At 40.3% G+C, this 288,358-nt stretch overlaps 1 protein-coding gene, 2 long non-coding RNA genes, 1 other non-coding gene and 5 pseudogenes across 8 annotated transcripts; 5 read left to right on the forward strand and 4 right to left on the reverse strand.

Moving 5' to 3' along the window:
• Positions 1-9,117: 9,117 nt before the first annotated feature.
• LOC144369888 (sorting nexin-21 pseudogene) lies at positions 9,118-33,269 on the reverse strand (annotated as a pseudogene). The gene is made up of 2 exons (XR_013429732.1): positions 33,114-33,269; positions 9,118-13,059 (listed from the first exon to the last, which is right to left on the reverse strand). The product of XR_013429732.1 is annotated as a sorting nexin-21 pseudogene (transcript).
• LOC144369663 (uncharacterized) lies at positions 32,762-35,821 on the forward strand. The gene is made up of 3 exons (XM_078029820.1): positions 32,762-32,876; positions 33,036-34,670; positions 34,778-35,821. The coding sequence occupies exons 1-2, from the start codon at positions 32,762-32,764 to the stop codon at positions 33,791-33,793; spliced, it is 873 nt and encodes a 290-aa protein (XP_077885946.1). The 3' UTR covers positions 33,794-34,670; positions 34,778-35,821.
• A 20,694-nt stretch (positions 35,822-56,515) lies between these two features.
• On the forward strand, positions 56,516-60,258 carry LOC144370151 (NGFI-A-binding protein 1 pseudogene; annotated as a pseudogene).
• Positions 60,259-81,572: 21,314 nt separating this feature from the next.
• On the reverse strand, positions 81,573-83,519 carry LOC144370152 (coiled-coil domain-containing protein 120 pseudogene; annotated as a pseudogene).
• A 10,012-nt stretch (positions 83,520-93,531) lies between these two features.
• LOC144369889 (prostacyclin synthase pseudogene) lies at positions 93,532-98,885 on the reverse strand (annotated as a pseudogene).
• A 14,156-nt stretch (positions 98,886-113,041) lies between these two features.
• Positions 113,042-213,154, forward strand: LOC144369891 (uncharacterized). Of its 4 annotated transcripts, none has more exons than XR_013429733.1 (7): positions 113,042-113,340; positions 155,510-156,578; positions 186,689-186,793; positions 192,637-192,815; positions 197,009-197,069; positions 209,328-209,526; positions 210,562-213,154. It is a non-coding gene; the product is annotated as an uncharacterized LOC144369891 (long non-coding RNA). The 4 variants fall into 4 exon arrangements; XR_013429734.1 differs by lacking the exon at positions 113,042-113,340 and adding an exon at positions 113,354-113,723; XR_013429735.1 differs by lacking the exon at positions 155,510-156,578.
• Positions 119,849-122,465, forward strand: LOC144369890 (transcription factor AP-2 gamma pseudogene; annotated as a pseudogene).
• LOC144369892 (uncharacterized) lies at positions 149,185-156,813 on the reverse strand. The gene is made up of 3 exons (XR_013429737.1): positions 156,597-156,813; positions 156,085-156,248; positions 149,185-156,001 (listed from the first exon to the last, which is right to left on the reverse strand). It is a non-coding gene; the product is annotated as an uncharacterized LOC144369892 (long non-coding RNA).
• On the forward strand, positions 191,473-191,547 carry Trnag-acc (transfer RNA glycine (anticodon ACC)). The gene has a single exon. It is a non-coding gene; the product is annotated as a tRNA-Gly (tRNA).
• Positions 213,155-288,358: the final 75,204 nt, after the last annotated feature.

Below are 288,358 nucleotides of genomic sequence, written 5' to 3' on the forward strand. Positions count from 1 at the left end.
TGTAACTTTTAGTAGAGTTTAATATCTTGGTGCCCCACAATCCTGTACTTGCAAACAATGCCTGAATTTAGTACCACAGCTCCAGATTTGCCTAGAGCTCCAGAGTCATATATGCACCTGCTGGTCATCTATCAGGTCAAACCTGCCCTCCAAGGCACTTTCAGTATTTAACTCTCAGAGAACCCATGACCCTTGGAACTTTCATTAGTTAGAAAACATCAGTGATTTTGGAAGCAACGTGGAAGTTGCAAGGGAATGCCCCATGCCCTGCACATGTCCCTGAAAATCCAGTGAGCCTTAACAAACTCATTCTGTCTCTATGGTACACCTGCTGCTCCTTGCTCAGAGCTTAGCTTGCTTCTAGGGTCACATTTCTCATGAGCTGTGCAGGTGGAGAAGAAGATGAAAGGTCACTCAGGACTAGATAGAGCTAGGAATGGAGATAAGTTGGCTCCACATCAAGAAAATCATATTTTATTGTATATCTTTAAATAGGCACGCATGTGAAAATGCTTATTTTAATCAAAACTAAGGTGATGACCTTTTTGAGGGAATCTAATTTAGAAACAGCCTCAATCTATTCTAAAAATATTTTTCTATAAAAATAAGTCTCTAGAATGAGATTATCTCTAAGTAATGCCGATTTCTGAACATAGAAGAGAAACAGGCACACACCTCTTAAGCAGGCTGACTCCCCACTTGGGGTTCATTTCCTTACTCAGATTTTGACTTTCCAAATTCAAATTAGTAACTGAAAGCACAATTCCAATTCCCTTAGTCTTTCTAGATCTTTATGTCATCACTGCATCTCTCCCTAATTGTACCCCAAATGTCACCTGGTTTGTATCTAGAATACTTATGAAACACACATGTTTATGTCAGTTGACATAAACTGGACTGGATTCAGGATTGTTGTCTTATTCATCTTTGGACCTGGCACAGTTGTGTCAAAACATTAAGTAGAATCCATCCATTCCTTTAAATGGAATAACAAACAGTCCTTGCTAATCTAAAATTGATTTTCACAAGCCTACAATTACTAAATGAGTCTGAGACGCAAAAGGGAGAGGGAGCATGAGAGGAATTGACTAACACTAGATAGGGCAGAAGGGTGGGAAGTGAAGGGAGGGGGCAGGGGTTAGCAATGATGGAGAAATGTGATGGACATTATTATCCAAAGTCCATGTATGAAGATATGAATCGTTGTGTACCTACTTTATATACAGAGATACATTCCGCCATCCTTGCTAATCCCCTGCCTCCTCCCTTTCCCTCCCACCCCTCTTCCCTATCTAGAATTAATATAATCCTCCCATGCTCTCCCTCCCTACCCCACCATGAGTCAACCTCCTTATATCAGAAAAAACATTCAGCATTTGTTTTTGGGGGATTGGCTAACTTCACTTAGCATTATCTTCTCCAACACCATCCATTTACCTGAAAATGCTATGATTTTGTTCTTTCTTAATGCTGAGTAAAGTTCCATTGTGTATTAATCCATTCATCCAATGAAGGATATTAGGTTGGCTCCACAGTTTAGCTATTGTGAATTGTGCTGCTGTAAACATTGGTGTGAAAGCCACAACTTTTAAAGAAGTATAATATATATCTTATCTGAGCTATGACTTTTAAAAAAATTTTATTTGGTCATACTTCAGAATGAAGCATGCAGAAGGACTGTCAGTTATATTTAACTCTTGAAGAGAAACCTGGAAAAAGTTTGGGATTTGACTAACAAATATAATATTTTTTTATTTTTGGGGGGAGAATACTATGAATGTCAGATATTTAAATTTATGAAACTTTTTTTTTTAGGATGTGGCTTTCAGAAACTGTGTGGTTTGTGGTTCCATCACCTGACTTATTGGTTATCTTCTCTGAAGAAGGAATTTGTAATATCTTGATTCCTGGGGCTGGTGGACCTTGTTTGGGATCTTCTGTCATGATTTCATAGCCCTGTGTGGTCCCTGGAACTCTGGCTGAGGTTGAAGGTCCCCACATGCTCCTTTGTAACTCTCATTTCTTGGGGTGTTCAAGACCTAAGAGAGAATTTCTCTAACATGTAAGCAAGCAGTAGATCCACTGGTTGGAGTCGTGCAGGGCGACCTGCTTCCTGATGTTGTTAAATTGGGTGCTGCCTGCAGGACTCAAGACTTTTAAGGAACTCATTTGTTTTGTTAGCATCAATAAATCCTTGAGTAGCCTAAGAGCTTGGTAAAGTTAAACTGAATACAGCATTTTTAGGAGTGGTAAACTAATGAGCAAAGTAATAAAACCATCACTGATGTCAACAGGAGAATTCAAGATAAGGAAGAATTCAAGATAAAAGGGGAGATTTGTAGCTTCTAGTTTATTGGTTGGTCTAGGCAGAAAACAAAACAAAACAAAACAAAAACTGAGAACTCCTGGGATCACTTATTTTGACAGTTGGTACAATGATATGCAAACCAAGTTTAGCTGTGGCTCTTCCAGGAACTCACAAGCCCAGTGTGCCACCCCACAGTCAGTAAATGGCTCTCAGGCTGGGTTCTGAGTTCAGGTCCAGTTGCCAGTAGGATCCTTCTTGGGGATTCTGCTGTGCATCTGTGCACCTGTGCACCTCTGTGTCTGTCTGTGTGTCCTGAAGAGGTGATGGGTAGAGAGCTCTGTGGAGTAAATTGTTGCAGTCCACAGGGACAAGAAAAGCAATGGTGATTGGATCAGAATCCACTTATATGGAATGTAGTTGTTTCTTACTTGCTACCATGCAAAAGGGACATTCTCTATTCTGGGTTTCTGAGTCTATGAGCAACAAAGATCCACCATCTGCCCCCAACCAGTTAAAATGTGGCCTTCACTTGCCTGAGGTGCCTTCTCTGTATCCTGGCACATTAGTGTACAAGTGTGCAATACAGTGCTCCTCCTGATTCTGGTGAACACAGCACTATCCTAGGGAATGCCTGGTGGGCTACAGGTTATAGAACAAGAGATAAAGCAATTATGAGAATGCAATTAGCAAAAACAAATCAATAATTAGATTCAGTTCAAAGAAAATCTTTTAAATCAAATATCTTGTGGAAGAAAATATTTTGATAGCTATTGACTACTGTTGTCTCAGAGTTGGCTGGCTTAAGAAAAATAGTATGTATCTGTAGACCTTCCTTCAGATGTTTGGAAAGTATTAGAGTTGAGCATTTGTTGTATGGCTTTATATTTGCTAAACTCTCTATGTTCAAAACTTGAGTATAAGAAAATTGCTGCACTTAATGTAGTACTAAATTAAAATAAAAACAAATAGTGGTGTAATGTCATAAATCTAGGGAGGTACTCTGTGTCTGGGATTTTACGCATCTTTGCAGTGTTGTTTTGGTTCATGGATGTTCTGATAAGAACAGCTTGTGAACTTTGACAGTTCAGAACATGTTTTTATGCTGTAAGATGTACAGTGATGACTAGGAAGCCCAAAATTTGGGGATAGAAGGTGACACATTGACTAGAGTTTAAGGTTTATTTAAGAAAGTTTAAGAGAACAAACCACGAATTACTATTTCCTTTCTTAAAATATAAGGGAAAATATGGGAAATAAAATGTCAGCTATAGAAGACAATACAGTAAACAGATTTCAGAGTCAAACACCATTTGGATAAAGTGAAATGATCTTTATTGAACTGTAGTATAAGGCTTGATTTTTCTGTATCATAAGGATAAACTTCTGATCACAGTAATTTATTATTCTTTGTCATGGTGAATTGCAGATTTGTAAATCTGAAAACCCAATCTTTGAGAGATTGATGTCACTATTGATAATTGATTTCATTGATTTTTCTTCTAAGTTCCTGGATTTTTCTTGTGACCATCACCATGAGTGAAGCAGGAAAAAGTGGGAAAGCACATCTGTCAGATAGCATGCATCTCAACATGAAAAACACATACACATGCACACACACACACACCGATAACCAGAATCCCATTCTCTAGGATAGAATTAAACAGGCTCCCCCTGCCTCAGAGATACTATAGGGAGCATTCATGGGCATCCTCCTCCACCATGTTCTCAGATGGAGGATGACTGGATGTGACACCATGGATTATCTGGCTTGAACTGCATGGATATGACTAGCCAAAGAGGTACCCTTCCTCCCACTGCTTCCCCTAAGATCTTCTCCCTTTTAGGTTTTCCTCTGTGATCCCATTTACAAGTTTCAGTGATCTGGAGTTGTAAGATGGTGACTACTTCATCTTAATCTTTTCAAGACTAATTGGGTATATAGAGAATAGCAAGAAATATAGATGTTAAGAGTAGGGATATGGCTAGTGTCTTAGTCCTTCTGTTACTGTGACAGAATACCCAATAACAGGTAAGTGATAAAGAATGAAGTATATTAACTCACAGTTCTTGCCCTAAAAGTCCAAGGTTGGGTGTCCACATCTGGTGAGGGCCTTGTGCTGTATCATAACATAGCAGAAAAATAGAAGGGCAAGTGTATTCCTGGAGAAGAGACCAAATATGAGGTCAGCTTTGCTTCTTAATAATCTCTTCAGGAGAAAACCTACTTCTGAGGGGAAGACAGTCCCCAATCTTAACAACTTAACAACTTAAGCTTCTTCAAGGCCCTGCTCCCAACACAGTGGCAATCAGATTTCAACATGGATTTTCCAGGGGTTTACTCACTCAAAGTGCAGCAACAAGTACCTTTCAGTTACAAACTGTATTCTAACCACAGTAGCAAGCATTTTCCCAGTTATAAGAGATAGGAAACACAACGAGATTGACTTAAGCAAACAAGAGAAATCTTTGACTCAAATTATTTTTACAAATCACAACACTTTATTTCAAAGTTGGGTCCAAGTGATGAAATTTTGCCATCAGGGTCAACCTCTTTTCAGCTCTGTCTTTACTACTTTGACTGGACCTCAAGCAAAATACTCTTTGGCATCTCCAAAATCAAGGTCAAACTGCCCAACCACATTGACTGAGAAAATGCTTTATTTTAGACTTTGGCCCTTATTGCCATTTGAAACACAAAGCACTAATTTGTTTATTCCCTCATATCAAGTCCCAAGAAATCAGACTTAATGTTTGTTTTGTTTGTCCCCAAAGAATATCTGGGAGATAGTGAGTTTTCAATATGTATTTGCAAAGTAAAATCCCCAAATACCATTTTCATTTTTTTCACTCATGTTGCAAGACTGGTCTTACCTAATGATCTGGACAGACCTAACAATCTTTTTTTTTTCCCATGTATGAGATGTTCAGTATTTTTTTAAGTATTTTTTTAGTTGTAGATGGACACTATACCTTTATTTTATTTATTTGTTTTTTTATGTGGTGCTGAATATTGAACCCATTGCTTCACACATGCTTCTACCACTGAGCCACAACCCAAGCCAGGCCTCAGAATCAACAATCTTGACAGGAGTTATGTCCTTCCAACTGACTAGTGGTAGAATTAGGAACTTATTGTGACCTGATCCTTGACCAGGCATTTCATCTATATCACCTTGACAATAAATCACAGTGCACCAACTCACTAGATAATTCAATATGTTATGAAAAGCATTTGTTTTCAGATTATCTGATTATGTGAAAGATGTTTGGTTATGTGTCTGCTTCTCAGATTCTAAACTTTCTGAAACAGAACCACATGTCTTTGTCTCAGTGGTGGCCCACTAATGGTACTCAGTAAGTAACTACCCAATACCTGAAGAAACTAATAGAGTTGTGCACCCCATAATGACATTTCCATCAATGAAGGCTGCATATATGAGAGTAGTCCCATAGATTATGATGGAACTAAAAACTTCTTATGGTCTTGAATTTTTATCATACCTTTTTTAATGTTGAAATATACAAATACAATTGTGCTTCAACTGCCTACAATATTCAGTACAGTAACATGCTGTACAGCTTTGTGTCCAAGGCTCAGTAGCCTATACCATATGGCCTATGAGTATGGTAGCCTATTATACCATCTAGGTTTGTGTAAATACACTTTTCATGTTGTTGGCACAATGATAAAAAATCACCTAAGGATTCACCCCCTAGAATGTGTGCCCATCATAAAGCAACATATGACTATTATTTAAATATGCTATTTGAAAATGTGTGCGAAATGCAGAATTCCCATGTGAATTTCATAAATATTTTGTAGTTGAAATATTTTGTAGTTGAACTTTCAACTGTTGACCCATTGGTCAGATGGCTAATTTTGAGTGATTCATTTCCTTTTTAGTAGTGAAATGCATGGCATAATTTCTAGTCCAAAGCATTTGTAAGAATCATGGCACATGTTACTAATGGTGAAGGAGCACCTGAAGTGGAGCTGAGAAAGAACAGTGTCAAGCAAACCACCCCAACACCAAAGAGCAGAAAGAGAAGGACTTAGGATACTATTAGGCAAAAATATTGTATCCAGGCACCTGAGACTCCAAATTGGATCTAAGCCAGGCTAGATTCTACTCAGTGTGGCAAGGGTGCCTGGGAGCAGTGTGTAACCATAGTTATCCAGAATCCTGGTTTGCATTGTCTAATTGGTACTCAAAGCAGCATCTAATACAAGATGTACAAGCCTGAGAAAAAACAGGGTGGGGCTGGGGACCAGAAAGGAAAATGCAGGGCAGGGGATGTGCAGGTGGATGAGGGTTATTACATTTCAGCATGGTCATTATATCCATTTCACTCCTTGATACCCAGGAGGCTAAATTTACTTGGGCTATAATTGCCTCTGGGATTGAAAACCACAGACTTTCCATTAACCAGTCAGAGCAAAAGGAAGTTCCCATTATGTAGACTGTACACTGCTGGTCTGTGCTGGGGGATTATGAGTCTGTTCCTGGCTAGTCATTTTCAACAAAACCATTACTGACACCATAACATGCTGATGATATTGCTTAGAGAGTATTTCTATTTTGAAATGAAGATGCTTTCTAATTTAATTTTCAGAATTCCATAGATGGGGTATAATGGAGGCTATAGAGATGATTCCAGCAGCAATTTCATGATGTGCTAACATGATGAATCACACTTTCTGATAGGAATGGTGTGGGTGTAAGCAGATGCCTGGTTCCACAGGTTCACACCATCTGTATAATCTCAGGTAACTTACTTTTTTTCTCTGTGTCTGTTTCCTCATCTCTGAAAATATAGGTAATACCTACCTAATAGAATTAGTATAAAGGAGATATGTATGTATGTATGTATGTATATATATATATATGTGTGTGTGTATGTATGTATATATATATATATATATGTGTGTGTGTGTGTGTGTGTGTGTGTGTGTGTGTATATACATATAATCTTGTGCCTGGAACCTAGAAGTAAGTTCTCAATGAATTTTAGCTAATTTAGCTTTTATTGACTTAAATCAGAAACATAGTCCATAACCTTGTGTAGAATAATAAACAATATCTTAGGGCAAAGTATTGGCACTAGGTATTTACATTATCAGAAATATTTTCACTAGTACTATGCTATTATGACAATATTACAAAATAGGTATGTTAAAAAGAAGTCTGTACAAAGTCAGAAAGTCTTACTATAGCATATTGCTCTATTTTGGTTTTCTAGAATATCAACTCTGTAAATAATAAAATCCCTCAGATTTTAGCTGTTTGAATCAACTTGTCATAAGCAGCTTAAATCTTCTTTCAACTTCACATATTTTCTATGAGCTGGAAGGAACTCTCCAGGACATTGTCTAAGTGTCTGTGTCAGGATAATAAACCCTGGGTACATGTGCTGCTTGTTATCTGAATTTTTTTTTCAAGTCTTGTACAACATATGATGTCTGGCCACCAACATGGATCCTGCAACATTCCTGATAGGCTAGTGAGTGTTAGCCTCTAGGTGAATGTATCTCTGTTACAGGGATGCCATCTTCACTTGAATGTGCAAGGAGACATTGGTGTGGGTCCCTAGAGAGAACAACACTGACTGATGATGAAGGATGGGGTAGAGTTCCATCTCCTGAATTTGCTCTGGTTTTCTTCAATCATCCTGTCACAGGCTTGTTCAGTCTCTCCATATCTCTGGTACTTACACTGTTGTCTTCATTGTTTCCCTGTCTCCAACTCATCTCTTAATCCATTTGCTGTCCTGTTGTACTGTAATCTTGCTAAAGGTTACTTACCTGGTGACCTTACTTTCCTGGGCAGGACTCACATGTTCATTCACATCACATGAAACACCCTCACATTCCCTGAAAGGCCCCTTCTCTTTACCACTGCTCCCAGCCTGGCCTCAACCATAACCACACAGCCACGCTGGCATCCCTTCACAAGTTTGTACTCACCCTACCCCCAGTGAACTCTTGGAACATCTTGCCTTCCTGTGGTTTGGAGTGTGTTCCTTCTGTGGGATCTCTATTCCCTCCTCTCTGGTTCTGAGCTGCTGTTCCACCTTGGTAAGTTTTCCAGTATGTCTTCTTACAGCTCAGGCACCTCTGACAAGCCGAGTTTCTGTCACCATCCACATTCATAGTTATGTCTCCCCAGCACCTGGGGCCATGTCTTACATACAGTGTAAACTCCTTCATAATTCCTGAGCAACTGCACACACAGATGCACACAGGTATGGATGAAAATTCAGACAGTCTTTCCCTTTCTACTTACTCTGTGGTACAATTAATTGACCTGTGGGATTACAATTTGGTCAATTAAGTTTCCTTTAAAAACGTTAACAAATTAAGTGACTCTCAATATTACCATTGCAATTTATTTATTTTTTTCCTGAGTTTGGACAAAAACTAAAAAAGATGGGGCTGAGATTGGGGCTTAGTGGTGGAGTGCTTGCATAGCACATGTGAGGCACTGGGTTTGATTCTCAGCTCCACATGAAAGTAAATAAATAAAATAAAGGTATTGTGTCCATATGCAACTACAATTTTTTAAAAAAAAACTGAAAAAGTCACAAATTATTTGGATGTTTTTCAAATATTTACTCCCAGGCACTTGCCATTTTATTTTTAGCAGCCTTTGAAATAATCAAAAATACATTTTGTTGGAGTAAACTGGTTCTTCCAAATCTCTCTCAATAAATTTATCCTTTGGGCTTATTTTGGCAAGGCAAATATATAGTTGAGATGCTTACATAGGAGGAGCAAAAAAGAAAAATAAGTGTATTATCATCTACTATTGAGCAACAATATTGGTATATCCAATTAATAATATAATGGTATAAAATTAATAACAAAAATATTAGGTCTTTCTCTTCTTAAAATAAAAGTGGAAATAATTAGGTTTATCCAAATAATAATTCCCACCTGCATATTGACTTATTAGAATATAGCAAATGTTCTGTAATTTTTTAAAACCTGTTGACTGAGTAAATTAACACATGGAATATGCAGAAGGCTGAAAATATAATGGTGACTGGAAGAAGAAACTACAGCTCCAAAAATACAATTAAGAAAGTGAGTACAAAAAATAGGTGTGGTCCAATTCTCCGACCTCAGCCTCCTGAGCTCCTTGGATTACAAGCATATGTACACCTGTCTAAAGGAAGTGATTGTTTCATGGAAATTTTTTAGGCAGACACTCAAGTTTTCTATTACTATTTAAATAATTTCAGGTAAACATTGCATTAAATAGAGGAGCTATAATGAGAGTCTGATGTCTAGAGGGGTACTACATACCAGGAGCAGAAGCATTCTAGGGAAAATCAGAGACAGAGAATCCTGTGGCCGGTTGGCGAAATACCCTGAATCCTCCCACTCTGCCTGTTGGCTAGATGGTAGAAGAGTCAGAAAACTAAGGTTGTTTTGACAACAACCCAGTGTATTAAACTAGAAATAATTTCCCATAAATTAGTTACATTAAAAATTTCAGTATCATATGAATCCAAATTCTAAAAATAAAGTAAAATTCTTCCTTTTTTCTTTATGTAATTTTTATTCATTTCTTTAATACATCAAAGAAATTACTGTCCCATTTTGGTTGAAAAGTAAATGATATTTTATGACGGATTCATTTATAAATATTCTTGTAGGAATGGATTGATTGCACTTGCTCTGAGCAGCTGACATAAAACCATATCAGAGTCCCCAAATCCAGTTTTTCCTTCCATGAAGAGACTGTGACCACAAGACACAGCCCTGAGGAAAATCATATGCTTCATTAGAAACAAGAGCCTTCCCAGATGGAGCGCCTCACAGGAGTCTATTCTCCAGGAACATGCCCACATTTAGCAGGGAATTGTTCCTGGTTTTCTCAAAGTGGAAAGAAGGAGGCAGGGAGACAGGGAGGAAGCAACAGACAGAAATACATCTATATCACAAAACAATGCAAGAAAATTTATATAGGCAGTTTTAGAACGTTCTAGTTGATTATTTGAAACACCAAATACCTATATCTTGGCAATGGCATTTTTTCCCTATTTTATTATAAAGTAGGGAGTCTCTAGCTTAATAGGGAGTCTAGCTTTGGAATGTTTTTTTATATTGCTTTAATTCTCCTCAATCAAAATGCTCAAATTACCAAACGTTCATTCTAAGATAATAAAAATGGAAACAAATTCTCATGCAGCCTTTGTCTTATCCTGAAAATTCAAGTTGTTATAAATTTATAGACCAAATATGATAGTACAGTTGTTAAATTCTTGTATTTAAAGTCATATGGTCACTTAGAAAAATGTCCTTCTACATAAATGACCACCTAAACTCTTTCAGGTCTTTTCTACATTTTAAAAACTTTGTGTAGCAATTTCCCAATATTTCTACAATAATATAAGAGAGAGGGAATTAAATAATTTTCCTTCTATTTTCACTGGAGAAAACTGAGGTATTGCAGGGTAAAATTTTTGTCTAAAGTTTATTCAAAATAGATTATTTATTCACACAATAGATATGTTGCTCTATGAGGTAGCATTTGGAGCAACATTTATAGAATAAAACTATTGTTTTTAAAATTAATGTTTGTTATGGTTTAGATCTGAGATGACTCCCAAAAGTTTATGTGTGAGGCAATGCAAGGATGTTTACAGGTGAAATGATTACAGTATGAGGATTGTAATCTAACAAGTGGATTAATCCACTGATATGGATTAATTGGTAACTGCAGGCAGCATTTAGGGTGTGGCTGAAGGAAGTAAGTTACTGGGGCCATGACTTTTGGGTTTATATTTTATCCCTGGGAAGGGAAATATGCTTTCTCTCCCTCCCCTACCTGCTGTCAAGTCTTGAGCTGCTTTCCTCTGCTATGCCTTCCACCACCATGATGCTCTGCCTCACCTTAGGCCCAGAGCTATGGAATTGGCTAATCATGGACTGAACCTCTAAAACTATGAGCCAAAATAAATGTTTACTTCTCTAAGTAGTTGTTGTCAGGTACTTTGGTCACAGTGACAAAATAAAAAAAAAACTAAAATAATATTATTTTTAATTGACAAATAATAATTGTATACATTTATAGGGTACAATATTTATAATGTGGAATGATTAAATCAACATGATTACAATCATAATTAACAGTTAATTTAGCATTTACTAGATACACACACACATATATATGTATATACATACACACACACACACACACACACACACACACACACACACACACACACAAATATACATATGCACCTTTGAAAGGTGTTTGGGTTTCTATTGTACCATAATTAACAGAATTCTTTTTTTTTCCCTGGAGTGGCTGGTCTTTAATTTCCTTGGGCCAGAACTACAGCCCTTCCTCTGGCTCTCAACTGCAAGACTTCAGTCAGGCTGACTTGATGGCTTCGAGGCCCATGGAAAAGAACACATTAATCCTGACCTGGGCAATGGCCCCTGGCTGTGAATAAGCTAGAGGGGCTGTGTCAGACTTCCTCCTTGTACCATTCCCTGGGTACCAATCTCCAGCCAAAGCTTGTCCTCAGCCCAAGTCAAAACAAAATTTCTTCTGTCCACTGCAAATTCTCTGTGGAACTTCTGGGGGTTCTCAGTAACCCTGCAGCCTTCTAGCTGCTTTCCATGTCCTCCTCTTCAGTCTCCCGCTCCCCAAATCTTGGGGCAGCCCTTCTCCCCATAGTGGCTTTAAGGCTAGGTGAGGGTTAGCCCAGCACCTCCTTGATGAGCAGCAATTCTTTGAGACTGGGGGATGGCATAGGGGCCTGGAGCAGTGACTCTGAGTGGCATTTGTCCAGACCTAGACACCAGGGGAGCCAGACATGGGCCTCCAGAAATGGTGCCAGGAAAGAATGGGGGCTCTTTTCTCCTAACAGCTGCAGGGCCTTCTCACAGCAGGCCCAGGCCTCCACAGGGTCCTCCAGCTCCTGGTGGCACACAGCCAGCCCAGCTAGGGCCAGCAGAGAACTGTCTGGGCCCCAGGAGGGCATCCAGCTGGGTCTGCAGCTGTCAGGCATTGGCCCAGAGTGCCAGGGCCTCACGATAGAAGCCAGTACAGGTGAGGCTCTGTTCCTGTTGCAGCTCTGGCAACACGAAGAAGTTCTGCAGGTCTGAGGCATGGCGTAGCTCAGGCACGGCTTGTAGGTGGCCCACAAAACTGTCTGCTAAGGCGGGCAATCATCTCTACAGTAAAATTCTGGCGCGGGCGCTCACGGGGGAAGGAGACGGCATCCATTGGCCCCAGAACTTCAGCTGCAGGTTTTGGTGCAGCTGCTTAAAGTCTGAGTAGCTGCAAGAGATCTGGGCCGGCTGGCGATCTGGTGGCCCTGGACACATCATGGCGAGGGTATAGAGTAGGAGGGAGGGTCCTTGACAACACTGGTGCTGGTCACCTCAAAGAGCAGCTGCCGGGATACCAGAGTGTTTGGGGATTTCTTCCAGAAATCCTGTAGCTCCCGGGCCAGGAATTGACTGCCTCGCTGCCCATCAGGTGGGGGACTCTGTTCTGTCTTCTCACGATGTCTGTCCCTGGGAGTCCAGGCGGGCCTCCTTGTGGTGCTCAGAGCTGGTGAAGCTGAGGGTGCAGCTGAGACAGGAGGACAGTTCCTCGGCAGCGGCATCCTTCAGCTAGGCGGTCTCTGGGAACTGCTCAGCCTCTGGGCCCCCAGCCGAGCTAGGAGGCCATGGCATGCTGGGGGTAGTGGACTACACTAAGTCCAGGGCTGCGGCGGGAGAAGGACCCCTGCCAACAGAATTTTTGACAGTTACAAAATTTTGGTTATTCATGTGGACAAGTTTGTGAACAAAAACTTTTTTCAATTTCATGCTTGATTGCCTTTTAACATTTTGAATATGAAATTTGAGAGTTTTATGGAATCCAGTAACTTTTGCGTTTAGACTAACAGATTGTGCCCTTTGAAATTGCTATATAAAATTTATGCAATTAAGATAATTCTCCAGCTGGTGAGCTACAGATAGTTAAAAATCTTTAAAACTGAGTATTAAGGGCAAAATCATTACTAATAAGAGTCAACAGCCAATAGTCCCAGTTGTGACTCCCAAGCACTCCTTTGACTGGGATTTGGGGTTTTGCATTGTGTCTTCTCACTGCCCCACTCTGTCCAGTAGTAGTGCCAACCTCAACCACAGAGCACAGTGTAGATACCAAGACTAACCTTGTGCAATGTCTTATGTCACAGGGAGCTGCTCCCCTGCCTAGTCCAAGAGCCCATCACTGCAGAGATGTGGGGATTGAGGACCCAAATCTGTGCAATTCCTTCTTTGGAGTTCATGGTCTGACTTACTTAGTACAAAAATAGCCTCCACTGAACCCTAAGTGCCCTGGTTTGGTGGGGCTCAGAGTAAGCTTCAGTTAGCAAGTCAAAATTTCAGTTGAGGAGGTGAGGAATTGTTAGTTTTTAAAATGTCCCAGGTGACTTACATTCATTTCCAAGTTTGAGGACTATTGCTTTACCTTCAGGGTTCCCAGGTTCCTGCTGGGGTCCTGGGGTTGGCTAACCAGGTACAGTCTCACTACCCTTCAGCCCTTTAGCCAGAAGGTTTCTTGAATTCTGACTCCTATATGGGCAAATGTTTCAGCATGTAGAAAGACTTTCCTGGCTGTGTGCATCAGAGAAACCATTGTGGTGCCTGTTTCTTTGAATTTTACTGCACGGAATTGTACAATTTTGACAAATCTACAGACATTATTTTCTTCTAACCCAGATATGTCCTCAACTTCTAATTTGTGGATTCCTTCTGAGGATTCACATTTCTGAATGTGGGTGGCTTGTTGAATTTTACTAACATGCTTATTTAAACAGGGATAGGAATGTCTTCAGAAATAAATTCTACAAGGGGGAGCCTCTCCTGGTAGTTGGAGAGAAACCCTTTTCTCAGTCTGCTTTTCTGCCTCCACTTATCACTTATCCTCACACACCCACCTGGAAAATTAAGACCCCTTTGTTCTCTTCTTACAATGAATTCAGTTCTTTAAATGCTTTGAATTCAATATATGTCACAGTTGACATAACTTAGATATGGAAATTTTAAGATTTGTATAAAATACTTTCCAACTGAAGTCCTGGTCAGTTTAATCCAGAAAGGAAGAATTTATTAAATACCTACTGTGTGCCAAGAAATATGATAAAAGCCAAGAAATAAAGTTACATACTGATTCTTTACAAAAATATGCTGATACTGTAAAATGTACCTGGTGATTCATTTAAGGGATATTGGTTATAATTTTAGAACCATACTGCTCATTTGGAATCTTCCTTCTGGCAGCCTGAACCATGAACCTTGCCTGAATGTTGGCTGGCTGGATTCATCTACTTGCCTGCATAACTAATAGGCAAAAAAAGATGGAAAAAAGAAAAATGGGTTTTATGCAGTTTGATCAAACTGGGGAGAATCCACAAACAGTGGAGCCTAGCTTCTTCCTCTTAGTGGTAGTAGTTATTACACGTAATAAAACTTTGCCTGAATAGAAGTTTTCAGTGGCCAGGTGAAAATAAGAATTGGGATGATTAAAATTTGCCTTTCAAGCAGGCTGAAAACCTTTTCTTCATAAGACACTGAACAGGACAGTCAGTGAGAAGACAGCAACAATTTTTCCTCCAGAATTTTGATTTTCTAGAGGTTCTGTGGAATCACAAGATTTTGCATTATTTTAAAACCAGGAAGCAATATACTTGATTCTTTCTGTTGCCAGGCCAAATAGGCTCTTAGACATGTAACTGGAAAGACAAACAAACAAACAAAAAAAAACTTCAGTTGGTTAAAATTTTGAGTTCTTCCCCAGTACACTCTTTTAAATCGTAGCCTTTTTCTTTTGCTTGTACTTTTTTTTTCCTTTTTTTTTTTTATTGTGCATGGTACTGGAAATGGAACTCAGGGCCTTCAACATGCTAGGCAAGTGCCCTATCACTGAGTTATATCCACAGTGCTTTTTTAAAAAAATATATTTATTTATTTTTTAGTTGAGATTGGACACAATACCTTTATTTATTTATTTTTATGTGGTGCTGAGGATCAAACCCAAAGCCTTGCATGTGCTAGTTGAGTGCTCTATGGCTGAGCCACAACCTCAGCCCCAGTGCTTTAACTTTTATTTCTAACTGAATTCATAGAATTTGAAATAAAATCTTAAATAAATCTTTAAAAACAGGTTTTGTGTTTGTTCCAGGTTTTCTGGAAGTTCAAACCCAGATACTTCACAAGAAGGTTTTGTTTTTTTTTTTTAATAAACAAACAAGTATGTATTCAGCTAAATGTTTTCAGTCATTTGGACTTCAGATACTATATTTTTTTTCTCAAAAATATGTAAGGCAGTTCACAAATGCTGCTGTGATCTTAAAAAGAAAACACTACTGTGTGAATCTACTCCACTGAAGGGAACTTGAGACATCATTAATTATAAAATCAATTATTGTTTTTAAGTTTATACCAAATGCAATTTAATAAGAGTTTCAATTGATGGGCACTAATTTGCTATCCTACAACACTTAAATGGAAACAGCTCTTGTAGTGTTACCACATTATTTATAATTAAAAGTGAATTCTTAAGCATTGAGAAATAATTTTACAGGCAACATTAGAATCCAGATAAATGCATGACATATCTGAGTTAAGGCAATGGCCAGAAGCTGGATGTATAAAGTAATTCTTGAATACAATGTTAAAATAGGAAAGGAGCTCTAGATGTGAAAACAAAAGTGCTTTCATTTGAACTTGGCATAAGTCCCCTATGTGTATGAAATAAATATACTAGCCTAGAACCAAGAGTCATGTGCCCCTTTGGACCTTGTTATGGCAAAATATAACCATAGTATATCACTCCAATCCATGGTGAATTGAAACATACAAGATCTCAGAAATCACCCTTGCTCTTCTCCATTGTATATTGGACTGGGGTTTGAGAGTTATGGAATTAAACAGTTTATTCTGGCAAAGTGGTTTAAGCTTTAGTCATGCTAAATGGTGCAAAGCCTACCCACATAGGATGGCTGCGTACAGGGACAATGTGAGATTCTTGCACAGCATGTACTTTTAGAGGCAAGTAAGGGCACAGGTGGACGGGGATGCAGTGGGGCTGGATTCTGCATAACATGGATTCTGTGTGCCAAGCTTATGAATTTGGAATGTGCTGTAATAGGGATTCCACATCCTCTCTATTGTATATGTTAGACCATTGGAATTATGCCAGTGCTTTAGTTCCTTTGGTTCAGAACTGGAGTCCAAAGTAGTTAGGACACTGGGAATCTGCTTGATTATGGATGGAAAGCCAGTTAAGTGGGGTGAGCACACTTTGTGTTCACAAGTTCTCAGAGACCTCCATATGTCACCAGCCATCAGGAATGACAGATATTGGAATTACAAACTAGTCCCCAAACTCTTTCCTACTAATACAGAAATGATCCTTAAGTATGCAAAATTCCTCCTGAATCCAGATATTCTTCCTGGTCCACACACTGAGAGAGCCACTCTATGAGTGAGCCTTGAGAATAGGCACCGGGATGGCATTCAAACTGTCATTGTGAAAGGAGCAAGAAAAGTCAAAGTTCATGGGGGGGGGGGTTATATACATTCTCTTTTTCAATCCAGAGAATAGGTTCCATTTTGATGTGTTGAGGAATGAAATACATGCATATTCTAAAAAATTTTTAAATCTAGTTCAGAAAATAATGCATGCAGGAAAGATACTATTTATATGCAATTTTGTATACACAGAATTTCAAAGTACTGATGAAAGTAAGAACAAATGTATTACTGAGGGACGGTAGTCAACCAAGGAAGTCTGTCCAGAATTGTTTTTCATTTGAGGCGATAGGCAGATTAAGTAATTCTAAAAGGGGTCAGGGGCCTGGAAAACTCTCTTACTGTCTTACTTAGATTGGGAGGATCAAGCCAAATATATTTTTCTCAGCTGCAGGAAGTTCCAAATTTCTTTTTTTTTTATTTTTTTTTATTTTTTTTTATTGATTGTTCAAAACATTACAGAGCTCAAGACATATCATCTTTCATACATTCGACTCAATTGGGTTTTGAACTCCCCAAATACATAATACAGACTCACTTCTGTTACATACTCACATTTTTACATAATGGCATATTAGTGACTGTTGTATTCTGCTACCTTTCCTATCCCCTACTATCCCCCCTCCCCTCCCCTCCCCTCCCATCTTCCCTCTCTACCTCCTCTGCTGTTGTTCAGTTCTCTCCCCTTTTTTTCCCCCACCCCCTTGCCCCTCATAACCTCTTATAATTTTGTGTATCACTGAAGGTCTCCTACCATTTCCATATGTTTTCCCTTCTCTCTTCCTTTCTCTCCCCCCATTCGTCTTAGTTTACTGGTAGTCTTTTCCTCATGCTCTTCCTTCCTGTTCTATTCTTAGTGGCTCTCTTTATATCAAAGAAGACATTTGACATTTGTTTTTTAGGGCTTGGCTAGCTTCACTTAGCATAATCTGCTCTAATGCCATCCATTTCCCTGCAAATTCTATGATTTTGTCGTTTCTTAGTGCTGCATAATACTCCATTGTGTATAGCTGCCACAATTTTTTTATCCACTCGTCTATTGAAGGGCATCTAGGTTGGTTCCACAGTCTAGCTATTGTGAATTGTGCTGCTATAATCATTGATGTGGCCATATCCGTATAGTGTGCTCTTTTAAGGTCCTCAGGGAATAGTCCAAGAAGGGCAATAGCTGGGTCAAATGGTGGATCCATTCCCAGCTTTCCCAGGAATCTCCATACTGCTTTCCAAATTGGCCTCACCATTTTGCAGTCCCACCAGCAGTGAACCAGTGTGCCCTTTTCCCCACATCCTCGCCAACACTTATTGTTGTTTGACTTCATAATGGCTGCCAATCTTACAGGAGTGAAATGGTATCTTAGGGTGGTTTTGATTTGCATTTCTCTGATTGCTAGAGATGGTGAGCATTTTCTCATGTGCTTGTGGATTGATTGTATGTCCTCCTCTGAGAAGTGTCTGTTCATGTCCTTGGCCCATTTGTTGATTGGATTATTTGTTATCGTATTGTTTAATTTTTTGAGTTCTTTGTACATTCTGGATATTAGGGCTCTATCTGAGGTGTGAGGGGTAAAAATTTGTTCCCAGGATGTAGGCTCTCTATCTACCTCTTTTACTGTTTCTCTTGCTGAGAAAAAACTTTTTAGTTTAAGTAGGTCCCATTTGTTTATTCTTGTTATTAACTCTTGGGCTACGGGCGTTCTATTAAGGAATTTGGAGCCCGACCCCACAATATGTAGATCATAGCCAACTTTTCCTTCTATCAGACGCAGTGTCTCTGTTTTTATATCTAGCTCCTTGATCCATTTTGAGTTAACTTTTGTGGCTGGCGATAGAAAGGGATTCAATTTTATTTTGTTGCATATGGATTTCCAATTTTCCCAACACCATTTGTTGAAGATGCTATCCTTCCTCCATTGCATGTTTTTAGCCCCTTTATCAAATATAAGATAGTTGTAACTTTGTGGATTAGTCTCTGTGTCCTCTATTCTGTACCATTGGTCCACCTGCCTGTTTTGGTACCAGTACCATGCTGTTTTTGTTACTATTGCTTTATAGTACAGTTTGAGCTCTGGTATCACTATACCTCCAGATTCTATGGGACACAATGAAAGCAGTTTTAAGAGGGAAATTCATATCCTGGAGTTCTTTCATCAAAAAAAGAAAAAACCAACAAATAAATGATCTCACACTACACCTCAAAAACCTAGAAAAGGAAGAACAAAACAACAGTAATTGTAGTAGAAGACAAGAAATAATTAAAATTGGAGCAGAAATAAACGAAATTGAAACAAAAAAAACCATTGAAAAAATTGATAAAACTAAAAGTTGGTTGTTTGAAAAAATAAATAAGATAGACAAGCCCTTAGCTATGCTAACAAAAAGAAGAAGAGAGAGAACTCAAATTACTAATATACAGGATGAAAAAGGCAATATCACAACAGACACTACAGAAATACAGAAGATAATTAGAAACTATTTTGAAACCCTATATTCTAATAAAATAGAAGATAGCGAAGATATCGATAAATTTCTTAAGGCATATGATTTGCCCAGATTGAGACAAGAAGACACACACAATTTAAACAGACCAATAACAAAGCAAGAAATAGAAGAAGCCATCAAAAGACTACCAACCAAGAAAAGCCCTGGACCTGATGGGTATACAGCGGAGTTCTACAAAACCTTCAAAGAAGAACTAATACCAATACTTTTCAAACTATTTCAAGAAATAGAAAAAGAAGGAGCTCTTCCAAATTCATTCTATGAGGCCAACATCACCCTGATCCCAAAACCAGACAAAGACACTTCAAAGAAAGAAAACTACAGACCAATATCTCTAATGAACTTGGATGCAAAAATTCTCAATAAAATTCTGGCGAATCGAATACAAAAACATATCAGAAAACTTGTGCACCATGATCAAGTAGGATTCATCCCTGGGATGCAAGGCTGGTTCAATATACGGAAATCAATACATGCTATTCACCACATCAATAGGCTTAAAGACCAGAACCATATGATCATCTCGATAGATGCAGAAAAAGCATTTGACAAAATACAACATCCCTTTATGTTCAAAACATTAGAAAAACTAGGGATATCAGGAACTTACCTCAACATTGTAAAAGCTATATATGCTAAACCTCAGGCTAGCATCATCCTAAATGGAGAAAAACTGAAGGCATTCCCTCTAAAATCTGGAACAAGACAGGGATGTCCTCTATCACCACTTCTATTCAATTTAGTTCTCGAAGTACTAGCCAGAGCAATTAGACAGACAAAAGAAATTAAAGGCATAAAAATAGGAAAAGAAGAAATTAAATTATCGCTATTTGCAGATGACATGATAATTTACTTAACAGACCCAAAAGGATCTACAAAGAAGCTGCTAGAGTTAATAAATGAATTCAGCAAAGTGGCAGGATATAAAATCAACACGCACAAATCAAAGGCATTCCTGTATATCAGCAACAAAACCTCTGAAATGGAAATAAGGAAAACCACTCCATTCACAATATCCTCAAAGAAAATAAGATACTTGGAAATCAACCTAACAAAAGAGGTGAAAGATTTATACAATGAAAACTACAGAACCCTAAAGAGAGAGATAGAAGAAGATCTCAGAAGATGGAAAAATGTACCCTGTTCTTGGATAGGCAGAACTAACATCATCAAAATGGCGATATTACCCAAAGTTCTCTACAGGTTTAATGCGATGCCAATCAGAATCCCAAAGACATTTCTTGTAGAAATAGATAAAGCAATCATGAAATTCATATGGAAAAACAAAAGACCTAGAATAGCAAAAGCAATTCTAAGCAGGAAGTTCCAAATTTCTAAGATTTCACCTGGGAAAAATAAATATTTGTAGATAGGTAGGCAGGCAGGTCGGTAGATAGGTAGATAAAAACTGTTTTAAAAAATCAGAAGCTGAATATTGTAAAACTGTTTTATGTCAGGATAAGCAACAGGCTATTGATGAAAATGGCCTTACAATATATGCAAATACTGAGACAAGGTTTAAGGTTTTCATAAAAATGAATTTGATGCATAAAAATACCTGCAAGAATATTCCTAACAGTCTGATCTGAAATCAGTTTAAGTGATGAAAAATAATTATGCTTTTTTTTCCTCTCTAAAGTACATTACAGCTAATCAGAGATTTTCCTTCAGAAAACATGTTAATGTTTCAAAAACCTAACCTTAAGTACATTTGCACCTGTGCACACTAAAACTGAGAGTTCTTTTTTCATAGAATCACTGTATAAGTGGTAATTATGCTGAGAAATAAAAATTACTTTAGCCTACCTGTGATTCTGATATTCAGATGTTCTTATATGCTCATTTGCACCAATCTTGGTTTTTTCTTCCCTAAGTGATGAAGTGGATGGTGTTTACAATTATTGTCCTCTCACGTATTAAAAACAAATATCTGTGAATAATTCATGTAGTTTGGAAGCATTTCAGAATTCATAAAGTTTTTTATAGAAGTATTATTTATTTGGGGCTGGATCTATGGCTCAGCAATAGAGCGCTCACCTAGCACGGGCGAGGACCTGGGTTCGATCCTCAGGACCACATAAAAAATAAATAAACAAATAAATAAATAAAATGTATAAAAAAACTATTGTTTATCAAATTATTAATGATAATTAATTCAATGACTACTGAATATTTTACAATGATGCCAGAGAAGAAAATTACACCTAGTCCTACTAATTTTTGCTTCAGCAATCTTAATATACAATAGCAATATTTCACATTGGAGACAGCAGTGAGTGGAGATTTCCAAGAGCATCTGACTCTTCATCTTATGTGGATGTAACTTAGAAGAGCTAGTAGTGTAGGAACAGCACTGTCCCCACAGAGATGCTCCTGTCCCAGGGCCTTACAGTAAATAGGCACCTTCTTTTGAACACAAGCATTTTCAGCTGATTGGGGGAGTTAAATCAAAATGCAAGATTCTAATGTCTCAAAATTAGGGTTTAGATAAAATGGTCATTTTGAAATGTATCAATTTTTTGAGTTATCTATATAAGCTTCTACTTCAAAGGTTTCCAGGTCCTGCATAAATCACACAAGCTAACAGCCCCCAAATCACACAGGCTGACAATCCCATAATCCCATCCTGGTAAGGATCCTTGCTTTTATTGGCTTTTGTCTTTGCTTTTGCCCAGGTCCCTATAAAAGAAGCAAAAGCCAAAAGTCAGGCAGAGGTACTGACATCAGGGAGCTAGGCCTTGGGAGGCCATGGAAGCGCCATGAGGCTGTCTTCCCACCAGCATGATCTCTGGGGAGCCTCCTGTCCAGCTCTGATATCTGGGAGACCCCACTGTGGAATCACACACCTCAATCGAAGTCCCAAAACCTAATCAAGGCCAATCTCTCCTGAGATAAAAGCCAGAGAAGGGTTCAGGAGCAGATGGGCAATTGATCAATGACATCCAGAGATCAGGCCTTGAAAGCAGGGGTGCCCAGTGAATGCCAGGGTGAGCACAGGATAACATGCTCTCCAGGAAAACAGAGGTGCCCTCTAATGCCAAATGATGTCCATGTCAGGTTGGGGTATATTGAAGTCCTTGCCCACAAACCCAGCTGCTCCACATGGCATATGCCTCCTCCAGCTAGGCTGGCCCTCATTGGGAAGACCAAGGCTGAGGGTCAGACTCAGTCAGCTCACCTCCCCAGAGCCCAAGCACTAAACAAAGTGACACTTCAGTGGAACCTTCTGATCAAGTAAATTCTTGTGCAGAAATTCTAAAAGTAAAACCCATAGCAAGCAGTATCTGCTGAGCAAGCACTCACATTATGTGTATGTGCATGCATGTAAGTTCACTGTGTTTTAAGTGTGTCCCCCAGAAGTTCAAGCACTGAAAATTTAATCCCCAAAGTCATATACTGATGACATTTGTACAAGATCCTTTGGTAGGATTAAATGTGGTCTTGAGGGTATGGTCCCCAGGAGAGTGTTGGTGGTTTTCCAAGAAGAAGAAAGGAGACCTGAGCTGGCACACTTGCTCTGTCCCAGCAAGTGATGTGTGTGCTGTGTTATGATGCAGCAAGAGGGCCCTCATCAGATGCAGGCACCATGTTCTTAGACTTTCCAACCCACAGAAACATGAGTCAAATAATCTTTTATCCTCTTTTATAGGTGGGGAACAGATACAGGGGATGGAACCAAGGGCCTTACACATGCCAGGTGCCAGCTCTCCCATTGAGCTACAGTATTGATATAGCATCAGAAAAGGGCTACCAAAGCTGCCATAACCAGTACCGTGGACTAGGAGGCTTTAACAAGAGTAACCTGCTGTCTCACAGTTCTGCAGACCACAAGTCTCAGATCAAGGAATTAACAGAGTTGCCTCCTTCAGAGGGCACTTAGAGAGTCAGTGTCAGGCCACACTCTTGTTAACTTAGACAGCTCTGTCTCCTTGTGTCACCTTCAGTACCTTCTTCCATATCACCTCCCTCCACATGAGTGTATCTGTGTCCACTTCTCCTTTTACAAAACACAGTTCTATTGTATCAAAGCCCACCCTAATGACTTCATCTTAATTTATCACCTCTGTAAAACCTCTTTCTCCAAATAAGATCACAAGCTAAAGTACTGGGAGTTGGCACTTCAACATATCTCCCCACCCCTGCCTCAGGAAGGCCTCAATTCAACACATTACACTCTAATATTCTCTTTATGAAAAAGTCAAAATGTGACTCCATCTTAATAGCCCTAAAAACTGGATACTGCATTTCAAAAGACACCTCTAATCCTGTTTCCACATTCTTTTAGATTTCCTGTATTTTGCTTTAGTGTCAGAATATCAAGATGATTCAGATTTTTGTGACCACTTACACAAGGTAAAAGTATTTCAAATCCATGTAGTAAACTCTGAGGTTCTGGAACTATACAAAGATGGCTACTTCAGTCTACATCAAAACAACCTATATCCAGAGATGCCCCACAGCAGGGTCACTATAATACTCTAATTTTAAATATATGGAAGTTTTCTGTAAAAAAATTTAAGGGGGAAAAAGTAAAGTTCTGGCAATCCAGGCAACAGACTAAAAGTTTGAGATTTTCAATCCCTTCAATGAAATATTATCTGGCCTCAAAGACACCTGGATCCTGCCCCTCCCTGAATCTCTGTGAGATTACTTTTGATAAAATCTAATAATCTGCATCTTCTAAAGGAATGTGCCATGATTTATTACATTGCACTGGTTATACCTGTACATTTGTATCATTTACCACTTTAAAAAAAAAGTTTTAAAGCATTTTTTAACCTTTATTTTATTTATTTTTATGTGGTGCTGAGGATCAAGCCCAGTGCCTCACACGTGCTAGACAAGTGCTCTACCACTAAGCCACAACCCCAGCCCTCAATTTACTATTTTTAATTCATTTTCAAACAATTTCAAATTGACAGAGAAGTTGCAAAAATCCTGCATGAAACTCCTCCAAACTCCTTACTCAGATTTACTACATATTCGCATCTCACCCCAAAGGCCTCATCAAGCTCTTTCCACATGCACACGCACACATTTTAGTTTCTGAATTCTCTGAGAATTGGATGCCCCTTGATCCCTCAACACTTCAGTATGTAATTCTTAATGGTAAGAACATTCTCTTACTTATACAACTTACCTGCACAACTAAGAAATTCAGGAAAACTAACCTGGATGACACTTTCAAATAATTTTCACCCACTTTTCAGTTTCATCAACAGTTCCAATAACATCCACAGCAGCACATTCTTTCCCATCAGCACAGCTGCATTGGGCTGCTTCCCCCTTCAGTTGGACCCACCCTGAGCTATTTCATCCTTTAATGACATTGACAATTTGTATTATAGGCCACTTGTTTCTAAAAATGCCCCTCCTTTTGGTCTTGCCAATTTTTGCTCAAAATCACATTTGGGCACTTGTCTCCAGCTGGAATACAACCTAAATAACATGTGTTTCTTTGACGAACCAGTGTCCATCTGCTTGAACACGTGATGTTAACCTGGATCACCCAACTAAAGTGCCAACTAAGGTGCTATTTCGGAAGCAAAGAACAGCTCTTACCAGAATAGATTTAGTCACAGTCCCCTTGCAAATAAGATTCAGTAGGGAAGTCCTTTGAGACTATGCACACCTCCTGCTTACCCACATCAAACATGCTCCTCCATTACTTAGAATCAGCACTCATTAATGACTCTTGTCCAAACCAATCCATACAACTATTATTGCAAAATGTAATTTTCCCAACTTGTCTCCCATTATTAGTGGACATTTTGCTCTATGGAAGTGCCCTTCCCTCCCCATGTCTCCATTTACTTATATTTTGAGTGAGTTAAATAGTTGTCCCTGCAAATGCATATCCACTCAGAACCTCAGATGTGACCTTATTTGAAAATAGTCTTTGTAGTACTAATGAGTTAAGGAATATAGGATAAAATCACCTTGAAATCAGGGTGAACCCTAAGTTAATGACCTGTGTCATTCACACACAGGGAAGAAGGCCATATAAGGCAGAAGCAGAGATCAGACAGATGTGATCACAAGACAAAGACACCAGGAGCCTCCAGAAACTAGAAGAAACAAAATGCAATTCTCTCCTGGAGTCTTCCTAGAGACTATGGTCCTTTCAATACATGGAGTTTGGATGACCAGCCTCCAGAACTGTAGGAGAATAAATTTCTGATCAAATTATCCATTTGGAGTACTTTGTTAAGGAAGTCCTAAGAAACTCATATGCATATTTACTTACTTTTTTTTTTATTGATTGTTCAAAACATTACAGAGCTCAAGACATATCATCTTTCATACATTCGACTCAATTGGGTTTTGAACTCCCCAAATACATAATACAGACTCACTTCTGTTACATACTCACATTTTTACATAATGGCATATTAGTGACTGTTGTATTCTGCTACCTTTCCTATCCCCTACTATCCCCCCTCCCCTCCCCTCCCCTCCCATCTTCCCTCTCTACCTCCTCTGCTGTTGTTCAATTCTCTCCCCTTTTTTCCCCCCACCCCCTTGCCCCTCATAACCTCTTATAATTTTGTGTATCACTGAAGTTCTCCTACCATTTCCATATGTTTTCCCTTCTCTCTTCCTTTCTCTCCCCCCATTCATCTTAGTTTACTGGTAGTCTTTTCCTCATGCTCTTCCTTCCTGTTCATATTTACTTACTTAATATCTACTTTGAATTATGAATTCCTTTCTTGTTCCATATACAATCCATTCTTATTTTCACTGTGATGCTCTAATGTTCCCTCATAGGGCCACTGGAGCTCCTTCAAGTCAGCCCTGTGTACACCTGACATGCCTTCATTATTTATGATCACTTACTTGCTTTCTTCCAGGCTCATCTTGCATTTTCCCCTGTGGCAGTCACATAAGTAGTTATTTATCCAAGACACACTAGCTCCTTTAATGTAGAACAGTGTTTAGAAACTAAGATCTGTGAACCAGAAGGGCTCAATTTTATGAAGGTGCAGGAAATAACTGGTATGTATAGAATTAAATGTTTTACATACTATGGGTTTGTAATTTTAGCATTATAATATGTACATATGCACACATATATGAATATATGAAAATCATGAGTTATACTAATGCCTCCAATTCCAATCCAATCCTTCTACAATAAGAACCCTGGTTCCAACACTATCAACACACTTCTTATCACCCAGTCCTATAATTCATACATGATACATTCAGAATTGCTGTATCCACACCACTATAAAAATCAAAACTACTGGAGCTGGGGCTGTGGCTCACCTAGTATGTGCAAGGAGCTGGGTTCAAATCTCAGTACCACATAAAAATAAATAAATAAAATAAAAATTAAAAAATCAAAAATACTCAGATAAGTGCAAGATTTGCTTTAAGGTGGCAGTTGATTTTTCCCTATAAACTGAGGCTATTAAGTAACAAGACTTAAGGTTTACTTGATCTCAGTTTCTTCCTTCATTCACCCCACCCCATCAAATGTGGTCCTGTTGTCCATTTATAATATGGTAATGTTTATGATTTGCTAGCACTCAGTTTTAGTTTCCCTGCTATCTGTTGTGACTTAATTTCTTTTTGAATCCATAAAACATCAATATATTTCAAAAGTAAAAAATACAAATAAGACAGGAGAATAAACTAAGAATCCAAGGAAACTAACCAGACATAATAAAGACCATATAGATAAAGCCAGTCATTCACAATGGTGAATGACTGAAAACTTCTCAAAGATCAGGAACAAAACTAGGGTGCCCACTTTCAACACTTCTATTCAATACAATACTGGAAATTCTAGACTAAGCAACTAGGCAAGAGAATACAACAATATAAAGCATCCATATTGGAAAAGAAGTCAAGTTGTCTGTTTATAGATATCATTATTTTATATATAAAATAAGATCCTCAAAAACACTGCACAAACTGAGCAAACTTGTAGGACACAAAATCAACATGCAAAAATCAGTTGCATATCTACAAACAAACAATCCAAAAAGAAATTAAGAAAACACCTTAATTATAACTGCAGCAAAAAGAATAAAACACTCAGGAATGGATTTAATCATGGAAGCAAAAAAATTAAAGAAGATATAAATGATAAAAAGACATTCTGTGCCTTCAGACTAGAACACTTAACACTTACAATGGAAATGAGGCCAGTAAGGTAAAGGAATTAAATGTTTTATTTCTTTTAATTTCAATTAATTTTAAATAGCTACATGTGTCTAGCAGCTACCATATTCCACAACAAAAGTCTACAATATGTTCAGGCCAAAATGTTTCTGTAATTTAACTATACTGTACAAGAGGGTGTGGAAACAATTAGTCTGGAAGCACAGGGGATTTCAGGAAACCTTTGCCAACTCATGGAGGACTCTGGACTTCCCTTGAAGAATTACTGAAGCTCATTCCAATGCAATAAATAAGACATTCATACCCACTTCTCACTGGAACCTAAAACCTTCTAAAGAACAAGCTACTTAGTCGAATGAAGTTAAATCTTTCTGTAATTATTTCTTTCCTTTGGCTTTTGATTTTTGTCATTGTTGTTCTTTCAGAGTTAGGACTTAAAAGAAAACACCCCCAAGAAATCCCATAAATGGTGTGAACCACACCAACACAATTCTCTATTTTTGAAAAGCTTTATGAAAATTCCCAAGGTGTTCAATTATTCTTTGGCCACTTTGTTAATATGATTTTAAATATTACATCCCAGAGGGTTTTTAAGATAACTGCACAGTGGCTGAGGTTGTGGCTCAGTGGTAGAGCGCTCACCTCGCATGGGCAAGACCCTGGGTTCAATCCTCAGCACCACATAAAAATAAATAAATAAATAAATAAATAAATAAATAAGTAAAATAAAGGCATTGTGTCCAACTACAATTAAAAAATAAATATTTAAAAAAGATAACTGCACATGCAAGCAGAACTATCCTGCTCTTGTTTCTAACTTAGTAAGCTCCTCCATAAAACTGAATAAATACATACTAGAAAAAGGAAGTGGGTACAAAAACTCCAATGGGTTCCAGCCATAAATGATGGGCTGCAGCTCCTCTTGTTCCTTGAATTTTTACTCCAAAACTCCAGAAGCCCCTTCTACCCACTAAACTAACTTTCCAGTTCCAGTGGAGGAGTGAAACAATACATAGCATCCATATTGGAAAAGATTGCTTTTCCAATAACAAAACCAAAGAGCCCAAATCAATGTTTTCCTAACTAGTCCTTTTGGACCAAAAGTCCTTTTGCAAATTAACTATTGGCCATGCAGCTGGGGCACAACTAGTCAAAATGCAGACCTAACTGGCAAAGCCTTCTCCGAAAAACAAAGCCCCAGGGTTCCTTTGCTTGCATGGTGTTCCTGGGGTCTACTTGGAGGTCACCTCAGGGTTCTGGAAGAAGGAAACATTCCAATGGACAAGTAAAAGGAAGAGCCAGTCCTGGAGAGCCCCTGGTGGGAAACAGCAAAGTGAACCCAAAGGTGAATAACCTAGCCTTTCTACCACATGGGTGGCAGAGAAGGTATCCACTACAGTTCCCGCTCCAGGTTTCCAGGGGACGGACCAAATAAACACCAGAAGGCCTACCTCATCTTAAGAGGTTGGTTATAAACCTTGGGCAGGGACAACAGTAGTGTACTTTCTTGTCCCTGAAATACAACCTGGAATTACATAATTCCAGGAGAACTCTCCAAGAAAAAAAGACTAATAAGGAGAACACAAATTTCCAAGACTTGGTCAGACTAGCCAGGTCACACTATCAGGGAGCCAAACATTTCACACCCAGTTCTCATTTCAATGAAAATGGTAACTCTTCCCATACTAGCCTCCTGTTTATTTTAAAGGAGTGCCAGTTCTCTGGATGAAATCTTACTAAAAGAGAATTAATCTTCCCTACATGTCAGAGAAGTTGCTCCTTACTCTTGCCTATCTAATTCCACTGCCTTCAGAAACAGAGATTCCACAAGAGCCCAGTAAATTCAGGCTCTCCCCAGCTTAAAATGTTCCTCAGGTTAAGTCAAGGCTAAACATTTGGAGGCAACTAGTTACTCACCACAAGTTACACCACAATAGAGAGAAACATGCAAACACCAATTACAGCTGCACCTCGAATAAATAATAGGAACAGTGCTTAACAACACAAATAGGAATGGCAATGCATTCCTATTTGCCTCATAAATCTGCAGACCACTGTCACCAAACACTGTTCCTGGAAAAAGAGCATCTTAAAACCCATGTTGCTTTTTTGCACACAAAATATTAAGCAGAATTCTCGTCAGCTTTCTAATGACAGCATACTGTCAAAGTGGAGTCCCTTTGATGAGAGTGCCCTTAGTTACAGGGTCCCCCACAGGGATTTGGATTCTCAGGGTGACAGTCTTCTCAAATGGACACCAAGACTCAACTTGATTGCATTATTAAACACTGAAAAGTTTCAAATGTGTAGTCCTTTGCTTGGCACACAGCCATAAAAAGAAAAACATGTTTCCTTACTATACATAAAAAAAACTTCTGTTTCCATAAAGTCTTCTTATATAATATGTTTTTATTTATTTTCTTCTATATGGGTCATTATCATCATTTATTATGATCATCATTCCTGGAATCCGGTCCAGAAGTAAACAGTACACTGCCCCATGAAAAGAAGGCGGTCCCTAAAGGAGGAAACAGTGGTCCTACGTCAGGTATTTTTCTCCTTAGGAAATAGCCTTCCTAAAAAAATGTAGTAAGAACTTAGATATCATTTTAGAAGCTTTTGAGGTTTCTACATAGTATCACTTTGTTGACAAAATACACTCAAATTAGAAAAGGACACACCTAAAATTTCCTGTAATCAGATAACTTTACTCACATTTTAATATGAAATTACCATATTCTTTGGACTTTCAGTTATCCTAGAAGTCCAGAAAGAAAAGAATTGTATCCTACTCCTTCCCCTATGGAGTATTATTATATCACTAGAAAAAGAATTCAAAAATTACAGAAATGTCCTTAGTTACTTTGTTCATTAGTCCTTACTTTGGACTTGAATATGGAGGTGTTTACTCCACCCAAAATACAAGCAACTTTCCTCTCCTAGTTACAATGTTAAGCAATGGATGCATCTTCCTTCCTCATCATCCATCTCAAATCTCCCACTACAGCAACAACCCCTAGATGCATCAAAACCTCCCCCCAAGCCACACAGTTTCCAAGGCAGAGTTTTGCTGGGCAATTAATCACCACATGGCCACCAGCAAAGGTTGTGCCACTGCACATCAAGGCAACATATTCAAAGGATCACTTGAGAATAAAAGAGGAGGAGGATTCTTACATGGGAGGTACTGGAAGTGGGATCCAGAAATTGGCAAAGGTTATTAGAGAAAGATGCTTAGAAAGTGGTTTACTTCCAAGTTTATTGTGAATTGTGCTGCTATAAACATTGATGTGGCTGTGTCCCCGTAGTATGTTGTTTTTAAGTCGTTTGGGTATAGACCCAGGAGAGGGATAGCTGGGTCAAATGGTGGTTCCATTCTCAATTTTCCAAGAAATCTCCATATTGCTTTCCATATGGCTGCACCAATTTGCAGTCCACCGGCAGTGTATGAGTGTACCTTTTTCCCCACATCCTCACCAACACTTACTGTTGTTTGTCTCCATAATAGCTGCCATTCTGACTGGGGTGAGATGAAATCTTAGTGTGGTTTTGATTTACATTTCTCTAATTGCTAGTGATGATGAACATTTTTTCATGTATTTGTCGATTGATTGTAATCATCTACTGAGAAGCATCTCTTCAGGTCTTTGGCCCATTTATTGATTGGGTTCTTTATTTTATTTTATTTTTTTGGTGTTTAGCTTTTTGAGTTCTTTATATACCTAGAGATTAGTGCTCTATCTGATGTGTGAGGAGTAAAGATATAGATGAATGGATTTTTAAAAAGTGGCATATATACACTATGGAACATTACTCAGCAATAAAAGAGAATAAAATCATGACATTTGCAGGAACAAAGGAGTTAGAGAAGATAATGCTAAGTGAAGTTAGCCAATCCCAAAAAAACAAATGCCAAATGTTTTCTTTGATATAAGGGAGCTGATTCATAGTGGGATAGGGAGTCGGAGCATGGGAGGAATAGATGAATTCTAGATAGGACAGAGGAGTTGTAGGGGAGCGGGCATGGGGTTATTAATGATGGTAGAATGTGATGATCATTATTATCCAAAGTACAGGTATGAAGACTCGAATTGGTGTGAATATACTGTGTACACAACTAGAGATATGAAAAATTGTGCTCTCTATGTGTAATAAGAATTGTAATGCATTCCACTGTGAAAGAAAGAAAGAGAGAAAGGAAGAAAGGAAGGAAGGAAGGAAGGAAGGAAGAAAGAAAGAAAGAAAGAAAGAAAGAAAGAAAGAAAGAAAGAAAGAAAGAAAGAAAGAAAGAAAGAAAGAAAGAAAGAGGCTTACTTATTTCATTGTGCACTCTGGGAGGTTTAAGCTTTAATGGAGAGCGATTTAAATGTAATTCTCCTTCCAGATAAAGGCATCCAAGAATGTTGATGTAATCAGTATCTGCCTAACTCAAGCACTACCCCCTACAGGAAAAGCCCCTCAACATGCTGCCTCTGGTCCATTGGGCCAGCCAGAGCTGCAGAGCGAGCTTTTAGCAACAGGACATGGGAAAAGCTGAGCGCCCCTTGCCTTCAACTGTCCCTTAATTCTCACCTGCCTGCAGGAATGTGGAAGGAAATTGTATACAGAAACCGCTTTAAGCATATGGAGCCTCTCACTTTTTTTTTTTTAAGGTCTTAAAGCGAGCCTTCTTGGCCTCCAGTCCTCCGGCGCCCCACTCATCGTCCCCCAAACATGCAGGTTGCCTGGAATGTGAGTGCCAAGGGCGCTCAGACCATAGGAACCCTTGTCTGCACCAGGAGGGCCAAACCGCTTCCTCGGGGCACCCCAGGCAGGTCTCCAGCGCCGCCTTCTGGGTCCACAGTCTAGCCCACACAAGGTCCCTAGGAGACAGGGTTGCCCCAAGAGAAAATGCCACCGCGGGGGCGAGTCCAGTTGCTCCAAGCGGTCGCCTCCTCCCAGGACTGGGGTCGGGGATGCTGCTGGGGCCCCCAACCCTAAGCACAAGAAGCGCCACGTCGGCGGCCACACCAGACGGTGAGGGAGAAGACTTAAAAGGGAAGCCGGGCACTTCAATCAAGAGGCTGGAGAAAGACCGGGACTCCAGAGCTGTGGGCTCCTACAGCTCCGCCGCCCGGAAAGTAGCTTCCCTGGGCTTCCTCCAACCCAATCGTTCCCAGGGCATCAGCCTACCCTGGCGATAGGGGCCTCGGGAACCGACGGGGCTACTGTGCCCTGCATGGGTAACTTCGGGGAGGAACCGAGTCGGGTCCTGAGATCCACCGGGCACTTCGCGGATGAGGGTCTGGGCCTCCAGCCTGCGCACTAGCGCTCAGTCTCACATTCGCTCGCTCACAACGCCCGGAAAACCCGGGCGAGGGACTCCCCGCCACCGCCAAGCTCCGTCCCCCGGTTTCTGAAAACCGCAAGAAAGCGGTTCCCAGAGCGTGGAACCAGCCCCGGGCGGCCTAGGGCATGGGCCAGAGCGCAGGGTCCACGCTGGCACCCTGTGCGGTGCGGATAGCCCTGCCCCGGGTCCCTCGCTCCAGAGGGACCGGTGCTAACCAGGAGGTGAGGGCCAAAGCCGCGGAGGAAGGAGTGAGCCGCGAGCCTACCACCTGCGCCACGAGGGGGCGCGCTGGGTCTTACCTGAGGTGCCGGGTACCGACAGGACAGCTGCAGCTGCCCAGCATCGCCCGCGGCGGCAACGACAAGCCCCGGACCGTGCTGCTGGCGGTAGAAGCCCGGTAGCCCTCCGCCTGCCGCGTTCGGCCTTCAGACTTCGGGCCAGGCGCCACCACCCCTTGCCGCAGCGCGCCTGCTCCTCTTTCTCCCCGCGCTTTGCAATCAGGTCTTCTTCGAGGACCACGTCGTCCTCCTCTCTCGGCCTGGATGAGATGCTCAGCTGCCGCTGTGGCGCGGGCTGGCTGCGGAGGCTCCAAAGCACAGGTTCGGGTATTGGGCCCACCGCTGGGGGCCGGGGCACAGGAGGCAGTCTCTTGCTTGCCCGCCCCAAGGGTAGAACGAGGCCGGCGGCGCCCCCTGCCTGCCAAGGGCAGCTGGTGAGGCGCGCGGGAAGCGGCGGCAGCCGCAGTATCTCGTCAATTGGCTTCTGCGCCCGCCCTCGGATTTGCGCCTCAGAACGCGTGGACACAAAGGTGAGGCTTTGGGGGCATCAAGTCGGACCTCGCGGTAGCTCCCTACACTGCACAAATGCCCAGAGCAGTTGCCCCCAACCTTCAGGGGTCAAAAACCCAGCGACACTTCAGACAGCCTCCCGCTACTGGGGAATATCATGGAGCCACGGGTCCCAGAAACTCAAGACCTGAGAGGGCGTCGCTGCAGGAGATGAAATGCTCAGAAAGGGCTGGGAATGGAGCTCCAAGGAGAGAGCCCGCTGGAGCGCAATGCTATCTGAGGCTTTTGGGTTACTATTAAAAGCAAAAGGTGTCATTTTACCCACTAAAGGCAGAACACTGTTGCGTTCTCTGCAGAACTCCAAAACATGCAGAATTAATTTGCTTCGCTTGTAAAAGACATTTTGAACGCACTTCAAATAGCATATCTTCTTGTTTATTCTTGATTTTGGAAGGCTTGATCCTCTTGTTTGTAACTCAAGATTTTTGGTTGTTGTTTGATTTTTTGTTTTTCTCTTTTGGAAATGGATTATCCTGCCACTCTCTTGTTTGTTTTCTGACATTTCTTTTAACAGATTACCAAGCAGTTTGTTTAGTGTTTTTGCTGGATCACTATTCCCTGTTAATTAGTGTGAATTAGGGAAATACCTAGCCCCCCACCCCCACCCCCAGTGCCAAGCCAGAGGAGGCTGGTGAGCTTGCCTACCTGCAGTTGCCCTCCACAGATTCAGACATCGCAGAAAATAAAAGTCCTCTAACTATGGCCTGCTGACAAAATGGCTGGACCAGCCCAGGCCCCACCCTGTTCAAATTAGTCCTCAAGCTGTCTCTGCCCAATTTATCTGGAGGAAAGTCTCACATAGTTCTCATTACTGATACAGATTAGGAGGTCTGATCGCAGCTGGCCAGGTCCCTGCTGGAAATCCGGAGAGAGAATGGGAGAAGATGCCGGCTCTTGGCTGGGTTAAAATCATTATCAAAGTTCCTGGACCCCAAACTCTTCCTTCTGCCCACACTGGTGCCTCTGAACTGGGAGCTGCTCTCCAGGGTGTTGTTTGAAGTCTGCCAGGTATTTATCTTTGGGGTTTTCCTCATTGTATCTTTCTTGGGGGCTCTTACAGATGCTTTTAAAGTAAGTAAAGTTTTAAGAATTGGTTTTGAAACATTGTGTTACAGGACCCCCCCCCATATTGGATGGAGTGAAAACCAGATAGATGCTGCAAAGAAGGGTCCTCTGAGCCCTGCTCTTAAAAAAAAAAAAAAAAAAAAAAAAAAGTCACTCAGCAAGACTGACATTTCTGTGGGACTGTGAACCTTGGAGAAGGAGATGCTTGCACCTTTAGCCATTTCCCACGGTTTTCCTATCAATAATTCCATCCTGCTTTCCATATTTCTCACTCTCTTCTTCTTCCTCTACCTGTTGGATCAGAACTAAAAAATAAATACAATAAATAAAATTGAAGAGATCAAAGCACAAGTAGAAAAATGGCTTAGATCCCAGGCTAAATTGAAGCTACATATTCCTTTTCACCTATATTAGTTATCAGTTTTTTTTCTTAACAAAATGCCCCAAAATATAACAGCTTCAATCTGTAAACATTCATCATTTCACATAATTTCAGTGGGCCAAGAAATCAGGAGAGGCTTAGCTAGGTGCTATGTTTTGGAGTCCCCCCAGGAAGTTGCAGTCAGATGTCAACAAAAGTTGCAGTCACCTGAGGCTTTATGGGTTGGACAGTTCTCACAAAGTCATCCAGATGCTTCATGCTGGGCAGGTGAGTGCTGAGTGTTGGGTATGTAGTCCCATGAACCTCTCTATGGAAACTCTTGAGCATGGTCACTTCATGGCAGCTTGCTAACCTCAAAGGAGAGTCACACAGAAGGTACAGTGTCTTTTATAACCTAGTCTTAGAAACAGCATTATTTCTGCAATGCCCTATTGTCATGTGACTGGTCCCTCTTCAACACAGAAGAGATCTAGACAGGAATATGTACACCAGGAGTTAGAAATCATTGGAATCCCACATCACCTTTCTGGGAGGCAACCACATGGATCCTTGTGATAGGCAGCAAGCAAGAGGGAGAGAAAAGGTGCATACTTTGTACTAGAAAAAGTAACAAGAAGAGTTCTTTTATAAGTTCTGGATACCAGCTCATTTCAGATCCATCTCTTACTTGCCTTTTCATTTTAAAAATAAAATAAAATTATTTTCAAAAGTAGCAGTTTCTTATTCTGGTGAAGTCCAGTTTGTCCATTTTTTTTCTTTCATGGGCAGTGTTTTTAGAGTCTTAATACATGCTAAAAAGATCAAAAAGGAAAAAATCAGTAAGACTCTAGAGGATTTGGACATACCAAAGTACAGTGCACTGATGTGGAAAGTAAATGACTTTAGTGTGTGGGGTTTTTTTTTTTTGTTTTGTTTTATTTTGTTTTTAGTTTTTTAGTTGTAGTTGGACACAATACCTTTATTTATTATTATTATTATTATTATTATTATTATTTAATGTGGTGCTGAGGCTCAAACCCAGAGCCCTGCAAGTGCGCTACTGCTGAGCCCCAGCCCCAGCCCTAGGGTGGTTCTTTTGTGGGAAATGAATGCAAACTAGTGCAGTGGGATTTTCACTCATTCATTAGTTTTCAGTCAAGAATATCCTCTTCTGCTCTCCTGGAGGTAAACTCTACAAAGAAGATAAACAGTCAAACTTACCAGAATAAGAAGCCTCCATTTCCCCACTCCATGCTTCTTGCAAGTCTGACCCCTGAACTTACACAAACAGCTTGGCATAGTCAATAGAGATCCAAGATTACTAAACCCAAGGACTATTTTTGTTCTCTCCTTTAGCCTTTCTACAGCACTCTATTCTGAACTACTCCCTCCTCAGGTTTGATGATGTCAAGTACTGTTGGTATACCCCAACAGTATTTGAGATGTGCCAGCAGCATGTTTGTGCATACAATGAAAAGAGGGAGAAAGCAAGGCTGCTGCCTCTCTCTCTAATGTACAAGTCTATAAAATAACACTGGCATTTTTCATATTTCCTGCTTACAGGACTGTTAAGGTTTAGTATGCTTGTTGAAGCCCCCTAAAGCCCAAGGTTGTGCAAGAGCAATGGCTGAGACAAAGGTCAGCTGAGGCAAGCCAAGCTAGGAGGAGAAAATGTTCTCTTCCCCTTATCTTAAGTCACAAGCTCTGCATACCTGGGCCAACAGGGAGAGGCTCTTGGCATGCTTAGCCTGGGAAGAGTACATACTAAAGAAACACATGCAGCCTCAGGGGATTAGATAAACTCTATAAAGGAACTATTGGTTTTACTGAGCAAATAAACAGGAATGATCAGAGTTTAGCTTTGTGTATTTGCTGAAGTATGTTATTAGGACAATGTGGGCAAAGTGTTACTAAGGAATTGTTTGCCTTATGTTAAGAAGTGTATAAAAGGAGCTAAGAAATAAACATCAGCATGCAGTTGCATTTGCTGCCTTTGCTCTGCATCCCCTGTGTCCTGATTTCTTCGCGACCCTTACCCAGGGAACCGAACACACTAGACGTTCACACAGGACTACATGAACCTACTCATAAACTCATCCTGAAATTACATATTCATCCCAAACCACAGTGTTTTTGTAAAGTATATTTTATCTCAATCATTTATTTCTACATACAACTATTTAAACTTTCCTGTCTCCAAAAAAAAAAAAATCCAGATTCAGAAACAATAAGTCAAGGATTCCAGTTTTCACCAATAGCTACAAAAGTTAGAAGTTCACAAAGCTTGAGTGTAATAATCATTATAATGAAGAAACCATCTGAACTTCTAATCTTTTTGTCACAACGCTCAGGCTGCAGGAGGAAGCTGACAGGAAATAGTTTTTCCCTTTGCAGTTCATCATTTGTATGAAGATGACTCCCACCTGGCAGGTGATTATTTTGGGGAGGCCCAAGCTCTAGTATTAATCTAGTATTAATCTCCTTAATACTGAGGAAAGTAAACCTCTCATGGTTTATGTTCTACCCTTGACATTAAATTTGTGCTGTCTTAGCAAACACCAAATGTATGACTGAAAATCAACTAGGTATCCCACAATTTAATTCCATTCTGACACTAATCACCCAGAGTTAGCCTCAAACTTCACAGGTTTAAGGGATCAGAACCCCAAGACTGCCCTGACTTTAGACACCAACTTCATGTACGGATTCCTGGGTGCTTAACTGGGATTCTGTCTGACTTGCTACAAATGCAAGGGTTTCAACAAACCCCCTCCTCTAAAACAACTTGCAGAACTCTGGAGAATAATTTCACTTACTACTACAGGTTAATCATAAAGGGTGCAACTCAGGGATCACCCAATGGGAGAGATATATAGAGCGAGGAATGGGGTTGAGGGGAATGAAGTTTCCATGTCCTCTCCAGGCACATCCATCGCCCCAGAATCTGGACGTGTTCATCAGTTGGAAGCTCTCTGAACCCTGTCATCTAAGGATCACATGGAGTTTTTATTATGTAGTCTTGATTGATTACATCATTACACATTGATGATGCCAGGAAGTAGGGATAGGGCTGAAAGCTCCAACTCTAATCAAGGCTTGGTCTTTCTGGTTACCAGCCCCTAACCTGAAGCTATCTAGGGGCCACAGCTACCAGCTATCTCATGAGCAAAAATTCAGATAAAGTCTAACAATTTGGTATAAATGACAACTGACACGCATCACAGGAAATTCTAAGAGCTTTAGGAGCTCAGTGCCAAGATCTGGTGACAAAGACCAAATATGTATTTCCTATTATAGCACACATATGATCAGAATGTTTTTCTGATGGGTCAATTAAAAATATTAATTCACTTTTTTGGGGGGAAAAATCATTAAAACCAGGATGTATTTTTATCACCATTTGTTACTACTTCATGATTGTTGTGTTAAAATACTAATGTCACTGAGATTTTTACTCAATGATGTTTCATGCCTATATTATTTTTCAAAATCCTTTTTAAGATAATTTATTTCACAGTCTTAAAAGCAATATAGCCTGGTATGTTGTCAGTAAGTAATCCCAGAAGGCTGAGACAGGAGGATCACAAGTTCGAGGTCAGCCTCAGCAACTTAGTTGAGACACTGATTTTTTTTTTTGAAAAAAGTGAGTAGAGACTGGGAATGTAGAGTAGTAATAGAACACTTGACTAGCATGTGCCAGACCCTGGGTTCAAAGACCAGTACCACAAAATAGAAACAAACAAATAAACAAAAACTCTCTATCCCCTATGGATCAATGCTATAGTTTAAATGTGAAATGTCCCCCAAAGGCCCTTGCTTTAAAACTTAGAATCCAGGGTGGTATTACTGGGAGGTGGTTGTACCTTCAAAGGGTGGGGTCTAGTGGCAGGTTCTTAGGTCACTGAGTTTGGGTCCCCAAAATGGATTGTGGGAACCTGACCTATTCCTCTAACTCTGTTATAATTGCTTTTGCTCCACCACATGCTCCTTGCCATAGGCCCAAAGCAATGGGACTAACTGATCATGGACTCCAAAATCATGAGCCAAAATAACACCTTTTCTCTTCATAGGTTGATTATCTCAGGTGTTTTTATAGTGTTGAAAAGCTAACTAACACAATAAAAAAACGCATGTTTGGGGATGGAGATGTGGCTCAGCACTAGAGTGCTCCTTGACTAGCACATTCGAGGTGCTAGGTTTGATCCTCAGCCCCACATAAATAAATAAAATAAAGGTATTGTTTCCAACTATACCAAAAAAAAATTTAAAAACTTTAAAAATCACATGTTTTATTGGGCAGTGCTTAGACATACAACTGCTCTCTTTAAAACATCTCTGAAATATGGAGAAAACTATGGTTTCATTAATTAAAGCTACTGGAAGCCTGAGACCTACAGTGAGCAGCCTTACATTCACCCTACAGTTTTTGATATATGTTAGGGGGTGAATTGTGTTTCCCAAAAAGATGTTGAAGTCTTAGTACCAGGAACAAATCCCTCCAATGGCCTTTAGTGGAAGCCAGTCCTGCCAATATCTTGATCTCTGATTTCTGGCCTCCAGATGTGTGAGACAATAATCTCTATTGTTTAAGGCACTCAGTTTTGTCTACTTTGTTATGGCAGCCCCAGGAAACTAATGCAAAGTAATAAGTGGGGCACACAGCAAAGATGGCCCTCTCAAATTCTACTTATCATAAAATAGTTAAACAGCACAAAATTGTCTAACATAAAATTATCTTAACTAAACACACACACACACACACACACACACACACACACACACACACACATTATTCTCTCTGTTAAGGAAAGAAGGCCACAGTTCTCTGAACCCCAGAAGGGATTGATGGTCCATTGGTTCCCTTGAAGATATGAATGTGCTTGCTCTCTGGGGGTGTCCTATGCCATTTTTTAACTGAATCCACCATAAGGGACTTCATCAAAAAGAGATCCAAAACACCCAGGGGAAAAAAAATGAATCTTCAAACTTGGGTAAGTAGAACAGGAATGTACAGTTCTGCAGAGGGACTAGAAGTTTTTGCTTAACAAACCCTACCACACTAGGTCATGAGACGTCCTTGGTGACATGATAACTGTATGACTCTCCAATAAAGTTCCTCCCAAAAGGTTTTAGGTCCTACAGATATGCAAACAAAGCCTTCCTATTACTGTGACTTTAATTGGATGTGTGGGACTTAGGCAGTCCTCAAATGTGAGGGTATTAGGAATGTTCAGACAAAGATGAAGGTTATAATTCCTGTCAAAGTTTAGAAGGTTGGTGGGGCTAGATTTGTAGCTCAGTGGTAGAGCACTCACCTAGCACGTATGAGACACTGGGTTTGATCCTCAACATCACATAAAAATGAATAAATAAAATAAAGGTATTGTGTCCAACTAAAACTGAAAAAATATATATATATTTTTTAAAAAGTTAGAAGGTTGGTGTATAGCAGGATGAGATGATTACATGATGTTGCCTCTCTCATCACCCCCATGAAGATGCATGCAATTTCTCTCCATTTAAATTTTCTTTTCTTTTCTTTTCTTTTCTTTTCTTTTCTTTTCTTTTCTTTTCTTTTTATATTTGGTACCAAGGATTGAACCCAGGGATGCTTAACTGCTGAGCCACATCCCTAGCCCTTTTTTTTAAAATATTTTTTTAATTGTAGATGGACACAATACCTTTATTTTATTTATTTATTTTTATGTGGTGCTGAAGTTCAAACCCAGTGCTTCACACATGCTGGGCAAGCACTCTACCACTGAGCCACAACCCAGCCCCACATCCCCTAGCCCTTTTAATTTTTTATTTCAAGACATGTTCTTGCAAAGTTTCTCAGGATGTACCTAAATTGCTAAGGCTAGCTTTGAATTCACTATCCTCCTGGCTCAGCCTCCCAAGCCACTGGAATTACAGGTGTGCACCACTGTGCCCGGCTGCTTTATATATGTCTTAGCAATGTTATTAAGTACATATAAGACTATGATAATTTAATCTAATTGGGCTATACTTGGTTTTGACATGATGTTTGGTAAACACTGATAGTACTCCAACTCATAAATATTCCTTTGTTACTCCTTAGCAAAATACTCCAATTTTGGTTAAAGTAACAATATACTTGGGTAAAATTTTGTAGTTCCTGTTTCTCTTGTATATGTAGAGGTTATATTTATAATTTCTGATATAAGAATCCTCCTTTCCCGGCATTTCCTTTCTTCCAATCTGGAGTGCAGGAGTGAAACTGGGTAGAGGTAGTCATGTTAGGATCTCAAGGGAGCCATGAGGATGGCAGAATGTAGACAAAGAGGCTGTGAGATAGCTGACAGCATGAATCTGAGACAAAGATGAAGCTTACAATTCCTGTCCAAGTTTAGAAGGTTGGTGTATAGCAGGATGAGATGATTACATGATGTTGCCTTTCTCATCACTCCATGAAGATGCATGCAGCTTCTCTCCATTTAAAAAGCTCTGGTTTGCCTGGCAATGTTATTTATATTATTAAAACAAACTCTTTTTGTGGAAGTCAACACTGTAGCATTTCATTAAACCTACTTAAAGTCCTAGATGATACAATATATAATGGCCCAATTCTCTATTTTTATGCTTTATTGCTTTTTCCCCTTTCTTCTAGTTATACATAAGTAGAATTCATTCTGATATAACTAGACAAGCTTGGAATATATCTTATTCTAATTAGTACCCCATTCTTATGTATGTAATGTGATGGTGGGATTCACTATGGTATATTCTTATAAGAACATAGGAAAATTATTTTGCATTCATCCCACTGTCTTCTCTTTTCCTATCCCCTCTCCCTTCCATTCATTCCCCTTGTCCTATCTACTTAATAATCATTCCTCCCCTCTCTGCACTTATTGTGGACTGGCTTCCACATATTAGTGTAAACATTCAAACTTTGGTTTTGGGGGACTGGCTTATTTCACTTAGCATAATAGTTTCTAGATCCATCTATTTACTTGCAAATATCTTTAAGTCATTCTTCTTTATGGCTGACTAATACTCCATTGTGTGTTTATACCACATTTTCTTTATCCATCAATTTGTTGAAGGGCAACTATTTTGGCTTTGTAGCTTAGATATTGTGATCTCAACTGCTATAAACATTGGTATGGCTGTGTTACTGTAGTATGCTGATTTTAAATCTTTTAAATATATACCAAGGAGTGGGATAAGTGGGACAAATGGTGATTCCATTCCAAGTTTTCTGAGGAATCTCCATACTGCTTTCCATACTGGTTGAACCAATTTACAGTCCCACTAGGAAGGTATGAATTTACCTTTTCCCCCACAACCTTGCCAACATTTATTGTTACTTGCATTCTTGATAATTGCCGTTCTGACTAAAGTGAAATGGAATCTCAGTGTAGTTTTAATTTGCAATTCTTTACTTGCTAGAGATGCTGAATATTTTTTTCATATATATTTTGACCACTCATATTTCTTCTTCTGAGAAGTGTTTGTTCAGTTCCTTTGCCCATTTATTAATTGAGTTGTTTGGAATTTTGATGCTAAGTTTTTTGAGTTCTTTATATATTCTGTAGATTAATGCTGTATTTGAGGTGCAGTTGGCAGATTTTCTCTCATTCTGCGGGCACTCTCTTTCTGTTCTTGGTTGTTTCTTTTACTTTATAAAAGCTTTTTAGTTTGATGTCACCCCATTCATTATCAGCTCAGGGACTGACTTTCTTAATAAGACTCCTGAAACACAAAAAGTAAAACCAATAATCAACAAATGGGGTGACATCAAACTAAAAAGCTTTTATAAAGTAAAAGAAACAACCAAGAACAGAAAGAGAGTGCCCGCAGAATGAGAGAAAATCTGCCAACTGCACCTCAAATACAGCATTAATCTACAGAATATATAAAGAACTCAAAAAACTTAGCATCAAAATTCCAAACAACTCAATTAATAAATGGGCAAAGGAACTGAACAAACACTTCTCAGAAGAAGAATACAAAAGATCAACAAAGATATGGAAAAATGTTCAATGTATCTAGCAATTAAAGAAATGCAAATTAAAACTACACTGAGATTACATCTCACTACATTCAGAGAGGCAATAATGAAGACAAGTAACAATATAAATATTGGCCAGGATGTAGAGAAAAAGATACATTCACACATTACTGGTGAGACTGTAAATTGGTGCACCCACTCTGGAAATTAGTATGGAGATTCCTCAGAAAACTTGGAATAGAACCACTATTTATTTCATCTAATTATCCCACTTGTTGGTCTATACCCAAAGGACCTAAATTCAGCATACAAAAGTGATGTAGCTACATCAATGTTTATAGTATCTCACTTCACAAAGCAAAACTATGGAACCAAACTAGATGTCCTTCAACAGATGAATTGATAAAGAAAATGTGGGGGACTGTGGTTGTGGCTCAGTGGTAGAGTGCTTGCCTTGTATATATGAGTCACTGGGTTCAAGTCTCAGCACTGCATATAAATAAATGAATAAAATAAAGGTCCATCAACAATTAAAAAATTTTTTTAAATAAAAAAAAAGAAAATGGGTATATATACACAATGGTATATTACTCAGCCGTAAAGAAGAAATAAATTATGACATTTGCCAGTAAATGGATGGAACTGAAGACTATTATGCTAAGTGAAATAAGCCAATCCCAAAAAACCAAGGCCAAATGTTGTGTTTGTTATATGGATGCTAACTCACAGCAAGGGAGGGTGGGGAGGGGAAGAATGGAAGTCCATTGGATTAGACCAAAGGAAAGGGAAGAGAGGGGGAGGGGAATAGGAAAGACACTAGAATTAATCAGACATAATTTTCCTAGCCTTGTATTTGAATACATGACCAGGGTAACTCCACATCATGTACAATCACAAGAATCCCAATTAGAATAACTTATACTCCATGTATGTATAATATGTCAAAATACATTCTACTGTAATGTATAATTAAAAAGAACAAATTAAAAAATATGAAATTGTTCTTCCCAAGAAAAGACTACAATGCAAAAGTTATTCTAATTTTTTTTCCTAGATTAAGCTGTGTATGCTTTCTTTTGTGGAATGAATGCTATTAAAATATCTGCAATTTATATAGGTAACAAATGCACAGGGCATGCTGAGCCGTGTAGTATGTCTAATTCCATGATTGAAGAAAATGTTGAGTTTAGTTAAAGGTTAGTAAAAATAAAGATGTAATCAGTTTCTATTCATGTTTTCATAGCCCCTAAATGGTGTCTGTCCCATGTGTTAAGAACTTGTGAGCCTCATGAGGCACTCCTTCGAGTCTTATGAACAACCTCCTGTGCTTTTGATTGGGCCTCTAATGAATCTTTAGCTCAAGCTAGAGAAAATGATACCTTAAAAATATGGAGTTTTCCTGTTTGTGGTTCTTATAGACTGCATTTAGGTAGTTTTTCTTTCTTATTTTTCAACATAGTTTCTATAATGATCTCTATAAACATCTTGCATTATTTTGTAGGTTGCATTCTTAGATGCCAATATATTTTGTTACCATTTGATATTCTCTCTTATTTTGTAAATATGGCTATTGTTTAGATATAGCATTAGTTTTTGAATATTGAACTAATAGCTAAGCAACCTTTTAATTTATTTCTTTTATTTTTCTACCTATGCAGTTACATTAGCTGGAAAGACCAACAGTTGCTTTTTGTTCTTTCCAGTTTATATGCTCTTCATATTAAAATTTTAGAGTCTTATAAACTTATAGGACTCTCAATGCAGTGTTAACAGAAGCAGTGATGTCTGTGAGTCTTCTTCCCGATTTTAAAGAAAATCCTTCTAATATGTCCCTATTGAGTCATGTGCTGATACCAATTTTCAGTAGCTAGCAAGAGCCAACTATTAACTTTTCATGAATTTTGCAAACCAGTGTTAAAATACAGACATTATTTAAAATTTAATTATGTAAATATAAAACTGAGCCTATCATTTCAAAAGCACTTGTAATCAATTATCAAAACTCACATTTTACTTCTTCTTTCATGGTATCTTGCTATGACCCCTCCTCTTCAGGCTGTTTGTATGTCTTCTTTTGTGGCTGGTGGAAATGCTATGTGGTGTGTGTCTGCATGCCTTCCCAGCCCCGGGTTCAGGAACATCACACTGAGGGCTTTGAGTTGGCCTTATTGGGAATAGTTACACCTTGGAGAATGACAAAGGCTAGAAACAAGGCTTTTATTTTCCTTGTCATCCTATTATTAGACATAGGCTAAAGTGCTTATTACCAAGACTGGTGCAAGTTCTAGCCTGTTAACCAAAAAAGAAAGGAGAAAAGTCAGGAAGAGGAGAAAGGACATCTTCTCCCAGTGTATTAACCTGCAGGTGTTGCTTTTACATCTGTGATGCTCCATTGGCCTGTGACTTTCCCAGGGTGTCCTTCAGCAGGTCCTCAGAGCTGTCCAGCACCCACAGCCCTGGGTTGGCAAGCCTAAACCAGAGAGATGATAGTAAGTCAGCTATTGTCTCTGCTCTCTCCTTAGAAAGAGCTTTCATCCTTAGTTCTTTTCCATTCCTATTGCTCAAAAATTAATTATTTGAATTTTAATGAAATTAAAGAAATTAGGTTTTTCATGTTATCATTTGTTTGCTTTATTTTTATTATAAATTTATTTTGATTTTGTTTTTATAGCTTTCTTCCTTATTTGTTGACAGTAATGCTCATAAAGGAAATTAAGTTAGAAGGGAATTATTGGGAGCTATTCATTATTTCCAATTATAGTATCTCTTTTTAGTTTGAGAACAGACTATGGGAAGGTTACTAGTCCAGTGAGCAAATCATGAAAAATTGAAATGTATAAATAAATAAATGAGCCAGTGTCAGAGCCCCTGGGGTTAGTTAGCAGGCTACCACACAATGTCTCTGTGATGCAAGAGTTCAGGGCTGGCCGATGGGCAACGACTACCATCCTGAGATATATCATGTGGAGAAGGCCAGGGGAAGGCTGTGATGAGAGTAGGGATTTTCTTCCTATGCAGTGTGAAAGAAGCTGCAAGCTTGCTTTTTAGAGATGTATCATTCCATCACAAGACTCCATGTCATTGAGTAAATTACCTTTTCTGTTGCACAAATAGTAGTTCAGAGGATTAAATCAGTGAATACAGTTAAAAATAAAGTGTTCTTCTCTACCTTCTAAAGAGGTAGACTGTAACAGGTAAGCTAATTCATTTAGGAAGTATAGCTGAAAATTAACTCTGCCCCCTGTACATGTATCCTTGTAAATATTGGTGATGTAGCTTTGGAGTTGAGTATTTGTTCCCTTTATTTAATATTCCAAAGATCTGGGTTTAAGTGTAACTTGGGTTTTACTTCATTCCTTGTAAATCAAGCATGGTACTTAGTAAGTAATCAAGTAAAGAGTCGACACAAAGGGTTGGAGAGCATGCTCTTAATTATTCACTCTCATCTGTTTTTACCATGAGGTAGCTTTTTTTGGGGGGGGGCTGGGATTTATGTTTAAAGTATCCTTCAATAATTTCTAGCATTCCCAGTAAAAATATATTTTCACTGAAGCCAGATTTCAGCCAACATGTACATTATCAAATTACCATTTTTGACCTGGTGATTACTCTAATATTGTAACAGGGAGCATTAATGTCAGGTGGGTTCTTTGTCTTACAAATTTGAAGAATAAATTCCACAAACACCAGCGTGAGAGAAAAGTACCAAGATTTATTAGAGTAATTGAAATAAAGCAGTACTCCTGAAGAGGAAGAGGTTTCTGTGGTCTAGAGGTTTTCGTTGGCTTGATCTGTCTCTATAGTTGATTAGTGGAATGATAGAGTTCAGAAACAGCCAACCAACCCTCTCTATTTTGCATTCTTCAACAAATCTGGGGAGATAATTTCTAAGACTTTGTTAGCATAAGTGTTGGCACATGTCTAGGGGCTGTTAAGAAACTGTCCTTGTGGCTATGAACAGCTGGGGTCAGAACCTTGATTTCTGTCTCTTTTCCTTTTCTCAAACCATTTACCTGGATTCCTATGGGTGGTATGTCTCAATATCAGTTTAACATCTAAACTTCTCAGTAGTTGCAAAGATCATAATAACTAATGAAGACTCAATTTAATTATTTTTAAGAAGCCTAAGGGCCTTGTATGTTGTTTTTCTGATCTGCAGAGACAGAAGCCCTTTATGATTCAGGCTCCACTGCTGTGGGTACTGCAAAGGTTATAAATATACAGAGGAAAAAGGTCTCCAAGTTTAGGATCCACTTATTTCCATTATATTTAATTTTCAATGTTAATAGCTCAAAATGTGGTAAGCAGGCATTATGAAGTGGTGGTATGAAATTCATCTTGTATATTCAGACTACTTTTATTGAATATTTAAATTATTTTTTTCTAAGAGAGTAGCAATCAGTTAATGAGGTTTAGTTTTTACAGTTGCCACTCTGATTGCATGTAATATGGTTTCAATAAATATTCCTTGGTACTCCTACCAGACTACATACTCATTCCTGAAGTGTGATTTACAGAGCTCAACATAAACATTTCTTCTGAAGGATTATCTATGTGTGTTTTCTGTTTTGTTTGTATAATTTTATGTTTCTCCTCATGCATTTTATGTATGTACTCATATTGCATAATATGAAATATTGCAAATGTGAAATAAAATATGTATTCATATTTTATTTATGTATTCCTTCTGTTGATTTCTGAAATGTAATTAAATATTTCTTAGCAACACATTTGTGATTAAAAAAATTGGAAAGGGATCTTATAAAGGGTACTGGGAGGGCTGAGTAGAGAAATGTGGGTGGGCTCGGGTGTTTTCAGCGACCAAAGGCAGAGAGGCAGCTCCCAAGGGGTTGAGCATCAACACCAGTGATATTGTCACCACATTTTTGTCAGTGTATTTTATGATTTCCCTAAAGGAAGAGCTGGTTATTGTAGAGAGAGCAATGGGTTAATATTTTCATTTTGTGGGGAGCAGAAAAGGAAAAAAAGTCAATATGATTCTTCTGATACAATATGCCTTACCTTTTTACACCAAGAAACATAAATTTTGAAAATTCAGCATCTCAAGATGAATGAATTATGGCTGGGTTGTAGCTCAGTAGCAGAATGCTTGAGTAGTATGTGTGAGGCCCTGGTTCAACCTTCTGCACACACACACACACACACACACACACACACACACACACACACAAACAAATGGCTGAACTAAAATTTTTTTGGGGGGGAGAGGGGTACCAGGGATTGAACACAGAGGCACTCAACCATTAAGCCAAATCCCCAGTCATATTTTTGTATTTAAAGACAGGGTCTCATTGAGTTGCTTAGCTCCTCACCATTGCTGAGGCTGGCTTTGAAAATTTTTAAAAATTTTTAAAATGATAGATTTTTTAAGAAGTAAAACTTACACTACTTAAGAAAATTGATGTCATTATATATGAATGTAACTTTCTAAAAACTTGGATTTGACTGTTCACTTTGGTTCCATCAAAATTAAATTGATATTTCCTAAAATTAAAAAATAAATCTTATACAAAAGAAAACTTAAAAATCTGTGCATTCTAAATAAGAAAATGCTATAATATTAGTCTTCAATTATTTTCTTCTTAATAATCTCCTTAAGCTAGGCATGGTGGCACTTGTCTCTGATCCTGTGGCTCTGAAGGCCAAGGTAGAAGGATCAAGAAAGCAAAGCCAGCCTCAGCAACTTAGTGAGGACTTAAGCCATTTAACAAGACCCTGTCTCAAAATAAAAATTCAGTAATGGACTGCGGATGTGACAGATTGGTTAAGTGCTTCTGCATTCAATCTCTGGTACAAAAAAAAAAAAGAAAAAAAGAAAAAAAAAACCCTCCTTAAAAAACTTTGTACTCCACATTTATCCAGACAAAAGTCAAAAAACCAATACCCAGAAAACTATCTTCAAAAAGTAACCATGTGAGCCTTTCATTCCACATTTTGCAGGGAGCACCTTGTTCTGCAGTTATTGTTGCTCTAGAGACCCTGGATTAAGCTGACTCAAGCATTCCTGGTGCTGCTGCCTTCTAGCCCTCAGTGCCACCTTCTCATCCCATCAGTCATGGTGCCTAAGAGTACAGGCTTGGCGAAGAGAGTCATGGGCTTGGCAGAGATGATGAAATTTACTAGAAGAATCATACTGAGGTTTTTTATTTCAGACTCCCCCCAAATGATTGCATAAATACACATTTCCAGACAGGGTCTGCTTTCTTCATAACTCAGATGCCAAAATCATGGGCTCTAAAGCCAAAAGTTCTCACCTGTGTGAGAAATACCATTGGAGACAGTGGAAATTGTTAACTTTTGGTGGGTGGAGGGTACGTACCAGTGATTGAACTCAGGGGCACTTGACCACTAGGCCACATCCCCAGCCCTATTTTGTACTTTATTTAGAGACAGGGTCTCACTGGGCTGGCTTTGAACTCAGGATCCTCCTGCTTCAACCTCCGGAGCCACTGGGATTACAGGAAAGTGCCACTGCGCCCAGCTCTGTCAACTCTTTTGACTGCAAATGTATCAATAGCAGCATTTAGAATACAGTATCATTTATTACATAATATAGACAGAGATGAATGGAATTGATTGGATTGTTTTTTTTTTTATCTTTCCTCAAAATTCTCAGCCTATCTAGTACTGAGATATTGAGCACATTTCCTCAGATCATGGATTGTGCTCATCTGTTGGTGGAACCAGGAAATAATTTGCCTAATACTTCCAATACCATAATTATTTTTAGCATTAAGGAACTTATTTCTCAGGGTGGGGTTGTGGCTCAGCGGTAGAGTGCTCACCTCCCAGCCTGTGAGACCCTGGGTTTGGTCCTCAGCACCACATAGTAATATATGAATAAAATAAAGGTATTGTGTCCAACTACAATTAAAAAATAAATATTTTTTAAAAAGATACTTATTTCTCGGGGCTGGGGCTGTGGCTCAGTGGCAGAGCGCCTGCTTCGCACAAGTGAGGCACTGGGTTCAATCCTCAGCATCACATAAAAATAAATAAACAAAATACATTGCATCCATCTATAACTAAAAATATTTTTAAATACTTATTTCTCACTTTCATAGTTAGTAGTATAAATTTATATTTTGGGGATTGGGGCTATAACTCAGTGGCACAGCGCTTGCCTAGTGTGCATGAGGCACTGGGTTTGATCCTCAGCACCACATAAAAATAAATAAATAAATAAAATAAAGGCATTCTGTCCATCTACAACTCAATTTTTTAAATTTATTATGGGTATCATCAAGATAAATAAATAAAAGTGATTAGATTGTGAAAAATGTTTAAACTTGTCCTTAAATTATCACATGGCTTCTTACAACATGGGACTCTGGCTTTTTGAACTCTGAAATTTCCCAAATAGTATATTATATAACATTTACTGTCTTTTTTTTTTTTGTCACTAGAATTGCACTCAACCACAGAGCCCCATCCCCAGCCCTATTTTGTATTTTATTTATAGACAGGGTCTCACTGAGTTGCTTAGTGCCTCACTTTTGCTGAAGCTGACTTTGAACTCACGATCCTCCTGCCATAGTTTCCCAAGCTGCTCCACAATACCTGGCTAAATTCACTGAATTTTAATTCATAAAGTGTTTTTAAAAACTTGAAATAAATAATTTAAAATATCTAAACTTCTATAAATCAGTATATAACATCATAAATATTTGATGCAAATCTTTCTCTCACATTTTTTTTCATAGACTTAGGGTTTTTTTTTTGTATTCCCATTGTTATGCATAGGCAGAAGCCTGATGGGATTGGCCTGTGTTCCATAGAGTAGGTCAATTCAAATCACAGTAAAGAGACCCACCTAATAAACGAACTTACTGGCAAACCAATTTTCTATAAAGGTGAATGAAATACAGGTACATTTTTGCCTTTGCACATCAGATTCTTAATTCTGTTTATTAGTTCTCCCTAAAAGTTTTAGACTTATGAGGGACAAGAGATATTCTCTTTTTAAGCTACCATTTTTTTTCCTGAGGAAAAAAATTTTTTTTTTTTAAACTCTGCAGATACACTGTTGGTGTGAAGTACTATGGACAGGCCAAAGCTAAAAGCATGTGTGTTAAATATGTCCATGTGCTAGTGCACAGAGCCCTTCTTGGCAACTACATAGCTTTATTTAGTCAGTTTTTATGAAATGCTAGATAGCAGTACCTGGGAGGAAAAGCTCTGAAACCACAAATTTGGACAGAACCTGTCCTGGAGCAGCACACAGAAGGTAAATACTCACCTGCTCAAGATCTTTCCTTCTGCTTCTCTAGCTTCAGAGCCTCCATATTCTCCATAAAGCCTAATGAGACAAACAGAATGAACCTGCCATGTTTGTTTCCAGTGTTGTCAGCATCCTTCAGAGTGGCAGTCCTAGGTGTGATTTTTGCCCGCCAATTATGCCAAATTATAGAATTACCCTCAGAATCTGGGCTCTGCTGGACTCAGCTGCCTTTTTCAGATGGCTGTACATTCTAGGGATGCTCAGATTTCTTAGTGCTATTCCTTCTTCATTGCAAGATGGTATTTGGATGCACAGGACAGTCTCCTGCCTTGGTGGAACTGTATGATAAGAGGAGATGTCCTGGTGTGTCAGCTCCTCATGTTGGTCCTTGGCTCTTGGCTGTGTGCTGAGGGAGTTTGTCTGGACTGAAGGCAGGAATCCACATGTGTCTCTTCTCTCCCAAGGCTGTCACAGCACACTTACAAATTGCAGTGAAGTAATCTGTCATAGTATCTGTAAGGAAAATGTTTTTTCATCAATGGAATTTCTTTCTCCAGAATCACTGGCTGACTGAGCCAATAGTTGGATAATTCAGTTCTATTGGCATTATTTCCAAAGGTCTCACCCTTGAATTTCCTGCCATCATCCTACACTACATTTAATTTCTGAAAAAAAAAATAGTGATTTACTAACTTCCTTAGGAACAGTGACAGAAATCTCTCAGAAGTGGGTATTAGGTACCTCCTGCCTTTCTGGGCAGATTCCTAATTGCCATAGAGATACATAGTGAGAAGCTACTGTTCTGACCTCCTGAAACCTTATCTATTGAAGTAACTCAGGGGAACTCTGGAAGATGCACAATGATGCTTTCATTAAGTGTGATCAGATCTCTGAACAACATATCATAAATGTGAGGACTTCACACGACAAAATCAGAAAGCTCCTTAGCACATCTTATTTACTCATAAATGAACTACTGTAAGTTTGGATTGTCCATAGGCTTGCTGTGCAATTCTAATTTTATTTCTAATGTGAGAAATTAGCAGAATGGTCTTACAATTTGTGAATGTGGAACTTCCAATAACTAAGAACTGAAAGCACCAGGTCAACACAGATCTTCAAGATGTCATTGTGCCTCTCTGGCTTCTCTTTTTTACAACTTGTTCAGGAGTGTACATGAAAAAAAAAAAAACAGAGCGACACACTGTAGTAATGGATTTTTGTTTATGTAGGAAGAGCTACAGAAGTGAATGTTAAACGTCAAAGGGCACTGAAAGTTGTCCCTGGGGATGCTGCACACAAAACTTTAGACAGCTAGTGGTAACATCTCACCATGTGTTCCCAAGCCAGGGTCTTTTTGTCCCCCATGCATTGTGCCAGTCACTGAAACAAGTTTTGTAAAAGAGCAAGAGTTTATCCATAAGGTAGCCAAGTATAAAGATGGAAAATCTAAGTCTCACATCTGCCTCCTGGAGGATATAAGGCTTAGAGATATGTATGGGATAAAGAAGCAGAGTATTTAAGGCATGGGTGAAGGCCAAGTAATGCTTGGATTTCATTGGTGTAATCAATCATCATGGCTCTTCCTGAGATGTATGTTCAGAAAATGTCTGCATTAGCATGATCTGAGGATGGAGGTTTGGCCTCCTGACATCAATGCCCCCACCCCACTCCCCATTGCACATCTTCACAGGCCCAGAGAAACAATGCTTGTTTTCAAAAAAAATAGCCTTCATAAGCCTGAAAAGTAACCTAGGTAACCATTATCATTACAACCCCTATGTCAAAACTCAACTCAAAGTGGATCATGGATCTTGGATTACTCCACAAAACCTGCATATACTAGATGAAAAAGTAGCCCCAATACTCCAACATATTGAGGGCATTTTCAAAACTGATAAATTTAACTAAATAATAATATTTCAATAAAATGTAGCTAAATATATTAGAAATAAAATCAATAGCTATAAGAACAAACTGGGAGTCATCTAATGCTACACACAGAAAGATCCTGGAAACACATCCCAGACACACCTTTAGAGAGAGAGGTGCTTTCTGTGAGCTTGAAACAGTTTCCTTTCAAAGCCTGCTGCTAGGTGCTGGGTGTGTGCAGAGTACATCAGTCACTCCAGTCATTGTCCAAGTCATGACTTGTGTCCTTGCTTCCAAGACACTGGTCAGGAGAAACTGAGCCAAGTACAAATTGAAACATGAACCTTCATAATTTTGAGTGTTATCCATTCATCAGCCCCTTGTTTATGAGATGATCTACTTCCATTTCCAGTAGGTGGGGTGCCATGGATTAAATGCTTGTGTCTCCCCTCCAACATTTATATGTTGAAGGCCTAATTCCCAAAGTCATAGCATTAGGAATTTGAGACTCTGTGTAGGTAATCTGGCCACAGAGGTAGAACTCTCATGAATGAGCTTAGTCCTCATGAAGGAAAGAATCTGCTTCCCCTCTCTTTCTCTCTACTATTTGAGAAAAGCTTGGGTCTACAATCCAGATGACAGTCTTCATCAGAACCCAGTCATGCTGGTGCTCTGATCTTACACTTCCATCCTCTAGAAAGGTGAGAAATGTTTAAATATCTGTTGCTTCAGCTACCCAGGATATGGTATTTGTTGTAGCAACCTGAGCTGACTAAAGCAGGGGGCAATAACAGCACATCAAATAGACCACTTGAAGACAAAGTGTTGTAGGAGTCTCAGCCTGAGCCCACACGGTTCTAAAGACAAGGGAGAGCAGAGCAGTGGTGCTAGCCAGGTGCTGATTTCATGGGTGACAGTTGAAGGAGAGACAATATTCTTTCAAACTGTTGCCCTATCTGCACCATACCCACCCTCACCCTCCAAGAGGGCCTTGGTGCCAAGGCTCTTGCAACTGTTCAAGTGTGAATGACAAGAGAACACTTTGTCCCCAGCAGGGAAGGAAAACCCAAGGTAGGTCACCTCTATGATAGGTCTTACTGGGGCCTTGCTTTCTGGTGGTGGCAAACCCACAGAACACTGCAGATGTGTTTTGCCCTGGAGATCATTTTTTTCCTCTGCAATCAACTGATGCACCTTGCTTATTTTTGCTATTTTCTTAGTCTCTACAATTTTGGGACTTCTTCGGGTGATTTTCAATGATTGCATCCATTTAGTTTTTCCCTTATCCACTTCTCTGTAAATCCTTTTAAAAAAAAAACATTCTTTTTATAGGTACATGATAACTATACATAATAATGGGATTTATTATGCAATATTCATATATGCACATAATTTGATCAGTCTCATTCCTCAATACCTTCCCTTTCCCTCCCCTTCTTCTTCCCCTGATCTGCTTGCTCTACTGCCCTGATTTTCTTTCTATTATCATCATTAGTAGTGGTGGAAATAGTAGTAGCAGTAGTAGTATATTATAATAAATATATAAACTAGATTCACCGTGGTATATTCATACATGGATATATCATAATTTGGTAGACTTTGTTACCAAATACTTCCTCATGCCCTCTTCTTCTCCTCCTTCTCTATCCTTTTCCTTTACTCTGTTGGTCTCCCTTTTATTTCCCGGTGATTTCCTGTTTTATTTCTTTTTTTTTCTTCAAATTCTTCATTTTCAAGTCCCTTTCTTCCTTTGCACTCCTACTGTGTGTCCCACCTCTACCTTTCAATTAGACTTCTGCAGTAATCAATTCATCCCAGTACATCCTAAGCATTGCTAAAGCAGACAAACTTTTGCATAATGTATGGTTTGATTGGCTTATTCCCCTGGCTCCACACCATCTACCAGAGCCCTTCTAAATGCCTCAGTGCATGTGTCCAGCCCTCCATTTCATAATCTATAGCATTCTTCCCAACCTGATTTGTCCTGCTTCCCAACCTGGTTCAAGGTCACCTAATTTAAGGGAGCCACAGTGAGGAGCAGGAACTCTTTAATTACCTCAATTTTATTTGCACTATTTTTTTTTTTTTTTTTTTTTTTACTTTTTGTGTTTTCTGGAGAAAATTTTTTTTAACTCTTGGAGAGAGCTCCCCCCCCATTGGCATGTATTTTATAAAATGATGAGTTTAATTAGGTATCTATGCAAACAATTTTATTAAATTCACTTCTCAATGCCTCCCTCATCCTTCCTCCCCGATCCTCTTCCTATACTATCTAGGTCTCTCTTCTACTTTTATGGTTTCACCTCCACACACCCCGCTAGCTTACATATGAGAGAAAACATATAATATTTTCTCACAGTATGACTTATTTAACTCAAAATTATATTCTTCAGTTTCATCAGTTTCCCCGAAAATTGTAGAATTTTGTTCTTTATGACTAAATAATACTCCATTGTGTGATATATATATATATATATTATATAAATATATATAATATAATATAAATATAATATATATATATTTATACATATATAAATATATAAATATATATAATATATATATACAATTTATATATATATATATATATATATATATATATATATAAATTGTCTTTATCCATTCATCTGTTGATAGCCACCTAGGCGGACTCCATAACTTGACTAGTGAATTGTGCTGTGGCAAACATTTTATTTGTATGCATTTGTTTTTAAAGTATACTCACTTTAATTCTTCTGGATAAATTCCAAGGAATGATAGAACTTGATCATACAGTAATTCTACTTTTAGCCTTTTGGGAACACTCCATACTGATTTCTACAGTGATTAAAATAATTTTAATTTCCACCAACTGTGTGTATGTGTTTCTTTTCCCCACATCTTCACCAACTTTTTTTGTTATTTGTATTTTTCATGCTTGCCACACTAAGAGGAGTGAGAAGGAACCTCAGTGTAGTTTTGATTAGCATTTTCCTGATTGTTAAAGAAGTTGGACTTCTATGCATATTTCTTTTTAATAAGTGCCTATTCAGTTCATTTGTACATGTATAGGCTGGGCTATTTTTTAATGTTGAGTTTTTAAAAATTTCTTTATTCAGGGATGGGGGCGGTAGGAAGAGGCCAAGCCCCGGGGCGTCACCCTCTCCCCTGTCCCAAGGCGGCCCACTGCCTGTATCTGAGTCACTTGGCCGCTAGAGGACCTGAGCCGGAGCCTGAGCCGCCAAAGTAGCAAGAACAGGAATCTCCCAAAGGGAGGGCGCGCTGGGGGTGCAGGCTAGGACGGAGGTGGGCGGGGAACGGGAAGGTGCAGCGCGCACGGGGAGGGCGGGGGAGGTGCCGCCGCTGCAGCCGCCACCGCCACCGCAGCAGAAGGAGCGCGGTCTGGGCAGGCGGGTGGGCAGCAGCGGGCAGGAGCCAGCCGTGCGCGGGGAGACCGCGCCCACCACCTTCCCTCCTCCACCCCCCACAAGACGGGAGCGGGGCGTCCAGGCCACCGAAGCCGCCTGAGGGAGAGTTGGGGCTGAGTTGTCCTCCGGGGAGAGTGCGCCAAGACTGCTGCAGCTGTGGACCAAGTTAAACCCATCCACAGTAATGGCTGCAGCCTTACCCAGGACCCTGGGAGAGTTGCAGCTATATAGAATACTGCAGAAAGGCAATCTGCTTTTTTGATGCCTTTATCCAACAAGGTGGCGATGATGTCCAGCAACTCTGTGAAGCTGGAGAAGAGGAATTTTTGGAAATCACTGGCACTCCTTGGCGTGGCTAGCAAGCCCCTTCATGTTAGAAGACTATAGAAGGCTTTGAGAGACTGGATTACAAACCCTGGCCTTTTCAATCAGCCACTGACTTCCCTTCCTGTCAGTAGTATACCTATCTACAAAGTACCAGAGGGATCACCAAATTGACTGGGAATATCCTGAAGTAGCAATGAAAGGAACCTCATTTTAAAATTCCCAAATGTGCTGCCACTACTTGTGTGCAGAGCTTGGGACAAGGGAAGTCAGATGTGATGGGAGCTTAGCACAACAGACTCTGGCAAGGCCACCAAGCTACTGAGAGGGAACACAGTCTGACCCCAGCAGACCGTGGCTCTCCAGCTTTCTCCAAGGAAAGCAGTGAAGCACTGGATGCTGTTGCTGCCCTCTCTGTGGCTGAGTGTGTGGAGCGAATGGCCCCCACACTGACAAAAAAGTGATTTGAATGAAGGGAAAGAGCTGCTAAAAACCAACAAGAAGTTGGCCAAAATGGTCACGTTTTTGAAATGAGTGATGATGATCCACAAAAAGAGGAGGAAATTCGAAAATACAGTGCAATGTATGGCAGATTTGATTCAAATAAAAAGGATGGGAAACATCTCACACTTCATGAGCTCACTGTTAACGAAACAGCTGCCCAATTCTATGTGAAAGATAATGCCCAGCTTACAAGAAGAGATGAACTTTTTTTCTCTGGCTAGGCATATTTCTCGAGAAGTCACCTATGAATATACTTACAGATACATCAAGTCAACATGTGGTGAAAGAAATGAATTATCCCTAAAGAGAATTAAAGTAGAAGATGTGTTTCCAGATTTCCAGGATTCTATGCACACACTCTTTCAGCAGGCTAGAGCCAAGAGTGAAGAACACGCAGCCCTTAGTTCACAGCAGTCTGAAAAGGTGATGGCAAAGCAGATAGAGCTCCTCTGTGCCCAAGCTGGCTATGCTATGAGAGACTGCAGCACACTGAGAGAAGACTGTCTACAGGGCTTTACCAGGCAGAGCTCAAAAGAGCAGTCCTGATGGCTTGCCTTCTGATAACTCAGATGGACAAGGAAAGAGACCTTTGAATATCCAAATGCCTAATTTGCAGAACAGACAGCCCCATCATTTTGTGGTGAATGGGTAGCTGAGTAGACTTTACTCCAGTGAGGCCAAGTCCCACTCCTCAGAGAGCCTTGGGATTTTAAAAGACTACCCTCACTCAACTTCTACTTTGGAAAAGAAAGTCAACAAAACAGAACCTGAAGATTCAAGATAGCTCTGATTCTCCTACTGTTCTCTGGAAATGGCATCAGATTTAAGGATAATGCTCCATCATAGAAATAAGGCTTAATAGCCAATGTTGCCTCATTAAGCTCAGATTTCATAGCCAAAGCATAAGAACTCCTGCATCAGTCTGTGGAAACTGGGAAGAAAAAACAACAGCCACAAAAGAAAAGAATTTAGAGTTGCAATTTATATCACAAATATTGATCCATTCACATTCCTGTGTAAGTTATTTTATGTGAAAAGGTTACAAGTTAATATTGTAAGCATTCATTGTTTCAGAATGTACAGTGTATGTGTGTAATTTATAAAGTAAAATCCAGATGTTGAGACCTGTTTTGTCCTAATAGATTCGAATATAGTTTGTTTTATTTGAAATTTTATTGTCTGCTTTAAGTGTATTTAGTGTAAATATTATTATCAGAGTCTAAAATCTTTACAGTCATAAAATAGAAAGCTTAAGTAATATAGTTATTGGCAAGGTTGCAATGATTATAGAAAAATTAAAAGCAAATTCTCAATTTAAGCCAAAGAAAATAGTGTGTATTTAATACTTAATGAAATTTTACCAGGAAATGTATAGAATTTATTCAGTAACCTTTTTGCTGTTTTAATGAGTGCACATTTACACAATTAATTAGGGAAAAGTTAAAAAGAGAGCAATAAAGTAGAAAATCTCTCTTACCTAGTTGGCTCAGATTGGATTACAGAATTGCTGTTTAAGACATAGCAAATATAGGAAGCTATTTCTTGGACAGATCTTAAAACAAGTGGACTAATGTATAAAATCTTTGATTTAAACATTCGTATTTCAGAATGTGTTAAGTAGATTAAGATGTAGTACATTAACCCTAAATGTGATAAAGACGATGACTTAACAAAGGCTATAATAGATTGTTAGATTTTGTATTCAGAAATTCTTCTCAATGTATAAGAGTCAGATTAGATGGCTCTCACTGGAGAATGTCTTCCCACCCAACTATCACAAGAGTGGAGTCACTGATTCATATTTGCAGGCATATTTCTATGGAAGTTAAGTTGACAGCTTTATTATTTATTTTACAATTTTATTTGTGTACACCTTTCAGATTTTTGAATGAAGTTTTCTTTGTAAAATTCATTTTAACTTAAAAGTATATTTTTAATTTCCCTATTAGTATACTGAGTGTTCATACACATTATTAAATGTTAATAATATATTGGCATACTTGTAAGGATTTCACATTTAAATCCATAGTGGGTATTTTAAAAAAAAAGGAAAATCCAATGTCGGCCAATATCTATTTTTTCTGCTGATTAAAGAGAAGATATTTGACAGTTTATATACTTATTACACATTCATCTAAACCCAGATATTGCTGAGAAGAGAATATGGACATGGAGTATATGTTTTTCTGTTTTTAGTTCTGCTTTAAATCATAACTGTGTAACAAATATTGTCATAATCTGTTATACTAAAATTTGTCAGCCAAATGTTAGATGAAATGTCTGCCCTATAGTCTCTGATCACTGTCATATATATAATTGTTTTTTTTCATTTTGATTTGTAGAAGAGCTTTATGGTAGAAAAAAACAGTAAACAACTTTTATACTATTAAAAGACTTTTTTTCCTTCCTAAATGCTTTACATGTACCCTGGTATTTTGCCAGCCGAAGAAACTTTTTATGAAACTTGCAACTTCTTTGCTAACTTGAGGTTGATTATTTTATTATTCACTGCATGTAGAACTAATGTGAGTACAATTTAAATAGAATTTTCAGTTTTTAATATTAGACATAGCACTGGTTACTATCTCAGTAGTTTCATGAAACATTTCCTGTATTCTAATATATTTTGAGAAATTTTGTGGTCTTTTTTTTTAATTGTGTCTTACAGTTCAAGTTTATAAATTTTAATAAGCAATCATTTTTAAAGATGCAATAATCTCCCAACTATTATTTATCCATCTTTCATGAACTCACAAACTGCATCTTTAAATCCATAAGTAAGAGTCCTTAATCATACTTTTCTGCTTTCAAGCTTAGTGATGAAGAAGCACAAAAATTTCAGAAGAAAACAGGTTTTATTTTGTAAACATTAATGTTTTAAAATAAAATATATAATATATATTATACATATATTATTTTTATTTGAATTGTATATATGAATTGGATGTTATAACTAGTTGTTTTTTTTTTTAATTGTGTTAGGGGTATTTTCACTGAACAAGGTTGATTGGTTACCTCAATATTACAGCCAAGATAGTCCAAGGGAGCATTGAAAAAAAAAATCTTTATTCATTTGGGATATTTGTTTTCTGAAGAGTGGCTGGCAAAGATTTTCTGCCATTCTATAGGTTATCTTTTCACTCTACTAATTGTTTCCTTTGTTGTACAGAAGCCTTTAAATTTGATGTTAGTTGATTTATTGATTCTTTATCATATTTCCTGAGCGATTGGTGTTCTATTCAGGAAATCTTTTCCTATGCCTGTATGTTGAAGTGTTTCCCCAATTATTTCTTCCAATAGTTGCAGAGTTTGAATCTAGTATTTTGGCCTTCAATCAATTTTGAAGGCTAATATATCTGGATCTAGTTTTCTTCTATGTATGGATATGCAATATTTCCAGGACCACTTGTTAAATAGACTTTATATTCTCCAGTGTATATTTATGTTAGTTTTGTCAAGAGCCAAATGTCTATAGCCATGTGGAATTGCCTCTGTGTCTTCTCTTCTGTTCCTTTCCTCAATGTATCTGTTCTTATGGCAGTACTATGCAATTTTAGTTACTCTGACTCTGTAGTATAATTTGAAATCAGGTACTGTGATGCCTCTAGGATTGCTCTTTTTGCTCAGTATTGTTATAAGTATTCTGAGAGTTTTGTTCTTCCATATGAGTTTTAGGACTTTTTTTTTTTTAGTTCTGTAAAGAATGTCATTGGTATTTTGATAAGTATTACATTAAATCTGTAGATCACATTTGGTATTGTGGCCATTTTAATTATGTTAATTCTGACTATCCATAAACACGGGAGATCTTCATCTACTGTCTTATTTCTTTCTTTTCTGTTTTATAATTTTTATTGTAGAGGTCTTTCACTTTCTTAGTTATGCTTATTCCTAGGTTTATTTAAAACTACTGTGATGGGAATTGTTTTCCTGAGTCTTTTCTCAGCCGATTTTACTATTCATGTACAGAAAAAGGTTTGCATGTTTATTTTATGTTCTGTTACTTTGCTGAATTTTTTTTATTGGATCTATAAGTCTTCTTGTGGAAATGTTAGGGTTTTCTAAGCATAAGATCATATTATCTGCACATAGGAATAATCTGAATTTTTCCATTTCTAATTGTATCCCATTTATTTCTATCTCTTGCCTAATTTCTAATTTTTGTTTGTATCTAGTATTGCTAGTAAAGTATGTAGGGCTTAAAAGAAAAAGAAGCAGGAGGAAGTAAAAATTAATGAATAAAAAAGGGGAGGGAGAAAGGCTGTAATGCTGCAGCTAGTAGAAGAGAGGAAGAACCAGGAAGTGGTTCTATTTGTCATCCTAATTTTTCTTGTTTTCATCTTGTCATGGAGATTCAGTAAGTGTTTTGGAACAATACTGAATTTTTTTTAGCTTGTTTGTGTGTTACTTTAATATTTGAATTCAACTGGGATTTAGAAGACTATCAAAATATATGTGTCTTTTTGGTTTCAGGAAATTTGACCTGCCATTAAAAAATACAAAAGCAAAAACAGGGGTTGGGGGGCGGGGCATAAGCAGATAATGACAGAAGAAACTGGAGTAGGAGGAGCATAAGATGGCAAGGGATATAATTCAGTGGTTGAGTGCTTGCCTAGCATGAATAAAACTGTGGGTTCAATCCTCTGAATGGGTTGGGGAGAGAATGTTAAAAATTTTTAAAATAGAAATTAAAACATTTTATAAAATACATGTATTTGGATTAAAGTATGCACTATCAAATAATTGGGGGAAGAACCTATCAAACACAGGAGACAATAAAAAATGAACATGAAGGAGTACAACATTATTCCAAGACAAGCTATTTGAGATGGAAAGGTTTCTTACTGGGCTTTCCAGATTTGATTTCTGTCAAGTGTTTTTCTCTCTTCTCTATTTTGGGGAGTGTAGTAAATGCCCATGTCTCCTTAGCTTGTTCTTCAAGTTTCTCTGGATACAGAGGTAGTAATAATACCAGCTGTCCCCATGATGGAACAAGGAGCTGTATGTTTAGTTTATTCCCCCTTCAGCTCATCTTTCTCCTTTGAGAACTGCACAGAACTCAAGTCATGACATCTATTGTCACAGACCTCAGTCCTTCCACTTCTGGAATGAACCTAACTGGGTTCTGTACTTCCTCAGCATGCCTGAGATTGACTAGCTCTCTGGAAAGTCAAAAGAAATGGCCCCTAATTGTGACAGAGTGGACAGGTCTCTCACTGCCTGGCTTGTGGACCTGCCTATAGAAATGTGGCATACACTTGGGGTTATCTAAACAGCAATAGAGTTTCAGTGCATGGGGTGCAGTGGCAGAGGAATGGGACAGCCTGGCAACTGGGGCATGGGTTGCTGAAGAAAGGCTGGGTGTGTAGTGGTGGCCAAGAGCAGAGGTACCTGCTGCTTTCTAGAGGCTGCACCTCCTGACAAAAGCAAAAAGTAGTGGCCTGGGGCAGAGGCAGAGGCATGGGACAACTTGGCAATGGGCACATGAGTTGGTGAAGAAAGGTTGGGTATGTGGTGATGGCCAACAGCAGAAGTACTTGCCACTTTCTAGGGGCTGCAACTACTGGCAGAAGCAAAAATTGGTGGCCTAGGGCAGAGACATGCAGCACAGCATAGGTGCTGTACTCCCTGGTAGTGTCATGCTCTCTGTTCTGTTTCACCTCACTCAATGCAGAAGCCAGAAGGAGAGGAGGGGTTCAGGTGTCTTCATCTCATAGATAGTGATTCCACTACATAGGTTGCTCAGCTGGCTCATTTTAAAGGTGTTCCCTATGATAATATTTGTTGTGATCTCTAGGTAGAAAGCCTTTCCCAAGCTCTAAGCTGAGGTATAGTCTCTACAAATGGGCTGCCTGCTTCTCTTTACTGGCAAATTGCTCAACATGTGTCTCTGTAACTCCTGCACCAGGTTAACTCTGTTTTTCTCTCTCTTCTACTGCTTTTTCTGAAGTAAGTTTGTCAGCTTTGCCTCTCCTTCTTTCTCCATGTTGTAGCCCTCTCCTTAGTCCTGCCCTGATGCTGCAGGTGCTGCTTCTGGGGTAACAAATACTTTTCTGTTTTGTGTTCAAGTGTCTAAAATCCTCTGGTAGCTCAGTATTTTGAATCAGTGCATTCCCTCTCTCATCCACCTCTCCATTATGTGATTCTGATTCTATCACTGCTTTGGTTCCACACTGTGGAGTTGAAACCTGCAGCCTCCCTCACGTCCACCATCTTGATCCAGTCCTAAAGATAGTTTTGAGAGAATTCTCTAAGGGGTGCATCTTCAAAGCAATTTGAGACTCTTTTGCCTGCATGCACACATTGCTTTTATTAAAACTTATCTGTTAAACATTACTTGATCATTTCCAAGTCTTGATGTGTGAAGACAACCAGGGAGCTTGGATTCCTGAAATATGAACTACCTCATGGACGTGTGGGCCAGAAGCATGTGGGAGGAGTAGGGCAACAGTGGTTGGAAGGAAGCCAGCTAGAAAAGAATTGAACTAAAGAGGGTTTCATATAACATTGAAATCATAGATGTTCTTCTCTGTGGGCTAGAAAATGTTAAGCAAGGAGAATGTTACCAGATAATTATCAGAATAAAGGTAAGAAATAAATTACACACACACACACACACACATACACACACACACATACACAAACAATTAGCTAAGAAATTTGTGTGGGAGTTAAGTGGGCACAATGCCCAATCTATTTACATAAAACAAATAACATTTTGGGGACTGCTATAATTTGAAACCTAAAAGGCCCCTTCAAAGGCCCATATGTTAAAAGCTTTGTCCCCAAGTTGACATATTTGGAAAGTGCTGTAATCTTAAAAAGGTGGGGCCTTTTGAGAAGTCTTTAGATATTTGGAGTGTGCCCTGAAAAAGATTACAGGACCCTGGTCTCCTCCTCCTCCTCGTCGTCGTCGTCCTCCTCCTCCTCCTCCTCCTCCTCCTCCTCCTTCTTCTTCTTCTTCTTCTTCTTCTCTCTCTCTCTCTCTCTCTCTCTCTCTCTCTCTCTCTCTCTCTTTTGTTGGTTTTAGTTGTAAATGAACACAATATCTTTATTTTATTTAAGTTATTTTTATGTGGTGCTTCATAATACTTGGCAAATCCTCTACCATTGAGCCACAATCCCAGCCCCTTTCTCTCTGTTTTCATTTCCAGGTCATGAGGGACCTGTTTTATTTCACCACCTGCTCCCATCAGTATGTGCTAACTCATCACAGTCCAGAACAATGATGTCAATGGATTATGGACAGGAACCTATGGAACTATGAGACAAAAGAAACTTTTTTTTTGGTACAGGGGATTGAACCCAGGGGTGCTTAACCACTGAGTCACACCCCCAGCCATTTTTTAATTTTATTTTGAGACAGGGGCTCACTAAGTTGCTTAGGGCCTTGCTAAATTGCTGAGGCTGGCTTTGAACTCATGATCCTCCAGCCTCAGCCTCCCAAATTACTGGGATTACAGGTATGTGAAAGACCCCCCCCCCAAAGACCCCAACCATTCAGTGAGGGAGCCAGGTTGTCCAGAGATCAGTTTATTCAGCATATGCTACAGTAGAGATGGAAGCATCTGCAACAGCAGCAGTGTGGTTTTAAAGACTTAAATCATCCCCCGTGGGAAGTGCGTGTGGTTATGACTGGCATACCTGTTGTTAGTTTTTTTATTGGGCTCCTTGGCTGGTGATGGCCCTTTGGTGGGCTCTTTTGGTGGGCCCCTTCTCTTAGATAGGAATAAGAAGCTGGAAGCCTAAGGCCCTAGGAGTGGTCGCCATTGTTGAATGGTGACCTGGTCTTGTTCTGGTTCTGTGCACCACCACACCCAGATAAAATAAATTTTTGATCATGGTAAGTTGAATTGCCTTGAGTATTTGCTTAGTAACATAAAGCTAACTAACAGAGGGACTGTGCATAGATTGTCTTCTACCTCTCCCTGTCATCCTTTATATTTTTTCTCAATATTTTTTCTCAGTCAGTGATTTTTCAGGATGATTCCCAGAGCCAAATGACCCATGCAGTTTGCCTTGTGGTCATGGAATGGGCCTGGATGACACAGACTTCACCTGATTCAGCTAGAAAAACTTCATGTTCATTTCCTTTTATACTTTTGAGTTCTGCAGAGTTTCAAGCTAAAAACAATCAGAAAAAAAATCAGTGGCCCTAATGTTGAGAGTTCGGGAATAAAGACTTGCTGTTTCGGGCTGGGAATGTGACTCAAGCGGTAGTGCGCACGCCTGGCGTGCGTGCGGCCCCGGTTAGATCCTCAGCACCACATACCAACAAAGATGTGTGTCTGCCGAGAACTAAAAAAAAATAAATATTAAAAATTCTCTCTCTCTCTCTCTCTCTCTCTCTCTCTCTCTCTCTCTCTCTCTCTCTCTCTCCTCTCTCACTCTCTCTTTAAAAAAAAAAGAAAAAGACTTGCGGGTAGGTTATTTTGTGTGCAGCCAGACTGCGGCACCCTAGGTGGTCCCATTCTACTTTGTTCTCTCAGTTACACAAGTGATACTCAGGAACAAAAATTTGCATTTGTGTTGTAGAGAAAGATTTCTGATTCTTCAATTCATCTCAGGAAATTTTATTAAGGAATGAGATGAGTGTTCAAACGTGGAAACAGCGGTTGAAAAATGACTGGTTCTGTACCTCAAGGATGACTTACAAAATTGCTTTTCTTCCTGCCTCAGCTAACCTTTTTTGATTCTACACTGGTAGCTCCAGGATAGAGAGCAAATGAACTCATTCTTCCAAGGAGTCAGGTGGGGCTTTCCAGACATGAAGCCCACTCTTCATCTGCTGCTCCCGGGAAACAGGTTGTTGCTTTTATGTGTGCCAGTGATCCATTCCTTGAGTACCAATTACTGTTTTTGTTTGTGATACTGCACTAAAGGCATAAGGGATTAGCGGATGAGGCACACATCATTCCAAATCAATTTCAGGGATCAATACTGAGATTCATTCAACTATAAGAATGTACTTTTTAAATCAATCAACTTTCAAGTGCATGTTTGAGGGGAAAAGTCTTCACCATGACATCATGGGTTCACCTTTACATGAAAAAAAAATGTTGGAATTCAATATACAAAATGGATATTTAAAATAAACAAACATATTATAGTATAAAAGATATGCCTGCTATTTAAAAAACCCATTTGAGGTAGAGGTAAAAATTTTCAACATGCAAGTTATATAGTTTATTTACCAGAAAGTCATGTATGTTATAGTTAATATAATCAATACTATATAACATAATTAATATAATTCAATATTGCTTGTGACTTCTTTGAATATAAAATTGTGGAAATTTATACAAAATAAAACCAAACAAACAGTACTGATGATAATAACCATAATAACCATATTGAGCTCTTGTTCTTTTCAAGTGCTGTTCTAAGTACACACACTCTATAAAAAGTACCTATAATCAGGAGCAGCTTAAAAGCTTGTATAATTATTCTATAAACGATGAGAGGGAAACAGGTTTTTTTTTTCTTTCCTTTTTTTTTTTTTTTTGTATCTGGGATTGAACCCAAGGGCACTTAACCACTGTCACATCCCCAGCTCTTTCCAAATATTTTATTTAGAGACAGGGTCTTGCTGAGTTGCTTAGGGCCTTGCTAAGATGCTGAGGCTGGCTCTGAATTTCTGATCCTCCTTGTCTCAGCAGACATGCACCAACACACCCTGCCAGAGTGGCTTTTAAATTGCCAAATATACACAGCAAAATAACTATGTGCAAGAGCAACTGATAAGTTGTGGTATGTAGGTGTGAGACAGGATATGAGGAGCAGGCAAAAGACATAGGTCAAAGGTGGCTCTGAGGTTTAACATGGGGAAGTAGAGGGTACTGCAGCAGCTGCAGCAAGGTACAAAGCAAAAAGGAGTGATTTGGAAAATGAGGTTTATGTCACACAGATGACTGAGCTGATGCCAACTTTAGGGGAGAAGACATAAAACATTTCTAAGTTTATTTTTTAAAGTGTTTACTTAACAGGGAAGCAGTTTGTTTACTAATTGGCCAAATCAAAATTCTATTCTTAAGAATTTTAATGAAAAAAAAATGTCTAGGGGCTGGGGATGTGGCTCAAGTGGTAGCGCGCTCCCCTGGCATACAAACAAAGATGTTGTGTTTGCTGAAAACTAAAAAATAAATATTAAAAAAATTTTCTCTCTCTCTTAAAAAAAAAAAGTCTATTTTTACTCATTTAATAGAGCATGGCCTATGGATACATATTGAATAAATTTGCTAATGTGTTCAATTTATATTTAATTTGTGATATTCTCATTCACTACAACTCTGAAGACTTCTCTAAGTACTTTTAAAAATTATATTAGCATAACTGAGTCAAAAATTTAGAAGTACTTTTTTTTTTAGTACCGAGGATTAAACTGAAGGGTGCTTGAGCACTGAGCCACATCCTCAGCCGTATTTTGTATTTTATTTTGAGACAGAGTTTTACTGAGTTTCTTAGTGCCTTGCTTTTCCTGAAGCTGGCTTTGAATTCTTGTTCCTCTTGCCTCAGCCTCCTGAACTGCTGGGATTACAGGTGTGCACCAACCTGACTAGATGTATTTTTTAATACATTTATTTATTTATTTATTATGTGGTGCTGATGATTGAAGACAGTGTCTCATATGCACTCTACAGTCCCTGGCTAGATGTTTTGTTGTTGTTGTTGTTGTTTTTAGTTGTAATTGGTACAATATCTTTATTTTTATGTGTTGCTGAGAAATTAACGCAGTACCTCACATGCACAAGGCATGTTCTCTACCACTGAGCTACAAGCCCCAGCCCCTAGATGTACTCTTAATGAAAGATCCTATGTGTAATGATCTTATGTTGTCTTCCATTATTGCTTTTTATGGCAATAATAGTCTATGGCATTTCTTACTAACTTTTTACTTTTCATTACCCTGTATCCAAACTTTATTTATTTATTTATTTTTTTGTTGTAGATGGACATGAAACCTTTATTTTATTTATTTATTTTTATGTTGTCCTGAGAATCAAACCCACTTGCTTTCTAATATTGAGCTATAATCCCAGCCCCCTTGTATCCTAACTTAATTCAAGAAAATATAGCTTCTGGGACAGCACATTTTATTTTGAGGAGATGAGGGATATATCAAAAAAGAGTTTCTCTAAAAGGTAGAAGTCAAGTTTGACCAAGACATGCCTGCAAACCAGTTCTCAAAGTCACCTCTAAGACTTGTTCTCTCAGCATCTAACTCCTAAGCTCTTTTTCTTTGTCATTTAAAAAGGAAAATTGAACCTTCACCTTTTGATATGGCCTTCAGTGCCTGGGGCCAGCCTCAGCATGGGGTCTCAGAGGATGACTGGAATTAGGGAGGAATAGTTGAGAAACAACACAGACAGAAAAGTGAAGGTGCTGAATCTGAATCTTTACTTATGTCTTGAATCATATATACTGTTCTTTTTGGAATGATTACAATACTTTGTGGTTACAAGGCAGGAAGCACAGAAGTTATTATTCAAGGACATACAGTTTCATTTGATGGGATAGAAAGAAAAGATGGGGGGGAGGGGGATAGTAGAGGATAGGAAAGGTAGCAGAATACATCAGTCACTAGTATGGCATTATGTAAAAATGTGAATGTGTAACCTATGTGATTCTGCAATCTGTATTTGGGGTAAAAATGGGAGTTCATAACTCACTTGAAACTATTGTTCGAAGTATGATATGTCAAGAGCTTTGTAATGTTGTGAACAACCAATAAAAAAAAAAAAATAATAATCATTAATCCTAAGCAGCAGTAGGCACTTTTAACTTTCATTTCATGTTCTGCCTTGAGCTGTTCTACTTAGCTAAGCTTAATAATATTTAGCTACAACACAGACATTTACCCTATCCCTTAAGCTGATTTATCATATTTCAAACCTGGACCTGCGCTGGGGTTATAACAAGTGGTTAACTTGAAAGTTTCGGCTACTATTTTTAATCACTCTAATTGCAAAAAATCACACCATTCAGCCCTGCTAGCTAGCTGGTCCCTGAGTCCAATACCATCTACTTATTTGTTTTCTAATGATTAACTTTTCCTCTCTAGTTTTTAAGCATCAAGGGGTCCTCCTATGTTTAATTTATTCCCCGTTACTTAAATCTCTATAGCGTACCCATTTATTATTAACATTTACTATAAACCCTACATTGGGATTATATTTTCCTATCCAGGACCAAGGGGGCAAGGTGGGAGTTGGCTCTGGTCCAGGACTACGAGGGGGATACCAAAATCTACCTCCAATCATGTAGGCCGGCCATAGGGCCCCATGACTATTGGCATAGGCCTATATTTTTTATTATTCTTTTCCTTATGACCTACTTTAGCAGGAAGGGCCTTTGGACTTTCAGGAGTAGTTACTTGAGGTTTATTTAGGTTAACTTTGACAAGGTTTTCATAAACTTCCTTAACTGTTTTTTCCTTAAAGAGTTTTGCTGTAATGCTTAAATTTTCATGAGAATCGGCTGAATTACTGCAGTTTTTGCAAGCTGACCGATTTTTCAGGATTGTTATGTTTTCCTGGAGAGTAATGTTAATTCGCCTAGACTCAATGGTCATATGAGAGGTGAGTAATATTCCAATTACAATAAAAGCCAAACAAAAAACTTTCAATTTCCAGAAACATGCTGCACTCCCCCAGAGTTTTGTCGCCTTGAGCCATCCACCTCAGGAAGGCCTTGCCGTTTCATGAGTCAGGGGAAGGGGCAGCACTTCAGTACATGAGTAGTGAGTGATTTTGATGAAATTCCTAATTTTGTCTCTGTTTAGCATTCTAGAAACATCTGCATTTTTTCCTTGGGGAAAAGAAGCATGTAAGATCAAGACACATTTCTCTTTGTCTATCTTCCTGCAGAGATTTCTGATGGCCAATATGGCCCCAAGGGAAAAGCAGGGAGTAAATGAACTCTCCCTCCATTTCATTTTGTGAATTAATAAAAGTTACTAGTTCCCAGGGAAGTTTAACCGAATTCTTTTATGATTTCAAAAAAAAAAGAAAAAAAGAAGAGAAAAGAAAACAGTACAGATATCAATGAACAGGTGAATGAATTAAGAAACTGAGATATTCACACAATGAAACAGATATACACACAATAAAATACTCATTAATGAAAAGAATAAACTATTGATTCATGAAATGTAGATAAATCTTAAAATCTTAAATCCATTTTACTATGTGAAACAAAACAAAACAAAAAAAACCCTCCAGACAATGAATGTGATCTATTTCACACATTCTGAACATGGAAATACTATAGTGATGGGGAGCAGACCAGTGATGATCAGGACTTGGGGCCTGGGAATGGTGTGGTGACAAATGCAAAGCCCAGTGGAAGTTTATAGCAATGCCACCATTATGTACCACAAGTTGGTAGTAGATACCTTCTCTTGTGCCTTGTTAAAATCCATAGCTGTGCAACATACTCGTTCACAGATGATCTATGTTAACTCTAAAATGACCTATGTTAATTCTAAATAAATATTAGAGGGGTACAGAGATGACCAAAAAGGCATATAAACAATAACAAATGAACCTAATTATATCACTGATAAACCACATAACCACACAGACAGGTGAGGAAGAAAGTAATCAACCTAAGTAACAAAAAAATGTTGGACGTGATATTATAAAACCTTAGACAAAAGGAAATAAGAGCAAATATTGATATTTGCATGACTTATTCTTTCAGCAAGTCCAGTTTCCAGCCTATTGTGCCTGCTGAGGGCTTCCTTCCATCCCTGGCTCCCTGAGAGTCCTGGCTGGTCCTCCCTGGGATCACTGCCTGAATATCCCATTTGCCCTCACATGCTGCCATGGGCTTGTGAGAATCCCACCCAGTAAGGGTCACTCTTTCCCTGGAGGAGCTAGCTAATGCAGCTGCCTCATGGGTCAGAGTGCTTCATCTCCTAGCAGTTCCATTGAGTCTTTCAAGGAGAGAATCCTTTTGTGTTTTAAGATGTTTCTAAGGAAAAAATGCTGAATAAACTGTGGTTGGTGATGGACTTTATCACCATCCAGCACATGTGACCAGTGGCATTATTTTTTATTTTTTTTAAAGAGAGAAAGAGAATTTTAGTATTTATTTATTTACTTATTTATTTTGGCAGACACAACATCTTTGTTTGTATATGGTGCTGAGGATCCAACCCAGCCCTCATGCATGCCAGGTTAGTGCACTACCACTTTAGACACATCCCCAGCCCAACCAGGGGCATTATTGAACCAGAATAACTGAAAGTCAAGTGGTGTTGGGATTATGTGGAGAGAATAAAAATGTAAGCAAATGACTGATGATTGCACCTTGGTGAGTCACATCCCACCTTGCTTTTCCACAACTCATTCTGTTTGTTGTGGTGAAACAACAATTAGTTCATTAGCACCCCACTGCTAGCTAGACTTGTTCTAACCAGGGAACTGCTGGGGCTTCTTAGAGGTTGGACTCTCACCTGCTCTGGTTTTAAATAATGAAAACAAACATGGTTTTCTCTTTCTGTTAGCTGGAGATTTGATGACTTTTCTTACTACAAAGACTCATAATTTCATACTTCACAGCATACAAATGTGTTTGCAGAGTAGACAACAAGCTATTGGTATTATTTATCCCAATCTCTGTTATTTATGCTGTTTACTTTCAACTAAACTGTAGTTTAATAATCAAAAGCTATGATACACAAAGCAGATTAACTCTATTTGGTCCCACATCATGTTTGTTCATACGGTAATAGAAACAGTTGGAGTTATGAGTCTCATATTTTCCTCTTACCATCCTAATTTCTCCCATTTGGATGAGCTGATTTCTAATTTTCTACTTACTCTATGAGAATGTCTGTTGTCTTCCAAACTCACATGCAAATGGCTAGTAATCATTTTCTCCAACAAGATCGTAACAATCAGTGGTCATTAAGGTTTAACGAAGGACTGATTAATTCCTGTATGAGTGAATGGATAAATTAATAATGGAGGAATGATTTGTCTCTAAAGTGACCTCTGACATATCAAAGTTGTTTTAAATCTTTGTACTTCAGAGTGTGTATTTCTTGCAGTCTACTCTTCATTTAATCTGTATAGGTGATTATAACTTGTTAAATATATATAAAAAATTTTAAGCTATTTTAAACCGTGCAGCAAACTTTTTATTGCAAAATAGTATCACAGACATAACAAAAAAATAACTTAGGATGTTATTATCACATTATAGAATTCCTCCTGCTTGATAGGAAAAGAAAAGTAATCCTCTTTTTTTCCCCATTTTTCACATCTCATAAGGAATCTGTAAACAATTTATTTATAAACAGAAAAAATATTTGGCTTGAAAGTTGTGAAGTGTACAATGTCACAGAGATTTGTGAATTGAGGTCCCTGTGTCCAGGATGGAAATGAAAGTGTAAAGGTAAAATTTCTAAGCTGATTCTAAGCTGCAAAAGCCTGAGTTAAAGTGTAAAAGACTGGGCATTGTAAAGTTTCTAAATTGCAAGGCCTGGGCTAAAAAGTAATAGACCAGGTATTGTTAAAATTCCTCTGCTACCCCCAACCTGTAATCTCTGTAGCTGTTAGGACAATACTGGAACTGCCCAGTAAATATTTCCATTGATTCCCTGGTTGTTTATTAGCTAAGGGCTCCAAGTAGCTTGGCATGTAAGCATCCAGGCCACAAAACCAATCAGTTTAAATGTGTACCCCGCTTAGGAGTGACCAATCACCCCTGCCCAGACTGTTCCCGCCAATGAATGTACTAATCATGTCTCAGAGTTGTTGTTCAATTTTCCCCGTGCCTCATGATGATTTGTTCTGATGTATGCAAAGCCCCCCACCACCCTCTCCAAAAAGTGTACTTAAGCTCTGCTTGACCTCTGCTCTGGGCTCTGGGCTGCTCTATCCTCCTGAGTGAGCCTGGAACCTCAGCATGCTGAATCAATAAATCCCCTTTTGCCAATTGCATGGAGCCAGTCTCTTGTGTGGTCTCTTCCTCTGAGGTTTCACCAGACCCTTACAAAAGTAGATAGAAACTACCTCTTTTCAAGATAGAGGGCACTTTGAGCAAAAGGAAAGAACTTTTTTTTTCTTTTTCTTTTTTGAAAAACTAATAGTTACAGATTACTGGAGAAATATGGATCACTGCATTTTGTGACCAGAAGACAAGTTCGGTGTTAGAAATTAAAGCTGAAGCCTTATCAAACAATCTGAGAAGACCCTTCTGCCCACAAGCATATCCCAGCACAGCATGGGGGCACCCTGCCAGCAACTAGAGAAAGTTTTCCATGTCAATGAAGCCAGATTTACAGATAGGTAGTTAGTGTAGTTAGGTAAAACTGGTCTAATTTGGAGTAACATAAATAAAATGGAGGCCATTATTAAGAATGGAATCCAGGAAAGCAGAGCAGCACTTGGGGAAATTGAAGTGTTAAAGTCCCCAAGGCCCAGAGCCCATCCTAAGAAAATGTTAATGAAGTAGCTCCAAGCAAACAGGGAGGTGCTAATCAAAGCTGCCCCAGGCCCTTCCTGCCCAGATTACTCCTCCAGCCCTCATATCTCCCACCTTTTGGGCCTTCCCAACTGCATCCTATCACTGAAAGATAATGAGAAACAAGGACAGGAGTGTGGGAAAGGTAAAAGAAGACCTTAACTTTAAAAGAGGGAAGACCTCCCCCTTCCATGGATTCCACTTTTTTTTTCTTTTTGTCATCTTTTTTCTTTTTTTAAAAATTTATTTCTTACATACATGACAATAGTGGAGTGCATTACATTCATAATTATCCATTCACAGCACAATTTTTTGTAATTCTGTATATAAAGTATGTTCACACCAAATTATGCCATTATACATGAGCTTTCTCTCTCTCTCTTTTTTTTTTTTTTTGCATACAATTCTTTATTCCACCTTTTGGGTCCCTTCTTCCTCCAGGAGAAGTCTTTTCTGCTTTAATAAAGCTTCTACTCTCCTCTCTAAACTTGCCTCGGTGTGCTTCTTTGGTGTTATATTTCAGCATTCCCGGAAGCAAGGACTCGTCATGGGTAAACATCAACACCACAAACAATGTAGTTTTTAAAGGTGTTAGAAAGCCACAGAAACCAGAAAGACCAGGAGAAGCAGAATTTTCAACTATTATGGTCATTCCATGGCAAGCTGGGGGCAACTGTTGTTCCCCAGGGTTTTTGGCAGTACTGAGCACTGGTTGAGGAGCAGATCATGGCCCAGCCAAAGATCACTGGTAGGGAAGAGAAAATGGACAAAACTTTCAAAATAGGACTAGAGTCATAGCTGATGGTGATACTGTCAATTATCAGTGTTATGCTCAAATTCGGAATCCCCAAAAGACCACCAGAGACCAAGATCGATGTAAGCAGCAAAGAGGTGTTTATTGCAAGCTAGCTCGGTCCTCCCCGCCCACACACAGCAACTGGTGATGCTGATAGGCCCCAAGCCCGGGGTTTGCAGCAGTTTTATACATTCTTTGGAGAAGGCAGGGACTTCACATACATCATAGCATCTCTTAACAAATCATCACACACTGCGGGAAAATCAAATAACAACTCTAAAACATGATTAGCACATTCACTGGTGGGAACAAGTTGGGTAGGGGTGATTGGTCACTCCTGAGTGGGGTACACATTGTTGTTCAATTTTCCCGTGCCTCAAGATGATTTGTTCTGATGTATGCAAAGCCCCCCACCCTCTCCAAAAAGTGTACTTAAGCTCTGCTTGACCTCTGCTCTGGGCTCTGGGCTGCTCTCCTTTCTCAAGTGGGCTCGGAGCCCTCGCATGCTGGTTAAATAAATCCCTTTTTGCCAATTGCATGGAGCTAGTGTCTTGTGTGTCTCTTCCTCCGACGTTTCACCAGTCCCTTACAATATAATGCTTCTTAGAAGTATTTTTGGCCAGGACCTCAAAAATACCTAATACCTTAATCTTAGAAGGAGACTTTGTCAAAAATCAATAACAAAAAATCTTAAAAGCAACATGCAAATAATTATTCAACATAATGATATATATTTTTGTGATCACTTGATCAAGTCATTTAAAATTTTATTTCAAATGGGACTGCCAAACTAAAGAACAATCATTATCTTATTAGAAAGTCAGACATACAGACTTCTAAAAGACATTTTTCCTAATGAGTAAGACATTTGTAAGTTTGTTTCACCCATATGGATATGGAATTAAAGGGAGAATCAGTGGTGCAAAAGTGATTCCTTAGAGAGAGAGAAAGTAAAAATTTAAAGCAAAGATATTGTTAGATAAAAAAAAATGTATGCACAACTTGAAGTGGAGTCAGATGCTGATTCTCCTGAAAAATTGGAGAGTTGGAGCTTTTTATCTCTCTGATTTATTTTGCAGTGCACCACTATAATTTATGAATTTTAAATTTTCACCAGACAAATGCCTCCTTAAATTGAATTGGGTATGAATATGAGTGTACCTTCAAAGAAGAGAGTCCTATGTAGCTAGTTTTCAATTTGAAATTATAAAAATATAAACTCTCTAAAGGCCATTGACTAACTCTTCTCTACATTACCCAGCCTCAGTAACAGAGATGTCTCACTCCTTTTCAGTCCTCAAATTTGACATCCACATTTTCATAAAATCTGATGTATATTAATGTTTTTCAGGGAAATGGGGATTTGCTATAAGTAAACTACAATCACTGTTATGAGACACATATCTTCACCATGACCTCCTAAAAGTAAAGTTGACAAGGTCAAAATTAGTTGGTTGAAAGTAGCGTGGACAAAACTGAGATCAAGGTGCCACCTCCCCCTTGCACTTGAGAGGCTTCATTTTTCCATGAATTTTAAGTAACTAACACAACATATCAACTTCATAGCCCTTGACATGACTCTAAAAATGTTGAGAGCTCTTCCTGCCCACCTTCCTCACTAAAAACACCCAGTACCTTTTCCAATTTACTCTCTTTTAAGCAAACTTTTCAATTTCTGTATTTCTTTTGAATTTTTTTTTTAAAAAATATTTGTGAAAGTCCAGAAACATTATTTTGCATTATAGATATGACAAGAATCAGGCAGAATACAATTGAAAATATTTCTATGTGTCTTACTATTTTGTTACTTTAGACAGTTAATTTTCTTAAGCTTCAATTTCTAAATCTGTACTAAAAATATAAGACCTCTAAACCTGTGTGCCTATACTGAGGATTACATGAGATAGTACTTACAAAGCTTTTCATATATAACTAATATGAAATAAGTGAGCATTTGTATTCCTATAGGACAGAATAGGAACCAGCTCTCATTCATTAACTCTTTATATAAATATATCTTATTTTGTGTTTGCATTCTAAATGCTTCACTGTTTATATGACAGTTTCTGTATTTTAGCTCATCAATTCTATTGCTGCATTCCTGGACTCTCATAGGCTTAACTTGGTTTCATTGAGCTCTTTGAACTATTCAGTTGACTCAGTGCCAGGTTTCAGTGGGTCGTGTTTGTAAAGACCTATCTGTGTATTACAAGTCTTATGACTGTAGCAGTGTGGGACAACAAATGGTTCAAGACTAGAACTGCCATTGAGGCATACTTGGTGAGGGCCATGCCTCACCAAGGGCCACTCAGAAGTCCCCTAGGGTGAGGTGTCCATGCAGAGGAAGGGAGGGGAACTGTGGCCAAGCTCCTTTATGTGGTTTCTATTGGAAGGAATAGATGAAGGAGAGGAAGCTGATTTAGGATGAGTTTGAATAATGCCAGTGGGCTCTGGGGCACAAGGGCTGTCCCTAGTGGTCTGTTACCTGACCCTGGGGTGATGAGGGAAATAATAGCCCAGAGTATGAGAGCTCAGAAAGGGAGGAGGTTGGTTATGGACTAAGTTGTGTGCTCAGGAAGGGAAATGGACAAGCCTCTGGCCAGGACCTCAAAACTGGCTCAAGACAGTGTTTCAGACATCCTAAAAGTATTTTACACTCTATTATGTGTATCCATGGGAGAGACAGTCTCATAACATGATGCAGGTAGCTCCTTGTGTGAAGGTAGGTTGCTGAGACATGGAACTCTGAGCATGTTGTGTAGCTGTGGCCTGGGGTCCTCTGGCTGACCTTCACTTGGGAGGACATTGGCCAACAGTCACTATTACAATGTGCCACGTAGTTCCATAATGTCATTCAATTTCATGGGCTAGAGAAAGAAGCAGCAGTGTGAAGAAAGGATGCAGGTAGATCTTTGCCTCAGAGGATATATAAATTTCTCTCTGGATCTTACATAGCTGGAACACTCAAAAGAGCATGGAGGCTGGAGGCATGATCTGTGAAACTCTCAGGCAAAAGTACTTGTTCATGAAGATGAAACTGTGTTGATATGATGATGTCATTTCTGAGTGTCAGGTAGCAAGCTGTTGTCTACATAGCTCCCCAGCAACAGGATCAACAAAACTGCATTGATGAGTGGACTTTTAATCATATTGAAAGGAGCCATATGTGGTGATCATTCCAAAGTAGCATGTAATTACCTACACAGTTTGGCTCTGACACTTACAAAGAGGCCTATGGAAGTGAGTGAAAGAATAGGAAAGAGAAAATTCAAACATCTGAGTCCCTTTATCTTAGTCCTCCAGGGCCTACATATCTGGTAGGTACAATAGTCAATGAAATGGTTTAATTTTTCTTTCTTTCTAAATCAGAAGAAAAATGAAGCTGTCATAATGATGAATATATTGTAATAAATCAGGCCTGAGTTATATTTATCTTTTTGCTGATGCAGTGATAAAGTATAATGTGTAATATTATTTAATGAAGAAAAATGGCCACAAGGCAAAATTACCTGTTAAATTAGAGAGAATAATGTATTCCCCAAAGATGTCTGTGTGCTAGGTCTGGAATCTGTGGGTCTGGAATCTGTGACTCTGGTAAAAGGGACTTTACACAGCAAGTTAAGAATCTTAAGGTAGAATGAAAATAGTGAATTATCCAGGGTGGTTCAATGTGATCACAAGAGTCCTTATAAGACAGAAACATGTCAGAAAGAAGAGAAGTGATGACAGATGCAAAGGGTGTAGTGACTTCCTTGGAAGGTGGAAGATCTGGTCATAAGCCAAGAAAAGCTGGTGGACTCTGAAAAAGGTGAGAAACAGCTTCTTCCCTGGAGCCTCCAGAAGGAAGGCAGCCTTGTGGACTTCTTGATTGAAGGTCAGAAAACTGGCTCCAGGATTCTGAACACTTAAACTGTAATATAAGAAATTTGTTTTAAGTCACTACGATCATGGCAATATGGTGGAGCACTTTAGGAAATTTACACACCTGTGAAGTTATATAGCAGTCCTCTCATCATCTTGGGTAAATCCCTTAAACAACCTGACTTGTATTTCCTCCTCAGCCTAACAAGGAGATTGAGTATGTAGGTATCACTCACAAAGTTAGATTATTTCAGTGGTTATACATGTAGAATAAACTAATGCTCCAGTCGAAGTTAGAAGAAGGAAATCATGCATCTGTGACAACCTGGTCATAGCCTGATCAAAAATGTGTTCAGAAAATAATGTGAAAAAGAATCATAGAGTCCCCTTCAAAGCCCTTACAGACTTAAAAATGACAATGTCAGATTATTGAAACTGGAAACAAACTTGGAAATAGTTCATATTTTATTGCATAGTTATGTTTACCAATGCAAGTCTTTAAAGTATAATTGCTATCTGTATGTAGAAAATGAATTATGAGACCATGCAGAATACTTGTCATCATATATGGTCTTTAGAAAAAATTGTTTTGAAAGAGAGAGCACATTGTTTTGGATCAAAGGTCTTAAATTATTACAAAATCAAATCCTTTAATTTTTTTGGCTTGAGTGTGTGAAGCCTATCTGGTTTCACTTGATAAAATGAGAAATGTTTGCTTATTTAAATATGTCCATATTTAAATATACACTTACATATATTTATATTTTATACTTAAATATTTTATATTTAAATATATGTATTTAAATATATATTATATATTTTAAATATATATAAACACATATATTTATATACTTTCTACCCCTTTGGGGAAAAAAAATGGCTTCACTCAGTTTTCTCTGTATTCTCACTTTTTTCTCAGAATCAAGGTTGCACTGGGTTTTGGTCTTGATAAAACCAAAGACAAAGCATTCAGTGCATCAGGCTCTGTATCTGCCACATGAGCATCCATGATGCAGACAGACAGCAAGCTGAGCACAACATGTTTTCACAAGCAACTCAAACATCACCCTTTCATCACAGAAAAAAACAATAAAATGTATAATTGCTCTCTTTTAGTCATAAGTGGAGGTAAAAATCAAAAGACACCACCTGGAAATATTTAATTTGCTTCAGAAAAAAACAATCCTCAATGTCAAAATAATTCTCAAATCTTGAAATTCAGGGCTATGAAAAACATTAAAAATAGTATTTTAGGGGCTAGGGTTGTGGCTCAGCAGTAGAGCACTCACCTCTCACCCATGAGACCCTGGGTTCCATCCTCAGCACCACATAAAAATGAATAAACAAAAATAAAGATATATTTTTAAAAAGAGCATTTTAAGTATCCCCCTCTTTTTTAAAAAATATTTTGTTCAGTTGTAGTTGAACACAATACCTTTATTTTATATATTTATTTATTTTTATACGGTGCTGAGGATCAAACCCAGCGTCTTGAAAGTGCTACGCAAGTGCTCTGTGGCTGAGCCACTATCCCAGCCCAGTACCCCCATTTTTTTCTTTTCTTTCTTTTTTCTTTTTTTCAGTATACATATTTATTATAGAAATCTCCTTCTAGTATGGGTAGTGTCTTGGTCCCAGATCCACTGGTACAAAAAAGAAAAGTTTTAACACTAGGTAAAAGAGGTAGGAAAACCTCCAGCTCAGAAAGTCACAGACAGGTATCATAAAAAACACAGCTTGTGTTGTTTAAAAAGTAGTGAATGGAAGGAAAGCCAAGGAGGATGTGACAAGGCCTGTTGCCGTGGCCAGAGGTCACCTCAGGATTGTACTGGCATCTACCAGATACCAGATTCAACCTCCAAAACATCCTAGGATGCAACATACCCAATGGCTCTGCCCCTTGTTAGCCTCCTACAGGGTCTCCTGATTGGGGATGATCAGCACAGAGAGGGATAGAGTGCCCCATCCAGAATTTAATCCTTCCAAATGTGGGCAGAAATCCAAACTGCACTGGTTTGAGGGGTGGCAGGGATTTCTATTCACAACAGAGTCTCCTGACTACCCGCCAAAAGGATCCTAACACCCTATATGGGCCATTGTGGAGGGGGTGGACCTGAACAGAACAGGTTGGGCAGGGGGACAGGAATGAACCCAGCCAGGATGAGCTCACAGTTTCCCTTTTATAAAATGCCTAGTACTGGGGCAAAGATAGTGAATACTAAAATCACAACTGTAAACAGAAATGAAGGAAGGGGATTGGAATCCCTATTGCATCATTCACTCTCCTTGAAGCTGGCTGAAGTCCCCCATTCCCCATTGTGAGAGAAGCAAGGTAGCAGACACATTCCTGGGTCCTTGGGGAGCCAGGGACCTTGGAAGATCAGGTTGGCGCCCAGCCCAGCACTGAGAGCAACCACATTCCAGGGTTCAGTGAGGTTGGCTGTGTGCTCCCAGGACTGGAGCCATGCCCAGACCAACAAGGTGCAAATCAGAAGGGGTAAGACCAGTGTCCATGGGGCCTGGGGGTCAGAACTGGAAGACTGGTTCCCCTATAGTGCAGATCACTATATCACTAAAGATAGGAGCCTTTAGCTGGGGGCAGGGTGGGGTACAGGAAGTCTGGTAGTATCTTTAGAAGGGGACAGCAAGAATCTGGAGGACAGGGTGGGGAAGAAAGAAAAGAGAGGAAAAGACAGACATGACACAGAGAAAAAGAGTCTCATTAAGGAGGCAAGCACAGGAAAGCAGGAAGAGAAAGATGAGGGCATATGATGTCCCTTCCTCACAGCACCCTGGCTTCAAGGCTCATTTCTAGCTAACCCGCACTCCTTCTATGATATGGTAAGGAACTACTACCAGTGCGCAAGATTCCCTTCTACCAGGACCCCAAGGACTAATGCAGGTCACACCTGGAAATGATCTGTACCAACACTGCAGCTAGTTTCCGTGTGGTCCCAGTCATTATCTATCATGACTAGCTGATTCCTGGCCTGAATACCTTCACCAATTGCTTCAAGAGACCCCTACTCATCAGTAAAAGCACCCCCCATACCTGCTGGACACAGGGGGTGCATTGAAACTCCCGGAGTGCCAGACAAGAGCCTGGCTGGGGGCCCTGTAAGGCACGTGGCCCACTTAATAGCAGCAGGCATGGAGAAAGGATGGGTGTAGTGGGCCCCCATAAGGGAGCATAGGCCCAGCCCCTCCAGGGCAAGGTTCTTGTGGCCACTGGGCTCACCAGTCAGGGTGATACGGGTGGATAGGGACATCCATAGCAGAGGGTTCTGGTGCACCTCTGGACCCTCAGCAGCCTCCAGGGGCAGGCCAAAGGGCTTGGTATGGGTGGCATGGGTTGGGGGTTCTTGCTGCCAAGAAGGGGGCTGCTGCTGTCAGCTGCATACATAGGTGGTGGGCCAGGGAGCATGGCGAGGAGGAGCCCACCGGGCGGGAGAGTGGTCCTGGGACCTCAGCTGCAGGCAGCAGCTCCCCCCAGCCTGTCCCTGCTGGCAAGCCCCCGTCCAAGGGTCCAAGGAATAGTCCAAGAGGAAATCCCCACATACAGGTGGGAGAGGGGCTTCCGCGGGAAGCAGGAGCAGCTGAGCTAGGTCTGAGGACCCTGCTGTGCAAGAGGAGAAGGCAGGGGTGGTTGGGGGCGCTCATACAGCACGCCATTGCTCTGTCAGACTGGTGGGCCAGTGGCAGGGGGAGCCAGAGGAACAGGCAGAGAGCCAGCTCCCCCAGCAGCATCCCAGTCCACCAGCAGGGCCTCAAAGCTGTTGCTGCAGCCAGTGAGAGCTGCAAAAGAGGGAGGTGGGATCTTAAGCAGGGCGCGCCCTGGCTGCTAGACCGCTGTTGAGAATGGAGGCCTTCGGGCTTGCAGAGCTGAGGGCCAGCGCCCCGAGTGGAAGGCACACTTCGCCCCTCAAAACTTTGGAGGCACTCCTGGGAAGGGAGCGTGTGGGGCTGATTGGGCTGGTCATAGAGTTCCTCCTGCTCTTCAGATCCCCATAAAGATCTAATGGAGGTGGTTTCCGCGGGGTTCGCTGCTCAGGGCTCCTCCCCGCCCCCAGATACTGCTTGCAGCTGGTCCCAAGCCTTTGGTGGCGAGGGGCGCTTTGCCAGAGAGAAGCAGCTACGGGGTTCCTCATTATCATGGCTGGCCCCAGACTCTGAGAGGGAGCTGCTCTCAGATTGTAGAACTTCATCTTCTTGGCTGAGATGAGCTAGGCGTGTGCCCAGGTAGACTCCCTGGGTGCCCTTGCAGACAGCGGCAGTGGCTGCGGAGGGAAAACTGGGAGGCCAAGGCGGGCCCCGACGCCCCCCACTGCTCCTCCAACACATGCAGCCTCCTCAGTGCATCCGCCTATAATTGGCGCCAGCGTTGCAGCTGTTCACCACATAGCTCAGGGGCTGGGGCCAAGCATAGGGCAGCGGCTGCGGATCTGCTGTAGCACCTACCCCTCCGGTTCCAGCTCCTCAACAGGGCTCACGGGGTGGTGCGCTGGGTTAGGATGCAGTGGAGGGTAGGCACGGGCTGCCCCGGCCCACCCCGCACCAACTGGGGCGGTTCACCAAGTTTCAGGGGGCACTAAGGGGGCAGCTGGCCAGTAAGCTCCACCTCCTGGAGACACACTTTTCGGAGATCCTGAAGTTTCAGGCTCAGGGCATCTTGCAGGGCCCGCTGACCGTCAAGCAGCGCCTCCCTCTCCCCCTCAGACGCCCTGAATTCACCTGGGGGGCAGCCTCCCCGAAAGGGCTGCTGGAGTAGTGAAGGTAGGAGAGCTGATCAGCTGACCTTTGACTTCCATCCTGGTGCTGTCAGGAGGCCGTGGCTGATGGTGGACAAGGTATTGGTTCTCTTCCCATTGAGTGGGAACACAGCAAGTGGGAAGGTGGGCAGACTTACAGGTGTAAGTCTGTAAGTCTACTTACTCAGAAGCCCATGGGCCACAGCCAGGAGTCTTACCTAGGGTCCTTGCAGCGTGGCGTAGGCGGGGTCCGTGTAGGCTAGCAGGAACAGAGGGCGCCCCCTCCCTCGCTGAGCCCTGGTAGTCCCCTTCCGCCCTCTTTTGGTGGGCCACATTCGGACCCGCGACTGTTAGCCGTGGAGGCAAGATGGGGGGCGTGCTGAGGATGGGAGAGGTGTACTGGCCCCTCCGCCGGCTGCGGACCCCCGACCCCCACCTTTAACTCAGTGCATCAGCTCTCAGCAGCACCACCACCTGCGCCGCTGAGCACGCGACCCTGAGGGAAAAGGGAGTGGAGCGCCAGACCACTGCAGCGGCGGAGACGAAGTGCCTCCTTTTTAAATTTTTAATATCCCAGAGCTAGTGAAGAGTGGATAGAGCTAGTTTAGTTGTTTATCAAATACTTTTCTGATAAATATAATGTTCTGCAAGAAAGTTCAATCCGTGGACATCTAATTAATTTGTTCTTGAATTTATAATCCTAGAAATAATAAATATTTGATAGTCAAGATGACTTTTAGGAGCCAGATAAAATTCCAATTTATAGTATTGCACTAACACTCAAAATTAAATAGACATAACAGTGAAAGAAAGTATTCTCTTAAAAGCAATGACATGCTTAAGTCAATGTCTTCGTAAATTTTAGAATTTCAGTTATGGAAGATTCTTTACTTAAATTTTCAGCACTAAAATATTTATAAGCAAAATCAGAAAAAAATGGGAAATTAATTTTAGTATTTAGGATGTTGCAGTATTCTCTGGAAATGTTATTCTGCATTTACCAAGTTTCTTTCAATATGTGACATTTCTATGTGAATAACATGACAGGAAAACTGACAGAAATTAACACAGGATAATGGACATTCACTTAAATGTCATTCTTGGAGACAGATCCTGAGAGATGAGTAGACAATGATTAATAAATGTTCAACAAAATTATAGTAAATCATTAAGATGCTGCAATTAAGGGTCACAAATTAGGGGCACCAAATGGTCCATCAGGTGACAGATGCATACTGCTCATCCAGGCTCAAGCCACCGTCCATAAGTACCCAAATAGAAATTTACCAATTGCTCCCACCAATGGAAATCTTGTGGTAAAAACAAAGAATTAGAGCTCATGTTCCCATGCAGTGATTAACAACTGGGAAAGATAACTTTAAGAGGATTTTTTTTAAGTTATTACAAACAACAAAACACTTTCAAGGTATTAAAAAGCATTTGAGAGAAAATTGTGAGATCCCACATAAAAAGCAATATTTGAGCTCAGAATACAAATCTGGAGTCCAGAAAACCTGGGACTGTGGGAGCTGCACATCTATAAGTAAGGCAGAGAGTAAATGAAGTAGTGTGAAGCAGTACAAGTGGGTAGAAATCAAGTTAAAAGGCCTATCATTACTGGTTAGTACATGTGTGTAAGAAAACTACCCAAGGTCAGAAAAGAACCATCTGACATGATGAAGTGATCACTGACCCTGACACAGGGTCATTTCCATTTCTTCCATCAAGAATGGAAAACAGATGAACTATGATATATAGATGGCAAAGAATCATGGTTAATCCTGAGCAGTGGGGAAAAATTAACAGAGGATAAAATGATTTTCAAGTAATTATTGTGTCCCAATCCAAAGTTCAATATTTGCATATTTATAGGATTACCACATTATCCAAAACATACACACATACATACACACAAAAAAAGAAAAATTAAAACTGCCAAAAAAATCATCAGGTATGCAAACAAGGAGAAAATAGAAGGATAATCAGTAGAAAATACAATCAGTTAAAACTGACAAAAATTAGAAGATTATAGCATTACTGAAGAAGGCCATAAAGAAGTTACAATCAATTCAAAGAAGATATCAAAAAAAATACAAGGTGAAATTTCATAGATAAAAACTAAAATAATATAAAATAATAAAAATACACTGTGTATGACTAAGAGCAGATTTTAAAAAATAGCAGGAATGAAATAAACATCAAAAGAATGAATGTGAAGTCACAGTGGTAAATAATATTTGTGCAAGACAAATGTGATTATAGAAGCTTACCCAAAATATGCAAAGAACTATTCAAGCTCAACACAAACTTGTACGCACAATGACAATAACCACCACCTGATTAAGAAATGAGCAAAACCATCTGAACAGACATTGTATCAGAGAAGATATATAGATGGCAAAGTAACATATAAGACATTCAACATTATTCATCAATGGGGAATTGCAAATTAAAATAAAATGAGGTACCACTATGCACTTATTGGAATGGCAAAAAATCCAAAACACAGATAAGACAAAATTCTGGGAGAATATAGAGCAACAGGTACTCTCGTTCTTTACTAGTGGGATTGCAAAGTGGTACAGTCATTCATCAGTTTGTCAGTTTATTACAAAACTAAACTCCACCCATTTAAATGTGACATTTTAGAGAAAATGCATAAATTTCATGAAAAATAGAAACTATTACAACTCCCCCAAAAAGAAATAGGTAATTTTGAATGGTCCTACATCTATTGAGGAAATTTAATTCAGAATATTAAAAACCTGAAAAAGAACATTTAGCACCAAATAGTTGCACTGAAAAATTTTACCTAATATTTAAAGAAATAATAACAGTCTACATAGTCTCTTTAGAAAATAAATAGGAAAGAAAAATCTGAATTAATTTCATAAAACTAGTGTTTCCCTGATGTCAAAAAGAGTATCCAAAGAAATTGATAGTCCAATAACTCTCATGGACACTGATGTACTAATTGTTAACAAACATTGGCACTCAGAATTCAAAAAAAAAATAATAAAAGAACTAAATACCATGTCCAAATGGGTTTTTTCTAGTAATTTCACTCCTGGGCATTAATCTCAGTGATACTAAAATTTAATCCATGCAACATAATTTGCACATGGTTGTTCACAGCAATTTTATTTGTAATAGCCTCAAAAAGGAAATAACCAAAATGTTTCTGAATAAGTGAATATATAAACTAAGGTACATCAATACCATAGAATACTACTTAGTCTTAAAAAGGGATGAACTATTGATACATGTAAATATTTTAATGGACCTCAAAGAAATTATGCTGAGTAACAAACAACAACCTCAAAGGTGTCACAAACTATGCCTTTACACGATCATGTGCCACAGGACAACTTTTTAGTCAATAATCGACTGCATATATGATGATGGCCACCTTCTAAAACCCACAATCCAGTTGGGCTCGGGAAGTGGGACAAGTTTCCAAGTGTTCAAAGAAGATACCTCGGGGTGGGAAATGAGATATAAGGTTTGTTGAGAGACACTTATAGGGAAGCTCCAGGGGTAACATCTGACCCTTGAGATGCTTTGCCAACTAACACCTCAGATCCTCCCGATGTAATTCCAGAAAAAAAGCATCTCAGTCCCTCTTGAGTCTTTGTTCAATGGCAGCTGGCTGACCTAGTGGACTTTCCTCTCCACAGAGCCCTCAGTTCTGCATCACTTACCACATGGAGAGGGGTTTTGTAAGCCTGGCTACAGAAGCAGTGAGAGTACTAGTTTGTCTTGTGCAGTTGGGACAGGCATCACAAAGAGCATGGCATATACACAAGAAAGCAGCTTTCCACAGGTAACACTAAAGTGAGCACATTCTTGGGAAACCTAAGTAAAAATAAGCATCCTTTAATATAATGTGTACCCATGCTCATTCCCATTGTTTCCTTAACTTGGCCAAGATTTGGGGAATAGGGAAGGGTACTTCAGGAAATTGATGTTCTACCATCCTCCTTCTCTTCAAGAATAATACAAGTTGATGAAGGACACATGAAGTTGGACACCGAGGAATTAGCAGGAAGCAAGTTAATTGGCTGCAGCCAGTCCAGAGCAGGACTTTCACGTAAATCAATTCATCCCTCTGAACCCCGAGTCCAGACATAATTAGAACTTTACACCCAGTGTGTAGAGGAATGGGGGTTCAGAGGCTCCCAATTTGCAGAAGTCTACATAATAGTAGTTTTTTGTTTGTTTGTTTGTTTTCTTTTACAGTAGTGGGCAACAAACCCAGTCCTGAATACAAAAATAAACCAAGGACATTCTCTGAGAAAATTAGTGCTTGGGAAAGGGAGAGTCCTAGGTTTCCCCAGCCCTGGTTTTCAAGGAACCTAATTATCACCATTCACTCTTAACTTTTGGATTGTAAAGCACTTTCCCCAGGATCTAACTATTTTCTTTTAAAATTAAACACCCCTGTTAAGGCTTGGCCCAAGGCTAGAAGCCAAAATACCTTATCACACTCTGCTTTTGTAAACACACCTTCAGCCTGAAAACTCATACAAACAATCACATATCATTTTATGACTCTGTAGAGCCTATAAATACTGTAAAAAACTAGAAAGGGGTGCTCGGAATCTGGAATGCTGGTCTCCTTCAGGCCCACTGTCAAATTTAGTTATTGCAACAGAGCAATAGGAAATAGGAAGCCTACTCACATTTGAATTCTTTTGCAGAAATCCTTGCTGATAGTCTAAAAACAATTATGATGAAAGTCTCTGGAGTAGCTTAATTAAGATTGTGTAGAGCGGCTGGAGATTTGGCTCAAGTGGTAGCGCGCTTGCCTGGCATGCGTGTGGCCCGGGTTTGATCCTCAGCACCACATACAAACAAAGATGTTGTGTCTGCCGAAAAACTAAAAAAATAAATATTAAAATTCTCTCTCTCTTTAAAAAAAAAAAAAGATTGTGTAGAGGGGGTGCCTCTATATAGCCTAACTGTGGAGTTGTCTATAGCAAGTAGGTTTGAATTCACCCTGTGATGTTTGGGCAACAAATTTGCCTAATAAAGCATTTCTCAGAATGACCCATTTTATTAGGAAATACATGACTACATTACATTCTATTAATTAATTAATTGATTAATTAAAATTCTGATTTGTTATATATGACAGCAGAATGCATTACAACTCATATTACAAATATAAAGAACAATTTTTCATATCTCTGGTTGTATCAAAGTATACAAAGTGAACAAATCCTAATAAATATTAATGCTAATATTGCTGAGTAATAAATTAGCCAGATGACATTCATTATTACAACTTTCATAGAATCAAGAACAAACTAAATAAAATAATAATACACATATTTTTTATGAAGAAAAACACAATTGGTTTTAATTCATGAATTCTAGGGTAGCTTAACAGCATTTCATTAATTATGTTACTTTGTATTATAATATTAGTTTAATATCTGTATTTTAAATATGATAATAAAATGTTAATATTTTCGTTATAGTACTATTTGTATTATAATACTTTAGCTTTTTGTAATGCATGCCAGATAAGGACTTTCCTACACCCCCCAATTATATATATATATATATATATATATATATATATATGTATAATTTTTTTCAAATGCAAGATTTCTTTATTCTTAAAATGTGCACATTATAATTTTACTTAAATACAAAATGTCCACTTCTCTTGCAGGTAAGAAGTTTCACTGATATTTCCATGTCAACTGGCTTCTTTTTAATTGAAATCCTTCCATTAAAAATAAATAAACATTTAAATGACTGAACTGTTATATTCATTAGTCTCAATACCTCTTATAATACTTAGAACTTTATAAAACCATCTCACAACTTGCTGCACTGTCTGAGCTGGCCCCTCAGGAGTGAGGCTGCTAATGACAATAGACAGCATGGGAAAGGGTAAAGGAGGGTGCTTTGAACTGCAGTCCTGCTCTTCACTCTTCCTAGCTGCCTGCTTTCAGCTGTGCCTGTGACACAAAGAATGAGCAGAATGAGTTGTTTTATCCATTTGCTGTTTCATTTTTACAGCAAACAAGACAATTGGAAATGTTTCACCGAAAAAAATATTAGAAGAGCTACAAATACCTTTAATAAGTTTCCTTTGGGAATTTAAACTCAGGAAAAACAGTAGTGCTTATCAACTTGATAGGTAACAAACAGACTTAAGAGGTGGGTACATAAGGTTAAAGGGATAATTCTATAAGCAGGACCTCCTGTGTTAAACCCCACATGGTTTATTGCAGATAAAAAGCAATTTACCTGCAGATCTGTCTGGCTTAAGTGAATAGGCCATGTTACAGTCTAGGGCAAACAACTGGTTACCTACTAGAGAAATATAGGCCCAAAGAGAAGCTTCTCCTTGTCAAAAAGGTGAACACAAGTTACCCTGGGATGGGATGGATATGAACTTCACACATACCAGATTCCACAGTTCAGGGAAATATGATAATTAGAACCAGTCAGGGTAGGTCAGAATGACCCAGATTTGCCTTGAATTGATTAGAAATCTCCCTTCCATGTACCGGTAAAACTATGTACAGTGGGGACTTGAAAGTCTGGTGTCATCCTGCATCATTCAAAAGTTAAGAGGTAGACCTGGGGGAACTCCAATGATACAGGAAGGTAGGAGGTACATACTGTCTGTCTCTTGTCTGAGAGGACCCACTCTCTCCTTTGAGAGTGCTGCCTTCTTTCCTTTTTCTTAGCTCTTCTAATAAACTCACGTCTGCTACTCTGACATTTCTGAAACCTTTTTGGTATGATCACAAGAACCAGTAACCTAGGATAGCCTTGGCTGCCCTGTCTCCACAGTGGGCCCTTGGTCTATAACAACCTAATATTTTCACATTTTTGAAAATTTCCATAATACTGGTATCTAACTCAGTGCCTTCTACAGGCTGAGAAGGCTTTCTACCCCTGAGGCACATCATGACCCTTCATTTTTTTTTGTTGTTATGGTAACAAATTTATTTTCTAATAGATTTGTTTAGATGTAATTTACTAGCAATAAATTACATATTTTACAAGTGTATAATTCGAAAAATTTTTAAATAAATAGAATTGTGTGGGCACCCAAACCAGGGAACCTGCCTAGATCACTGCTGGTTGGATGTGGACCTCCTGCCCATATAAGAAATAAGCAAACAACAGAAAAAGGAAAGATGAATTCTATGCAGTTAGATGACTTCGGGGAAGCAGCTAGATTGTTTTTCTGCTGTTCACACAGAAGCTGTTACATTTTATAAGATCTAAAGCCAGGCAAGTGATGTATATGTGTAGACTGAGTGGGCTTTGTTTAGCCCACCCCTTGGTGCCTGGCCAGCACAGGGGTCAGGTAGTTTTGTTTTGTTTTGTTTTTTCATTTTTATTCTCAGCATGAGCAAATTCGAGATGCAGAAAAGCAGTTTGCAGGAAATTGCTATTAATTTTAAGTGGGATCCGGTTCAGAATCACACAGTATGTATTATTATTTTAGTTAGGTTTTCTTCATCCTGCATGATAATTCTGTGATTTTTCCCTGTTCTTGCACTCAATTCTAGTCCCCTGTATAGTAGTTAACAATTTTTAAATTTTAATTTAACTTTGCTAAGTTGCCCAGGCTGACCTCTTTTACTTGTTTCCAGTTCAGGGTTATTGCCAATAAACTCTTGCAATCATCACTCCTTTAAACCTCAGCCATTCTAGTAGGTGTGTAGTTGTATCCATCGTGCATTTTGTTTGCATTTTCCCCGTTGACTATGAAGCCAAGAATCTTTTTGATGTTGATAGGCATTTTCTACTGTGAAGTGACTATTCAAATCCTAGTAGCTTTTTAAAATGTTTGTTTGATTCCTATTATTGGATTCTAAGAGTTCTTCGTATATTATTTTGTTATTGGCAAGTATTTTCTCTAATCATATCTACTATTTTTATTCTCTTAATCATAAATGCTCTGTGAAAGAGTAGAAATGTTAATTTTGGTAAATTCTAGTTTATGGATTTCCTTTCTTCTGTGTTTTATTATCTTGGAGTTCTATGCAAGAAATATTTGCTTACTTTAAGATCTCAAAAATTTTTCCTTGTTTCTTCTGGAAATAATATTATTTTATCTTTAATATTTACACATATGATTCATTTCGAACCAATCTGGCAAACTCGTCCATCATGTTGACCGTGGAAAGCTCTTGGTGCATATCCTGGATCTCTGCCCTCATCTGCAACTCCTGCTCTGCATCATTCTGCAGCACTCTGGACTTCAAGGACAGAAGCAAGATCCGAAGGACACTGCAACCAAACTGGAAACAGAGCACTGGCAGCGACGCCCAGCGGCGGCCTCAGTCAAGCTCATCGGTTCTTCCCAGAGCTCCCCGCAGCCCACGCACTTTTAGGAAAGCTGCAAGGGGACCTCGTGGGTAGGCGCGCCTGCACCTGCGCTGTGAGTCCCACCTGACGTCTTTCATTGAATGCTGTTTGTAAAATTTATTCCTACACATTTTATATTGTTGATGCTTTCTTGAATTGTTATAACTCAACCTAGATTATGGCTCAGCTCAGTAAGCACCCTATAAAATGTAGGAGGTTAATAGCTACGACGAGGTAAGATCACAGGATAAGTAATGTTAAGTTATCCTGGCTGTATTTAATAGAAGTTAGCCTTGGGCTGGGGTTCTGGTTCTATGGTGGAGCGCTTACCTAGCATGTGTGAGGCATATAAATAAAGTCTACTGACAACTAAAACAAACAAACAAACAACAACAACAACAAAAAACCCCAACAACAAAAGCCTAGACTGAGTGACTCCATTTTGAAGTTCCACCATAGTGACCTAGATGTAACCCTAGTTATATAACTTATTTTTTTGTACAAGTTATTTTTGTACTAGATGTATTTGGAATAAGAATTTAGTTATATGCGTTGGCTGGCTGATTGCTAACTTTAGCTTCTGTGTGCACGTACATTTTAGAGAATGTGATTTTTTTCCCCTTATGAACCCCATAGAACTTGGACCAGGCACTGTTCCTGGCAGATACAGTTTGGGTCCTGCAGGGAGCAGTTGCCAGGTAGCTAAATAAAGACTCTCCAGTTTGGACAAAAATCGGACTGAGAGTGTTTTCTGAGCGATTGGGTCACAAAAGAATGACATCATTTTAAAATTTCTATTTATGAACGTTCATGTCTACTATATATACAATTGATTTTTTATGTGTATGTTCTAGAAGTTTTTAAAAGATTCAGTCTGATCTTTAATATAAGTGATCATGTTTACTCCAAATAAAGTTAATTTTATTTTTTTCTTTTCCGTTAGTATGCTTTTTAATATTTTTTTTCTCCCTTCACTGAGTACATTCACTGAATCTTTAGTAGCAAACGGAAAGAAATGTTATGGACAAAACACCTTTTGTTCCTGAGGATGTGGTTAAGTATTGTCACTAAGTATTATGTTTCTGGTAAGTTTTTAATAGATTCCCTTTGTCAGACTGAGGAACTTTTTCTGTTCCTAGTTTGCCAAAACTTTTAAACAGAAGTTAATATTGGGTTATGGGAAAAATACTTTTATACATTTATTGAGGTGGTTTTATGAATATATGTGTATATGCATATTACACATATGTGTAATTTTAGGTTATTAATATGGGAAATTATATTGATCAATTTTGGAATGTTAAATCAACATTGCATCAGTATGTAAAACTTTTGTATTTCATATGTTGTTGAATTTTCTTTGTCAAGTTTGCTTAGAATTTGTGCATCCAAAATCATGGTGCACTGCTGGGGGTAGGGGGATCATTAGGGAATTAGTGATCTTAGTTTTTACTATTCTCTTGCAATGCTCTTTCCTGTTTGTTTTTAAAATTTTTTTTTATAAGAATAATGCTGGACTTATTAAATGAGTTGAAAAGCACTCCCTCTTCATCTTTCTTTATAGTTTTGTGTAAAATTGCATTACTTCTTTTATAACTGGAATTCAATATTGTTGCCACCTGAGATTGGATTCCTATTGGTAGAAGGGTTTTTAACTACAATTTCAATTTCTTTTATAGATACAAGACTATTGACTAAATCTATTTCTTCTTGAGTTAAGTTTTGGTTTATTCTTAACTTTGAAAGAATTTATTCATTTTATCATAGTTGTCAAATTTATTGGCATAAAGTAATTCATAATATTTTCTGAGGTTTTTTACCCTTCTTTTTCTTTCTTCCTTCCTCCCTCCCTCCCTCCCTCCTTCCCTCCCTCCCTTTCTTCCTTCCTTCCTTTCTTTCTTTCGGCACAGGGTTAGGTGCTTGCCATTGAACCCAAAGGTGCTTAACCACTGATCCACATCCCTAGCTCTTTTCATTTTTTATTTTGAAACAGAGTCTCACTAAGTTGCTTAGGGCCTTATTAAGTTGTTGAGGCTGGCCTCAAACTTGTGATTCCCCTGTCTCAGTCTCCTGAGCCACTGGGATCACAAGAATGTGCCACCAGGACCAGATGACTTTTCTTTAATATCCTTAGAATATTTAGTGATATAATGCCTCTCATTCCTAATATTGGTAACTTGTGTCTATTCTTAAATTTCCTTGTCATTCTTCTAGAGATTTATCAAGCTTATTTTGTTTCTTCTAGGACCAGCTTTTGTTTTTATAGATTACCCCCATTTTTAGAAGTGTTTTATTTAATTGATTTCTAAGCTGATATTTTTTCTCCAACTTCATTCATTTCTTATTTATTTTTATTTTCTGCTGTGTTAAGGTGAATGTCTTATCCATACAAACTAATCGGGCAGATAATACATGCAGTGACATGTATCTACACCATACCCACCCTTCTACCTCACATACTTTCCCCTAATTTCAATTTTTTTTATAGATACAGGACTGTTGCATTAGTGCAGTACCTATTCATTCTTCCTCTCTCTCCTCCTAAATTCCTGGTAACCATTGATTTTTCTAACTGTCTGTACAGATTTACCTTTTCCAAAATGTCATATAGTTGGAACTTTCAAGTATATAGCCTTTTCAGACTACCATCTTTCATTTACTAATATACACTTATGATTCCTTCATGTCTTTTTATGGACTGATACCTCATTAATTTTTATTGCTGAATAATATTCTGTTGTATGGATGAATTACCTTGTGTTCATCTATTAACCAGGACAGAGACATCTAGGTTGCTTCCCATTTTGTGCGATTATGAACAAACCTTCCAGGCTTTTGTGTGAACATAAATTTTTGACTCATTAAGACAAATACTTAGGCATAAAACTGCTGGATTGTAAAGTAAAACTATGTTTGTATGTTTGTCTTTTTTTTATGAAAATAGAATCTTTATTAAACGAGGAAGGCCTAGCAGTCGTGCACTGGTGAAACGCGGTGTTTACTAAGACAGCAGGAACATCCAAGTCAATTACTTGAGGCGAGACCGCTGCCCCTGGGGGCCTGTCTGGAGAGGGGCAGGTGGCGAGGCCAGCTACTGTGGGTAGCGCCCCCTGGTGGAGCACATGCCCCTGCGAGGCCCCCCACGGGACAGTCCTGCTCCTCAGACCTTGTGTGCTCACCAGGGAGAAATGGCCGCCCACGGGCAGCCCTGGCCTTGCGCGGCTCTGGGCCTCGGCCACGGCTGCAGCCCCTCCCCAGCCCCTGCCGCATCCCCTCCCAGCCCCATTCTTTTTCAGCCGTTTTCTATTTTGGGCAGTGAGCGCTGGCTGGCCATTACTGGCAGCAACCGGAAGACAAATTTAAATTTAAAAAGTGAGTCTGTCTAAAGGAGAATATTTGCAACTTAAAATACAGGAAAGGAAAAAAAAAAAGAAGAAGAAGAAAGAGAAACAGCCAGCAAGGACAGGGCTGAGGACCCCTCTCCATGCCTGCGGCCCGCGGTTCCCGGGAGGCAGGAGGAGGGGGACACCGGGGCCTTCCTAGCCCTGCAGCCAGCACTGTGCCGCCATCTCTCCCCATTCTTTAACACTTACTAAAAAGAAAAAAAGGGAGAAAAGAAAAGTCGAGAAAAATTCTAAAGAGTGAAGCAAGAGCATTTAACCCCTGCTCCAGCGCCTGGGCCGCGGGGGGAGCCTTTTCTCCTGGAGCCGTTCCCATGACCTGCTCCAAGGAGGAGGGACCAGCCCTTCTTTGAAGGCAGGGGAGAACCCAGCCTCGGGGACAGCCCAGCCCAGCCTGAGGGACAGCCCGGCCCAGCCTGGGGGGAGTCGGCAGGTCCTCCCCGCGCACACGCCAGGCTGCAGCCCAGGCTGCAGCCGGGGAGCTCCGGGCTCTTCCGCTGGCCTCCTTCCTTCCCAGCAGCAGCGAGGCGGCAGCGAGGGTTGCCATGGAAACCGGCAGTCCTCCCACAGGAGGCTGCCGGCTCTGATTTCCTGCAGAGTTAAGAAGCAGGCGCTGGTGGGTCACCCAGGCGTGGAGATGGGTCTCCCCGGGGATATCCAGCCTCCTGCCAATCACACCGTCTGTCTGGGAATCCGGGGCTGCCTGGCGACAGAGGGCTGGGGAAGCCCCACACCCCGCACTGCTCCAGGAAGGGACGGACCCCTGGGGCCTCTCCTGTCCACCTAAAGCCAGAGGACTAGCTCTGTGTCTGTGTCTACGGCTCAGGGTATGAATGCACACTCAAGCCTCTGGCTCTGGGCACTCCAAGGCCAGACAGAATGGCACCCCACCAGCCCTGGACCCCAAGGAACATGAGCTCATCCACCATTTGCTCCTAGAACAAGAAGTGTGGTCCCAGTTCGACCAGTTGATGAGCTGTGTGACCCCCAGGAAACCCACTGCACCTCTCTGAGCCTACTTTCCCATGTACAAAGAGGGCATCACCGTCCTCTCTTCACAGAGACATTGTAAGGAATAGAAATCCATGTCTCCTCGCGCGTCACAGCACTCCAGGGGCATCCGATAAGCAGAACCTGCTGTCGATAACACCTGCGGCCACCATCAGGGTTCGCAGGCTGTTTTTCTGACGTCGTTTTTCCTTAAAACTGAGGCAAGTGTTGGTTTCCTCACCGACCTGCTTGTTCAAAGGCAGTGCAGGCAGGTCTGTCGGCTGGTTCCCACCAGCTCCGTGACGTCACTTCTGCTCCTGTGACGTCACTTCTAAGAGCCAGAGGGCCTCAGACTTGGATGCCCTCGGGGCCAGAAGGTACCAAGAGGCAGAGCCAACTGAGCCCGACGCTGGGGGAGCAGAGCCCAGGACCGGCCAGGCAGAGGGCTCGGCTCCTGCGCGATGCCATGCAGAGCGCCCGTGTGGCCAGAGCGCCCCGTTGTCAGGAGAGCTGGACATCAGACTGCCTCTCCCGCAGACGGAGGGATTCAGACTAAAACCAAGTCCAGGTTCTCTGAAGTGTCAGCCAGGGAAACCGCCTGCGGTGGACTGTGCAGCAGCAGGGGTCGGCTCAGGAACTCAGCCCCTCCCGTGTGCTGGCTCCTCAGCCACCTGGGGCCTGTCTCCTGGTCCCCGAGGCAGGGAAGCCCACATCAGAGGACTCTCCCAGAGCCCAGCGCTCCGCGGGGCCTAGGGACCACACCCGGCTGTCCGCTCTTCGGAGATCCTTCTGTCTCTCAGGTGTCCCGTGGACGGTGGGGGGACTCTGTCCAGTGAGTGGGGCACCCAGGGAGGGAGGGGTCCTGAGGGACGCCTTAGCAATCAGGACAGAGCCTGCGCTGTGGACACACTGCTGGGTCCAAGGGGCCTCTCCAGGCCAGCATCTGCTTTGACCGGCTTCGCCTGGACCACACTAGTTGTCAAGGGCTGGGACAGGGACCACCGTGGAGCTGGGGGCCTGGCAGCAGGACTCATGGCCCTGCCCTGTCTGGATTAGCTTCAGGGGACATCACCAGGTGACAGGAGCAAGGTGAGCCGGGGAGGAGGAGTCCGGCTGCGGCTTGAGGTCTGCAGCGGTCCGAGCCTCTGCGGTCTTTCCTGCTGTGTCCTTTGCAGCTCCTGCCCCTCGTCCCCTCAGTGGACACAGCCTCTGGAGCAGCAGGAGAGGGTGATGCCCTGCAGCAAGGCAGAGCCAAGCAGGTCAGGGCCGGACGCGGAATCGCACAGGCACGTCAAGTTCTGGCTGCATCAGGCCGAAGCCGTACCTGCTGAGGTCGAACTCGAGGACCTCCACGTCTGCGCGGATCAGCTCCAGGTCGCAGTGCGTCAGCACCAGGACCACGAACTGCTTGATGCTGCTGACGGCGTAGCCCCTGCCCAGGCACTGGTTGTGGCCCGCCCCCCAGGGCATGCTGGGGTGCTTCAGCCGCTTCCTGTCCTTGTAGAAGTCTCTTCTCCGACCCGTCGGCGTTCAGGAACAGGTCGTATTTAAACGTCTCGGGATCCGAGTAGATGTCAGGGTCTCTCTGGGGACTCAGGAAGGGGAAGAGGAGAAGGCGGTCACCACGTCGCAGAGAGAATTCCCGCCCATCGGCCATGGGCATAGCCAAGTCCACCACCACCTCCCGGGTGATGAAGGGTGCAGCTGTGAGCCTGAGGGTCTCATCCAGCACGCTGTCTAGCACGGGCATGTTGTCTAGGACCTTCTGCGGGAGGGTGGTCATCTGTGAGCCGGGCTGCTCTGCTCTCCAGAGGACGCCCTCGAGTTCCCCGCGGACAACAGCCAGGGCCTCGGGATTCTTGAGGAGGAAGAGGAGGAGCCAGAAGGCAGCAGGCCCCATGTTTCCCTGTGTAGCCCACAGCTGCAGCACCAGGGCCCGCGCCTGCATCTCCTCCGACGCCCCCAGCTCCTCCAGGTGCCGCAGGTAGCTCTCCAGCCAGCTGCTCCGCTGGGCCCGCGTGGCCAGCCTGACGGGGGACAGCAGCTTCCACAGGTGGGCTTTGACGCTGCACACATGGTCCTTATCTCCCACTGACAGGGAGCCTCGCGCCAGCTTGGGGAGCATCAGGTCCAGCTGGCGGAAGGTGTGGTAGACGTTGGCCGAGTGGGCTCTGTCCTGGGCTTGGCTCTCCTAGGTGCGTGGGGACGCCTCCACTCCATACAGGGTCAGGTATCCGGCTCTGAGCAGAGAGCCATAGCAGAGGTCCAGGAGGTCCACCTCCCGCCAGCTGCTGGCCCCTTCCGTGGTGTCGCCCAGGAAGACGGAGCGGAGGTTGGTGAACATGGCTTCCGTGAGCGCCTGCAGGTCTCTGTGGACGAGTGTCGGTCTCATCCGGGCCTTCTCCTCCGTGGGGCTGTAGTGCGGGAGCTGCACGTCGAAGATCCTCTCCATGAGGAAGGGGCGAACGAGTGGAAGTTCAGCCGGGAGCGCGGCTCCCACGCCACCCTCTCATAGGAGTGGGGGTCCAGGAGCACGGTCACGTGCCGGCCCCCCACCAGCACGGTAAAGATGTCCCTGTGCTTCTCCTTCATCCTAGCGAGGAAGCTGGAGGCGTCTCTCCCAAACTCCAAGGCGTGGCCCAACCACAGGATGCTGCCCAGGTCCAGGGGAGGCTGGCCAGGTCGCCGCGCGCGCCGGCGGGTCAGCAGCAGCAGCAGCAGCAGCAGCAGCACGGCCAGGAGGCCGAGGAGCTCGGCCCAGGACATGGCAGCGGCGGGCGCGGTCCCTCCAGGTAGGCAGAGCACCGCGGCCCCGCCATCCCTAGACCTCACCGCCGCCCCGCCCCAGCGCCGCAGCCCCGCGGACGGCCCCGGCCCCCGCCCCCGCCCGGGGCCAAGTGGAGCGAACGATATTTCAAGAAACTTCAGAGTGGTCTTCCAAAGTGAATGTACCATTTTTCATTCTGACCAAACACACATGAAAGTTCCTTTTACTTAATACTCTCACTTGTATTTGATATTGTAATTTTTCAAAAAAAAAATAGCCATTTTAATTGTGGCATAGTGGTATCATGTTGAAAATCCCTAATGACACATGGTATTATGTAGTTTTTCATAAGCTTTTGTTCTATGTGTAGATTTCCTTTGGTAAAATTGATTTTCAGATTTTTTAAAGTCCATTTACTAATTGTGTTTTTTTCTTATTATTGTATTTTTGGAGTTACTTTTATATTTTGGATGCAGGTTTTAATAAGATATTTGTTGTGAAAATATATTTTCCCATTCTATGGTTTGTTTCTTTATTCTTTCAACATTTTTTTCAGAGCATTAGTTATTGATTGATTGATTAGTTGATTGATTCATGCATTATTTGTGATGGTATCTCACTGTGTTGCCCAGGCTTGTCTTAAACTACTGGACTCATGCACTCCTACCACCTCAGCCTTCCAGGTTCTTAAAGTTTTTCATTTTATCAAAGTTCCAATTTACCAGTATTTTCTTTCATGGATTATATTTTGCTATTAAATTTTAAAAACCACTGTCAAATTCAAGGTCACCTAGACACTTTCTGATGTTATTTTATAAATGTCTTATGTTTAAATTAAGTCTTCAAGTTTAACTCATAGAAGTAGAGAGTAAACTGATGATTGTTACCAGGTACTGGTATCAAAACAGACAAGCCCTTCAGTGAAATACCATAGAAGACACAGAGATAAATCCCCATATGTACAGTCATCTGATCCTTGACAAGATATCAGAAACATACATTGGAGAAAACACAGCCTTTTTAACAAGTGGTTTTGAGAAAACTGGATAACATATGTAGAAGAATGAAATGAGAAACTCATTTTATATTTCAAATATAAGTGTTTTGTGGTAAAACATTTTAAACTTATTTTTAGTTATTTTGAAATATAAAATGAGGTTCTCATTTCATTCATTTAATTTCTTTATTCCAAATTTGTATACCTTTTATTTATTTATTTTTAAATTTTGTTGTTTTACTGCATTAGCTAAGAATCCAGGGACAATAAGATGAGGCATTCATGCCATCTTCCTGATAATAGGAGCAATCACTCAGTTGTTCACATTATGTATAACATTACTGTTGGGTTCCTTGTTTTGTTTTTGATAGATTTTTAAATCAGGTTGAGGAATTTCCATGGTGTTCCTAGTTTCCTGAAAGTTTTAGTCATGAATGAGCATTGAAGTCTGTCAGATGCATTTTCTGGACCTGTTTATATGATCAAATGATTTTTCTTCTTTAGTTTGATTGATGAGGTAATTACTTTAACTATATTTTGAATGTTGAGCTAGCCTTGCACACCTGGAGTAAATATCACTTGGTCTTAGTGTAGAATTGTTATTATGTATTGCTAGATTCTGTTTGCTAATACTTTTGTTGAGAATTTTTAAAAATCTTATGTTCCTGAAAGATATTGGTCAGCACATATTTTTTCTACTTATGACTTTATCTTGTTTTGGCATACAGCCCCATGAAATGATTTGGGAAATGTTCTGTTCTTTTATTTTTGAGAGAGAATATAAATCATTGTCTTCATTTTTTCCTTGAATTTTTGGTATAATTCATCAGTGAAATTTTCTGTACCTGGTGTTTTCTTTATTAGAAGGCTGTTGATTATTCACTTTTTTTTCTTTTTAGGGATAAACCAAATCTACTTAACATTATCTATATCTGCTTTTGTGAATGTTGTAGACTGAGTTAGTATCCCTTTAAAATGTATTAGTTGAAACATTGTCTCCTATGTGATGGTATTAGGAGGTAGGACCTTTGAGAGGCAGTTAATTTCTGAGGGTAGACTCTCATGAATGGGATTAGTGCTTTGATAAAAGAGGCCTAGGGGTCCTCACCCCTTCTGCCATGTGAGAACACCTTTGTACATATTCCAGGAGGTGGATACTTATCAGACAATGAAACTGCTGATGGCTTGCATTGATTTTTAACCCACTCATCCTCCAGTAAGATGAGAAATAAGTTTCTGCGTCAATTCAAAAGAATATCAATCCACCCAGTTTGTGCTTTTCTGTTATATAGCATCATGAATATATGAAGACCCTGAGTTTTGGTATTGTGTGTCTTTCAAGGAATCAGTGCATTTTAAAATTCATAAACATATATAATTTTCATAATATTCTTTTAACCTTTTAATGTCTATGACATCAGTGGTAATGAAATTATTTTATTTCTGACATTAGAAGTTTTAAAATCTTTTATGTCTGTTTTTTCTCCTCTTACCCTTTCTCCTCCTCTGCCTCCTTTTTCTTCTCTCTTTGCTGTTTCCCCTTCTCTTTCAGTTACCTTGGCTTGAGTTTGATCAATTTTATTGATCTTTTCAAAAATTAGCTTTGAATTTTGTTGGCCTTTAGATATTGCTTTCCTTTTACAAAACTTCATTGATTCTTGTTCTTTTTTTTCTGCTTTATTTAGGCTCTTTCTCTATTTTTCTAAGGTGGAGGTTTAAATTATTAATGGTATATTTTTCCAGTGCTAAACTCTTTCTTCTAAGTACTGTTTTCTCTACATCGCTCAAATTTTAACCAAATGTTTTAATTTTCAAAATGCTTTCTAATTTCTCTTGAGACTTTGGCTCATGTGCTATTTAGAAGTCTATTGTTTGATCTTCAATATTTTAGGAATTTTGGTGTATTATTCTGTTATAGTTTTCTACTTTGTTGTTGTTCAAGGACACGTTTTGTGTGATCATTATTCTTTTAATTTGTTCAGTTATGTTTTATATCCTAGCATGTGATCTATCTTATTTGGAGTTCTATGTGAGCTTGAGAAGAATGTGAATTGTGCTGTGTTGGATGAAGTGTTCTATAGATATCAGTTATTTCCATTTAATGAAAAAGCATCCCTCATCATACTTGGCCTCTTTAGACTGAAATATATGGAAATGTTATTCTCTTGAGAGTAGGAAACATAGGATAAACTAGCCAGGAAAGTGGGTGTGTAGCTCTCCTTCCCCAGCATTGCCAGTAGCCAGCCAGGTTTAAGATTTACTGTCCCTGCCTGCACTTCCCTGTATTACCACCAGGGCAGCCTGGACCTAGGGGCTCTGCAGGTGTTTGGGGCAAGGAGTGCAAAATGGCAGATGAGTGGATGTGTCTGCAGGTTCCACCTTCGCCCCACATCAGAGAGGAGAGAAAAGGCGGGGAGGATGTGCACCAAGAGACCTCTGCATCGAGTGAGATATTGGATGTGGGGTGGAGGAGCCTCGAGAATGTGGACGTGAACCCTGTCCCTGGAACCTTGCTCAGGATGCTCACTCTTTTGAATTCGAAGACCTGCAGCACAGGAGTGGCAGGAGTACTTGTGAGTACAGCAGATCTTTTTAAACTTATATTGAAAACTTAGAAATTGTGTTGTTATTGTTAATAAATATTGACAAATGTAATCTCTGGCTTGTCTCTGAAAATGAAGCTTTAAAAGTATCTCCAAATCCCACCACTAAAATAGTATGGATTAAAATTGTTTTTCCTCTTGTTGCATTTAAAACATAAGAAGCATGTTTTGACTTTTGTGAACCTAAATGTAGGCTGCTGTTTTGCATATTCTTTGAGTAAGTGCAAGAACCTAAAATTAGTGCTAGAATATTGACAGGTGAGATGAGGTGAGTGAACATAATAGGAGCTTGCAAGTGCCTTCACTTAATGCCATTTCATTACAAATGCATTTCATAGGAACTATGTAAGCAAAAGTAATAGCCATCAAACTGGCTCTGTTCTGCATAGTGTAGATCCTTGCATTTGGAACTCTGCAGAGTGAAGTGGACCAGAGAACTCTGGCATTGCACTGGCAGGCACAGCAGTAGGGTACAGGAATAAACCTGGATTTCCCTGGCATGTTCTGGGAGACTTTCAGCTCCTCTCTCGAGAGGGCTTTTGCTTAGAAGAAAAAATGGTTTGTCATTCAGGTTGTTTTAAATGTTCAAATGCTTGTGTTTTGTGATTTGTTCTGCTTCTGATTTTTGTGGGTTCAGGGTAGTCAGGCTGATTGCTCTGCTCTGGATTAACGCTATGGTATGCTAGCCAAATGGTTTCAGCAGTCCTCAAGGTATTTTAATCTGACAATTAAAAAAAAAGTTTAAAAAATCTTGATCACAGGGATTTTCTTTTTCTTGAGGAATTTTTAAAACATCTCTCATGTCCTTCACTCCCTCCCTCCATCCCTCATTAATTTTTTTTTTAATTAGTTGTGACTGGGTGTGGTTGTGCACTCCTGTAATCCCAGTGGCTCAGGAGGCTGAAAGTCAGGAAGATCATGAATTCAAAGCCAGCTTCAGCAACAGTGAAGTGCTCAGCAACTCAGATGCTATCTCTAAATAAAATACAAATAAAATACAAAATAGGGTTGGGGATGTGGCTCAATGGTTGAGTGTCCCTAAATTTAATCCCCAGTACTATTTCCCTACCTTGCCCTCCCCCCAAAAAAAGAAGGCAAGTTGTGGGCAGGAGGACAAATTAATGTGACTTTCAAGAAATTCACTTTACTGCCATGTATCCAGATTAAGCTTTGTCATCATGGGAAAGTTTAACCTGAAGGGAAAAGCACTGCAAAGTTACTCTTCCACCATTCATCCTTCTGTGCCAACTGGCTTAATGATTTCATTTCACTCATTTAAGACCATAGTGTATGTGAGTCCCTGAAACAAATGAACATGCAATATCGACCTGCATTTCAGACACAATTTTAACTTAGCTTTGTGTAACCACCTCCATGAATTAATTAAAATGGGGCATTTACATGAAACCCAATCATTAAGTCCTGCAAGAAAGCATTGTCATTTTGCTAAGAAATTTAAAAATAACCAGACTAATTAATTTGCTTGTAGAAATGAATTACCAGATAATTCCTACACATAGTCACTGAAGTACAATTAAAAAACAAGTCACTGGAAGTCACTATAACTTGGAGTAAATGTAGCTTCAGAAACCATTGCCATGAGAGGAGCAGGGGGCTTCTTGCTGCCTCTCCCATTTCCTTAGTTTTAATTGCATGATTTTGATGTTGTAAGCAGTTTTACTCTTTGTTTTTCATTGGTATTACATTCCCTGGAACCCAAGAGAATGCCCCCTCTGACCCTGAGCATTCTTGCTAAGAAGTCACAGTGCAGGTACTCTGTGGGGAGGGGCAGTACACCTGCCTGCAGTAGATGTGTTTCTAAGCCCAACTCCCTGTGGCTCTCTGGCTGACTCCGTAAATATCAACACTAGCTTTCATGTATCACCTCTTTTAATTTTGTTGTATTTAGTACTCAAATTAATGTTAAAAATAAATTTACATTGCCACAACCTTTTTAGATAATAAGGTCAATCTCCACAGGGAAGAGATGGCTGTGATGGTTCTTCAAATGTCAAGATTATATTTAAATGGCTTGTGGCTTTAAAGGTTCACAGAGACTAGGAAAAAATACATTTGATAATTCCTTAGGGCTCCCATTCTGATAGTATGACTTCTGGAAGTAGAAATAATGGTGAATAAATGTTATTAATCTCATTAGGTAAGACAGATAAGTTAATAGATAAGCTAATATTTGTTTTCTGAGTATTTGGGAAGTATTTGTGTGTATGTGTGTACAAGTAAGGTACTTAAAACTTGTATTTGAAATTTGTTATTACCAAGTCATAAAGAGTTTATTCTCATGTCTGTGCTATCCTGTCAGAAGTTAAATTAGTTAATTAATTAATTAATTTTGCTGTATTTGGATTGAACCACAGGGCACTTTACCACTAAGCTATATCCCCTGCCCTTTTTATTTATTTATTTCTTAGATGGGGCCTCCCTAAGTTGATTAGTGCCTTGCTGATTTGCTGAGGTTGGCTTCAAACTTGCCATCCTCCTGCCTCAGCCTCCTGTTTGTGAGAAATTTTAAAGAGGAGTTTGCTGGCAGGGTAGAAAATTAGGTTCAATACAAAGCCATGGACCTCAGTGTTGCTAAATGCTTTTACTGGCTAACCTTCATTTCCTTAAGAAGTGCTTTAAGAACTTAAATAGTCCTTTCCTGTAGACTTTATGACTAAACTGAAATGTTCTTGAGCACCAACATGAAAGTAATGAGAAGTACAAAGATATCTAAAAAAATGCATAGATCTTCTTCCCATACAGACTGAATTCTGGTTCTTAGGAGGAAACCATTCTTCCTTATGGGTCAGCTCGCATGAGGTTTGGTCATGAGAGCAACTCTTCCAGAACAGGACTTGCTGGAAGTTGCACTCTCAGAGATCATGCACATTTTGACATGATCTTTTTAATCAGAAGGAGATTTTGAGTCAGGAGAATTTTTCACAGAGGGTAAAATGTTTCTAGATAGCCTGTACCATTGGCTTGTGCTTTACTTTTTCCTCCTCCCTTCCTTTTCACTCCTCCCCCTTTCTCTCTCTTTTCTTTTCCTCTCTACTCTCTCTGTCCCTGAGGTTAAACCAAGTTGAGTGGACTGCAACTATATATAGTCTATGACACAGGATCTATTATTTTGAAAATATGAGCAACTGCCTGGGCTGCCTTCTAAAACTCTTTTAGTCAAGATGAGAGTGTTTTATGTGGGAAATTCTTGATGGGAACTCTAGGGGAAATTTGAACACAGATTCTGAGTTAGAGTTCAGTTTTCTTTTTTTTTTTTTTTTTTTTAAAGAGAGAGTGAGAGAGGAGAGAGAGAATTTTTTTTTAATATTTATTTTTTAGTTTTCGGCGGACCCAACATCCTTGTTGGTATGTGGTGCTGAGGATCGAACCCGGGCCGCACGCATGCCAGGCAAGCGCGCTACCGCTTGAGCCACATCCCCAGCCCTAGAGTTCAGTTTTCTGTATGAGCAGTTGTCATTTCCTTTACTTCCTTTTGGGAGGCACAAGTGGAGGAAGAAGGTAAGTCTGTTTTATCATTTTCCCCGGGAATCTGCCATTTATTAATTTCTGGAGGAAAAAGAGGGAGAATAATAAAATGTCCATGTTTTGTTTTTTTATCCAGTGCTTTAAATCTGTCTCATGGATTGTCACTCTGAAGTATAGGGTTCACTCTTCTCCCATGTAGCAGCTACACAGTTGGAATCTAACAGCTGCATCATTCGCTCCATGTAGGTAAAGCACAAACTCTACCTGACAGCTTCTGTGCCCCCATTACTCTAAGGAGGATTGAAGTACATATTAGCAATTTCATTCCTTGATGGTGATATCTGAGGAGTGACCACACTTACAGATCCAGGGAGTCAATTCAGTGAGTAGGTCTGACTTGGAATCTCTGCACGTGTAATTTTCTCCAGAAGCTTCCTCTTGCTTTCTTCCCCAGTCAAAAGTGCCCTTTATATTCCAAGAAAAAAAAAAAAAAACTCTGGGTCACTATAGGTAGAACATACACTTTGAGTCACTCTTCTAAGAGTGATAATGTTTATTTTCATCCATTGATGTCTTCCTTCCTTTCCATTAAGTTCAAAAAATCACTCATGGAAATGTCCCTGCCCATGACTGGAGGTGCAGACCAAGTCTATTTTGTTGGCTTACATGGGAAGCAAATCCATGATGTTCAAGTAATATGCTTGACCTGAGGAGTCTCCATATTGATACCTTGATTTGAAGATTTGTACACTGTCTTCATTGAAGCCTCGTGGAAAGCATTACTTTATATCATATTTGGTGATAGTGTATTAATCCTACAAGTTCCTGCACAGTATTACCAGTTTCAAGTATAAATATCCACAGTGTCATCTAATAGCAACACAACTGTAGTGTATATGTTATTCTTATCTGAGAACACAGTCAACCTTAAATACTTGGTATAAATCAGGGGCATGTAGAATGGAGGCTCTGAACAGTCTCCCATATAATGTCATGAACATTTATTAAAAAATCGTTCAGTAGTGTCTTTGTCAAACTCTCTAAGAGTTTTCTCTCAGTAGTCAAGTCATTTAGTGGACATGGATTGTTTGTCCTTATTTGATAAGGGCTGTCAATACTCTTTATTGCTAAAGGAATATGTTCAATCTCAAGTAACGCTATGAGTGCTAAGAGGATCAATATAGTCTATAAAGCCTTGGATAACAGGGTATAAACTCCTGCTGATATTTTAACTGAGTCAGGCTCTTCTTTCCTCAGTAGCATGCTTGCTGTTTGCCTATAGTGAGTTGGATCTGCATCAACCTGGTATGTGTGGGAAGGCCCTCCTGTGAATGGGAAGCCATGCATTGATGTAGGCATTGGGGAAATAGCCCTGGAAACAGGGATCAGTGTCTTTATGGGCATTTGAACTTGGAGTTTTTTAAAAAGAACTTTTGACAAACTAGTAAAAAGATCGGTATTCATAGTATGTGAACACATTTCCCAGAAGTATGAAGACTAGGATGTGTTTGCGTACTTACAGAAAACAATAGCATTTTCTTTAATAAAAGTTCATGTGACTGCTAAGCCCAGAGTGCCAAATGAGGAGAGATCTAGGCTTGGTGGGGTCTGAAGCTTGTGGAATTGTAGGGGATTCTTTAAGCAAAAGCAAACTAAATGACCATAAGGACCCATTCTCAGTGCCCTTGCCAGGCCTGTAGGGTATTATGAGGAGAACTCAGGCCTCATGGGTCTCAAGGAAAATCTTCTTCTCTGTGTGAGTTGTTTGGTAAAAGTGAGATCAAATCATTCCAAAGTACCTGATAAAGGACAGGAAACTGTCCTTAAATAAGTAAATGTTAGGACTGGGGATGTGGCTCAAGCGGTAGCGCGCTCGCCTGGCATGCTCGGGGTGCTGGGTTCCATGCTCAGCACAACAGAAAATTAAAATAAAGATGTTGGGTCCACTGAATACTGAAAAATAAATACTAAAAAAATAAATAGGGGCTGGGGATGTGGCTCAAGTGGTAGTGCGCTTGCCTGGCAGGCATGCGGCTCGGGTTCGATCCTCAGCACCACATACAAAGATGTTGTGTCCACTGAAAACTAAAAAAAAAAAAAAAAAAAAAAAAAATTATGTATTTTAAAAAAATTCTCTCTCTCTCTCAAAAAAAGAAGGGAACAACTCATTGATGAGTTTATTTAAAAAAATAAGTAAATGTTAAAAATGTGATTTTTTTATACAATGGAATTTTACTCAGCAATAAAAGAGAATAAAATCATGGCATTTTCAGGTAAATGGATGGAGTTTGAGAAAATGATGCTAAGTGAAGTTAGCCAATCCCAAAAGAACAAATGCCAAATATTTTCTCTGATATAAGGAGGCTGACTCATAGTGGGGTAGGGAGGGGGAGCATGGGAGGAATAGATGAACTCTAGATAGGACAGAGGGGTGGGAGAGAAAGGGAGGGGGCAAGGGGTTAGCAAGGATGGTGGAATGAGATGGGCATCATTATCTAAAGTACATGTATGAAGACACAAATTGGGTGTCAATCTATTTTATATACAAACAGAGATGAAAAATTGTGGTATATATGTGTAATAAAAATTGTAATGCATTCTGCTGCCATGTATTTAAAAAAATAAATAAAAAATAAGTATATGTTATGGTGAATTTTCCTTTTAAATCACAAAGGAAATATAAAATATAATATTCCTAGGTAATTGTGACTCAAAGTATATGTCCTACCTATAGTGATCCAGAATTTTTTTCTCGGAATATGAAGGGCACTTTTGACTGGGGAAGAAAGCAATATAATATATACACTTTTGAATATAAAAGTGTAAAATAGCTTAAATGATTTGAAAGTATTTATCTAGGGTTTAGCTGTAGCCTCAGGTTTCTAAATAACAACTATGAATTGAACTTTAGGATATTTTCCTCATTTATTTTTTTAGAACTTTTGAAGGGTTATTTCAACACACAAAGTTCTTTAGTGTGTCTTGTAAATTTTACACATTTCTACCTGCCTCTGGGACCCACTGATAATCCAGTTGCCTTAGGCCTGTGCTGTTAGTATTGAATAGCTTCTTAAAAACTGCATTATACATTTCTGTATATTTTTGAAAGGCATAAAACCAAATATAAAATGTTTCTCCAAAATATAGATATGTGTTTTTTTCTAGTTTCAATTCTAAAGCATAAAATTATGTGCTTTGAATGTTTTTTCCAATCACTACTTAAAAAAATTCTGCAAATTCCATGATTTTGTCATTTTTTAGTGCTGCGAAATACAGATTGGACACAATAATAAACTTTCAACAGACAAAAAAAAAAAATAGAAAAAAAGAAAAGAAAATTCTGTACCACTTATAAATACTGCCAAAGAGTGTGATAGTATGACCTCTCAGTCTTCTACAAAGGCATTGATTAACAGGTGTTACCGCTATTTAAGGCTTGCTTCTTGGAATGCTGAGGTATAACACCAGAGAAGCATGCTGAGGCAAGTGTAGAGTGGAAAGTAGAAGCTTTATTAAAGGACAGCAGAAAAGACTTCTCCCTGGAGGAAGAAGGGGACCCAAGAGATGGAATCCATGGAAGGTGGAGGTCTTCCGTTTTTTATATAGTGCTAAGGTCTTCTTTTCAGCTTTCCCACATTCATGCCTTTTGTTTTCCTTTATCTTTCAGTGATAGAATGCAGGTGGGAAGACCCAAAAGGTGGAGAATAGATGGGCTGGAGGAGTAATCTGGGCAGGAAAGGCCTGGGGCAGCTTTTGATTAGCATTTCCCTGTTTGCTGGGAGCTGTTTCATTAACTGTTCCTTAGAATGGGTTCCGGGCCTTGGGGACATTAACATTTCAATTTCCCCAAGTGTTGCTCTGGTTTCCTGGACTCCATTCTCAATAATGGCCTCCTTTTCATTTATCTTACTTGATATTAGACCGAATTTACCTAACTACACTAACTACTTATCTGTAAATCTGGCTTCACTGGTACCCATTATTTCTTAATTATCTAGGATAAAACTCCAATAGCTCTCTTACTTGTTTACTATTTGATTATAATTGAAACACTGAAATGTTATCTGCTAAATTGATGAGTGCAGTTTTGCAGATAGGAAAGATAAAGATATTAGTGTCCTCTAGGACATTAATTAGTTTTTATGTAATCTAGCCATCTCTTTCTCATGTCCTCTCAAAAATGCCTGTAAATTTCTACTTCCTCAAAAATGTACTTTCCCTGGATCATTTGTTGATGAGCTTACAAAACTTTCTGTATTTGCTTAAGAGTCAGACACTTCAATTCTTTTTAAGTGTTTGAAAATGGTGCTATGACATAGACATTGAACATATCATTGTGTGATCATAAGGCTGCTTAGTTCAGTTGTCCCTTTATACTGTATATCCTTTCTTATCCATTAGAAACTTTATTTATTTTTTTCTTCTTTTTTTTTTTATTGTTGGTCGTTCAAAACATTACACAGTTCTTAATACATCATCTTTCACAGTTTGATTCAAGTGGGTTATGAACTCCCAACTTTACCCCGTATACAGATTGCTGTATCACATCAGTTACCCTTCTGAAGCCAGATTTAAAGTTAGGTAGTTAGTGTAGTTAGGTAAATCGGGTCTAAAATCGAGTGAAATCTAAAATGGAGGCCATGCTGGGAATGACTCAGGGAAAATACAGGACAACTCATGGAATGTTAATGAAGTCCTGAAAAGGCCCTAGGCCAAAGTCCACCTGGAAGAAGTGTTAATGAACAGCCCCCAACAGATTTGGAGATAGCCCATTCCAGAGAAGTGATAAGCCCATCTCAAAAGTCCTTCCTGCTCAGACTACTTCTTTGGCTCACCTGTGTCCCACCCCTCAGGCCCTCCAACCTACATTCCATCACTGAAAGAACTATAAAAAGGGGAGACAACTGCACTTCCACGGATTCCACCTTTTGGGTCCCCTTCTTCCTCCGGGAGAAGTCTTTTTCTTCTGTCCTTTAATAAATTTCTAATTTCTACTCTGACCTTGCCTCGGCGTGCTTCTTTGGTGTTATTCTTCAACATTGGGGAGCAAGAACTCGTCACCGGTCAACAGCGGTAACACTTCCATTGATTGACATATTGCTTTTCTAGTGTCTGATGTATTCTGCTGTCAGTCCTATTCTCTACTATCCCCCCTCCCCTCCCCTCCCCTCCCCTTTTCTCTCTCTACCCCATTAGAAACTTTAATCTTCAATAATGGAATAGAGAGCTAGCTTGGAAAACAGGTAAAAATATAATTAGATTCAAAATATTGGGTATTTTAAATATATTATAGTGAAAACTAATAGAAGCATAAAACATTTGACTTTCAAAAATTGTTATTATTTGTATACTATAATTATAATAGTGGAATTTATTATGCCATATTTATATATGCATATATCATAATTTGATTAGTCTCATTCATTCCCCAATACCTTTCCTTCTATTCCTTCCCTTCCTCTCCCATACACTTACTCTATTCTACTGATCTCTCTTCTATTATTATTATTTTTTGTTAGTGCATTATAATTATACATGTCAGTGAGATTCACTTTGATTTATTCATGGAGGGACATAACTAATTTGGTAGATTTCATTACCCATGACTTCCCCATGCCCTTTTCTCCTCTCTTCCTCTCTATCCCTTTCTTCTACTCTATTGGTTCCTGTCTTCATGAGATTCTTTTTTTATTCTTTTTTTCCTTCTCTCTTGCTTCACATATGAGAGAGAACATCTTATCCTTGAACTGTGTGAATCTGGCTTCACATATTTTATTTAGCATGGTGTTCTTTAGTTCCATCCATTTAACTAACAAATGACATGATTTCATTCTTCTTTTTTTTTTTTTTTAGAGAGAGTGAGAGGAGAGAGAGGAGAGAGAGAGAGAATTTTTAATCTTTATTTTTTAGTTCTCGGCGGACACAACATCTTTGTTGGTATGTGGTGCTGAGGATCGAACCCGGGCCGCACGCATGCCAGGCAAGCGCGCTACCACTTGAGCCACATCCCCAGCCCTTCATTCTTCTTTATGGCTGAGTAAAAGTCTATTGTATTCATTTTTTCATCAGTTGAGCACTTGGGCTGATTCCACTGTAAAGGTAAAATTTCCAACCTGATTCTAAGCCGCAGAGCCTGAGTTAAAGTGTAAAAGACCAGGTATCCTAAAGTTTCCAAAGTGCGGAGATTGGGTTAAAAAGTAAAAGACTGGGTATTGTTAGAGTCCCTCTGCTATCCCCAAAACCTGTAATCCCTGTAGCTGTTAGGACAATACTGGAACTGCCCAGTAAATATTTCCAATGACTTTCTGGTTGTTTAATAGCTAAGGGTTTTGAGTTGCTTGGCATGTAGGCATTGCAGGACCAAAACCAATCAGTTTGAATGTGTACCCCACCTAGGAGCACCAATCACTCCTGCCCTGATTGTTCCCGCCAATGTATGCACTAATCCTGACTCAGGGTTGTTGTTCAATTTTCCCCGCGCCTCATGATGATTTGTTCTGATGTATGCAAAGCCCCCTCCCCCTCTCCAGAAAGTGTACTTAAGCTCTGCTTGAACTCTGCTCTGGGCTCTGGGCTGCTCTCCCTTCTTGAGTGAGCACAGAGTCCCAGCGCGCTGGAATGGATCCCCAATAAATATCCCCTTTTGCCAATTGCATGGAGTCAGTCTCTTGGGTGGTCTCTCCCTCCGACGTTTCGCCAGACCCTTACACCACAACTTGAACTAAATCAGTATACTATAGTGATACGTGAATACCAATGATTATAGCAGTGTAATTTACAAAACACTTAGCATTTTAATTAGATTAAAATTAGAAATTGCATTCTTATTATATGCTCATTAATATCACAGCAATAAAAAATTTCTTCCAAGATTATAAGTCGCAAAGTGGGGGAAAATATATACTATTTCTTACCTGTGCTGTAGCATTCATTAAATTTTTCCTGTATACACTTTAGGATAAGGTATACTTGCACATATAAGATGTGCATGGAGGCAGGGTCAATTATATCTAACCCATGAAAAAAAAATTGGATAATGTTTGGTTTTTGACTAACAAACATAACATTTTTTTATTTCATTGGGAGGTTATTATGAATGTGTCTGATATTTAGAATTATGAAACTTTCTAAATATTTTTAGGATGTGGCTTTCAGAAACTGTATTGCTTGTGGTTCCATCACCTGATTTAGTGGTTTTATTCTCTGGAGAAGGAATTGTAATGCCACGTGATTTTTGGGACTGGTGGACATTGGACTTTGTTTCCATAGCCCTGGGTGGTTCCTGGAACTTTGGCTGAAGCTTCAGTCTTCTTTGTAATGTCCTATTATTTGGGATATTCAACCCAACAGAAAATTTCTCTAATATGTGAGCAAGCAGTGGAACCACTGATTGGAGTCCTGCAGGTTCAATTTCTTGCCAGAAGACTTAGAGCAGGTGCTGCCTGAAGGACTCAGACTCTGTAAGTCCTTTGTTATGTTACCATCTAAATCCTTGGTTTGTCTGAGTGGTTGGTAAAGTTAAATTGAATACAGTGTTTCTAGGATTAGTGAACTGTTGGACAAAGTGGTGAAATTATCACTGCTGTCAACAGAAATTCACTAAGGGAGAATTCAAGATAAAAAGGAAGGCTCATAGCTTATTGGTTAGTCCAAGCAGCAAAAACAAAACACCCATGTCAGAGAGGGAGGAGCAGAGATTTATTCAGGAAAGCAAGGAATCCATATTCAGGAAGAATGCGGCTGTCAAGGGAGTGAGATGCACCTTTTGGGAACTCAGGCTCTTAGAAAAAAATCTGGCTTGGGAAGTGACAGCCCTTGGAGAAAAACTGACCAGAGAGTGAAGGTATGAGGAATTTATCACAAGGCTTTGAGTTTAAAGTAGTCTCCCTTTTCTTCTTTTGTCTCCTTTCTACCTATCTTTTATTTATTCTATTTCAATATGATATTATTCAGAAATGCTACCTACTCACTATCCTATAAACTTAATGGAAAAGAAAAGGAAGGATGTACTTCACAAAGAAGAGAGAATGAATCCAAAGAAAATGAAGTGAAAAAAACTCTTATCAATAGTATGCAAAACAAATTAATAAAACAGGAAAATTTGATAAGATCTAAATTAGTAGATATTGAACAGCTATCTGAAAATCTCAATTGTTATAAAAATAGGGACTGAGATCACCAGGTGGGGAAGATAAGGAAGGAGAATGTTCTTATTCATGTTCTTCAGGAACACAGTGGATTTTAACCTTAAACATTTATTTTTTTAAAAATGAGATTTGGTTTTGTGTCAAAGAGAAGAATGCTCAGTAGAAAGTAAATTGTGCATGCTGTCAATTGTGAGACTTGTTTCCTACTTAGGAAAAAAGTCATGTTTTGTTTCAATGAGTGCTTGTTGGTTCATTCACTGTTTTATATAAGAATATCTTCCCCTAAACCTGGAAATTGTGTTCATGGTGTAGAATGGGTGGATGAGATCATTCAAGCATGTGGTTTTCCTCAGTCTACTTTTTTTCTTTCATTTCTTAATTGGGGGTGGGTAACTACAGATTGAACCCAGGGATGCTTAACCACTGAGGTATATCCCCAGCCATTTTTATTTTTATTTTTTAGTTTTGCGGCAGAGTTATTGAGGCCCAGCCTCCCAGAGCTGCTGGGATTACAGCCCTGCACCACCATGCCTGGCCCATAATCCACTTGCTATGGGGCCTGCTGTAGCCAAGGAGGCTCACCTGTGGTGGCTAGGTGACCCCTGAATGTATCCACGGGGTGTATTTAATTCATGCTTCTACAGTCCTATCAGTGTATTTAAGAAGTTTTTACAATCACTATTGCTGGTAAATTATAGAACAAACACTTTTTTTTCTGTGAGCAATTTAAATATTTATTTAATTCTTATATTTTAAGTTTTCTTGCTTTAGTAATGCTTATAGGGTGTAGATTTAGATTTGGATTTATAAAAGAAAAGTCACTATCCACACATGGTGTTGCTCAGACAAAGGGACATTTCTATTGGGCCTTCTCAAGGTTCACTGGTTCACCCTGATGGAGATTAAATTGGAGAAGAGCTATACAAATTTATTAAGGTGAAAAAAGGGAAAACTCAGCAGGGGTGGGGGTGGGGAGAGATCATAAGAGGATTGGATATGCACAGCCAGCAAGGGTATCTTGTGATGCAGAAGGGGTCTTCCAGGCAACAACCACCTGTGGCCAATTATCTGGGTCAGGTGTTAGAATCTCAATCTCTATTTGCTGTGTTTATAGCCCTCCTAGGCAGAAAAGAGGTGGGGGATATAAAATGGACCTCCCACCCCAATGCACAGCTGCTATTTACTAATGTAGATAGATACTTTTCTTTTGGAAAAGAACCACCTTTCAGAACCATTCCTGTGTTCACAGAGCCTGAAGTTTCTCTGAATTATCCAATTTGAAATATGCCAAAGAAATGTGTCTGGGGTAGGATATTTTACTCTCCTACAGGGTCACTAAATAAAGTTTCTCTAAATTCTTCTCAACTGCGAATGTTCAAATTATCAGATTGTGTGTGTGTGTGTGTGTGTGTGTGTGTGTGTGTGTGTGTGTGTGTTTCTAAGACAGTGAAAAAAATTCTCCTGCAGCCTAAGTCTTATCCTAAAAACCCAACATATTATTATATTTATGAATCCAATGTGACAGTACACTTGTTAAATTTTTGTAAGTTTTTAAAGTCTGTGGTATTTTCAGAAGAAATATTTCTCTAAGTAGAAATGACCATATGAAATTTTTCATATTATTTCTAGGGTTTAAAAAATTGTGCAGCAATTTTCAATTATTCCACAACAATATAACCCCACACCCACCTGGAAAATTTAGACCCTCTGGTTCTTATTATAATTTTTTTTTTGTTACCAGAGATTAAATTCATAAGAATGAGTGTGTCTTAAGTTTTAAAATCAGAAGCTGAAATATTATTTTATTATTTCAGTCTAAGGTTGTTATTATGGCATGACAAACAACAGGCTATTGATTAAAGTGGCTTTTCAATATGGTTTAAATGTTTTATAAATATGAATTTGTTGCATCAGACAGCCTAGGAGGATAGCCCTAGTAATCTGACCTGAATCAGTGTCAATTGTGTACATTTGTGATGTGTTTAGTTTTTCTATAAAACATATCACAACTAAAAATTTTTCTTTTGTGGTGCTAGAGATGGAATCCATCCATCACCTTGCTCAGGCTGGATAAGCACTCTACCACTGACCTATGCCCCCAGCCCAATTCTAAAGCTTCTTTTAGAAACACAACCTTGATTATGTTCATACTTATGAACGAATAAGTGCACTCAAAAGTTGAGATAATTTTGCAGAATCATTCTCATGTATATGAGTGGCTATTATACAGAGAAATAAATTTGCTTTGGCCTAACTACAGTATTTCCTTTTCTCTTATGTTCATTCTTATAAGCTTATTATTTGTACTCAGCTTTCTTTTCTCCTAAGTTATAGTTCTTTACAATTGCTTTATCATCTCACCTGTTAAAAAAATTTCTTTGAATAATTTTCATAGCTTTGAAGCCTTTCAAGTTTTATCTACTTTTTATGGACATATTATTTCTCAGATTATTTATAAGAATAATATTCAGTTAATGAAACTGCATATTTTATAATGATGTCATAGAATAAAAATGACATCTGATCCTACCAACTTTCACTCCAGGCATCATAGTATAAAACAAAGAACAGTTCATATTGAAACATCAAGGAGTGAAGATTTCTGAGGGTACCTGAGAGTTTACCTTGTGTGTATGTCAATTACCTGGAAGATGCAGAAGTGCAGGAACTGTACTGTCCCAGTACACAGGTAGAGAGATCCTCCTGTGCCAGGGCCTCACAGGAGGAGGGCACTGTGGAAGATCACTCTGAATGATTCGTGTTCTCAGTCCCTGAGAGGAGAGGCTTTGACCATCACTACATCTCATAGTGACCTGGACATTGCCCAGTCCTGGAAGTTGTCTTCATACATAGGTGTGTCGCCCTGCAGCCCCTTGGGTTGAATTACACACACCTTTTCTTTGTAACCTGCCCCTCTGACCTTTTTTTGAATGGAACTTTCTAAGAATGAAGGTCCCCCCAATAAAAGCCCACTTCCGAATGTGCTCCCTCTCTTTGGCCAGCCTCTCCTGACTTTCCCTTGCTCTCCCATTTGGGAAGCTTGAGGCTGAAAGCCATGGAGCCTTCCTGAAGCTTGTATAAAGGTAAAGTGTATGTCTGTGTTTTATTTGGTGTCCCTGGAAATTCACATGAGCGACCTGAAGTTCAGCTGCCCACATGGGTCGGGGCAGCAGGGCACCTTGTTTTGATCACATGATTTCATAGGTGGCCTCAGGAATCAATTGGAATAGCTGATTCTAAGTCCTTCCAGTTAGGGTTATAAAGAAAATTATCATTTTTTTAAAAAAAGTATCAAATTGTTTTTCCCAAGGAAAGATTATACTATAAAAGTTGTTTCTTTTTAAAAATATTACTGTTATTATTATTATTGGTACCATGGATTGAACCCAGGGGCACTTAACACTGAACCACATCCCCAGCCCTTTTTAATTTTTTTTAATTTAGAGACAGGGTCTTGCTTAGTTGCTTAAGGGCTTATTAAGTTGCTGAAGCTGGCTTTGAACTCGTGATCCTCCTGCCTCAGCCTGCTGAGCTGCTGGCATGCACTACTGTGACCAGTCTTTTTTTCCTTTTTCTTTTTAATACTAAGCTTTGGGGAATGAATGAATGTTTTGTTTGGCACTGTGAATGCCTCCCCCCTACACTTGTATTTTAAATTGGATGTGGAGGTTACAACTGTCCTCCAAAGGATTATTTGTAGGGTCTTAATATGTGATAACTGTCCTCACAGGATTATTTGTAGGGTCTTAATATGTGATAACTTATTTCACGATAAAGAAAATAATGGAAATGCTTTTCATCCTAGCAGCAACCCTATTGGTTGTGTGATCTCCATTGTATAGATGAGAAAGCTGAGGCTGAGGAACATCCCAAGATTAGTCAACTGGTTCATTCTCTCTGACTTATACCCTGCATACTCTGCTTCTCAAATCTGTGCTTAGTTCTCAGCAAGCTAAGGGATGTGGGTGTGTGTGTTTGGGGGTGGGGGAGACACCATAGTGGTGAGAAAAAAAATGTGAGCAGAAGTGACTACAGGGGGAGCCATGGGCCATGGCTGTCAATGGACATTCATTAAGGAAGGCCTGCTGGGGCCCAGGCTGGGAAAAGGAGCAGGCCCTCATGTTAAACAGTTCATGGGTTAACCCTCACTTGCCCCCCCCCCCACCAATGGGGGAACCCCTTAGCCTACAATACGAATAACTCTGACTGGAGTTTTCTTGCATTGGAGAAATTGCCATGGTAACACTCCAGGTAGCAAAGCCTGAACAGAATTCATTGAAATGCCCATAATGCCCTAGTAACATAATGCTCCAGTAACATACCAACCACTTTGGGGCTTCTTAACCATTTGTGTTTGTGTGTGTTTGTGTGTGTGTGTGTGTGTGTGTGTGTGTGTGTGTGTGTGCCACGAACAAATCCATTCTGCAGTTTGCTGAAGCCAATGAGCCCCTTCTCAGAGTAATGCTAGTAGATGCAGAACATTTGCATCTGGAATTACAGAGAAAAGCAATTATTAAAGTGCAGTAATGAGCGTACTAGAAATGTTAATATAATAGCCATCCTTGGCTATTAATTAGCATGCAAAAGAACAAAATCTGGCAATGAACTTAATAACTACTGTTATTTTGAAGAAATGAGACACAAACTGTGTTTCTAACCATGCAATGATTGCTATAAAAATATCTAATTTATATTGGTTAACCAAATGCACAGGGCATGCTGAACCTGTGTGGCCTGTCATGTTGAGTTGAGTTAGAGGTTAGTGAAAATAAAGATGTAATTGTCTTCTACTCATGTTTACATAGCCCCTTCCCTTCATTCCCCTGGATTAAGAACCCTGAGCCATGTGAGTCACTTCTTCAAGTCTTATGAACAGCCTCCTGGGCTTTCTTTCTTTCTTTCTTTCTTTCTTTTATTTATTTATTTTTTTTGAGAGAGATTTTTTTAATATTTATTTTTAATTTTTTAAATTTTTTTATTTTTTTAGTTTTCGGTGGACACAACATCTTTTATTTTAGTTTTATGTGGTGCTGAGGATCAAACCCAGCACCCTGCTCATGCCAGGCAAGCATGCTACCGCTTGAGCCACATCCCCAGCTCCACCTCCTGGACTTTCAATTGGGCTTTTAGTGAACCTTTAGCTCAAGTTAGGGAAAATGATACCTTAAAAATATGGAGTCTTCCTGCTTGTAGTTTTTGCAGACTGCATTTAGGTAGTCCCCCTCTTCCCATTTCCCAACAGAGTTTTTATAATGATCCCCATAAACACTTGCATCATTTTGTAGAATGCATTCTTAGGAGCCAGTATATTTTGTTACCATTTGATATTCTCTCCTACTTTGTAAGTATAGCTAGTGTTCCAATATAGCGTTAGTTTTTGAATATTGAGCTAATAGCTAAGCAATCATTTTTTTAAAAAATTTCTATCTATACAGTCACATCATCTGCAAGTTCTAACAGTTGCTTTTTCTTCTTTCCAGTTTATATGCTCTTCATTTTAAATTTTCTTCTGTTTACTGATAGGACTTTTGGTACAATGATAATAGAAGCAGTCGTCTTCCTGATTTAAAAGAAAATCCTTCTAATATGTCCCCATTGAGTCATGTGTTAATACCAATTTTCAGAAGCTATCAAGAGACAACCATGAACTTTTCATGAATTTTACAAGTCAGTGTCAAAATATACCATTATTTAAAATTAAATTATGACTCCAACAATTGCAGGCTGATGAGCGAGCTTGGTGCGCACGGTGTTTGCAGCAAGCGGACTTACCCCTGGAGCGCAAGCTCTGACTTATCTGGCTGGGGACCCGAGGTCCTGAGTTGGTGCTTCAGAGCGCCCCGGGGGAACCAAGCGCCCAGACCTTCGCTGCAGGGCTTGTAGCCACGGGAACCCACGCATCCCCCACCTAACCTCCGCTGGGCAGCATCTTTACAGTTCCGCACTGCTGCTGTCCCACACTGGAGTCCCTGAATACTTTCCACCGCCCTTCCAGCAACTGGTTTACACTCAGTTGGCCGATCCCTATTTGCATCTGAGCAAAGCCTATGCTGCGGCCATCAATCCCCTGCACCAGCCTGTGACCGCCAGCAACCAGCAGCAGTCCTGGCCTGGCCGCCAGAGCCAGGAGGGGGCCAGCCTGCCTTTGCACCTAGGGTGCCTGGCGGGCCTGCTCCCCCATCTCTCCGGGCAGGAGGGAGGCGCCATGGGCTACAGCCGCTTAGACCTGCTGTTCCCCAGTGTGCACGCCCTGGATGCCACCTGCCTGGCAGAGAACCTGGGGCTCCACGACAGGGTTCACCAGATGGAAAAGGTGCAGAACGTCAACTCACACCAGCTTGTGCCTGATCAGACTGTAATCCGCAAAGGTCCCATTTTCCATGATTAAGAACCCCCTAGGTCTCCCCTGTCAGAAGGAGCTGGTGGGAGCCGTGCAGAATCCCATGAAGTCTTCTGTTTGGTTCTGGGAAGATTCTCTCCTCAGCTCCATGTCCAAATATAAAGTGACTGTGGCTGAAGTGCAGAGGCGATTGTCACCTTCTGAATGCTTAAATGCCTGGCTGCTGGGAGGTGTTTTCAGAAAAACCAAGTCCAAAAATGGAGGCCAATCGTTGTGGAGAAAAGTTGGACAAGACTGGGCTGAATCTTCTGGCTGGGAAACTTGGAAAGCTGCTCTTGAGACCCTCCTGACATCCTTGGTGGAAGGAAAAGCTGTTCACTTGGCTTGGGACTTTGTGTATGTCTGTGAAGTTGAGTTTCCTAGTAAGCCAGTGGACGAAATTTAACCAGGCCTCACCCAGGAGGGTAAACCGAGATTGCAAGGAAGAAGAATAAATACACTGGGGGCGGCTCAGCAAGTGTGGAAAGAATTCATGGACCTCCTCAATCAAGACTGAACACCCAACTGCAGCAACAGGCCCTCCCTGATCTTGGAAAGGTACCTACAGAACCACCTGTCTCATTTCAGCCTGATTACCCACCCATAGGTTTGGCAGCCAGGCCATCTGCACCGCTGTGTCTGCAGTGTAGAAGCAGGTCAAAGAAGCCCTGATTGTCATAGACAAATCCTATATGAACCCCGGAGACCAGAGTTCAGCAGATTCTAATAAGACCCTGGAGAAAATGGAGAAGTACAAGAAGTAAAATGGGGGGGGGGAGCAGAGGGCAGGAAGGGAAAAGACTGAGGAATCCTTCTCCACTGGGACAGACTGGGGCACGCTCTTGCTAGGGGAGGAGCTTCCAACCTCCCCTACCCACCTATCCAAAGGCTTCTGTCACTTGAGGCTTGCAGGATCTTGACTTGCCCTCATGGATCCCTGTGGCTTCTCCAGCACTGCAGTGTCTGTCCTTGAACACAGGATCCAAGGTGACAAGTACTGGTTTTTGTTTTGTTTTTACTTGCTCAGCGTTATTTTTCGGAACCCCATCCCTCCTTCCTCTGACTTCCAGGGTTAACAAGAAGCCATGTGGTTGAGACTTCAGATTGATTATATTCAGATTAACGATAATTTATTTCCTTCAGTGTTAAGGTATGGCTGGTTTTTATGTTCACTAAATATTTTTTTTTCCAAAAATTAGTCTTTATCTACCTACTTTAGCGATGGTTCTCTCCAGGAGGAGGCAAAGGTACCACGTGCTCTGCAGCCAGGGAGTAGGTGCTGGTGGGTGCAAACCCCATGCTCAGAGGGGCCTTCTGGTTGTAGGAAACTTGTAGAAACAATGCCTGCTGACGTTTCATTTTTCTTTTCTCTCTCTCTCTCTTTTTAACTTTGAAAGTTAACTCTTTAAGTGGGTGACTCTTTGGAACGACAGGTTCTTGTAAGGAACTGAAGTTTTATTTGCATATTTATTTCAGATCTTGATTTTTCCAGTAAACTTGAAAAGGGTGGCACTAAGCTCTCCTGCTGCCTGTCACCCCCAAGCCCCTGTAGAGGCTCTGTATTTTGAGAAACAGTGTGTTGAGTGTACAGAAAATATTTATGCATAATTTAATGGGATCTGTAAATATTGGTGCACTTCTTAAAAGTTTTTGAGAAATATGATTTGATTTTAATGTTAAGTTTTAATGGTGGTGGTGTAATTTATAACATGTCTTTAGATTTTATTCATCTGTACACAGGGTATGAAGAATTAAGAGGATACAGGGCTTTGTTCTTGGTTTGGAAGATTCTGTTTAATTAGAGCTCTGTGTTCAGAAAGCAATAACTTGGTATCTCATTCCTGTGAGGCTCATTCACTGTAAGGTAAATGTGCGTTAGAGTTGGTGTGGGTGAAATGGAGGTTTAAACTCCTTGCCTGTAAATGTTCCCCAATGTGCATGATACTTGTATAACAAAAGTATTCTGAATAGAATCTGTGGAAAAATAAAAAAGTAAAATTAAATTATGTAAGTGAAACTAAGCCAATCATATTGAAAATACAGGTATCAATTATCAAAACTCATGTCTTTTGCTTCTTTTGTAGTGTCTTGCTATGACCCCTGCTCTTCAGGCTGTTTATGTGTCTTCTATGTGTGTGCAAGATGGAAGTGTTTCGTGATGTGTGATTGCGTGCCTTCCAGTCACATCACACTGAGGGCTTTGACTTGGCCATGAGGGGAACAGTTACAATAGGATAATGACAAAGACTGGAAGCTAGGGCTTTTATTTTCCTTATTAGCCTGTTGTTAGGCATAGACTAATATGCTTATGACCAAGATGGTGCAAATTCTAACCTCTTTAACTAAAAAAGAAAGGAGAGAAGGAAGGAAGAGGAGAAAGGAGAGCTTCTCCCAGTGTGCTAACCTTCATATGTTGCTTTTCTCTGCAGACATCTGTGATGCTCTGCTGGTCTCTGCCTTGCTCTGGGTGTCCTTCAGCAGCTCTTCAGAGCTGTCCAGTAGCCATGGCTTTGGCTTTGCAAGTCTAAATCAGAGAGATGCTGAGTCAGCTGTTGTTTCTGCTCCTTCCTCAGAGAGAGCTTGCATCTTTATTTTTGTTCCTGTAGCTCAAAAATTAATTATTTGCATTTTATGAAATTAAAGAAATTGGACTTTTCATGTTATCTTTCTTTTTATAATAGATTTATTTTTATTTTCTTTGGATAAATCTCTTCCTTATTGGTTGCCAGTAAATACTCATAAAGGAAATTAAGTCAGAATGGAATTATTGGGAGCTATTCGTTATTTCCAGTTATACCAAATCTTTTTAGTTTGACAATAGACTATGAAAAAATTATTATTCCAATGAGCTGATCATGAAAAACTGAAATATATAAATAAGTAAATGAGCCAACATCAGAGCCACTGGGGTTAGTCAGTAGGCCGCCACACAGGATCTCTGTGATGGAAAGAGAACAGGGCTGCCTGATGGGCAATGAGCACCATCCTGGGACATCATATGAGAGGAAGCCAGGGGAAGGCTGTGCTGATAGTAGGGATGGTCCCTTCCCAGGTAGTATGAAGGAAGCTGTGGACTTGCTTTTTGGAAATGTATCATTCCATCACAGGACTCCAGTGTCATTGAATAAATCACTTTTCTGTTACACAAATAGTAGTTCAGAGGATTAATTCAGTTAATACAATTAAAAGTAAAGTTGTGAACAACCAATAAAAAAATAAAAAATTAAAAAAAAATTAAAAAAAATAAAAATAAAAATAAAACTCTCTACAAAATTCTAAAGAGGTAGACTGATTTTTCTGTGAAAGGTGAGCTAATTCATTCAGGAAGTACAATTTAAAATGAGCTCTTCCCCTTCTAAGTACATCCTTGTAAATATTGGTGATGTAGTCTTGGAGTTGAGTATTTACTCCCTTTATGTAATATTCCAAAGATCTGGGTTTAAGTATAGATTGAGTTTCTTTATCCATTTAAAATCAAGCATGGTGCTTAGTTATCAGATACATTGATAGGAAAAAGTTGATACAAGAGGAAAACCCAGAAAGTGGTATTTAAATATAAAATATTTAAATTGCCCATGATTGTCCACTCTCAATTTTTTTTTTAAATGTGAAGGAGCATTCTGTGGCCTGAGAGTTAAACTTCAAATCTCATTCAAATATTTCCAGCATGACAGTAAAAATATATTGTCTTTGAAACCAGGGTTCATCTATTATTTACATTATCAAATTAACATTTTTTGTCTGGTGATTAATCTAATATCATGTTAACATCTAAACTTTTCAGTGGTTTCAAAGATTATAATAATAAGTAAACACTCAATTATTTTATTTTTAAAATTTTTTTAAATTTATTTTTTTAAAAAATAAATGATAGCAGAATGCATTGCAATTCTTATTGAACATATACAGCACAATTTTTCATATATCAGGTTGAAAAATTAAAAGTATGTTCATAAAATTATAAAGTATGTTCATACCAATTTGTGTCTTCATACATGTACTTTGGATAATGATGTCCATCACATTCCATAATCCTTGCTAACCCCCTGCCCCCTCCCTTCACTTCCTACCCCCCAGACCTATCTACAGTTTGTCTATTCCTCCCATGCTCCCCCTCCCTACCACACTATGAATCAGCCTCCTTATATCAGAGAAAATACTTGGCATTTGTTTTTTTGGGGATTGGATGACTTCACTTAGCATTATCTTCTCCAACACCATCCATTTACCTGCAAATGCTATAATTTCATTCTCTTATTGCTGAGTAATATTCCATTGTGTATATATGCCACATTTTTTTGTCCATTAATTTACTGAAGGGGCAATTCAATTATTTTAAAGAAGCCCAGTGGGCTTGCATGTTGTGTTTCTGATCTGCAGAGACACAAACCTGTTATGATTCAGGCTTCCCTGCAGCAGGTACTTTTTCCTCTCTCTATATATACATATAGAGGAAAAAGTCTCCTAGTTTCAAATCTACTTATTTCTATTATATTTAATTTAAAAAGTTAACAGCTCAGAATATGATAAGCAGTCATTATGAAATGGTAGTACTAATTTCACCATGTATATTCGGATTACTTTCACTACATATTTAAGTTAATTTTTCCTAAGACAGTAGCATTCAGTGTTAGTGTTTATGGTTGCAACTCTGATTGCATGTAATGTGTGTTTCAATAAATATTCCTTGATATTGCTACCAAACTTCATGCTCATTTGTGAAGTGTGATTTATAAAGCTCAATGTATCAATACTTCTTCTGAAGGATTATTTATGTGTTTTCTGTTTTATGTGTATGATTTTCTTTATATACTCATGCATTTTATTTATTTCTGTATTTGTGTTGTTTTCTTTTGATTTATGAAAAGTAATAAAATACTTCTTAGCAACACTTTTGTGACAAATAAAGGAAAGGAGTCTTATGAACTGTTCTGGGAAGACTGAGTAGAGAAGTCTGGGCAGGTTCAGGTGTTTCCAGTGACCAAAGACAGAGAGGCAGTTCCCAAGGGGCTGAGCATCATGGCAAGTGATCTTGTTGCCACATTTGAGGTCAGTAATTTTTTGAGTTTCCTCTGGAAGAGAAAAGTTATTGTAGTGATAGTAATGGATTTGTATTATCATTCAACATAGAATTAAATGCTCTTAGAGTTCATTTTTTTAAATTTATACATGACAGTAGAATTTATTTTGGAATATTATATAAACATGGAGTACAACTTCCCATTCTTTTGGTTGTACATGATGTGGAATTATATTGGTTGTGTATTCATCTTTGAACATAGGAAAGTGATGTCAGATTCATTCTTTCCTATCCCCATTCTTTCCTATTCCAATTCCCCCTCCCTTCCCTTCATTCCCCTTTATCTAATCCAAAGTACTTCTTTTCTCCCCCTACCCCATTGTGAGTTAGCATACACATATCAGAGAGAATGTTTGGCCTTTAGTTTTTTGGGATTGGCTTGTTTTACTTAGCATAATATTCTCCAGTTCCATCCATATACTGGCAAACGCCATAATTTCATTTCTCTTTATGGGTGAGTAATATTCCCTTGTATATATATACTATGTTTTAAGAGTTTATTTTTAAAAGCTCTGCTTGTGATGGTTCTTTTGGAATTCCCATTTAAAGCTTGAGGGTAGGTTCCAGGTATACATTTAACAGAGTGACCCTGACATGATATGCCTTATCTTTTTATTTCACGAAACATAAACTGTTTAAAAGTTAACATCTCAAAATGCCTCCACTAAATTTTTATTAAATTGATAGATAGATTTTAAGAAGTAAAACTTATTCCCAATTAAGAAAATTCATGTCATTAAATACAGGTAAACTTTCTAACAAAATTGGATTTGACTGTTTACTTTGTGGCCATCAAAATTAAATTTGTATTTTCTAAAATTAAGAGTTAATATGACTCATATAAAAGCAGATTGCTGAATATGCATTCTAAATAAGAACATGCTATAAATATTAATTTTCACTTTTTCTTCTCAAAAACTTTCTTAAGAAACTTTATATTCCATATTTATTCAGATAAATGTTAAAAAATAAAAAAAATAAACAACAACACCCAAAAAACTATCTCCATGTGAGCTTTCACTCCACATTTTGCTTGTTCATGGGGTCTAGGGACTATAGTTAAAGCTGACTCATAGCATCAGATGCTGCTGCCTTCCAGCCTCATTGACAACCTTCTCATCCTGTCCATCATGGGGGCTGTAGGTGCAGGATTGGAGACCAGAATCATGATCTTGGCAGAGGTGGTTGAAATTGACTAGGAAATCATATCAGTTTTTTTTTCTTTTCTGCTTCCCCAAGTGCTTGCATAAATGCTCCTTTCTTGGAAAGGATTGTTCTTTTCATAACTCGGATGCTGAAATTGTGAGCTCTAAAGCTGAAAGTTGCCATCTACATGGGTGATCCCATTGGAGACAGTGGAAATTGTAAACTGCTTTGATTGCAACTGTATCAAAAGTGGCAGTAAGAATGCAGTATGAATTTTTTTTGGGGGGGGGTAACAAAAGTAGATGGAGACAAATGGAACTGATTTGATTTTTTCTTTTTTTCCTTGTAATTCTCAGCCTTACCAATGCTATTGAATATGTTTTTATAGAACATGGACTGCACTCATCTGCCTTCATTCCCCTTTATCTAATCCAAAGTACTTCTATTCGCTCCCTACCCCATTGTGAGTTAGCATGAGCTAATCTGTGATATGCATTCTGTAGAAACTGTACTTTGAATTTTGTATTTTAACATTTTTTTCCTCATCTGTTGGTGGAGCCAGGAAAATACTTGCCTAATACTTCCAATACTAGTCATTGCTGAGCATTTTAGAAACTCTTGGTAACATGAAGATACTTATTTCTCATTTCCATATAGTTAGTAGTATGTACATTTATGTTATGGGCATCAGGAAGATAAATAAGAAAATAAAAATGATTAGATCAGGGAAAATATTTAAATTTGTCCATAAGATACTAAATAGTTTCTTACAATATGAGGGTTGACTATTTGAATTCTAAAATTTCCCAAATAGCATATGATATAAAATTTATTGGCTTTTAATCCGTGAAATGTTTTTAAAAAACTTGAAAGAGTAAATAATAATTTAAAATACCTTAAAGTATATCTACCCCTGATACAAATCAGAATATTACTAAATATTCAATGCGAATCTTACCCTCACATTTTTTTTCCATTGAACCCAGGTTTGTTTTTTGTTTTGCTTTGTTTTGTTTTTGTATTTTCATCATTATGCACAGGCAGGTGCCTAATGGAATTGGCCTGTGTTCCATCAAGTAGGTCAATTCAAATCACAGCAAAGGGACTTGCAAACTAGATTTCTATAAAGGTGAATGAAATACAGGGATGATTTTGCCTTTGCACATTAGATACTTAATTCTGTTTATTCTTTCTAAAAAATTTAGACCTATGATGGCCAAGAGATGTTCTGTTTTTAAGCTACCATTATTTTTTTCCTGATTTTTTTTTTTTAAACCCTGCAAGATGCACTATGGGTGTGAAGTGGCTGTGGACAGGCCAAAGGTAAAAATGTGTCCATGTGCTAGTGCACAGCGCTGTCTTGGCAGCTACATAGCTTTATTTAGTCAGCTTTTATGAACTGCAAAGTGGTAGCAAGGGGAAGCAAATTGAAACAACAAGGTTTGGAGAGAATCTGCCCTGGAGTCATATATGGAAGGTAAACACCTGCTCTGTTTTTTTCCTGCTCCTCTCTAGTTTCAGAGCCTTCATATTTTCCATAAAGCTGAAGTTAACAGATGAGACAAACAGAATAAACTGGCCAGAGAGGCAGTGTTAGGTGTGACTTTGTCTCCAACTATGTCAAATTATAGAATTACCTTCAGAATCTGGGATCTGCTGGACTCAGTTGCCTGTTTTGGGTGGTTGAGAACTTTCCAGGAATGCTTAGATTTATTAGTGCTGTTCCTTCCTTGCAAGATGGTATTTAGATGCATAGGACAGTCTCCTGCCCTTGTGGAACTGTATGATAGGAGAAGACATCCTGGTATACATCAGCTCCTCATGCTGGTCTTCGCTCTTGCTGTGTGCTGAGGGAGTTTGCCTGGCCTTAACCCTGAAGACTGTTACATCTGCTCCTGAATCCTGTGGTGGACTTTCTAATTGTTCCCGGGGAACAGTCATCATCTTGTGCTGAATGTGTCCCATGTCACTTGGCTTGTTGCTGATGGTGTGGCCTCCCTGAGGTCTGTGAGTCTCATTTTTGGCCTGAGCAGCAAGTCAGGGCCTTGATTATGTTCACTTTGCCCCTGTCAAGTTGACCTTCTCTTTGGATTCTGTTAGACTCAGCTTACTTCTTTGCCTCCTTTTGATGATCTTTTGATGGAATTCTCAGTCACTATGAGGAAGTGGAAAAAAGTATTGATGGGTTTTGTCCTGGCAGGTTAGGCTCAGAACTGACCTATCAGCTCAGCTGCAACAACTAGTCACTTTGCCCTATGAAACCACAGAGGGCATGGAAGATGAAGCTTTATGTGGCCAAGGAGTATAAAACCAGGAACTGCAGACTGTCTCTGACTTGGCATGATCCAACATGTGATTTTTCAAGTTTACCATGGTGTGATAGTAATATGCATTCTGTAGAAACTGTACTTTGAATTTTGTATTTTAACATTTCTTTGGCCACATGATCTAATATTAAGGTTGAAAAACCTGTACTCTATAGCATATTGTGATATTTGATAGGTTAGGTGTATTTAATGCATTTTTCCATTTACAATATTTTAAAATGATGGGTTTATTAGTTTGTATGCCATGTTAAGTCAAATAATATTAGTATTTGGCAAAGGGTGGTAATGGATGGTGATACTTTGCCCCTACAAGGTCATATCCCTAAATTCCACAGGGAAACAGAGCAAAAGCCTGCCTGTTCTTTTCACATATTCCTCTGACTTTTCTGATCCTCTGGGTCTTTGTTCCTGAGCAAGGATTGTGGATTACTAACCTACCATATATTAGGTAGTTCCTTCTCCTATGTAGCAGGAAGTTATCACATCCTACTTTCCTCTTTTCTGAATTGTTCTTATTCTCCCTGGTTTCTCTGGGACTTAAAGGTATAATGATCCCTGGCAAATAGCAATAACTAAAGGTGAGGGATGACAACTAGAGCAACTTATTTCAAAATTATTTCTGTGTATATGATCTGTCTGGTCAATATATCATGGTGACCACAATTTTGCCATGAAAGTTTTCCAATTATCTGAGAGTAAGTAGTACCTAAGGCTCACTTGGTACTTTACCAAATGGTGTTGGGAGGCCTTCTTGGGACCAACCAAATTCTAACCTAGTTGGGTAGCAAATTCTATTTCTTTTCCCTTTCAAAATAACTATTCTTATTTTTTAGCTTCTTATATTATTCATGATACACTGCAGTACATTGAGAATATTAGTGTGTCCTCTTTATATAACCAAGATGTCTTTGTTTACTTAACCTGTTTATGATTGAAATGCTTGTCCCCATGGAGGTGTATTTTGCCCATGGCTTGTCATGCTTTCCATGGCTTCTTACCCATGCACAAACAACTACATTGCCTCTTCTGGGAAATGAGAGATTCCCTTTTCCCCATTCAGGGATTCTGGTAAAAGGCCTACCAATGAAGGTGGCCTTCATTCCTGGCCAAAGGGTGTGGTTGAATTAGTGACCTTTCATGAGGTAGTTGGTATCACTAAGGTGCATGGATCGAATCAAAGCACATGGGATTCATAGATAGCAGGTCTAATTTGTAGCCCAGCAATTGCTCCAGACTATGGAATGTCTCATTTTGCTGAATGTTAGTGGAGACCTTCCTGAGTAGGAGTTGACTATAAGACCATTTCTGGGACTCCCTCATCTCTCTTCCCCATAATCCTTGAAGTTTGACTCCTATGATGTTGCTCCATGGAAATAATGTCAAATGTCACACTACAGGGACACATGCCCCCACTTGGAAAGTTCTTTATCAGTGGAATTCACCATTTGTAAAGCTTGGACCTCCTCCATTTTGCATGTGTACTAGAGCAATATATATCCTATGACAGGGAATCTACTTGTGCCTCTTCTCTCCCAAGGCCCTCACAGTACATTTACAAATTGCAGTGAATTAACCTATCATAGTATCCTTAGGGAAAGTGTTTTTCCATTGATGGGATTTCTTTCCCAGAATCATTTGGCAGACTGTACCAATAAATAGAGGATTTTTGAGGGCCTCACCCTTGAATTTCCTGCATGGTTGTATACTACATTTAATTTTTGAAAAAATAGTGACTAACTTCCTTAGGAACAGTAACAGAAAGCTCTCAACATTTGGGGTACCTGGCCTCCTGCTTTGCTGGGTAGACTCCCAATTGTTATGAGGACATCAAATGGACATGCTACTGTTCTGACCTCCTGTGTGGCAATCTGAAATCTTATGTATTGAAGTAACTCAGGGGACTTCTGGAAGATGCACACAGATGCTTTCATTGAGACTCATCAGATCTCTGTACAACACCTTGTAAATGTGAGATCTTTACATGATAAAATCAGCTTGGTGGCATACCTTATTCATGCATACCTGGCCTCCTGCTTTGCTGGGCAGACTCCCAATTGTTATGAGGACATCAAAGGGACATGCTACTGTTCTGACCTCCTGTGTGGCAATCTGAAATCTTATGTATTGAAGTAACTCAGGGGACCTCTGGAAGATGCACACAGATACTTTCATTGAGACTCATCAGATCTCTGTACAACACCTTGTAAATGTGAGATCTTTACATGATAAAATCAGCTTGGTGGCATACCTTATTCATGCATAAATGAGATTCTGTATATATTCAGATTATCTATAGGCTTGCTAGGCAATTCTAGTTTTATTTTTAATGTGAGATGTTAGCAGAACTGTTTTAGAATTTGTCAGTAAAGAACTTCCAACAACTAAGACCTGAAAGCACCAGGTCAACACAGATCTTTAAGATGTCATGGTGCTTCTTTGGCCTCTTCCTTTTCAACTTGTTCAGGAGACTGTGCACATGAAAAAACAGAGTAACACACAATAGTGGTAGATTTTTGTTTATGTAGGAAGAGCTACAGAAGTGTGTATCAAATGCCAAAATGCACTGAAATTTGTCCCTGAAGATGGTATGCACAAAACTTCAGGAAGCTAGTGGTGACCTCTCGTGATGTGTTCCCAAACCAGGCTCCTTTTGCCCACCAAACAGCATGCCAGTCACCGAAATGAGTTTTGTAAAGGTGCAAGAGTTTATCCACAAGGTAGCCAAGCATGAAGATGGGAGGCCTAAGTCTCATATTGACTTCCTGAGAATAGGGTTTGGGGACATTTATGGGATATGGAAACAGGGTATTTAAGGTGTGGGCATGATTGGAGGTGAGGTAATCAGCCCAAGATCAGAGCACCAGCAGACTCAGTGCCTGGTGAAACCCTATTCCTCAGTACAATGTGGTCTCCTGCAGAGTTGGAAGGGAAAGTGCCCAGGGAGGTCCCTCCAGCTCATTTATAAGGTATTTATCCTACCTGAGGATGAAGCCATCATGACTTAATCACCTAAGTCCCCACCTAATTGGGTTTGGGGATCAAGAATGATAGATTTCACTCATCTGTTAATTATGCTAACATTACATTACCAAGCATCATGCAGTGATAGGGATGCACCAAGCACAGCCAGCTTCTGACACCACTGTGCAGCACAGCGTAAATACACAGTCCTGGCCAAGGATACACTGTCCTCACCACATCATCAAGGGTTAGTAAGCCCCCATATTTATTTTTTTAAAATAATTTAATAGTAAGTATTTGAAAATTAAAATATTTTCATGTGCTTGCTATCTCAATATCAACTTTTCATAATTTTAAGAACATACATTAGAAAAGGAAAACAAATGCAGGGTACTTGGTCAATATATCATCACCTAAAATTATTTAAATTTTCTGATTTATTTTCATTATATCTGGTAATTGAATTTCACATATTGTACTGCAAATAACATCCAAATTACTTTTCTTGGCATATAAAAACTCTTAGATGCAGATTCCCTTTTCAGTTTTATTTCTTTAAATTCCACTTGCAATGTTATTCATTATTCATTTTAACATTGTATATTTTCAGGGTTTCCTAGCTTGGCATGTACTTCTCCTACCTCAAAGGCCCTTCTACCATTTTAAAACCAAGGATGAGGTCGGGAGGGGTGGCAGTGCTGTCTAATTTCTCTCCGGCAGCCTCTCTGGCAGCTCTATCAGTCTAATTTCAGCACTCCCTGCAGACTTGTCCTCAGCCTTGTATTTCATTCTAAAATGTTCTGTATTTCATTTGTCATCCACTTTCATAAGGTTTTAATAGCGTTTATGTATTGTCTGAGAACTTCAAATTCACATTCTCTATCTGCTGGTCTTTGAAGACCCGCCCTCCCAAGCCTGTCCATCATTCCTTTAGCTAGTTTGATCATCTTTTCCATCTCTTCTGCCCCTTCTTTTCTGCCTTCTCCTTTGACATCCAGGGTTCCTGTGCAATGTCATTCTCTAGTAATCCTGCAGCAACACATTCTTTTCCCATCAGTTGTATTGAATTGGCTCCATTTTACTGTAGTTTTATGTGTATTAATGTGCTTATTCTTTGAATAAGGCCAGGAAGGAAGGAATCAGCATTGAGTGAATTGCTGGGAATGTGGAATTGGTAGATGCAGAGGTCGTGAGTGTTCAGTTGTTTGTGATTCCATCATTCATATATTGGCACATTCTCCGTGTTTCAAGCCAGGTGTAAAGAATAAAATGAATGCCTATAATCCCAGTGGCTCAGGAGTAAGGCAGGAGGATTGTGAATTTACAGCCAGCCTCAGCAACTTGGCATAGCCCTATCTCAAAATAAAATAAAAACAGGGCTGGGGATGTGGCTCACTGGTTAAGTACACCTAGGTTCAATCCTTAGTACAATAGAAAGAAGAAGAAGAAAAAAGAATAAGATAAATGAGTGAAATGTGTAATTGACTGCTTTCAAATTTTAAGTTATTGACTGTTACAGGAAAAAAAATAGGTGTTATATAATAGTGTCCATATATGTTAAAATTTGTAAGCCAGTTGTTTTTATTCCATAAAAATAAGAAATGTTTATTTGAAAAGTTTGGTTGTCAGGTTGGTGTCCCTGCCTCATTTTTTGTGTTAAAGTATTGCTGAAGTTTGAGCATAGTTATGTGTGGAACAAGGTGCACAATATTCTAGCTGGATTGGGGGTAACTCAGCAGCAGAGAATATGCTCCATCAATTTGAAGGGTTGCATTCAATACTCAGCAACTACAGAAAAGGGGAAATAAAACAACAGCAACAATAAAGAGTGAACAATCTGTAACATTCAAATAAATACCAGGTGTCAATTTTGACATCTACCATACTAATAATCACAAAAGGAGAAATGATGGTATCCTAAATTAAAACAGAAAAAAACAGTGAATTAGATTTAGCATTAAAGTAAACACTAATGTCAGTTGCAACACCCATGGTACTAATAATTGCAAAAACATGAATGGTGGGAGCAAAAATTACATTATCTAAATAGTTTTAAAATATGGCAAAAATACAGTTCATTAAGAAGGAAGAAAATAGGAAAGGAAGGCAAAAGAAAGGTTAGAATATTCCAAAGGTGAAAAAGATAAAGTAGAAGACAGGTAAAAAGTGAAGGCCATAATGAAATGGTTGTGGTGGGGGAGGGTGGGGGGAAAACAAGAGTTTTAAAATGAAACAAAATACACTGACAGATTGATAGAGAGAGAACAAGAGAATTTGACTATTAGAGGGAGAAGCTAAGAAATTTAACAAAAAACCAAAATAAAACAAAAACAAAAAACCCTGAAAAACTCAGTAACCTTCAAAAAACAAAACAAAACAAAACAAAAAAAATTGTAAAAGGACAATAAAAAGAGAAAAAATGATAAGAAAGGCAAAAGTCTCTTTACATATGCATACTGTGAATCAATCAACATATACAACAAAAACAAAAAATTATTAATGAAAACTGAAAGGATTGTTTCTATTGACATAGCTAAAACTCTGGACAAGGACTGATATCTACTACTTATGCCACACTGTCCTTCTTTCCATTTTTGTCTTGAGCTCTGTACCCCTTAAAGAGAGCAAGGGCTGGGGGTGATTTAATCCTTACTCTTGTGTTGCTCAGGAGACTTCTGGCTGGAGACTGATAGAGAGAGAACATAGGTTCCAAACTGGTTTAATGGCTCTTAGCTTCTCTACTCACCTAGAGTGGAAAGTACTGTCTGCTAGAATTTGGTTGGCACAGACTAATGCCTTCTTTATTAACATCTCCTGTTGTGATGTTGGTTAAATGGGAAGCATTTGAAAGTTGTCAGATCATTAATGCAGATATAAACATATGACATTCACAACTCTGAACTATTTGGGTCTTTTCTGAATATCACCCCTCAGCATCATCCTGTGTTCATGCCACCCTGCATCAACCTGGCTCCCTGGATCTTTGGCAATAGATCTTACCCAATGGGAGACATATCTGGGGAGAGGAGGGCTGGAGGGGAAAGAGGCCAGGGTGATCATTCCCTGACCTCTATGGTTTTCCTTGGAGACAGCTCTGGCAGAGGCTGAGTTCTGAACTCATGGCTGAAGTGGCAGCAGTTCTTCCATGACAGCCTCAGGCCAAAGTCCAGGAGCATGTCTCTCTCTGTCACTTACACCTGGATGTGCAGCCTCCTTCCAGGTGTTGCTGGTCCATCAATGTACTCCTCCTCTTTATCCACACCTCTGTGAGATGTCCCTGCTCCCAAAGCCCTTCATCAACACCTCTGTGTGTGGCATCCCTTCCCAAGGCAAAGGGATTCTGACTTAAAATTTGAATAAAATTTTCTTTTCATATGAAACTTGTCAGGACAACAAACAGTCTCTGAGAAGGCACTCGCCATTCATGGGCCAGTTATACAAATGGCCCATGAAAGACTATTTCCATTCAGAAAAGTGTTCTTCATGGGTCATTCTACATTTTCTTAGAATGTTCAAGTTACATGGAGATAAAAATATTTTCTATAGTTCAGTTAGAGCATCAGCATTTATTGATCACCCTAGAAGTCGAAATACTGAGCCCTACTATAAGAATGTAAAGGCATATATTATGTGCACTTAACCTCAAGGATGCCTTATTTGTACTGGGGCCAGACATTTATTCATACATAAACATCACCAGCAATTGAGTGTCTGATTCCACCTGTACTAATAGGCTGGTGTTCCATGGCTTAAACCAGTGTGGTTGCATGGATCATTACAGTATTGAAATACTTTGATACTGGTTGATGAAGAGTCCTGAATGGCCCCCTGCTGCCAATCTGTCTCTACCTTTCCTTTGATATTATCTACACTTCCCTGTACTCTTGGGAGCTGAAGCCCTCTGGGTCAACTCCAGCCCTACGGACAGGGGGTCCATTCTTATTGGCTGCAGTCTGTGCTATTTTTATGGTTAAGTTTTCTTTTTTTTGGGGGGGGTACCAGGGATTGAACTCAGGGGCACTTAACCCCTGAGCCCCAGCCCCAGCCCTAGCCCTATTTCTTGTGTTTTATTTAGATATAATGCCTCACTGACTTTCTTAGCACTTTGCTTTTGCTGAGTCTGACTTTGAACTCAGGATCCTCCTGCCTCACCCTTCTAAGTGGCTGGTATTACAGGCATGAGCCACCATGCCTGGCTGTGTTTAAGGTTTTGAATATCATCCAGTGCATCCTGCTCTGATTTAAGTTTTTGACATTTTGGAGTTCATCATAGAGTTTTTGCATTAATTTGGATTTTGGAAAATTGTGCATTCATCATCTTGACTATTACATTTGGGCATCCCTTACGTTTTCCATTCCATCTTCATTTTCTTCAATCTGGAACTGGCCCATCTGTACTCATTCTGTCATTCAGTTTTCAAATTGTTAGAGCTGTTATGTCATCAAAAACATTAAAATAATGAGAATGATGTCAGGTGCTGCTGGACTGTGATGGACTTATGTGAGGGCCCCGTATTCCAGGGACATAGGGTCAAGGGTTGCCATGGGAGAAGGCAGAGTCCACCTTCTCTTCCTCTCTGTAGAAAGGGGTATGTAATAACTTGGGCTGCCATAACAACATGCCATGACAGAGTTGATTGAACAATAGAAATTATTGCCTCAAAGTTCTGGAGGTTGTAAGGCTGAGATCCAGATGTTGTTATGATGTTTTCTTCTCAGAATTCTCTCATGGAATTGTGTATGCCATCACCTCCCTATGTCCTCACCTGGTCTTCCCTATTGTGTGTCTTTGTCCTAATCTCCTCTTTTTTTGTATGTAAATATGTTAATATATTTATTTATTATTATCACATGCTAGCTGTATAAATTAATGTGTTTCATTGTGTCATTTCCATACATGTACATATAATGTATTGATCTTTTTTCTACCCTTGCTCATTCTCCCCTCTCCCTGCTGCCTTCTTCCTGGACCCAAATGATCCTTCTTTCTAAATATCTTTTTTGGTTTTTAATTTCCACATATGAGAGAAAACATGCAATAGTTGCCTTACTGTATCTGAATTATTTCATTTAACAAGATCCTCTTCTGTTTTCCTACAAATGATAGGATTTCATATTTCTTTGGCTGAATAATACTCTATTATGTATGTATATATATACACACTATATTTGCTTTATTCATGCATCTGTAGATGGGCACCTTGGCTGAGTCCATGTCTTACCTATTGTGAATAGTGTCACTATAAACATGATCATTTAGGTGTCTTTTTTCATTTGCTGATTTCATTCCCTTTGAATAAATACTCAGCAGTGCTATAGATGGGTCACATGGTAATTCTATTTTGATTTTCTAAAGAACATCCATACTGTTTTCTATAGATATTGTACTAATTTACATTCTTACCAACATTGTATATGGTTCCGTTTATTCCACATCCTTACCTTCTAGTGTGTTCTTCAATCACTTTCTTTGTTACTGTTTTTTTTTTTTAAATAATAACTATTCCAACTGGAATAACCATCTTACCAAACTGGTTTGGTAGGTTTGATTTGCATTTCTGTAATAGATAAAGATGTTTAGCTTTTTCACATATATTTATTGGTAATTTGCATTTCTTCTTTTGAGAAGTGTCTATTCAGTCACTTGTCCATTTTTATTATATTACTTGCTTTTTGATTGTTAAGTTTTTCCTATATTCATCCTGTCAGATGAATAACTACCAAAGATTGTCTCTTATTCTCTTTTTTGTCTTTCACTGTGCTGATTGTAGTCTTAGCCGTGCAGAAGTTTTTAATTCTATGCAATCCTGTTTGTTCATTCTTATTTAGATTTCCTGTGCTGTTAGAGTCGTAACTTGGAAATCTTTGCTTATGCCATAATCTTGAAGTGCTTCCTCCATGTTCTTTCTAGTAGTTTTGAAGGATTCATCTTACATTAAGGTCTTTAATCCTTAGTTGATTTTTGTACAGGGTGAGAGAGAAATCTAGTTTCAGTGTTCTACATGTGAATAGCCAGTTTCCCCAGCACCATTTGTTGAAGAAGTCTGTTCTTTCTGGAATGTTTTGGCACCTTTGTTGATAATCAGTTGCAATGTGTATTTATTTCTGAGTTCTCTGTCCTGTTCCATTACTCTACCTGCCTCTTTTTATGCCAATACTATACTGTTTTTGTTACTATGGCTCTCAGGTATAATTTGAATTCAGGTATTGTGGTGCATCTAATATTGCTCTTTTTGCTCAAAATTGCTATAACTATTCTTGGTCTTTATTTCTTACATATGAATTTTTGATTTTTTGTTTCTAGTTCTAAGAAGAATGTCATTGGTATTTTGTTGAGGATTGCAGTGAATTGTAGATTGCTTTGGGTAGTATGGCCATTTTAACAATACAGATTCTCCCGATTCATGAACATAATAGGTGTTTTTAATTTCTAGTGTGTTCTTCAATCTCTTTCTTCAGTATTTTGTAATTTGTATTGTAAAAACTTTTCACATTCTTAGATTTATTCGTCAGTATTTCTTATGCTTCTTCTTTTCCTCCTCTTCCCTTTTTCCTCCTCCTCTTCCTTCATTTTTTTTTAATGAGATTGTTTTCCTGATTTCTTTCGCAGATAATTCATTATTGGTACATGCAGAAGCAACTGATTTTTTTAAATGCATGCTAATATTGAATCCTACTTCATTGAATTTATCAGTTTTACTTTTGATGTTTTTTCCCCCCAGATTTCTAGGTATTCAATCATCATCAACAAAGAGGGCTAATTTGATTTGCTACTTTATCTTTTTCCTGATCTTATAGGAAGCACTTTAGGCTTTTCTCAGTTAAGCATAATATATAGCCTTCACTATATTGAGACATGATCTCACTATGTTTATTCAGGGTTTTCATCATAAAGAGTTGCTGAATTTTATCAAAGGATTTTTTTTTGCATCAATTGAGATAATCATGTGATTTTTATACTTGATTTTACTTAGTGCTATATTACATTTATTGAATTGTGTGTTGAACCATTCCTGTATCATTGGAATGAAACAAACTTGGTCATGGCATACTGTCTTTTTAATGCACTAGTAAATTTAATCTGAAAGTACTTTATCAAAGATTTTTATATCTATGTTTATCAGAGATATTGGTCTGTAGTTGTCTTGTACTGTTGTGTCCTTTACAGGTTTTGTTAGCAAGATAAAACTGGCTTCATAAAATGAGTTTGAAAGCTTTCTTTTCCTGTTTTATGAATTAGTTTGTGTAGCATTGGATTCTTTAAAAATTAGGTAAAATTCAGCAATGATTCCATCTGGTTCTAGGATCATTCTTTTTTTTTTTTTTTTGTTCCTCTTCTTTTAAACAAAACATTTTATTACTGCTTCAATCTTAATACCTGTCATTAATTTATTTGGGTATTATATATCCTCTTGGTTCCGTTTTGGCAAGTCATATGTGTCCAGAAATTTTTTCCATTTCTTCTAGATTTTCTAATTTATTAGGCATACTCCCACCCTCCCACCCCCGCCCCCACCCCCACCCCCAAAAAAACTTTCATACTGATCTTTTGAATTTCACTGTACCTGTTAATATTAGTTTTTTGGGGGGCCTAATTTTGTTTATTTTGGCCTTCTTTCTTTTTGTCAGTTTAGCTAAGGGTTTGTCAATATTATTATTTCAGCAAACCAACTGTTTCATTGATGCTTTCTATTATTCTTTTAGTCTCTAATTCATTTATTTCTTTTCTGATTCTTATTGAGTCTTTCCTTCTATGGATTTTGGATTTGGTTTGTTTTTGTTTTTGTAACATTTTGTATTATGATTAATCACAATGTTATTGATTTTTTTATTTTTAAAAAATTTTTATGTAGGCATTCATTCCTATAAACATGTGTGTTAGTACTATTTTTCCTGTTCTTGTACTTATGGTTCTATATCATTTGATACAAGGAATTTTAAAATTTCCCCTCTGATTTCTTCTATGATCTACTGTTCATTTAGTAGTGTGTTGCTCAATCTCCATGTGTTTGTGTAATTTCTGCAGTTATTTCTAGTTTCTTTTCATTGTGATCAGATAAAATATAAAAATTAATTTCATTAAAAAAAATTGGTACATCTTGCTCCATGGCCTAATATATAGTCTATTTTGGAAAACTTTTTTGTGTATGCTGAATAAAATAATGTATATTTTGCAACTGTTGCATGGAATATTTTGTAGATGTTTGTTAAATCCATTCAGTCTATAGTAAAATGTAAGTCTGATGTTTCTTTGCTGATTTTTAAAAAAATCTGGATAATGTATTTATTGTGGCCTGTTTCTATTTCTCTCTAATTATGTTGTTTTTAAAAATTGGTTGCTCCAAGACATTGCTTATGTGTTTATAATAATTATGTCTTTGTGATGAATTGTTCCCTTGATAAATACATAGTGATCTTTTTTCTCTTCTAATTTTATTTTAAAGTCTGTTTTGTCAACTATAAATGTAGCCACTCCCTTTTTTGCTTTTGGATTCCCTTTGTTCAGAACATCATTTTCCATTCTTTCACTCTTGGTGTGTGTATATCTTTGTACCTCATGTACAAAGATATACACACACCAAGAATGTATATATGGTCTTATTTTTTTAATCCATTCAGCCAATCTGTATCTTTTATATGGAAAATTAAAAACATTTATATTCAGGGTGATTATGAAAAAGTATATATATTTTTTTCCTGTCATGTTGTTCTTTTTTCTTCTGGTGGTTTTTAATATTCTTTGTTTTTTTCCTCCTAGAAGTTTGATTGTCTGTTATATTGATAATGTATGATACTTTACCATTTATCATTTGCATGTCAACTCCTCTTGTGGGATTTAATTTTTCACATTTACTGATGATTTTATCTTCCTCTTCTGGGTATACATTATTCCCTTTTATATTATCTTAGCTTTTCATTACTTTGACAAAATATCTGAGAAAATATCTTATTTTGCTTCCTAGTTTCAGAGGTATTATTCTGTGGTTGGCCAGCTCCATTCCTTATGCCTAAGGTAGAGGCAGAACATCATGGCAGAAGTGCTCGGCGGAGGAAATCTGCTCACCTCCAGGCAGCTGGGAAGCAGAGAAAATGACAGTAAGAGGCTGGTGACAAGATATAATTCCCAAGGGCCCGCCCCAAAAGACCCACTCCCTTAACTAGATCCCACTTCTTACAGTTTCTACCACCTCCCAGTAATTAATTCATATTATGAAGCCATCAATGGATGAATCCACTTACGAAGTCAAAGTCCTCTTGATTCTATTATTTTCTAACAGCACCACCCTAAATACTACTACATTGGAGATCAAGCCTTCAGAGTATGCACTTTTTAGGGGACATTCTGAATTCAAACCATAATGAGTATCTGCAGTGATGCTGATCTAGTGGTCATACCTTTATTTATTCTTAATCAAAGCTCTTTATCTTTCCTTTTTTTCTTGAAGACTAACACTGCTAGGCCTATCAGTCTTTTTTTTGGCATTCCACCCCTTACACAGACTATATTTTTTTTCAAAGATCACCAGTCAGAATGGATTATAGTTAATCATAATAAGGACCTTATTACCCTAATTACAACTTTAATGGACCTATTGCCAAATCAAGTCACATTCTGAAGTATTGGTGGTTGAGACCACATATGAATTTGGGGGCACATAACTCAACTATAATAGGCAGGTATGGAGAGTTTGGTTGTCTGTGGTGAGCATCAGGGACCTCAGGGTCACCATAGTGTTTATAGCAGGGATGCTCATAGGGCCTGTAGATGAGGGTGGGGCGGCATGGCTGGAGAATCTATGCCTTTGTTTCCCCAGCAAGGGACAATAAGTGACCTCATGCATGAGTCAGTAAACAGCCAAAGGACAACTAGGGTCTCTGAGACTTGTTAATTAGTTGGTTGATTGACAAAAATGAATGATGTTATGTATATTATTAGTAGTCAGACATAATGTGGATTTAAATCCAAAGTGGATGTGCAGAATATTATGAATTTTGGGTCCATGTGACATAACTTAGAAGACAAAACTAGTGTGATGTCACTCATTGAAAGTAAAAACTGATTTAATTCATTCTTGGGTTTAATCTGATGTTTATAGTGATATTGTGAGAGTAATCAATATTTTAAATATGTAACCAGTTTAAAGACATGGCTAGAAACTTAAATACACATTGTTTTCCTTCTCTTTACATTAGGCCATCTTCACCAACATCAGTCATTTCAAAAGGATGTGATGAAGCCTCAGTGTGTCTTGTCAACACTGTGAATAAAATAGGGTCATTTTGCATTTTCCTATCAGTTGGCCAAGACAGAATCCAAGGTTAGCCTGGGTCTGGGTCTATGGGGAATGAGAGAAGTAAGAATGATTTGATAGATTTCTCTGAAGTAAAATGTGCTGTCCTCAATTCTGAGATTATGCCCTTCTTAAATTATGCATTAAGTGTTACTCACTTTTAAGAAATTGAAGTCATAAAATCAGTTTGAAGTTTTTAAAATATATTTTTATTACTTGTTGATGGATCTTTATTTTATTTATTTATACGTGGTGCTGAGAATCAAACCCAGTGTCTCACACATGCCAGGCAAGTGTGGTACCATTGAGCCCCAGCCCCAGCCCTGAGTTTGAGGTTTGAACTTTTTATTTTATTTTAAATGTTTTTACATCTTTACTTGGCCATGGCAAAAAAAAAAAAAATATATATATATATATATATATATATATATATATATATATATATATATATATATATATATCATACCTTGATTTGGAAATATCAAGTGTTTTCTTTACTTAGAGCCTTCATAAATGTATAAAGTTTAACATTATTCTTGTAATGCAGCATCTCCTGGGCCCCAGGTCAGCTGCAGGAGCTGTGCAGTCAATCACAGGCAGCTTGGGTGAGGAAGAAAGTGTTGGAAACTGGGTGTGCACATAAGGCAGAAGGGGTGTCCTTGTCTTCCTCATTGTTAGTGAGCAGGTGGTAGGGTACCTCCCTGGCCTGTGCCACTCCAGGTCCCTGTTGATCCTGGGGTTGGCAGTGAAGAGGAATATTCTCCATGCACAAGGTCTGAAGGGTGGTCTCTGTCAATTACTCCTCTAAGCGGAGTATGATGACCCCAGCTGTGGGTATCCCTCTGCAGGATTTGCAGATGACATTTTCTAGTTATAATTAAAGAACCCAGAATGGCCTTGTGGCTTAAGAACATTCCTGCCAAGAACTTACAGACTATGATGGGAACAAGCTTCATCTGCCAATTGACTAGTGAAACTTATGATAAACTAGTCACAACTGCAAGAAATGCATTTATTATCCTGCCAGTGGCAAACAACTTTCCCTGAGGGTCATAGCAGAGTCATTAGAAATAGAGGCTTTTATTAGTTATATTAAATATTGAGCAGTCCCTTTTGTAATGTGCTGTGGGTTATATAGTATATACTGTTAACCACCTTTTTTTGAATATATAAATTTTTAGTTGTAGATGGACACGATATCTTTATTTTATTTATTTTTATGTGGTGCTGAGGATCAATCCAAGTGCCTCACACATGTGAGGCAAGTACTCTACCACTGAGTTATGGCCCCAACCCCTGCCCTGTTAACCTTCTTTATCTGCAGTCCTCATCCATGGATTCAACTAACCTCAAATCAAAAATATTGACAAAGAAAAATTTTTCTGTATTGAACACATACAGACTTTTTTCTCCTTGCTATTTTTTTTCTTAAACAATACTGTAAAACAACTATTTATCTGGGCTCCTAGCCCATGAGAGACATGAGGGGGCAGGGCACAAGGCCTCCCAGAACACACTGGGAATACTCCTTCTGTGTACTGTGACTGTAACACTTTGGGCTGGGGAGCATCCTGATTTGGGGTTTCTTCAGGCAGTGATTGAGACTAAAATTCTGACCTGTGTGGAGGTGCCCTCTTTCTCAGGTGGGGTGCACAGGGTGCATTGGAATATACCTGGGAGAGGGGGCCTGTCACTGATTCACTGATAATGATCCAGGGGCTGGGGTGACAATGATGGCCCACTGGTATCACTAACCAGACACAGTTTCCGTCATTTTGCATGAATTAAGTAAATTACCATGTCCTTAGAATTTAGGTGTGGAAATAAGAGGCTTACCCTGTATCACACAGTGGGTGTGGGGGGAAGTGCTCAAACTTGCCAGGGTGGCCTCTTCTCCAGAATCACTATGGATTTATGGACCCTTTTGGAGTGTGACCAGGACTCCTGATCTTACAAATATGCTCAGGAGCCCCTTGGCAGGGTCTACCATTTCCCTACTGACTCTAAATGCAAAAAACATTTATGCCCCTTTGCTCACCCAAGGAGCAGACCCTGGGTAAGGTAGTTGTTAGTTGTTCTCCACCTTCCATGGAATAATCCAGAGTTCCCTGTGGAAAGGACAAGCCTCCTGATTGTAGAGGCACATACACTGTAAAGTTGAGAGATGCCTGATTTTCTATTTAGCAAAGAATAAGAAGTCTGTAGTTATCCTTGTGAACAAAGTATTAACGAACAAAGAGAAGTAGACACTTCAAGAGAGCTTTTGATGACTTTAACATCTTAACATGAAAAGCCCCTCATGCAAAGGGGTACTATGAAAGGAGTACTGTTGCCTTTGGGTAATGTTGAGTGTGTCACACACATCCAGGGAGGTGCCAGCACTACAGGTATCCTGAGTGCATCTGATGACAGAGGACAGAAGGGAGAAACTGATGTTTCACTGGTCTGTGGGATTGAACTATCCTTTCTTGTAAAGGAAAAAATAAATATTTTTCAATAAACCTGAAATCTATGGCACAACTAAAAGAGGAGGGAGAGCTCAGGGCAGATAAATTTTTAGCAAGAAAATATGCCTTACATCTGCATAATTTGGATTATGAATATTTTTGGTTAGAGAACCTAAGCACACAATGCATTATTGGAAGAAAATTCTAAGAAAATCATCTTCATTACACATAAAAGTTTAGTAATGAGTTATTAATATTATTTCAGGGAATATTTTGTTGAAATATTCAATAAAATGGAATCAAGAGTTGAATCCCATTGGCATTATTAAGTAAACATTAATGAAGTGGGATAAGATATATTTACATTGATTGCATTTTCCCATTATAATTTTGTTCATATTTTAGTAAGGTTAACAAGATAAAGACATCAGAATGTTCACCTTGCTCACACTCATGATCACTACCACAACTTATTCAGTCATGCAAATTTAATATTATTTTGATTAATGACCATAACAACTTTATTTAGGTTACAGTGGGCCATGAGATGGTGATGGGCTTGGGGAAGGCAGTGGGACAGGAAATGGCATAGGGTCAGGAGATGACATTGGTACAGGAAAAGGCAATCAACATCTTAATAATATTTAATTTTTCTATCCATATTATCATCAAATAACTTCTCATTCATTTAGATCTTTTTTGATTTAGTCCATCACAGTTTTAAAGTTTTCCTCATATAGATCCCTGCTCCTTTACCAGTGGGTGCCTGCCCCTACTGCCCCACACTCCCTGCAGGAAGGGGTTCCTGTGGCACCCCTTCCCCTGCACACACTTAGCTCACTGGCAGCCATCTGCCCCAAGACAAATGGGGACATGCTGCACTTGCAATTGGCAGCTTCCTGGAATCCCTATCCCCTGCCCCAGAAGTGTCATATGTCAGTGTCATGAAAAGACATGAGGCTTGGGGGGGGTTGGCAAGTGGCAGCTGCCAGTCACTTTCTGAGTAGACCAGGGTGGGGGCATCTACTGCACCAGAGGGCATGCTGGGGCTCTACCATGAGCAAAGCCAGGGGTAGGGTATGTGAGGGTATATTCACTGGTCCTCATCTGGGGGACACATCCAGCAGAGGCACCCAGAGCATATGAGTGTTGCTGGCCCGAGGGGACAGGGCTGAGCCTGACACTTGGTCTCTGCCCACCAAGTGCCAGCTGACCAGCCCACATTGCTTCCTCCAGGACACTACCCCAGGAATGTACCCTGGACCCTGTTTCTGACCTGAGAATGTTCCACTGGGCTTCACCAGGGTTGTGCCCAAGCCACACCTGTGGGAGGTGTAGAGGGAACCAAGTTCAGTAAGTTCCTGCTGGGGGACCCTGTTCATGTTCACAGCACTCCTGGGAACTGGGCTTAGCATCCCCATCCTAAGAGGAGAAAATGAAGCTCTTAAAGGTTTTCAAAGGCTGCTTTAGTCTTATAGCTTTCCAGCAGTAGGGGACAAATCCTGCTCTGGTCTGGCAGTATGTGACACCTGGTTCAGGCACAGTGCCCAGGGAAGCCTGTCTCTGAGCCAAGCCAGGGCTGGTCTGCACCTCGTGGCCTACCCATCCCCATGCCACCCTTGTCCCTGGGCCCAGCCCCTTCTTTCCTCCTGTTCTGTGATGTACTCCTGCGCTGCCCTCCTCCCTGCCCCGAAGATGCTGTTTGTCATCTTTGATTCCCACAGAGCTGCAAACGCCACCTGCCTGCACAGCTGTCTCTCCCCAGCACTGCCCTGTCCCCTGTCAGTCCCCTCTCTTGAACACTACTCATTTTGGCAGGTGACTGATAACTGAATGAAGGGACTGAGGCAGCAGAAACCAGAGTGTATGCCCAGTGTATGGTGGCAGTGGTAGAGGAGAAGAAGTGAGGCCCAGCCCCACTGGGCCCTGCAGGTCCTTTCCTCTTCCTCTTTCCTGCTAGAGGCTGAATCCAAATCCAACTGATGCTCCAGGTTGATTGGCTCTCTCTCCCTTCTAGCAGGAAGGATCCTGCCTCACGTTTACCCATATAGTTAATTGATACCCAAGTAATGTGTCATGGAGACCTCATTATATACCAAGTGGATCCCCTAAGCCATTTCAGTGCCTCAGAAACAAGATCAGCAAGTTAATAATGGGCCCTTAGTCACACTCTTCCCTGCTGGCATTGAAAGAGAATTACTGGGAGATGGGACAGGGCACTATTGGGAAGAGATGTGTCTTCCTATGGCCTTGGGGTGAATGAAACTCTATGAGTCCCTGGAGCTTCTACACTTCTACAGAAGGCCTCAGCCTCAGTTTCCCCACCTGGTGTTTTCCCTATGTACAACAGTGCCTTGACTTTCCACTGAGAAACCCCATTTCCATATGTGGGTGGAGTCTGGCTTTGCCCCTGGCTCTGGCCACCCTCAGCCACAGTGACATGCTCAGGGAAAGGCCTGTGACAGGCTGGGCCAGTGAAGGTGCACCACCTGGGGTATCTCCTGGAGCCATTCAGCTAGAATACCCCATGCATGGGGTCACTAGATACAGGAGTGTGGAAACCTCGGGCTGATTCTGAGCCTGCACAGGGCAGGGCTGATGAAGAGCCAGGAGGCAGCCAGGCCATGCAGTGTTGGCTCTCCTTGGACCCAGTTTTGCTTCAGGTGGTTTCTGTCACACACGACCTATAAGTTCTGATTACACACAGGGCAATGTGGCTAGTACACCTGCACGCTCTTACTCCAGGATTCGCCCACCTGAGAGCCTGTGAGGAGTCCCCAGGGAGGGTGAAAGCCTGGTAAAAGTCCAGGCCTGGAGCAGATTATGCTTGAGGATAGCTACACTCTTCCATCAGGGGTCTGCTGCCCATGCTGGGAGCCATGGACAAGAGAAACTAACAGAAGCTGATAAGCAGTGAAGCTGGAGGAGGGTCCCTAGTATCTCGAAGCCAAGGCAGACAGCCCAGCCCAGTGGTGCCATTGTTTGGACTTTGAGTGTCCCTGAGAGGCCCATGTGTTAGGCTTGGTACCCAGCCCATGGCCCTATCCAGAGGTGGTGGAACCTGTAGAAGGTGGGCCTAGTGGGCAGTCCTAGGTTGCTAGGGGTGTGGTCTCCAGGAGAGAGTGGACCCCTGGTTTCTTCCTGTTTCCTCCCTGGCTTCCATGAAGTGAGTAGCTTCATTCCTGCCATGATATGCTGCCCTGCCACAGGTCCAAAATAACGGGACCAGGTGACCATGAACTGAAACCTAGAAATATGAACGTTCCTTTTTTTTAAGGTGATTTTCTTAAGTATTTTATCACAATAACAGAAAGCTGGCTAGCACAGGTAGGCTCAACCCACACAAAACTGTGGGCCCAGAGGAGAAGCCAGCAGGCCCTCAAGGCAGATGGGCTTCAACATGGTGACATCCTTCAGGGCAGTTTATATCCAGGCTCTTGACAGATACCTGAAATCTTATGCAAGTTAACAAAAAAAGCTTCACTCCTAGGTCTTCCAGCTGGAAGATCAGGGCTTGGGTGCTGTCTCTGAGGCAGGGGCAGGTTGGGCTGGTACTTTTGCCTCTCAGTATTAAACCAGGGAATTTTACAAAACATAGGGCTGTGTGGGATGTGGGAAGGAGGGGATGCCAACCAGAAGCAGACAGAAGAATTTCCCAGGCTAGAGTAAAGGGAAGTCCCTGATGGTAAATGGTGCACAGGTGTGAAGATGACCTTGACAGATGCATGCCTGAGGAAGAATGGCTCTGTGTTGCTTATCTTTTGCTGTTTAACAAGTAATTCCAGAACAAATATTTACTACCACACAGTTTCTAGGGGACAGGAATCTGGAAGCAGAATGGTGGAAGACTCAGGCTGTAGGTGTCATGAAGTTGCTTGAAGTCAAGAGGACAGCTGGGGCACCATCCTCCCAAGTCTGAGGGCTGGAGGACCACTTCCAAAATGGTGTCCTTGCATGGCTAATGGCAGGAGGCTTGCACTCCTAGCCAAGTGGACCCATTCACAGAGTGGCTTTTGATGGGGCAGGGGACCTCTCTCAAAGCAAATGCCAAAAGGAGGAGGCAGAGAGGAAGAGAAAGAGGGGGACAGACAGAAAGAAAGAGAGAGGTAAAGAAAGACAGGGAGAAGGAAAGAAAAAGAGGGAGAGAAAAACAGGAAGAAAAAGAAATAGAGAGCAAAGCAGAGAGGAAGAGGAAAGGGGTCAGGGAGAAATGGAAACAGGGAGAGTGGAAGGGGCAATAAAAAGCAGTGGGAAGGGGAGACCACATCCAAGACAAGAGCCACAGTGTGTTCTGTAACCTAAACTGGAGCCCGGGAGAGAGCCATTGCTTCTGCCATTCTCTGTTTGTCATGCAGACCAACTTGTGCCATGCAGCAGGACAGGGACATCAATTCCAGGAGGGCAGACCACTGGGCTGTCTTGGAGGCCAGCTACCACCGGCTCTAGGAAAAATTAAGCATGTAGATTGCCTGATGTTTTCAGTACCAAAAAGAGATTTATATTCCATTTCATTCCATGGCAGGATTTGAGGATAAGTAATGGGCACATAGAAAATACCCACCCCCCAAATGAGGCAATTATTAAATCCAGGAAAAACAAGAGTTTATATAGAGATGTAAGTACAACACGTTACTCAATGGTAACCAGTGTATGCAAAGAAACATGTTGTACATAGTGAACCCTTATTAATGGAAATGGGAGGAAGCAGGACGAGTGTGCTGTGTGTGCACACATGTGTGCATGTATGCATCTGGGCTCTATGAAAGAACTTTGACTCTCCACAGTGGGATGTCAATGGATAATTTCTAAGTCTGAAAAGAAAAAGAAAAAGCAGCAGTAACATTGCTATTTAGAAGTAAATACCAAGAGACCAGCCTAAAGGAGGATGGGGAAAGCAGGGGTGGCATGCAAGAGGCACTGGGTTCCATCCCAAGCCCCACAGAACTATCTGATCATCCAGACTATGCACATTTATGGCTTTTTTTAAGGAAACACACACACATACACACATACATACAAATGAAATTTAAATCACTAAAAACAAAACCCAAAGCACCTAAGCTGCCTCTTCCTGGGTCTGGGACCCTCAGTGTCCTCCTCCTCTTCCTCCTCCTCCATAGGTGCCCTAGGTCTTTCCACTCTGTTCTGGCCCTCACCTCGAGCATCTGCCTGCCATCACCTCTGATTGCCCTCTGCAGGGCCTCATCACCTTCCTGTATTGGCCTCTGGTGTCAGAGGCTGAAGGGCTTAGTTGCCTGGCTGGAGTGGGGCAGAGCAGGCTATGCTCCTTGCCCACCGCCTACCTGCCACTCACTGGCATGCCAGTGCAACCACCTCTGCTGTATTAGTAATTGGCAAAACTGTACAAGTGGCTTGGCCAGGGGGGTGCAGTGGGGACCACTGGGCTGCTTGAGCTGCTGAAGGGGCAGGTGGGACAGGCCGGTGAGCCCCCACCCCACACAGGCCCCTGGTGGCACCCCAAGTTCCTCACCTCTCTGAAGAACCTGAGATTGGGCTGCCTTGGGCAAGAGAGAGATGTCTGCAGCTGGGGCACTGTGTCTGGAGGGGAGGGTGCAGACACCTCCTCTTTCCCCCCAAATACACAGATTATTCTGGAGACACTGGAGTAGCCCTGCTGGGGACAGGACTTGGGCCAGATGTTTCTAGAGAGTTCCCACCAAGCCAGGAGTCCATCTCACTCTCCTCCCCCTTTGGGACCTCTCCTATGTTCCCTACCAGTCATGAGCCACAACATCGCAGCAGGACGAGCCTGGACCTCTGAAAGCAGCCACCTGTGGGCAGCTTAAGTCTTTCCTGGTACTTACCTCTCCTGGCCTGGTACAAATGACTTGGAGTGCCCCAGAGTCCTGTAAATGTTCTTGAGAACAGATGTCAGACTAGAGGAGACAGAACTTGGGAATGTGCTGGCTGATTCAGAGCCAGACACTGGACACACCCTACCTGCCCAACAACCTAGGATTGCCCTCACACCTCCCACAGCCTCCTCAGGCCTAGACTTCTGGATATCAGGAACAGCCACCACTGGTGTGTGGGTGACAGGAATGCCAAGAACCTCAGTGTTCAGGTCCTGATACGAGGACGAGGGTCTTAGGTCCTCCCAATATGAGTAGCTCTACCTCGCTTTACTGGAGACTTCATTCAACTCTCTTCTGAGGATTCCCAGCAGAGCTAGTCTGTCCTTCGAACTAGTGTCACCTGTACCTCCTGCCATCTCTAGAAAGTTCAGCAAGGTTACCTTTTACCAGAGTAAAAGAGGGCTTGTGGGTTGCAGGTGGAGATTGGGACAACCCAGGTGGGGAGGAATATGAAACAGGGCTCAGTCCCAAGTGGGACCCTGGCCTCAAGAAGCCCCTCGATCCTGGCTCAGATGGGTTTAGCTGACATCTGGGGCCTCCTGACTCATGGTCAGGAACAGCTAATCACCAGATGGCTCCTGCTTCAGTTAGTGGGGAAGTAGGTGAGGTGGGTGGTGGCTGTCTGGCAGGCAGCAGCCCAGCATGGCAGGAGCATTTGCACCTGGCACTGGCAGTGCAGCAGCATCTATGACCAGGGGCCCACCAGAGCAGCAGGAGGGAGACCCAACTCCAAGACCCTCTCTCACACTATCTAGGAGGGCTGAGAGGCCAGTGGGCCCAGGAAGAAAATAGTGAGCCTGCAGCACCCTCACCCATTCCAGCAGGTGGCTTTTCTCTGAAGTGTGGGTTCAGGACTTGGTGGGCTCTTCTCCAACTCAAGGCACATGATCCTGCCTATTTTTGGTGGTCAAAGTACTTTTCAGGTGGCTGACCTCTCACCTGCAAGAACAGGGGCCCACTCTCTGGTAAGCTGAGAAGAGGACAGAGGCCTGCCCAGCAGGTCTGGGATAGCACAAACCAGAGTTCTCTCAGGTTGAGGGCCTCAGAGAATCTCCTGGATTTTTTTTTCTCATTATGCCACTGGGAAAGAATGGACGAGAAAAGGCCTCTTAAGGCTGAAGACACACACAGGTTTGACAGCCCATGTGCTTAAGACTCCAGCAACACCCTGGATGGGGAGAGAGCAAGGCTTTTGCTGGTGGATGCTCATAAGCCCACTCATTCACCCACATCTGCCCCAGGAGCCTGGCCCTGGTGGTATGCAGGCTGCTGCTGCCACCTGGAGGCCATTCTGCATGCCAGAAACCAGGCCAAGGCAGGACAGAGGCCCACTCTTTTAACAGTCTCCTAGATGGTTGCCCGTAACCTCTATTACAGGTTACGGGCACACAGGAAGCAGTAGACTGGAGGGAGGCTTCTGGGCCCTCTCCCTCAACCCTCAGCAGTCTCCAGGGCTGGGCTGTGGAAGGCAGGGCCTCAGGTGCAGACCATGCCCCCAGCTCCTCCCAAAGGCCCAAGGGCCTGGTAGCACACAGAGAGCTGCTGCCTGAAAAAGGCAGATCTGAAAGTCCTGCACACTGGCTGCTGAGTCCCTGCAGAGAGGTCTGCAATCTGAAAGCTTGAGACACAAACTGGCTCCAGGTTGCTTTACACCTCCCTGCTCTGGCTGAGCTGCCTGAGCACATCAAACTTCTCCCTGCTCTGATCTTTTGCAAATACTGTTCCTGAATCAGGATTTCTCTCTTCCTGAGGATGGCTTCTCTTGGATTTTCACCTTATAGCTTCTGTGGAACACGTACTAGTATGTGACTCGTGTCCCCTCACCATGACTGCAAAGGTGAGCTGTGGGCATCATGTGCTCAGCTGCAGGCTGAGTTCCTTCTCATCTGAGCCAAGTGGCTCATCAGAGAGCTGATCCCCTGACCCCTGAGCACCAGTTTAGGTGCTGGGTATCTGGCATAGCCACACCCTGGAGTTCCTGATGCCGTCATAAGCCTTCCTCAGCACTCGCCCCCTGTGTTTCTGCAAGGGCCTCTGGCTGAGGGCTGCTCCTGGTGGGCTCCTGACTGGGGACTGGTGGAGTACTGTGCCATTAGAGCTGACATCAAATTATCCTCCAGACAACCTGGTACCCAGGTACAGGAGGTCTGAGTGAGGGAGAAGCTGAGTGTTGGGCACAGTGGCTTATGAGGCACAGGCAGGATACCTCAGGTAGAATTCCTGGAAACTCTGCATCCTCCAGTCTACCCTTCTGCCTCCAGGGCCCAATATGTCCACACCAGGTTCCTCAGCAAGGGGCTCATTGACTTGCCCTCATCCCACGGCCATCTTGTCCTCAAACCACTGCGCTGTGACCCCAGCATAGCTGACAAGTGAGAATTAGAGGAGCATGTGCTGAACCCCCACTGGCACAAGAGCTCTGGGATCCAGAATCTGTAGCAGCATCAGATCAGGCACATGGCTGCCTCCAGGCTCATTTTGTGGCCCATGGATATATAGAGAGGCTTGTTGCTGTGGCTATAGATCTTCAGGACCCACAGCATGGAAAGGAGATCAGATGCAAGAACACATGCCCCTAGTTCCAGGCCAGCCGCAGGGACTAGAGTTTCTGATGAGGTCCTTGGTAGTAGCAGGGAGTTCTCACCATCAGAATCTCACCATCTGCAGACCAGCAGAGCACTTAGGGCCCAGACTCCAAGACCCTCTGTGCCCTGACTTCATGGGTGAGGTTTGGGCAGGCCCAGCAGCCTAATCAGCACAGTCACACTATGTCACCCTGTTCTTCCTTTCATTTTCTGGCAACTTCCTTCTTCCTCTTTACTTTTCTGCTACTCTCAGGCCTCTGCATATGTTCCCATGGCCTGGGTGCCCATGCCCAGGAGCGGCCTACTAGTTCCAGCACTAGAATCCAGGTTAGAGTGAATTTACCTTTTGGCTTGGGGTCCAAGGACAGTGGCCAGGATGACCATCAACCTCAGAGCCCTCCTGGGCCAAGGTCCCTGCATCTGCAGGAAATGGTGTTCCTGTCTGATTATGGACAGAGGACAGACTGTCCAGCTCAAGGATGGTGGTGAGGGTGGAGCTCCCTGAGCTCAGGCCCTGTAACTTTTCACAGTGTCCAGGTTGGCACTGGACCATGGTCCTGGAGATGGGCCAGTGTAAGTGCTTTGGAAAGAGGAAGGTAGGTAGTAAAGGTGGCGTGAAGGGTGGGGTGCATTCTTCTCTAGGTGGGGGATCATCTTCCTTTTTCTCAAGACCTTGTCTTTGTTATTGGACTGATATTGAGGATGAGGACTGAGCTTCCAGTTATAATTTCAAAGGTGCCCACCTGGGATCTGGTGTGTGAGGGCTCCCAACCACCCTTCCCAGGAGTTCTTCTAAGGGTGGTGGTGTTACTGAGGAGTAATATGGGCAGGAAGGCCCTGGGGCCAGCTTTTGATTAGCACCTCCTTGTTTGCTGGGAGTTGCTTCATTAACATTTCTTTAGAATGGGCTCAGGGCCTTGGGAACATTAACATTTCAATTTCCCCTAGTGCTGCTCTGCTTTCCTGGGCTCCATTCTCAACAAGGCCTTCATTTTTGATTTTACTCAATATTAGACCCGATTTACCTAGCTACACTAACTACCTATCTTTAATGGCTAGCCTCACCCCTGTTTGCCCCTTGCCCTTCTGGGCCTCCGTGTAAGTCAACCCTGACTCCTCCACCACCTGCATGGGCTGCTGAAGGCTCCAAGACAAGGCACAGGAAGACACTAGCACGAAGGCAGCATCCTGTGGACGCTGGGAGGAATGGAGGAAGCCAGGTCTCCTAGAGGCTGTAACAGTGAGGCATCAACACTTGCTTTATGAAAAGACTTCTAGAAAGGTGGGTGTGCTGTCAGAGATAGGAAATCAGAGAAAATAGGGGTTTCCAGGAACAGGAGAACTTAGACACACTGAGGGAGGTGGGGAATGCACACTGGTGTGGCGCTGAGGGGACAGAAGATGAACTGACTGAAGGTCCTTGCACATGCTGCCAGGAGGTGAGGAGGACCGAGGACCCAGAGGTCCCAGGCTTTCTGGAATGTCTGGCAACTACCCAGAGAGCTTTTAAAGTTCACCTCCCTTTCTTAGGGCTTCTCTGGCAAAGAGACTGTTTTCAAACCCAAAAGACCCCTCCCCACAGTGGAAAAGGATGGCTGGTTATATCCTGTAAAACATATAGGTCAACCTCTGCCTAGAGCACATGAGGGCGGGGCTCTTAACTCTCTTCATTAGTCTTACTGGCCTGAGCACTTTGCAGCCTAGCCTGTTTCATTCCCCACCAGGTGGCATAGTGACATCTGTAATAGGCTCCTCTTATGTCATGGGCATGGGAAATGTGAAGGGGATTTTCCTTTCTTGCTCACTGGTTTTTGGAGATTGTGTGGAGAAATTCTAATTAAGCAGCCACCATCACCCTATGGGGACACAGGATACCCCTTGTGTCCCTGTGGAAAGTCATACGTAGGCTTCAGCAGACCTGCCTGCTTAGATTCACTAAGAATCAGTTTCACTTGTCTACCATTAGAGTGGACCCTCCCCACTTTGGGTCATTTGCAGGTAAGTTCCTTACCATGTTACTGATAAAATGGGCAAGAGATAAATCCTAGCCCTCTAGGCTAACACAGAAGAATCAGTTCTTTTAGGTGTGTTCAGTTGCTAATCCAGCCTCAAAAGAGAAGTAGAAACTGTGATTTAGGAGAAATCACCAAGAGATCCAGAGGATTTAATAACAAAAATGGGGGTGGAGGTAGAGGGTTCTAGAGAATGTATGTGTAGTAGGACCCTAGGACTTCCAGCCTCCAGAACTGAAAGCAGAGAACAGATCAAAAAGGGCCTTCAAGCTACTGTCAATAAGTGTGAACTTGAATTGCCTTTAGGTCACAAAAAACGACACTGAAGTCCTGTTAAGAGGACTCATGATGACATGATCTCATTTTTTTTTTTTAAGGCAATCACTCTCCTAGCCCTGGGCACCAAGAAGAAAGACTTGGGATGGGGAGCCCATTCGGCTTAGTAACCTATAGAAGCAGAGATGGCGACACAAACAGGAAAGGGGCTGAAGAGAGGCAGACAAGAGGGCAGATTCCAGCAATATTTAAGAAGCTGAAAATATGGAGCTGACATCAGACAGGATGTGAGGGGAAGGGGAGAATCCAGGAAGTGACAAGAGATTTCCAGCTTGGGCAGCTCTGGGTGTGCTGCCCATCACTGAAGTGAGCACCAGAAGCTGACAACCAGGCTTGGAGATAAACATCAAAGTTGGTTCTTAACAGTCACATAATTCCCTTAGTCTTTATATATATATATATATATTTTTTTTTTTTTTCCCCCTTCACACTTCTCACTTGTTAATGAAATTCTACAAAAGGCGGGCTGGGGATGTGGCTTAGTAGTACAGCGCTTGCCTGGCACTGTTCCAGGTCCTGGGTTCCGAGGAGCACTGCAAAAAAAGGAGAAAAGGAAAAAAAGAAAATTCTACAACTTTGCTCCAGGTCTTCAGCCTCTGCCTGTCCCTTGGGTTACCTAGCGCTCTGGGAGCCCTCTAGGAGGCACAGGTGTTGACACTGTCCCCTTTCAGGAAGGATATCTCCACGCTCCCGATCCTCTGCAGACCCAAGAAGGCAGGGTTCCGCTGCGACGCGACGATGTCGCGGTCCTCCAGGAGGGCCTTCAGCCGGACTTGCTCCCTGGGAGGACAGAGGCGTCAGCCCCGTCAGGGCCCTGCACGGGCTCCGCCTCCCATTGAGCCCTCCCTCGTGCCCAGAACCTGGCCTCCCGCTGGCTCCGTCGTCTCCCTGCGGCTGGCAGGGCAGGATGGCTGCCAGGCTTGGACGGGTGGTAGCCCCGCCCCTTCCCCACGGCCTCCGGAGGCCTCCGCCTGAGTTGGCTTGGGTCCCGCTCCTAAGCCGTGCAGCAAGGTGCTGCAGAACCGCGTTTCCCAGCACACAGTCTTGCTGGCTGCACAGCCTCACCCAGCCAGGTAGAACGTGTGTGCAGCTGGAGTCTTGGACATACAGGTCAGTATTGTCTCTTACCCCGTGCTCCTCAAAGTAATGGACATTTACTCGGTGCTCTCTGTGTCTGGTGCTGTGGTTGCAGCTTCCTCGGTAGCTTCACCAGGGGCAGTGAGAGGAGGTGAATAGACAGTGCAGCTGCAACTAGTGCTGAGTGAAAATAATACCCCGGGGAGCTGGCTTTGATTTGATGGTTGGGAAGGGCCTTTTATGGAGGTGACATTTAAAGGCGACCTGAAGGGTGAATTTGAGACAGCATGCCAGGCAGAGGAAACAGTGGGTTCTGAGATAGGAAAGAGGCTGATGTATTTGAGTCACTGAAAGGCAGCCAGTGAGGCTGAAGTATAGCAATTTAGCCCATAGCAATTTAACTTATATTCTGAGAAATCAGAAAAGTATATGCATAAGTCATGTGGTCTGAATATAGATTTCAAGAGGACGAAACAAAACACTGCATTAGATTGGACTGATTAGTTTCAAGTTTGGGAAAGACTTCCTATAGCACCAACAACCAACAGCGTCTTGAAAGCAGGGCAAGTTCTCAGCTTGGGGAGAGGGCATGTCCCATTTCTTGAGCACCTACCCCATGCCAGGCACTGTGCTGCTGTTTACCTACTCTAATTTCTCACTACATAACTGGGAGGCATTTAGCACATGAGAAAATGGAGGCTAAAAGTGATCAAGTGGCTTTTCTAAGGTCAGTGAGCAGGCAAACCAGAGAGCCAAGACCTATCTATGCTTAGCTCCATCTGGGCTGTGGTATATCAGCCTGATTGTGTTAGAGCTAGGGTTCTGAGGAAGTAGCTGTCCTCTGGGCTGAGGTTCCATTGTGTCTCAAGGTACATGTAGTGATTGGGAAGGAATACTGACTTTGGTGGGTCCATGTGAAGGGAAAGGCAGCACACTGCAGACTGTGGAGCCCCCATACAAAAGCAGCCCCAAGAGCAGTGGGGGCTACTTCATGCACAGAACCCTCCTCATTGACTCTCTGAAGCACTCCACCAGCTGAGAAGGTAACAAGCTCAATGTCCCTACAGGGAAGGTCTAAGTTTTGCTAGCATTTTCTCTTAGAAGAAAGCATTCGTGCTTGTTTTTCCAACTGGACCTAGGATTCTGAATGCTTGAGCATATGCTTAGTGAACTTGAAGGGGTCAGAACATTGCAGAATACAATGTGAGTGCCAATTGCTGATGCCCAGCTACAGGCCTCAGGGCTTCTGTCCCATCGAGCACTCTGCAGGCACTTTGACACTCACTCGGTGCTTCTGGCATCACATCAGAGATGCTTTCCATATGCACACGGGGGCAAGTGGGCATGCCAGAACCTGGGTAAATTGGCTGGGCCCTTTGAATTGATATTTTGCTCACAGTGATTATCAGTGGAAGTTTGTCTTTAAGTTGGTATTGCCTTAACATTTAGGAACAGCTGAAAGATCCTATGACTATCTGCCTTAACAAGTGGAAAAATCTCGCAAGTGTTAAGGATGGAAAGGACTTGAGGGCAATGACTTGAAGTTCTATTTTTTTCACTGCCTTTATTTCCTGTTACCAGGAAGTCTTCTCCATCTTACAGCCTCAGTCACTGAGTTAGGTAGTTTTCATTCTTACTCCTTGGTAGCTGAAGCTCTGCTGTTTCAGTGGTGTCCCTTTAAGCAGAAGACACCCCTCCCCTGGCTGAGACTTAAGCTTTTTCTACTGTGAACAAACTGTTCTGCTGTTGTTCTGTCCAGTAGCAGTTTATCATCTCACATTCTAGAGTGTGCTCTTCACTTCTGAACCATCCACTTCATGAATACTTCTGCAAGGACATTTCTACAAAACCCCACAACCATTCCCACAGCCTAGCTGAGGTCTTCATGCCTTGCACAGTAGCATGGCCCCCAAAGAGAGGGATCCTATAGCAGCAGAACTCATGTTTATCAAAACAGCATTACAAGTATAATGAAATTTACCTGTGCTAGCCTGGTGTATTTTTGTATAAATCATGCTAGATACGACAGTTAAGGCTTTGAAAGCATAGCATAAAACATCTTAATTAAAAACAACTCATATAATAGTAAGAAAAAAAATGCCCAGGCCAAAGGGAGGAAGAAAAGGCTTCACATCAAGGATTTGACATCTGATTCCATCTATGAAGGTGTGGCAGTGAGGAACAGATTGGGTCTGAGTGCCACTGCTGGTCCTGGCAAGCTGCACCCCCACTCCAGGCATCTAAGGCCAAGGTACTCCTGCTCCTAGGTGTCAGGCATTTAGTAGGAGGGGGGTGGCTCTGCATAGTCTGGAGTGTTCATCTCAACTCACTAAATGCAAACACATGTTCTGTGAAAGGAGCTACTACCTGAGTTCTGTCACTGCACTTCCTTCATCAGACACTGTGAGAACCATTCATGGAAATATAGTGCAGTGTTCCTTCTGCACCTGTCTTTGCAGGTATGCACAAGGCCTGTGCCAGGCGATTTTTTTTTTTTTTTTTTGCAATGCTGTAGGTTGAACCTTTGGCTTTGTGAGGCAAGCACCCTACTACTGAGCTGTGCCCTTTGCCACAGTTTTGCATTTCTGTAGCTCAAAAATACACAGGCTTGATTTCAAGTTGACTGAGTCCGTAACTTATCTTGAATGTACGTGAAAGACAGGACCTCCAATGTGTGGATGGCTGCTGTCCTGATCTCATTGCAAATGGGTCCTGAGCTGTGGGGAACAGGAATTTATCCAGAGGTCCAGGATATCAAAGTGGGTTTCAAAAAGACACAAAACTTACAATGAGAAAGGCAGCACAAAATTGGAGAAAGTTATTTTGCCTTTTTCACAAATAGCACTGGTTTTAGCCTCACTCTGAGGCTCAGTTTTTATGGTGTGATTGAAACTCAAAGAAAAGACCAGGAATAAACAAACCTGGGGAAGCTGAGATCACAGCAAGACTGCATGCTTACCTAGTGCAATGCTTGACAACGAAAAATTCCCTATGGCATTGCCAAGAACCTGCTTCTTATCCATGCTGACACTGACAAACTTTCATTTAGAATCTCAAGATACAAGAACTGGAAGGTGCTGTGGCTGTTAATCCATTCCATTTTATTCATGGGGACACCAAAACCCTGAGTACCATGCTCTTCACAGAGTTGTTGGCTCTGATGCTTTGGAATCTGGCAGTGACTTACAGTGGGGTCTGGGTTGGTTTTTGTTCTTGTGGCCTTAAGGCATGTGTAGACACCCTGGATTTCCTCCTGTTAGTGAGAAGACAAGAGTGTGGTGCTTTTTTCACATCTTGGAACCCAAGAAATATAAGCAAAGTACTCAGAATTTAAGGTACTGGGAGAGAGAAGAAAACCAGATTCTCTTCTGTGTGTGCAGAATAGAATAGGGAAGAAAAAAGACCAACAGCTCTGTATTCTGCTTCTGTGTGGCAGTGTGAGGAAGCATGAGGAAGAGGTTGCAGGCCCGACACAGGTCACTGCTGGGTGTGACCCCCTATTGTGACTTTTTAATTTTTCTTGCTCCTTGAATGCACAGAATGGTGGTTGATTTCCAGTTTTCTATAACTGTTATTCTCACCATTTAATATTCATAATATAACATGGAAGTTCTGGAATCTGCATGTGTTCCAGAAACAGCTTGGTTCTCAAAAAAGCCTTCAGCTGGCACAGTGCATTCTGGCCTTGAATTCAGTGCTGTGCCAACACTTTCCTTCCAAATGCCCCCAGAGGCACAGTGGAGGGGAGGGGAGCTGTGTCTGAAGCACATCAAGAGACAGAGTAGAGAATCCTATTTTGCTTGCTGGACCTGTTTTTGTGTAGCTGCCACTTTCCACACAGAGATGCAGCTGGACAGCAGTATCTCTTCTGGAAACTGGGATTCCACTTCCGGAAGAACTTCGCTCTCTTTAGTTTCCATGTAACACACCAGAGTGTCCCTCAGGCTGCAAAATCAGGCACAAGAGATAGAGTAGGAACCTATCAGCTCTCACTCTTTCCAGGCATTGATAGGACTGAGGTGCTAAATAAGATGGGAAATACTGAGGGTCAGCTTAAGGTCAAGCTTAAGGAGCTTTCAAGTTCCTAAGCTGGACCTGGAATCCCAGGCTCAAGGCTTCTAGAGGATGGAACTTCCTTGATGATGCTCAGCTAGGCCACTTCAGGCACTCCACTGAGGGGCCTGTCTGGCTGCATCAGAAACAAAGCTTTGCCATTCAGAAAAGGCAGGTATTCCCTTTCACAGTTTATCTTAGCAAAGATTGCAAATTCCCTAGAAAGGGGAACTTTACTGTAAATAGGCATGTGCCATACAGCCTGAGGGCAGAAACAGCAAATGTAGCCTGACTATTCATCCAGAAAACCAGTCAAGTGAAATACTTGCCTCATACCACACATAAAAGTGAACTGGCTATCAAAAATGTGCAAGATAAAATTATAAAACCAGCAGGAGAAAACATGGGGAAGTTTTAGCACCCTGGGATGTGATAAGGAAGACCTTTAGTGTATGTCACCGTGGTGGCTGTTTTTGGGGGGTGTACTGGGGATTGAACTCAGGAGTGCTTAGCCACTGTGCCACATTCCTACTCCTACCCTTTAAAAAAATTTAGTTGTAGATGGATGCAATGCCTTTATTTTGTTCAGTTATATGTGGTGCTAAGGATTGACCCCAGTGCCCCACACATACTATGCAAGCACTCCACCACTGAGCTACAACCCTAGCCCCCATCTCTACCCCTATTTAATATTTTATTTAGAGATAAGGCCTTGATGTGTTGCTTAGGACCTTGCTAAAATGCTGAGGGTGGTTTTTAATTCACAATCCTCCTGATTCAGCCTCCTGAGCTCCTGGGATTCATGCACCACTGCACCTGGCCCCACGGAGGCTTTATGAAAAAATTATATCAATTGTTGTTACTTCTATCAATTGTAACATGTAGATCAAAGATTAATCTGTTCCATAAAAGAGCTTTTACAAATCATTAAAAAAGAGATAAGGGCTGGGGTTGTGGCTCAGTAGTAGAGTGCTTGCCTTGCACACGTGAGGCCCTGTGTTTGATCCTTAGCACCATATAAGAATAAATAAATAAAGATATTGTGTCCATCTACAACTGAACATATTTTAAAAAGAGAGAGATAAACTGGTTGGGGGTGGTGGCATATGCCTGCAATCCCATCAACTCTGGAGGCTGAGGCAGGAGGATTATATAGTTGAGGCCAGCCTCAGCAATAGTGTGGTCCTGTCTCAAATTAAAAAATAAAAAGAGCTGGTGATGCAGCTCAGTAGTTAAGTACTCATGGGTTCTTAACTACCCATACTTAACCAGAGGGTACTAAAAGAAAAAAAAACCAGATCAATAACCAAGAGCTACCAAGAGCTAATTCAGAGGATGATAAACAAATAGTGATAAATTTAAAAATGTGCCCAGCCACACAAGTAGGTAGGGAAACACGAGTGAAAACAAGATACCATTTTTTGGCCATTAGATTGACAAAAATGTAAAATTCAGATAATTTTGGATATTTTAGATTTCACACATTGGTGTAGCTTTTTCTACCTAATCTAAAATACATACCTCTTTGAGGTAGTTAGGTCTACTTGTTATAATGAGCATATATGATTTCATAGTTATCTTTTAGAAGTCCCCAAAAGATTAAAACCAAATAAGAGTTGCTCTGGTAATGGAGAACAGAAGGCAGAGGGTCCTGTGGCAAGATGGAACTACCTTCATGTCAAGGGAGATGCCAAACATTCTAGGTGTGCACACCCTACCTCCATTCAGGGTTGAAGCTGTCCTGGGCCTGGGTGTTTCTTAGTTTCAACACCATCAGCTCATGGAGCTCCAGGAGGAAAGCATCTAGGTCTATGTGATTAAGCTCTGAGGAGCTTAGCAATTTTCTGGGCCAATATCTGCTTTGTTACCTAGAACTTATTTCCCAAAAGGAATCCTAAAAAAAGATAAACAAATGCAACATCAAAGCCTGGGACCATTGTGCGGCTCCCTCAGTCTGGGCAGAAGCAGGGCAGACTCACTTTCTTCAGTCGAAGTAGCTGATCCGAATTAGGAGCAGAGAGGAACTGCCAGAGGGCAATGGCGTATTTTAACTGACGTCTGCTTAAGACTTGGAAGAGGAAGAGAGTTCCAAGTGGGAGGAGAAGGCTCACACCCTCCCTTGGTGCACACCAAATACTCTGAGTTGGTACCCCAGGGCACTTTTCCCTAATTTTGTCCATTTCCTGTTATGAGGCCATATCTGTTCCATCCATGGGTCTATGTGCCTTGTCTTGCAAACATCTAAGAGTCTCCCCCTCCTGCAGCAGCTTGTATGTGTATCACACAATGAGCAGGTAGTCAGTGTCCTGTTCATCCTTCTGTACTAGGTGGTCAGCACTGATCATCCCTGCCTCTCCCATCCCCAGTGTGTACTGCTGTTCTGTGGACTGGTTAGGGGTGGGATTCCTGACCAGCCCTTTCCACAGATGCCTGGGCCATGCTCCTGCGTGGTGCATTCTGGAAGGAAACTAAGATGAGGTGATCCTGATTCTCCTTGAAAAGCGCACAAGATCCACCTTTAAAACTGGAGTTGTTGGGGCTGGGAATGTGGCTCAGGCGGTAGCGCGCTCCTCTGGCATGCGTGCGGCCCGGGTTCAATCCCCAGCACCACATACCAACAAAGATGTTGTGTCCGCCGAGAACTAAGAAATAAATATTTAAAAAAGTCTCTCTCTCTCTCTTTAAAAAAAAAAAAAAAAACTGGAGTTGTTTGGTTGCCCATTCGCAGGATGTCTTGAACATACAAATTCAGATGCATATTTGGATCCCCACCAGCTGTGCCTAGAAAGCCCAGAGTGACCTCTGCAATAGACAGGCTTCACAGGCATTGCTGTAGGACCAAAGGTCTCCACTGATGGCACCCATGGCCAAGTTGGAGATGGGGCTTTGAAACCAAAAGCAGGACAGAGGCTTGGGTCAGGCTATTGCTTCTCCTATTTGGTAAGAGCCTGTGAGCTGCCAGCACAGGTCGGGCCAACTATCCAGCACTTAGGGTAAGAATTGAGTGCTGCAGCATTTCAGACTTTGCACAGAAATGGGCCCAAGCTAACTGAATATTCCACATGACCCATGAGGATGTGGAGAGGCATAAGAGCCTCTCTACCTGTTGGCAGCAGAATCTAAGAAGCACATAAGTAAGTGAGTTCTTGATCTGTAGTACCTGAAGCAGCTGCTGATCTGTTGCTGGATCTTAATATCTGGTCATGATATCATCATTAAAAAAACAACCCCCAAGAGGTTAGTCTGTTCTCATCAAGAAAGTTTGGTTATCTGCCATCCTGCTTGCCTCTCAGAGCTCAAAAATGAGACTGTCCTTATGTATGTGGATGGAACCATCCTGCAAGTGAGGGTTTATCATGATCACCTGCACCATTTTGTTCTTGATGTCCATAAAGATATGTTCAAAGTTCCAATCATGTCTGCATACCAGTGTGGGTATTCCCTAAGTGAGAAACAAAAAAGGTTTTTGGAAATTAAATCCATAGTGGAGGCTTCCATCTGATGACAGATGTATTCTTTAGCAGAGACTCAGTGGAAGTACCAAGCCAGAGAGTATATTCCTGGGCAAGGAATATAGCTTTGTTGTCTCCTGATGACTCTGTTCCACCCCCACTCTTTGGACACAGTAACACAAAAAATCTAGCCTGGCTACAGTGGCCTTGCAGATATTTCCCTGTAGAATAGTGTATCTAAGGACCACAAGAGCACAAGAGCACTGGAGGAGCAGAAATGGAATGTGTATATTTGTGATCTATCCAGCAACACTGAGCAGAGAGTGTGTTTATTTGTGATCTATCAAGTAACAACTGAGCAGCCACTGTCAGGATGAATTGAAAATGGCTTTGGGCTCAAACAACTGACAGCCTGACTGTGGGCAATGAGGTAAAAAAAATACAACACTTGACTATACCTGGAAGGACAGACAGTGTGGAAGAGCCATTGTGCTCAAGGAGTCAGAAAGCAGGTCACAGGGTTTGATACAGTAAAGAAAGAAGGGATGGAGACAGCTGGAAGGTTGGGCTGGGACCAGGTAACAGAGCCTCTGTGCCAGATGGAGAAGTGTGGTGGAGGCCATATAATACTGTCCACATGCTGTGGACTGGCTGAGGGTGGGGGTTCCTGACTGCTTCTTTCCAGGGGTGCCTGAACAGATGCTCCCTACATGGGGGCATTCTGGCAGGAAACTAAGATGAAGTGGTGCTGCTGGCACTGGGCAGCTGGACTGATGGCTGAATGCTCTGAACTGAAGCCATGGCCATGGCAGTTAGAGGATGAAGGCATGGGGAAGGTCTGCACAGTGGTTCCTGGGCACAAACTGCATATGCAACTGAAGGGGATGGCAGCAGTGACAGGTTTTCTTGGTGGTGCCATTAACTGTAGTGGAAACCCAGTCCACTGAGACTTGAGGCTGCCTGGGGGACAGGTGCAGATGTTGGTGGTCATGTGGAAGAAAGCTGGGGACACCTCCCAGCACAGAGAAGGCAAAGGGACCACAGGTCACCAGTGGGGAGGAGATAATGCAGACAAGACCCTGGTGTCATTTCTGTCTGTTCCCCCTGAAACTCACAAGGGCTGGTCATAACTACAGCAAATCATTGACTGAGGGCCCATTCTACCTTGAGGATCATCTGGGGCTTACCCTGGAGGAAGCAGCTGCTGATCTGCCACTGGATCGTCTCCAGGTCAAATTCCTGCAAGGTCTCTTAGCCTTGTTTCACTTGATATAGGCAGTTGGAGAGAACCAGTGGAGTCAGGTCCTGCTCCATTTCATAACTGACAATATGCAAGTCAGTGACCTCTGAGTCATCCACAGAATAGCTGAGGGACACAAGATACAGTTGTTGGTGTCCAGGAAAAGTGTGTGGGGCCTAGGGCTTTGGTGCCTATGCCCTGCTTCTGCCCTCATAGTGTGAACAAGTGAAAACCCTTTGTTGAGGGAGGCTGAGAGAGGGTTTGGGGACAGGAGTTGTTGCTGGCTGGAGTCTGCAGCCCAGCTTGGTGGCAGGGGTGGTAGATTTATGCAGTACCTATTGTTTTCCTTAGAGAACTTCTCCACCATGTGGATGATTTCTTTGAGTACATAAATCAAGTAACTGACTAATGCAATTGAGCAGAGACCCAGGCCCTAACACTGGGGCAGGATGACCTCAAAATCTGTGTCCAGATCCAAGTTGGAGTTGCAGTAGTCTTTAGGTAACTTGATTTCACCTTTAGAAGACAGGGTCATTCCTAAGCACAGAGATGTTGCACCAGGCATTTGGGTCATAACCTGGAGGCAGGGGAGGAGGAGGGCAGCCAAGGGCAGCCATCTTCACAGAGCTGGGCCCTGGCTGTTAAGTTTCTAGTGCTCTCAACTCCTTTCTCATTCCATATTTATAGATTCAGGATGACTGAGGGTTACTTTTGTGGTTGGTTCATGTAGCACCTTCATCAACAGGTTGCACTGCCACACACACAGCAGGGTGCTGGCAGAGCCACGTGGAGGAGGACACTTACCATTGGTCTCCAGTGACCGCCTCAGCACATATCACATGGACAGAAAGATGGTGCTCCTGTTGTGGAATAGCTGCCTCAGCCCATCTGTTGAATACAACACTTGATAAGATCCCCATGGAAACAACCCCTACCACTACCCTGGACAGGGTTAAACCACAAGGTGTGCTCCCAAGAACCTGACCTTGCACCTTCCCATACTCAGCAGCATGCACAAGTTTCAAATTTGAGGCCACATGAGAAGCTGGAGATGGGGAGGGCTTTCCAGCCACAGCAGTGTCTCACGGCCCATCTCTGGGATTTGGCATCCTTTGCCTCTTTCTCTACTTTAGGACCTGAGCCCCAGCCTGAATGATCCTTTTGAACCACCCTCATGCCCCAGCCTGAATGATCCTTTTGAACCACGAAACATGGATGGTCCTGATCTTTTTTTGGAGCAGACAGCAGTCATACTTGAACTGTGACTGCTAATAAAACTCCTGATGGAACAGTATTCATCTTCTGGAACATTCTGGAATCATTTCACTAGATACCTTTGCAGGGCTAAATCTCAGGCAGGTATTTCACCAGTCTCAGTTCTGCCTCCTGGAGAAGGGAAGACAGCTCAGTAACATTTCCTCTATTTAGATGAGAAACAACATGGGGTGTATAGATTTGGGGCAGGTTGGGGACTTTCTGTGTAGTTTAATTTTGTCAGCGGGTTGTTTTACATGATTATACCTTGAAGCTTGCAAATAGGAAAGGGGTCATCTCATCCTTTCACCAAGTGGAGCCATCTCCAATGGTCTTTGATATGTTAGACATGCCCTACACATGAGGGATTTGGATGAAAAGGACCAAGTCCCCACTCTCCTCCAATGAAAAGCTGCCTCAAGGACTGAGCTAGGCCCCATCTCTCAGTTTACACAAGAATCAACTCTAGAAACAAATATAAGACTTGACTTCTGAAGCTGTCAGCAGAAAAATAGGGGAAACCCTCCAAGATATTGGCACAGGCAATGGTTTTCTGGATAGGACCCCAAACCACAGGAAGTAAGAGCAAAATGACAAATGGGATTACATCAAACTAAAAAGTTTCTGCACAGCAAAGAAAACGACCAACAGAGTGAAGAGACAACCTACAGAATGGGAGAAATAGCTGCAAACTCTTCACCTGACAGCAGGCAAATACCCAGAATATATAACTCAAAAAATTTAACCACAAAAAAATCAAAGTTATCCAATTTTAAAATGAGCAAATTGTCTGAATAGACACTTCTCAGAGAAGAAATATAATTAGCAAATATATGAAAAAATGCTCAATGTCAATAGCCATCAAGGAAATGCAAATCAAAAGTACAATGAGATGCCATTTCCCCACAGTTAGAATGGCTCTTATTAAAAAAAAAAAAAAAAAAAAAAAAAAAGATCTGTGTGTAATCCCAGCTACTCAGGAACTCAGGAGCCTTAGGCAGGAGGATCACAAGTTCAAGGCCAGCCTCAACAAGTTCTAGGCTAGTGTAGGCAACTTAATGAGACCTTATCTTAAAAAAAAAAAAAAGCAGGGGATGGGGGGCTGTAGCTCAGTAGTAGAGCATTGCTTGCCTAGGAAGCCCAAGAAAGCCCTGGGTTCAATTGCCACTAGTCCCCCACACCCAAAAATAGATGAACCCCACATAAAATAATACAGATAAAGAGAAAAAGTAAATTTAATATACTTCTGGTAGAAATGTAAACTAATACCTCATAAGGGAGAACAGTATGGAGGTTCCTCAAACTAAAAAAGATCTACCATGTGATCAAACTATCCCACTCCAAAGGAAATCAGCATATCAAAGTACTGCACACTCATGTTTATGTGGCACCATTCACAATAAGACATGGAATCAGGCTAGAAGCCCATCAGCAGATGAATGGGTAAAGAAGATGTGGTTTATATACATAATAGAATATGATTCAGCTATAAGAAAAATGAACTCCTGAAATTTTTAACAAAACAGATAAAACTAGAGGATGTTATGTTAAGTAAAATAAGCCAGACACAGAGACAAGATCAGTGCATGCTATATGCATACACGGAAATTTCACACGGATTCCCATTATGTGTACAACTAATGAATTAATAAAAATAAATAATTTAGGAAAAATTTTTTAAAAAATTCACTCTTGGGCCCACTGTTGGTTGTGAGACTGTGAAAGGAAAGACCAGGTCTATTGTAGTGGTAGCTGGTGTGATTTTGGTTTTGTTCTGAAGGGCCAAGATCCAGCATCGTCAGTCAAATGAAATCATGTATTGATAAGAGATCATAACACTAACATGAAGTCCTTCCTAATGTGAGCACCAGACATTTCCCAATCATTCTTCTCCCTGCCAGCTGTGGTACTGGTCCATGAGGAAGGTGGTGAGAACCTCTACTGTGGCCCAGGAGAGCTCAAGTGGTTGAAAGCTGGAGATGGTTTCTGGGCCTGGCAGATGTGACTCCACATCCCACAGCCCCATCATGCAGCACAGTGCCTCCTGCCTGCAGGGCACAGGGAGGTTTGTTTTTGGTGTGCATTCTTGACTGTTCAGCAGGCACTTTTCTGTTCTCATGACTAAAAGGCTCAGGGGTCACTCCAGTTAAACTAGGCTAACTGGGTTGCACAAAATAACCACAAGAGACACAATACCTTTTTCTTTGGGGTCGCTGTGACAGTTCCTCTGACCTTAAGGGTCCGCAGAGAGAGAGAGAGAGAGAGCGCGCGAGAGAGAGCAGGCACTCACCCCTTTTATTGAGGGAAGCTATTCAAATGAGGCAAGGTGTCAGGTTTCAGGGGGCTGGGTATCTTCATGATGTCCACTGTCAGCAGGTTGACTGATGCCTGGGTAGGCCACACCCAAGAGCACAGTAAGAGAAGGGGACACACACAAGGCACTTCCATGGAAGATTCTATCCTAAACAAGGCAAGGGGTTATATTACAAAGGAACAGGTGAGCATAGCTTCACCCATGGGGCTGTAGCAAGACACACCCACGACCCTCATACCCAAGAAGGGTGCAACATTTCTGCAACTGAGAGCCTCAGCACCCAGCCAGGGAGTGTAACTCAGTCACGTGTAAGGTTGGCCTCCCACATCTAGGGATGAAGACAAGGCATCACAGCCGAGTGACCAGTGTGATTCCTCCTGGACTTCAAATTTCTTATAGATCACAGCTAACCTCACTCATTACTTCAGCAGATGTGTCTTAAGACCTCTATGCTGTCCCTGAGACTCACGCTACAGGCTTTGCATTCAGAATCACAGTGCTGATGGGGCTGGGTTAGGGTTCTGCCTCTAAGAATGATGACTTTGAACCCAGGCACAGAGCCTCCCAGTCCTCCTCAAGGGAAGTCTACCAGGAAAAGGGGACAGCCCATGAAGCAGACACACCTTCTGCAGGAATTCCCAGAGCACAGGCACCATCTCCTTGCTGCTCTTCTGCTTCATGATGTGCTGGAGGTACTTGAATGTGATCTTCTTCCTGCAGCTCCAAATCTTTGAGCAATGAACCACACTTTTCTGGGGCAGTTTGAGCAAGAAGCTTGTGGGGTCACCATATAAAATTTTCACCACAGGGTTGGAGCTAATGAGCATGCTCACCATCAGCACAGTCTTATCTAGATGCTGGATAAAGAAACAATACAGCATTTTGCAAATGAGACACTGCCACAGACAATCGGGCAGCTCATGGCCCCGTGGTGGCTCCTTAGGAATCTGACTGCACAACCTGGATGCTTGCTTTTGCTATTTGTCACTGTGATTGGGGGGGGGATTTCCTTGTTCATTGGTTTTTTTGCCTCCCCAAACAGAGCAAAACTCAGGGGCATTTATTTCACTGCCCTTTTGCTTCCTGACTTCCCTGTCCTGCTGTGGATAGTCAGCTCTGTGATGTTCTCAGTAGAGCAGTAATGACTCCAGAGAGATTGCCAATGTATTTCTGGAGGGTTTCTGCCTCTTACATTTACATCCCACTGTAAAAAGCAGTGGAGAGCAAGCTGCCACCTGCACTGTGAGAACTCCTGATAATCTTGGCCTGACTTATGACCAGTGCAGGAGGGACACCTGAGGATAGCAGAAGGAGGGGTTTCTCCAAATGAGGCCTCTGACATCCCTCCTGAGGACAGTGGGCCAACAGTTCTCACAGATGAATGGGACCCTCTCCTAAACAGAGGGCTAAGGAGCAGCCACTACTCACCACTTACCTCCAGTTCAGGTAGAAGAAGAGCTTTGACATGTTTTCCCCAATTGTTTCTCTGTCCTATGGTTGACAATCTTGCATTAAAATTTAATTCCCTACAAAGACAATAAAAATGTGTCTGTTACCAACATACAAAAAACAGCACTCTCTATACAGTAAACACTGAATAATGTTAATAGAGATAGTACTTCTTTTGGGGTGATAAGTTCCTAAGTTAACCAGGTACCGCCAACACCAGCCTCCAGACCTTGTGAATATACTTTAGTCACTGACAACCCTCCAGCCCATAGCTGTGGTCTTGAAGGTATTTTAAACCAATGGCTAAGGACAGGACATGAGCTAAAAAGCCTAGGGCACAGCAATGCTGACAGCTACCCAGAGCCACCTCACTGCTGACTCTAAGCCTGTAGGAAGAGGTGGTCCTGGGGAGCTGGCAGCAATTTAGGGCTCTCAAGTCCAGGTGCTGTGGAAACTACACCAGAATAAGAGGCATTTAACAAAACCAGTGTTAAGATGGAAACACATGCTAATGCTGGTTTCTGATGAAGACACACCTGAAGGGGAACAGATTCTCTGGTGGTAGTAACACACATTTTATTGCTACTGCTATTATCTGTATGCTTTTGAATAATGTTGTTCTACAATGGTTGTTTTGAAAGATTTTTTCAGGTAAGCAAAAAGAAACTGAAATCTCTCCTAATGCCACTCAGATAACCACTTACAGAGTCCCCTCACAGATCTTTGCTTTGGGCATGGATTTAAATATTTACAGTAGAAGAGTTAGCTCGGCAGACAGTGTTTTATAGCCTCCTTTGTTTATGTAACAAATTGTGGACTTGCACATATTAGGTCAGGGTACAAGTGTGACATCTCTGAAAAGCAAAAGTGGGACACATGTCACCTGTCGGGGTGCCATGTGGTCCCAGGGCACAGGTTAATGCTGTATGCACAAGTACCAGGTATAAGTACTGCAGGCCCCCACCAGGCAGGTGCTGTGTGGAGGAGCTCAGCAGCCCCTCCAGCCCCCCGCAAGAAGAGCAGAGCGCTTGCTCCCATTCCTGTCATGCCATATACCAGGAGCTGGGGAAGCCTGGCCTCTTGGCAGTCATACCCAGCCCTTACCCCTTGCTTATTCTGGTCAGGAAGTGGGTGCTGCTTTTTGAGAAGGCAGCGCAGCATGAGGTGGACCACATGGGTGGTCTCGTCAGCACTCTTCCCCAGCGTCTTTGTTAACTGCTCCAAGTCTTTCCAGATGTGCTGCTGCAGGAATCCTTTTAGGTCACCCACTGGAGGCTTGATGATGTTTATCACAGTCTGTGGGAGAAAGGAAACAAGACATGCAGTGGGATCTGTGTGTAGAGGATATGGTGACAGGCCAAGGGAGCCAAGCACCAGCACTGGGGAGAGGGTGGTTTCTAGGTGAGGTCTGGGTGCTCTCAACATGATGCAGGAGCAGAGGAAGGGAGGTAGGTGAGTGGAGCCAGAGACTGCTGGTTCTGATGTAATCTGGGTGCTTTCCTGCACCTCCTGAAGCCACCACAATGACCTTCTGGCCACAGAGGAGAAAGCAGAGAGCACACAGCAGGAGGGCAGAACTAAAAAAAAAATCTGAAATGTTTGAGCATCATTTGCTCTTAAAAAGGCCAATACTCAGAAATACAGATGTGGGAAGGAGACTAAAAAAGAAAGTGATATGTAAATGTGAGCATATGCCACTTTCTATTAAACAAAAAGAGAGAAGCAGGGAGGGATGGGGCAGGGGGAGGGAGGAAAGGGGAGGCTTGGGGGCCTGAGTTGGAGCAAATGATCTTCCTTGCTTGTGGGATTATTGAAAAGGAAGCCCTCTACTGTGTTTAACTCTGATGTACTAATAAAGAAAAAATTAAAAAATGAAAAAGCAAAATTCAAACTTCAAAGCAAAACCCAAAGCAGTGCCTTCCTTGATTTCCACCTGAATTTCTCACAAGGATCTGCAAACCTGGCATGCCACAGCCACTGTGGCATGTGCTAGGGGATTCCTCAAAAGCCAACCCATGTGGCAGAGATGTGCAGGCAAAGAAACCACAAGAACATTGCCATGAATTGCCCTGGAAACTGCTCAGCTAAACACTTGGACAGATAGAGGTACTGCATGCCAAAGGGTAGGCAGGGAAGACAAAGGACAAGGCCATAGTGCTTATTGCCTGAAGACCTAAGTATGACCTTGCAACTCCCCGCCTTCACCTTTGTAACCAGGCTCTCCCAAGATTCTCAGTCACCTTTGGGCACCACTCGGTGGAGCTAGCTGAGGGAAAATTTTATGAAAGCCTCAGGTAATCATTTCAGAATCCTGGAATCTCTGATGTTCCCATAGGTGATATTCTTGCAGGTAATCCTTGGGGCCCGGCCCCTGGGTGACCATGCCAACACCTTTGGCCAGCCTGGGCACCTGCAAATGGCCATGCTGGCAGCCTCTGCTCCCTGTGGTTGCTGGAACAATGCTGGACACCCTGGGTGACTTCAAGACTCAGCCTTTGTGTCCTGGAGGCCGAAAGACTAAGACAGGTAACTAGGCCTGCTCCTGGGACACCTCCAGGTGCCATCGTGTGCCCTCCCAGCTCAAATGGTGATGCAGACCTTGAAGCCTTTCCCTCCCAGCTACTGGGCTCCAGCCTCCTTCTCTATCCTCAGAGGGCCCCATGTGTCCTTCTTCACCCAGCCAGCCTCTCATAAGAACATGGTCACCCTGCATTCGGGCACTCTCTGCTGTACTGTGACATCACCTTGACTAACTCTGCAACAACCCAATTCCAAATCAGCTCATATTATGTCCTCAGGGACAGCATGTCAACCTACCTTTGAGCAAAGACACAACCATCACAAAGCTCTCTCCCAGCCCCAGGAATGCACACCCCTTCCAGGCCCACACCTGGGCTCGCAACCCTCAGAGTGTTGATTTGCTTCATATCTGGGAGCTTCATGTTTGCCAGCACTGGGTGGGACCTGGGTGAAACTCCTCCCTTCTGTAACCTGTGGACCTTGCCAGCATGCCACATAATGAGCTGCAGGCCCTGTCATGGCAGCCTGAGTTCTGGGTGTCTTCTGGTTCTGCAGGCCTCACAGCCTTCACACTCCCCTGCAGTCCCCATTCAAAGGAACAAGGGAAAGGCCACCTCAACAGAAGGGGATACACATCACTTTTGCACTCACCTCAGGTTCAAAAAGCAGTCCTGCTCCTAGTGGGCAGCTGTGAAGGGGCCAAGCAGGTTCCCCAGAAAGAGAGGGGAACAGATAATGGCTGAGCACTAGCAGACTCAACTGCAGGGTCAAGAAGGTGACCCATCAGCATTGACCTCTGGCCCTGACCTCCAGTAGAGGGCTCTGGATTCCCTGGAAAGTTCAGGGCCTTAAAATGGAAGGAACCTGGTCCCTGCAAAGCTGCCTCCTGGCCAGCCTGTCCCAGCTGGCTGGCTGACCCTGGTCCCCAAGGATCTGCCTCCTGCCCAGCCTCTCCCAACAGGCTGACTGCCCCAGTCCCCAAGGATCTGCCTCCTTCCCAGCCTCTCCCATCAGGCCGATTGCCCCGGTCCCCAAGGATCTGCCTCCTGCCCAGCCTCTCTAAGCAGGTTGACTGCCTCAGTACCCAAAGAGCTGCCTCCTGCCCAGCCTCTCCCTGCCAAATGACTGCCCCAACCCCCAAGGAACTTCCTCCTGCCCAGCCTGTCCCAGCCAGCTGGCTGACCCTGGTCTCCAAGGAGCTGCCACCTGCCTAGCCTCTACCTGCAAGCTGGCTACCCCTGGTTGAAATGAGAAACTGCAATACAATTAATTTCCCTTGGTAATAGCCATCCAAACTTGAACATCATCCTGGGTTCCAGCCAGGGTTTTTTTCCTGAGATTTCCAGGCACCTGGCCTCCAGAAGCAACATTCTCTATAAAAAATGCTGCTTCTTGCTGAGAGCCATTATGTCAATTTTCTTGCCAGCGTACCCCATGTTGCTTAGAGGAAGGACTCCTGAAAATGGACTTGCCTTGGACATTCCCAGTGACATTGTTTGTATGCTTGAGTAAGGTGACCTTGCTCAAGGACTAGGGCCGATCAGGGTTTAGGGTGGATCAGATTTTAGGGAGTATTCCACTCCTTGGGTTTAGGGAGGTTCCAGGTTTAAGGTGTACCCTGCTGGGAATAGGGCATATCCTGCTGCCTCAGGCATGCCGGCTCCCAGAGTATTTGGGGCAGAACGTGAATTTTTCCCCAGAACGTGTTTGTAGAGGGCCGGTGTGAGTTCGGGAATAAAGAATTGCTGTTTGAATCTACAAAGCTGTGAGTGGCTCATGATTTTGTGCCCAGCCAGACTGCGGCAGCTCCTGACTGCAAAAAGTAAGGAAAAAAATTAAAAAGTAAAACCGTGGAATCATAAAAAGGCTCATCATCCCCACCTTGGGTCATTAAGATATCTAAAGTTCCTGGTGTCTCACTTTAGCCACAACATCCTTTAATATCTGTAAGACTGTTGGTACTAATTCATAAGAATTCTCAGAGAAATGGGCCCCAGAGGCAAGAGAAGAAACTACTAGGGCTGGGGATGTGGCTCAAGTGGTAGCGCGCTCACCTGGCATGCATGCGGCCCGGGTTCGATCCTGAGCACCACAAAGATGTTGTGTCTGCTGATAACTAAAAAATGAATATTAAAGAATCTCTCTCCCCCTGTCTCTCTCTCACTCTCTCTTTAAAAAAAAACAAAGAAACTACTAAACACCAGCACTAATCAAAATTCTTACAAAAGTCTTGTGAACCCTCAGTCAAGATATGTATCAAATCCATTTTATCACTTTCCCTATCAATTATCAAAATGTTTTCATATTTAAACAGTTTCTTATTGAAGAAAATCTTTTCTTTCTTCTTTATGAGTCATTTGCTTTATTGTGTATTAAGCCAACAAGAGAAAAATCAATCTGACATTGATTCTAATATGTGATTGAATGTACATATGTGTGAGTTTAGAGAGAGTTTCTCTATCCCTGCAGCCAGAGTGTTTCCCTCCCACCGGCTGCAGGAAAGGTTGTCAAAACAACTTTTTAACAGATCCTTCCTGTTGTAAGGGTCCAGCGGAGCATCGGAGAAAGAGACCACACAAAAGACTGGCTCCATGCAATTGGCAAAAGGGGATTTATTGGGGATCCATTCCAGCGCACTGGGGCCCCGTGCTCACTCAAGAAGGGAGAGCAGCCCAGAGCCCAGAGCAGAGGTCAAGCAGAGCTTAAGTACACTTTCTGGAGAGGGCAGTGGGCTTTGCATACATCAGAACAAATCATCATGAGGCGCGGGAAAATTGAACAACAACTCTGAGACATGATTAGCACATTCATTGGCGGGAACAGGTCGGGCAGGGGTGATTGGTCATTCCTAAGCGGGTACACATTCAAACTGATTGGTTCGGGCCCTGTGACAAACTGCACAGGGCCCTAGGCTAAATGGCCAGTAGGGCGTTGTCTTTACTATCTCAGGAATTTCAGATTCTGGGTGTAACAGATGAACTTAATAATACCTAATCTTTTACATTTTAATTCTAGCTTTCCAGCTTAGAAACTTTACCCTTTCACTGTGGGTAAACTAACTTAATTCTAACTTAATTTCCTAACTTAATTCTCATTTTAATCCAGAGTTTCTCCTACTGCTTTCTTCAATGGCAATAACTAAAATAAATATATTGAAAGATTGAAATATTGGCCACAAAAAAATGTTTTTAAATAAAAATTGGCCACACTGCTAATGGAGTTAATGTTGACATTTATAAGAATGGGTCCCAGCTAACCAAGAAAGCCACGACATCTGATTTTCTTAAACTCTCTGATCACTGACCCTCTCTATAAAGGGAGGTGGTAGTTTGGGTTTCTGTGCACAGCTGTGGAGGTACTGCATAAATGGACTGCATACTGTGGTGTCCTGCCACCCTGAAATCCCACCTTCCAACTGAAGAGCTGCAACCCCTCTGGGACTGAACAGTTCTCAGAGGAAGTGTCTCAGCCTGTGAAATGCAAACTAACCACCAGAGCTGGGCCTGCTCCATCTGATCACCTAACAGTGGTTTCATGCAGTCCCAGGACTAAGGCTCCTCCACTGTGTCATCCTGCCATCCCCTGGGCCTACAAGCCAAGACCTGGATGCTCTTCATCTGGCTGAGAGAGGAAGTCAGGCAGGCCTAAGGGATAGGCTGAGGGATGGGCTGGTAGTGGGCACATTTCTGAAGTCACCCAGACCCCAGTCCATGGATGGTGACTAGCATCACCCAGCCAAAGGTGAGGTGTAGTAGCCAAAAGGCTGGTCCTCACCACAGTGACATGAACTCTCCTTGAGCACCCTTGAGCCTGGAGAAGACAGTGCAAGAATAGCACTTGGCTCTGCATCTGGCCTGTGGTGTGATGGGGTGTGTGAACTAGATTGGAAGACACTCTAAGGAGCCCACCATTATTGTTATTCTGTCATTATCTTGAAAACCTGTGTGTGAGCCCCTCTCTCTAATTCAGAGCCAAAAGTGGGGTGAAATTCCTTTTCCTGATAGGAAACCAGGTACAAAACTGCTCAGTATTATTATTATTTTTTTTGTAGACACACTGATAAGAGACCCTATTATGCAAAAAGCTCTGAACACACAAAGGAGCTTTTTGTTTCCCACAGCTCCTGACCATCCTTGTGGGGTCAGGCTGAAAGCACCCTTGTGTGCAGATGGAGAAAATTGAATCATTTGACTCTGAGGCCTCAGGGACTCTGAAGGAAAAAGAACATCCATTCTTTCCTTCATCTCTCAAAGGAGGAGAAGGCAATATAGAGGCTATGAGTTTCCAGAGCTATTGGCAGAAACAGATTTGGAAAAAAAAATTGATTCTTCAGCTTTGATCTGCTATCTTCATTGCAGCAGAGGTGGTTATTAGATGAAGATGCCAGGCATGGCAACCAAGCGGTGACACTGTGCTCTTAACCAGTTTGGCTGGTTAAGCTTTCATGGATGAAAAACCTTTTAATAATGTCTGCTGAGAAGTTTTCCTCTCCCAGAGAAATACAGGTATAAAAATCATTGTACAGCCATTATCCAAAGGCTACTACAGATAGATAATGACCTTGGCTTTCTAAAGTAGGATGAAAGTGATAGATCATGACCCAAACAGTTAACAGTACAGTGTTGTTCAGTGACCAGCAGAAGTCCCCATGTCCACCTAGGTGCCAGGACCCACAGACATATACTGCCGCCTGCCAGCTCATGCAGGGTAGGTTTTCCTTTGAGACAGAAATGTCTAAAAGAAACACAGCCAGGATATTGGACAGAAGGCAGCCAGGGTGCTGGAGGTGAGAGGGTTTCCTTGATTCCAGTGGAAAGCAGAGGTGTCATGCCTCCAAGTAAATGAGAACTAAATCCCCCAAGGCACACAAAATGCTGCTCAACCTAGGGACTCCCCAGAGCATGGGGAGCCTAGTAAAGAAAGAAAATGCCTTCCAGGTGGTCACCTGTCAATGTTGCCTCTTTCCTGGAGCTAAATACTAAAAGTAGGTACTGCTTTGTGTTCTCCCAGGATCTAAACTTGTGCTGGAAACCTGCCAGAAATAGCCCAGCCCTCTCTGCCAATGGACTCCTCACCATGAACACAGTGTAACTCCAGCTGCACTCACCTTCCTCCCACAGTCCCTTCTCAGCCTCCCCAGCCTGGGTCTGTCCCTCTCTTCTGTGCTCAGCATCATGTTCCCTTTCTGTCTCACTGATAGGTATCCAACTCAGAATCAAAAGTCTATTGAAAGTGTCCCTTAAAGATGGTGCAATTCTGGGCTGCGGATGTGGCTCAAGAGGTGGCGCGCTCGCCTGGCATGCGGGCGTCCCGGGTTCAATCCTCAGCACCACATACCAACAAAGATGTTGTGTCCGCCGAGAACTAAAAAATAAATATTAAAAATTCTCTCTCTCTCTCTCTCTCTCTCTCTCTCTCTCTCTCTCCTCTCTCACTCTCTCTTTAAAAAAAAATGGTGCAATTATGTGACCAGGCCTGGGGCCATCAGGATGATATGCTCCCCACCCTAGGAGCCACCCACTACATCTGGAGTACACACAACCAGCAAGGCCAGGGACCCATTCACTAGCAAATTGGAGCCTTTAATGGGTGCTTGTGGGTCCCCCATTGAAGAAGAACCTGATATCATGGCAGAGACACAGGACAGTCTTTTCTACCCCACACCTTTTCACAGGCAGGGACAGTGTGACAGCACAGGAAATGCCATGCCATTGTGGAGGATGGCATGGGAGTGGCAGGAAAAAAAAGAGCATCACATATGCAGGGGCAGGGGCAGTGACTAAAAGGTGTTATATGACTCTGATTTTGCTGAGCTTTGATGTAGGGCCTGTGATTTTCGAAGGTGCAGGGCACTAGTTTATGCATCTGAATTTTGGACAGCTCCTGTCCCCACACTAATGACAGCTTTTTACTTCAAGACTGAAAGCAACATTTCATACATGGTGTCATCTTCATGCAACCAGAAAAACACCACCATGGCATGGCTTTCCAGCGCGAGGCCTGCTCCAGGCAAGGTCATCAGATGCAAAGGTGGATGTTCCAGGAAATCGCCATCCATTTTTCATACAGAGGTGGCCCCGCAGTTGTCTGGCCATGACCACTGGAGGTAGAGATGAGAGGCACAGAGAAAGATGACTCCAGCCCTGCATCTGTGGAGGGCCTAGCTTCTTACACCCAGCACGGCTCACTCCTGCAGCCCAGGAGACAAGCCTGCTCCCTTTGATAAACAAGTTTAAGCTGACTTAGGGTTATTCTTTTACTTTAAACAAAGACCCCTACCTCATATAAATTTCCCATGGTCCTAAAACCAGATTCATTCAGTCAATGAAGCTGAGACCAGAGCTGAAATGGTCCTGATCCTGTTACAGGCTGAAGCTTGGATGTTGCCTGTCCCCCAGGGTCCCTATGTTTAAGACTCAGCTCTCAGAATGTCCCTGGGGAGGTGCAATACAGAGGCATGTCCTCAGGAGGGCTCTGCAGGTGATGAAATCCCAGGCTTGTCCTTAATTAAAACAGAACAAAGCCCATACAAAGAAAGTGCCCTGTATACAGAAAACACTTCTATAAAAAAAACCCCACTGGGCAAAATCATATGCCCAGCTCCTAGCTGCAGGTCAGTGCCTTCTTAAGTAAATGCTTTTTGACACTTATGAGTTGACTAGCTCTCTAAGTGTTCCTTTAAGCAGCTCTGGCAAGTACCCAAAGATTCATTAAGGGGCTACCCATGTGCAGAAGTGTCTTTTGGCTGTAAAACAAAGACATGGAACTTCTAAGAAGGCAGAAAAACTAGGGATAACAAGAACATACCTCAACATTGTAAAAGCAATCTATGCTAAGCCTCAGGCTAGCATCATTCTGAATGGAGAAAAATTGAAGGCATTCCCTCTAAAATCTGGAACAAGACAGGGATGCCCTCTCTCACCACTTCCGTTCAACATAGTTCTTGAAACACTGGCCAGAGCAATTAGACAGACGAAAGAAATTAAAGGCATAAAAATAGGAAAAGAAGAACTTAAATTATCACTATTTGTGGACGACATGATTCTATACCTAGAAGACCCAAAAGGGTCTACAAAGAAACTACTAGAACCAATAAATGAATTCAGCAAAGTGGCAGGATATAAAATCAACACGCATAAATCAAAGGCATTTCTGTATATCAGCGACAAAACTTCTGAAATGGAAATGAGGAAAAACACTTCATTCACAATATCCTCAAAAAAAATAAAATACTTGGGAATCAACCTAACAAAAGAAGTGAAAGATTTATATAATGAAAACTACAGAACCCTAAAGAGAGAAGTAGAAGAAGATCTTAGAAGATGGAAAAATATACCATGTTCATGGATAGGCCGAACTAACATTATCAAAATGGCGATATTATCAAAAGTTCTCTATAGGTTTAATGCAATGCCAATCAAAATCCCAAGGGCATTTCTTGAAGAAATAGAGAAAGCAATCATGAAATTCATATAGAAAAATAAAAGACCCAGAATAGCCAAAGAAATTCTAAGCAAGAAGTGTGAATCAGGCGGTATAGTGATACCAGATTTCAAACTATATTACAGAGCAATAGTGACAAAAACAGCATGGTACTGGTACCAAAACAGGCGGGTGAACCAATGGTATAGAATAGAGGACACAGAGACTAATCCACAAAGTTACAACTATCTTATATTTGATAAAGGGGCTAAAAGCATGCAATGGAGGAAGAATAGCATCTTCAACAAATGGTGTTGGGAAAACTGGAAATCCATGTGCAACAAAATGAAACTGAATCCCTTTCTCTCGCCATGCACAAAAGTTAACTCAAAATGGATCAAGGAGCTTGATATCAAATCAGAGACTCTGCATCTGATAGAAAAAAAGTTGGCTCCAATCTACATATTGTGGGGTCGGACTCCAAATTCCTTAATAGGACACCCATAGCACCAGAGTTAATAACAAGAATCAACAAATGGGACTTACTTAAACTAAAAAGTTATTTCTAAAAAGAGAAACAATAAGAGAGGTAAATAGAGAGCCTACATCCTGGGAACAAATTTTTACTCCTCACACTTCAGATAGAGCCCTAATATCCAGAGTATACAAAGAACTCAAAAAATTAGACAATAAGATAACAACCCAATCAACAAATGGGCCAAGGACCTGAACAGACACTTCTCAGAGGAGGATATACAATCAATCAACAAGTACATGAAAAAATACTCACCATCTCTAGCAGTCAGAGAAATTCAAATCAAAACCACCCTAAGATACCATCTCACTCTAGTAAGATTGGCAGCCACTATTAAGTCAAACAACAACAAGTGCTGGCGAGGATGTGGAGAAAAGGGTACACTTGTACATTGCTGGTGGGACTGCAAATTGGTGCGGCCAATTTGGAAAGCAGTATGGAGATTTCTGGGAAAGCTGGGAATGGAACCACCATTTGACCTTTCTATTGCCCTTCTTGGACTATTCCCTGAAGACCTTAAAAGAGGATGCTACAGGGATACTGCTACATCCATGTTCATAGCAGCACAATTCACAATAGCTAGACTGTGGAACCAATGCAGATGCCCTTCAATAGATGAATGGATAAAAAAAATGTGGCATTTATACACCATGGAATATTACGCAGCACTTAAAAATGACAAAATCATGGTATTTACAGGGAAATAGATGGCACTCGAACAGATTATGCTTAGTGAAGCTAGCCAATCCCTAAAAAAACAAATACCAAATGTCTTCTTTGATATAATGAGAACAACTATGAACAGAGCAGGGAGGAAGAGCAGGAAGAAAAGATTAACATTAAACAGAGACATGAGATGGGTGGGAAAGGGAGAAAAAAGGGAAATTGCATGGAAATGAAGGGAGACCCTCATTGCTATACAAAATTACATATAAGAGGTTGTGAGGGGAATGGGAAAATAAACAAAGAGAGAAATGAATTACAGTAGATGGGGTAGAGAGATAAGATGGGAGGGAAGGGGTGGGGGGATAGTAGGGGATAGAAAAGGTAGCAGAATACAACAATTACTAATAGGGCATTATATAAAATTGTGGATGTGTAACCGATGTGATTGTGCAGTCTGCATTTGGGGTAAAATTGGGAGTTCATAACCTACTATAATCTAATATATGAAACATTATATGTCAAGAGCTTTGTAATGTTGTGAACAACCAATAAAAATAAAAGAGAGTATGATGTGCATTATCTCATTTTAATGCTCACAAGAAGCATATAAATTAGTACATTGGGCATTTTTTTTTAATTTGGGGACTCCACAGAACCAATAATTGTGTGTGTGTGTGTGTGTGTGTGTGTGTGTGTGTGTGTGTGTTGCTGGGGACTGAACCCAGTACATGCTAAGCAATCACTCTACAAACCGAGTGATAATCCCTGCCCAGAACCCACAATTCTTATCTCACTGTTTTCCCTTGTGCATTATCCTTCCTGTATTATACTCCCTAGTAGAGACTGTTCCACCAACTCCTCACCTGCCCTAGTGAAGTTCAAGATGTATAAGTGGTGAGGCCAAACCTGCTCCCTGCTGGAATCTGGATATTGGGCAGAAGGAAAAGAGACTGAAAGTGGCATTTAAACCAGACTCCTCTGGCCAGGAGACCCTTTGGGTAGTCCTTCTTCTACACTGCCTTAAAACCTATAAGTCCCTGCTACCCTAAACAAACAAACAAACTGTTCCTGCTTAAGCTAGAGTCTGCATTTCTGATACTTATGGCTTAATAAAATTGTCACTGAAATGATGGCAAAAACAAATTGAGGGAAAAGATCATAGAATTAGAAAATGGTAGAATTAGGATTAGAACCCATGAAGCCTGATTCAGAGTTGTTGACAAACAAGGTAATATGTCCCCACTAACATGACTCCATTGAGTTAATTCCAGAAGGTTCTCTGCCATCTCACTTGGAACAGGGCTTCATTAATGTGCCAACATCAGCCTCCAAAGTGTCCATGTTTCGGTTTGTTTATTTGAAGGGTTCAAAGGACCTCCTAGAGTAGAAATAGGAGGGTTACTGACAAGTAATGGCTTGGTAGAGGTGTGAATGTAGAATCTGTTCCAGGACAACTACAACTATCAGCTCAAGCTGGAGACGTAGCAGAACGGCTGGCCGATGGCGGTTAGAGGTTTTCCCTGCTTAGTACCCCCAAATGAGCCAACCTGAGTTGGCTTTCAGTTTGAATAGTGTTCCCCTTTTCCCAGCTGGAAGCTTATCTGATTGTGGAAAGTAAAAAAAACACACTCGCCTCTCTCGCATGCCTCTGAAATCTTTGGGATAGAAGCCTCTTTCAGAGAGTCTTCAAGTGAATGTGTTGATGCTTCAAAGTGAATGACTCAATCCTGGGGGAAGAACAAGTCCCCTTGGGAACAAGTGAGAAAGCACAGCGGTAGGTAGGGACACTACCCAGTTGGAGTCCTAACTGTGCCTAATGACCTTTCCCCAAATAAGCGTACTGATAAGCGTACTCACAGGAGAATAAAATGTATAGAAAGACATTCTTGGGGTCCAGTGAAGAATCGAGAGCATTTCTTTGACTATGTTGGTTATGGATTTCTCACACATACAATAACAAGTTTCTAGCTTCCCCAGCACATATGTTTGAGCAATGTGTTACTGTATCTCTGACAGTTGGTGACATTTCCTTTGCAGTCAGCAAGACTTGTACAGAGGCTGTGTGTCCAATGAAGAAATTAACATCCTGAGTCCCTCAATTTGTTATCAGTCATCAGTGTGCCTCTGTTCAAAAAATTGTCCCATACCTACTATGTGTTCAGCCCCTGCAGACACAGAGATGAATCACAAGTAGTCACCTGTGCCACAAGGAAACTACACATGGGCCTAAATAGTCGTATTACCCTGTGACTTTATTAATTAGAACAATTGCAATTGACATTTATTAGAGGACTGACTTTGTGCCAGGAACTATTCTAAATATTTTGCATGAAATAGCTCCTCTAATCCACTTTAAAGGAAAGGAACATTGAAAGTTTCATATCCCAAAATCATATTAGGACCATTAAAACAGGGCAAAGTGCTTCTAAGTTTCAGGAGAAGGGTCTTGGTCCCAGAGGGGCGCCAAGAAGGTTTAGCAGCAGAGACAGTGTGTGAGCTCATCTAGCTGCCGCGCAATCTGTGAAGTCTGTCTGAAGGAAAGGTGAGCACGTGTCTTTTTTAAGTCTCACCTTCAGGAAGCATCATTAATCTGCGTCCTTCATCCCAATGTAGTTTATGAATCTGCAGGTCCTGATCAGACTTAACATGAAGACCTTGGGCTTATATTGATCTCTTTTCAAAGCTAAAAAAAAAGAAAAGAAAAAATAAAAAAAGTTCTTTCTATTGGTCTATTGTGTTGGAGAGCTGAGATTTCAGTAAATCGATTATACACAGGGAAAAAAAAAAAAACTACTACCGAGTTAGGAGATCAATTGAAGAAACTGATATCTTGATAAGTTACCTATTGGCTGAAAAGGCCATTATATAGTCAAAACTTTTCACATGGGTGGGACCTTAGACATAACATAATCTATCACTTTTGATTTAAAAATGAAAGAATGATCTGGGCACAGTGGTGCACGCCTGACATCCCAGCTGCTTGGGAGGCTGAGGAAGGAGCATTGCAAGTTCAAAGCCAGCCTCAGCAACTTAGTGAGGCCCTAAGCAACTCAGTAAGACACTGTCTAATAAAATACAAAATAGGGCTAGGGATGTGGCTCTGTGGTCGAGTGTCCCTGAGTTCAATTCCCGGTACCCCCTCTCCCAAAATGAGTGTATAAAGATACGTAGTGATAAAAAAGGCCTATCCAAGACTTATCCAAGGGCACAGCTGTCTTTGTATAGGAGTCAAGATGGCAACCTCATCTTCTGATTCCTAATCCAATGTTCTTCTTACTTAAGAGAATCATTCTATTGAGCTGAAATTGATTACACTAAATCACATGTGTCTAAAGTATACAATTTAATACATTTTAACATACATATTCAACTGTGAGATCATCATCATAATAAATATAAATGATTTCATTGCCCCTAAAAAATGTCCCTTATGTTTTTTAATCCCTCCATGCTTAGGCAAGCACAGATCTACTTTCTATTCACCTAAATTTATATTTTTGACAATTTTATGTAAATAGAATAACACAGTATATATTCTTTGGAGCTGACTTATTTCACTGACATCATTATTTTGATATCTATTCGTGTTGTGTGTTCCATAGTTCATTCCTTTTTCTTTTTCTCTTTTTTTTTTTTGTTTAGGTATTTAGTTTTTAATTTATTAGGTACGTAGTACTTTCTTGTTGAGTAGTAGTCCACTTGTTGAGTGTATAAAGATGTGTAGTGATATTTGATCACAGTAGCTACTATTTAATTACCACTGACCACATGTCAGGAATTGTACTAAGAATTATCATTACAGTTGGATCTAGATGACCCCCACTAGCTCATGTGTTGTAGGTTTGTTCAAAGGTGGGGCTTATAGGAAATGATTGGATCATAAGGTCTCTGACATCATCAGTGGATTAATCCATTGAGGGATTCATAATTTAAATAGACTATTGGGAGGTGGTAGAAACTGTAGGAGGTGGGACCTAGCTGACAGAGTAGGTCTTTGGGGGCATATGCTTAGGATTTTGGACATCTTGGGTCTTTTTCTCTCTGTGCTTCTCAGATGCCATGAGGTAAGCAGGTTTCCTCCACCCCACTCTCTCCGACATGATGCTCCACCTTCCCACAGGCCCAGAATCAATGGAGCCAGCAGAAACCTCTGAAACCATGAACAAAAACAAATCTCTCCTCCTTTTAAGTCACCTATGTTGGGTATTTTGTCACTGTGACGAATAGCTGACTAACACTATTTCACATCCGTGATCTCATTTTAGGTCTCATGTAACAACCATTGGAAGTCAGTATTACTAGTTCTGCTTAACACATGAAAAAAAAAAGTGAGTCATAGAGATGATAAGTAACTTGTTCATGATCCCCAAACTAACTAGCAGAGACCTACTTGAATCTAATTCTGTCTGATTTCAAAACCCAAACTAGCCAGGCTTGGTAGCACTCACCTGTAATTCCAGGGGCTTGGGAGGCTTAGACAGGAAGGTTGTGAATTCAAAGTCAGCTTCAGCAAAAGCAAGAGGCTAAGCAACACAGTGAGATCCTGTCTCTAAATAAAATAAAAAATAGTGCTGGGGATGTGGCTTGAGTTTCCCAGTGGTTGAGTGCCCTGAGTTCAATCCCCAGTCTCCTCCTCATCCCCCCCAAAATATTGTTCACCATTAAACTCTACTACCTTTTGAATAACTGAATATGAATGTGAATGTAAGTGAATATGAAACCCCCTTCAACTGTCAATGAGTCTATCCCATAATATCATGAATTGATTGCAGATATCGCAGCAATTGACATTGAAATAATTCAAGAAATTCCTGCAGTTTTTAAATGTTTCAAAAGGAATAGGTCCTCCATGCTCCTGAGCAAATTCTGGAAGGAAGAGGGAATCCATATTTAGAACTTTGGCTACTAACTCTACTAACTTTTCCCTTTCCTTTTCCTTTTTTGCTAACCCATGCAAGTTAATGTTTCAGCAGTTAATACCCTTACTCAGAGATATATAAATGTTTTTATAATTTTTTTCAGAGATAGATGAATATATATATATCTACTATGGTTTGGATAAAAGTCTCACAAAGGCCCATGTCTTAAAGACTTGGTCTCTAGCCCACGGATGCTATAGGAAGGTGGTGGAATCTTTAACAGATGACACCTAGTTAGAAATCTCCTGGTCATTTGAGGGCATGCCCTTGAAGGACATATTAGGACCTGATTCCTCATCTTTCTGCCTTTGCTTCTCAGCTGCCATGAGAGTAACAGTTGCTCTGCCACATGCTCCTCACAATGATGCACACCTAGCCACAGTCTCAAAAGCAATAGAGCCACATAACTGGAATCTCCAAAACTGTAAGTCAAAATAAAACTTTTCTATTTTTAAGTTGATTTTCTCAGGGATTTTGGTATAGTAATGGAAACCTGACTAACACAATATTCTTCCCCTCCATGTCCAGTGTTTTCTCGCCTTTGCCATGTACGAGTCTCACCTTTGGAACTTATTAAAAACAGAACACCAGGGCCTTGCACACTGATAGTCTGGTTCAGTAACATTGGTTCTGAGCCTAGCATCTGAATTTTCAACAAACACTATAGCTATAATACACACTTTTTTACCTACAAGCTGCTTATCACTCATTCTGTGACCTAAAATCAACACAATTTTATTTGTAAGAATTGTCCCTTGGGGCTTGGTCCTGGTAGGAGGGAAATTCCAGGAACTGACTTCCATAGAGGCCAACCCCCTCTCCCCACCATTCATTAATCTAGATAAGAAATTGGCATGGGACCTAAGCTGAGCCAATTTTATGTTTTCTCCCAAGACATTTTGATGCAGCTCAAAACATGGCATTCTTTTTCAACCACGCCTACTTTTTGACCACAGGATTTCCTTGGTACCTACCTGGTTCCCTCAGGATCCAATCAATTCTGCAAACTTTCATTCGACTTGCCAAAATATTTTTCAACAAATATCTTTCTTTCCTCAAGTTAACTGGTCGGTTTTTGAGGCTTGCAACCAAATAGTTGCAAGAGGATACCTCAAGCAAATCTGAGGCAACAGAGCCAAAAGCCAGCCCTGGGGAAACACCAACATTAATTTTTAGTGCTTCCCCACTTGACATCATTTTGGAAAAGGGCTTATTACCTCTGCTAGCTATATCCAGCTATCATTGATACAGAAGAAAAATTCAAATGTTTTGCAAATCATAAAGGAATCCTATTATAATGTTTAATTCTTGCTTATCACACATGATGCATGTAATCTCAACATGGAATAAGGATCTCTTTTGGACCAGTACATTGGAGCTCCAGAATGCATTTCTTGGGCTGCCAAACCCAGAATCATCCTCACCAGCTTTTTCTTTACATGTGCACCTCAGGGGCCTCTGTTACAGCAGAAGGAGAATTGGGAGAACCAAGTAGACATCTGACAAGCCACTAATTAGCTTCCCTGGTAGTGTGCTGATGTGGGACGTGACCTCAGGGAACTGATTACAATGTGAAGATCCATAGGAAAGCATGGAAAAACCAAAAGAGCACCATTATTATCAACTCCTGATGAAATGATGACATTCCAATGATAATAACAGATGCTAATTGTCCCTTCAAAGGAAGTTTCTATGGTAATAAGCCCTTGGTCACAGATTCATGGCTAAAGAGTTAGTCATTGTAGAACAAATTATAGCAGAAAAGAATAAGGGTTGTGACCTTCTTTTCCCAACTAAGGCAATCTTTGTGTACTTTGGTGTTATGTAGCGTTGTTAGCAAACTAGTTCTGGATGTAGCCTTTATGTTGATCTTCAGAAGCATGGACATCTGGTGGGGTGTGGACGTCTGAGGCTTTTGACTATCCAGAATTATTATTACCTCCCTTACATTATTATTTCTCTTTCTAAGGATGATATCCCGATGTGTCTCTGAGAGCCCTCCATTCCCTGTGGTAGTCGATGTCATTTCAGTTGAATTGACACCATCTCCTTAGTTCAAGGTGGGCACAGAACACATTCCATTTTCCTGTGCACACTGACCGAGCCAAAGTGGGCATATGAGGTAACCAGACCCGTGAGACTCAGAGCTGGACTTTTTCCTAGAGCTATTGAGAAAAACCTGCTTTTGCTGAGTTGCTTAACTTACTTTATCTAGGCCAGTTTTGCTGCCATTAAGGGAGAGTCCATCTAAGAATCAAGCCAACTCAGGAGAAAGCAAAACCAGGAGACTGAAGAAGACAGATTCCTGATCCCATTGTGGGAGTCCTTGATTCCGACCATGACGGACACAGCACTACCCACTGGCATTTTCAATCACAGCAGCCAATAAAGTCCCTTCTGGTTTTACCTAAGTTGTTTCTGAATTGGGTTTCTGTCACTTCCAACAACCAACATCTTGATGAATTCACACAGGAGGCAGGAGATTAACCTCCACAAAGGTGATTTGATCAGTTCGTTAATCCATTCATCCAGAACTTTCTGATCCACTCTTTCTGGCCTAGGAGGGAAAGTGATATAGTCATAAGAAAAGAACACAAAGCTCTTATAATTGAATCCTCCTGTTATAAACACTTTCCCACACATTTCCTAAGCTATGCAGCAAAAGTCTTGTTTCCCTGCCTTCCTTCTGTACAATGTTTCCAAATTCAGAACATATGATGAAACACTCCAAATGAACTTGTCTTCTGCTGTTTCTCTTTCTTCAGGAAACCATTTCAATTTCCAATGGAGTGGCGGGGCCTTTCCTGTCACCTCGATGTCTTTCTTCCAGTTGTGATTTCTTAAAGAAACCCTCCGAGGTCAAGGTCATGAGCTCTCACACTGCCACTCAATATCTTGAGCCTGCTCTCCATCAGAATGAATTTAAGACTGGTCAGGTTTGCCTGCTCCACCCTGTGCACACACTCTTCTCCTTCTTGAATTCACACCCAGTGAGGGACTCCAGTCCATTAATATTTAATCACCTTTTGGATGTGATGGGACAGAACTATTGAGTATCCCAACGCACCTCACTAGAATGAAGTTATAAAGTCAATTTGCAGCTTATTACCATTCTTGACTCGTCACAAGCAATTTATTGCCAAACCCTGTGACTTATATCCACAAGGAGCTTAAAAAAATGAAACTCAGATTGGCTAAAAGACATCTCAGGGTTTTCAACATCACCAGGTCAGGGTGTGGATAACCCCATGATCAAGCGCATTCGCTACAGGACAAAAAATAAGGTCTAAAATCTTGTGAAGACTAGCCAGGAACAAAGGAGAAGATTAAGAAAATGTGAATAACAAAAATCAAATCAAATCCCTGGATGGGTAGATTCAAAGGAAGAGACAAGTGGAAAATCATTCTGGAGTTTCTTGCTGAGGAAATTTAGAAAGCAGAAAGTAGTAAGAGATGAAAGTTGGCAAGTGAAAAAGTATTACTTTTTTTTTTTGTGCAAAATAATACTGTTTGTAGCAATGGATATCACCTGAAACCACACTGTCCAAGTATAAATACAATTTAAAGTTTAATGGGTTTCTTTCATACCTAAATACATGCTCTGATTTAGAAAATCAGACATTATTCGTACTATTTATTACAACCTGTTTGCTTAGGCATAATATTTTATGATTATTTTGACACATGGCTAAGTATTCTAAACACGATTTTTTAAAATTTCATTTTTCACCTAATTACTTAATAGTTTAGACATATCAAGAGGGATAAAGAATGAGATAATAGGACTGGGGATGCAGCTCAGTGGTAGTGTGCTTGTCTAGTGTGCATGAGGCCCCCGGGGGGGAGGGAGGAAAGCATGAGATAATAAACACCCAGCTCAAGAAAGAAGTCATTACCAACACAGCTGGAGTTTCCATGTGTTCTTCGGGATACATTCTCCTCTTCTCCAGGGGTAACCACTTTACGCATGAAGAGTGATATTGTCCTGGTTGCAAAATGCTCCATCAGAGAAATGTACCGTGAGCTATTTAACCAATTCTTTATAGTCAGGCATTAGGATGGTTTCAAGTTTTCCATTGTGATAGCCAACACTGCAATAAACATCATCGTATATATGTTGTTGCACACACATCTGTGATTTTTTTTTATCCTGAAGACAAATTCCTAGAAATAAAAATGCTCTGGCCCAATGGTTAGCACATTTTGCTGGAGGGCAACATTGCCAAGTTGCTTTCCAGGGAAGTTCGAACCAAGTGTACCCATCCCACCCTCAGCCGGGTTTGGAGGGAATTCAACCAAAAGCAGCTGCATGAGGAAGCCTGGGGAAGTGTCATAAAGTGTGCTTCTAATCCACCTTGTCAGCAGGCAGGCCGGATCTGCTCCTAGCCCTGGGCTTTCTGCCAGGTACTGAGAATACAAAGGCCAGTAAGCCACCCCCTCCTACTCCCACCCCTCAAATCTAACTGGAGATGGTGCTGCTGTGGGAGCAGAACTGTGTGCAGTAGAGACACAGCCTGGCAGAGCGCTTTGGAGCACTGCTTCTGGAGCAGGCCTTGACCTTGGCAAACTGTTTCATTTCTCTTGTGCCCCAGTTTCTTTATCTGTAAAAATAGGTGGCATGAAACTTGCCCAACTTCACCCATAAATCTGAGGTTCCAAAGGTGCCATGCACAGAGCCAATCACTTGGAACATAATGTTCTTAACTCCCGCTTTTGCATGAAGTCTTAGAAAAGCAGGAAAGGGAGGTCAGATCAAAGTGTTGAGATGAGTCAGGGAATCTGCCCAAGCTCATCTCATGGAAGGGAAGAGTAGAAAAGTGGTTGTCAAGGGCTGGAGGAGGGCGGAGGGCAGGGAGGGATAGGAAGTGACTGAATGAATGATCGAGACAGAGCTATGGTTCGACAGCAAGAATAAGTCATTGAGTTCTATTGCACAGCAGGGTGACTACGGTTAATGATATCATATCAAATATTTCTAAATAGTGAGGAGTCTGAATGTTCTCACCACAAATAAATGATAAATGTATGAGGTGATGGATGGGCCAAATACCCTGATTTGATTAGTACACAATGCGTACATGCATCAAAACATCAGGATGGGGGTTGGGGATGTAGCTCAGTGGTAGAGCACTTGCCTACCATGCATGAGGCCCTGGGTTCAATCCCCAGCCCTCCAAAAAAAAAAATTAACAATGTACTCAATAAATATGTTCAATTATTATGCATCCATTAAAAATAAAATTAAAAAATAGAAACAAGGAAGGAAGACAGGGAGGAGAGCAACGAGATTTGGGCTCATGGCACAGAAATACAATTACCATCCTAAGTAAGAAGGCCCAGTAAATGATCCATGCCAGGTTTCCTGTGTCCCTGCTGGTGTGTCACCCCCAAAACAGATTAAGAAAATGCTTCCTGTGATCCACTCCACTAGCCCAAGGCAACATCTGAGCTGTACAGAAGGCCAGTTACTAAGAGGGCCCTGGCTACTACACAAAAGGGTGTGTTTTCCGTGGCCAGAATGGAAAATGCTTTCTCTCCTCATACACTTCCTTTAGTTTATGTTTATTAGCACATACAAGAAAGCAAACTGCGGGGCAGACAGAGGTAGAGGGATAGGAAGTTTGAACATAGCCTCAGCAACTTAGCAAGACCCTATCTCAAAATAAACTATAAAAAGGGCTGGGGATGTGACTTTGTGGTAGAGCATCCCAGGATTTACTCCCCAATACCAAAAAAAAAAAAAAAAAGAAAGAAAAGAAAAGAAAAAGCACACTGCAGAATAGTAGATTGCAAAAGATACCATAGACACAGATACAGCATGCAGTAGTTCATTAAGAAGTATTATTGAGGAGCCAGGCATGGTGGCATACGCCTATAATCTCAGTGGCTCAGAAGGCTGAGGCAAGAGGATCTCATGTTCCAAGCCAGCTTCAGCAAAAGCAAGCCCCTAAGCAACTCAGTGAGACCCTGTCTCTAAATAAAATACAAAATGGGGCTGAGGATGTGGCTCAGTGGTCAAGTGCCCCTGAGTTCAGTCCCTGGTACCCATCCTCCCCCCCAAAAAAGAAGTATTACTAAGGATTTACTATGTGTCAGGTCCTATGCTAAGTGCAGGGGACAAGACACAAATATGGTCCCTTGCCCTCAGGAAGTTTCCAATCAAGTAGCAGAGGCTGACATTGGGTGTATTTCCTTAGCATTTAACTTTTTTTCCCCCAAGGACTAGATATTTCTTGTCTAATAAAAATACGTAATTTTTGTTTTTAGAAGAGTGAATGAACCAGGCATGATGGTGCACCTAAAATCCCAGTGGCTTGGGAAGCTGAAGCAGGAGGATCGAAAATTCAAAGGCATCTTCATCAATCTAGTGAGGCCCTCAGCAACTTAGCAAGACTCTGTCTCAGAAACAACAGCATCAAAAACGGGCTGTGGATGTGGCTCTGTGGGTAAGCACCGCTGGGTTCAATTCCTACCCACCACCCCTGCCCCCCAAAAAAATACACAATCGTGAGATCCACAATGGCCATAAAGGCAGAGGCAGACAGACTAACAGAAACAGAAAAATAACCAAATAAACAAGCTCAAAGAAAGCTGAGAAAGAGCCAGGATGAAAAGGGGAATTAAAGACACTTCGATACCAGAATGAAACTGTTCTGCTTAATAATCTCATTTAATAATCTGTTGGAGACAGAGGTCAGCAAACTTTTTCTGTCCAGGACCCAACAGTAAATATTGTAGGCTTGGCAGATCTTCAGGTCCCCGCCACAACTACTCAGCTCTGCCATGGCAACACGGAGATGAAAAGGCAGGCTGTGTTACTACAGAACTTCATTGAATGATGGGGGAATTGGAATTTCACAACACATTTTCACCTGTCATGAGATATTATTCTTCTTTTAATTTTTTTTCTTGATCATTTAAAACAATAAAAATTATTCCCAATTCTGGGAGCACATTTGGCCCAGGGGTCAAAGATTGCCAACCTTGACCGAAAAAGCTAAAGCTACATGTAAGTCCATTCATGAATATTTCCTTTTTTTTTTTCTTTTCCCCCTAGTCCCCAGGATTGAACACAGGGGCACTCTATCATGGAGCTACATCCCCAGTTCTTTTTATCTTTTATTTTGAGACAGAGGCTGGTTAAATTGTAGAGGCCGGTGTTGAATTTGCAATCCTCCTGCCTCAGCCTCCTGAGTGGTTAGGATTACAGACATGAGAACTTGGCCCAGTATGCTTTTTTAAAAAATATTTTTTTAAAGGAGAGAGGGGGGAGGGAGAGAGAGAAAGAGAAAGAGAGAGAGAATATGAATCTATGAATCTTTTTTTTTTTTTTTTTGTAGATGATAGAACACAATACTTTTATTTTTATGTGGTGCTGAGAATGGAACCCGGGTCCCCACCCGTGCTAAGCCAGTGCTCTACCACAGAGCCACAATCCCAGCCCCAAATATGCTTTTAACTAATCCCCGACTGGTGATGTTAAACTGGTTTCTAGATTCTCCCTATAACACACAGTGCTGCGATGAATGTCCTTGTATGTGCAACTTTGCATCCTTGAATATATAAATGAGTGTCTTCTATCTCCCGGTCTCAATCCTCTCCCATGTACCCAGCACCAGCCTACTGGAAAACATTAGATGGGAGGGCTTCCTGAGACAGTCCTGATGCAGTCCACATGCCGAGGCTCATAATGGCTCTTTTATTCACCACCCTAATAATTCTCTTTTTAAAGGGCTGTCAAATTGTCTGAAATGAGTTATTCCTTATGAACCCTGCTGCTTGTTTTCAGTGATTCATCGTCCTCAATATTTACCAAAAGGTTTTCAAGATGGCCTTTGCAGTTTCCCCAAGAGGCTGCTAGACTCACTGGAGAGCCATTTGCCAGGTCACCCTGCCTCAAAGAAAGACCCCTCCTCCCAGCGTATTCAACAGGCTACCCGCCCCATTTTTGCTTTAGACACTGAATTTGATGTAAGATTTCTTCCCCCTGTTGCTGGAACTCAGGCACTTGGATAGAGTTTGGGTACATTTGTAGATTTTTTTTTTCGATGTATGCATGGCTATCTCCAACCTATTTCGTCCCCTTCCCATTTTTATTTTTAGATTATTTTTGCAAAAAGGAATACATACTTATTGCAAGAAAAACAAAAATAAATACAAGCTAATTAAACCCCATAAAGCAGACAGTAAAAGCTTTTTTTCCTATGCCCCACCATTAAACTTATCCAACGGCCCAGTGGCACCTATTTTTCAGACACACTGAGATCCTAACTGCAGAACTGCTTATCTGAGTGAGCTTAGACAAGTCACTGAACTTCTCTGAGCCTTAAGTTCTTCATCTGTAAAGTGAGAATCATGCTTATGAAGCATTTAACATTTAGAAATACAATGTCTAACCATGCTAAATGCTCAATAAACAATAGATGTTAGTACTATTATCAAGAACATTTCTTATCCTTTCTCTATTGCAAATATAGTCTTAATTTTAACATAATATATAAGATAAATGATATCATTCTATGCATAAGTTTGGTATTTTTTGAGTCAATTTGTCTTCAATATCAATCTTATTCTTTGTAATGATTATAGAATGCCAAAGTACTGGTACCTTATTATTTGTTTAATAATTCCATTATTGATGGTCATTCCAGTTTTCAATTCAAATTTTGAAGGCTGAAGAGAAAATCCTTGAACATTCAAGGCTGGGTATTGATAGGAGTATTTTCATAGGATGAATTCTCACAAATGGCCTTTCTCAGTCAATGGGTATAGATGTTTTGATTTTAATAGTTATAGCTCAAGGTAGGCATCTGCCCAGCTCTAAGAATATTTCCAGTTTTCTGCCTTCCAGAGCCAAATAGAGCTGCACCTCCTTGTCCCCTTGCCAGTAGAAAAAAAGCCACAAAACTCAGTCAAAACATCATGTTTATGAGGGACGTGTACCTTTACCATTTTGTTGCCAATTTGAAAACTTCCAGAGTCTCTGTCAGCTTCTACAACAGTGATCCTCGACATTCCAGGGCGTGGCTTCTTAGTAGCTTGAGTTCTGCAGTGATTTCAATATGGACCAACACCTCAGCTGACCTGCCACAAATACTGAATGAGGAAGAAACACGTTTTAAAGCCACTGTCATTGGGTCATGATTGGTTACTATGGCCCGACCTGATGGATACTGCCAAAGAGTTCTCCAGAGAAGTTTCTGCCAATTCACACTCCTGTTTTTCTCACATCCCTTTTGCAATTTTTTTTCTGAATTTTATAGATTTCTCTCTTCCATTAGACTTATTAGAGATGCTTGGAGAAAAAAGGTGTGTGATGTCTCTGCCACTTACCAAGGCTTTATTAATTCTATACCCCTTATTAGCAAACCCCATTTTCTCAAAAATATCCCACCATGCTAATATGCAACTAAAAGCCTTTCTCATGCTTTTTAATTCCTTGTCTTTTTTTTTCCCAACACCTCCTAATTCCCTTTCTGCTGGCCTCATCTTAACAAGTATATTATAATCCTATCCACATATCATCTCACTATCTCGATTTTTTTTTTACCCCTCCAAAGAGAAATGAGCACTATGTTTTATATGTAACTGTCTTGAACGTGTTGGCCTCCCGAGTGACTGTAACTACAGGTATGATCTAATGCACCCAGTCTTCTACCTTTATTTAACAAGAGGAAACAATGATGGACATGCATCCTAGCCCTAACCACTTTCTTTTTTAAAAAAATTTGTTCTTTTTAGTTATACCTGAGAGTAGAGTGTATTTTGAAATATTATACACACTTGGAGTACAACTTCCTGTTCTTCTGGTTTCACATGATGTGTAGTTTCAGTGGTCTCGTATTCATATATGAACATTAGTATATAAACACAGGAAAGTCCTGTTCATCCTACTCTCTTTCCTATTCCCATCCCCCCTTCATTTCCTTCATTCCTCTTTGTCTTATACAAAGTACTTCTACCCTCCCTAGCCCTCCGCCCTTATTGTGAGTTAGCATCCTCGTGGAGCAAGCATCATAACCCAGATCTAATACTGCTGAGAATGGAAGCTGCGAATCAGCCCAGCCATTCTTTAAGGATCAACTACGTGTCACCTTCTTCGTGGAGATATTCTTTGTCATTCTCAGCTTAAGTAACAGTTCCCTCCTCTAAAGTCCCACGTATTTATCTTTTTCACAACACTTGCTTTAGTGAATTGCAGCGAGAGGGGCTGCCTTATGAACTCACTCTTCTTCTGTCTGTTTTTCGATAACATTGTTGGTTTACCTGGAACACATTTTTCTGTTCCTGAATCATCAGTTATATCATTGGGTAGCAGCTGTCCCTGGGAGCCAAAGAGGGCGTGTGATCAGAGCACTAGTGTATAAAGCAAGACCTTCCTGAGAAGGATTTGGGAAAGCCTAGAAGCCTTAAAGTAGCTCAAATTCTCAAACCCCAAGTGCATTCTTGTATTTTTTTTTCCCTATAAGTCATGATTCTTCTACTGACAAAATTCAGGACAAAGGGATTTATGATGACCTTTGGTATCTGAACAGTCTCTCTGATGGGATGTCTCTGGCTTGGAAGGATCGAGCAGGACAACGTGAACTAACTGGATCAAGTTTGAGTACAACTACTAGTTTTTTTTTTTTTTTTTCAGACTGAATGTTCCAAGAAGAAACATAATAGTTGTTCATTTATTGTTGAATACATACTTGGAGGTAAGTCCGTGTAAACTACCTCTTCCTTGTCTTGTTGCTATAAAGTCTGGCCACAAAAGCAAGTCCAGCATCAAATTCTATCACACAAACATTTATCGAATAAGCATTTATCAGCAAACAGGTACAAAAACAGTCACAAGACCTCCAAGCTCAACTTCAGCTCAGCCTCAGCTCTCTGATCTTCTGTGTGCTCTGACCATTCTTTGCAGGAAACTTTCCCTTGAGATGGACACACCCACATTCTCTTAAACACTGAGCCACACCCCCAGCCCTATTTTGTATTTTATTTAGAGACAGGGTCCCGCTGAGTTGCTTAGCACCTCGCTGTTGCCAAGGCTGGCTTTGAACTTGCAATCCTCCTGCCTCAGCCTCCTGAGCTTCTGGGATTACAGGCATGCACCACTGCACCCAGTTCACACCCATATTCTTTTTATTTGTTTATTTACTTATTTACTTTTAGTTGTATTTATTTATTTACTTATTTATTTTTAGTTGTAGATGGACGCCATGCATTTATTTTATTTTATTTTATTTTCTAATGTGGTGCTAAGGATTGAACCCAGGGCCTCACACATGCTAGGCAAGTGCTCTACCACTGAGCCACAATCCCAGCCCATGCCCACATTCTCAAGGCACAATTAAGTGAACCTCAGAACCAGCATCAGGCAACAAGAATCATGTGTTTGTGGAGAGAGGTAGGACCAGTTTAAAATCATGCCTCAGGTGCCGTTTTGAACATCAGAGGCACACTCAAGTGTTATGTCCTGTTCATGCAAGGTTGAGAAATGTCTCTAAAATATTTTAACCACTCTACATATCCTGAAAACCAGCCACTTTACAGCTGAAAGCCCACTTCTAATATTTATTATACTAATTAACATGACCTTGGGTACTGGTCAAGGATGAATAGAGCTAAGCTACTATGGTTAAATTCATCAGCATTGTGGTCTTTCAAAGAAACAGGTGCAAATGTCCATCTCTGGAACATATTCCCAATCAGACTGTTGGGCACTAGAGTGTAGCTTAAAACTTTCTATCGCTTATTTAGACCACCATCCCTCCACTGGAATAATTTAAGATCAGTTACAATCATCAAGACACAGGTGTTGCTCATATAAGATTCTGTAGCACAAAAATTAGGGTAACAAATCCAGCTCTGGAAATCTGGGGTGGTGGTGAACAATACGCTCCATAGGGATCTCTCTGTCTATTTCCAGTCACATTAACTTCTGTGACAATGTGATAAAATGGAGAATTTGACCCACCAAGAAGACATCTCTCCTGGTACAGTGGGAACAGCTGTCAGGTAAGGCTCAGCATTCCAAATCTATCAGAAAGACAGATGTCTCACCCCAATGCTCCTATACCAGCCTTGGAATGCTTCCAATACATTGTTTTATTCCTTTTATTAAAAAGATTTTTTTTTTTTTTTTGGAGAAGAAGGTACAGAGGTTTCCCACACATTCCTTTTTTTCATGTGAACAGCCTCCCTCATTATCGAATCCCCCACCAGAGGGGTCCATTGGTTGCAAGTGATGAGCCTGCAGTGACATGCCATTATTACCCAAAGTCCTTAGTTGACATTAGGGGATACTCTTGATTTTGTACCTTCTATAGGTTTGGACAGCTTTGTAATGATATCTACCCAACATGATCATTTCATACAGAGGAGTTTCACTGCCCTAAAATGTTCTGTGCTTTGCCCGTTCATCTCTCCCTGCAACCACTAGCAACCATTTATCTTGTTACTGTCATCCTTGACCAGTATCAAATGTCCTGTTAATTAGCATAATAAATATTAGAAGTGGTTTTCATTGGTAAAATGACTAGTGTTCAAGAGATGTAGGCTGTGTTTGGGAATGTTGGTGCACAACTATAATCCCAGTGGCTCCAGAGGCTGAGGCAGGAGGATTATGAATTCAAAGCCAACCTCGGCAATTTATTTTCTCTATTTTTATTTTTTATTAAAAGTTGCAGTTATATATATATATATATATAAATCTGCTATATATATATGTGTATATATATATATATATAAATCTGCTATATATATGTATATATATATATATATAAATCTGCTATATATATATGTATATATACATATATATGCTGTAGATGGACACAATACCTTTTATTTTATTTTTATGAGGTGCTGAGGATCGAACCCAGTGCCTTCCATGTGTGAGATGAGCACTGTATTACTGAGTCACAACCCCAGCCCTGAAGAGTTTATTTTTATATATGATTTGCAAAACATTTTATTTTTAAAAATTGATTTATTCTAATCTGTTACATGTTACACGTGACAGCAGAATGCATTTCAATTCATAGTATATATATAGAGCACAATTTTTCCAGCCTCAGCAATTTAGCAAGATCCTAAGCAAATTAGTGAGACTCTGTCTCAAAATTAAAAAAAAAAAAAAAGTCTGGGGATATGGCTCAGTGGTTAATGATCCCTGGGTTCAATATCTGGTACCAAAAGAAAAAATAAAAAACAGATGTAGATTGGCTGAAAATATTTTAGACACATTTCTTTAAAGTCTTTATGATAGAACTGGATTTTAGTTGTATATGGGCACAATACCTCTTTATTTTATTTCTTTATTTATATGTAGTGCTGAGGGTCAAACCCAGTGCCTCACACATACCAGGCAAGTACCCGACCACTGAGCACAACCCCAGTCCCTTTTAGATACATTTCAACCGTGCAAGGTTAGGATGTAAAACTCGAGTATGTTCCTCAGTCTTCTTAGTGTTACCTTTTCAAGAATGACTTACAGTTGGAATCCTACAGTAGTAGTAGCCTTTTCAAATGGGCTTATTTCTTCTGTATTGTTTTAAAGAAGACTATAAAGGAAGTGAAAACTTCTCTTGGACTCTTCCTAAATTGCTCCTACGAGCCCCGAGTCTGCATCTCTCCTCCTCAGTCTGTATGTGGAGGTGACACAGATTTAGACGCAGGTGGATTTGACCATCTTGACTCTCCCCCACCTCTTCCTCATTATCACTCCCCTGTTTACGGCCATGGCATTTTGCACAACATCTTATTGTGTCCCCATTATTCCTCCACCAAGCCAAGGGTCAGCATTTAAAGGTACAAATGATGGTACTTGGCCTTCTACTATTTCTTCAGTATTTACATAATGCCTCTTAAGTGTTTTTTAAATGTGTTTTGGGTCAGTGTTAATGGATAAAAAGTGTTGGATGGTGTGGCTCAAAATATGTATCTTCTTGTACAATAATTCTTATGGAAATAATTTCCCATTGTAAGTTTAATGAGTTGCATATTTTTCTCCCCGGGAAATAGCTTTGACATGCGATATGGACCCCTCATGTTTTCAGGCAAATTTCATCTCCACATTAGATACCCTAAGGGCAGAATCTGCATCTCTTTAATCTCTGCAGGTCCAGTATTTAGCTCAGAGCAGAGGAACATAACAGGATTTCAACAAGCATTTCTTAAGCAGGTGGATGGGAACTTGGGTGCTCATGAGCAACTGGTAGCTCTTTGAGCTTGATTTCACTGTGCTGTTGGCAGTATTGAGACCTACTTTGTTCTGAAATTCTGTTAAAACTTCAATGTATTTAATTGCATCCTAAGCACATATAAAAGAAGTTTAGAGTCTAACTTATTTTATTTTCCCCTGTAACTAATTCTACATTTTTACAGAAGGATGGTAGGCATGGTGCCAACTCTGCAGAAATTTTGCCTAAAATTAATTCAGTAGTTGCCATTTTTTAAAAGACTAAATTATGGGGACAAGTGGTAGCTAAGCAATTTTTGAACAAGAAGAAACCTTGGAGATTATTCAATAATACTGGTTTATGTTTACTGTAGACTTACCATGTGCAAGGCTTGGTGCCAAGTACCTTACAAGTATGATCTCATTTAATCATTTTCCCTTTTTGCCTCAAGCTGCAGTATGGTTTGGCACAGCACTGTTACTGATCTTGTCTTTATTGAAAAATGTGGATAGTTTTTTTCATCATGAATTTTTTTGCATTAATTTTGACTTTTTAAAAATATGGTATTAAAATATTATTGATCTTGATTGCTGAGCTTTGGGGCACCTGCCTACATTTTGTGCCCTATTCCCAGCAGTTGTCTTAGGAGGTGGGGGACTTTTATTTTTTTTCCCCTTTAGAAATGATGAAACTGAGGGTCAGAGTGGTTGCATTTGCCTGAGGTTTACAAGTGCCAATAATATTGGAGTAAAAAAATCAGAATCCCCATGACCTGGCGTATCATCCCCCAGCACATAATTTCACAGATGGGGGAACTCAGAAGCAGAAGGTCTGGAGGATTTTCAGAGTAACTCAACAGCTTTGGGGCAGAACCATACAAAATCCCAGGATTCCTCACCTGTTACTAAAATGTAGCAAAAGGAGCCATTCATGGTGAATGTGTCATTCTGATTATCCAGGCTGCACTAGGCTGAAGAATTCATTCTTTCCATAATTGTATTAATCATCTCCTAGGAGCAGCATACTATGTACCAACTGCTTGCTGATCAACTTCTTGGCATAGAGGCTTGGGGAAAGGTATTCTTGGAAATCACTCCGTCCTTCATTCACTGTCTTAGGCGGAAATACACAGCAGAACATGATTCTAGGAGGTTCACTGAAAAAAAAGCATACAGATATAAAAGATGATAAGCTCACCTGTAAGAAGTGCTCAAAAGTTACAGATCCCCTGTTGCAGATTCTGAAGGCCGAGTAGCTTCAGTTTAGCAAAACAGTGCTATGTGCTGGCAGAAGAGAATTCACAAAAACGTAAAGTAACGGGCTGAGGTTGTGGCTCCGTGGTAGTGCACTTGTCTGGCATGTGTGAGGCACTGGGTTCAATTTTTAGCACTGGATTTAAATAAATAAAATGAAGATCTGTCAACAACTAAATTTTTTTTTTTTAATGTAAAGTAAACTCCCTTTCTTTGAGGCATTTCCATTCCACTTGAAGAAAAACTTCATACACATTTGACATGTCCAGCACTTACCCAACCTCCTACTTAGGCAGGTGACCCTTTTAGAATTCTCATAGTATAAGGATTTGTCTGTTGTAAAATCATTCATTTCTTCATTCCTTAAAAATGTGTTGCCTGCCTACCATGCGCCAGGCATTTTTCCAGGTGCTGGAGCAGTATGTATGTAAAAGGTGGAGCTGATATAAACAAAGAAAGTAACTTCATAACAAAAAAGACCTAAGACAGGTTTGTTATCAAAAGATTGGTCCTTAGCCAGGCATAGTGGTGCATATCTGTAATCCCAGAGGCTCAGAAAGGAAGATTGTGAGTTCCAAGCCAGCCTCAGCAAAAGCAAGCCCCAAGGCAACTCAGTGAGACCCTGTCTCTAAACAAAATACAAAACAGGGCTGGGGATGGGGCTCAGTGGTCAAGTGCCCCTGAGTTCAATCCCCAGTACCCAAAAACAAATACAAAAGCTTTGTCCTTGTCCCTGATGTCAATCCAATAATAAGGACACCGTTTTGAGAAAAGGGAAAAAGAAGTTTTATTGCTTTGTTAGCAAAGGAGAAACACAGGGGACTGACTCTTGTCCCAGAGGCTGTGATTCTGCCTGTCATGGGGAACAGGGGGGTTTTAAAAGATGAATCAAAGGCTACCCTCCCCGTGTTCTCTGTCAGAGTAGTAATTCACTTGTTAATTTGGGAGACAGTCATTTCTGAGATCTTCTGGTGCCATTCCCAAGTCTGAATTCTTCGTTCCCGAGGTGAGTGTGCAAACAGGTAACTCTGCCTAGGATGGGGAAGAAAGGTAATCCTGTCTTTTCAAGATGAGGGAAGAGGAAAGTAAGAGAAAGAAACAGGTCCATTTTTAAAATAAGTCACAGTGGCAGAGAAGGAAGGGCTATATTCAAAGCGCAATGTGGACCACTGTTACAGGGTGACTGGATGATGGACAGAGGAATGTTTCTATCGTGTCTCGATCTGAGACACGAATAAGAAAGATCCATTAGAGGTGATTCGGAGCCAGGCATGGTGGAGCACGTGTGTAATCCAGCACCTCAGGAGGCTGAGAGGAGGACTGCATGTCAAGGCCAGCCTCAGCAACTCAGTGAGACCCTGTCTCAAAGTAAAATACAAAATAGGCTGGGGATGTGTCTCAGTGGTTAAGGACCCCTGGGTTCAATCCCTACTACCAAAAAAAAAAAAAAACAAAGATGATATAAAGCCAAAGCACAGGGTAGTAGCAGATGCAGAAGAGACTCTGGGTGGGAATGACCTGGGCTGGGAAGGAAGGACAGTTCAAGACAAGGTCAGAGACAAGCCACACCCAGATCATGTTAAAAAGAATAATTTTAATCTAAATGTACTCCTCATGTAATTATTTCACAACTGCCTTCCAAATGAGGAGAGAAGACCCCCAGGGCAGGGGTTTTACTGCTTTTGTTCTCTAGGCCTGGTCCAAATGGCGGAGAATCAGTATTCACTAGGTGTTTTGGAATGATAAGAACTGCAGAAAGAAGCCCTTTAGGAATTGTGTCATTTTGGACACATGTTTCCTTAGAAGTTCATTTTGATGGATTTATTTTTAACATCTTCTTCTTGCCCTCAATCACCAACTTTAATCATCCATCTGTGCTCCGTGGGCACAAGCTATCACAGATAGATGGCAGTGGGATTAGAAAGGATCTCTGATAAGATGTTTGTACTGGAATTTGGCTAAAGTAAAGAAGTATATGGTACCTTCTCCAGATGAGGTGTTCAGCATCTGATAAACATTCTGTCATGTGGGGTAATGGAATCTAGATTAATAAAGCCCCAACTCTGGTGACTTCTTTAACTTGAAGAATGGATTATTGAATTAGAACTAACTTCAGTGAAGCTGCTTTAGGGTGATTATGAGGGTTACCTGGGGTATGGTTTTTTTTTGTTGTTGTTGTTTGTTTGTTTTTGTTTTCCCCAGTGCTGAGTATCAAATCCAGGGCCTCACACATGCCAGGCAAGATCTCTACTCCTGAGCCACATCTCCAAACCCTTGCTTGGTTTTTTGTTGCTGTTGTTGTTGTTTTTTAATAAAAAGACTTAAGACAGATTTAGAAACCATTGCTGGATATATAACCTCACGGAATCCAAGAGTCAGATTATTTGTAAACAAACCTTTGAACAGACCATTTTAGAAAGCAATTCAGGGCTTTCCTGTCAGCAAGGCAGACACTAGATAAACAACACTGCTGAACAAAACAAGTAAAAAAGCTGAATTAGAAACATAAAAATGTCTGTTTAAGTGCTTCAGTGGACTGGGAGGAAAAGAAGGATTTCCCAGAGGCCAAGAACAGAAAAGCAAAGTTCCTGGGAAACATTCTTCTTCTGAGATGAGAGACCTTGAACTTGGGCACACACACAGCTGCTCAGAGTGGGCACCCGAGCTGTAGGGGTGCAGAAGGTGCTCTTCGGACATCCCCACACAAAGTTGAGACCCTCTGTGCAAGACGCAAGGAGAAATAAATCTAGAGTATTGACAGAAACTAACAGAAAAGAGCTCGGGGCAAAGATAGGGAATAAAAAAACCTTCCCCTGAGCATTTGTAACAAGGCAACCTTCACCTTTCTGGGTGTGTGGTCAGCATTCTACCTGTAGGATCCTAAAATACTTTCAGAATAAGATTTAATATAAAGTAGGAGGAGAGAGTTTAAGTTTGCGGCTTTTTACACATTGAAATGCAATTCTTTAAAATCCTTTCTTTTCTTTATTATACAGGTACATTTAATTGTCATATGTGAAAAAAAACCAGGAAATGTAGAAAAGAAAAAAAAAGAGCAGATTTCAACAAACTCTACATATTCTGAATTAATAAGAAATTGGAGAGTTTTAAGAACCGCAGGCAAGGAGTGCCATGATAGCAAAATGCTTAAAGATCACACAATCTAAAGAGTGACTTGTTTTAATTATTGGCCTGTCTTTTTTTCTTTTTTAAATCTTTTTTTTTTTTTTTTGCTTTCATATGAGAAAAAAGAAATGAGGCTATGAGGGGATATGTTGGAACCAGGTGATGGGACAATCCTCTTTAGTTTGCTAAATTAATAACAATCAATAGTTTTTTTAAAAAATTACATCAATATTCAAGCTCAGAGGGACTGATAGTAGACTTTCCCTGGACTTAGTCAAACATTGAACATGGGAGCCTAGCACAGTGGTGCACGCCGGTAATCCCAGTGGCTCAGGAGACTGAGGCAGGGGGAAATCAAGTTCAAAGCCAATCACAGCATAAGTGAGGTGCTAAGCAACTCAGTGAGACCCTGCCTCTAAATAAAATACAAAAAAGGGTTGGGGATGTGGCTCAGTGGTCGAGTGCCCCTGAGTTCAATCCCTGGTACCCTGCCAAAAAAAAAAAAAAAAAAACCACATTTGACATGGAAGATCTAAAAAGCTACTAGATAAATGGGCAAAAGCATCAGATCCTGATACGTCGTACTGAGGTCACTAGGGGAGAAGTAACATAAAGGGAACAATTATCTTGACATATCAGTGTTTTCCTCTGATACTCAGCCTCAGTCTTCCAGATGTTTTAAATTTGCTTTATTTGTCCAAAGGGAACCGAGGAAGTCTACAAAGCACATTGTTTAAATAGGTTCCATATTTTATCCAAATTGATTTGTCCCCTATCCCATTCTTTGCCTGATCTATCTTTCTTCTTGGAAACATCCCTCCTATATAGTATATCAAGTAATTCACTGCCACTGCCATAAATTTAGCTATTGAGAGACAAGGAGATGAGACTGATACTTACCAATGCCTAAATAATTAGTAGCTCGATGTTGGGAACAGGGCTTGGTAGTGAGACTGGAACTATTTTAAATCTCCAATCAAGATATCTCAGCATGACTCCTTTCAAACTATGAAAATAGGTCTCTATAGTATTTCATTAACCATAAAGGCACTTCTTCCACAAGTCAAAATGAATCTCATTTTTCTGAAGGATGCCTTCAATAGAAAGAGCTCGAGCCCATCTTTTTATTTCCAGGCCAGCCTGTAATAAGTTGGATTATTACATGATAATATAAATAATGATTATTCCTCTAACTCAAGTTCCACTCACCAAAAACTGGTTAAAAAAAATTATACTGCATTGAAATTTAGAAAATAACATAAAATAATATGCCTTAAATTATAAACATTTTTTGAGAGAATAGTTATTGGCTGCCTGCCCTGAATAAGTTCTCAACCTTCTTCCTTTTTAATAGGAACCCAAATTTCTCAGTCAAAAGGTCTGGCTGGAATTGAACTCTCCCAAGAATCCAAGGGTAGGATTATTATCAAGGATTATTAATTCAAGGCTTATGTCAATACACCCTTCTCTCAACCAGTGTGAATGGCCTTTTGGAGGAATTCTGGGGGAAAAAAAAGTATCTTTTCTTTTCTGTGGAAGCTGCCAAAAGAATACATTCTCTAATCTGCTGAAACAGAAAAATAATGGAGCTTCTGTTTCTACCACCAGCCTTTTGAGGTCATGAAGAATTCCAACCTTCAAATGGAACTAATGATAAGGAAGATAATATGGAGAAAGGCAAAAAGCACTCTAGTGATAGGAGTAAACCACTAGATCAATCTACATCTGAAGTCTTAACCTATTTTGGAACTTCTTGGTTAAATAAGCTGATGAGTTTCTCTTATTGTTTGAGCTAGTCTGAGCTGGGTTCTCTGTTACCTTAAAAACAAATGAATCCAGTCAATTATTAATGGAAGTTGAAACCTCCAAGGTAGGTAGGTGTCCTTTCAAAAGTCCAGACTTGAATATAATTATCCAGGTATCTTAGGGGTTCACAAATTAATTAGACAGTGTAGAGCATCTTACTCAACTGTAGCCTGGTGTTTAGTAAAGTTGAATCTATTATGAAGAAAAGACTTCTAACACTAACATGTAGAAAAATCTATTACTGCTGCCAGAGTGGCAGATTTTATTAAAAACAATTCACTGTGGGAAGAGTGAAGGCTCATACCTCTCTGTCCATGCTAATGAATAGGCAATGAAGAAAGAAAGAAAAAAAAAAAGACCCAGTATATTATTTCCTTCATTATCTCCATGGTAGCTTTCAAAGTCTCCATCACAAAATGTTTAATCCAAGAACACAGTTGGCTGGTTGATAGAAAGATTGGTTGGTTGGTTGGAAGGTTTGAAGAAGAAAGATAGGAATTCACAGAAATATTCTTTGCACATCCAAGTTAAAGCAAAGAATTCTTTCCCACTTTTTCTTCTGAACGCCAGCAAAAAAAGTAGCACATCTAGAGATTTCCTCCATGTACTGTACACTTCTCCATTTGTCCAGGTAGTGCCTACCCCTGGCTCAGTCTCCCTTTCTTTCATGCACGTGGTAACACTGAATTCTCAACAGCCATGATTATTTACAACTAGTCTGTACTTACTGGCTTCTATTTATTTTACAAGGAAAGAACTCCTATTCCAACGAGCCAACCAATATCTTTTCTAGAAATTTGGATTTGAAACCAAAAGGTTGTCAAATTACTATGTCTACTGAAACTGAACTGGGACATTCAAAATCTATAGGACTGAGCAGGTAGGCTAGGAAGTTAAGAAATCAAGTATTCAGTGTTATATTATAATAAGAAGAATTCAAAGAGCTATCAGTCATTCTGATCAACCCTTTTTACATGTGTAACCTGCTTAGGGCTCAGAATTACCTGTGAGGACACTACTGTTATTTCCCCTTTACAGATAAGCATATGGAGTGGTTAAGTAAATTATTCAAGGCCAGAGGGTTAATGTCAGAACAAAGGTTTGAATTCCAACCATGTGACTTTAGACCATTTGTTTTGAATTTCTAAGTCCCATCCCTGGTGCCATTTTGTGTCTTGAGTTTCAGATGTAACTCGGTCTTTCAATCCTAAAAAAACATCTAGGTTTTTGTTGTTTGCTTTTTGTTTTGTAGACCTGAGGATTGAACCCAGAGGTGCTTTACCGCTGAGCTACATATCCAACCCTTTTAATTTTTATTTTGAGACAGGACCTCAGTAAGTGACTGAGGCTGATCTAGAACTTCCGATCGTCCTGCCTCAGCCTCCCAAATTGCTGGGATTACAGGAGTGCACCACCCTGCTTGGCACCACCCAGCATTTCTTTTAGCATAAGTTGGTTTCTGCTTGGAAAAAAAACAATCAGGGATCCGCATTTATAGTTCCCAGGAACTCAATAAGCAGTGAGTAAATGGGTAATTGAACACCACAGAGCCCCCTCTGCAGTGGGCTTCTGGGCATCTTAATTCACAATGACTCCGGACTCTGAGTCGCTGAGCAATGCATCCTGTTTGTGCTCTGTATGCAGCAGATGCTCGGTCCCTGGGCATTTTGGTGGTAGGTGGATAATTTTTGGGAACTGGAACATGTTCGAGAGGAAGCACAGACAATACTCTCCTCTGCAGGCTTGGCATTTTGAAGGACAGATGTAGGACTCAATCAGTAGTTAGAATCCAGGGGAAAATTGCATTGAGATTGAATTTTTGAAAAACAAAGCCATACTACTTATGGCAAGATTAACTCAAGGCTGAGGATCGAACTTTGGAGTCAAGCAAATCTGAATCCCAGCCCCAGCCAGTTCCACTCTGAACAGTTTTGTGACATTGGCCAAGCTTCTGAATGTTTCTCTAAGTTTCATGGATTTTTAATATATTACCTTGGGAATTGCAAAAGTAACCCAAGAAAATTAAAAAAAAAAAAAACTATATTTCCCCCAGGACTAATTGTCATTATATCTTAGCATATTTAACACTCTGTGCCACTTTTTATTATTATTATTATTATTATTGCTTATTAGACTACTTGGTTAGAAAAATCACACAAAGCTGTTTATAAAAATAATACATGTTCATTATAAGGAATTCAAACAATGCAAAAATTAAAAGGAAAACTTATTTTTATCACCAGAATTCTGCCATCCAGAAATTACTATTATTTATATTAGAAAATTACAGAAAATTTTCTAGGTATAAATATACTAATAGAGGGTTGACCACATAGATAATTCATTGTTTGATAAATAGATTAGATAGATGGATAGAAATATTTTGCTAAAATCTGATCTGCTTTAGATGGTTTTAAAAATAAAAGGTTAAATTTAATTTTATTTTGCTTTCATTTAAAAGGAATAATATATTTTAAAAAATGAAAACATTTCAAAAAAAATAAAATAAAAAGAACAATGAACTTCAAGGATACTAAGAGCACTAGTACTAAAATTTTTAACTTCTAATTTTTTTTCTGTGGTTTTCTTTTTCTTCTATTTTAAGTGCCCATGTCCTGGCTGATGCTTATGCAAAACTTCTCACACTCCCCCTGTAAGGGTCCAACAGAACGTCGGAGAAAGAGACCACACAAGAGACTGGCTCCATGCAATTGGCAAAAGGGGATTTATTGGGAATCCATTCCAGAGCGCTGGGGCTCCGTGCTCACTCAAGAAGGGAGAGCAGCCTGGAGCCCAGAGCAAAGGTCAAGCAGAGCTTAAGTACACTTTTTGGAGAGGGCGGTGGGCTTTGCATACATCAGAACAAATCATCATAAGGTGCGGGAAAATTGAACAACAACTCTGAGACGTGATTGGCACATTCATTGGCAGGAACAGGTCGGGCGGGGGGTGATTTGTCATTCCTAAGCGGGTTACACATTCAAACTGATTGGTTCAGGCCCTGTGACAAACTGCACAGGGCCCTAGGCTAAATGGCCAGTAGGGCGTTCTTTTAACTATCTCAGGAATTCCAGGTTCTGGGTGTAACAGAGGAACTTAATAATACCTAATCTTTTACATTCAAGCTTTCCAGCTTAGAAACTTTACCCTTTCACCCCAACATCTGGGTTGCTTACATTTCAGAAGGAAGATCCAGAGATCATGCATGTTTTTTAAAACTAATAAAATATGTAGAACATAAAATTTTATCATTTTAACCATTTTGAAGGATACAATTCAGTGGCACTTATATATTTACATGTTGTGCTAACACCTTTATCTGGGTCCAAAACATTTCACTACCTCAAAAGAAGATTCTCTATGAGAATAATAAATTCCCTCCTCACTCTCTCCTTCCTCCTTTCTGGCAACCATTAGTCGGCTTTCTGGATTTGTCTATTATGAGCATTTCCTATAAATGGAATTATGCAATATGTGAGCTTTTTGACTGTCTTTTACTAATCATGCTTTCAAAGTTCATCCATACTGGAGTACATATCAGTATTTCATCTGTTTTATGGATGCATAATATTTCACTGTTTATCCCTTCAACAGTTGATACGCATTTGGGTTGTTTCCATCTTTTTTGCTATTATGAATAACACTGCTCTGAACATTCATGTACAAATTTTTGTTGGGAGACTCTTCTTCTGTTCTTTTGAGAATATACCTAGGAATGGAATTCTGGTCACAGGGTAATTCTATATTTAACTTATTCAGGAATCACCCAACTATTTTCGATAGCAGCTGCCCCATTTTTCATCACAGGTTTTGATTTTCTTTTCTTTTTTTTTTTTCAGAGTAGAAATTAGAAGTTTATTAAAGGACAGCAGAAAAGACTTCTCCCCGGAGGAAGAAGGGGACCCAAGAGGTGGAATCCCAGGTTTTGATTTTCATCACCTCAATCCACACCTCTCAAGACTTCCTATTGAACAAGGTTAAAAAATCCCCAAGGCCAGTTCTAATACTTTCCAACCATATTCTGCCCACGGCTCCTATTGGACTTAGAAGGACACAATAGGAGAAAAAATCATAGTCAATTCAACTGCTATTAACCAAACACATGATCCTTTATCTGACTGCCAGTCCAAAGCACACACTGCCAATTGATCAGCTCCCTACAACGCAGCAACGGCTTCAGAATTCCCACTCTACCCCCACTGCCAATCAACTAATGGGGAAACAATAACTGAGCTTTTTATTCTCCTTGCCTCAGTCTCCCCTGTGTTTCCCTCCAGGTATCTTGCTCACCAGGAATCCCCTTTTCTTGCGAGTCTCAGATGTCTGTTTGCAAGACCATATCTTCACTATTTTCATGAGGATACCAGTTTCCCCACTGAGAACTCCCAGAGCCACAAGCCTGTGCCCATTGGTGTCCATTTCGCAGCTCTTAGCTTTACACCTTTTGTTTTATTGTATATATATTTTCTACCAAACAAACATGTTCCTTGCACACTGTGAGTGTGATACAGACAGGCAGAGTGAGCAGAAACCAGGTCATCCGGGTCACTTACAGGCTGACCTCACACTCTGTTATCATGAGACAAGCCCCCTGCCTGTCTGGGCCACCTCTCTTTTCCCTCCTATGAAATTTTGACATTGCATGTTTTCATCCTTAGAAATGATACCTATGAAATTCATGGGAGGTGAGCAATAATTCGGGAGGGTGCAGAGCAACACCATCTATATTTTTACATCTATCTCTCATCTGTCACTAACAAACACTGCACATAGTAGGAGGTCAGACAATATTAGACTGTTGCCTTCGCACTACACTCATTCACCACCCTTGGTTGGAGATTAAGAACCAGCAGAGCCATGCATTTCCTAGTTTTTAATATTCATTCATTTTCTTATCTATTTATGCTCATCTCTTGCCCCCCAAAAAAGTTGATGGGACACACTTATTCTCTTGTCTAGGTAGGCTCTTTCCCCGTGAACTCTCAGCACAGCCCTGTGACTCCATTCAGCAGGTACTACTGTCATCCCCCTCAGGTGGGGACATTGAGGATCGGGTCAGGGTTAGCCCTACAGCTCCTCAAAAAATGGCAGAGATGGAGTTTGAGCATGCTGTCTGACTGCCTTGTCCTCGATCTTAACTCTGACACTATGTTGGGTCCAAAAGGAGCGGGTTTGTAGCATACGGGATTTTTGTCCCATGGAGCACAACACAAACTTAAGAGAAAACACACACACACACACACACACACACAAATATTTTTAAGGAGTAAATAAATAAAAAAACAAATAATTTAACTTTCAGGCCCATCTCCCACCAACACATTTCAACATTAATAAAACCTGATGTGATTATACAGTCTTTAAATCATTTAACCAGCATTCACGGATCATTACTCTGTACTAAGCACTGTGCTTGGTGTGGTATCCTTTTGAAATTGTTTTAAAAAAATTTAGCCCATAAATTTAACCATTAGATGTGCCCTGTGTTTCAGAGAGACTACTGACTTTGCTGTAGGCATTGCTCAGTTCTTCTGAATGGACCTGGTAATTAGTTACTAAGAACAAGATTAAAGAAGAATCTGAGCTTTTATTAAAAACCCTAGCAGTATCTTCATCAATATTATTAAAATTTGACTCATCCTTATCACTTCTGTGAAAATTAAATGTCATTTAAGCCTAAGGATTTCACATAGTTAAAAAAAAATCAAGTCAACATGGATGATTCAAGCATAATTTTAGAATGAGACCACAAACACTCCATGTTCTCACATCTTTGCTGTGGGAATCAGAATAATGGTCCTTCAAAGATGTCCACATCTTAATCCCTGGAACCTGTGACTGTGGTACCTCACATGGCAAAAAAGCACTTTGCAGTTGAGATTAAGTCTCTGGAGATGAAAGATGATCTCGGAATACCTTGGTGAGCACAGTGTAATCACAAGTGTCCTTAATAAGTGGGAAACAGCAGATCAGGGAGACAAGAAAAGAGAGGGTGAAGTGATGTGGGGCCATTAGACAAGAAATATGGGCAGCCCCTAGAACTGAGAAAGAGGAGGAAGCAACCTCTTCTAGAGCCTTCAGAAGGGATGCGGCTTTGCTGACACCATGATGTTACCTCACTAAGACTGACTTGGACTTCCAGAACTGTGATGTAATAAGTCTGTATAGTTTTAAACCATGAAAGTTGTGATAATTTGTTACAGTAGCAGTAAGAAACTTGCAGACAGACCTTTCTGAATTATGGATGCATAATATTTCACTGTTTATCCCTTCAACAGTTGATACGCATTTGGGTTGTTTCCATCTTTTTTGCTATTATGAATAACCTCACACTAATCTAATTAGTAGATGTTTAGTTACCTCTGAATCCAAGATCTGACACCATAAAATGACATAATTAAAATAAAAAGAAATGCCTTCTCTTGCTACTAACCTTTTTGGAAGCTCAAGAAAACCAAATCTAAATTATGGCATTTTCCAGTAAATAGATGGAACTGGAGAATATCATGCTACGTGAAATAAGCCAATGCCCCCCCCAAAAAACAAAGACCTAATGTTGTCTCTGGGATGTAGATGCTGACCCAAAATAAGGTGGGGTGGGGTGGGATAGAAGTTCACTGGATTAGACAAAGAGGAACAAAGGGAAGGGTAGGGGAATGGGAATGGGAAAGACAGTGGAATGAGTGGGACAGAACTTTCCTATGTTCATATATGAACACATGACCAGGGAAACTCCACATCATGTCCAACCACAAGAATGGGGTTTCTAATTAGAATAAGTTATACTCCATGTGTGTAGAATAGGTCAAAATACATTCCACTGTCATTGTACCTAAAAAGAACAATTAAAAAAAAAACTAAATCTGGGCCTTTTATAAAGGTAAAGGAAACAAAGATGATACAATGTCTAATTTGACTTTCCTCAGAGTTCAGTGTGTCAACTATAAACACAAGAAATAATGGCAATTCAAAAGTCTAACCCACATAAAACCCCCACACACCCCTACTGCATGGTCCAGTTTTAACACCAGAGTCACATTCAGAGAAACGACAATCAGATTTAAAAAGCACAATTCAGAGCTACTCAAATCTTGTTTAACAACATTCTAAAAGGGAACATTCATACCATCAGCTGAGGAGGCTGAGGCAGGAGGATTGCTAGTTCAAAGCCAGCCTCAGCAATTTAGTAAGATCCTAAGAAACTTAGTGAGACCCTGTCTCAAAATAAAATATTAAAAAATGGCTGAGGATGTCCTTCAGTGGTTAAATATCCCTGGGTTCAATCCCTGGTGTCCCCCAAAATAAAGAAGAAAATTCACTTTTAACTGATAACTTCTTAAAAGTCTTCTTGAGGTTTATCTCATTCTCTATTTAAAGCATAGCAATGGCTCCCCAAAAATTTCTCTTTCTCGTTTTCTCCCAGAATTGTCAACACCCAGATTTACCTCCTCTCTGGTCTTGTTCCCTATCCTCTCCAAGTCTCAACCCTTTAATAGCTGCGATTCTCAAGGAGGGGCTAAAATGCACAGGCCAGCCTCACAACAATGAACTGTCTGCACAAAATGTCAAAGTACCAGGTAGCTCCCTGACCAATGAGGTTTCTTCCCTGCAGAAATGAAGAGAGAGAAAACATTTACAGTATCTTATGATTTCAGTCTATTTTCTTTTATATCTGTGCCATAAGAATTCTATGTGATAACATATATAAAGTTTCCAGAATGGTGGCTCAAACCATGAATGCTCAAAAAATATTAGTTCTCATCCTTTTTTTCTTGAAGGGAATGAAGAACCCAATTTATTCTAAATACAGTATCCCTAAAACAAAATAGCATCTCACCCTCTGTGGCCTTCCACCTCATGGCTGCCTCAAACTTCTGAATATTTCAATTATAAAAACTATTCACCTACTAAAAGGGAGTAGCACATTCCTCAGGAGAATTAGGTTTGGAGAATAAGAACATCAGAAAAACAACAGATAAGAGAATTATTAAAACCCAGCATTCTATTGCTGAATACTGAAGACTTCAATTAATATGTTTCAAACTTAAAATTTTTATCAAGTAGCATGCACAATTCATTAGAAAGAAAATGACTTCTACCTGTTTTTAAAAAAATGCCTCATTTTTATTGTTATGACCGGGAAGACCTTTGCATTTTGGTTGGATATATAGAATTTTAATTTCTCTGCATATGTTTTTAAAATTATGGAATATATATTATTAAAATTACCAATTTAACCATATTAAATTATGCTGTTCAGTGGCATGAGTATATTTGCATTGTTGGGCAACCATCACCACCATTATCTCCAGAACATTTTTCAATTTGCAAATCTAAAACTCTGAGCCCATTAAACAATAACTCTTCATTGCCCACTCCAGCAGCTCCCACTAACCACCATTCTACTCTCAATGCCTATAAGTTTGATTGTTTTAGGTCCCTCATACAAATGGAATAATGCAGTCATTGTTCTTTTGCATCTGGCATATATTATTTAACATGACATTTTCAGGACTCATCCACATTAGCAGGTGCTAGAGTTACTTTCCTTTTTAAAGTGGGATAATATTCCATGGTATGGATGTAGCACATTTTGTTTATCCACTTATCCATCAATATGCTCTTGGATTGCTTCTACTTTGTTGGTTCTTGTAAAAATAATACTGATATGAACATGGGTGTAGCATGTATGTTTTATAAATACTCAAGTCATGGCAACTGAAAGAATCATCTGTATTTACTTTCTTTTTTTTTTAATTTCAATATTTATTGTTTACTTTTTGGCGGACACAACATCTTTTGTTTGTATGTGGTGCTGAGGATCGAACCCACGCCGCACGCATGCCAGGCGAGCGCGCTACCACTTGAGCCACATCCCCAGCCCCTGTATTTACTTTTGTTTGTGATTATTGAATGTATTTGTTAGACAGCTTTGCATTGTTGTAACCAATATGCTGAAAAGAATAACCTAGAGGAGGAAAAGCTTACTTTCAGCTCATGGTTTCAGAGATTCAGTCCATGGTCAGCTAACTCCACTACTCTGAGCCTGGGGTAAGGCGGAATATCAGGGTAGAAGGGCTGGTGGAGGAAAGCTTCTCAGCTAATGGCAGCCAGGAAAGAGAGAAAGGAATGGATGGATGGATAGATAGACAGACAGATAGACAGATAGATAGACACACACACTCACACACACAAGGGGGGGGGAAATAGCACATTAGGAGCCAGGAAGAAGATGAAGTCCAATGGCAGGCATAACTTACTTCCTTCGGCCATGGATCACCTGTCTACAGTTACCACCCAGTAGCCCATTCAAATTATTAATTTATCCAATGAATTAATCTAATCATCATTTCCACTGAAAATCTAATCATCTCACCTCTGAACTTTCCTGTATTGCCAAACACATGAGCTTTTCAGGGGACCTTAACTGAACCATAAAAATGTGGAACTCAAATTTTACTTTTGCAAACCTGCAAAACTAAACCAGTTAAGGTTTTTGAAGCAAAATTAAACAAAACAACAACAAACTCATTATTTTAAGAACTAAAGGTGCCATGCTCTTTTGTCAACCTAGCCATGTGCTACTTTAGGGAAGTAACTTTGTCTTCCAATAGTAATTTTCATTGAGTGTCTACTATGCACCAAATATTATGGCATACTCATAACAACTCTATGAGAGACAGATCATCACTACCTCTAGCCAGGAATAAGGGTATGGACTTGAGCATAGCAATTGAGAATATGAACTTGAGCTACATTACTAACTCCTCTATTTACTAGCTATGAGTCCTTAAAGAAGTTAATTAACTATGTATTAATTTCCTCTAATGTAGAATAGAGGTAGTAGTATCTACTTCAGAGTGCTGCTGTCAGGATTAAGTGAGATGATATATGTGAACATTTATTTTGGGACATTGCACATAATACTTACTCATAAATATTGCATGTTAATATTTATATCTACTTTTCAATTAAATCCCAGCACATTTCTTTCCTACATCTGATAGTCATATTTGAAAAATGAGCTCAGACTTTACAAACTAATGTTAATATTAGCTTAAGCCAAAAAAATGTATAAGAAGTCAGCTTTTCTTTTAAAATATATAAAAGCAGAATTAAGGTGGTATTAAGATCACATTCCAAGTTCAAGTAAAATCAGTTGAAGCTATTCATCAAATTCTTCTCTTCCCTATTATGGATAATGACTGAATTGAAATTTGAGGGACATCAGTTTGAGATCAAATTGTTTGCCAGTCTTGCAGAACAATCTTGGACAAATTGCTTCAAATACTTTGGCTCATGGTTCTCTTGAATTCCACGTTGGGGGAAGCCCCTTGTCTCTCATTCAGCCTAACAATGAGGACCCTGCACAGGTCAAAGTAGGATTATTTCCTAACTTCCTCAAACATGTTAACAGAGAAATCAGGTGCCCAGTTTTGTGTAAAGGCAAAATCTTTACATATAGTTTATATTCTTCTGCATGCCTATGCTATTATTTAATAAAGAATATTTGTCTATTTCCTTAAATGACCCAGGCTCAGTGGTGCAGGCCTGAATCCCAGTTGCTTGGGAGGCTAAGGCAGGAGGATCACGAACTCAAAGCCAGCCTCAGCAACAGTGAGGCCCTAAGCAACTCAGTGAGACCCTGTCTCTAAATAAAATACAAAATAGGGCTGGGGTTGTGGCTCAGTGGTTGAGTGCCCTGAGTTCAATTCTTGATACCCCCCCCCACGCCACTGCCACAGTCTGGCTGCAGCAAAATAACTGGGGGGTGACGAGCAACTTGTGTACATCAATACATCAGGAGTGGGAGCCGTTTATTGTAGGACAGGAGGGGTATATATACATTCCACAGAGCTTATCTTAATTAACATAAACTAAATACAGCAGTCAACCAATAAGGAATCTCCACACTTAATGGCTCACTGGTTTTACTTCACAAACCGCTCCCTCTGCAAAATGCCAGGCGCCATCTTGACTTGTTTACAGACTCTAACACCCCACCACCAAAATTTTTTTTTCTTCAAATGAGCAATTCCTGAGTGGCTCCTGTAACCCATCAACTGCCTCCTGATTCTTCACTTTTAGGAACAAAGTGGCTGGCATAGTGAAGTTTTGCTGACCACAGCACCATGCCTATAGCCCATGGCTTTCTGATTTAGCATGTGCTATTTCATCCATAGGCATATCCTTCCTTCCCAAAGGAACAGTTATCTATTCTTAATTGTCCACTTCAAATACCATGTTCCCCAACAATATTCCCTATGGTCTGACCATTTGTAATGTTCTTTCCCTTGTAGTTCCAATAGCATTCATATTGCATTAGTTTGTAACTATGGATCTTTATCATGTACTCCTCTGCTTGGTCTGCATATGTGCATCTGGGGACTTTATCTTTTTCATCTTCAGAATTCTCACTTCATGCAGCATATCACAGATGTTCAACAAATATTTGATGCTACCTGTAAACTACAGCAACCATCAGTAGATGAAAATGAATCTGATAACTCAATGCACGTGACTTGTTTTTGTTCCTGGCCATCCTCAGAGTAGACGGTGCTGAATAGATTTGTCGAAACAGACTAATTGTTTTGCATCACCTTGACATTGTCTAAGTCTTCTTAATCAGAAAATGTAAGAATGTGAAACCCAGAAAACCAAAAAGAGCATCTTTTTCTATTCTGGATGGGAAAAGCTTCTTATGCTTGGATTTGGTGGTATCCTTAATGACCTAATGGAAAGAACAACAGGCTTTGGCAGGGATGACTTTCTTAGTATGCTGTGAAGATTCTAGGAGATAAGCAATCAAAGAAGAGATTATTTCAAAAGCCATCATAGATGATCTCATTGGATACTAAACTAGACCAAATCTCATCACAAGTAAACAACTTTGGGTAGGAATAATGGTTGGAAATGTGCAAACATAGACTGATACCAATTTGCAACTTTTGTTAAGACAAAGTGGACGGTCTTTTGGATTTCTCACAGCTTTTTATAAAAGTCCAGAGGGCTGTGGATTAAGAATAAAGTACTTGAGAATTGGCAAGGCGTAAAATTCATGGGCTGATATCCAGAACTGAGGTCACCTTAAGTGCTCAAAAAGGGCCCTCTGTCTCACTTTGGAGAACTGAATTTTGCATAATGTTAAAGGAAGAGAAGCCATATGCAATTGAAGACCAGAATCATCAGAGTCAATATGCACAAAGACGTCAATTGGCAAGCAATATTTATCATGAATAATTAAATCTAGGATTGGCTGAAGCCAGACTCCAAGTTAATTCCTTAATGTAAAACCAAACCCACTGAATAACCTCAAGGGAAGATGCCCATGTGTTCAATGGAAACCTCAGTCCCAAGGATCTGGACCTGGATCTTGGAAAGAGAAGACACTGGCTATACTTGTGACATTATCACTAAAGAGCCCTGCCCACCTGCTCAGGAACTGAGATGCCCAATTTTTCTCAAATCAAAAGCATATAAGTACAAAATGGCAATTACTTTTTTTTTTTTTTACCAGAACTACACTTTTTACCATAAATATTTGTGCTTGTGTTAAGAGACACAGAGATAATTAAGTTATGGTCTCTTTCCACAAAGAGCACACATTATATTAATAATAATTATAGTAAAAAGATGAATACAATAGAATCATAGACAATTCTCATTCAATATATGGAAAGACCTTTAATCTTGTTCTTTTTTAAAAAATTTTTTTAGTTGTAGATGGACAGAATGCCTTTATTTTATTTGTTTATTTTTATGTGGTGCTGAGGATCGAACCCAGTGCCTCACACATGCTAGGCAAGCGCTCTGCCACTGAGCTACATCCCCAGTCCCTTAATCTTGTTCTTTAATTGATTTTGCAATTGTAGGTTGCTTGCTTCTACATTTAATTTTATAATCTGTTCTGTCAGTTTTTACTAAAAAGATGACTGAAATTTAGAGTGGAATTGTGTTGAATCAAATATCAACTTAGAGTGAATTGATGTTTAGCAATATTTAGTTTTACAACCCATGAACATGGTATAATATCGGCTTTTATTTGGGTCTTCTTTAAAATTTCAGCCATACTTTCAGTGAAAAAGTATTGGTTGATTTTTAAGTATTTTGTATTTGCAGACATTACTATAATTAAAATTTAAACTTTACTTTCTTAATTGTCTATAGTGTATAAAATTCATCTGACACATATCTAAATATATTTTATATGTTACATACACATATAAATATATATTGTGATTTTTTTGTGGTTTGTTGATATGAGGGATTGATTCAATTGATTTTCAAAAGTTGTATAAGCCTCACATAACTCCAATAAAGCTCCCTGGATATGGTGTGTAATTTTTAAGACATCATTGAATTGAGTTTGTTAATATTTTGTTGAGAATCTTTTTATTTAGATTTATAAGAAATATTGATTTGTAGTTTTTTTCTTCCTCCTCCCTCCTTTTTAAAAAAATTTTTACATTGTCATTATCTGCATTTATTAATAGTAAGAGCCTCCAACAAGTTGAGAAATTTGCCTCTTCTGCTTTCTGCAACAGATTATATACATTTGGGATTAATTTTTCTTCCAGTATATTTTAGGATTCTACAAACGAAGCTGTCTAGGATGGAAGATTCCTTTTTCTGAAAATTTTAAAATTATGATCTTCATTTTCTTAGTACTTAAAGGATTAATCAGAATTTCTTTTTCCTGTTGTGGCACTTTGGTAGTTCACAGTTTTTGAGGAATTGATCCATTTCCTCTAAGTTGTCGAATTCATGAGGATCAAGGTGTGGACAGTATTATTTTATTACTGTATTTTTAACGTCTGCAAAACATGTAGTGATAGTTTTTTTTTTTTCATTCTGATATTGGTGACTTATTTCTTCTCTATTTTTATTTTTTCAGTACTAGAAGTTTATACGTTTATTAATTTTTGAAGGACCAGGGTCTTTTTTTTTCCCATAGAGATTCTCTTTTGTTTTTCTATTTTCAATTTCAATGATGTCTGCTTCTTTTCTTTGTTATGTTCTTTCTTCTGATTTCCTTTGAGTTTACTTTGCTCTGGCTTTTCTAATTTCCTGAAGTAGGAATGCAGTTTATTGATTTTAGATCTTTTTCGTTTCTAATGTAATCACTTGTGCTTTCAATGTCCTTCTCAACACTACTTTAGGTGCATTCCATCAATTTTGATAAGTTGTGTTTTCTCTTTCCTTGAGTCCTGGGTATTTTTAAATTTCTATGGAGACTTCCTTTCTGAGTCATGGATTACTTAGGAGTGTGTTGTTCAATTTCTCTGTTTTAGAGATTTGCCTCTTGTTTTTCTGTGATCGGTTTCTAGTTGGATTCCTGTATGTTCAGAGAAGACACTATTTAATTTCAATTATTTTCCATTTATTGATGTTTATTTTAAAACTCAGGATATGGCCTGTCTTGATGAATGTTCAATAGACTCTTTTGCGATTATGTTCTATATATCAGCTGGCTCTGTGGGTTGATGGTGTTGCTGAAATCGCACGGATGGCCTCTGCCAAGATGCATGTAACTGAGGATTTGTCTATTTCTCCTTTCTACCCTGTCAATTTTTGTTTCATGGGTTTTGAAGCTCTGTTCTTCGGTGCATATACATTTAGGACCATTATGTCTTCCTAGAAGATTGATTGTTTTATCATTCTGTAATGCCCCTTCTGTCTATAGTAATTTTCTCTAGTTGAAACCTGCCTTATCAGATACTAATAACATTCCTGATATTACTGATTGTTTGCATGGTATCATGTTCCAACCCTTTCTTTCGACCTACCTGTGTCATTGATTTGGAGTTTTTTACATGCTCCATAAGGTTGGGTCATATTTTCTTAAATTGCTCTAACAATCTGTCTTTCTGTGCATATATTTACATCATTTACATTTGAGGCAATTCTTATATGATCACACAAATCTGCAATTTTATTATTCACTTTTATTATTCATTTTATCTATTTCCTCTCAATATCGTTGCACTGTTTCTGCTTTGAATTTCTGTGTATTGGACATATTCTAGGATTCCATCTTGACTTAACTTATTTTGGAATTTGTGAATACATACCTGTGTATATTGGTACTCTGGATATTTTAATACATATATGTGACATAACATTGACTGGTATCATTTAGCTATTTGTGCAGGGGAGGGGACAGGGGTTGAACTCAAGGTCTTATGCAGGATGGGCAAGCACTTTACCACTGAGCTACACCCCCAGCCCATTTTTTTAGGTATTATTTTGAGACAGTCTTGGTAAATTGCCCAGACTGGCTTTGTACTCATAATCCCCCTGTTTCAGCCTCCCATGGAGCTGGAATTATAGGCATGCACCACTGTACCCAGCTCATTTTACCTTTTTTAAATTTTTTTCTCTATTAGAGATTTAACCCAGGGGCACTTTATCACTGAGCCACATCCCCAGTCCTTTGTTAAAATTTTTACTTTACACTTTTGAATATAGACATCTCAAATCCACTTAGATCTTTTGACTTTTCCCACCTGTGCCTTGAACATAAAATGGTGTTATCATTTGGATGTTGATCATTAAATAAAATCTATTAAATTCATGAGAAAAAGAATATTAAAAAGCAAAAAAATGTGTATTCATGTCTCTGCTCTTTCTGTTCTTCATTTTTCCTTTCTAACCCTCCAAGATTCTTTCTGTATCGAGTCCTTCCTATTTGAAGAAACTCCTTTAATTAAGAAACTAAGAGTAGCTCTAGCAGTAACAATTTTTTTTTTTTTAGTTTTTCCTATTTCCCAGTATTCCTGAATAATAGTTCCACCAGATTTAGATTTTATGGTTGGTAGTTGTTTTTTCTTTCAGCACCTCAAAAATAAGGTAACACTTCCTTCTGGCCTCCATGATTTCAGATGAGAAATGTGCCATCATTTGAATAATGTCCTCTGTAGGTGAGGCATTGTATCTGACAGCCTTCTTCATTTTTAGTTTGCAAAGGTTTAATTATGGTATGTCTTAGCATGGATTTCTCTGGGTGTATTATGGTTTGGATTTGATCAGCTTCATGGACCTTTTTGTATCTTTAGCCACATTTGAAGAGTTTTCCATCATATCTCTTCAAATAGTCTTTCAGCCTCACTCTCTTTCTCCTCTTCTTCTGGAACTCTGATGCTACAAATATTAGATCCTTTATTATTTCCTACAGGTCGCTGAAGAGTTGTTTGTTTTTACCTATTTTCCTTCTTCTGTTAAAATTGAGTGAATTTTGTTGTTTTGACCTCAAATTCACTGATTCTATCCTCCTCACTCATTAAGCCCAATCAGCAAGTTCATAAAATTTCCACATTATAAAAGAGAAGATATTGGATTCCCAATATCTTCTCTTTTATAATTTTGAATTCTTTACTGAGATTGTATACATTTTTCATTGAAGTTTGTTTCAGGAGAATTTGTATTTGATTGCTGAAACATTTTTATGATGATTGTTTTAAAATCTGACTTATCAAAGTATTGCTATCAATTGATTGTCATTTCTCATTCAAATCATTATTTTTCTTCATTCTTGATTTTGGGGTGATTTTCAATTGTATTCTGTATGTATTTCTATATCATTACAAGACTCTGGATCCTATGTAAATCTTCACATTTTAGTGGTCAATCACTTATTTAGCTTTAGAACAGGGATCAAGGATCATGGTCTACTGATCATGGTCCAAACTATGGTTTCAATGACAGTTTAATATTCAGAGATTTTGGGTTGTAATTTTGCTCTGCTTGGTTTGACTACTGACTCCGGTGCCATCCAAATTGACCAAAGAGTTTTCCCCACACTGGGCTACCAGATGTCTCTTGGTGAGAGGGGAATGAGGTGGGATTTGATTTTAGATCTTTTTCAGCTGTTGCTTTGGTATCTGTAGGTGAGGGAAGAGAGTGTGGGTTTATGGGGACAAAAAAAAAAAAAGAAGCTTCTAGACTGGGTAACCTAATATACTACAAGTGCTCCTGTAAGCTCCATATACCTATTTTGGTATCTTTTGGCAGAAATGGATAGTCTCAGGTATGTAATAGAAAAAGAGACATCAAATGCATTTTTTCTTTTTTTCTTTTTTTTTTTTTTTTTTTTTTGGTGGTGTTGGGATTGAACCCAGGTCCTTGTGCATATGAGGCAAGCATTCTACCAACTGAGCTATATCCCTATCCCTATCAATTAAATTTTAAGTGTTAACTCAATCTTGCGTTTCTGAAAGATGGACTCAATTTCCTTAATTTTTTTTTTGCTCAGGATTTGCTTCAGAGGTTCTCAAGGATACCACCTATAATTTCTTGTACTGACTCTCCTCTGGTTTAGGTGTCATAAAATAGATGGAGGTGGACTCTCTACTCTTTTCCCAATAGACTGTATAACAGTGGCTCTGCATCTTCCTTGCATATTTGGTAGAATTCAATAGTAAGACCATCCAGACCTGGAGGGTATTTTATTTGTGGAAGGTTTTATGATAATGTATTCAATTTCTCAAATAGCTATAGGGCTACTGAGATTTTCTAGTTCACCTTGTATCACTTTAAGTCAGATGTATTTTTTTTTTTTTTTAGGAAATCTGTCATTTCTATTCAGTCTGTTAAATTTCTTGGCATAAAGTTGTTTGTGATATTATATTATCCTTTTAATGGGTGTAGGATTTGTAACTAACATATTTGATTCCTGATATTGGTGATGTGTGTTTTGGTTTTCCCTGACAATTCTACCTGGGAGGGTTGTTAATTTTGTTAATTTCAAAGAACCAAAGTTGTAAGTAGTGAATTTTTCTTGTTACTTCTCTGAGTTTCATTTTGCTTTTCTCATCCATCTGCTCTTAATTTTATTATTTTCTTTCTTCTATTTATTTGGGCTTACTCTGTTCCTCTTATTTTAGCTTCTTGTGAATGCACAATCCTTTTTCTTAAAATTTGTTCAAATTAGTTATACGTGACAGTAGAATACACTTTGACACATCATACATAAATGGAGTATAATTTCTCATTCTTCTGGTTGTACATGATGTAGAATCACAGGGGTCATGTAGTTATATATTCACATAGGTAATAAAGTCTAATTTATTCTACTGTCCTTCCTCTCCCCATACCCCTCTCCTCCCTTCACTCTCCTCTGCCTAATTCAAAATAGTTTATTCTTCCCTAGAGCCTCTTTATTGTAAGTTAGCATCAGCATATCAGAGAAAACATTTGGCCTTCAATTTTTTGGGATTAGTTTATTTCACTTAGCATGATATTCTCCAGCTCTATTCATTTACCCGTAAATGCCATAATTTCATTCTTCTTTGTGGCTGAGTAATATTCCATTGTGTATATATACCACATGTCCTTTATCCATTGTCTGTTGAAGGACACCTAGTTTGGTTGCATAGCTTAGTTATTTTGAATTGAGCTGCTTTAAACATTGATGTGGCTGTGTCACTATAGTATGCTAATTTTAAATTGTTTGGGTATAAACAAGGAATGGAACAGCTGTGTCAAATGGTGGTTCCATTCCAAGTTTTCTGAGGAATTTCCATACTGCTTTCCATAGTGGTTGCATCAATTTATTGTTGCTTGTATTCTTGACACTTACTGTGAAAGCACAATCTTGATACACAATCTTGTGATACATGCCTGTAATCCTAGTGGCTCAAAAGTCTGAGGCAGGAAGATCACAAGTTCAAAGCCAACTTCAGCAACTTAGCAAGTCTTCAAGTAACTCAGTAAGACCCTGTCTCTAAACAAAATATAACAAAGGGCTGAGGACATGGCTCAGTGGTTAAGCACTTCAGAACCACCCCCACAAAAAAAAATTGGCACCATCATTGATATAAGAATTTAAAGTTCAATCTTTTTATCTAGAGTGATTTTAGTTTCACCTCACAAATTCTGACATATGTGTATTTTTTATCATAAAGCTCAAAAATTGGGCTGGGGTGGTGGCTCAGTGGTAGAGTACTCACCTAGCATGCACAAGGTACCAGGTTCGATCCTCAGCACCACATAAATGTAAAATAAAGATATTGTGTCCACCTTAAAAATAATAATAATAATAAAGCTCAAAAAGTTTTCTAATTTCCCCACTAATTTTTTTTTCTTTAAAACATGAAGTTACTTTTTTTTTAAAAAAAATTTAGTTATAGTTATTGATGGTCCCTAATTTTATTTATTTATTTTTATGTGGTGCTGAGGATCAAACTCAGTGCCTCCAACTGCTAGGCAAGTGCTCTACCTCTGAGCTACATCTCTAGCCCCTAAAACAAAAATTATTTAGAAACACAATTTCCAGATGTTTCAGGTTTACTTAGATGGTGTATTGCTAATTAATGTTTTATTCTTCTGCAGTCAAAAATAATACTTTATATGACTTAATTTAATCTATGGCAACTCTTTTTATGACCTAGCTGATGCTCTGTTTTTTAAAAAAATATTTATTTTTTTAGTTTTTGGTGGACACAATATCTTTATTTTATATTTATGTGGAGCTGAGGATCGAACCCAGTGCCTCCTACATGCTAGGCGAGCGCTCTACCACTGAGCCACAACCCCAGCCCTTATGCTCTATTTTTATTAATGTATGAATGAAAAGAAGGTATATTCTGCAGTTCCTGATACATTTTATATATATATACATATATATCAGATCAAGCTGACTGGTAGTGCTATTGAAATTTTCTAATTCTTTATTGATTTTTTTTGGTCTAGTTTTTCTATCAGTTGTGATGGGGTATTATAACTCAGTACTACAATTATGGAATTATTTTTCCCTTTAGTTCTGTCAATTTTTCTTCATGTACTTTGAGGCTCAGAAGTAGTAAGCAGCATGATAGAGTCAGGAAATATAACAACTGGGACTCACAACTGGGCAAGGCGGGGCATAGAGTAATGTTGCAGCTATTAATTTTCATCTTTATTAAATCATGTCTGTGTGGGTAGTAATAACAACATTATCATGCTGTTTCCAGCTCATACTGTAAGACTTTATTACAATAAAAAATAGTTATCAGGAAAACCTCCAGGTGCTTCCAGAATAAAATACCATTAGATGACGTTTAAGTGTAATCCTTTATAGAAATTTGTCTTAAAATACATACACACAAGTAGGAAGCTCCATAATGATTATCATTATTCTATCAGAGGTAGAGTCCCCTTCTAACCAGTTCCATGCTAGAGAAGGTTGTGTTCTCTAAAGTCTTTTGTACTAAAAAAAAGTTCATTTGAGTTGTTTTAAAAACTTTTTATAGAGTCTCTATGGTGTTAGTGAAAGAGAACTCTTTTCTAAGGAAAAGAAAAAAAAGATTTGGGTGGGAGATAAAAATATTCTGAAAATATATCTTAATGAAGAAGAATTAAGTCTTTCCATTAGCATATGGGAAAAAATACTGACCAGGATGTACTGTTAAATGAAATAAAAAGAAAGAAAGAGAGGGGGGGGAAGGAGGGAAGGAGGGAGGGAGGGAGGGAGGGAGGAAGAAGAAAGAAAGAAAGAAAAAAAAAGGAAGGAAGGAAGAAAGAAAGAAAGAAAGAAAGAAAGAAAGAAAGAAAGAAGGAAGGAGGGAAGGAAGGAAGGAAGGAAGGAAGGAAGGAAGGAAGAAAGAAGAAATAAAGAAAGAAGAAAGAAAGAAAGAAAGAAAGAAAGAAAGAAAGAAAGAAAGAAAGAAAGAAAGAAAGAAAGAAAGAAACTCCACCGGAATTGTCTGTATTTATCAATTTCATTCTTGATCTTGACCTGTGCAAATACATATACATATGTAGAATTGCACGCCTTTAAAAATCTACATTATATATTGCTCTATATTGCTCTTTCGGGGGAAGAAAGGGGGCTTTCACTTTTTTTTTTTTTTAGAGTTCTATATTTGCATCTTCTTTTATCACCAATAACTACTGTTAAAAAATAACTTCTTTTTTAAGTTTGAGCATCAAATAACTAATCAAAAAATCAGGGCTGGGGCTGGGGATGTGGCTCAAGCAGTAGCTCGCTCACCTGGCATGTGTGCGGCCCGGGTTCAATCCTCAGCACCACATACAAACAAAGATGTTGTGTCCGCCGAGAACTAAATAAATAAATAAATAAATAAATAAATTCCCTCTCTCTCTCTCTCTCTCTCTCTCTCTCTCTCTCTCTCTCTCTCCCCACCTCTCCTCTCTCTCAGAAAAAAAAAATCAGGGCTCAGTATATTAATGGTGGAGCACTTGCTTAGCATGTGCAAGGTCCTGGGTTCCATCTCCAGTAATACATTCTCACACACACACACACACACACACACACACACACACACACACTCACACACACACACACGGTATAAATATGGTTACACTTACTAACACTGGGAAAGAACAGAACCTCAAAGAAAGATAAAGAGGCACTCTCTGGTAAGTTTTCTTCTATAACAGAAGACTCTTATAGATCCTTTGGGAGTATCTTTTTTCCCATAAATTCACAAAAATAATCTTATCTTGGCTTAATGATAATTATAGATTGTAACTTATTTGATCTATTGGATTTTTAATCAAAATTAAAAAAAATACAACTCAACCTCCTGAGCAATGTAGCACCATAGCAGCCCTCCCCTGTTCTGTACTTTATAAGGTTAATTAAATGAAATTGGTTGTTGGGGGTTGCAAATTCTACAGAAAGCTAACGGACAGAGATGCAGGGGGCTCCCCAGCCACTTCGAACACAGGATCAGGACTTGATTTGATGGGCTGGTCACCTAGAATCAGAAGCTTCAAACAATAGCATCCTTAAACAAATTCATTTTGTTCCAAACAGATATGTTAGGCCACTCAAGTGGGGTCATTCAGAATGCAAAGCAATCCTCTACACCAAGCGGCAATCTGGTTGTGTCACAGATGTTGTAGGTGCCAATCTAACGGCCATTTCCCTATCCTTTTTTTTATTGCTGGCAGCCCCTTCCTCAACTTCTAAAAAGCTGAAAATTCAGATACTCAATTTCTTAGCCTTCTTAAGTGAGGGCGTAGTTATGTGGCCCTGTGCTGTTCGATGGGATTGGACAGGAGGAACTTTCCTGGAATAAAGAGATAAATGAATGAAATGCCTCTCCCACCCTAACTGCTTTTGAACATTGTAGGTTTTTGCTGCTACAGCGGCAACCTTGCAGCTACAGAGGGACACGTGTCACTGATACACTGAGGGTGCCAGAGCCATATGAGGGAAATGACCTGGGCTCATCATCAGATGGGAACCCCTCGTTGGAGTCGCCTGCCTGTGACTTTCTATGGGCTTTTCGTTGGGACATGGAGAGGTCTGTGGTCTGCTGAGAAGCTGAGCAGAAAGAGTGGACAAAGAGGAAGGGTCAGTGGCGTTCACATCTTTGGCAGAGATAAGAGGATGGCCGCAGTGTTGCAGAAGTGTTAGGCATGCGAATAGGAAAGGTTCTGTGTTATCCTGCTTGATCTGGGAAGGAGCTAGAACCATGGTAGCTGGAAATAGAGGGTAAAATCCTCCTTGGGAGACTCACGGCTCCTCCCCAGAGGGAGCTCTATTTCCCAGAGGGAATCCGCATCGGCCAGGCGGATTCGCAGGCAGTAAAATAGAACCCATTCAGCTGTTCCAAGCAGATACCCAATCCATCCAATCTGTCTCTCATGTAAGTCATTCATTGTACAGAATTTCTCATTGTTGGGCATCAAGGCCACGTATACTCCATGGTTCTTCCAAGGATCCTCTTCAGAGACTTCTATCTATAAGGACCTGAAGAATTCTGTACTGAACTGCTATTCCAACTGAGGACATTAATTCCTAGGCAATAATATTGAAAGATCTAAAATAAAGAAGATAGTACCATTTTCCTCCATTCTATAGACAGGAGGCTGAGGCATTAGGTAAGTCAGCATCTGACATCTTGTAGGTAGCAGAGCTGGGCTGTGATCCCTGGTACTGTAGTTTCAAACACTGTGTGCCCAACTCTTACATGAAATTTCCTCCCCCTTCCCATTAGTACTGGGAATTGAACCCAGGGGCACTTTTATAGAAAGAACTGCGGATATTGAGCCATATCCCCAGCCCTTTTTATTGTTCATTTTGAGACAGGGTCTCACTAAGTTGCTTAGGGCCTCATTAAGTTGCTGAGACTGGTTTTGAACTTGTGATCCTCCCAAGCCCACTGGGATAACAGGGATACACCAGCATTCTCAGTGATTTTTTATTTTTTTGAGATAGCGTTTTACTAAGTTGCTGAGGCTGGTCTCAAACTTTCGATCCTCCTGCCTCAGTCTCCCAGGTCACTGGGATTACAGGTGTGCACCGCTGCACCCACCTGAAACTTCAGAAGTTTCCTTCCAAATCTAAGGTGAAGGCAGAAAAGAAGAATTAATCTGGAGAATAGATGAGTAGAGGACAGCATAGAAAGAAAGAGAGGCCACAAGCAGAAAAGTGATCAACAACGCAAGTGACTTTCCTGTGTCACCCAGTCATTCCAAGTCAGATACCCTTGTATTTCCTTCTTTCTGGAAAGAAGCAAAAGCATCACTCTAATCAAAAGACCTCCCTCACCAGCTTGCCGAGGTTACTAATCTCTCTTCCCAAAGCTCCTACTTTCACTCTATGCAATCCCTCATTGCATTTTGTTTGTTTAATAATGTATTTGCCACATGGTAGATCTGAGCTTGATGGTTGCTCTTTTTTGTGGCAGGAGGCACTTGCTTGGAGACCATGACCCTTTTGGTGGCATATGACAAGGATGAAGTTTCAGTTTTCGTAAACAAAGATGAGCCACAGTGTGGAATGATATACAAGAAAAATACCTCCTTTCCTAGCATTCCTTTTACTTAAGGACACTCACAGCTAACAGAATTCTGGGCTCCCAATACTTCCTCTCTTCACGGCCACTATTCCCAGTGAGGATCCCCAGCATCACCGAGACTACATCAGAAATGGTTTAACCAGAACTTTCCCCTAAGACAGTCATTCTCCTGAGTACAGTTAAAATCACCTGGGGAGCTTAAAAAACAAACCAACAAAACCCCCAGGAGCCACACTATGCCTCAAAGCAGTTACATCCAAATGGCCTAGAAGTGCCACCCAAGGAACAGTATCATGTAAAATACCCCCGTGATCATAATGAGGTTGAGAATCACTTCCCTAAAAGAATGTGTGACCTCATTGTTAAAATATCATTTTCAAAAAGGTAAAATTATGACTCTTATGCAAATATAAAATGAATGTGTCAAGTTTGTTCAACTCATCAATGAGTGAGCCAGTAATATGTCAAAACCAGTTCAAAGAGCATTTGGGGAGCTAAATATTTATAGGTGATGTTAGAAAAAGGTTGTTGTATTACATACAAAATTCATTAATGTCACTCCCTGAAGCAAGTTACAGATTCAATGCAATCCTTATTAAAATCCCAATGGTGGTATTTTGTTTTTTGGTTTTGGTACTAGGGATTAAACCCAGGAGCGCTTAACCACTGAGCCACATCCCCAGCCCTTTATGTTTATTTTGAGACAGGTTCTCCATAATTTGGTTAGGGCCTTGCTAAATTCCTGAGACTAGCCTTGAATTTGTGATCCCCCGCCTCAGCCTCCCAAGCCACTGAGATTTCAGGCCTGAACCACCAGGTCTTGCTCAATATTCTTTTTTTAAATTTTTTTAAAATTTTTTTTAGTTGCTGATGGACCTATATTTTATTTATTTATATGTGGTGCTGAGAATCGAACCCAGTGACTCACATATGCTAGGTAAGTAGGCTACCACTGAGCAACCACCCCAACTCCCCCAATGTCCTGTTTTGAAGAAATGAAAAAAAAAATGAAATTCCAAGAGAGATGAAATCACCAAACAAATCTTGAAAAGTACAAAAAAGTTGACGGACTCACTTGCCAATTCCAAATATTATTACAAAGCCATAGTGCTCAAAACAGTATGGGACTGGTAAAAGATATGCACACACTACTGGAGTTGAATAGAGTCTGGAAATAGACACACCTATAGACATTTGAAAAATTTTTTTAAATTATTTTTTTATTTGTAGTTGAACACAATACATTCATTTTATTTATTTGTTTTTATGTGGTGCTGAGTATCAAACCCAAGGACTCATACATGCTGGGTGAGCACTCTACCACTGAGCCACAACCCCAGCCCCAGACATTTGAATTTTGGCAAGGCCAATAATTGAGAGAAGAACAGTCATTTAAACTGATTAAGCCAAAATAATTGGTTATTACTGCAAAAGAATGAAATTGGACCCTTACCTCAGATCATATACCAAAAAACCCTCAAAATAAAGACCTAGAGGTTGGGGTTGTAACTCAATGATAGAGTGCTTGCCTAGCACATGTGAGACACTGCCTTCAATCCTCAGCACCACATAAAAATAAATAAGTAAAATAAAGGTATTGTGTCTATCCATAACTAAAAATATTTTTTAATAAATGAATAAAGTCCTAAATGTAAGAGCTAAAACTATATAAAGCTTGGAAGAAAATAAGGAAATAAATATTCAAGATTTATTCAAAATAAATATTCAATTTAGAAATGGTTTCTTAGGCCGGGACTGGTGATGCATGCCTATAATCCCAGCAACTCAGAAGGCTGAGATAGAAGGATCACCAAGTTTGAGACTAGCCTCAGCAATTTAGCAAGATCCTAAGCAATTCATTGAGACCCTGCCTCAAAGTAAAAAATAAAAAGGCTGGAGTTGTGGTTCAGTGGTAGAGCGCTTGCCTAGCATGTATGAGGCACTGGGTTCAATCCTCAGCACCACATAAAAATAAATTTTAAAAAAGAAAGAGGAGAAAAGAAATAATTTCTTATATTTGACACCACAAGAACAAGCAACAACGGTAATAAATAAATAAATAACTCAAGAAAGTGAAAAATAAAATCCACAGAATGAGAAAAAAAATACTTGCAGATTATATATTTGGTAAGGATTTAATATGCAGAATACATAAAGAATTACTAAAATTCAACAAGGACAAATCAACCCAAGGTAACACTAGCAAGGGATTTGAAAAGATCTTTCTCCAAAGAAGATACACCAGTGGCCAACTAGCATATGAAAAAGTGCCCAGTGTTTTTAATCATTAGGAAATGCAAGTTAAGACTATAAGCACATGCCACACTATACCCACAGGGGTGTCCATAAACCCTCCACAAAAGGAAAATAAGTGTTGATGGGATTTGGAGAAGGAGGAATCCCCATACACTGCTGGCAGGAATGTGAAATGATATAGTTGCTATGGAAACAGTTTGGTACTCCCTCCAAAGGTTACACATAGAATCATTGCATGACCCAGAAATCCCACTCCTAGTTATATACCCCCCAAAGAATTGAAAATGGGTATTCAAATACTTTAATGTATCACTATTCACAATAGCCAAAGGTAGAAATAACCCAAATGTCCAAACACAGAAGAATGGCTAAACACAATGAGATAGAGCCATATGTGGAGCAAGTATTTAGTCATAAGAAGGAATGTAGCACTGGTATATCCACAGCCACCACAGAGGAACCTCGAAAAGATGGTGCTCAATGAAAGGTACTAGACACAAAAGGCTACATTTTGTATGATTTCACTTATGAAATATTATGAAGTTTTTTTATATTTTTTACTTGTAGCTGAACACAATACCTTTATTTATTGATTGATTTTTATGATGTGCTGAGGATAAAACCCAGGGCCTCACACAATCTAGGTGAGCGCTCTACCGCTGAGCCACAACCTCAGCCAGAAATATTATGAAATATTCAACATAAGTCAATCCACAGAGACAGAAATCAGACTCTTGGCTGCAAAAGGAGTAGGGAGATGGTGGGACTGGGATTCCTTCAGAGTGTTGAAAACTTTTTAGAACTGTAGGGAGATGATGGCTGCACAATATTTCAAATCCACAGAGTGGCCCTGTATTATACACTTTAAAATAGTTAATGGAGGGCCAGGAATATAGCTCAGTTGGTAGAGTGCTTGCCTTGCATGCACAAGGCCCTGGGTTTGATCCCCAGCACCACAATAAATAGATAGATAAATAAATAATTAGACAGATAAAATAGTTAATGGTTGATTTTACATTATAGGAATTCCACTCGTATTTTATAAAGAATTAGTTAAATGTCCAACAAGACCATAAATGGGAACCTTTATGTTATCTGTTCCACCAGACAGAAACTAATTTCTTCTGGCTAAACTCAAACAGAAAAAAATCTACTCGCTCACCTTTGCCCCTGTGGGTTGACAAATGGCCTCAACAATAGGAAATCAACCCAGCACTGTGTTGAAAAAAACACCTCCTAATCTCTACCCTATTTCCAAGGTTTGGATATTTTTGTTGGCAGAGTCCACATTACTTATTGAGACTTCATCCTCACCCCTACTGGGGATTACTTTCACTTTTAGAGAAAGTGCCTTATATATATATATATATATATATATAAAACTTTATTTTATTTATTTATTTTTGTGTGGTGCTGAGGATTGAACCAGTGCCTCACACATGCTAGACAACCACTCTACCACTGAGCTACAACCCCAGCCCCCTCCCCTGCTTTCTTTGTAATGGGGATTTAACTAGGTTTACCACAGAGCTACATCCCCAGCAACCACCCTCCTTTTTTTTTTTTTATTAATTATGAGAAAGGGTCTTGCTAAATTGCTTGGGACATCACTCAAACTTGCCATCCTCCTACCCTAGCCTCTGGACTTGCTGGGATTACAGGTATGTACCACCATACCTGGCCAAGATTTGTGCCCTCCCCTTTTTGTTTTCTCTAAATCACCTGGTCTCATTCAGAGCCACCCAAGTTCATTTGAAATTTTGTATTTAAAGCAGAAAGGGAAAGTTCTAGGATTTAGATTCTTTTTACCATAAAGGTTTTTTATTAGCCCCTGTATAAATCTGCCCTCTCTGGGCAGGTTTATCTATTTACTTATCCATAGTATGTATTTATCTGTGTAGGCCATGGGTCAGGAATAAGCATCTTTCACTCAGCATTTTGCAAGTAAAACAAATGGCAAATCCTACCAAACCCTTTCTCCAAAAGATAAGACAGACAGGGTCTAGGAAGAGGGGCAAGGAGAGGTCAGGGAGAAGGGAGAACTCAAGAGCTCACAAAAGCTGGCAGTCACTAAGGTGCTTCTGTGTGTCGCTTCAAATGTCACTAAATGTTTTAGGAATGATAGAACCCTTTGAGAATTTAAAGAAAGCTGAGGATATATATATATTTTTTCCCCTGCAAGAGAACACGCATGGGTATATCAGAAGTCTGCAAATAATTTCAGTTGATTTTATTCCTACAGAAAGGTTTCTAAGAATTCCTACTCTCAGTCCCCCCAAAACCAGCTGAAATGGTCAGGGTAAAGCATTTTAAGTTGCTTTGGTGTGATCTGACTAACCCATCTGTAGACAAAGCCTCCAGCCTGTAGCTTTCATCTTAAAAAAAAAAAAAAAAAGATGCACAGAATATATGAAATTGCTCCCTTTATTTGTAGGTTCCTGAAATGAGGTACTATTTCGAATTGTGATGGAGAAGAAAACATCAAAGAGGAAAACTTCTACATAGACTCAATTTCTGGAGCTCTGTTATTTTAACTAATTAGTCAACTGCTGTTAAAAGACATTATTTTGAGAAACGTATTTATTTTGCTCTGCTACATTGATTTGCTCCGTGTTACTCTTCTGTGCATAGATTACTGGTTAATGAATTCCAGACCCACCGTACCCAGCACGCCTTGCTGGTTCAGGTGAAAGTGCAATGAGCTATCTCAACCTCTCACTGAAATTACTCATCCTCACTTTTTTTCTCAGCTGGAATATATTTTTATGGCCCCTTTTGCCCCTCCTTCTCACAAACTCATTATTTTCATCTGCTAATTTACTTTTTAATTACTTATTTCTACCCTCGCAACCCAACAGTATTCAGTGGTTCTTAGTAAACCTTGAGCCATTTCAGAGAAAAAAGGGGGAGAAAAAAAATGTCAAAATGGTATTTTTTCAAGGGGTCTAAAGTTAAAAATAAGATTGACTCTGCATGCACCATTAAATGTGATAAATCTCTCAACTTTAGTTAAGAACATAGTAGCATCAAATGTCACAGAAATCCCTTCTCTATGCTACTTATGTCATTATGAAGTTTAAAGTAGAATTGAAGGTCTTTTTTTTTTGAAATGTCATAGAATTGATGAACAATGCTTCCAGAAGGATAAGGAAAGAACTATACAACCAGAGCTGGTAATCAGTTGCCATGCATCGGTACCCAGTGCGGGGTTTTCACAGCGAACATCCCTCTCTTTGAGCCTGTAGTCATTCTGATTGGCAAAGCACCTTGTTTAATCTGGGGGTAACCAATTTATTCCTGATTGCCTGGGACTTCTCCCGCTTTAGCACTGAAAGTCTCACATTCCCTCTCAGTACTAGGAAAAGTACTAGGGATAGTTGACCATCCTAATTACCCCTTTCAGTAAAACCCACATTACTAATTTAAAAGCACCTCAAGTCTACGTTTTATAAACAACTGTCCCTCTCCAGGTTTGTGATATATGCCAGAAAAAAAAATGCCTTTAATATACCCTACTTAAAACACATTTAAGACCAGAATGGAAATTACATGAGTATTATGTCAGAAGAGTCTTGTAGCAGAAAGACTAATTTGCATTGGCATTTACAATGGAGGAAATTTACATATTACTTGTGAAATTAAAAATAAAGTTCTTAAAAAGAGGCAGATTTGGAAATCTGCCTATAAAATATTAATCTGAGAACAGTACAGAATGGAATTTTCTTCTGCAGCTCAGATGTGTTGTTGATGTTGTTTTTAATTGTCAATGGATCTTTTATTTTATTTATTTATTTATGTGCAGTGGATCGAACCCAGAGACTCACACATGCCAGGCAAGTGTTGTATCACTGAGCTACAACCCTAGCCCTGTGCTGATGTTTTTAAATCTGAATTGTATTTATTGGAATAGGTAATAAATATATAGAGTATGAAAGTTCAAAAGAAACACTTTGTATGCACCATGAATTATCTCCCTTCTACCCCATCCCTTAGCCATTCAACCATCCAAACGATTGTTGATTTTTAGGATTCATTCAGAGGTGATCTCTGAAAATATAAACAACTGGAATTTTTGGAGAGTAAAATGATATTTACTGAATGTGGAGTTGGACTTTTACAGAGGGCCTAACCTGGAGCAAGGGTTGGGGAAATCTGCCCTACAGGCTTGCTTTAGAGTTGAAGGGCAGGGATTGCCAAACTGGAAGGGCAAGGAGGTGCAGAGGCACAGCATGCAGGCAGCTTTGGAGCCTGCAGGGAACCACCTTGGGTTCAGAAGGGTCATGGCAAAAGGTACAAAAGTGGTGGGGGCAGTGAGCAATTAATCTGGAGAGACAGGAAGGGCTGGCAAATACTTTCCTTTGGTAGGAAAGCAGTTGTTGTTTTAAATGAATGTGAGCCAAAGAAAAGCAGACTAAGTCTCTAGCATGGAGGAAAAGCAACAAAAGGTCTTGAGAGACAGTTCTCTTATCAGTTGGGACAAACCTCTGCATGATGTGTCAAATGGCAGAGTGTGGAGGAGGGAACAAAGGGATCCACATTCAAGAGGGTATCTACATTGACATGAAATGGAACCACCATTTCACCCAGCTAACCCACTCCTCGGTTTTTGGCATATTCAAGAGCTTAACTTTGTGGTTTTGACTCAGGATTTCTCATGGGGTTAGTTAGCCAAAGGACTTAAAATCAGAGTACTACAGGGACTCAGCCACATACATCAATGTTTATAGCAGCACAATTCACAATAGCTAAACTGTGGAACCAACCTAGATTCCCTTCAGTAGATGAAGGGATAAAAAAAAATGTGTCCTATATACACAATGGAATATTGCTCAGCAATAAAAAAGAACAAAATCATGGCATTTGTAGGTAAATGGATTGAATAAACTAATCCCAAGAAACAAAAAGCCAAATGTTTTCTCTAATATGTGGATGCTGATCCATAATGGTGGGGGCAGGAACATGGGAGAAATGGAGGAACTTTGGATAGGGCAAAGGGGAGGGAGAAGAAGGGAAGGAGCATGGGGGTAGAAAAGAGGGTGGAATGAGATGGACATCATTACCCTAACTACATGCATAAAAAACACGAATGGTGTGACTCTACTTTGCATACAACCAGAGACATGAAAAATTGTGCTCTATATGTGTACTATGAATCGAAATGCATTCTGCTGTCATATATGACAACTTAGAATAAATAAATAAATTTAAATTAAAAAAAAAATAAAGGTATCTACATTCAAGACCAGGCTGAGTTGCCTCTAAGACTGGTGTCCATCTCCATGAAATGAACCACAAGGAAAACCCTGACAAAGGTAGGTGACAAAGTTGTTTCAGTAAGGGCCTCCACTTCTCCCTTGACCTCTGGGACAAGCAGGTGGGTGGTAAGGACTGCTTTAAATGGTTCTCATCAGTCCTGCCTCCTTCAATCAGGGTTCAGCCGAAATCAAGGCTGCGATCTTGCTAGGGTATTTTCTATAGGAGAAACAACTGGAAAAGCTTAAGAAACACAGTTCTTCCATGCACATTCCTCTGCCTATCAATAGGCTTCTGGCAACTGTGAGTATGTTCCCATCGCTGAGCCAATAAACAGGGACTTCTATTCTAGAGATAATTACCTGCAACACTGCATAGTAATTCCCAAGTCAAGAGAATTTTCAAACAGAGCAAGGCTGTAATTCCTTGACCTGGCTCTGTATTGAGGCATCTTGAGAACTTGGAAAAATAAAAAGTTCAGGGACCCAGCCTAGATGTACTAGATTAGAAGAGGGGAGGGATGATAAAGGAGTTTGTCTTAAAAAAAACACCCCTGTGATTATCATGATAGATTAGATTTGGGACATTCCATCTGCCAATGCAGAATAGGACAAAGTCCTCAACTTCTCAATCATTTGTAAAAATAGAACTTGCTTTGAATGGGCAGGGAGGCTGTAGGAAGGTTTCTGATGATAGTTTGGGGTACGCTTTAACCCCCTGGCAATTTGCCAGCTTCCACAGCAGAGAAGATACTAACAGAAACCCATTGGTGGTGGGTCATTTACACTGGTGTTCCTTAACGCAGATGTGCTTCAGAAACAGGAGTGACTAATCAAATATTTCAAATGGAATATTTTTTTTTTTAATTATGGGAGAACTAGAGATTTAAAGGGATTTTATGTGGCATTTTTCAATTTTTTTTTTTTTTTTTTTTGCAGGGATTGAACTCAGGGGTACTCGACCACTGAGCCCCATTCCCAGCTCTATTTTGTATTTTATTTAGAGACAGGGTCTCAATGAGTTGCTTAGGGGCCTCGATTTTGCTGAGGCTGGCTTTGAACTCAAAATCCTGGTGCCTCCCGAGTTGCTGGGATTACAGTCATGCACCACCACGCCTTGCCAGTATTTTATTTTAAATGTTAAAATTCACACTAGTAGAGGAGGAAAATAATATGAGAGGTTGAAGTCACTTCTGCCCCTTCTCATTCCTTCAAAATAATCAGTTTTAACTGTTTCTTATTTCTCAACCATTTTTAAAAATATTTTTTAGTTGTCGATAGAACTTTCTTTTATGAGGTGCTGAGAATTGAACCCAGTGCCTCGCACATGCTAGGCAAGCGCTCTTCCATTGAACTACAATCTCAGCCCTTTCCAGCCATTTTAAGTGCCTGTCCCATCATGATTTTATCTTTTCTTTTCCCCACCTATTAATACATGTTGGGTACCATTTCATGTTAGGAGAAATACCCCGCCTTTCTTGCAGTGACAGAATGAATGCATCATAGTATCTATGGTCTGTGTAACATGGATCTTTCTCTGTCACACACACACACACACACACACACACACACACAAATGTTCCAGTGAACATCTTGGTAAATATATTCTGTGAATATATCTTTATACATATATTAAAACGTATTAGTCTATTTTCTGTTGCTAAAAACACAATGCCGCAGACTGGTAAGTTATAAAGAAAATAGGTTTATTTTGACCCATGCTTTTGGTCCAAGATCAAATCTATGAATGGTCTTCTTGCTTGGCAGAGTCTTGAGGTGGCCTAGAGCATCACATGGTGAGAGAAAGAGCACACACCCACTATGTATTTGTCCTGATCTCCCTCTGTCTTCTTATTAGGACACCAGAATTTAATCATGAGGACGTTATCCTGATGATCTCCTTTAATCTTGATACCTCTCAAAGGGCCCCATACATGGATTAAGTTTCCACCTTCTCAATACCCCTTATTGGGGATTACATTTCAATATAGTCTCAGAGGGGGCAAACCATACTCACACCATAGCAACAGATATGCATATATCTATGGGATAATATATAGTATACTCACCTGATAATTGTAAAATTGCTAGGTGGACTATGTGCACATCAAATGCAGTAGACATTTTCAAAATGTATTCTCCCCCAAAATGCACCCACTTCCACTCCCGACAGTATGGGTGATGGTGGCCTCCTGCCCACTTTCTCACCTCCTGTCTGTCCTATCACACTGTTTCCTCTTGGTCAATCTTATCAACAAAAAACGGCCTCTCGTTCTTCCTCAAAGTCGTGCTTACTTTACATGGAGGCCGAGTGTATTTTTCTGTGTTCACCAGCCACTTTGATTCTATGGAGAATTCTCTCGAGAAGGAGAGTCATTTTTCAAAGTGATCCTTCAGCTGCCATGATTTATCCCTTTCTAAGTTTGGGCTGTCATGAATCAGCCAGAACAAGTCATTTCCAAGGGGTAACCAGGCATAGGTCACCCTTATTTTGAAAAAGCCATCGCTGGATCTGCTCCTGTCCCAGTTCTGCCTTGCCTCGCTGCCAGGAGGTCGATGCTCATTTCCTCCCCCCCACACCTTCCTTAGTGACCAAGCCCTGGCATCTGTCCCCACCACTCTCCTGAAAGGGCGTTTTGGAAGGTCACCAAGTGCCTCCTTATTACTAGACCCCTTGACCTCTGCTCTGTAATGATTCTCCTCCGTGTGTGGGAAGCCCTTACAGGGCTCAGCCATTCCCTAACCTCTCCTGGGATAACTCCAGAGACACTAATAAGAATACCCTTCTTGTCTTGGCTTTGATGGGAGTTGTAAAAGAAAGAATATTAGTATACTTTGTAAGTTATAAAACACTACATAGACACAAATTGTCACCATTGTTCACCTGGACCCCCACAGTTCCCAGGACAGGGTTAGGCTTCAAGGAAACAGCTCATTCTTATTGATCAGCTGATGAACTGTCACTCTTTAGTGTACTGTCTCTCTGAAGAGGTTTTTATTGAGTACCTACTACGTGCCAGGTAGCATACCAGGGGAATGGCAGTAACCACTTTCAGGAATATAACCAGTATGTCCCACTGTATCTAGCAAGCCCCCGGGATGAAGATGATTAAGCCCCATATGAATTCTCAGAGGCAAGTGTTTTTACCTGTGTTTTAAAGATAGGAATCTGAAGCCAGCCAGGGTGGTACACACCAGTAATCCCATCTAATCGGGAGGCCGACACAGGAGGATTGCATGTTTGAGGCCAACGGGGGCCACTGGTCAAGACCCCATCTCAAAATAAAAAATGGGTGAGGATGTAGCTCAGTGCTAGAGCAACTCAGATGACGGTTACCTTGATGAATCCTTGTTTCCCCAACACCAGAGAAGAACACCCAGGCAAGTGGGGAGTAGAAACCGACTTCTTCCCAGAGGAAGAAGGGGACCCGAAATCCATGGGATAGAAAGTCCCTCCCTTTTATCTTTAAGGTTTTCTTTGTCCTTCTACATTCTGGTCTTTATCTTACTTGGGATGGGGGATGCAGGAGGGAAGACCAAAGGTGGGAAACAGGTGGGCCCAGGCAGCTGGGGGAGGAGTGATGGGGCAGGAAGGGCCTGGGGTGAACTGATTAGCACCTCTCTATCTGCTGGGAGCTGCATCATTAACAGTTCTTTAGGACGGGCCAGGGGGCCTTGGGGACATTAACATTTCAATCTTCCAGATGCAGTTTCTGATTTCCCGGACTCACAGCAGACTCCATTTTCTTTATTAGACTAACTCCTTTTTTCTCTATTAGACTGGATAGCAGACCTGATTTACCTAGCTACACTAACTCCCTCTCTTTAAATCTGGCTTTACAGGGTTCAATCCCCAGTACTGTCAAAAATACAATAACTAGAAAACTGAAACTCAGAAAGGTTATGCCATTGATCCAAAGTCACACGGGTAGTAAGCAGAGAAGCTGAAATTTGAACACAGGTCTTAATAACTGCTCCTCCACAAAATGCTTATGACATGGTACATACACCTGCCTTATAAAGCTGGTCAGAGAGTTCAGTGAGACAAGGTAGGTGCTGAATGAGATGATGTAGCTAAACAGGTGCTTAATAAAGTTCAAGCTCCAGGACCAAGAATATCAACATGGATAACTCAGGCACACTCAGGTCATAGACAGGATGGACGTGAGCCAGCGCACTGGGGGGCGGGGATGGCGGCACTTTGATCTTCCAGATGAGCACAATAATGGCTCTGAATGGTGATTAGCCTGTGCCACAGCCAATTACCCAGGCCCCCCTCCAGCTACAGGAGCCCAGGACCACCCCTGCTTTCTCTCTCTATGGCCTGTTGTTGGAGAGAGCAACATGGGCTCAGGTGTCATGCTGTCGTGTTAAGCCTGAAGAAGAGCTTTAGGCTCAGGTCCCTGCAGGCAATGAGAGCAGTCAGCTTCCACTGTAGATGAACCAAAGCACTCTTTAAGGATGAGGATAATATTCTCTTGAACAGGGCACCCTGAATTAGTGATCATTGTGGGTCCTTTTGCACATTTATCAGAGCCAAAGAGAGACAAAATTCATTAATAAACCATCATATCAAAAAATGGGCCGGGCACAGCGGTGCACACCTGTACTCCCAGTGGCTTGGGAGGCGAGGTAGGAGGATCACGAGTTCAAAGCCAGCCTCAGCAATGTCCCTAAGCAACTCAGTGAGACCCTATCTCTAAATAAAATACAAAATAGGGCTGGGGATGGGGCTCAGTAGTCCAGTGCTCCTGAGTTCAATCCCCAGAACCAAAAAAAAAAAAAAAAAAGAAAGAAAGAAAGAAAGAACAAAATGTCAAGTACAGTGGCGCACACTTGTAATCCCAGTGGCTGTGGAGGCTGAGACAGTAGGATCTCGAGTTCAAAGCCAGCCTCAGCAACTTAGTGAGGCCCTGAGCAACTGTTTGGCAAGACCCTGTCTTTAAATAAAATATTAAAAAGGGCTGGGGATGTGGCTCAGTGGTTAAGCACCCCTGAGTTCAGTGCCCAGCACCCCTCCCCCCCATACACACACACAATTGCCTCTACCATGCTAAATTGTTCCACCAGAGAAATACACTTGACCCCACGGGCCGCAGATGCAAGTCCTATCATGACAGCTATGATTGCTGCCATCTCTCACCCAAACTACCACAATAGCAATTGTAGAACATGCCACTTTTTAAAGAACAGCTAAGAAATAAACACTTCCAGCTCAACTATGAAATGCCACCAATTGTAAGAGGCTCCCTCATTTTAAAAATTTGAAATGTGAAAAAAAAAAGTTTCTCAAAATTGGTAGAAATAAAAACCACTAAAATGTGTGTGTTTTCCACCTGCTGGCACTCCTTATATCCTCTCCTATTCATTCTTCAGAACCCCATGATGGAGGTTTAACCACCCCCCTCTTTCACAGGTAAAGAAGTGGAAACCTAGAGACATCTCTACCAGTAACACAGGATGGTAGAAGTGTCCCTGGGTTCTAGATCCGTCACACCCAACCAAGTGCTTTCTGTGACAACCTCCCATCAATTTGGAAGAGGTCAGCCTGTTCTTGGGCATGCCCACTGGGCACTCTGGAGCCATGGAGATCAAGTTGGAAATTTGAGTGTCGGTGGGAATGGTGCCCAGAGCTGCCACCTGCCAAAAAAAGACACAGGAGGCGCGTCTGGCTCCCTGAATGGTTTCATCCAGGTCATCTGATATCAAAGAACAGGAGAAAAGTTCAAGGCAAGTTCTGAAATGGAGCGTACCACCAGGCCTCATTTATCTCCTGTAGAAAGCTGACCTAGGGAAGGTGACGGGAAGCACAGCGGAAGGAGCTCTCTCCGTCTGCTTGCCTTCACCTCATGTGGCTTCATTCTGGAAAGTTCCCTGCGCCCAGACAAGGCTGGCTGGCCCAGTCAGAAGCAGAAGAGCCCCTTTTAGGCATTGGCTCCGAGAAACCTCTAATGAACATTCGAGAAACACTAGTTTTTTAGTCATATGCCCTTTGATTATTAAATGCCTATTATCAGCCACAGCTGCTCAACCTCCTCACACCCCTGCCCAAGGCCAGCTTACCCCATCTTCAACAGCTGAAGGTCTGAGACATGGAGAGGTCATGGTCAAGTAAAAAACTACCCCCCCACCCTGCTCCATCCCATTCAAACCAGTTTGCCTCAGCTAAATGTTTTTACCAGGTAGTGTCAGCCATCTTTTTGTTGCCGTGACCAAAATACCTTGACAAAAACAATGGACAAGAGAGAAAGTTTATTTTGGCTCCAGTGTTGAGTCCGTGGTCAGCTGACTCCCTGTTGTTCTGGGCCCAAGGTAAGGATGAAACGTCATGACAGAAGGGCGTGGAACAGGTAACGCTGCTCTGCTCAAGGCAGTTAGAAAGCAGAGATAGGGAAGGGGAATGAACTGCAGGGGAGATGCACCTTTCCAGGACACTCCCCCAGGGACCTCCTCCTCCAGTCAGGCCCCACCTGCCTCCAGTTACCAACCAGTCTGTCCATTCAAACTAGGAGGGAAGGATTAGGTGACAGCTCTCATATTCTAATCATTTCACCTCTGAATATTCCTGCATTGATCCAGGAACTTTGGGGAAACACCTGGGCTCCAAACCATAACACAAGGGAAATCAATTTTGTGACTAATAAGGGACAGCAATGTCCTCCAGCGACATTCTCAACAGATAAGGCTTGCCTGAGGACTCTCATTAAAACAGGGATGCCTGCCTCTTTCCCCACACTACTAAATCAGATGAGGATCTATATCTGTATTCTAGATCTAGAATTTGTGTGGGTTTTGTTGTTGTTGTATTGTTGTTGTTTGTCTGTTTTAAGCACTCTTGGTGAGTCTTGAGAAGGAAAGTTTGGAAAACTCTGCCCCGCAGGTCCTTCTTGTTTCAGTGGCTAAAAAGCCACAGAAACAGGAGGCACTTGGGTTAGCAAGCTGCTGAAATGCAAATTCACTTTTTGAGACAAATGTGTAATTGGAAGAGTCGTGGTTCTTATTATTTTCTTTAAGAATAAAGTTCTCCCAGCTATTTCCTGACGTTGATGGAGATGACTTGTGCTCTTAGTGGCTACAGCACAAGATGGAAACTCAAGAACTGCAGTTCAGGGACCATAATTTTCGTGGCTACTGTTAAACTTCTTGAAAGCAAGAATAGGTGTGCACTGTTATTTTTCCCATTTCACAAGATTAAGATTCCAAAGTTCAAAGAGTTTAGCAGCCTGCACAAGGAGTCAAATAGTAGGGGAGCTAATGGGAGCTGAAGAAATAGGAAGGAGTCTAAGCTTAAAACTGTCATTTAGGTAAATCTAATCTCTCAATCTGGAAATGTCATTTTAGGCCTTTTAAAAATCATTAGATTTTAAGATATGGAATCAAGCTGGGCACGTGGGTTCTTGCCTGTAATCTGTGACTCAGGAGGCGGAGGATGGAGGATGGCAAGTTCATAGCCAGCCTCAGCAATTTAGGGAGATTCTCTGCAACTTTTATCTTGTCCCAAAATAAATAATAAAAAGGGATGGGGATGTAGCTCCATGGTAAAGCACCCTGAGTGCAATTCCCAGTAAACACACACACACACACACACACACACACACACACACACACACACACAATAGAATGGGAAGGGGAGGAGTGGGGAACAAGTTGGTTAATGGGTACAAAATTACAGTTGGATGGGAAGAATAAACTCTAGTATTCCATGGCACAATCAGGTGATGGTAGCTAACTTATTTTTTTTTTTTAATTTCTTTCTTTTTTTTTTTTGGTACCAGGGATTTAACCCAGGGGCACTTTACTGCTGAGCCACATCCCCAGAGCTTTTTATTTTGTATTTTTGAGACAGGGTCTCATTAAATTTCTTAGAGCTGAGGCTGGACTCCAACTTGTGACCTTCCTGCCTCAGCCTCCCAAGTTGCTGGGATCACAGGCCTGTGCCACCACCCCTGACGAAACCCATTTTTGAAAATAATGATGAGGAAATATTCATTGCACTTCAGTTGCACCCATTCATGGTTCTAATTGTAAAAGGTCAAATCGACAAAAATGGGCTTTCATTTTGTACAAATGCAAACAAAATTTCTCTCTCTTTGTGCTATTAAAACAAGTCCTTAGCTCTGTGATGGAATGTCAGTGTGCAGAACACCTTTTGCAGCTTGTTTGCAGGGCAGGATCAATTCAACAGATGTCTAGGGTGAGACTGGGACATGTACATATTCATTAACAGCCCATTTGAATCCCACGGTGGGGATCCACCTATAAGACTCTACATTAGCAAAACTTCTTGGTAACTGCTTTTCATTCTTACTGTCCTCTTTTGTTCCAAGAGAAACAATTTTTTCTTTCTTTTTTTTTTTTTTTAATTTTATTCATTGAATACAGAATTCTCAGAGGTGGCTGAGTTTCAAGAAAAACAGGTGAATTACCAGCAGTGATTTACGAAATGAAATGGCTCACTCATTTAGGCAAATCGGCTCCCCCTGGTGGAACGTCTTCTATGGCAGGTATTGGCCTCGGTTAAGGAACCACAGGTCTTGATACTGAGCTGCCCGACAGAACTCCACCGAGAATATTCTTGTGGTTGTAGAAGCTGGAATTCTGGAAACTCCATTTGGTTTCCTGCCTCCTCCCTCACTTGACTTCTTGCATCTCATCTGATGGTCACATTTCCTGTCCCACTGATGGTATGGAATAGAAATCAATGGACTTACCCTGGGTCCAATGTTTTCATTTGCACAAACCCACTTAGAATTTAATTCTACCGTGTCTTCTTTGCTCCAAGCCCTCTCTTTCAGAGGTAAAAATCCCTAGACAAACAAACCACCAACGAAAAAAGTTTTCCCCTTGGCTATTTCCAAAGATAGATAAGCTAAATGAATTTTACATAATAGCTTCCATCATCATTTCTAAAACAAACATTTTTTTCAAACTCTCTTAATTCTATGATAATCTCTTGTAATGTGTGTTTGGCATATTATTTAAGATTATTCAATTCTGCAGTAGAAAATAAGAGACGCAAATAAGAAAAAAGAGATGAAGTTAAACATAAAAGCAAGTAGCTTATGAGACTCATTAGATATAAACAAAGTAGAGCAAGACATAGGTTTAACATACATAGGAGGGGCAGGAAAGATCAACAAAAACCAAGTACCAAGTACTCCTTCTACAGTAGAAGTTAGAGACAAGTTTTTGTTGTTATTGTTTTGGTTTGCTTTTTTTTTGGGGGGGTGTCTACTGATTTAAACCAGCAGTACTCTACCATTAGCTACATTCCCACCCCTTTTTATTTTGAGAAAGGGTCTCCCTAAGTTGCCTAGGTTGGCCATGAACTTGCCATCCTCCTGCCTCTGGAGTCACTGGAATTACAGGTATGCACCACTGCACCCAGCATTAGAGATGAGCTTTTTAAAAGAGATGTTGTGCAAAAAAATTGCATTCATACAATTGGACTCCAGAGAGAGGAGGCATTCAGTATTCAATCTATGGGGTCGTGAGTGGGCTCCCATGGGTGACACCCTTTCTAGTCACAAGGTGTATGCCCAAGAAATATCAATGGCTGCTCCCCAGGATTTTTGGCAACCTTCAGGTGTTGGCCAGGGGTACTTCCAAGTGTGATTCGTTTTTATTATTATTATTGGGTTTTTTAGTTATAAATAATAATAGAATATTCTATGACACAATTATAACAGCATGGAATATAATTTGTTCTAATTCAGTCCCCACTATTTCCCCTCCCCTTTCCTTCTTCCCTCCCGTTCCCCATCCTCTCCTCTACTGATCTCTCTGCTGTTATAGTTTTGTTTGTTTTTTTAATTTGTGTTTGTGGATGTCCATGACAGTGAGATTCACCGTGGTATATTCTTATATGAACACAGGAAACAGGTCAGATTTATTCCACTGAATTTCCCTATACCATCCCCTCCCTTTCTTTCACTCCCCTCTGTATACTTCTCAGACCTTAGTCTTATTCTTTCTTTTTATACTCTTGTTATTTGAATTAGCTTCTGTGTATCAAACATTCAACATTTAATTTGGGGGGACTAGCTTATTTGGGACTTAGCATTATAGACTCCAGTTCCATGCATTTACCAAAAGATACTATAAATTCATTCTTCTTTATAGCTAAGTAATATTACATTTTGTATAAATACCACAATTTTTTTTTTTATCCATTAAGCTGCTATAAACATTGATGTGGTTGTGTCACTGTAGTATGCTGATTTTAACTCCTTTGGACATATTCTAAGGAGTGGGGAAATCTGGGTCATAGGGTGGTGATTTCATTCCTAGTTTATTATTATTATTATTATTATTATTATTATTTGAAGATGAATACAATACCTTTATTTTATTTATTTATTTTTATGTGGTGCTGAGGATCAAACCCAGTGCCTCACACATGCTAGGCAAGTGTTATACCACTGAGCCACAACCCCAGGCCCCTCATTCCAAGTTTTTTGAGGCATCTCCATACTGCTTTCCAGAGTGGTTGTACTAATTTGCAGTTCTACCAAAAATGTACAAGTGTATGCTTTCACAACATCCTCGCCAACATTTACTATTATTTGTATTCTTGATAATTGCCATTCTGATTAGAGTGAGATGAAATCTCAGTATAGTTTTAATTTGCATTTCTCTAATTGCTAGAGATGTTGAACATCTTTTTTTTTTTTTTCATGTTTGTTGACCATTCACATTTCTTCTTTGAGAAGTATCTGTTAGCAATTGTGAATTAAGCTCCTCTATCCATTTCTTGTTTGGGTTATTAGTATTTTGGGTGATGAGTTTTTGAGCTCTTTGTATATCCTGTATATCAAGCTCTACCTGAGGTGCAGGTGGCAAAGATTTCCTCCTGTCCTGTAGGCTCTCTCATCATGCTCTTCATTGTCTCCTTTGCTAAGAAAAAGCTTTTTGATGTCATTCCATTTATTGATTTTTAATTTTACGTCTTGCACTTTAGGGGTCTTGTTAAGGAAGTCAGTCTTTGAGCTGACATGTTGGAGTGCTGGGTCTACATTTTTTTCTAGAAGATGCAGGGTTTCTGGTCTAATTCCTAGGTCTTTGATCCACTTTGAGTTGAGTTTTTTTGCAGGATGAGAGATAGGGGTTAAAGTTTATTTGAGTACATATGGATTTCCAGTTTTCCCAGCACCATTTGTGGAAGAGGCTATCATACCTCCAACATATATTTTGCGCCTTTGTCTAGTATGAGAATGTATGTGGATTTGTTTCTTTGTCTTCTATTGGATTCCATTGGTCTTTGTGCCTGTTTTGGTGTCACTACCATGCTGTTTTGTCACTATAGCTCTGTAGTATAATTTGATGTCTGATATTGTGATGCCTCCTGCTTCACTTTTCTCACTAAGAACTGCTTTGTGTGTACTGACCTCTTATTTTTCCAAACAAATTTCATGTCTGCTCTTTCTATTTCTGTGAAGAACATTATTGGAAATATGATGGGAATTATATTGAATATGTATTGTCTTTTGGTAGCATGGCCATTTTGACAATACTGATTCTGCCTATCCAAGAACATGAGAGATCTTTCCATCTTCTAAAGTCTGCAATTTCTTCCTTCCTTCCTTCCTTCCTTCCTTCCTTCCTCCCTCCCTCCCTCTCTCCCTCCCTCCCTCTTTCTTTCTTTCTTTCTTTCTTTCTTTCTTTCTTTCTTTCTTTCTTTCTTTCTTTCTTTCTTTCTTTCTTTCTTTCTTTCTTTCTTTCTTTCTTTTCGTAGTTGTAGATGGACAGAATTCCTTTATTTTATTTGCTTATTTTTTTGTGGTGCTTAGGATCGAACCCAGTGCCTCATGCATGCTAGACAAGTGCTCTACTACTGAGCTACAGCCCCAGCCCTACAATTTCTTTCTTTAGTGTTCTATTTTTTTCAATGTAGACATCATTTTGCCTCTTTTGTTAGATTGGGTCCCCAGTAACTTTTTTTTTTTGGGGGGGGGTGGTGAGGCAATTGTGAATAGGGTAGTTTCATAATTTCTTTTTCAGCAGATTCATCACTGGAGCTTAGGAACATGATTGATTTATGGGTGTTTATTTCATAGTTGGATACTTTGTGAAATTCATTCATGAGCTCTAGAACTCTTCTGGTAGAGTTTTCTTGGGTCTCCTACAGAGAGGATAATGTCACAGGCAAACAGAGATAATGTGAGCTCATTTTTTCCTATTTGTATCCCTTTAATTTCCTTCTCTTGCCTAATAGCTTGTTCAAGTTTCAAGGATTATGTTGAATAGGAGAGGTAAAAGTGGGTATCCTTGTCTTGTTTCTGTTTTTAGAGAAACAGCTTTCAGTTTTTCTCTGTTCAAAATAATTTTGGCCTTGAGTTTGTCATATACAGCCTGTCATATATAGATGTTGAGGTAGCTTCCTTCTATCCCTAGTTTTTCTAATGTTTTAAACATGAATGGGCACCAACTTCATCAAATGCTTCTTCTGCACCTGTTGAGATAATCATTGTTTCTTGTCTTTAAGTCTATTTATGTGATGAATTACATTTATTGATTTCTGCACGTTTAACCAACCTTACATCTCTGGGCTCAATCCCACATGATCATGGTGAACTATCTTCTAAATGTTTTTTGTATGCAGTTTGCTACTATTAAGAATTTTTGTGGCTGGGTAGAGTGGCACATACCTGCAATTCCAGCAGCTCTGGAGGAAGAAGGCAGGTGGTTCGTGAGTTCAAAGCCAGCCTCAGCAAAATCGAGGTGCTAAAAGCAACTCAGTGAGACCCTGTGTCTAAATAAAATACAAAATAGGGCTGGGGATGTGGCTCAGTCATCTAGTGCCCTTGAGTTCAATCCCCACCCCCTTCAAAATAAAAATGGGGTTTTTTGCATCTATACTCCTCAAAGATTTTGTTCTGAAGATTTCTTTCCTTGATATATCTTCGTCTTGGTATCAGGGTTTTGGTGTCAGGGTAATACTGGCTTCATAGAATGAGTTTGGGTAAAACTCTGCTGAGAATCCATCTGGTCCTGGGTTTTCTTTGTTGGAAGGCTTCTGATGGCTGCTTTGATTTCATTAATAGAAATTGATCTGCATAAGTTTTCTACTTCCTTCTGGTTCAATTTGCGTAGGTCATACATCTCAAGGAATTTGTCCACACTTTGAAGCTTTTTTAGCTTGTTGGTATATAAATCCTGAAAATAGTTTCTGATGATCCTTTGAATTTCAGTAGTGTCTGTCATGATATTTTCTTTTTCATTTTGGATTTGGATGATTTGAGGGTTTCCTCTCTCTCTTCATTAGTTTAGCTAAGGGTTTATCAGTTTTGTTTATCTTTTCAAAAAGCCAACAATTCCTTATTTCACTGATCACTTCTATTTTATTTTTTAAATCTCAGTTTCTTTGATTTTGTCTCTAATTTTAATTATTTCCTATCTTCTACTGATTTTGTTGTTGTAGTTTTCTTCTTCTTTTTCTAGGGCCTTGAGCGGTCATGTTAGGTTATTTATTCGTTCTTTCCATTTTTGTATGAGCTCAACGCTATGAAATTTCCTCTTAGAACTACCTTCATACTGACCCAGATTTTGATATATTGTAACACAGTCCTCAGTTACCTCTAAGTATTTTTTTTTATTTTGTCCTGATTTCTTCTGCTATCCATTCATCATTCAAGAGTGAATTGTTTCATCTCCAGGTGTTAGAGCGGTTTCTATTTTTTATCTTATTGTTGATTTTTAATTTCATTCCATTATGATCTGATAGAAGTCAAGGTATTACCTCCATTTGTTTGTATTTGCTAAGATTTGATTTGTGAACTAAAAAATGGTCTACTTTAGAAAATGTTCCATGTGCCGCTGGGAAGAAAGAGATGAATAAATTATTCGAAAGATGTCTGCTAGGTTCAGATTAGTAATTGTATTTTTTAGTTCTAAAAATAATCTTTATTTAATGTTTGTTTGGATGATCTACCAAGGGATAAGAGAGGCGTGCTAAAGTCATCTAGAATTATTTGATCTATTTGATTGTTAATAATGTTTGATGTATGTAGATGCTCCATTGTTTGGGGCATGAATATTTATAATCATTATAGCTTGTTGACGTGTGATTCCTCTAAGCGATATCAAATGACCTTCTTTGTCTCTTCCGATTAATTTTGACTTGAAGTACACTTTACCTGGAATGAGAATGCTGACCCCTCATTGTTTATATGGGTTGTATCTTTTATTTTTTATTATTTTTTTTTCTCCTCATCCTTTCACCTTCGATCTGTGGATGTCTTTTCCTATGAAGTGTCTCATAGATAACATATTGTTGAGTCTTTTTTTAGACCCAATCTGTCAACATATGTGAGTTTAGACCATTACATTCAATATTATTATTGAGAGAGATTATTATTTCTCCTGCCATGATGATTTATTTATAGTGTTTACATTGGATTTCATTCTCCCTTGATTGACTATTCTTCTAATGTAATGCCTCCCTAGGCTGGTTTTCATTTATTCTTCATGAAATATTTTCTGGAGTATGTGTTGTAGAGCAGACTTTCTAGTTATGAATTCTTTTAGCTTTAGTTTATCATGGAAGGTTTTCTTTTCATCTTCAGTTTTGAAGTTTCATTTTTCTGGGCACAGCATTTGTGGATGGCATCCACTATCTTTAGAAGCTTGGTATATATTTTTCCAAGCCCTCTGTACTTTCAGGGTCTGGATTCAGAAACCAGTTGAAATCAGGTTTGATTGACCTCTAAACCTGACCAGTCATTTCATCTTGCAGCTTGTAGAATTTGATCCTTATTCTACATGTTAGGCCTTTTCATAATTATGTGTCTTGGAGAAGGTCTGTGGTGATTTTGTAGATTTGGAGTTCTAAATGCCTCTTGTATTTAAATTTCCATTTTGTTGATAAGTTTTGAAAATTTTTCTGACTTTACTTCATTGAAAAGATCGCATATTCCCTAGTTTGTGTTTTTCAGCCATCATCTTCCCCAAAGAATCTTAAATTTGGCCTTTTAAGGTTATCCCAGAATTCTTGAATATTCTCTTAACATCTTTTCTCCGTGGTCAGTTTTATTTTCGAGATTATATACTTTGTCCTCAAAGTGGTCTAATCTATTGGTGATGCCTTCCGCTGAATTTGTAGCATGATTAATTGATTTCTTCATTTTGAGGATTTCAATTGGATTCTTTTACAGAATCTCTTTTAAGTGATCTTTCACTTCGTGTATTTTCTTTTCGATTTAACTCCCTACATCATCTTTTAGCTCATAGAACAGTTTAACTATGAATTCCATCCCTGACATTTCTTTTACTGTCCTGTCAATGGAGTCTGTTGTTGAAGCATTATGGGTTGTTTGGGGTGGTTTGTTCCCTTGCTTTTTTCATACACCCATCTATCAGTATGGTTCTGACTTCTTCTTTTAAGTGAAGGGCTATTATGTGAGCTACTTATTTTTGAGAGCCAGAGGTTGGGTGGATGTCTAGACGAGGATATTTTAATTCAATGTATGACCTCTGCTGACCCCAGCATTAGCTCCACTTGAAGAGACACCACTGAGCCCTATTTACCGTAATCACTTCTGAGCCAAGCCTCATATTATTCAACCTTGTAAGAACAAAAACTGGTTGCAGGTGTTCTCTGCAGTCCCTCAAATTTTGGCATCATAAAGTTCTGGAAGAGGTCAGAAAATTAGCAGTTAAATTTAGTAAGCTTAAACCATAAACCTTAAATGAGTGTTTAAAGGGGGCAGGAAGAATGTTTGGGCAAAATGGGGGAGGAAAACAGAAAGAAAGATAAGACAGATTGAGATAGAGGGAGAGAGAAACTATAATAGGGTAATTTACAACAAGGTAGAAAGGAAAAATAGATGAATGGGTGTTATCTGAGGTTGTAGCAGGATTGTGCAAGAGGAGTAAGAAAGGCAGGTAAAACTAGAGTAAGGAAAACAGAGATAGGAAGATTGTTTCCAATTAATGCTTTAAACCATTAGATGAAGTACATTCAAATGGGTTGGAGATACACACCGTTGGCTATTGAGTTAACAATTATTATCCAAGTTAAGGAGTTATTTAGATGATCAAAGCTGACATTAGAGTTGTGTATAGTCTTACAGCGCAGTGAGTTGGCTGATTCTAAGGTTGCCAAAATTTGGGATGCAGACTCTGAAGTGCCCCCGAGTTCGCTGTGGGTGTGGGGGGGTCTACTTCTTCTGCTCTACCAAATCCTCTTTGTGGTAGTGAAGAAACTGGTAGCAGTACAGGAACAGTGGCTGTGGGTTTTCCCACAGTCATTCTAGTTTTGCCCCTGCTGCCTCCGCTGTGTGAAATGCCATAGTGAAGGGTCTCTAGTGGTTCATCCGGATTCTAGTTTCCACTGCCCCAGGTTATGAATGGTGGATGTTGGTTCCCTTTGCTTAATAAGTCTTGTGCAAGGTCCCACAAGTAACTAAACAATGCCCTGTCACTTGCCAGTTGCAATCACTATTCACGCTGGTATCCAACCCCCTCTGCTGTACAGCCTCTGGCAACTTCCCGATGGGTCTGTAGTCACTGGGTATCCTGGAGTTTCCCACTGGAATGGAGCTGCAATCCCAGAATCCCATGGTGCCTCCCCTGCAGTGCCAGTGATTGGGACCTGGTGACTCAACTTTCCTTTGTTCTAGTTCAAAGTTGCTTCATTGTGGCTTCTGAGTTGAGGGAACCTATGCTGAACTTTCCACCCTCGCCTGGTGCTCAGAGGCTGAGGGGCACTAGCCCTGCACTTCCTTGGCCCAGGTCCCCACCAGCCCACTCTGTTCCCCTGGTTCATGGTGAGGGGGCTGGGGACTTGCAAGATTTACAGCCAGTAGTGGTCCATCTGAGATAGGAAAGGACAGGCAGTAGAGAGTAGGGAAGGGACAGTAAAGGTGGACAAGAGGGCAGCACCAGGACACCCATTGTTACATGCCCAATATGTTATAAAATAGTTCTTCAGAAGGGGTGTCAAATGCCATCCCGCCAAAAGTGCGTGCACAATCCATCCTCCATCCTCCATCCCGCACCCACCACGGACAATTGAATTATCAAAACCCAACAAGAGCAGCTTATCAGTCTCCCCTCATGTGCCTTTCTAAGGAGGACTGCTGCAAGACTTACCCAGCTCCCTGGCCCCTCGACGGCATGCTGGTTTGGGCTTCTGGATCTTTCTCTCACTTTAATTCTTCCTAAAATTCCCACTCACTTGTGTTTGCGATGTATGTCCTTTGGCTCATGGAACCCAATCTGTCTCCTGCCAGTCACACTTCAAGATGGTCTTTCTGGCTATATTCTCAAGAAGTACCACTGCAAAGGGCTCCTCTCTGGTTTCCAGTGTGGCTTTCCAGGTGTGGGAAGACGCCCAGATGATTCAAGAAGGTGACTGGTTGGCTGTGGCCTGAGGGCCATCTGCTCAGCTTTCTCATCACAGTTTGGTTTTAAGCAGTTTGTGCTCTTTTTAAATTAATTAATTAATTGATTAATTTATTTTTTAATGTGGTGCTGAGGATTGAACCCAGTGACTCACAGGTGCTAGGCAAGCGCTCTGCCACTGAGCCACCACCCCAGCCCCCAATGTGTGCTGTTTTAAGGAACCTTCTGCATTTCAAATGTTGTCTGTCTTTGCAACACTTTTCCGACAGTTTTTAAGTGGGTGACTTTAAGAGAATGTCCTCTCCCACCCACTTTCTTATTCTCTCTCTGATGCCCTCCCCCCTCCCATCCACAGGTTCAGGTTAGGGCACTCTGAGTTTTATTTCCTCCTCTGGTAACCTATTTTCTAGTCTTTCCAGATCTCCAACTATGTAGCATCGAATCCCAGAGCATTTATTTTATCACACACCTCTCAATTCTGTTTTTATTCACTGCCTCCTCTCCATAGTGGGCAGATATCTGGACTTGCTGCCTAGTTTGCTTCCACCATCTTCTGAGAGCAAAGAAAAAAAAAGGCAAATACTTGAATCAAGAATTTAAAGTGGAAAACTCATAATCTAACTAATACACTCTTGGTTCGAATCCTGTGATTATATCTACAAAAGTCATTCACTTTCTGAAGCTATAAAAGTCATTTCACTTCCTGTACCCACTCTCCCTCTTGTACAGAATGTCAGTCTTTACAATGAGTTCTTATTTAAATTTAAAAGCATGGTGGATCCAATCTTTTTGACTTCGACAGTTTATGTTATTAAGGCAGCATGTGTGACAATGCCATTTCTGTTTCTCAACTGTAAACTGCCAACCGAAAACAGAATAAATAGTTGGGGGGCGTGAAGAATGAATGACCAATTAAGAATATTGAAGCTTATTTGTTTATTTATGGTACTAGGATTGAATCCAGGGCTTTGCACTTTCTGGGCAAGTGAGGGCTCTCTACTGTTGTACTGCATCTCCAGGCTGATAGTTTTGGGTTTTGTTTTGTTTTCTTTTGGTGCTAGGGATTAAATCCAGGGGCACTCTACCACTGAACACTGAGCTATATCTCCAGCTCTTTTTATTTTGAGACAGGGTCTGGCTACATTCTGTAAGGCCTTGCTAAATTGCTGAGGCTGGCCTCCAACTTTCGATCCTCCTGCCTCATCCTTGGAGCAACTGGTATTAATAGTGTGTGCCACCATACCCAGGTTAGTTCTTACTTGTTAATCACCAAATGCAACAAGCTAGGTTTAGGACATAAATATACCTCCAGTTCTCTATTGCTATTTTATTCACCATAATTGTTTCTCCTTCTCTCCCTTTCTTCTTCCATCCTTCGGTCCTGTTTTCTTTTAAAGGGTCAGGACAAAATGTAATTCAGGATATTGCCCACTTGATTGTGAACTCACTTTACTTAAATGAATACTGTCCTAATTTCCTCCACTATACTATTTTTCTCTACTCTATTTCTTTTTTAGAGATCTTTCTTCTTACACTTTACTAAAAATACTAATATTATTTTAAAACATAGGAATCAATTAGAATTCAAGTTTCTCAGTCGCACTAAGACAATACAGTTTTTTTTTTTTTTTAGTGTGTGGGGGGGTGCGTATCAGGGATTGAACTCAGGGTTCCTCGACTACTAAGCCACATCCCCAGCCCTATTTTGTATTTTATTTAGAGACAGGGTCTCACTGAGTTGCTTAGGGCCTTGATGTTGCTGAGGCTGGCTTTGAACTCACGATCCTCCTGCCTTAGCCTCCTGAGCCACTGGGATTACACGCATGCACCACTGCACCCAGCTAATGCAGCTCTTAAGTGAACTTTTACCTGAGCTTTTATTAATTTATATGAACACTTTATTTGATGTTTGTGTGCAAGGGCTCATCTTTCAGTCCTTAGCTAAGTGTTACCTTACCACTTAGACTTGCTAACAGCTCTGTTATTTTTGCTCACATCATCCTGAAATCTGAGTTTTCTATTTTTGTTTGCTTTTAAGATTAGACACAGTAAAATGGAAAACTTTGGTTAAATTGAGCCTGAAGTTTTTTTTTCCCCCCTCATAGTGTTTTTGTAAAAATTTGAATTAATTGCTAAATTAAAACTAGGGAAATTTTGCATATTTGCATATATTTGTACCTTCTTGTAAAAAATCAGAAGGCCTGGAAATGTGCCAGGCCTGTCTCCTCCATCCTGTCCTTCCCCAGGGTCATCTGCTTTGCTGAGAGCTGCATTCCTAATACCCATCACGAGGCCTGGCACATACGAAATACTTGTAAGAGTATTTACAGCAAGAATATGGATGGAATGGGAACAATTCCTTTTAACTTATAAAAAAATCAAGTAAGTGTGTTATAGATGGTTTTTGTTTTTTTGGGGTTTTTTTGTTTGTTTGTTGTTGTTGTTTTGGTACCAGGGATGGAACCCCACGGTTCTTAACCACTGAGCCACATTACCAGCCCTTCTTATATTTTATTTAGAGACAGGTTCTCACTAAGTTTCTTCAAGCCTCACTAAGTTGCTGAGGCTGGCTTTGAACTTGTGAACCTCCTGCCTCAGCTCCCGAGTTGTTGGGATTACAAGCGTGTACCACTGCACCCAACTTCTTATGGATGCTTTTAAATAACACCACAAATTCCATGGGCACTTCTTCCTATAAAAGGTGGAGACCAATCCTCGTCCCCTTGAGTGTGAGACAGAGTGTGCATCACTCACTGCTAATGAGTTGATTGTGATCGATACAGTGTCTGTGATTCTTGCATCTATACCAAAACAGATATTAATACTTTACCTTGCTGCCTTGGCTGAATGAAAGGCAGGCTCAGTATCCTGAGGATTGCTTACCTGGGTCTGTAGAGAGATTCACATGGTAGGGAGCTAAGGCCTCCTGACTCCAACAGCACTGTCCTGCCAGGCCTGAAGTGATCTGCCTTGGAAGCATCTCTGCACCCACCTCAAACCTTCAGGTGACTGTGGACATGGCTGCAGCCTCCTGACTCTGAACCAGGACCTTCCCATGCCCCAGCCACCTCTGAATCCCGGATCCAAAGAGACTGTGAGAGAATCAATGCTTATTGTCCAAACTTAAGTTTGAGGATACTTTGCAAAAAGCTATCTCTCAAGATAATTTAAGTAAATTTGATTGTTCACAATTCATGGGTTGTATTTGATGGACTCATGTCCTAATAGTCTGGGTAGGGGGAGGACTAGCAGTTCTTCCTGACATAATTACTGAATGGAAACAACAAAAGGCGAGGCTGCAGTTTGATTTTTCCAAGCAAACAAGCAGATACAAAACTGTCACACATTCAAGTGTTTGAACTCAGCTGTAGCCCTGTTTTCTGTCATTTCAGGCACCCTGACAGCATTTTGCATGAAAGGTTTGTTCGGAGACAAACTGGACCCTGTTGTGACCAGGTGAAAGTTGGATCAGATGAAAGAGTCTTTTAGTCAGTAAGCAGACATGACATGGAACTGAACTGAGTCCTAACCTCAGGGTGATACACCCAGGAGGCGTTAGGCTTCTGGGCTCACCAGGTAATGATACCTCAGCCGTGCCAAAGTGAAGATGCTGGGGCAGTTTCCTGCCAACTTCACATCATTCCACAAAAGAAAACTTATTTTTAACACTTCTTGTGTTAATTAATAAAACTTCTGGTGCTGATTCAGATAGGGATATTTGAAGCTCTTGGTGTGCTGATTCCTGATGAGAAGTCTCAGATGCCAACACGTGTAGATTCGTGATCAGGGCACTCTATTAACATTTAATAGGGTGATGGAGTAATGTGAATGTATATTACATGTCCGCTTTCGTTATTTATTTATTTATTTATTGCAGTGCTGGGGAATGACCAAGGGTCTCTCACATACTTGGCAAACACTCTACAACTGAGGCACATTCCCAGCCCTCTTCTGACATATTTTATTCTATATTTTTCTTTTTTTTACTTGGGATCAAACCCAGGGGCACTTTACCACTGATCTATACTTCAAACTCTTATAATTTTTTATTCTGATGCAGGTCTCACTAACTTGCCAAGGCTGGCCTTCCACTTGTGATCCTCCTGCTTCAGCCTCCTTTATCACTGGGTCACTGGAATTACAGTCATATGCTATCATGCCTGACTCCTGATGTACTTTAAGTTAGGCTTTAGAACTGGGGTCATACTTCAGTGGTAGAGCTCTTGTCTAGCATGTGTCAGGCACTGGGTTCCCTCCGTAGCACTGCCAACAAACTTTAGACAAAGTAAAATTAAGAGATGTGAGAGAAATTACTACCATATAATGTAGTTTCAAGTATGCTACCAAGTTAGGTAACTAGGAGGTCACTCACTGAGAGTCTTCCAACCAAAAGAAGATGTTCAGAGTTGGGTGCGGTGGTGCATGCCTGTAATCCCAGCTGCTTGGGAAGTTGAGGCAAGAGGACGGCGAGTTCAAAGTCAGCCTCAGCAAAAAGTGAGGCCCTAAGCAACTTAGTGAGCCCCTGTCTCTAAATCAAATACAAAATAGGGCTGGGGATGTGGCTCAGTGGTCAAGCACCCCTGAATTCAATCCCCAGTACCGCCCCCCCCCGCCCAGCAAAAAAAATATGTTCAGATCATAAGGTTCATTATAGTAATTAAAAACATAGTCTCACTTGGGCATGGTGGTGCACACTTATAATTTCATAGAATCAGGAAGCTAAGGCAGAAGGATTGAAATTTGAGGCCAGCCTCAGTAACTTAGCAAGACCCTGTCTCAAAATAATATATATGTATATATTATATATGTAATATATGTGTATACACACATACACACACACACACACACACACACATATATATATATATATACATATATATGTGTATATATATATATATATTATTTTGAGACAGGGTCTTGCTGTAAAATAAAATACGTAAAGTAAAAATACAAAAAAATAAAATATAAAAGTAAAATAAAATATATATATACATATATATGTATATACATATATTATTTTGAGAGAGGATCTTGCTTATATGTATATAAATATAAGACTGGGATATAACTTGGTGGTAAAGGGCCCCTAGGTTCAATTCTCAGTACCAAAACAAGTACCCTGTCCCCCAACAAACCAAACAAAACAAAAACAACCACACACACAGTGTCAAGCAAAAGGGAAAAGATAGGGTATGTTAACACACTTAATATAGGGTACTGATGGGGTGAAAGGACACACTATCTGAACTCTGGGGATGTTTATATATTTTCCCAATCCCCTCTCTCTGTCTCTCTCTCTCTTTCTTTCTCTCTCTCTCTCCTATATCAGTCTTCCCTGAGATGGTGTATTTATGAGGACCAGAAATATGGTTTGAACAACGTACCCAACAGACAAGAGATACCCGAGACCCCATCTCACGCTTGTTGAATTAGAAGTACTATCACGAGAACTGGGAGGAGAGCTAGGCAGTGAGTCCCGATCTGACTCTATCAGATCATAATGGAATGAAATTAGAAATAAACCATAAGATAAAAAGTAGAAACCACTCTAATACCTGGCGATTAAACAATAAACTCTTTTTGCTTAGTTATAGATGGACATAATATATTTTATTTATTTTTATGTGGTGCTAAGGATCAAGCCCAGTGCCTCACATGTTCTAGGCAAGCGCTCTACCACTGAGCCACCTAGCCCCAAACAATACACAATTGAATGATGAATGGATAGCAGAAGAAATTAGGGCAAAATTTAAAAAAATATATTTATTTTTTATACTAAAGTAACTGAGAACTGTGATGCAATATATCAAAATCTCTGGTAGATTATGAAGACAGTTTTAAGTGGAAAGTTTATAGCATAGAACTCATACATTCAAAGAATGAAAAGATTGCAAATATTCAAGGCCTTAGAAAAGAAGAAAAATATCAAATACCAAAATCAGTAGAAGACAGGAAATAATTAAAATCATAGCCAAAATCAAAGAAATTGAGATTGAAGAAAACCCCATACAAGTGACAATGAGTTGGTTTTTTGAAAGGATAAACAAAATTGATAAACCTTTAGCCAAACTAAAAGAAAGAGGAGAAAAAACCTCAAATTGTCCAAATCCAACATGAAAAAGGAAATATCATGATAGACACTACTGAAATTCGAAGGATCATCAGAAACTATTTTGAAGATTTATACTCTAATAAAAAAGCTTGAAGATATGAACAAATTCCTTGAGACATATGACCTATGCAAATTGAATCAGTAGGACATAGAAAACTTGACCAGATCTATTTCTAGTAATGAAATTGAAGCAGCTAACAAAAGCCTTCCAACAAAGGAAAACCCAGGACCAGATGGATTCTCTACCCAGACTTAAAAGAAGAATAATACCCATCCTCCTCAAATTATCCCATGAAATAGAAAAGGAAGGAACTCTATCAAACTCATTCTATGAAGCCAGCATCACCCTGATACCAAAACCAGACAAAGAAATATCAAGGAAAGAAGACTTCAGACCGACATCCTTGTGGATCATAGATGCAAAAATTCTTAATAAAATAATGGCAAAACTCATCAAGATAGTGTACCAGGACCAGGTGGGATCCATCCCAGGGATGTAAGGTTGGTTCAGTATACCCAAATCAACAAATGTAATTCATCACATAAAGAGACTTAAAGGTAGAATCAAATAATTATCTAAATAGATACAGAAAAAGCATTTGATGAAGTCAGCTCTCATTCATGTTTAAAACATTGGAAAAATTAGGGATAGAAGGAAGCTACCTCAACCTTGTAAAGGGTATATACGACAAACCCAAGGCCAACATTTTCCAAATGAAGAAAAACTGAAAGCATTTTCTCTAAAAACAGGAACAAGATAAAGATGCTATTACTATTACCACTCCTATTCAACATAGTCCTTGAAACTAGCCTAAGCAACTAGGCAAGAGAAGGAAATTAAAGTGATACACATAGGAAAAGATGAGCTCACATTCTCTCTGTTTGCCTGTGACATTATCCTTTAGGTAGGAGACCCAGAAAAACTCCATCAGAAGACTTCTAGAACTCACAAATGAATTTTGCAAAGTAACAGACTATGAAATAAACACTCATTAATCAATCATGTTCCTATATTCCAATGATGAATCTGCTGAAAAAGAAATTAGGAAATTATCCCCATTCATAATATCCTTAAAAAAAATACTGGAGTCTCAATCTAACAAAATAGGCAAAAGGACGTCTACATTGAAAAAAAATAGAACACTAAAGAAAGAAACTGAAGATGAACTTAGAAGATGGAAAGACCTCTCATGTTCTTGGACAGGCAGAATCAGTATTGTCAAAATGGCCAAGCTACCAAAATCACAACACATATTCAATATAATTCCCATCACATTTCCAATAATGTTCTTCATAGAAATAGAAAGAGCAGTCATGAAATTCATTTGGAAAAATAAGAGGTCAGTACACACAAAGCAGTTCTTGGTGAGAAAAGTGAAGCAGGAGGCGTCACAATACCAGATCTCAAATTATACTACGGAGTTATAATGACAAAACAGCATGGTAGTGACACCAAAACAGTCATGAAGACCAATGGAATCCAATAGAAGACACAGAAACAAGCCCATGTACATATAGTTATCTTATACTAGACAAAGGTGCCAAATATATGTTGGAAGAATGATGACTTCTTCAACAAATGGTGCTGGGAAAACTGGAAATCCATATGTACTCAAATGAACTTTAACCCCTATCCCTCATCCTGCAAAAAACTCAACTCAAAGTGGACAAAAGACTTAGGAATTAGACCAGAAACCCTGCATCTTCTAGAAGAAAATGTAGACCCAGCACTCCAACATGTCAGCTCAAAGACTGACTTCCTTAACAAGACCCCTAAAGTGCAAGACGTAAAATTAAAAATCAATAAATAGAATGACATCAAAAAGTTTTCTCACAGCAAAGGAGACAATGAAGAGCATGAAGAGAGAGGCTACAGGACAGGAGGAAATCTTTGCCACCTGCACCTCAGGTAGAGCATGAATATCCAGGATATACAAAGAGCCCAAAAACTCAACACCAAAAACACTAATAACCCAAACAAGAAATGGATAGAGGAGCTAAAAAGACACTTCTCAAAAGAACTACAAACGGTCAACAAATATATGAAAAAATGTTGAGCATCCCTCTCATTTAGAGAAATGCAAATTAGAACTACACTAAGATTTCATCTCACTCCAATCAGAATGTTAATCATCAAGAATTCAAATAATAATAAATATTTTTGAGTACATGCCTAAATAATACACTCATATATTGTTGTGGGACTGCAAATTGGTGCAACCACTCTGGAAAGCGATATGGAGATTCCTCAAAATGACTGTACAACCCAGCTATCCCACCCCTTGGTGTATATCCAAAGGAATTAAAATCAATATACTGTGAGGCAATCACAGCCATGTTTACAGTAGCAAGTTTCACAATAGCTAAGCTATGGAGCAACCACATGCCCCTTCAACAGATGAATGAATAAAGAAAATGTGGCATATATACACAATGGATTATAATTCAGCTATCAAGAAGAATGACTTTATGACATTTGCTGGTAAATGGATGGAACTAGAGACCATCATGCTAAGTAGACTAAGCTAGTCCCCAAAATTTAAGATCAGTTGTCTTCTCTGATACGTGAAAACTAATTCAAAAATAAGAAGGGGGTGGATTTAAAAAAAAAAAGAATAGAAATAAGATCAGAGGAGTTGACAAAGGGTACTGAAAGGAAGAGAAGAGGGATGGGATAGGGAAATTCAGTGGAATGAATCTCACCAAACATTCTCATGTATATATATGAACATTAATCTCACCATCATGTACATCCACAATACACTAAGTTAAAAAAATTCTAAGTAAATAGCAGAAAGATCAGCAGAATTGGGGGAAGGAGACAGAGGTAGGGAAAAAGGGTGGGGAAATGAAAATTCTAGAAACTGAATTAGAATAAATTATATTCCATGCTTTTATAATTATGTCATCGAATATTCTATTGTTATGGAGAGCTAAAAGGAATGGATAAAACCAAAATTAGCCTTTGACCTTAGAGAAGTTATTCCATCTTTCTAAACTTTTTATCTTTTAATCTACAAAATGAAGATGGTATTGAAGATATATGATCCTTAGTGCTTTGTGTCAGCAGTTGTCATTACCAGGACACGTGCCTTCCATATGGCTGTCTGTGGAAAGGAGTCAACTCACCCACCTTTTGATTTTTCTTTCCCTTAAAACCACCTGTTCCTTGTAGGCTACAATTTGGTTCAACAGCTGCTTTCTTTCTTTTTCTTTTCTTTTCTTTTTTTTTTAAATGGACACTGTACCTTCATTTTTAAAAAAAATTGTATGTGGTGCTTAGGATTGAACCCAGTGCCTCATGCATGCCAGGCAAGCGCCCTTACCATTGATCTACAACCCCAGCTCAATAGCTGTTTTCTTCACTTCTTCTTTAACATCACAAGGTATGTGTTTTTTAAGTCCCTGACAAACTGCCCCAACCGTCTTCCCAGAGGTTCAAATCCTGGTCTTCTGTCCCTGACCTCCTCACTTAAACTCTCAGCTTATTTGCCTGGACAGAAGAATAAAGTCACTTTCCCAGCTGTGATATTAATTAGAACAAGTAAAGTGTTTTGAAAATGCAAAATACAGTTGATTTTTAAAGGGTAAAAGATAAGTGTTAAGTTCACTGGAAATTTTAATCACACTGTAGAGGGAATATAACTGCTTTAATGCTTTTTTTTTTTTTTTTTTTGCAGGAAAACATTACATGGTGGTGGTAATTCTGAGCTTTCAGAGACCTGGGTTCATATGGAGCACAGCTAAAAAGAGTTTTAGGAGCTGAACCAAGTTCTTAAAAATTGGAATAAAAAGAAATCAGAAATTTTATAGGGCTACTTTCTCTATGAGATCTCTTTAGTTAAAATGAATGTTTCCAGTTTCCAAAAATTTCCACTATTGAATATCTCTACTTTTAATATGGACATAATAGAATGCAACTTTTCTCTGTGTCACTAAGGGAATCTCGCTCGGTTCAATCTGAAACTGTTCTTTCCACTTGTGGAAGTGAGGGCCCAGGCCTGAGTCACCAAAGAAGTGTCACAGATTTTATGAGCTGGTTCCTATCCGTAAGGTGGTGTAGAATAATGATTTGCTTAGAGAACTGTTTGGTTTTGCTAAATGCAAGTATGATCCCTTTGACTAATAAAATTGACATAGACATTCCTAATGAGGAGAAAACTTGTTCATGAACCACGTAGAAATCAGTGTTGATAATGACCAAGGATGCTGGCTCACTTTTATTTTTTTAAAGACTGCTAATTTTTATATATTTATTTATTTTTATGCCAACTTTTGAAGATTCCCCCATTAGGCAGAAGAAGAACATTATCTCCATGGATGGGAGGAAATGGAGGCAGTTAGTTGAGCTTGGTGACTAAACTTTTCCTGAGTTTGGGATTGAAGCTAATGAAAGAACCAAAATTAGATCACTGAGTTCCTGCCCACTGTGCTTGCTCCTCTAAGCCCATTTCATTCCAGGCAAAAGTGCACTCAACTTTACATTTCCTGTTTGGTTTCCAAGGAACTCCACCCCTCCCTATTCTTATTTTTTTTCCTTTTGTCTGGCCTTCCAGACAAGAATATTTATCAAAGTCCTCTTTCCAACAGTTCTACCCAACACCAGCCATTTTTTAAATTTTACTTAAAAAACAAGCTGGGGATACCCAGCATTTGTTGAATTGTTTTGAGGGGTACAGTGGTGTGCCTCTGTCAAGGGACAGAGGATGATTAAAGGGGCTTAAAAACAGTGGCTAGGGAGGCTGAGGCAGGAGGATCGCTAGTTCAAAGCCAGCCTCAGCAATTTAGCAAGGCTCTAGGCAACTCAGTGAGACCCTGTCTCTAAATAAAATACTGGGGATGTGGCTCAGTGGTTGAGTGCCCTGGATCAAATCCCTGGTACAAAAAAAAACCAAACAAACAAAAAAGAAGAAGAAGAAGAAGAAGAAGAAGAAGAAGAAGAAGAAGAAGAAGAAGAAGAAGAAGAAGCAGGAGGAGGAGGAGGAGGAGGAAGAGAAGGGGAAAATGAGTCCCATGTGACGAGGACAAAATTAGCTGAGAAAAAAAAAAATCTAAAGAGGACCTTGAATAGGAAGTATTAAGAAAAAGAAAAATAGTAACTGGTACTCTACAGTGATTGAGAGCAGAGCTGGAAATCCAAGTCTCAAAGTGCAGGAAAGAGGTTGAAAGAAGAGGAAGTTTTTGCTTCCTGGCTCTGATTAGAAAGGTGGGTAATTTGATGATGTTTATGTACTCGGGGAGTTTGGATGCAATGCTGCCTGGGAAAGGGAATGGAATAAATGAGTCTGTTAGACTTCTTTCTCTCCCAGTGTTTCAGACTGAGAGTCTGAGGCAGGCAGAGGCAAGGCACTTGCTCAGTCAAGTGCATATTCTAGTTCCCTGTTCCTAGGTGTGGTTCAACTTTACATTTCTTTTTTTTTTTTTCTTTTTTGGGTACAGGGCACTTGATTACTGAGCCACAACCCTACCCCTATTTTTTTTGAGGGGGAGTTTCCAGGAATTGAACTCAGGGGCACTCAACCACTGAGCCACATCCCAGCCCTCTTTTTGTATTTGATTTAGAGATAGGGTCTCACTGAGTTGCTTAGCATCTTGCTTTTGCTGAGGATGGCTTTGAACTCATGATCCTCTTGTCTCCTCCTCTGAAGCCGCTGGGATTACAGGCATACGTTACCGCACCTGGCACACATTTCCTTTTTCTTTTTCTAGTACCAGGGATTGAACCCAGGGGCTCTTTACTATTAACTACATCCCCAGCCTCCCCCACCCCCTTTAAAAAAATTTTTTTTGATACAAGGTCTCACTAAGTTGTTGGTGCTAGCCTAGAACTTGCAATCCCCAATTCCTGGAAATCACATGCATGTGACACTGCACCTGGCTTTCAATTTACATCTCTTTTTCTTTTTTGGTACTGGGGGTTGAACCCAGGGCCACTCTACCACTGAGCCACATCCCCAGGCCTTTTTATTTATTTTTATTTTGAAACAAGAGTCTCACTAAGTCACTGAGGACCTCACAAATTGGCTGAGGCTGGCCTCCAAATGGTGATTCTCTTGTCTCAACCTCCTAAGGCACTGGGATTACAGGTGTGTGCCACCAGGCCCAGTTTTCAGTTTACATTTCTAACCAGCTCCCAGAGGCTGCTGCTGGTCCCTGGAACCCAGTTTGAGTATCGAGGCTCTAGAGTTATGCTGTTAAATAGACATGTGAGGCGAGCCACAAATGTAGCTTTCAATTTTCTCATAGCCATCTTCCAAAAAAAAAATAGATGAAAGTAAAGATAATATTTTATTTAATACAACATATCTAAAATAACTCCTACTTACTCTGTAATCAACCTAAGATTATTGATGAAATATTTTCCTTTTTTTTCCCATGCGGAATGTTTGAGATCTGGTGTGTATCATATACTTACATAGCATCTCATCCTGTGTACTGGGTGCGCAAGTCTATACAACCCCAGCAAAAATTTAAGAAAAATACAAATGTTATTGGCCACCTGAGGATAACTGTGATTTTAGCACTGGAACCCTTTTGGGTGAGCTCCAAGTCAGTCCAGGTGCATAATGAATTCTCTAGGATACAGCAGAAGCCTTCAAAATGGAGTGATTCACCAGGATCCCCCAGAAACAGGGTTAAATTATAGATTCCTGGGCTTAAACCCTAGAGATTAAAAAGAAAAATAAATAAATAAAAATTTTGTCATTAAAGTGTGAGCATCTATACCCAAAAATAGAGGAAGAAAAATATTGGACCTCTTCCCTTTCTTTAATGCCACTGACGTGTTTGTTAGAAAAACTGGGTCATTTGGATTATCGGGGGCTCTTTGTCCCTCTTTCTCAACTTGGCGTGATTGCTTCCCCATAGTGTTGTTTTCACTCATTCTTAGGTTCCCCATATTTCCTGCAAACTGGCACTTATTGCTGGAAAACTGGTAAGATTCAGAGTCCCTGAGATTCTAATTAGAAAGGGGGTTTTCAACTCTGGCTCCATATGGGAACATTACAAATTGCTGATGCCTGGGTCCTGCAGAACTCCGGGTTTCATTGGTACGGGGCATACTCTGTGCATCAGGACTTTTTAAAAGCTTTGGGGTGGTTCTGGTGTGTAGCAAGGGTGGAGAACCACTGAATTCCACATGCTGGCTTGAAATAAGGCCAGGGCTTCATATGAGCCTCAAATACAGGCCTTCCCTCCTCCTTATATCATCCTACATCCTATCCTGAAGGTACCTACCTTCTATTCCCACAGAAGGAGAAATCCCTGAAACACTCCTAGGGCACAGCCTAGAACAAGTTGGCAACATTTACTTGCAAAATAAACTTTCATTTTCCATTTTAGGATTTGCCTTGCAAAGGAGCTTCAGTCACAGGGCCTTGCTGGGGAGCTTACCAAAAAAAAAAAAAAAAAAAACCAAGTCCATACTCCACCCTCAGAGAATTTGATAGAATTATTTGGGGTGGTCCCTGAGTTCTGAGGTTTTAATGTCTCCCCTGGTGATTCCAAGGTATAGCAAAGATTGACGTCTAGAACGTGCTTTTCAGTTTGAATGAGCATACGAATCATCTGAGGATCTTGTTAAAAAGAAGATTCTGATTCTGCAGGTCTGGGTTAAGTCCCAGGTTCTTCATTCCCTTGAAACTTTTGGGTAACGCTGATGCTGTTGGTGCCACCCTTTAAGTAGCAAGAGTACAAATGGATAATGCCCACTATTCCTCTATGGCTAATCAACACTATCCTGTAAGAAAGAATGGCATTTGATTTCTGCTTTTGCATCTTTCTATCTTGTGTGATTTTCAGCAAATCATTTAAAAACCTCTCTGGTCCTTTTTCCTCACCAGCAAAATAGGGATAGTAATAACGCCTACTGTTAGCCCATCCCATGCCAGGTGTTCAGTAAATGACGTCCCATTACTGAGGGATGTGAACAGTCCAGGGAGCCCAGTTGGATGTGGGGTCCCTTCAAGTCTTTTCCCAATGATGCTCAGTCATTTCCAGGAATCTGTTTGGCTTCTAGCAGATCCCTTGCTCATATTGTCAGATCAGGGCACTTAAAAATAAGTATTCTGAGACCAGCAACCCTATTCCTCTGCTTGGTGTCAGGCTCTCTGCTTAGCAAAGCAGAATTTGAGACCATCCATGACCTGCACCACCAATGCCTTCCTTATCCTCATTACCTCCGATGGGCATCCCACTCACTTTGCTTCTCTTCGGTGCTCTGGATTAATCGTCCTCATGTCGTCATAAATCACAGCCGGCACCACATGTTTCTATGTCTACCTTGAAATAAAATGCCTCTCTTCTCACCACCCGCCTCGCTTGCTCCACATCTGAATCTCAGCCAGTTTTCCAGGTCCTGACTTTCAGTGCTCAGAACACTCGGCCAGAGGACTACCAACCATAGATTGAGAAAAGATACCCCTGATTACCTCTGATAACAGAATTTAGGAACTAAAAGGTCAGATCCTCTGCATTTACCCATATGGGACAAACTGGAAGTTTATAAATCACACGACTGTATGAACTAAACCAAAACAACCTTTTTGTAGTAAAATTAAAATAAAAGAATATATATATATATATATATATATATATATATATATATATTTTAAGTTGAAAATAAAAAAAAAAGTTGCCATAGCTTCTTGACTTGACAAATGCACTGTCCCAAAGTTAGGTGAGGTTGTGCACACCTGGAATTCCAGCAGTTTGGGAGGCTGGGGACAGGAGGATCTTGAGTTCAGTCAGCCTCAGAAACTTACTGAAGCCCTAAGTAACTTAGTATGACTCAGTCTCTAAATAAAATATAAAAAGGACTAGGGATGGAGCTCAGTGGTTAAGTGCCCCTGGGTTCAATCCTTGGTGCCAAAAAAATAAAAAATAAAAAAAAAACAGTGCCCCATTGTTCTTTGTCATCGTTAACCATTCACACGGGAAACTAACACCATGAAGAGTTTTTTAGTTCGATAGCCCTTTCGCATCTGAATTACTCTTAACATTTGTCCATTTTCCTCCCATGTTTCCCATTCTGGTACCTGAGTCTCAATTTCAAGTTTCTATTGTCTTTTGAGGGATCAAATAAAAAGGCTTTGTATTTGTTTCCCTGTGGAGATGTTCTTATGCTAAACAAAGTGATTGGGAAAAAAAATTGTGTTTTCTATTAAAATTAGAGAAGAAGAGATGCGACCTCTCTACATCAGTATTTTTTTTTATTTTTTTAAGTTGTAGATGGACACAATACCTTTATTTTATTTACTTATTTTTATATGATGCTAAAGATTGAGCCCAGTGTCTCACACATGCTAGGCAAGCCCTCCACCACTGAGCTTCGATCCCAGCCCTCTACATCAGTATTTTAAAAGCAGTATTTTATTATCAGTATTTTATTAACTATATTAATTGATTCAATGAGTCATTATTGAGTGTTTGCTGTGTTAAAGATACTGTGCTGAGTACTGTAGAAGGAACTTAAAGTGAGGAGAATATAAAGTGTCTGTCCCAAAGGACTCCTAGAAGGGAGAATAATCTACATATATGAGCATCTATAATATGGGCACAATGGGAAAGATGTTTCTGAAAGCGTTCAGGTCCACTGGGAGTTTGGTTGTATTCTCTGTTCACAACGCAAATACTATCCGTCTTGTTATAATTAGTTGTCCACTGCCAGGGCCCTTGGAAGGGCTAAAAAGACTGGGAGGTCAGAAACCTTATCTCAGTATCTCTATGGCCTAATTGTGGGTCTGGAACACAATGGGCACTTGAGGAATGGATGAGAGGAAGGGAGAGAAGTGTGTTTGTGGGGGGGGGAGAAGAGGCCAAGTTGGAGTGAGTGGACATTAAGGGTGAGAAGTGGTACCTGTACTTCTGGCAATTAAAGCCTGTTGAGGGAGGTGAAATAAAGTCAGGTTGGAAGATTAAGAATTACATTGAGTAGGCCAGGCACAGAGCGTACACCTATAATCCCCGTGGCTACCGAGGCTGAGGCAGGAGGATTGCGAGTTCAAAGCCAGCCTCTGCAAAAGCGAGGGGCCAAGCAACTCAGTGAGACCCTGTCTCTAAATCAAATACAAAAAAAGGGCTGGGGCTGGGGCTCAGTGGTTGAGTGCCCCTGAGTTTGATCTCCAGTACACACCTCCCAAAAACAATTATACTGAGCAAACATGTAAAACATATTCAGGCTCTGTAAGCCAAACTCAGAAGGTCAGGGGTAGTGTTTTCTCTCATATGTAGAAACGAGAGAGGAAACAGGAAAAGAAAAGGGTCTGGGGGCAGGGATCTCATGAAAATCAAGAGGAGATCAATAGAAGAAAGGGACCCAAGGAAGGGAGTAGGGGAGGGAGGGAGAGCCTTGGGAAGTGTTACTGGCCAGCTTATATTGCTATGTGGTGTGTGGAGGGATATGTAACAAATTCCATCACTAGGTACAAACATAATGCACCAATAAAAATGTGGGAAGAAAAAATAAATAGAGAGGAAAATTCAGGCTCAAGAAATGCTAGGAGAGGTCTGGGGTTGTGGCTCAGTGGGAGAGCACTTTCCTGGCACATGTGAGGCCCTGGGTTCCATCCTCAGCACCACATAAAAATAAATAAGTAAAATAAAGGTATTGTGTTCATCTACAACTAAAAAGGGAGGAAGAAAGGAAGGAAGGAATAAATGCCAGGAGAGCTGAGTACAGCAGCACACACCTGTAATCCCAGAGATGGAAGGCGAAGGCAGGAGGATTGCAAGTTCCAGGCCAGCCTGCACAACTTAGTGTGACCCTGTCTTAAAAAGGGGGACAGCAGGACGGGGGATGTAACTCACTAATTGAGAGTCCAGGGTTCAATACCCAGCACCAAAAATAAAATAAATAAATAAGTTAAATGTGATGGTACATGCCTGTAATCCCAGCGGCTGGGGAGGCTGAGGCAGGAGGATCAGGAGTTCGAAGCCAGCCTCAGCAATTGAGCAAGGCCCTAAGCAACTCAGTGAGACCTGTCTCTAAATAAAATACAAAAAAGGCTGGGGGTGTGGCTCAGTGATTAAGCACCCCTGGGTTCAATCCTTGGTACCAAATAAATGAAAATTTTTAAAATCTCCGAAAAGCTGAAACTCTCCGCAGTGAAAATGATAAAAGAATGAACTGGTGAAAGTCCTGGTGGCATAACCACCCACTCTCTTTGGTTCATTAACCCAACATTGAATGCATTGAACCTAATCCTGTGCAGGCTCTATTCCAGGTTCTGGGGACCAGAATAGTGCGGATGAGGTTCAGGGTGGATGGAGAAGAAGGGACACTGATGGGAGAGAGCAACAGGGTCAGGCACATACATAATGGAGTGAGTTCCTGTGGAGGGGTCTGCGCGCTGGGATTGAAAGTGACCCGTTGGTAGAGTGCTCAGGGACGCCTCTGTGAAGCTGAGCTTGGAATAGTGCAGGTGGAACCACCCAGCGTCGACTCCGGCGAAAACAGCCATCTCCATGGCGGGCATTTTGTCCCCACGGAACATTAGGCAGTATATGGAGACATTTTTAGTTGTCACATCTTGAGAGGAAGAAGGGTGGCTGCTAACATCCAGTGGGAAGCAGCCAGAGACGCTGCTAGACATTCGGCAGAGCACGCGGGAGAGCCACAGCCCTTAGTTATCTGGCCTCAAATGTCAGTGGTGCCTGGCGTGAGAAACGGGGTAACCACTAAGACCCTGACGAGGGTGCTGGGGTTTGAACTCAGGGGCACTAGACCACTGAGCCACATCCCCAGCCCTATTTTGTATTTGATTTAGAGACAGGGTCTCACTGAGTTGCTTAGGGCCTCGCTTTTTGCTGAGGCTGGCTTTGAACTCGTGAACCTCCTGCCTCAGCCTCTGCGTGCGCCACCGCACCTGGCCAGAATGAACTACATCTGACAAATGGGCACAAGGCTAATATGGATGGAAAAGGAGGGAGGTCTGGGAGGATTGGAATGTGAAAGGGGGTGGAGAGGTGGAAGGCCTGGGGAGCAAATCAAATGGGACATTGTTGGGCGTGAGTGACAATGAGTACACCTCCATTGTGGTAGTTTGGGACAATTAACCTGGATCCCATAATAGCTACAATTTAGGATTTTAGATGGATAAATTATTTCCTTTTTCTCTTTCTTTCTTTCTTTTTTTCTTTTTCTATTTTGTGGTGCTGGGGATGAGACCCAGGGCCTCACTGGTGCTAGGCAAGCGCTCTACCACTGAGCTGCACCCCCTGCCCCAGGGTACTTCCTTTAATAACTTTAAAATAAACATGTCATTTTTATGCCGGTTGCTATTCCCAGCTCTCTGCTATTCCAATAACAGAGGGAGAAAAAAAAATGATTTCAGTACAATTTTCTTCTGAGTTTGGGGAAAAAAAAGAACTTGCAAAAAATTGGCCCCTTCATTCTGTGGATCAACAAAATTCCTGCAGCAAAGAGGGACCCAGAAAATGGAAGCTTGTTTAACCTTGTTTAATCCAATTCTCCAGTCTTCTGTCATACATCTTTATGGCTCTTTCGCCCACCTAAATTGCTAATGTGGAAAGAAAGACACCTTCATTACCGAGAGCTCAGACATGATGGATGATGATGTAATGATTGATTGGCCCTTGTTGGAAAACGGAGCTGTACATGTTAAAACCTCATCGAGAGAAGCAAGATTGAATGGGAACGTAGTTATTAATGTGGTTGCAGAGAAACATGAAATAATGTGCCTTCAGAGGTTTTTTTCGTGTTCACACAAAGATATAGCTTTATAAACATATTCATAAATGCTTGGTTCTCTGTCATGCATGCTGCTAATACTATGGAACTACTACTCTGCGGAGGAGAATGTGTACAGTATTCAAAACTGAAAGGAAAAATAAGGCACAGTCCTTGGTTTCAAAGAATTTGTGGTTTACATGGAGGGCATCACAGAGCTGACAGAGCCTCCTGTAATGCAGAATGTAAGAAATGCCAGGTGGAAGCCAGAGATATCTCTAGTTTCTGATCTGTCTAGCACATATTTATTGTAGTAAATAACAGCTTGTTTCTTTCCTATTTGGAACCACCTCGCCCTCACTCTCAGTCCATATAGTTGGATCAGTTTGATTCTCACTTACCCTTATACCACTGGGTGTGGGCACAGGACCCGAGCCCAGCCAAGAGCATATTCCATTCCTTTGGCCACAGGTGAGCATGGTCCATGATCCCAGGATGTACACATGACTTACATTGGTCCAAAGACAATCAACCCCATTAAAAAGAAAGTCTCTACCTCCCATGCCCCTCCCTGCCCCTCCCACCCCTGTGCCCTATCTAGAGTTTGTTTATTCCTCCCATGCTCCCCCTCCCTATCCGATGAATCAGCCTCCTTATATCAGAGAAAACATTTGGCATGTTTTTTTTTTTTTTTTTGGATTGGCTAACTTCACTGATCATTATTTTCTCTAACTCCATCCATTTACCTCCAAATGCCATGATTTTATTCTCTTGAGATGATCCTGTGATTCTCTTTAAGTCTATTGATGTGATGAATTACAGTTGGTGATTTTCATATGTTGAACCAACCTTGCATCCCTGGGATGAATCCCACTCGATTGTGGTGTACTATCATTTTGCATTTGATTTGCCAGAATTTTGTTGATAGAGATATTGGTCTGAACAAACAGGATCTTTTTGCAAAGGCGATTTAATGTGTACTTATTTTAATTGTGTGTGCATTGGTTTATATTTGCTACAGTGTAGCGCTTACAAATAGCCCTTCAATAAATTTATATTGAAAATATGAATATTAAAAAAAAGAAAGTCTGTCTTAGACTATATCCAACTTAGAGCAAAAGAGACAAGAGTTGGAGGAGGTTAAGTCTTATTGGCATTGTTTAAGCTCCTGGATTCAGCCATGCCTGAAGTCAGTATCCCATTTTTTTTTAAAAAAAATATTGTTTTAATTACATGCAGGAAAGCATCCATAGTTCTAATGAGTTTTAACACATCATATATTCATGTAGCTACCACCACAATTAAGATTCAGAACAATTCCATCACCGTCTAAAACTCCCTCCCTCGTGATTTTATAATCAGACACTTTCCATAGCCCTAACCCTTCTCATCTACTGTTCTGTTTTTTTCCTTATAGTTTTATCTTTTCCAGAATATTACATAAATAAAACCATGGAAATTTTACTTTTTGAGACTGGTGTCTTCCCCCAAGGATGACACCTTTGAAATTCACCCAAGATCTTACATATATTAATATTCATATCTTTGTATTGCTGAGAAGTATTACATGGGTAAGACATATCACTGTTTATCTGTCTCCCTTTGAAAGGAATTTGGGTTGTTTCCAATTTTTGAGTGGCTATGAGTAGAGCTTGTGATCACATTCACATACCAGGTTTTGTGCAAACATAGGTTTTTCATTTCACTTGGGTAGGTGCCTAAAATGAGATTTTTGGATTGTATGATAAAAGTATATTTAACCTTAGAAAACTGCCAAAATGTTTTCCGGAATAGCTGTGCATACTACATTCCCACTAGCAATGAATAAGAGTCCAATTTACTATGAATCCCAGGCAACCCTGGGCTTTGTCAGTCTTTCTTAAAGCCCTTTTCACAGGTGTCTAGTGATATTGTGAATCAGCTTGCCTATATCTATGGAAAGTCCTTCTGGAATATTGTTAGGAAATGCTTACATCTGTAGATTGATTGAAAAGGGACTTCGAAACTCTAAGGAGTCTTCCAATTCATGAGCATGGTATAGTTATCATTTGTTTAACTTGTATTGTGTGTTTCATCAGCATTTTGTAGTTTTCAGTATACTGATCCTGTGGATGGGTTGCTAGATTTATACCAAAGTGTTTAATTGAGGGGAGGGGTGGGTGGTATTGTAAATGTACTTTAAAAAATTTTAGTGTCAAATTATTTTCTGTTCATAAGTGAACATACAACTGGTGTGTACAGATTAACCTTGTATCCTAGACCCTTGCTAAACACACTAGGATATTTTTATAGATTCCTTGGGTTTCTCTGTGTAGATAATCACGCCATCTGCAAACAGGGGCAGGTTTATTTCTTCCTTTTTAACATATATGTCTATGAATTTATTTGTTTGTTTATTTATTTATTTAATTTTGGTATCAGGGATCGAACCTAGAGTTGATTAACTGCTAAGCCATGTCCCCAGCCCTTTTATTTCATTTTATTTTGAGACAGGATCTTGCTAAGTTGCTTAGGGCCTCACTAAGTTGCTGTGGCTGGCTTTGAAATTTCGATCCTCTTGCCTCAGCCTCCCCAGCCTCTGGGATTATAGGTATGCACCAGGCACCCAGCCATATATGACTTTGTAACTTGTGTTATTGTACTGGTCAGCATTTCTAGTGTAATGATGACTAAGTAGTGACAGTGGATATCCTTGCCTTGTTGCCAGTTTTAGAAGCAAAGAATTCAGTCTTTGACAAATAAATATGAGATTAACTATTAAAAAAAAAAAAACAGATGCCCTTTACCACATTAAGGAACTTTCCTTATGTTCCTAGTTGGCTGAGAGTTTTTGTCATGAATGAACTTTGAATTTTGTCACATCCTTTTCTGTTCTAATGGATATGATCATATAGTTTTCTTTAATCTGTCAATAAGATAGAATAAGCTAGGCACAGTGGTTCATGATACCAGCTGCTCAGGAGGTGGAGACATGATGATCACCAAGTTAAAAGCCAGCCTGTGCAACTTAGTGAGACCCTATTGCAAAATAAACTAAAAAGGGCTGGGGAGGGCTGGGATTGTGGCTCAGTGGTAGAGCACGCCCCTAGCACGGGCGGGACCCAGGTTCGATTCTCAGCACCACATAAAAAAAATAAAGGCATTGTGTTGTGTCCATCTCCAAAAATGATTCTCTTTCTCTGTCTCTCTCTCTCTCTCTGTCCTTAAAAAAAAAAAAAAAAAAAAAGGCTGGGGATGCTGCTCAGGGGTAGAGCATTTGCATATATATGAATGATGTAATATATTGACTTATTTTCAAATATTGAACCAGGCTAGATTCCTAGCGTGAATCACAATTAGTTATTGTTAATTAATCACAATTAGTTATTAGTTAATTCATTTTTTGTTATATATCGTGAAACTCAATTTGCCATTATGTTGTTGAGGATTTTAAAGTCTCGTTATTTATTTATTTGTTTGTTTGTTTATTGTGTGGTGCTAGGGATTGAACCCAGGGTCTTGTGCATGCAAGGCAAGCAACCTACCAACTCAGCTAGATCTCCAGTCCTTATTTATTTATTTATTTATTTATTTATTTATTTATTTTTGTTTAAGCCAGTTTAAGTTATATTTCTGTCACTTACTACTATAGGTTCAAGAAACTAGTGTGAGGACTAAGAAGAAAGTAGAATAATTTCTGAATGTTATATTCAGGGATGATTACTCAGAAGAGGTATGTAATACCTGTCACAAATAGTAGTTGGGTACAATGGCACATGCCTTTAATCCCAGCTACTTGGCAGGAGGATCACAAATTTGGGTCAGCTTCAGCAACTTAGTAAGACCCTGTCTCAAAATAAAAATTAAGATGTAGTTCGTGGTAGAGTGGTGGGTTCAATCTCTAGTACTGAGAAAAAAAGAAGTAATAAACAAAAAAAATGTGATGGAATTAAATTATTGTAGAGTTTCCTATAGTTGTTTTAATTCATATTCTTGGACTTACATCACAAAAGTAAGTTGTTTTTATAATTGAAGTAGCTTTACTTTTTGAGATTGTTCAGGTCATATGTACAGACAGCATAAAATGTACAGAATAGGGAGACATTTCTGTAGGACAGAAAGAAGATTGGGGGTTTTCAGGAGCTGGAGGGTTGAGAAATGGGGCGTGAATACTTATTGGGCATAGGGTTTGTTCTGGGAGTGATGAAAATCTTCTAACAACCTTGTAACTGTGTCAAATGCCAACAAATTGTGCATTTCTGAATTTTAAATTTTATAAGTTTTATAATCTGTGAATAATATTGCCTCAGTCTGGCTGGGCAAAATAACCCGGGGGGTGATGAGCAACTTGTGTACATTGATGCAGCAGGAGTGGGAGCCGTTTAGTATAGAACAGGAGGGGTGTATATACATTCCACACAGCTTATATTAATTAACATAAACTAGATACAGCAGTCAAACAATAAGGAATCTCCACACTTAATGGCTCGGATGGCGTTACTTCACGAACCACTCCCTCTGGCAAAATTCCAGGCGCCATCTTGACTTGTTTACAGACCCTAACATAATATATCAATATAAGTGTTATTAGAAAAAAAAAAGAATACAGAGAGATTCCAGGTGTCCAAATGTTAACGTCTCTCAAAAATATATCATGATATCACAACCAGGATATTGACAGGGAAAGCCCATTGGCCGTCTGTGGGGTCTTTTCATGTCTTTTGCCCACTTTCTAATTACTTTATTGATTAATTTTTTTTCTGTTGAGGTTTGAGCAGTCTTTAAATACTCTAGATACTAGTCCTTTGTTGGATAATTGGTTTGCAAATATTTTCTCCTACCCTTGTCTTTTTGACCTTTCCATATAAACTTTTGCACAGCAAACACTGTTGATTTTGATGAGGTAAATTTTAATCAGGCCCTTATGCTTTTGATGTGGATTCTAAGTACTCTTTGCCCAGCTCTAGATCCTAAAGATGTTCTCTTTTTTTTCCTCCAAATTTTTGTAACTTTAACTTTGACATTTAAGTATATGATATACTTAGCTAATTTTTTTATATATTGGGAAATATAGATTTGTATCAGGGATTGAACCCAGGGACATTTAACCACTGAGCCACATCCCTAGCGCTTTTTTATATTTTATTTAGAGACAGGGTTTCACCAAGTTGCTTAGGGACTTGCTAAATTGCTGAGGCTGGCCTTGGACTTGTGATTCTTCTGCCTGAGCCTCCCAAGTCACTGGAATTATGGGTGTGCACCACTGTGCCTGGCTATATGTTTATATATTTGACTGCAGATGCCCAATTGCTCCAGCTCCATTTATTGAAGAGGGTATTTGCTGAAAGCCACAGCTGAGTCAGAATGGCCCCTGTCATTTTGCCAAAATTAATAGTTGAGAGATAAACCATTATGATGATGATAATTAAGTTAAGCTGTCTATAATTGCTGTGACTGGATGATCCTAGATTGAAACAGGCTGTGTATTCAATTGTATATAGACACCTGCTGTCCTCCTAGGGTGCCCGCTACGTTGGAGTTCTTGCGGGGATTCCTGGGGAGTTTGCATTGGTTGAGGATTCCTGGGGAGTTTGCATTGGTTGGTGAAGTTCCTGTGGAGGGGGTTCCGGTCGGTGTGTGGTGTCCCCGTACAGGCCACCAATTGCTGAAGTCTGGCTGGGCAAAAATCACGAGCCATTCAAGCAGGAACAAACTTTATTTCCGAACTCCTCCAAATGCCACCCACGCGGCCTTTCCAGGGACAACATTATTACATCTTAGTGAAATAGTTCTGGGACTGATGCTATTCAAGAGGACTTTCCTGCAGTGACGGAAACACTCTAATCTGCACTCTCCATTTTGGCTGTCACTAGCCCCTGATGGCTACTGACCCGTTGCAAAGTAGCTAGGAAATGGAATTTTTAAAAATATGTATTTAGTCACCATGGGTGACTTTGGGCTTCCACATTAGATAGCACAATTTTGGATATCTTCCCACATCAGAATTTATACCTCTACTCCTTAATTTTTAAAATTAAGCAAAAATTGATATATTTTGTGTATTAAATTTCTCTGTCTAAACTGTTCTGCCTAACAACCAACTCTCCATACCAAATTCACTCATTTACTCATTACCACCTGTCTTCCTTCCTTTCTTGCAGTACTAGGAACTGCACCATGGGACTTGCAAATGTTACACAAGTACTCTACCACTGAGCTCTGTCCCCAATCCCCAAATATATATATTTTAAAATAGATATTTTTATAAAGAAGTTTTACATTCCAGATAATGATGGGGAAGGACATGGAAACCTCAGTTTTGAGAAAGATTTATTACATAGCAATTATATCAGAGTTGCTTTGGACAATAACTAACCGAAAACTGTTGCAATAGTAGCTTAAGCAAATACAAATGTGTCTGCTATAGGAATGCTGCTATAGCTTCAACATCACATCCATTTCCAACTGAAGGGAAAGGAGAGAAAGGAAAATATCAGCTAAATCCACCCACCATGTGCACTTTTAAGACATTCTGAGAAATTTCAAACTTATGCCAAAATATACAAATAAATGTAACAAACTCCATGTATCCATCATGTAGTTTCAAGGAAGATCAACTAATAGGCAAAATGGTCTAATCTATCTCCCTATCTACTTCTCCCACTCCAAAGATATTCTGAAGCAAGTCTGAGCCTTCACTATTATTTCATTTTCAAACATTTTAGTATTCATCTCCAAAACCAAAGGTGAGGCATGAAGAAAATGCTAAAAATCATTGTTACTCTTACAATTTTCATCCTTTTTTTTTTTTTGAATTCGGGGCCTCTGCTAATGGTTGATATGACTCTCAAGTCACTTTTAAATCTACAGATTATATTGTTTTTTCTTCCTTTGCAATGAGTTTGCTGATAAAATAAGGCTTTCCCCTGGTTTTCCTTGGTCAGGGTTCTGATGTTATTGATGTAAGGTCATGAAACCAATTTTTCTTCATTCTGTATTTGCTATAAAATGATAGTTGAATCTACAGGCTCCATCTGATTCACAGATTCATATTTAAGTTTTAAAATTTATTTGCTTCACTTTTTGGACTGGGGATTTAACCCAGGGACATTCTACTACTGAGCGACATTCCTGGCCCTTTTTAATTCTTCTTTTGAGACAGATTCTCCCTAAGTTGCTGAGAATAACCTTGAACTTGAGATCCTTTTGCCTCAGCCTCTGAAGTTGCTGTGTGATTATTACAAGCATGTGTTTCTGCGCTGGGCCAATTTTTTAGAACATTATTTTATAAGTGGGGGTGTAGTCTTCTCTCAGGAGGCAGGTTAAACTTAAGCTCCACCAAACACTCTGTCTCTGCCTCTCCTGCCCATCAACCTTCTGCTTCAATCTTATTGATCAGAACTAGATCATATGACTATGCCTAGTTGCAAAGGACACTGGGAAGTCAAATATATAAAGTGAGGTGCTCACAGTAGTGCACACCAGTAATCCCAGCTACTCAGGAGGGGAAAGCAGGAGGATGGCTGGTTGGAGCCCCGCCTGGCAATTTAGCAAGACCCTTTCCAAAATAAAAATATAAAAAAAATTAAAAGGGCTGGGGAGGTAGCTGAGTGGTAGAGTACCCCTGGATTCAATTCCCACTACCATTAGAAAAAAAAAAGTTGGGTGGGGTGGCACAGCCTGTCATCCTAGCGGTTTGGGATACAGAAGCTGGAGGATTGCAAGTTTAAAGCCAGCCTCAGCAAAAATGAGGCCCTAAGCAACTTAGCGAGATCCTGTCTCAAAATAAAAACTAATGCCAGGCTTGGTGGTGCATGCCTGTAATTCTAGCAGCTTGGGAAGCTGAGGCAGGAGGATCTCAAGTTCAAAGCCAGCCTCAGGAAAAGTGAGGCCTTAAGCAACTCAGTGAGACTCTGTCTCTAAATATAATACAAAATAGGGCTCGGGATGTGGCTCAGGGTTGAGTGCCCTGAGTTCAATCCCCAGAAACACCCCCTCCCACACACACACACACAATAAACAAATAAAGAAAAAATAAAAGGTGTTGGGATGTGGCTAAGTGGTTAAGCATCCCTGGGTTAATCCTTGGTACCAAAAAAAAAAAAAAAAAGTGAGCAAGATCTAGAGGGGACCCATTAGTCCTATAAACTAAATCAGGGTTCTCTTAGGAGAAAGAAAGGGCAAGAGGTGTTGTTTGGGCCGTGAACATTTGCCATAACATAAAAATCCAGTATTACCCCAGCTCTGCAAAAACTAAAAATAAATACAGGATTGTGCAATGGTAAGTATTGTTTATAAAGCATGACAAGTGACACATGTAGATGGCCATTAGATGTTAAAAAGAAGAGAATAATTAAGGTTAATGATAACTTGTCATAGTATTCTTTATTATGTCTCATACAAGTCCGCCTATATTTGGTGGCTTATTAAGTACAGTACAAAATAGCAGTTACAGATAATTTTTCTTAAAACAATTTGATTTCCTCAAATGATCCCTTAGTTTCTCACTCTCCTCCTGTTTGATATGCTGAAAGGAATATGTTTCTAGGGTCTTTGAGAATCTCCTAATGAGGGCTGGCTGAGCAGCGAAACTCATATTTTTACATAAAAATAAGAATTAAGTGGGTTTATTGTACAGTTGAAGAGCTGTTATTTGACTTTCTAAATTTCTCTGTTCAAACCAATTTTAAGGCAACAGTCTCTTAAATTTTTTTCAAAGTAAATGTTTCTGTGTTAAAATTTTCATTGTAGAAAAGTTAAAAAAAAGTAAAAAATTTAAAGAAAATAAAATTACTGGGAAATTCAGCACCCTGAGATGATCATTGTAAATATTTTAGTGTTTTTCTTTCTAATAATTTAAATATGTGTGTAGCTTTTTTATAAAATTGAACTACAACCATGTGTTTAAATTTATGCCGTGATTCTTACCTGACAAAGCAAGTTAAGCTATTTTCTCTGTTTTTGTAAACCTAATTGTAATGTCTGTGTGGATAGTAGGTTTTAGTAGGTTTTCCAACATATTGTTGTGCATTTGTAATTTGCTACTATAAATATTGTTGAAAGGAACATCTTCCTAAGTATTTTTGAGGGACTTCCTTTCCCTCCCCCCTTCCCTCCCCCTTAGTAAAGGGAATTGAACCCAGGGCTTTGTGCATGTGAGGCAGCCTTCCTACCACTGAGCTATACTTCCAGACCTTTTGGTTTTCATTTTGATACAGGGTCTCACTAAGTTTACAAGATTGGCCAGTAACTTGTGATCCTCCTGCCTCAGCCTTCCAAGTAGCTAGGATTAGAGGCATGCATCACCATACCTGGATCCATTTGCAATTAACACTATTTTTAAACAAATTTTTAAAATTTGTTCCTTTTGAATATACATGAGAGTGGAATGTTTTTTGACAGATTACATATACATGGAGTATAACTTCCCATTCTTGAGGTTGGACATGATGTGGAGTTTCCCTGGTCATGTGTTCATATAGGAACATGGAAGGTTCTGTCCTATTCACTCCACTGTCTTTTCTATTCCCATCCCCTACCTTCCCTTCATTCCTCTTTGTCTAAATTCAATGAACTTCTGTTCTGTGCCCCCACTTGTTGTGTGTTAGCATCTGCATATCAGAGAAAACATTCAGCCTTTGTTTTTTGGGGACTGGCTTATTTTGCTTCGAATGAAGGTCTCCAGTTCCATCCATTTACTGGCAAATGCCATAATTTCATTCTTTTTTATGGCCGAGTAATATTCCATTGTGTATATATACCATATTTTCTTTATCTATTCATTTGTTGAAGGGCATCTAGTTTGGTTCCATAGCTTAGCTATTGTGAATTGAGCTGCTATGAATATTGAGGTGGCCGCATCACTATAGTATATTGATTTTAAGTTCTTTGGGTATACACCAAGGGGTGGGATAGCTGGGTCAAATGGTTGTTCTATTCCAAGTTTTCTGAGTAATCTCCATACTGCTTCTCATAATGGTTGCACCAACTTGAAGCTCTACCAGTAATGTATGAATGTACTTTTCCCCACATCCTCACCAACATTTATTGTTACTTGCGTTCTTGATAATTGCCATTCTGACTGGAGTGAGATAGAATCTCAGTGTAGTTTTAATTTGCATTTCTCTAATTGCTAGAGATGTTGAATATTTTTCATATATTTGTTGATCAATGATCAATTGTTTTTCTTCTTCTGTGAAGTGCCTGTTCAGTTCCTTTGCCCGTTTATTGATTAGGATACTTTATTTATTTATTTATTTTTTGATGTTCAGTTTTTTGAGTTATTTGTATATCCAGGATGAGGTGCAGCTGGAAAAGATTTTCTCCTATTCTGTAGGTGATCTTTTCACATTCTTGTTTTATCACTATCTTAAGAGAGTATGAAAAGTATAATTATTGGGCAAAAACATATGAAGATGATTGAGGTTCTTGATACAAACTTACTGCAATGATCTGAATATGATTTGTCTTCCAATATAAGCTTCATTCCTCTCCTGCAGAATGTGGGTCGGGAAGGACTCATGACCCATGGAGTCTTCAAGGGGTTGAGGTAACTCCTGTGATGTGCTTGCTATGGGCACACAGTAAGCTGTAAAGACACAGGAGCTGTTTTGAGTTTTGTTATGTTTATTTGTTTGTTTATTTATTTATTTATTTCCCCCGGATTTTAATTTTTTAAAGTTCTAAATTTTGGATTAGCAATGTTATTAACAATGAAGGAAAGTTGACAAAGAATGATGGTTTCTTTTTTTGTAATTATTGGGAAGTGATCAGGTCAGGAAAACAAATGGCATAAAAGAAATTTGGCGAATAATTGGTAAAATGCAGATATGGACTATAAATTAGATCACATCGTAGCAAGGTTCAATTTCCTGAATATCATTACGATCATTACATCAGAGCACATCCTTGTTTTAAGACATTCACTCAAGCATTTGGCATGGAAGGGACATGATATCTGCAGCCTACTCTCAGAGGGTTCAAGAAAAAGTGTGTGCCTAGAAATTTTAAAGCAGATGCTGCTAAGTGTTGACAATAATGGCGTGGAGTTTGTTGGAATATTCAACCTTATAAAAAAGATTTGGATAAAGCAGGCTGGCCAGGGAAAGTGTACCTGGTAATTGTTTCTTGTTTATTCACCAGGTAAAATTATCAGTTCAGTTCTCATAGAACTTTCTCTCAAAAGATGGGTCTGGCCAGGCATGGTGGTGCACACCTGCAATCCCAGCCTCTCTGGAGGCTGAGGCAGAAGGATCATGAATGAGTTCAAAGCATCCTCAGCAAAAGTGAGGCCCTAAGCAATTCAGTGAGACTCTGTCTCCAAATAAAGTACAAAATGGGGCTGGGGACATGGCTCCATGGTTAAGTGACCCTGAGTTCAATCCCTGGTATCACCAACAACAAAAAAATAAAATAAAAAAATAAAAAGATGAATTTCTCTCAATTAGTCTCCCCATCCTGCTCTTTTCCCAAACCTGCAGTTCTCCATTCCTGGAGATTGTTATTTGACAAGAGGAACTTCCTCACCACAGTTAGTGCCCCTGCTGTTTTCGTTTCCAACTCCCAGCCATAATCCTTTGTTCATGACATTATAATCATCACCACAAGTGGCTAATTGTGATGTCACAAACAGAGGGGCTCTGTCTCAAGACATAATAGGAGCTCTCAAACTGAGTATAGTTTGGTATTGTGGGAAGTCTGTATCACCAGGTGCTGGGAAAACATACACTGTGACCTCTGATCCTTAGGTTTTATACAACTTCATTCAGGAGCCACCCCTGCTGGCCAAAGCTTAGCAAATGCTTACAATGATTGCATTGCCATGTGTAATAGCCCAGAGCAGTTTCAAAGCCAAGAATGAGCAATGGTGACTAGAATAGAGCGAAACTTGCTTGTAAGATTCCAAGCAGCTTGGAGTTCTGAAGTAGTCAGGTTGGGGAACCAGGTTTTAGAAGAAGCAACAGAGGGTGGTGAATATGACCATGATCTTTGTCATCAGAAGCACTTGGGTGTAAGTTTCCCTGTCTCTGGGGACCTATCTGGTTTCTGGAGATGGATTCATTTCCCCGGACGCCTTCTCACTCTTTTTTTTTTTTTTTTAAACACGCGAGCATCTACCCACATTATCACATTGTCAAAATTCAGCGAAATAGAAGGGCATGTGAAGAATTGGACAAAAATGTCTGTGTTTACTAAATTGAGAATTTGAAGTGATCAGTGGGGGCAGGAGGAATGCCAGGCAGGGAGACGAGCATACGCAGGCAGACACATGGACAGGGAAGGATTCCACGCAGGGCCCTGTGATGGACAGGATAGAGTACCAGAAAGGAAGGTCTGGGTCCAGGGATGCAATTCATAGTAGTGTGTGCTTTTAGCATGCTAAGGTCCTGAGTTCATTTCCCAAACATGTGCATGCACACATGCACATATAAACACACACAAAAAAGAAAGCAAGGCCTCGGGAGTTCTGAGCAGTAAGAAGGTTTCATTAAAATTAGGGTTGCTTATGGTCCCCTCAGGGATCCGACTAGCCCATCTGTGTCATTGAACCAATTCAAGGATGCAGGCACTAAGTTAGTGTTGCAGTGTATTTATTGGAGGTTAATGTCTGATACAGAAGAAGGGTTGTTGGGGGGGTCAGGATTGGGCAGGAGAGACTCAGAACAGGATGCAGATGTAACAGTCTCAGCCCACGCAAGGGGAAGCTCAGGAGCCATGGTTCCCTGATAGATGACTCCTCTGAGTCCACTTGGGCAGCCTTGGGGCTGCGGATGAACTTTGATGTGACCCCAAATGTTGCTTGGATCTTGGAGGCTCCTTACCGTGGAGCAACAAGTTCTTTCTTGAAAGGGAACAGCAATTGCTGTCCCTCTAGGGCTGCATGTCAGTTGGGGCTCCTAGCTTATTATTTCTAGCACAGAGTCATGTTTATTGCTTTTTTAGCATTTTATCAATATTAATAAAAATTTGCATAGTTCATTTCGGTCCCCAGAGTGTGGCGTCTGTGAGTCTCGGATACTTGCTCATGGAGGCACATGGATGGGGCTTAGATGTGGGCTTTTCTTGGCAGCCTGCCCGACAAGGTGTCAGGTCTCTTACCGCCACCACCTCTCATTTGGGCTTGGAAAGATTAGATACCACGTGTTGGGCTGCAAGCGGCAATACAATCGTTGTAAGCATTTGCTAAGCTTTGGCCAGTGCCGTGCATTTTGGTGAGTGGCTAGTGTATGATTTCTCATTCCAGCAGTCCATTCTGGGAAGGGACTGGCTTTTATTGGAAGGATGCATGCATACATTTCCACCTGATGAATGAGGAAACCAACCCTGAGAGAGCTTAAGACATTTAAGACGCTTCAGGAGTGGCAGAGACGAGACCTCAGCTCTCTGGCAGGATCCCACCATGCCTGCCATCTAAATTGCTCTGCTATCAGGTGGCAGGTAGAAGTGGGAGTTAGTGAGCAAACAGAAGGAAAATTTGACCCACACCTGCCCTCCGATACTTCTCATTGTTCTCTGTGCCAGAGTTAATGGCCTTTTAAAACTGGCCGGTGCCATTAATAGCTGGTGAGGCTATGGGGAAATGAGTCATCTTAGATGTCACTAGTGGAGACTTCCAACTGGTATAGTGTCTGTGAAGGGACTAGGCTGTGTCCATTGCAGTTGAGCGATATACCCTTTGATCTGGCAACTCTGCCCTCCAGGTGCTTACCGTACTGAGGTGCTTGTCTACAAGTACAAAATAACTCATGTCAAGGTTAGTCATAGCAGCAGTGTTTGGATTTGGAAAAAAAAGAAATTGGAAGCAACCTGACAGCCCATTAATTGGGGCAGTTTTAATAAATTATGCTCTGCTAAATAGCGGCATATGTGCAGCTGTTACAATTAGCAAAGCATCTCCCTATGAACAGATACATATGTTTACCCATATATCTATCCATATCTATTTCCTCGAGATATCTTGTTAATGGGGGTGGTGAACAAAGCATACAACAGGATCTAGATGAGGGTAAATTTCTATGGGATTTACATATGCATTTCGCTGAATAGTATTGGGAAAGATGAGGGAAGAGGGTCTACTTTGTATTGTCCATCCTTTTCTACCTGTGATGTTGATTTTTTTTTTTAAATTGTATATGCACGCATCGTCAAGTCAAAACAGGTCTCCAAAACCCACTAACCCCAAATGAACCAGTCATTGGTCATTAGGACCCAGAAAAAGATGATTCATAGTTTACCAGTTAGATAACATATACCATA

The sequence above is a fragment of the Ictidomys tridecemlineatus genome, chromosome 13 (genome assembly GCF_052094955.1).
Source record: "Ictidomys tridecemlineatus isolate mIctTri1 chromosome 13, mIctTri1.hap1, whole genome shotgun sequence".
Classification (NCBI taxonomy): Eukaryota; Metazoa; Chordata; class Mammalia; order Rodentia; family Sciuridae; genus Ictidomys; species Ictidomys tridecemlineatus.

What these genes read in the sequence shown, in the direction of transcription:
- LOC144369663 (XM_078029820.1), top strand. Translation starts at nt 32,762, where the DNA reads ATGAGGGTCTGGGCCTCCAGCCTGCGCACTAGCGCTCAGTCTCACATT. An exon ending in CCGCCAAGCTCCGTCCCCCG is followed by an intron (nt 32,877 to 33,035) that starts GTTTCTGAAAAC and finishes GCTAACCAGGAG; the next exon opens with GTGAGGGCCAAAGCCGCGGA.